At 42.4% G+C, this 288,358-nt stretch overlaps 3 protein-coding genes and 1 long non-coding RNA gene across 6 annotated transcripts; 3 read left to right on the top strand and 1 right to left on the bottom strand.

Moving 5' to 3' along the window:
- Positions 1 to 47,584: 47,584 nt before the first annotated feature.
- FAM120A (family with sequence similarity 120 member A) lies at positions 47,585 to 105,090 on the top strand. The gene is made up of 18 exons (XM_035106302.3): positions 47,585 to 48,369; positions 59,955 to 60,201; positions 60,763 to 60,845; positions 80,893 to 81,021; positions 82,271 to 82,367; positions 86,224 to 86,321; positions 86,475 to 86,758; positions 87,868 to 87,955; positions 88,270 to 88,494; positions 89,300 to 89,474; positions 92,270 to 92,519; positions 93,274 to 93,388; positions 95,049 to 95,258; positions 96,233 to 96,416; positions 97,721 to 97,858; positions 99,434 to 99,575; positions 100,304 to 100,400; positions 103,195 to 105,090. Exons 1-18 carry the CDS (start codon positions 47,896 to 47,898, stop codon positions 103,504 to 103,506), a joined length of 3,348 nt encoding a protein of 1,115 aa, XP_034962193.2. The 5' UTR covers positions 47,585 to 47,895; the 3' UTR covers positions 103,507 to 105,090.
- Positions 105,091 to 126,430: 21,340 nt separating this feature from the next.
- On the bottom strand, positions 126,431 to 137,423 carry LOC148686926 (uncharacterized). The gene is made up of 4 exons (XR_015948458.1): positions 137,288 to 137,423; positions 134,189 to 134,259; positions 128,633 to 128,678; positions 126,431 to 126,510 (listed from the first exon to the last, which is right to left on the bottom strand). It is a non-coding gene; the product is annotated as an uncharacterized LOC148686926 (long non-coding RNA).
- Positions 136,671 to 249,797, top strand: PHF2 (PHD finger protein 2). 2 transcript variants are annotated; one of them, XM_035106300.3, is made up of 22 exons: positions 136,671 to 137,420; positions 191,776 to 191,861; positions 203,932 to 204,046; positions 206,932 to 207,092; positions 209,837 to 209,978; positions 212,122 to 212,308; positions 212,884 to 213,046; positions 214,714 to 214,801; positions 215,542 to 215,648; positions 218,401 to 218,492; positions 219,451 to 219,540; positions 223,180 to 223,596; positions 224,649 to 224,768; positions 226,292 to 226,410; positions 230,466 to 230,644; positions 233,724 to 233,797; positions 234,622 to 234,779; positions 239,526 to 239,800; positions 242,172 to 242,267; positions 243,075 to 243,184; positions 243,852 to 244,113; positions 246,253 to 249,797. In XM_035106300.3, the coding sequence occupies exons 1-22, from the start codon at positions 137,323 to 137,325 to the stop codon at positions 246,339 to 246,341; spliced, it is 3,228 nt and encodes a 1,075-aa protein (XP_034962191.3). In that variant the 5' UTR covers positions 136,671 to 137,322; the 3' UTR covers positions 246,342 to 249,797. The 2 variants fall into 2 exon arrangements, with proteins under 2 accessions (XP_034962191.3, XP_088519396.1); XM_088663270.1 differs by lacking the exon at positions 136,671 to 137,420 and adding an exon at positions 139,531 to 139,641.
- A 1,212-nt stretch (positions 249,798 to 251,009) lies between these two features.
- LOC148686925 (uncharacterized) lies at positions 251,010 to 262,126 on the top strand. Of its 2 annotated transcripts, XM_088663273.1 has the most exons (3): positions 251,010 to 251,337; positions 253,344 to 253,497; positions 262,007 to 262,126. In XM_088663273.1, the coding sequence occupies exons 1-3, from the start codon at positions 251,128 to 251,130 to the stop codon at positions 262,009 to 262,011; spliced, it is 369 nt and encodes a 122-aa protein (XP_088519399.1). In that variant the 5' UTR covers positions 251,010 to 251,127; the 3' UTR covers positions 262,012 to 262,126. The 2 variants fall into 2 exon arrangements, with proteins under 2 accessions (XP_088519399.1, XP_088519397.1); XM_088663271.1 differs by lacking the exon at positions 262,007 to 262,126 and having other exon boundaries at positions 253,344 to 253,552.
- Positions 262,127 to 288,358: the final 26,232 nt, after the last annotated feature.

Raw genomic sequence — 288,358 nt, 5'->3', positions numbered from 1 at the left:
GGGTGGAGCTTTCCATCTGTCAATCACAGTTACGCCTTTAGGGTGTCTGTTTTAGGGTGGCGCAACTGTTGCAGCTGCAGGGGTTGGCACAAAAATGTTGTAGAATGGAGCACAAGAGGCAAGGGGCGCAGCAATTTCTAGCCAAAGCAAATTGCTCCAAATCACCCCAAATTGAATCAAGCTCACTAGCTATTCAGTGTGATCTGGATTTTTTTAAAAAAAAACAAACAAACACGCAGTGCGTCCGCAAAAATTGAAACATTTGAAGAAAATGCCAAGGTGATGAGAGGGAAGAGGGTGAGCTCTTTTTTTGAGTGACAGGTCTAGGTTCTAAGCTAAGGGAAGGATTTTACCTGGGATTCAGGGGCTCTGTAGTTACAATACTTTAGGGGCTTGATGCTGCGGTTCCATGCTCTTTGCTAGTTCTAGTGCTTGCTTGGAAAATGCTGGGCATTCAGATTCCTCTGCCCCTGCCACATGTCCACAGATCTCCTTCTATCAGATCAGCTTTGCACTTTGTTTCTGTGATTTGGGTACCAACTGAGGAGAAAACAGGCCTGAAGCTATATATTTTTTCATCCAGCATAACTCGGTCTAACCCCTTCAAGTACCTTTCTGAAATATTGGAGGTTACATAGAGCATATATAATGTATGCTTTTAAAAAAAAACAACTAAACTTGTTGCTCACAAAACCACAGGAAGGGGAGCAAATTCCTTTTAAAAATGTGTTAGTATGAAGCAGCAAGCAAGGGCAGCATTGAGAGAGTTCCCAGCAAAAATAAAATATCCAATGAAGTCCAGACACACTAGTTTGCTTACCTCAAGCCTTTTCACATATACAGCTTATGTCACTTTCCCCGCACCTAAGAGTTTAAATCAAGCAAATCTAACAGCTCTCCATGTGGTAGCTAATCAAATTACTTCACCAAACTAAATTGTTCCCATAACTAAACCTCCAAGAGAAAGTGGTTCCTCCACACAGTGCATGGAAAATCTAGATAGTTAATTGCAATATGTAAAGACGTTAAGGCTACAATTCTATGAGATGAAACTCCATTGAAAATGAGACCTTCCTCTGAGCAAATATATATAGGAATGTACTGTAAGTAGTCTATCCATAACAAGAGAAGATTGATTGCTGCATCCTAGAATCTAGCATAATGGGTTTCTTTTACAGTTGCACAATTTTTGATAGATCCATAAGTTTTGTTTTCATGTAAGAAAATTGTTCATGGCACCTATTTTTCAAAAAGAATCTGCTTTAGCCTATTATTTTCAACTTGAATGACTAAGACAAATGGAAGGTAATTGCCTAGCTAAAATGAAAAATCAGTAGATGCATAAAATTACCTGATTCACAATGTGTTGTTTAGTCAGTCGGTACACTATGTAAGAGCACTATTCTCTTTCCATAGATCAGAAATCTTGTCTGTGACTGACAGAGAATGCTACCAGAATCAAGCTTTTCTATATTGAAATTAACATCTTTGTGAAATATTTGGGAGGGGGTAGAAAAAAACTGACATTTTTGTCTCTTTTGGCAGTTTCGGGGCTGCTGACTCAGGCCTAACTTTAACCCCAAATAAAAAAATTCCTTCGGTAGCACCTTAAAGACCAACACCTTAAAGACCCCAAAGATAGCCAGAAGCATTTAGCCACCTTTAGACATCAATGTAGATTATGTAGGAGTTTTTCACCCATTCCATTGAGTCATTTACATGGCTATGAATAACAGATACCTTCACAAGTTTTATTCACGTGTAACCTATGGAAAGAAATCCAGCTCAGATTTATGGCTTTTACCTTTCTTTTTAATTCAGTTCTGAGGAACGAAAGATCACTGTAGACATTTGTAACCCATGATAACTATATATTTTTTATAACTATTTGCTCGTTCAGGTTGAGTGGGGGGAAGCTTTTTGTAAGTCTGTTTGTATTTGAGATAAATATCACCCAGTGCAGACTAGGTGAACAATTGTGTCACTGTGGACAACAGAAGCGAAGTGAGGGATACTAAAAGGATACTTTAGGGGCAAAATGAGGGACATTAAAGGTGTTCTCATAGTGTAAATTATGAGTTGGTGTGGGGAATGGGCTGTATGCCAAGACCATTCTAACTCCTGGATTCTTCTCACCCCTGGATCTAGCAAGTGTTAAAATAAAAGCCAATTGTCTCCTGGTGAGACAATTGCCTGGGTGATGGGCCATTAAGGGGAACAAAGGAAAGGAGCTCTGTGCGATGACAAAAGCTGAGGGGAAAAACGTTCAATTGGGCTAACATAAAGATATTATTAATATTGAGATATAAGTGCCCCTGTTATTTATTGTACCAGTATTTAAACCATGGAACTTGGGGGAGCAAATTTTATTTACAGCTGACTCAATGTTTTGTTTTTAGATCTGGTTTTAATATTACGATAAATATATTGCTAACTTGAATTATACAAGTCAATACAAATAGATCTGATTTTGCTATGTAAGAGTTGGAACCATCTGGATTTAGAGCAGTCCTTAAGTAACTCAGAGCAGACTTGAAGGATGGCAATGCGAACGGCAATGCAACCGGTATTTTAGAGTGCTAGCCCACACCCAATAGTCCATCGTGCGTATACCTAGTTCTGCACACATCATCTCATAGTTGATTGAACTTGGGAGCCCCAGGATATGCCTCAAGAAACTTGACCGTATCTTATCATATACCCTAAAGACACCACAGTTCCCAAAGCATTCCCATACCCATGGGGAAGGAGAGTGGCAACACAGCATTTCCAGCAACAAAACTATTGTACCCTCCTATAGAAGTCAATGCTCCCCTTCCATACAAAAAGAACATGCAGGAAAATGGAAAATGCGTTCAGTGTGACTTAGTGCAGTGATGCACAGTTGTAAAGTAGTAGGTGCCCATATAATAAAACTGCCGTTGCTTTATATGCCGGTTCGTCGCTTACTGGAAATTATTGTTCTTTACAAGACCCTAGGAAAATACAGATTTAGCTTGCTCCTTCCGCTCTAAAGAGATATAATCCAGTCATAAGAATATCCTGTTATTTTCATGCAGTTTTAGCTGATCGTGATCAACATACCAACAGCCAGTACTATAATAAATAAAGTGCGAAGATTTTTTTTTTTTGCTGGTTGTGTTTTTCTATTTGTGCCAAACTTTGATTTCCTAAATCTGGCTTTTTCATTGCCGCAGCAGTTGTCTAAAGCTCTTTGTCATGGTGATTCAGTAATGCTTTCCTGTTGTCATGGCGGCAGAGTTCTTTCTGGAGCCAGCAAGTTTGCAAAGCTTTCTTATTCATAGTTTGAGTGTATAAGACTGAAAGCAGCCATGATCTATTTCCAGGCTCTTGTTATTCCAATACCTAGTTTCAGATTCACTCTTCTTCTTTTTTATGAGCCTTCAAGGAAAACATGACAAACCCCTGCAAGTGTTTTCTTCTTCCTCTTGATAATCCTAGGTGGTAGTAACTGTGGTTAAAGTTCCCAAGCATTTCATTGCCCCTCAAAATATATTCTGGCATATAAGATGACTGGGCGTATAAGACAACCCCCAACTTTTCCAGTTAAAATACAGAGTTTGGGATATACTCGCCGTATAAGAAATACGACCCGGCGTATAAGACAACCCCCGACTTTTGAGAAGATTTTCCTGGGTTTAAAAGTAGTCTTATACACAGGAATATACAATACTCCTGGAATGCCAAAGACTGTCTAAAAAAAACTTTACAAAAACAAAACCAAAAACCCTCTTTTGAAGAGCTGGGAAGAAAGGCTATACTTTTCAAACCAGTTGCATTCCTTATCATTGTTCCGTGGCAGACACCCAATCAAAATGTTGAGTGTATAAGACTATAAGTAGTCTTATACACAGGAATATACAATACTCCTGGAATGCCAAAGACTGTCTAAAAAAAACTTTACAAAAACAAAACGAAAAACCCTCTTTTGAAGAGCTGGGAAGAAAGGCTATACTTTTCAAACCAGTTGCATTCCTTATCATTGTTCCGTGGCAGACACCCAATCAAAATGTTTGGTCTCTGAGTTCATACTTTGCTTTGGAAAATTTTACCCACAAAATATGCTGGGTGAGTTATTCTTAACATGCCGTTTTGTTAGCCTATGAGGGAAAGCAAGAACACCACCCCATAAGAAACATGAAGACTCCACTTTGGATCAGCACTGGATGTCATTTTAAATCATTCCCCCCCCACCCTGAAAGTATTCCAGAGCAAAGAGCCAATTTTAGGACTTTTCAAAACAAAGCATACAGATATTAATAGTTAGAACGTTGATAAAAGAGGCCCATCTGCACTATGCATTTGAAGCAAGCTAATTTATGCCATCATGGTTTTCCACCCCAAGAATCTGGAGAATTGTGGTCTTTTAAGGGTATGCTGAAAATTGTTAGGAGACTCTTGTCCTCCTTAGACAGCTACAATTCCCAGAGTGCTTAAATAATCAATCCCTCTTCACAGAGAAGATTAAGGAGACTGAGTGGAGATATGATGGCCATCTTCAAATATCTAAAGGGCTGTCACAAGGAAGATGGAGCAAGCTTGTTTTCTCCTGCTCCGGAGGGTAGGACCTGAACCAATGACTTCAAGTTACAAGAAAGGAGATTCCATCTAAACATCAGGAAGAAGCTTCTGACAGTACAGCAGAAGACTCTTAATCCCAGGGTCATGGTTTCAAGCCTCACATTGGGCAAAAGATTGTCATTGTGGTCCCTTCCAACTCTATACTTCTGTAAGAGCTATTTGACAATGAAGCAGAGTCCCTGGGAAGGTGGTGGGCTCTCCTTCCTTGGAGGTTTTTAACAGAGGTTGGATGGCCATCTGCCAGGGGTGCTTTAGTTGAGATTCCTGCATTGCAGGGGGTTTCCAATTCTATGATTCTGCAATCATGTAGGCCTGGTTTGAACATAAGTGTGAAGTGGAAAGTAAGCATGAAGCCTGTAAGGTCATTCATCCCATTACTACGTTCCTTTATCCACGTGCTTGTCCTGGTTAATTTAAACCAGTCACATCCTAAATTGTGCCCTGTGGTTATACGTCAGTTCCAAGATCCTGGTTAGTAAACCAACATTGTACTACAGTTGCCTAGCAAGCCTGGAATGTCACATCCAAAAGGGACCATTGTGTGTTACTCACCCTTAATAAATACTTGGGTTGTTGTGTTAACCAGGACACAGGTTAGTCTGAGCACAGTCACATTTCCCTACCCCCCCCCATCCTGATAACCTTTCTCGTGGTTAAGCAGCCTGGAGTTAGAACTTGTTGCTATTTCGAGGTACAGTGTCAAGTCATGAAAGAACACCACTGAAACTCTGGCACTTCTGTGGTCAAAGAGGTCAAAGTTTTGATACCAAGATCAGAGGATGATAGATGCATATTAATCACTTAGATAACTTATCACTTGATAACTATCAGCTGAATGTATGCCATTGGAAGTATTGTACAGTATTTGGACTGGCCCCAGGCAGCATGAAGTGCTATCTGTAGTGACAGCTGATTCATACACACAAGTCATCATTTCATGCTGTTGTCAACTAAAGATGAGCACATTTTATCTGAATCGGTCCTAAATAACCACACGATAAGATTTGGATTTTTAATTACAGATGGTTGCCCTGAAAGAACATTCAGTGCAAATGCCATGGTTTCCATAGTTGTAATGCTGCCTGTTTACACATGGCACATGAAAGCGGATTTGATACGGGCCATGGGTGAGTGGTTTTTGCATCATCCACACACAACTCTGCCCTCAAGTGACAGCTCATATCCCACCTCTCCTTTTTTTCAGATATACTCAAACCACCGCTAATGCAGCAAGGGGAAAAAACCCAACATAAAACCACATATTACCTGATTGAAGACATACTGAAGTGCACTGTCTGAGCATAGTTGGTGTTTTAATGTGCGTGGTAATGTTTTGTGGGGTCTATTCTATCACCCTACTCTGTATTACTGCTTGGTAAGCTGTGGTGGGACCAGGTGCAACACGTATGCACTAAAAATATATTAACCAGGGCTTTTTTTTCAGCTGGAACTCACCAGAACTCGGTTCTGGCACCTCTCAGGTGGGCGCAATTGCCATTATAAGAGAACAAGGGTTCATGGTGAGTTCTGGCACCTTTCCCTAGAAAAATAGCACTGATATTAATATTTTGGTTTGTGCTGGTCTAGTATGTGAGGAAACTTGTTATCTTTAAAATAACACACACAAAAAACAACAACAGGCTGCACACATAGGTAAACAAACATTTGTGTGTGTCCAGAATAGACCTTAGGATTCTGGAACTCAAGGAGGATTGGCTACCGGTGCAAACAAGTGTGGCACACTTTTTTGTGGGGAGAAAATGTGTTAACCTGCAGTTTTGTTCAAGCATGGGAAATCACAAATCTATCTATCATTCATCTATGTACTATCTATCTATCTATCTATCTATCATCTATCTATCTATCTGCCCTGAGTGCTCACTGGAAGGACAGATCATGAAGCCGAGGCTCCAATACTTTGGCAACCTCATGAGAAGAGAAGACTCCCTGGAAAAGACCCTGATGTTGGGAAAAATTGAGGGCACTAGGAGAAGGGGACGACAGAGGACAAGATGGTTGGACAGTGTTCTCAAAGCTACGAACATGAGTTTGACCAAACTGCAGGAGGCAGTGCAAGACAGGAGTGCCTGGCGTGCTATGGTCCATGGGGTCACGAAGAGTCGGACACGACTAAACAACAACAATCTATCTATCTTTCATCTATCTATCTATCTATCTATCTATCTATCTATCTATCTATCTCTCATCTATGTGCCCACAATGAACCTCAGGTTTCCAGAACTAAGTGAAGGTGGGGAAACCATAATTGAGAGGAGGCACAGTGCAAATACATCCCATCCACTAGTGTGGATGGGGAACACTGAGACAGAGTTCAATTGAAAGTGCTGTTGTGTGGACAAATCACAAAAGCACACATGGAGAAAGAGGATCTGTGTGCCCCTGGTGTGTACACAGCTGTTGTTGAACTGGCATTCAGGCCAAGTGCTTATGATCATGTTACAAAGAAGAAAATATTTAGTTACAGGTAGGTAGCCATGTTGGTCTGGTGTAGTCGAAACAAAATTAAAAAATTCCTTCCAGTAGCACCTTAGAGAAAAGATTTGTCTGCTTTGATGGAGGAGAAGGACTCCTCCATCCTTAAGCAAATTCAAAAACACATCAGAATAAGATCTATTTTATTCTGTAGTCAAAACAACGAGCATCCCTGGGCCAACAAGGCCATCCCTAGGCTTGTACCATAGTATGAGCACCTTTTGCCCAAATGAGTGATCCACGCAACTGCCTTGCAGGCAACACTGTCCATCTGTTCAGGATTCCAGCTCCATCCCTCTCTATATCAGTGATTAACAAGTTGTATATATGACTTGTTGTTGCATGTCCAACAAGAATCAGTTCTGAGGCCATCCCATGGATCCGTAAACCATTTAGAATTTTTACTACAATCAAGCAGTACATAAATTTTGTTTAATAAATCTGTTAGAGCAAAACCTTATGAAAGAATGAAGATGCTTCGTTTTGATTCAGATCTCTGAAAAATCAACATTTGTTTTAGTGCTGAAACGGGGACACGTTCTTCAGAAGTCCTTGTCCTAAATATCACGAGTCAATGTTGCGTTCAGAAGCTGATGGGAGAATCTGCTGATTGGCATTGGCCTAGCATTTTTTGAGGTGGAAGGAAGTGACAGCGTCTAGATCTCACTAACTTATTTTGAATTGGATGAGCTGCCCTCAGAGGCAATGCTGAATGCTCGCTGTGTCTCCCTAAGGATCCCTGCTGCTTGCAGCCTGTGAATTAAAAAAAGAAAAAGAAAACCACTTCCTGCCTCTTTAATTTTCTCCCTAACAAGCTAAGGTAAATGTGTTTGGCAGATTCCTCGGCAGATGTAGAATGAAAACGAGATTGTTAGTTCCACCAAAAAAACTTAAGACTCATGCAAACACTCCAAATATAAATATGAGCACCTGGCTACTGCAGCATCCCAGACTGCACATGGGAACTGGGAACTGCCACATTGGGAATCGGACATGAAAAGCTTTTGTTGTTCTGAGGCTGGTGATCTGAATGCACGATGTGGCTGTGCATGAATGCCTGGGTGCTGCTGAGTACTAATCAATGCTGACATCACATGCTTCAGCAACAGGATGCCCAGTAATGGCACATTGGCCTCCTTTTTAAAATTCCACCCCATTCAGAAATCCCCTGTAAATAGTGCCGTTCAGATGGTCTGCAACCAATACTGAATACGGAGAATTTCTGCAAATTAGAACCTTTTCTAGATTTCTCCTTAGAGCCCCCAAATGAAAGATATCTGGCATTAAATTTGTGGGTGGTCTCCCCAACCCCAGTATACATACTGGATAGCTTTTTGCCAATTTATAAGTAGCATTTCCCTTTTAGACTAGCTAATGCTTCCGTGACATTGCTCAGTGATCACCCCAATAGCAACTCTATCCATTGTGAGCATTGTACATGCCATCATTAACTTCCTTCTTAACAGGAAAAAAATCCTTTTCAAAAACACACAGAGGGTAGAACTGCACCTTAGAAACTGAAAACTCTGCTCCTCCATATTTTCCCCGATCTCCAATGCTGCAGCCCCTTATAGTGTGGAACCTGGCTAGACAAATTCATCATGTAATCCTGATGTGAGGAATGTTGTCCGACATGGGAAGCTGCAGTCCTGTGTTTGATGTAGCCCGCTATTGGTGGCTGAGATCTCATTATACCCATGACTATGTGCAAACATTTCTATGTACCCTCAATTTCTTCTCTGTCGTAAGTCACTCCTGAAAATCCCTTGACTTTTTGAAACAGATGGACAGGTGTGTGTGGCCCTCCAGATGTTGTTGTACTGCTCCCATCATCCTTGGCCATGGGCCATGCCGGCTGGGAGTGATGGTAGTTGGAGCCCAAGCATGGATGCTTTAGCTGAGATTCCTGCACTGCAGAGGGTTAGAATAGATAACCCTCAGAATCCCTTCCAACTCTATAATTCTGTCAACATCTGGATGTTCGCAGATTCCTGTACCCCTGATCCAAGCATTCCCAAACTGCGGCCCTCCAGATGTTTTGGCCTACAACTCCCAAGATCCCTAGCTAACAGGACCAGTGGTCGGGGAAAATGGGAATTGTAGTCCAAAACATCTGGAGAGCCAAAATTTGGGGATGCCTGCCCTGATATAACATGCAGTTCTACCCTTAATGTTGTCTCTGGATATATCTGTAGAACCTCCCAGCTAATGCAAGTTGAAGAATAATATGGTGAAATCAACGGCAACCCAGTAAGTCCAGGCTTGACTTAATTCATTTTTCCAAAGGCAACTTGTTCTATTTTAATACTGCCTTTTCTAAGCATAGGAGTGAAGCAGCATGATGAGGGGAACTCCACATATCATGCTTCTGGCAGAGCCTTTCCAGCCCGCTGTTTCATTTTTAACGTCAAGACTACCATTCAGTCTCCTCTAAATAGTCAACTCATAGCCTGTCTACACAGCAGCAAGATACTGTGCTTGATGGTGGGTGAATACTTATTTGTTGATGCTGTTCCATATTTCCTGCAAAGGAGTATGTGGACGTTCTGGCATTTCGTAACGTGTTGTGAATGCCAAATATTATACATGTCTGCAATATTTCATGCTGTTTTACACCAGCTTTTAAGCTGAGTCACTCTACTTCATCTGTATAATTAGCACCATGGTCTTTGAAACTCATTCAGTACCCTTACATAAATAATATTTGCACGTGATTTGCATTGCAAAGCCCTGAACAACTTGAGAGCTAGGGGGGTAGTCCAGATGTTTTTGAATTCCAATTCCTATCAGCCCCAGCCATTGTGGCTAATGGTCAGGATGATGGGAGGTGACACTGGCTATCACACTGGCTATCGCCTATTTAGAAGGGGAACAGTGCTGCTACTCAACTAACCTTCACGACTTGATCTAACCTTGGTCTTGTTACTGTACAGAAACTAGAATAGACTTTGGCTTGGATCCTGGCTTGGCTTCCATTAGCAGGAGAGTCCCCTGAGAGGAGCGTCATTCATGCAATGCTCCAACCAGCAGAAAATGTAAGTAACTTTTATGAATCCCCCTACAAACTCTTGTGCCCACCCACGATCTGTTCCAAATTGTTGAGAGATCCTCTAGACCAGTATGAGAGGTGATGTTGGGGGACTTTAGGAGGAAGAGGAAATTGGCAAAAAAATTCTCCAACACTCCTAACCTGGAGGGTCACTTGGGCTTGATGCTTGTGATTCCTCACCCCTGGTGTCCATTAATGATATTATACCATTAATGATATTGTATAAAGACCACCTTCATAAAATGGGCACGTGGCCCTTGCTGACATTCAAAGGGGATGGGTCTGGTGAAGAAGCAAGTGTGGCATGAGACTGCAGTCCTTTTCTCCTACGTGGGACTACCCCAAGTCCATTGTTGGCCATCTACAGGCTTGAAACTAGGGTGAAGAAATGTTACTGTGGTCTGAGCTGGGTACAGATATAGGAGCCAGCAGTGGGGCAACACAAGCAGCCATAAGGAGGGTAAGGTAAGGGAAAGGACCCCTGGATGGTTAAGTCCAGTCAAAGGCAACTATGGGGTGCAGCACTCATCTCACTTTGAGGCCGAGGCAGCCAGGGTTTGTCCACAGACAGCTTTCCAGATCATGTGGTCAGCATGACTAAACCGCTTCTGGCACAACGGAACACCGCAACGGAAACCAGGGTGCACGGGAACATCGTTTACCTTCCCGCCGAAGTGGTAGCTATTTATCTACTCATGCTGGTATGCTTTCGAACTGCTAGGTTGGCAGGAGCTCAGAGAAAGCAACAGGAGCTCACTCCATCAGGCAGATCTGAACTGCCAACCTTCCGACTGGCAAGCCCAAGAGGCTCAGTCGTTTAGACCACAGCGCCACCCGCTATAGCTATATGATATCCTAGCTAACAAACATTTTCCCCCCTCCAACTTATGGTTTTAAAAAGAATCACTCTAGGCTGAAGGGGAAGGGATTGCGTGTGTTGGACCAAAGATTTCATATTTACCATGCCAAAGCACCAGCCACCATCCCTATGAAATGCCTTCGTATTTCTCTATAAATGTACGCATTGTACGATACACACATGCCAATGGAACTGAAAGTATGTATGAGCAAGATTGTGCACACTAAAGCATCTCAGCCACTCTCAGCAATAAGCTGCGCTGATAGTGGTGGTATTGTTGTTTTATGCTCCTACATACACTGAGTAAGGACTTGCACTGTCAATGCCCCTCACAGACACCACAGTGAAAGCCTATACATAGCAATAATGACAACGAGAGACTGTCTCCTGCTAACACAACTCATTTGTCCTCGTGAAATGTCTGGGAATACAAAGTGATCATTAAAACGCAAGTACATAAGACAACATTTTCCTTCCTTGGGGTGTTTATGAAAACTTGGGTGAAGCCGTTTAATGTCCAGCTATTGGCAGTCTAATGAGACAGAGACAGCACATTTTATTTCTCTGGGAAATGGCTCCCATTATTTAAACTTGACCACAAATCAATTTCCTAACCTATTTTTGTGGCAGCCTTGCTAGGAGCCTTTCTTCTCTCCGAGGCAGCTGAGTAAATGAGTTGTATGACAACAGTCGCCATCTGAATTACAAATGAATGAAAAGGTGGCCTGATATGGGTCAGCTATATGGGGTTCCCGTTAGCTTGAATGGGGATTGTAGGCACAGAATACATCTGGCGAAAGGAAATAGCTTCCATTCAACATGTAGAAGTGTGTGGGATTACATTAAAGCAGCATTATGCTCACAATCTTTTAGCAGTGGGATGGGGAGAATCTGTGGCCTTCTTGATGTTATGGGACTCCAGTTCCTATGAGCTCCAACCATCGGTCAGGGGTGATGGGAGCTGGAGTCCAGCAGCAGCTGGAGGGACACATGTTCCCCACTTGACAGGAGCGAGCCGGCAGTAAATCACACCGTGCAAGTTGGAGTTAACTCTTTATTAGCAAAAACACAATCTGCACAGACTTGGAGGATTGACAGGCCTAATGTTTGAACCAATGTTCAAAGCACTTCACATGCATTATCTACTTACAACACCCTGTAAAGTAAGTCGGTATGATCATATTGTCATCCTTCACATTGAAGGTGGGGAAACTGATGCAGAGAGAGAGGGGGAGGGAGGGAGGGAGGGAGAGGTTTGCCTAAGTTTGCACAGTGAACTTATGGCAAATACACTAACGCATGATGGTGCACCAGGATTGCTGCTTCGTTACCTGACAGAAATTCTGTGCATTCAAGAACTGTCTGGCCTGCAAAAATTCATTAGGTGCATCTTTTTTTCTGATGGAGGGACGGTGGCACACACTCACTTATGTATCCTCCTCACAGACAAGGCCCATAATTTGCTTAAATCCCATCAACGCCATCCCAGTTACAGTGGTACCTCGGTTTAAGTACACAGTTGGTTCTGGAAGTCTATACTTAACCTGAAGCGTATTTAACTTGAAGCGAACTTTCCCATTGAAAGTCATGGAAAGTGGATTAATCCATTCCAGACAGGTCCACAGAGTACTTAAACTGGAAGTACTCAAACCGAAGCGTACTTAAACCGAGGTATGACTGTATCTGCTTCATACATTCATTCACCCCCACTCAGTCTTAGAGACGACCCTTGTCCTCCCCCAGTTACAATTTATGCTCCTTCCAAGGTACCTATTCCTGTTTCCATGTTCAGAGGCAGCAATCCTTCTAAATACCAGTTGCTGGAAACTGCAGGAGGGGAGAGAGCTCTTGTGCTTGGATCCTGCTTGCCACAGACATCTGGTTGGCCACTGTGAGAACAGGATGCTGGACTACGTGGGCCAATGGCTTGATTCAACAGCCTCTTCTTATGTTCCCTACGCTTTGTCACTGTTTAGCTATGATTCCACAGCCTCTCACTCGACCCTTTACAAAAAAAACCCACAGAGCCCTCAGTTAAACACAGCGCTGTACTGCTCTTCCCACCTGAGGGCACACTTAGACAGCGACTCTCTGCGTTTTCTCCTTCTTCTGTTCCTGCCCATCATCCTCTTAGACAGACTGCACCTCTTGCTTTAAAAAGATCAATCTGAACAGTACTGGAATGCTTTAAATACCGTATATTCCAGCGTATAAGACGACTGGGCGTATAAGACGAACCCCCCCCCCCACTTTTCCAGTTAAAATATAGAGTTTGGGATATACTCGCCGTATAAAAAATACGACCCGGCGTATAAGATGACCCCTGACTTTTGAGAAGATTTTCCTGGGTTTAAAAGTTGCCTTATACGCAGGAATATACAGTATACCCTTCTGGCTGTTCTTTGTACAGTGGAATCCACTGCTAGTGCAGGTTCACATTTACAGCACCATTGAGTGTTTCAAGGTTTTTGGATGCACCTCCACCCCTGGTGAAACTTATTGTGGTGGCCTGCTTGCTGGACAATAAAACCAAAGTCATTCTTTCCTTCAGGTGGCCTTGACACTAAGAAAACTGTAGGTGGAAGAGAGCTTCAGGCCCACATTTCTTCCCTTCCCTGTGATCCTCAGTTCTCTTCCAGTGAAGGAAGCATTCCTGGTTTTATTGGCTGATCTCCCCTCCAAAAGCAGTATATAATGCGAGACTGAAAGTGACTGCTCTCTGGCTCTTTAGTAGCAGCAGATGGAGGTGGGCTGGACCGGCAGCCTGGAAATGAACAATTCCAACCTCTGATTTTATTGCCAGCCCAGCAGAAATAGATACCTGAGGGCACAGTTAGGCAGCCACTCTGTGTGTTTTCTCTCTCTTCTTCTTCTTCTGTTGTTCCTTAGCATGAGGCAGGAAGCATGGAGGAGAATATACCACTTTCACTTCATTTGAAAATGAAAGAGCAGATTGTGCTACATAGGGCTGGAGCTGTTCCTGGCTGATCCAGCTGTGAGGCATGGGCTGCTGATGTGCTGCCAAAAAAAGGGGGGGGGTAATGTATAATAAAAAGAGGGCAAAAGAGGACAGTGATTTGCATATAATTTACATATGCTAATTTGCACGTGTTTGTGCAGATTTAGAAATAGTTACTATGGGTTGCACCCAGTCGCAATAAGCTGGTTGCAGAATGACTTCCAGTCGTGCAACAGAACTTCCCTTCCTTCTCCTCCTGTGTGTCCTCCTCAAATCAAAGGAAGTTTAAGTGAAGTGCTGGAGTGGATGGGGAGAGGTGAGAGAAGGTCAAGTGGAATAACTTCATTGGCTACACCCCTAAAGTGTAAACAGAAGAACAATGCAGTGGGAGAGACTGAGGCCTATGCTGAGGGGCAACTTCAATGCACATGCTCTCTTTTCTTAGGGTTTTTTATCTTTAAACCAGATTTGGACCAGGCAGCGCTTCATACAGAAGGTTCCTTGAAATAGAGGGTTGGCCTCTGTGAAGTAGACAGATGGTAACCCTAATAAAGTGACATTGGCTCTCATAAGTCTGATCAGAAGCTTCCCCCCAAAATGCCACCACAAGCAACTGATAGGTGTGAGATGTCTCCTTAATTTCTTATGCAGTGGAACCTTGGTTTTCAAACATAATCCATTCTGGAAGACCATTCATCTTCCAAAATGTTTGAAAACCAAGACACAAAGGGCTGGCAGCAAATTCATTTCAGAAAATTGAAAAACACGCATCATCATCATCATCATAGATTAATTAATTAATTATTACTTATACCCCACTCATCTGGCTGAGTTTCCCCAGCCACTCTGGGCGGCTTCCAACAAGAGATTAAAAATACATTAAAACATCAGTCATTAAAAACGTCCCTAAAGAGGGCTGCCTTCAGATATCTTCTGAATGTCAGATAGTTGTTTATTTCCTTAACATCTGATAGGAGGGCATTCCACAGGGTAGGGGCCACTACTGAGAAGGCTCTCTGCCTGGTTCCCTGTAGGTTTCCGAGGCCCGTTCAAAAATGGAAGCATTTGCTTCCAGGTTTTCAGTGTTCGGGTTCCGAAACGTTAGTCAATGGAGACGTTTGAGAACCGAGGTTCCACTGTACATTAGGAAGTGCACTCTTGCACTTACAGTACTTGCAGCCATTTGATGAATACATAACACTTACCTCACATCTTCCAGGGCTGAGCACAAATGAAGCCCAGTGTGTGGGCTGCCATGAACAGAAGGGCGTGTGGGAACCAGCAGAAGACAAGCCATCCTATGCAACTGTATTGCAGCACTAGGAAGGAAGGAAGGAAGGAAGGAAGGAAGGAAGGAAGGAAGGAAGGAAGGAAGGAAGGAAGGAAGGAAGGAAGGAAATGAATTTTCAGTTCCTTCCAAAAATGTCACCTGGCATTCATGTTATCAGAGAAGAAATGAACTAGAAATATGAAGGAATCGGAAACAGCACCACAAGCCTGCCAGATAAGGCAATCTTCAATCTACTATTTCATCATAGTTTGTTCCTTATTGCTGTGAATCTAGTATTGCTGGAGGCAGGAGGAAGTCCGCAGTAACAATAATAAAACAGGCAATATATAAAAGCAATAGCACTGAACCAGGCTTGTTACTCCATTTAAAAGTAATTGAGTAGGGATTATATAGCCATATGTCTGGCTCCCAAGGGAAGTCTGCAAAGAAATCTGTGTGGACAAACTAGGAAGTTTCAAAGGTTCCGGGACAATGAATCTATACAAGGTTGTTCAAAGGGACTTTTTGGTGACAGCACCTTTGTGATATCATGGAATTTTCATTGGGGGGCGGGGTGGGAATTGGCTTTGTGAGGCCATCAGAGTTAGAATGTTATTGACATTCCATTTCTGTGAGTTGAAGTGAAAGGTTAGAGGAAACAATTTCATGGCTGAGTTTTTGTCAACAGTATCTCTTAGAGCGGGAAGAAATTCCAATGGAAATCCTCGTTATTACATATTTTACATGTCTGTTTATTTTTATATATTTTAAAAATTTATATATGGATGTTTTATGATGGCCTATACTTGTAATGTCTCATAAAGGTTTGGTGAAGGAAGGGGGGCGGGGAGGAAGGAAATTATTTCACAGTGGCTTTTAGGCAGGAGGGGTTTTGCAAACATTTATCAAAGACACTGAGGATTTTAAACCTCTGATTTGTCATGCCTCCAGCATAGGAGGAAAAATTATGCCAGATATGTCATTGAAGCAATATAATCAGAAAAAAGTCTCAGGAACAGGAGGGACTGGGAGTTGTAGACAGATAAGGAGGGTGGCCATCTTTTTTCTGTTCCTACACCAGGCGTGTCCAAAGTCCGTTTCGGGGGCCTAATCCGGGGCACCGGTCAGTTTAATGCGGCCCCCAAGACAGTTTATTTCCTGGGGTAAAATCCTTTTAAAAACCCTCAAAAACTTCAATCCTAAATAAAGGTCGGCCTTTGGTCGGCCCCCATGGCCCTTCACTTCATCAAATCTGGCCCTCTATGAAAAAAGTTTGGACGCCACTGGCCTATACCAATGAGGGTGCTCCCACACCATTAAGAAATGCATAAAAGGGCATGTACTCCAGCTGCAGCTTTATGTGTCATTGTAAGACTCTGAAGAGAAAAGTCACTTAGTTGATAAATCCCTGACATCTATACAGCTCTTACAAGGGCCGAGATCCTCTGAACATCTGGACCTGGAAACCCGAAGAGGTCAGGGAGGTCCAACAGGCAGATGAAGGAAGATTTCTCAAAACAAATATGAAGTAACCTCATACAGTTGAAGTTATAGTAGAGTGACTCAACTCTGTGCATCTCCAGCCCTGTGTGGACCCGTAGCTGCTGCCAGTCAGTGTAGACAATACTGAGTGAGTTGTAGCAAAGGTCTGACTTGGTGTAAGGCAGCTTCCTATGTCATCTCTCTCTCTCTCTCTCTCTCTCTCTCTCTCTCTCTCACACACACACACACACACACACGAACGAGGGTGGGGAGTTAGGAAAAGCTAAGATCTTCAAATTTTGGTATTTGATACTGAATACGGAAAATATTACCACAGCAAAGCATATTGTTCTTTACCACCACACAACATGGCTTTTTTAAAACAAAAACAAAAAACCAGAGTACTGAAAAAATGTCACTGCTTAATATTAAAATTCACGATGTGATTTTTCTCCACCCAGTATATGTCACTTAACAGATTGGTTTCTTTGAACAGATTTGTTTGGAAATATTTGACAGTTTTTCAATTTGTAGATTATTTGAGATCAGTTTGTCCAAGACTGAGAGGCTTCACGTTTTTGCTCTATATATACTAGAATTGATAGGGTTTGTGTCACGTGGCATGTCTGTTTCCTACCTGCATTCCCATGGCTCTACACAAACTGGATTCTTTTATCTTGAGTTCTTCATGGATTGATGTTGAGTAAAATGGGAAGAGCAAAATGCCACCATCATAACTGATCAATAATCCTCCTCAGAAATATTGCAAGCTCTCACTCAGCAATATTCACGTCAGGAAAAATACTTTTTTCACCAAGCTAAGGACTGAAGCTCAATGGCATAGCATATATAGCAGCCTCGGTTCAAACCCTGGCGTTTCCACATTCTACTTTACAGTTTTCTATTTTGAAGGGCTGTCAGGGGGCAGCTCTCTATTTGAAGGTGTCTCTGTTTGACGGCTGTCCAGTCCAAGTCTGGTTTAATGACAGGAACCATAGAAAGGGAGAACAGGAGCCTTGAGGCTGCCCAGCAAGCATTGGCAGCTCCTGAATAGCAGGCTGAGGCAGGCACACACATCGCCTGGCAGCTCCCCCACTATAGTGAGATGCACTTCTATTTCCACTACGGGAAATTCTTTCTAAATTTGCATCCACACATATAAACTACCATATGCAAATGTTATACTGGTTGATGTCCCCTGTTCTCTTTTCCGCAGTGTGGGTCCTGTTCTTTTGGCAATTCGTTATTTGCTGCCTTGCAGTAATGCTTAAACTATATAATCTTCATTGGCTTCCATTCCATTTCTAGGCCCAGTTCAAAGGGCTGATTTTGACCTTGAAAGCCCTTCAAAAATGGCTTGGGGCCACAGGATCTGAAGACACAGCCTCTTACTAGTACGGTATGTAGCTTATGTAGCTGTCATGGACCGCCTGCATGCAGAAGAATGGTGGGAGGCACCAGCTGAGGAACCCCCAAGGGAACCCCCAGGGGAAGAAGGCTCAGAGCCAGGGGACTGGTGGTGGGATGATGATGGGTGGTCAGAGGGAGCAGACTGGGAGGAGGAGGTGGCAGAAGCTGAAGGGGCAATGGGGTTTAGTGAGCAGGAAGAGGCAGTGGCAGAGAGCAGTTCAGAATCAGAGGCAGAAGTGGAGGCTGGAAAGGCTCTGAGAGCCAGAGATCAGGCAGGTTCCCCCCGGTCTCCCAGAACATGAAGAGGAATGAAGAGGGTGGAGCAAATAGAGACAAGATGAAGGCGCCTCAGGTTGCTAGGGAAGGACCCAGGAGAGGAGTCTTAGGGAGCAGTGGGAAGGTGGGGACCTTCAGTCCTCACAACTGCCTCTTTGGGGCAAGATCTTCTGGAAAGAGTTGCTGTGATCACTAGGCCTGGGTGTTTGGTTTCTTTGAATGAAGAGTTAACTTCACTTGACAGTGGGTGTTTTATTGCTGACCTACTCTTGACTCCAGCTCGTGACAGTCCCTGTCTATGTGCCAAAGTTATCAATGGCTCCCCTTATTTGAGGGCCCCTGCCAGCTGAGTTATGGTAGGTGGCAACAACAAAGTTTTCTCAATGGAGGTACCATGACTGTGGAATGTCCTCCTCAGAGAGGCCCACCTGGCACCAATGTTTTGTTTTGTTTTGTTTTTTGGCACCAGGCAAAATCCATTTTGTTCTCTCAGCCTTTAAAAATCTGCTGCTTTTAAATTCCCTGCTTTAAATTCCCTATTTTTGTAGGGTTTAGTGTGGGTTTGTTCCCTGGTGTTAAGGCTGCTTTTGCTGTTTGAGTGATGTGTGGTGATTTTAAGCCCTTTTCTGTCACATTGTTTAATAGTTTTTTTTATATGTGTTCCAGTGGCTTTTCGTGTATATATTTGCAAATGACACTCTAGACAAGAAACTTGGATTGGACGTGAACTAAGGTCACACTGACTGGCTCTGTAACAATTTTGACCGTAATGACAGGGCAACAAAATACAATTAGGATTGAAATTATTCTGAGCAATTTATGTAATATGTATTCAAAATCACTCACAAGAAGACTCTGAGAACCGTATTGATTTCTAACAGTGGCAGTGTGGTAGCACTCAGCCAATGTGTAAAGTGTGAATTAATACAACAAATGACATGTCCTATCATGTTCTATTATAAGTCTTCCCCGTAAAACATTCCTCCTCCTTTCTCCATAAATCAGGCCCCTCTAGACAAGAAAATTATTAAGACATTGAACAGTAATAGCTCCAGTAATAGCTTTTATCTAGGAAAGCTGCCCACCTTTCCATCCCTATTAGATGAACAAATGTACCGTTGGCCTATTCCAATCTCTGCTGGTGTTAAAATTTTATATTTGGTGAATGGCAAATGCATCAGAGCCAACTATTTCCTTTCCCAGTAGCATCCATACTCTAAGAACCATTAGTATTGTATAAAATGCTGAATAAGACCTCTCTACTTGGATAAGGTCCTATTTTATTGGATGTTTAAACATCAGGTACAGCCGTTCTACATTGGGAAAAGTAATGGGATGAATTCAACATTGTGTTAAAACATATCTTCTGTCAATGCGAGTATTTCTGCTTGCCCAACAGAACGATTTCCCTTCTCTTCCATTCTAAGAGTTCTCCCAACTGATTTGGGAGGGATGTGCAAGGGGAGAAGTAGGGGAAAGTCCTGCTAGTGGAAGCCCTTGAGAACTACTTAGTTGAATCCAGCCCAATTTGTCCTGTCCTTGGGTCAAACATGTGCTCTGATGCACATACAGAGCTCTTGGATATGCGGACTTCTTGAGTAGAAAGGCAAGGCCTGTATGTGCAAATATGCAAGCTGTCTTCCCTTTGGAAAATTGTGGAAGAACACTTGTGGAGAGAGTTCCATATGTGTATCTGAGACACCACCCTTTGCAGCAGATTAATGGAATAATGCAAAAGTATTTATTTCACTGGACAAATGGATCAGATTATGTAAATGGAACTAGCCTCTACTATTCGTATCAAGAATAGTCTAGTTCTGTCAAACATGAGGTGAGGTGGTAGATCAGATGGATGAATCTGTTGATTCGGTTTCTCTCAGACACCTGCATTGCAAAATTTGGAGGAAGTGCAAGTGTCAAAAGGATGGTTGTGGTTCAGTTCTTGTACTGCTTCAGAAAGTGTGGATTAGGTAGGCTGCCTTTAAATGTGAACTGAATGCAATTTCTTCTCCATCCCTCCCTCTGTCTGGACTGTACCAATTCAAGCTGCATAGGGGACTCAAATGACTGGATGATCCTCCATACAAAAATATTCGTCGCACACAGATACCTGCATCTCACACAGAATGTCTTGTATGGCCTTGAGTAAGAAAAATAAAAAGATCTTTTAAAAAATTGTTATAATCCAAATATCAACTTGTGTGGTTCTCTGCTACAGAGCAAAATCTTCCACAGTTGCCCTGTACATTAATTTTAAATTAATGCAAATTTTATATTATTACACTCTTATATTAATACAAAAAATCCAGTTTATAGAGAACTGGTAACAATGTTAAATTTGGACAAGGAAAGTCTTAATCATAATCAGTCCCTGTGCAATAGGCTTATCCATAATATTTACATTGCGAGAATATTTACATTGCGAGAAGTGAGGTTACAGGGAACCAGACAGAGGGCCTTCTCGGTAGTGGCACCCGCCCTGTGGAACGCTCTCCCAGCAGATGTCAAGGCAATAAGTAACTATTCTACTTTCAGAAGACAGCTGAAGGTGGCCCTCTTTAGGGAAGTTTTTAATGTTTGATGCTGTACTGTTTTTAATATTCGGTTGGAAGCCACCCAGAGTGGCTGGGGAAACCCAGCCAGATGGGCGGGGTATAAATAATAATATATTATTATTATTATTATTATTATTATTACATATTTATTACTTTAAATGATCAAGAACTCAGCTATGGAATTTAAAATAGAGTCTGGAAGTGAATACTGGAGAGGAACCTATGCAATTCTCATTCAGTCTTCCTGGTTTTCAGTTCTTTGGGACCTCCTAGATTCAACCTCAAGACCCATATTTCATGATTCACGGCATGAATGCAACTATGCACACCCCTCAATTCAGTGCCTACATTTCACAAATATACATGAGATAATAAAAGGTGAAGAGACCACTGTTTGATTTCTCCCCCTGCCCTTTTGCATATTCAAAGCATTGTCAAAATAGAAGATGTGACGGTAGGCATACATGGCGTATGCTTTTGCATTTCTTTTAAGCATTTGAGAACTGCCTTTTGAGAAGCAATCATGAATACTCTTATCACAGATATATCCGGGCTCAGAGGGGCAGCGGCTGCACACTGAATATGCAGTTGGCCTTTGTGAAATTTGATCACACAGCTACCTCCAGGGGTCTCTTCATATAAAATGTTCCATGCAACAAGGCGGATGTTGGGAAAGTGGGTAGAAAACTAGTGGTGTCCGTCATCTAGAGCAACCATTTGGCCAGGCTGCAAGCGGGAGGGAGGGAGGGAAGGAGGGAGGGAGGGAGGGAGGGAGAGTGAAATGCAGGGAATTTTCATTGACTCTGCTGAAAGACCAGGAACTTTTGACTTGCCTCCATTTTTTTCCATTTCTGCTGTTCACTGCGAGAATCGAGAATCGGTCCCCTTTTCCTTTTGTGTTGTCTTATCTCATATTGTGAACCTGAAGGCAGGAATTCATTGTATTCTCATTACCGAGCTTTGTTTTTTCAGCTGAAAAGTGGCACAAAAAATGCCAACAACAGCATAAAGAAGGGCTATTGAATGTGGGGAGGGGAACCCGTATCCACTGCTACTTATATCACATTGGGATTGCCATCCGAAATAGAAATAGCCTTGTCTAAATGAACACAGGATGAGAGGAGTTTATTGGAGAATGTCATTGTCTTGGATAACATGTGTTTTGGTACCTGTAGCTCATATCTACACACAGCAGAAGGCAGCGCTTTGCTAAGCAGCATTGCTGTATCTAGCAATTTTAGGCAGTGGAAAATAAAGTGCTTTGTATATTCGGGGCCCTGGGTCTTCTGCACAAATATAATCCCTGTAATTTTGCTCTAACGGCATGATTCAATCCTGCATAAATATATAGTAGCTGCCTCTTCTTGCAGCTTCCCTGCTAATTAGGCCCTGTTACCAAGTAGTTCAAAGGTAAATTACCTAGAACGTTTTGATTCTTAATAGCTTTATTAGAGTCTAAACTCCAGTAACAGCTACATTGTTACGATGTCTTCCTCTGAAAAAGCAAGATGAATAGAGAGATTCACCTAAATATCTTCAAATGTCAAATTGATATAATGTCTCCACATATTAGATTTCCAGGACCAGCCTGGCACTGGGATGGGGGGCTTATCAAATATCGAACATTGGTGAGGCCTCATCATCAAGCCTACCTGGTGGCAGTGAAGGCAGCAAAGAAGCCATACTTTATTGCCACTGTTGCATCCTCAAAGCAGAGCTTTTCTGGGTAGTGTGGGGCCTCTTAAAGGCTGACCCCCAAAAAGATGGCAGAACTTATGGTAGCTTACTGCGGGTTGTTTGCACAGCATTTGACAACAAAATCGCTTGCATCCGTCGGGATCTTGCCTCCACTACATAGGTGACAGCTCCTTGGGGCGCAGGGTGCCCAAACACCCACAAAATTCCCCAAGAAGAAACCCACAGGTTTCAGCGCCAGGGCCATGCACGCTGCATGGCACCCACAGCCCCAGGCACCCACAGTCACAGGGCCAAGCTTCTTCACTGTTACAGCATATGAATCTCGAGGAGTGTCCAGAGCACTGTCTAGTCCTGTTGTGTTGGATGAGTTTCAGTAGGTAAGGCTCGAGGATGTGGACAAGGTGCTTGGGTCAGTCAGGCAACCACTTGCGCTCTGGGCCCTTGCCCTCCTTGGCTGTTAAAAACTACTGGGAAGGGGACGGCTGGCTGGGCCAGGGGGTGTTTGATGGCTACTTGGGCCCCCAGTTGGCAAACATTGATCTAGATCTATTTCAATCAGACTTCAGGCTTGGTCATGGTAACAAAACCGCCTTGGTTTGTGGGTTTGCTGGGATCGAGATAGTGGGGGGTGTAATCAACTCGTTCTCTTTGACCTCTCTGTAGCTTTTGCTCCTGATAACCACAGTACATCATCTTGGAGTGATGGAGAGGGAACTATTTTATTGTGGTTCAGCTCCATTTCCAGAGCTGCCTTCAAAGAACAGCATGAAGGGGGACGGACAAGATGGATCCTTGCAGGACACACAGGACAACTCCCATGGCTCCAAGTATATAGCCCTCCCCCTCTTTCTATTTAGCATTTATATGAAGCTGTTGAGAGATGTCATCAGGAGATTTGGCATGAAGTGTCACCAATATGTGAACGGCACCCAATTCTCTCTGTGTCTGTTGTCTGAATTAGAAGTGTTCAGGTGCTGGATTGGTACCTGGAGGACGTAATGATTGATGTGTGCCAACAAATTTAGTCCCTTTTTTTCTGGTCTCTCTGTATTGGATCATTTTCATGTTTTAAAAATGTACATATTGTTTCTCTTGAACAACTCTCAAAAGCAAAGAGAGAAATATATGGAGATAAATGATTCTTATATGCATAAACAATCAAGGAAAAAACACTGCCCATCTAGCCAACGTATTACTTCCTTTACACACTAAGAATATACCTCACCAAGCTTCTGGTGTTTTCATTTTTTAAGTGGAAGCAAAGCAGTTAGCTAGAGAATTACCGATGAAGGAAACTAGCCATTTATTTATGCATGTGGATATTAATATTTAAAACTCTCTTAACATCTAAGGCTGCAATCCAAAACATGCTTACTTAGAAATATGTCCCAGTCCATTGAATTTTTATTTTAATGAGGACTTATTTTAAAGAAAATGTGTTTTAGGCACAAGTGTACACAACAACAGAGGAAAAACACAATTGTCCTTGAGAAACTTTAGCTGGGCCTTAATATAACTGCTGTGTTTGGAGCGAGGCAGGGATGCCACATGATATCTTAGTCTTATGAAGTCTCTTTGCAAGGACTGTCCTTTTGCACAGCACCTAACAGATGGTGATGACAGCATTTGTATGCCACCCTTCAGTAAAAGTTGCCCGGGGTGGTAAACAATTGACAGTAACATTCCAAATACTGTATGCTGTCAGACAATGAAGCCACAATATCATAACCATTACTTCATTCCAGAAATTAACAGTGAATGAGTAAACTAAAGCATACAAGAAGTGAGCTTAGCACTGCATACAGATAACTCACCTACTCATCGAGCAAATGACTTCAGCTAATTCTGAGCAACATCAGTCATCCAAAACTGACTGCAGGGCAAAGAGAGTCATGCTAACCCACAAGAAGAGCAATTCAAAAATCCACATTGCGCAATACCTTTATTTGGCTAAGCAAAATGATGCAGAATTGTGTGTATGTTTTTAACTACTCCAGATCTCTTCATCAGAATAGATGATAAGGAATAAAAAGGCAATGGGGTCGAGGGAAGAGAAACGTATTTAGATATATTGAGAGATTAGGTGTGGGAACCATTAATAATAATAATAATAATAATAATAATAATTTATTATTTATACACCGCCCATCTGGCTTCCCCAGCCACTCTGTGTGACTTCCAACAAAATATTAAAATACAGTAGTCCATCAAACATTAAAAGCTTCCCTAAACAGGGCTGCCTTCAGATGTGTTCTAAAAGTCTGGTAGCTGTTGTTCTCTTTGACATCTGGTGGGAGGGTGTTCCACAGGGCGGGTGCCACTACCGAGAAGGCCCTCTGCTTGGTTCCCTGTAACTTGGCTTCTCGCAATGAGGGAACCACCAGAAGGCCCTCAGCGCTGGACTTCAGTGTCCGGGCAGAATGATGGGGGTGATGGCCATGATTTCCAGAATTTAACTGGGTATTGCATGAAATACCGTGCTTCCTTTTTCTTCTTCTATGCATTGTTTTATTAAGCTCATTTGTGTTTCTTCCGCTTTACTTGCCTTTTAAAAAAAAAGCCCCAAATTTTGTACCTTTCCTTCATACTGAGTATGTTATTAGCCCTTTTCCAACTCTACAGTATCATCTCTGGAGGCATCCAATGTATGCTTAGTCAAACATAGATTCCATGGTGGGTCTTATGTGACTTATTGCCAGGGAAGGCTGCACAGGATTTCAGTTTCACTTCCAGATAAGAGTGTGTAGCATTAAGGGTCTAATGAACCTCACCAGCTATTAGGTTTTCAAAGCAGGTTGGCAAAGGCACTAGGCAGTTATAATCACTACAGGGGTGTGCGTGGGCCATTGATGTTCACTGTTTCTTTGAATGGTGGTTGTACTCAGTGCAAAGCAGTTACAATTCCTCCATTACAACCATTATTTATATTAACTGGCTGTGTTTTCCTCCTCCCCAAAAGCCAGCAGCCCTAATCTTTGGTGATGCCCGACGCAAGAGCAAGTTCAGAACATTGAAAGTGAGGTTCTTCTGGCAGATGGCATAACATCTGTAGCTGGAATGAAATCGTAATAGCTGCCCAAATCTTAACCAGGTGTTCCTTCACAAAAACTTCGCTTCAGTCATACAAATCCCCTTCAGTAGGGGTGGGTGGGGAATAGCTATCAAGCCAGAATAAGTCCCCCACTTCCTCCCTACACTTCCATAAATCACCAACTTCAAAGAATCTTTACATCCACTCACATTCCTAGTACCAACTCTCCAGCACCCTATGGATGCCAGAAGAGAGTGTTTATTTCTGGAGCATCAATTTCTCACACAGTACTGTTAGAGCAGTACTGACCCAGTACTGACCCAGGAGACTCACATGCATTTGATGACTCGTTTATTAATTTTTCTTTCCTGTCTTTTCACTGATAAACTGATGATTCATGCTTCTTTTTGTAAGAATTGTTGAAGACCGTAAACCAACACTGCGCCCACATCTTGAACTCACATGGAGGGGCCAGCCCATGTCTTGCTTCTTCATAGACAGCCAGCTGGATTCTGCCTCTCACCTAAGATTAGCAAACAGGGACATACAGTTTGGAACATCTCTTGTAGGTTTGAATAATAATAATAATAATAATAATAATAATAATAATAATAATAATAATTTATTATTTATACCCCGCCCATCTGGCCGGGTTCCCCCAGCCACTCTGGGCGGCTTCCAACAAAACAGAAATTCTAAAATACAAAAATCCATCAAACATTAAAATACAGAAATCCATCAAACATTAAAAGCTTCCCTAAACAGGGCTGCCTTGAGATGCCTTCTAAAGGTCTGGTAATTGTTGTTCTCTTTGACCTCTAGTGGGAGGGCATTCCACAGGGTGGGTGCCACTACCGAGAAGGCCCTCTGCCTGGTTCCCTGTAACTTGGCTTCTCGTAGTGAGGGAACCGCCAGAAGGCCCTCGGAGATGACATTTCTGATGTTGGCAAGCCTCCACTTACTTTGAGTGTAGCTTGAAGACAGTGTGGGGAATGTCAACTGTATTTCTAATCCTAGTCCAAACAATGATCTTCTGATGTATAAGAAAGATAAATATACCTGTGTTTGAAATAAGATTATGGTAGTCTCATGTACTTAAGAGTCTCCTCTGCAGTGTGTGATCTATAATGGCAATAGGAAGAGTATCAGTAGAGCTGAAGCAAAAGGCAAAAGGATTTTAATCAGAATAAAAAGGCATTCCCTCCTTTTGGTAGACTTTCTGGGAAGGCCTGAAATGCGCATTTACTTAAGCAGGAAGTAGTGCCCTGGATAGGCTTTATTTATCCTGAGCTATGGCATCTCATTCCTAACTGGTCAGGATCAACCCAGGAGTCATTGTCTTCATTCTAAATCAACTTCATTTCAGCCACTCTCAGTGATGTCAGCATGTGCAACCACTTTGCACTTTGTTCCAGTTTTGAAACGTTCTTTTGGAAGCCGAACGTCCGGCGGGGCTTCCGCGACTTCTGATTGGCTGCAGAAGTTTTCCTAATGCTGTACAGTCTACCCATTCACTTGTGTTTCCTGATCACAAAACAGTGCCTTAGGAGAAATTACCTCATTATATTTTAATTCAAGCATGGAAACCCAGAGATGCCGGCTACCAAGCACCTGAAATCAGGGCAGTCACTGATTTTGTTTTTAAGAGAAGTTCTTCCTTTTACCTTTAAAAAAATTCTACACTGATTTCTTTAAATGGAAAAAATGATTGGTGGACTGAAAGAAAGGACACTCACAAGCACTCTTTGGCCTCTTTGAAAGTAAGGTAAGTTCCACTAAAACCTTGCATCTTGCTCATGAGAATTTCACTTACGGTAATTTCATTTCCTCTTTTGCTAATTTTCCAATGCAGTATCTTTTCTCATAAATTGATAAAGGATAGCCAGGAAAAAAATGCAAGAGACATTTTCACCCTATTGCTAAATCTTGCTTACTACAAAACAAACAACAAACAAAAACAACCAATGACTTGGGCTGCATACACACCAAACATTTAAAGCACATGGCTTTTCTGAAAACTTTTTGGAAAGGTTGTTTCCTAAGTGTGTTGGAATTATAGCTCTGTGAGGGGTTATCTACAGTTCCCACGATTCCTTGGGGACGTCATGTGCTTTAAATATCCTTTAAATGTGTTTTGAATGTATGATGTCAGCCCTAAACAAAGATCTCAGATCTTTAAGTCCTTGCAAGAGTCTATATTCCTTTCATAGGTTTTAAATCCTACAATATTGTGACTACGCCATTATCACTCGAAAGTGGCTGAGTTACGTGCATTTGCAGAAAGCTTTGATCTCTTTTTACATACATATGAAAATTAGCCATATTTCTATTCTGCTAGATTCTGCAAATCATGTCCTCCCTTACAGAGGGCAACCAAACCCTTGTGTTGTGGGTGGGGATGATTGGATAGCCACAACACCCTGTTGGAAGATCCCTAGATGCAGGGTTCAATCGGGCCAATGGGATGCAAGCTAAATGCATCGAGGGGCCTATATATGCCTATGCACGTGTCCCAGAGCTTCCTCTTTTGGAACGCGCACCTCTCCCTACTTTTAGGGTTTTTGCGCTTGACCTCGCTATGCCGTCGTGTGTCGTCTGTCATTGGGACAGGGGCACGACAGGAATTTTCCCCACTTGGCTGATGCCATTTGGGTTTTGCCTGCCACGTAGCAAATTGTCACAACTTGTAAGGTTGCAAATAGGCTCTGGTTCAGGTGATAGGGGTGGGGGAACGCTCTCGCCATCCCTATGTGAAGGGTATTCCGTTAAAGGAATCCAGGGACTCGATGGTTTGGTCAACCCTTTGAGGGGTTTGTGCCCGTGCCAGAGTCCAGGGGGACATCTGGGTGGTGGACATAGCCTGCTCCCGGCTTTCCGCCTATCCAGGTGTTCACCGTAGGCTGACCTATGCTGGTGCCCTGGATCAGCTACCTGTAAGGGTGCAGGGAGCTAGTCAAACCAGAACCATTGCAACCACTCACTTTCTGTAATCAATAAAGTTGTGGCTTAAATTCTGCCAAAAACCAAACCAAAATTCCGAGTCTTGTGTCAATTTATTTAAGGGGGAGCTCTAAAGGTCTGAACACGCAAAACTCAATAACCTGCACATGCTTTTTTGTTAGCATCTAAAGATCACCGCACCCAACTGGCTCGGATCTGATGCATAGCAGCTACCGGTACACTGCGAAATGTACATGTAACACTATACAACTGTCCAAAGAGTCCAAGGCCCCATAGGAACTCCAGCACTGGGACTCAGGTGCTTTACTTTCTGTGCTACAATGGTAGCTAGCCAGAGGAGGGAGCTGCTAGCCTGCTCTCTGCTTTTCTTCTGTGCCAGCATGACAGATGGTCAGAGAGTGATGCTGTAGCTACACATTCAGCAGGGGTCAGGTGACTAAAAGGACCAATAGGGTTCCACTTAGGCCTATAAAGCTGCTGATTCTACACTACCTCCCAATAAGGCCCCACTGAAATGAATGGCCAAATCTACATAGGTAATAAAGAGGTTAAAAACATGTAATAAATTCATTTTATCCTTTCTTGCGTTTACTTATATTAACATGTAATCTACTGTGCTTCTAGCTATCCCATGTTCTCTTTTTATATATTACTCGTCCATTTACCAAATACTTAATCTGTCTGTGATTTCCGTACTTCTTTAACATTATTGTCCAGTTGACAATTGCCATCTGCTCCCAATAACCTCCTGACTCTTTGTTATAGCTAACCTTCCAAGCCTTTTCAAACATAATTCTTAATATCATTGGCATATACAACATTTGGATATGAATACGCTTTAGTATCCTAGTATTTATTTATTTATTCATTTATTTATCACATATTGTCAGGAGCCCGAGTCAGGAGTAGGTCAGAAATCTAAAAACAGTGTCAGTTCACTCTTTATTCAAAGAAACCAAACAGCTCAGGCCTAATGAGCATAGCAACTCTTCCCAGTAGGTCTACCCAATGAGGCTGTTGCAAGGAAGGACTGAAGGTCTCCACCTTCCCACCATTTCTGTATGCGTTCTGGGAGAGCAAGGGGAGGGGAGCTGGTCGCAGCAGAAGGGGGAGACTCCCTGAATTTTTTCGGCAGCCTGCCTCCTCTCTGTCTCCTGGCCCCCCTCCTGCCTCTGATTCTGGACTGCTCTCTGCCACCACCTCTTCCTGCTCACTAAACCTGTTGCCTCTTCAGCTTCTACTAGGGCTAGGGCCTTTTCAGTATTGGCCCCAACTTGGTGGAACGCTCTTTCACAGGAGACCAGGGCCCTGCGGGATTTGTCATCTTTCCGCAGGGCCTGCAAGACAGAGCTGTTCCGCCTGGCCTTTGGGTTGGACTTAGTCTGACCCCTGTGTTTTCCTCCCTCATGGCTTGGATTTATGGACTACTTAAAATGAGGCTGCATTTTAAATTTTAATACTGTATTTTAATCTGTATTTTGAATTAATTGCTTTTTATGTTTTATTGTAATTTTATTGGTGTGAGCCGCCCTGAGCCCGGTTTTGACTGGGGAGGGCGGGGTATAAATAAAAAATTATTATTATTATTATTATTATTATTATTATTATTATTATTATTATTCTGCCACCTCTCCCTCTTAGTCTTCTCCCTCTTCTCTCTCTCTGACCATGCACTGTCATCTCACCACCAATCCCCTGGCTCTGTGCATTCTTCTGATGGGGATTTCCTTGGGGTTTCCCTCGCTGGTGCCTCTCACTACTCCTCTGTATCCAGTCAGTCCATGACACGTTTATATACAGCATTTTTCTGCAAACAGCTCAAGGTGGTATTCACGGTTCTCCGCACACTGTTCAATTCCTACAAGAACCCTGTGAGGTAGGTCAGGCCGAGAGGCAGTGGCTGGCCCAAGGCCACCCAATGAACTTCATGGGCGAGTGGGGATTTGAACCCTGGTCTCCCAGCTCCTAGCATGAGCACTATGCTGGTGGAAAACAAAAGAGGTTTAAAGACGCTGTGAAAGCAAATCTTTAAAAAATGCATGGATAATTGAGAAACACTGGCCTGCGAGCGCTCCAGTTGGAGTATAAGGTAAAGGTAAAGGGGCCCCTGACCATCAGGTCCAGTCGTGTCCGACTCTGGGGTTGCGGCGCTCATCTCGCTCTATAGGCTGAGGGAGCCGGCGTTTGTCCGCAGACAGCTTCCGGGTCATGTGGCCAGCATGACAAAGCTGATTCTGGCGAACCAGAGCAGCACACGGAAATGCCGTTTACCTTCCCGCCGGAGCGGTCCCTATTTATCTACTTGCACTTTGATGTGCTTTCGAACTGCTAGGTGGGCAGGAGCTGGGACCGAGCAACGGGAGCTCACCCCGTTGCAGGGATTCGAACCGCCGACCTTCTGATCAGCAAGCCCTAGACTCTGTGGTTTAACCCACAGCGCCACCTGGGTCCTCTACCAAAGGCATCATGGACTTTGAAGAAGCACAAACTCATGATGAAAGGAAGAAACGAGCTAAAAGGAAGGCACGTTTGGCAAATCCTCACTGTGATCAACTTCCATGTGGAAACCTATGTCCCCACTGTGGAAGGACGTGTGGACCCAGAATTGGCCTCCACAGTCACTTACGGACACACCATTAAGACCATATTCATGGAAGACAATCTTACTTGGCTACGAGTGATCGCCAAAGAAGAAGCCCAGAATAAGTAAGGAGGTAGTACAAAAATACTTGGCTAGTTTAGATGTATTCAAGTCCCCAGGGCCAGAGGAACTACATCCGAGAGTATTAAAAGAACTGGCAGAGGTGATTTCAGAACCTTTGGCAATAATCTTTGAAAATTCCTGGAGAACAGGCGAAGTTCCAGGAGACTGGAGGAGGGCAAATGTTGTTCCTATTTTCAAAAAGGGGAAAAGAGAGGACCCAAACAATTACCGCCCAGTCAGCCTAACATCAATACCAGGAAAGATTCTAGATCAGATCATTAAGCAAACGGTCTGTGAGCACCTAGAAAGAAACGCTGTGATCACTAAAAGTCAGCATGGGTTTCTGAAAAATAAGTCATGTCAGACTAATCTGATCTCATTTTTTGACAGAATTACAAGCCTGGTAGATGAAGGGAACGCTGTGGATGTAGCCTAGCTTGATTTCAGCAAGGCCTTTGACAAGGTGCCCCATGATATTCTTGTAAAGAAGCTGGTAAAATGCAGGCTAGACAATGCTACCATTCAGTGGATTTGTAACTGGCTTACTGACCGAACCCAAAGGGTGCTCATCAATGGCTCCTGCTCATCCTGGAGAGTAGTGACTAGTGGGGTGCCACAGGGTTCTGTCTTGGGCCCAGTCTTATTCAACATCTTTATCAATGATTTGGATGATGGGCTTGAGGGCATCCTGAGCAAGTTTGCAGATGACACCAAATTGGGAGGGGTGGCTAACACCCCAGAGGACAGGATCACACTTCAAAATGACCTTAACAGATCAGAAAACTGGGCCAAAGCAAACAAGATGAATTTTAACAAGGAGAAATGTAAAGTACTACACTTGGGCAAAAAAAATAAAAGGCACAAATACAGGATGGGTGACACCTGGCTTGAGAGCAGTACATGTGAAAAGGATCTAGGAGTCTTGGTAGACCACAAACTTGACATGAGTCAGCAGTGTGATGCAGCAGCTAAAAAAGCCAATGCAATTCTGGGCTGCATCAATAGGAGTATAGCATCTAGATCAAGGGAAGTAATAGTTCCACTGTACTCTGCTCTGGTCAGACCTCACCTGGAGTACTGTGTCCAGTTCTGGGCACCACAGTTCAAGAAGGATACAGACAAGCTGGAACGTGTCCAGAAGAGGGCAACCAAAATGGTCAAAGGCCTGGAAACGATGCCTTATGAGGAACGGCTTAGGGAGCTGGGTATGTTTAGCCTGGAGAAGAGAAGGTTAAGGGGTGATATGATAGCCAAGGTTCAAATATATAAAAGGATGTCATATAGAGGAGGGAGAGAGATTGTTTTCTGCTGCTCCAGAGAAGCGGACACGGAGCAATGGATTCAAACTACAAGAAAGAAGATTCCACCTGAACATTAGGAAGAACTTCCTGACAGTAAGAGCTGTTTGGCAGTGGAATTTGCTACCAAGGAGTGTGGTGGAGTCTCCTTCTTTGGAGGTCTTTAAGCAGAGGCTTGACAGGCATATGTCAAGAATGCTTTGATGGTGTTTCCTGCTCGGCAGGGGGTTGGACTGGATGGCCCTTGTGGTCTCTTCCAACTCTATGATTCTATGATTCTATGATTCTTCTAAGACTATGCCACACTAGCTCTCCAATCATTCATGTTATTAGAAAATAATAACAATGTTTCACTGGTGAACCTCAGCCCAAATATTTCATTTATAACTGAAACCACCATTTTCCTATTACTTCTAGCCTTCTTCCCCAGATACTATAAATATATACTGCTTCTCCTGAGTGCTTCAGTCACTTCACATTCTCCAGTCTGGGCTACACATGCAGATGGAAAGGCCAGAGATTGCTGAGGCCATAAAAAGGTCTGTACCGCACGGCACGTAAGGAATCTCCATTTTGAGTGACCTGTGGAAAAGGAACCAGCTTCCTGCAAATGGAAAGCAAGTACATTAGTGCGAAAGCAAATTCATTCTTTAGCTGGCTGTGATGGTTTTCTGTTTCCCAGTTTACTACTTTTTAAGGGCGCGCGGGGGGGGGGGGAGAGAGAGAGAGAGAGAAGAGAGAGACTATTCAAAAAAAGGATTGCAAAATGAATATTCTCTATAGCCAGGCCTCGGGCTTATTGAACATTCTATTGGCCTTCTAAATCTGTTTGTGGGAGGGGGGGGGTTATCAGTTTAGTTTTGTTTCATTATGTATTTTGTGTTCTCATTTTGTATTTTTTATGTTGTGAACCACCCTGTGTTCTTCCAATGGTGGGCTGTATGCGAATTTTAATAAATAAATAAATAAACAGACTGAATGATTGTTATCCCCCATCTCCTGATAATTAAAAAAAACAACACAGAGGGTCGTGTAAGCATTTGGGCTTCCCTTAGGATCTTTCCACACCTCACTTAGGGAGACACACAACATACTGCTAGACTAAAAACTCAAAAGCATTGTTCTGTACCCATAGACCTTTAGTGCATACACTTGCACACCACAGTGTGTGGGTGTGTGACACTCAAGCTGCCATACTATTGTCAGTTCAGTCCACTAAGCTTGCTCAGTTAAAAATAACTTTGCCTAGTGTAAAAATAACTATAATAAAACTCTGGTTCCCTTTCAAGTCCAAAGCTGTGCTAAAGTCAATCTGACGTGCTTTGTTTCTTTGGTTGTTTCCTTGGGCATAGGTTAAGGTTGTGCCAATGTGAGATCCTGTTATTTTCTTATAAAGTTTTTCTTTCTTTTCATTTTCTCTGCTGCATATATTGCTGTTTCATTCTTTTTTTGTAATTTTAGGCCATTCATTCTCTCCTTACTCGCTCGCTCCCCCCGCACCAGCCGCCTTGCCTGATTTCCACAAGTTTCATTCTACTGCACACTGTTGCTTAGCAACGTGTTCTTCTCTTCTGTACTTTACCAAGGAGGAGCAGATCAAAGACACCCACAGTTCTGACTTAGTTTGTAAATGAATGTAAAGAGAGACCCTCCACATCTCTGCGATGGTGGCAGAAAGGGATGGTGGGAAGAGGGAATGGAAAGTTTGGCCAAATGCACAGGAAATGTGAGGACAGAGAAGAGCTGTAGGATTTCAAAAGAAAACTTTCACTATTGGAATTTTGCATCTCTTCAAATCTCTCCAGAAGCAGCTGGTGATGGTCAGGCGTCACTCAAATGGCAGCTTGCTGGTTGGTTTTTACATCCATGGATCAAATCAATTACCTACCAATATTTTAACAGTCTACTAAGGGTGTTGGCTTCAACATAAATGTGAATTGAAGTTGGTTCCCTTTACTGAAGACATGAGTTTGCAACTGTTTATTAAATTATCATGGCCTTCTTTCACACAGATGAGGCCGCCAAACCTTTCCTGGTTGTACCACTTCTGCAGGAAGGGGATTGCATAATTGAATGTTGCTGTGGTTAAACCACTGATCCTAGGGCTTGCTGATCAGAAGGTCGGCGGTTCGAATCCCTGTGACGGGGTGAGCTCCCGTTGCTTGGTCCAAGCTCCTGCCAACCTAGCAGTTCGAAAGCACGTCAAAATGCAAGTAGATAAATAGGAACCGCTACAGCGGGAAGGTAAACGGTGTTTCCATCTGCTGCTCTGGTTTGCCAGAAGCGGCTTTGTCATGTTGGAAGCTATACGCCGGCTCCCTTGGCCAATAATGTGAGATGAGCGCGCAACCCCAGAGTCGGTCACGACTGGACCTTATGGTCAGGGGTCCCTTTACCTTTACCATATATAAGAGCCAATCACTGTGCATAGAAAAGTAGGTTAGGAAGACCTACCAAGGCTAGAATTGTATGTGCAGTGTCTATATAAACTACTATCTACTTAGCATCCTTGTTTATCACCTGCAGTTTTTCAAATTACTCTGGGTGGTATCCACCAAAGCAATTCCAGTAGTGCAAGAACATTTGTCTGTGCAACACAATTCACCCTCCCTCTCCTCTCCTGCATTCACCCTAAACTGGTCTGGGTTTGCCCCCAACCCTCTGGAGCAGATTTGGGGAAGGTGTGAGGCGGGGTGGGGGGCAAATCTTCGGATGCTGAACACTCCTGTGGGTTAAACCCATTAGGAAAAAAAGAGAGGAAACATAGGCCCAAATTCAACCAACATGTCCAATTAGTGAAAGCCCACACAAGGACTTCCACTACCTCAGTGGGGCTTTCCCCTCCCCGTGTGCCCCTAACCCCCCCCCACATTACCTTCTGGGGTTGTGAGAACAGTGCACAGGGTGACGAGAAGGGGGATTTTTCTGGCTGGCAAGCTGAAACGTTTGCGCTGGTGGAACAATTGCCATAGTGGTGCGTTGAGTTCCTCCCACAGCCTTCTGCTTTGCATGCAGAATGTCTCAGGTCCAATCCCTGTCTACAGCTAAAAATGATCAAAAAGCAAGTGATAGAAAATAACTCTTTCTGGAAAGCTGCTGCCAGTAAGAGTAGAGGATACTGGACTAGGTGGATTAATGGTCTGACATGATACAAAGGGTTTTTGTTTTTTTTCCATGTCAGGGTGATACAGTATAGAGTCTGAAACACACAGTACTGACTTTTGTTAGCTGGTCCCCAGGCCTCAATGATAACAAATTCTGAAGTGGGCTCTTACAAGTCCTGTACATATGCTGCACATGGTGGCTATCAACACACATGTACACAAAGGCAGTATGCCAGAGGACACGGGTGTGAATTGTGTAATTCTCTGAAGTACTTCACTGTTTCCTCATCCGTCCTGTGTGAAAAAACGAAATTTTTTGGTTTTTTCCCCGGTTTATTGTGGCGCGGTGGCCATTTTGGAACTGGTCGGAGCATGCTCAGAAGCAACTTTTGATGCTGCTTTGCCCAGTTCCAAAATGGCTGCAGCGCGACTTCTGGTGCGACGGCCATTTTGGAACAGGGCAGAGCAGCATCAAAAGTAGCTTCTGAGCATGCTCCGCCCAGTTCCAAAATGGCGGCAGCGCTACTTCCGGTCTGCTACTTCCGGTCCAGTCCCTTATTTCTCAGGCCCAAACTTGGCAGCTATGCCATATACATATTGCTGCTCTCCCAGCCCCCTGGTATAACCCCCCTGAAATCAACCCCAACCACATTTTTTTTGGCTAAACAAGTATTCTTTCAAGGCATAGTTCTGGTTACAGGTAGGTAGCCGTGTTGGTCTGGATCTGAAGAAGTGTGCATGCACACGAAAGCTCATACCAAAATAAAAACTTAGTTGGTCTTTAAGGTGCTACTGAAGGATTTTTTTTATTTTTCTTTCAAGGCAGTCACACCCTGCATTGACAAGGATGACAGGAACTGTACTCCAGGAACATATGGAGGGTACTGCGCTTGCTATCCCTGTGCTCGGAGTTCTGTGAGAATAAATATTTCCTTATCTTGAAAGATGTAGTTGACTGTCTATGACCTGCTTTCTTGGCTTTTGCCAAGGTAATTACATACATGTGAAAATGCTCAAGCCGGTGTCTATCCATGCATATTTCCCCTCAAATATGTAAGCAGGACCCCAGAGCAGCTAGAATCTTGCTTGCCATGCATTTCAGAATTATAAATGTGGGAAATCTTTCGTAACTTGCTATGAGACACCTGTTTTTTTCTGTACTACCCCAGTAGAGCTCTTGAGAGAATTCAAGCCAGAGTAAAGGCAGCATCAAACAATTTCTCTTCTCTAACTTTAATTGGCAATAGCAAGACTTTGTTTTCAATAATTTGTTGCCCTAGAATTGATGAATGTATGTTGCATCCATCCTAACCATTTCATTTCAAACTAGCATCCTCCATTCATTTACTTTGAAAAATCGAGAAAATCAGTTTGTAATACCATATTGTCAGCTTGTTCCATTTCAGTGTTGTCCTCTTATTTTAATTGCAGAATAGCTCCCTTTTTTGCAACAAAGGGTTGGGGGTCAAGGAAACCCATAATTAAAACACCCCTATAAAGGCAAATCACCCATTATGTCTCAGCCACAATGAAGAGAAGGCAAGAAGATGCAAGAGGAAGTGTCTAAATAACACTGAAGGAGATCTTAGCTAAATAGAACGGACTTCTTCAGGAAACCATATAGAAGTGTCATCAAAATTCTCTTATTTTCCAGATGTTTTCAACATGGAGTTCCGGAAAGTGCTTACAGTTTTTCATTAGTGTGCATGCTGTGTCATTGATTCAAATATGTTAACTTCGACTTTACCCTTACCAGCTTGATATAAAGCCATACCAATTATTTTCCTCGTGTGCCATTGCAAACATGCATTACAAAATGACTATTTAATATATATCTAAATCTTCTGGAAGAGGAAACATTTTGTATACACTCCTGCGACTTTTCTTGGGGCAATTTTTATTTCCTTAGCAATGAAATATTTATCCTGGGGCATCTGGAGACAGATGTGAAGTATGCAGGAATATGAAGACAGTATGTTGATATTGCAGTGATAAACTGTGTGCAGCCGCAATGCCGGCTAGCATCCGAAGCTAAATCTAGGCCATGTGGCTGAAAGTTATCAACCATGATATTGGAAGCAGTTACAGGAGAGGATGATAGTTTTGACTTTGGCATCCATCACTGACTGCGCTGAAATGCCATTATTCATCAGGGAACGAGCTTTCTCTCTTTTTCAGGCCTAAAGTGGGTTTTATCCATGAACATGGCTGGCATTACTTTTATTATTTATGAAGTGCCAATGGCAGGGTTTTGTTTTGTTTTTTAAGGACAGCTACTCAACAAAGTTTAAAATATAAGGAAGAGAAGCAACAAAATGAAAGTGTAACAGGAAGAAGATAAAAGTTACATGTTTTGGATAGCTCAAATCCCAGGGCTGTGAGTTCAAATCCTATGTTGGGCAAAAGATTGGATTGCAGGGGGTCGGACCCTTGCGGTCCTTTCCAATTTTATGATTCCATGAAAGACAGTGAACGAATGTGGGTCTGTGGACATGAGATCGCTGTGGTGTAACAGATAAGGTGCTGAGCTGGAACCCAGGAGGCCAGAGTTCAAATCACTACTCATTTATGAAGCTCACCATTTATTTATTTCATAAAATTTATACACAGCTTGATTGTGTTGATTGTCAACCAACCAACCAACCAACCAACCATCAAAACCATTTGCAAAAAGATAAAATAGTAAAATCAAGGGGGGGATAGAACCATACTTTAAAACATACAAAAGCTAAAATACTAAAACAGATTAAAACTACTGCAATTTCCTAATACATAAATCAGTAATATGGTCTTAGGAGACCACTTAATATTTTTTCTGCCTGTTTTTAATTCTATTGTTTATTGGTTCTTTCATTTCAGATGTTGCATTTTTTTGTATTACAATTTGAATAGAATAAAGTAAAGGTAAAAGCTACTGAAAAGCAGCAAATCTGTGAAATGATTAAAAGTAGCAAAGCCTAAGCATTCTGTTTGTGACATGATAGCCAATAAGGGGGAATCTGCAAATGTGAAGGAACAACAGGCAATTTATAGGCAGCAAGATTTTGAAAGTGAAGGTCACAGGTTTACAAAATGGAACAAGGACCACGAGAAAGCCATAAGAGTAATGGTGAGGAAAGCAATGCAATATATATATGGGGATATGTAACTACTGTATTAAACATGGTCAGGGGAAATGCTTGATAAACTGTTTAATTAGCAAGGAAAGGAAAGTTGACCACTGCGCTGTGAAAAAGGTGTAAAAGTTATGCGAGACAAAGGTAGACAGGCAAATGTTGCAGAAATCAAGACAACAGAAGACTTTTGTACTACAGAAGGCTCTGGTGGTAAAACTGCACATACAGACACATGGGCACAGCCAGATTTTTTGTTGGGGGACAGGACCTTTTTTGGGGGGGGGGCGCAGAACCTCAGTTAGCTAAGTATTTTTATGGATTTTTTTAAAAAAAATTAGGGTGTGTAGCTGCCCCTCCCTGCCCCCCTCCTTGGCTATGCCCATATACAGACAGGAAGGATTTTTTTAAAGTTAGGGAGCAAGAATGGCATGGAGAGAATTATTTCCTACAAGGTATTTGTATTTATCACAGAGGGGGCAAGAGTCATTACTGTACTGTACTTTTTTCCTCACGTGTCAACGTTGGGGTGGGGAGTTGGTCACCACATAACTGAAGGCAAATTTTAGTAAGTAGAAAGATTATGTTAATGTCTTGCTTAAAAAGCAAGGTATTTATTGCCCAGTTGAAGGGGAGCAGCAGCAACATACCCTCCAACATTCCTCAGATGAAAATAGGGACATTTCTCACTCCCCCCCCCCGACTGACCCTCCTCACCACCACCCATTTTTGGCCCCCCTGCCCACAGAACATTTCCTATTGGATGAAGGGCGAATGCCATGAACACTGCACCAATGGGACACAGCACACACACACCCCATCCTGAGAAAACTGCTTAACCCTGTTTTATTTGATTTCATTTCATTCTTTGGTACATTTACAAAAAGAAAAGCACACACCAATAAATACATTTTAGGAAGGAGCTAGATTAGGCACAGATGCACAAAGCATTTAAAAAAATAATCAAGACTCCTTGCGCTCCTCTATGCTCCCCGTTTCTTCCTGCCCAGGGCAGCCCTGCCCTCTTCCTACTGCTCAGAGCCAGCACATCATGTGGGACAGGGCCTCATCGGTGGCAGCCTCTCCTCCTTGCCCACTTTCCAATAGCTGCTACAAACTGCCCAAGGGAGGAGGCTGGCGGCAGCAGCCGTGGAAAGGTAACAGGATGCTCCTTCGCAGCCACAGTCACAGCCACTGCTTGGGACAAGCGCTGACTCCTCCTCCTCCTCCCTGAGCTCAGCGGCAGGGAAATAGGGACATTCTGGGGCAGTGTTTTCCAACTACTAACACTAGCAAGTTCTCTCTGCTGAGCTGTTCTTTCCTATCCTGTGTTCCATATTTTTGTAGCTAAGAACTTATACACGCATTTGCTTATTTCATGCAACATCCCAGTCCATTTTCCTTTTGTGCCATGTCTTTTCAGATTGTAAGACCGGAGGCTTTTATTTAGTGGGGATTCTGAGATAAAAAATATTTATGTAAAATACTATGATTACTAGCCAGTCAACACGAACAGCATATTTTTATATGTTACTGTGTATGTATAGTCATGCTATAATTGAGTTCAGGAACAATTTTGCATTGTTTTATTTTATAGCTCTAAAATACAATACTTCACTAGCAACCGAAGTTATCGATGTTTGGAAAAATTCCTGTAATGTTTTTAGCTACTTATATATTTCAAACTTCAATTAAAATTTTCCATATTTGCACAATTTGCACAATTTAGTGGTCCTCTCTGTGCACTCATTTAGATATGGCAGCCATTTTGTGCTATGCCACATTTTTACAGCAGCCATTTTGCAGTATGCCATGTTCCCCTCCAATGGCAACCATTTCATGACTGATGCCCAAGGCACATTTTCAGAATTCTGACTTTGCTCATGGACCCAGAAAGGTTGGCAAACCTCTTGCATAGGCAATACTAAGCTAGATGGAGCAATAGTCAGACTCAGTGTATGACTTTTATGTGTTCCATGAATCAGAAGACCCTGCCTCATGTGCTTAGTACTGCCCTAAACTTCATGGATTATAGTGGGGGGGGATTAGACCTATGCTTTACTCACATTTTGAGAGCAATAGACCTTATTAGTACTGAACTCTGGCAACATTATACCCACATATGTACAATCACCAGTTTTTAAAGAAGAAGAAGAAGAAGAAGAGGAAGAAGAGTTTGGATTTGATATCCCGCTTTATCACTACCCGAAGGAGTCTCAAAGCGGCTAACAATCTCCTTTTCCCTCCTCCCCCACAACAAACACTCTGTGAGGTGAGTGGGGCTGAGAGACTTCAGAGAAGTGTGACTAGCCCAAGGTCACCCAGCAGCTGCATGTGGAGGAGCGGAGACGCGAACCCGGTCCACCAGATTACAGTGGTACCTTGGTTTATGAACACAATTGGTTCCGGAAGTCTGTTCATAAACTGAAGCGTTCATAAACTGAAGCGAACTTTCCCATTGAAAGTAATGGAAAGTGGATTAATCCGTTCCAGGCGGTCCGCGGAGTAACCGTTCATAAACTGAAGCGAACATTTCCATTGAAAGTAATGGAAAGTGGATTAATCCGTTCCAGACGGGTCCGCAAAGTACTTAAACTGAAGCGTTCATAAACTGAAACATGGGTGTAATTGGTTCCGGAAGTCTGTTTATAAACTGAAGCGTTCATAAACTGAAGCGAACTTTCCCATTAAAAGTAATGGAATGTGAATTAATCCGTTCCAGATGGGTCCGCGGCGTTCATAAACCGAAAATTCATAAACCGAGGTGTTCATAAACCGAGGTTCCACTGTACGAGTGTACCGCTCTTAACCACTACTGTGATCAAGTTTTTTTGTTTTGTTTTATAAAAAAACTCCTCAAAAGTGAAAAATAACAACTCTTTATTATTAATGGGGTTCTCACAAATTTCATGTGTGAGGGGATTGCAAAGAGGTTGCTAGCTCTGCCCTATACCAATGACAAATGTGCCAGCCATGCTCCAACAGGACTGCCAATTCAGTGGCAGTGTGCAAGGGCCCTACATTCACACTAATGTGTGGCTCTTTCACATGTGCATGTCCCACTTTTCCACACATGCTTCCAACACATGGGTTTTATGTGCATCCCTTTATCTTTGTAGTTTATGGCACGTCACATATATATTTCACTCCAATTCTAATGATGCAGGTTAAAACCACCTCCAGCAGCAGAGAACTTCCTAACCAGAGAGTCAAGTCAAGCTAACAACGTCTTGTATTGCTTCCTTTATCGAGTCGAAAGGTGCATTTATCACATTCAGCTGATAAAAGTGGTGATAAATGTACTTTATATCCAAATGAAAGATTGGTTACCAACATAGTCAGTAGTGACTTGCGATTTTTCCATCTTAAAAAGAATATTGTTCACTTCAGGAAAAACTCCCATTTTTCTCCCTGGTGCAGGGACAATGCCAAGAAGAAAAATTGTAATTTCATCCATAACTCAGGGATGAAGAAAACGTGGCCAATCAAATGCTGTTGAACTGCAACTCCCATCATGCCTGACTACTGGCCATGTGGGCTGAGTGGAGTCGATGGGGGGTTGAGAGTCCTCTGGAGTCCATCGAGGGCCACAAGTTCCCCATCCCTATCTTTACTCCACCGACTTTCTTCCTGAATATACTCTAGCTACCTTTGCTTTTGGAATTATGCAGTCCTCAGGTTCATGGCTGTAAAACCATTACCCTAGTCCTTTCTCCTGGAATGCCCTCCTACACCCCCCGTGATTCTACCTCCACCCTCCTTTAAAAGGCTGATCATTCCCACGAAGCCCTTACATAACCCCAGCTCCTGAAGTCTTTATCCTCCACCACAATAAAATCAAGGCCATTGTCTCTTCACGCATTCATATATTGTTGCCCTTCAGATACCAGTCCCCACAATCTTACTGCAGTATCAAAAGATTATAAGCTCCTGGGCAATGGTCTGCTTTTTTCTTTTTTTATGGTGCAAACTGCAGCGTGATGCTTGCAGCTTTGTAGGAGGTGGTAGCGTGGCTACTCCTGGTCACATACTCCCTTTTGATTCCTCAGCTGGGCTGTTTGCTGCAAGAGATTGGCAATATTGTTGATCTTCTTGTTTTGATTAGTAGCCTGTAGGCTGGAAAGGTTAGAGGGTTTTTTCCTATTTTTTCAGTAGCTCCAGTTGAGAGTGGTAAATGGTTTGTTTTTCCTTGTGGAACTCTTGCCAAGCTGGGTGACAGTATCATAGTGATATAGCTGCAGGCATTCTTAGAGGAAACAAAAATTAAAAAATCCTTCCAGTAGCACCTTAGAGACCAACTAAGTCTGTCATAGGTATGAGCTTTTGTGTGCATGCACACTTCTTCAGATTCAGAGAAGTCACCAGACCAATGACAAACTTAGTTGGTCTCTAAGGTGCTACTGGAAGGAATTTTTTCATTTTGTTTCAACTACGGCAGACCAACACAGCTACCTACCTGTAATTAGAAGAAACAGATTATCTAGCCTCTTTCTAATCTTGGTTGAGACAGATTCAGGACTGAGTCTGCCACAGTCACCCCAGTGGATGGTCTTTATCAGAAGGGGGCTGCTCCTTCTCAATCTCTCATCAGCTTTTGAGTCAATCAACTGTGGTTTCCAAGAAATTGTATCAGTGACACTGTTGTGCATCATTTCTGGTCTTGGGATAGTTCCAGAAGATAGCACTGGATGAGTGTCTCTTGTCCACCCAATTTTGGAGTGCCACGGAGTAGTATCATGTCTCCAATGTTATTTAGGATCTGTATGAAGCTGCTGGGAACAGTGATGTGCCACCACTACACTAATGATACCTACGTCTAATTTCTCTGTTACAGCTGAATCAGGAATAGCTGTGTAGGCCCTGGATCAGTGCCTGGTTGGAGTGATGGGCTGGCTGAGGACTAATAAACTGAGTCTGAAACTTGGCAAGATGTACACATGGTGGATGAGTAACTTCCAGGTCTGCAAAGTAGGCAAGCTGCTTCTCCTCTATGAAATTACTCTGTTCCTGAAGGAGCAGGTGCATACTCTGCAAGTGCTCCTAGATCCAGCTCTAGGAGGTGTTTGCTGCACCTAAGTCTTCAGTAGCTAGGAGTGCCTTTTACCAGCTTCAACTGGTATGGCAGCTACAGCCATTTCCGGACAAGTATAGCTTGATCACAGTTGCCTATGCCTAAGCAACCACAAGGTTAGGTTACTGGAATTTGCTCTGTGAGGGGCTACCCTTGAGGTTGGTCCAGAAACTGCAGCTAGAGCAGAACATGGCAGCTAGGTTGCTTGTGAGGGCAAACTACTCCCAGCATGTAACATCTTTTTTATGGAATTTGCACTGGCTGGCAATCTGCTATCAGGCCAAGTTTAATGTTTTGGTAACAACATGAAAGACCCTCCACAGGACCAGGTTACTCGAGAGGCCACTTTATCCCTTGTATACCCAGGAGGTCACAACATTCTGCAGGAGGTTCTCCTTTTAAGTCCTTAAAATATCAGAAGCCCATTCCACAGTAACTTGTGGCTGCTCTTGTTCTGTAGAACATCCCTGTTAAGATATGACAGATAAGACATGAAACAGCAAATATGTTTTTGTTTCAACCTGTTTTTTTCAGATAGATGAAAAGGTCTCGGCCTTATTTTGTATTGTTTTTAAACCCATCTTCAGGGATTTTTGGTACTGTTTTAAAACTATTTTATCTGTTTATTTGATGTGAATTTACTACTACTACTACTACTACTACTTATTCCTAGATGCTGGAAATCCCAAGTGGGAATAGTGGTGTTGCACTCAGATTCTGCTTGCAGACTTCCACTGACAACTGGTTGGATGCAGTGAGAAGAGGATGCTGGCCTGGATGGCCCTTTGGTCTGATCTAGCAGGACTCTTCTTAGGTACTTATAATGTACTTTTAACACAAGCAACCTAGCTGCCATGTTCTGCTCTAGTACATTATAAGGTACTTTTGAAGAAAAGCAACTACTGTTTTGCTGTATCATCTCCATTCTCCTTCACTTCCACACATATTTCTTGTCTATCAATTTGATTCAACTTCTCATTATGGACTTTTAAATATCTCCCCTCCCCTCTCTTGCTTTTCAATTTAAAGCTTCTTTGAGATGCTTTTTTTCTCCTTCAGTTAGCAACCAGATTCCTTTATACAGTGGTACCTTGGGTTAAGAACGTAATTCGTTCTGGAGGTCCATTGTTAACCTGAAACTGTTCTTAACCTGAGGTACCACTTTAGCTAACGTGGTGGCCTCCTGCTGCCACCACGCAATTTCTGTTCTCATCCTGAAGCAAAGTTCTTAACCCGAGTTACTATTTCTGGGTTAGCGGAGTCTGTAACCTTAAGCGTCTGTAACCTGAGATACCACTGTATTAACCTACTGAATATGTGGTTTACAGGTGTGATATGGAGTTATTCTCTTTCAGGTTCACCTAGCTAGCTTCTTTCCAATCTGGCCTCCATCCCCTATATTTCACTGAATTATCTTAAACCAACATTTAAAATGCCCAGTAAGGTGAGAATCAGGGCTCCCCTGCTCACCAGAATTGATACAAAAGGTAAAGGACAGTTAAGTCCAGTTGAGAACAACTCTGGGGTTGCGGCGCTCATCTCATTTTATTGGCCGAGGAAGCTGGCATTTGTCCGCAGACAGTTTTTCCGGGTCATGTGGCCAGCATGAGTAAGCCGCTTCTGGCGAAACCAGAGCAGCACACAGAAATGCCGTTTACCTTCCCGCCGGAGCAGTACCTATTTATCTACTTGAACTTTGACGTGCTTTCAAACTGCTAGGTTGGCAGGAGCTGGGACTGAACAACGGGAGCTCACCCCGTTGCGGGGATTCGAACCGCTGACCTTCCAATTGGCAAGCTGATTCACACCAGTGGTTTACACGACAGCGCCACCCGCAGAATTGATATATCAAATCCCTATTAACTGAACAGTCAGAAAGAGGTAACAACTTCTGCTGACTTTTCCTTTTATACTGTTAACAGCATTTATAGCATGTATGTGATGCTATACAATATAAATAATATCAAAGTTATTTTGTTCAAAATGTCTTAGATATGGCAGCCTCCTTTATGTCACTTTTATTTCTGGCAGTGCAGTGCTAGAAACATATCAAGAGTACAATTCAGTCAACTGAAGTCCCCCACCCCCAAGTTTTGTTTATTTATGTGAGAGATATGTATACTCCAATCCTTTGCAGTTATTTGTGCCTAAGACTACTGAAACAATGCTACATAGAATCAGGCGGCCAAGCACATTTTTGCAGTTGAAATATGTAATGGTATTAAAAACCATGCTCATAAGGAGGTTTTACGTTCATGGTTTTAATAATATGGCAAGGTCTGGGCCTTGACCAATGAGTATGTAAAAGGGCATACAGTCATTACATCTAGATAGATTCTGACTTGACCTTAGGAACCCATCAATCCCTGTTTAATAAGCGGTGAAAATTAGTATCATTGCTTGCTAAAATATGAGCCATTCCGCACTTCACACAAAGCACAGAGAGTACCCCCGAACAAGGCAGTGCAGCCACTAACTGCTCCCTGACTAATGTACCTTTATATGACACATGCATTTGTCATCCTTTAAATTTGTAAGAATACATCTAAAAAGGCAATACGTGAAATGTTCCTGTGAGAGTTGTCTGGTTCTCTTGCGTATTACAAGGGGAGACTTGGTGGTGGGTGGTGAGAGGATAACAACCTGAACCTATGGGAGTGATACCCGTCTCCTTTTATCGACATCTGTCTGACACATCATTGTGTGGGCCCCTAAGTACCACTTGACAGCACTGCGCATGCCGATCCTAGTATGTGGTATATACAGTAGTGCAGTCCAAGCACACAGCAAAGGCACTGTGGCGCCTTAAAAGACCGGCCGTGGGTTAGCTGGTGTGTACGCCCATAAAAAGCACTGTCTTCAAGGTGGCCACCCTATCCATATTTACGGGGCGGGGGGTAGAGAGCAAGTCTCAGCGAGCAAAGTGTAAAACGGCTTCCTCTGGTGTAAATGCGCGCAGGATTGTGTCGCAAGGTGCCAGAAGCTTCCTGTCTGTGTTTGGGGTCTGGCTGTGGCTGCGTGTCCCCCTCGCCTGCCCCGCGTCAGTGCCATATTCGAACCCCCTCCCCGCAGCGCTGCTTCCTCCTCCCGCAGCGCTGCTTCCTCCCCTCGCCTCCTCCCAGGCAGCCCCCGCTTCCCTCCCCCCGCAAGCTCCCCTCCCTTCATTTCCGCTTGCGAGGCCCTTCCCGGTCCAATCCTCCGCTTCGCCTTCTTCCCGCCTGCCCTGCCGTGCGCATGCCTGGGTTATGCAACAGGCCCCGGCATCCGAGCGGGTCCCAGCTGCAGGGGCGGCGGCGGCGGCCGCTTGGGTAGCAGGCCGGGTCGAGGGCGGCGGGGACCAGAAGGGAGAGGGACGAGGCGGCCCGGCCAGCCCTCCCTTCCCGCTAGGCGGAGTGGAGAGGCCGGGGGGCGCCGCCCTGCCTTGGTCTCACTTGCCGCCCAGCGAGCTGGCAGGCAGGCGAGCGGCGTGAGCGGCTCTGCTTGCCCGGGCCAAGTCCCGCCTGTTCCGCGACGGCGAGTGGGTTGGCTTCCTGCGCCGTGTGCCGCTGCCCCCTTCCTCTCCTTTCCCTTCCCTTCCTCCTCCTCCTCGTCGTCCTCCCTCCCCTCCCGCGCTCTCTCTCTTTTCCCTCCCTTCCTCCCTTCCCCCGGCAGGCAGTAGGAGCCGCAGCGGCAGCAGCCCGGATCCCCTGAGCCATGGCGCTGTGAGAGCAGCACATGGCGGCCGCAGCAGCCATGAGCCCCCCACGAACCCACACAACTCCCCCCTGAAGAGCCGCCGTGCAACTGCAGCAGCAGCCAGCCAGCCAGACCAAACAGCCCGCCCTGTCTTAGTCGGATCACATTGGCCATCACTTCCCACCCCGCAACTCTTCGCTCCTGCCTCGCCCGGGCCGCTCGCTCTGCACCGCCACCGCCGCTTCCAGCAAGCCAAGTCCGGTCCCCGCCACCGCTGTCGCCACCATGGGAGTGCAAGGCTTCCAGGACTACATCGAGAAACACTGCCCCAGCGCCGTGGTGCCGGTGGAGCTGCAGAAGCTAGCCCGGGGCAGCCTGGTGGGTGGCGGCCGCCAGAGGCCCCCGCAGACCCCGCTGCGCCTCCTCATCGACGCCGACAACTGCCTGCACCGGCTCTACGGCGGCTTCTACACGGACTGGGTGAGCGGCGGCCAGTGGAACCACATGCTGGGCTACTTGGCGGCGCTAGCCAAGGCCTGCTTCAACGGCAACATCGAGCTCTTCGTCTTCTTCAACGGCGCCTTGGAAAAGGCCCGGCTCCACGAGTGGGTGAAGCGGCAGGGCAACGAGCGCCAGACCGCCCAGCAGATCGTCAGCCACGTCCAGAACAAGGGCACCCCGCCGCCCAAGGTCTGGTTCCTGCCGCCCGTCTGCATGGCGCACTGCATCCGCCTGGCCCTCATCCGCTTCCACATCAAGGTAAGCAGCAGCAGGCGGCCCAGGAGGCCTGTGCTCGGGCGCTGGGTGCTGCTATCCACACTGCCCCGCCGGCCCCTGCCTTTCCCCTCTGCCAGCCCCACGTTGCGCCAGCGCCCCCTTGCATCTTCTCCCCTGCCCTATTGCCCCCTTTCCTCTGCCACCTTGCGGCCCCCTCCTTTTGGTTGGCCATTTCTGCACTCTCTTGCCATCTCCCCCCCCGTTCGCCCACACGAATAGGGGCCCTTCCCTGGTGTCCCCCCCCCCTCCCGAGGCTCCTCTGGCACCAGGGCGCCCAAGAAGAGGTGCCCAACTCCGAGGCTGCTTCTCCTTGCCATTGAAGCGCCAGGTTTTCCTCTGCTCGGTTCTTCGCAGCTCCAGTGGGGTTTGTGGGCTTGTGTGTGTGTGTGTGTGTGTGTGTGTGTGTGTTTGGAGGGGGGGAGAGGAGGGGCAGCACTCTTAAGATGGCAGCAGGTTTTGCCCTCTTGGTTGTGGCTTGACGGAGTTGAGAGGGAGGGGATCTGTGTCTCTACATATCCGCAAAATGTCGTCAAAAGCTGGCGGTGTCGGCGGCTTGGGCGGGGAGAGGAGGTGCGGCGAGTTTCCTGGGAGCAAGCGGGCTCCCCGCTGGCCATTAATAGCCGCCCGAGCGGGGCCAAAAAGTTTCTGCCGCTTCGGCGTTGGCCGGGGGGGGGTCTCCCCCTCCCGCCAAGAGGCCTTAAGTCGCCTCCGCGCCTCCTCCTTAGCAGGGTGCCTTGAGCTGGCAAAGGGGAGGACTTCCTAAGCGCCCTGATGCCCTCAATCTCTACGGGGATTTTTCTATTTATACATACCTGTCAAGCTTTGAAAACCAGATGAGGGTGATCTGGAACATCCGAAGGCTCCCATCCACTATCATAGATATACTAATGAATAGCTAAGGCTAAACTGGGAGATGCAATCATAATTTCGTTTTCCCAGCGTTCCTGAGGCTGTAGTTTCCACTGCTGGTTTTGTGAGCACTTTTGCCTTTATACATCCCCCTCCGCTCCTCTTTCCTTTCCCCACCACATCTCAGGATCCATTTCTTTCCCCATCCCATAAAATAGGAAGAAGGGGAGGTTGGTGCTCTCACCGTGCTCTCTCTGATGGAGAATTTGAAGATGGGCAGGTAGCAAAATGAATCTGTAACACTTGTGCTCCAGACCTACCCTAATTAATGCTTTGAAGTTTGAGCAGTTCTGCTCATCTTCAAAACTCCAGCGAGGTGTGTTCTGACTCCATGTTGTTTGGGAGGCCATTGTTCTGATCACTCGGATTTATAAAATGTCCCTTGCAAGCTAGCAGCCAGTTTTCTGGAAACAGACTCAGTTCAAATCCTAGCCATTTGTTCTTGAAAAGTACAATCACTTCTGCATTTTGACTCAACTGTAAGTGAAATGTTTGAGGGGCTTTAGACACAAGTTTGCCAAGAAAATGAAAGTAAGCAACAAGTTCTTTAACAGATGATTTATATTTAAAGAGAACCTGCAGCTTGAACTAGCTTTAGGTTTAGCTCTTGCAAAATGACTGCTATACACAAATTAAACATACTCTGGTTTCAAATAGTTTTAAACTTCTCTTATTGTACATGTAAACTGGCAACTGTTGAAAATGAGTAGTGCCTGTAGTTTTAAGCTATACTTAATGTCAAATAATTGATGTCCATTTTATGACAGCACCTCATTTACTTTTTTTTTGTAAAGACAAGTATCAAGAGGCAGTAGTATTATTTCATTATGGTTTGTTTTATCTTCAGAAAAAATTAAGTACGTAAAAGTGTATAATCCTCGGGATATTATTCTGCTTGAATTTTTATGAAAATGAAAAGTATTGAGCACATACAAAGTAGTTGTACACTTTTTTCAATTCTGTTGCATGGCATAGCAAATATTTTGTGACCTTCAGAGATGTGCACAGATCTAGAATTAGAGCTTAACGTTATTGTGCTTTCGTGGTGCCCTTTTGGCAGATTAAACCACATCTGTAATCTCGGGACAAAGGATATTTCTCAGGATGGGGAGAGTTTCTCTAGACAGAGAAAAATTACTATTTTTTAAAAAAGTATGTCATAAAAGTTAAGTTTCAGTGAAGTTACCTCAGTGAAACTGGAAAAGTAAAACTAGAGGCTTGGATTGGGTGATTTTCTGCTGAAAGCTTAGGTTTAAGGCCTAGAAATCATCCTGCATTTTTAGAGAGGCAGTGATACTTCAGACAAAGTTGATAGTGGAAGTCCCACCCCTTGTTTCATTTTTAACTGGTAAGAAATTTTATAAGCCTGCAAGTTGACAGATCTAGTGTAATGATTGGCTTATAGGAATGACAGACATGGAAGTGTAGCACTCCTGTGAACAAGTTAGATTGTTCTGTTCGTGTACGCTTGTTAAATTCATCTGTATGGAAGCAGAAAGCTGTTAAGTGCAACCACACTTTCCTCTGTAACTTAATCGGATGTGACATGCATTTCTAATAAAGGACGAAAGGATTGAGTCTAAAAACTTGTTATCACAAGTAGCTTGTGCTGTGTGTGTGTTTTTTTTGCAGGCCTCATAGGATGAGTAGCTTAGGTTTGAAGAGATACTTATTGCAATGAATGCCGATACTGCTTTTTAAAATAACTTGGAGTGTAAAGTTCTGGTTTTACTAGTGATATGTCTTCAAGTTCTAAACTTAAGAATAATCTAGGTTGAGAGTTTTATTTCTTTTTAGAGACTATTTTATATTGTAGAGTAGGAAGGGATCCTGAGGGTCATCTAGTTCAACCCTTATCAAGGTGCAACAAATCTTTATTTGTGTTTCTTCACATATTGAAATTTCTGTTACCTTGCTTTTTAGCTTGTTTTAAATATGTGACAGTGCAACTGTTACTACACATTTTTATAATACTTTAAACCAGTATGCATTTTTTTCTAATATGAAAAATAAAACTACTTTATTTTTATTCCCTAAGATTCTTGCTCAAAGAAGAGTATAGAAGTACATTTAAAGTGAAAAATGTTTTATCTTTAAATATGTTTTTAATTTGTATAGTGTATTGTAGCAGTGACTTGTATAGCAAACAATGATTTGATTCTTACTATTTTTTAGTATTTCCTGGTTTTGCATATATAAGGCTTTTACCGAACCTTGAATACATAAATGTTGACGTTTTGTTCTGTGCTTCGTGTTACTATATTGTTGGCCAATGTGCCTTTTAATATTTGTTTTGTTTTTAATGATTGGTATTTTGAGTAAAGACTTGAATGTCATTATGGATAAAAGGTGGGCTAGAAACATTGTAATAGATCAATTTATAGAAACTTAGGAATTTTGTCATGCTGACAGTTCATATATAATGGTTTCTTGTAGTGCCAAGTCAAATGAAATAGGAATTCATGACACTGATATGTTGAAATCTCAAGTGGGTATTTCTACTAGCAAATTGCATTGTCAGTGGAAAATGTAGACTATCGGGAGCGTGGGAAACAGTATTCAGAACACATGCTATTCTGTCAATACACAGCACTTTTTAGTTAGGTAGTCATATTATGAGTGCATAATGCAGTACAAATAAAGATTTGGGGACACTAAGTAAACTGGAAGAAATAATAATAAAGAGTAACATACCTAGTTGTCATTTTCATACCGGTAGTCTAATTCTAGTGTTTACAATAGGCATTGCAAATACAGACATCTCTTTTTCTTCTTTCTTTTACTTGTTGGGAGACCCGTGTACACATAGTCTGCTTTGCCAACAATCTTTTCTTTGCTATTTCTGTATATATTGGCTGCATTTGGAATGTTATAGCCAAGTGTGGATACTGAAGTACAAAATTCATTTTATTTATCTAAACAATCTTCAATTGATTCTAAGCAGTATACAATAAATACCAATTCAGAAAAGGTAAAAATCAGTTAAGACTATAAAAGCAGGCTTTCATTTAAATTACTGCTGGAATAAAAGTCTTCAGTAAGTGTCAGAAGTTCAACCAGTTGGGATAGAAGTTCATAAAATTGGGACCACAGTACCAAACATACAACTCCTGATGGATATGAGTCCTGCATCCGACCCATGGGGGACCACTAATAGTGTCCTTGGTGACTGAACCGAAATATAAGGGATTAAGGTATATAATTCTTGAGGTATCCTGGACCCAAATTGTTACAGGCCTTGTAAATTAATGCAAGAGTCTTGAACTTGACCTGGTAGTGTATGGACAGCCAGTGCAAACTTTTGATTACCACAGTTATTTGCTGGTGATAATCTGTCCTGGTCAACAGCCCAGGCACAACCTTTTGCACCAGTTGTAGCCTCTGAACCAGGCCCATGGGTAGCCCCACACAGAGTGCATTGCAGTAATCTAGTCTTGAGGTTACCAAAGCATGAATCATTGTGCTTGTGTCATAGGCAGGGTCCACAGGTGAGTAAACTGCTTTCCTTTAAGAAAAAAGTGTGTTGCATGCAAATATGATAGGTCCCCATTTGTGCACTTCTGTGTTGTACCTGGATTGCAGTACGTGATTGGTACCAGAGATATGAAGGGCTGCCTTCATGAACTTGGCTGCCTGCTCATTGCAAGCATCATAAGTGGCCTTCTGATTTGCTAAGATGTGGGCCAGGGCCTTTTCAGTTGTGATGCTCAAGCTGTAGAACTCCCAACCCTGGATGGTCTGTCTGGTATGCTGTTTTTTGGTATTTTAACATGCTACCGAAACCATTTTATTTTGCCACCCTGTTTTGTTCAACTTGCACTCTTCCTTTCACTTTTATATCTGACTTCTAGTTTTTATGCTATATATCTATATCCCATCCATCATAGGCACTACTCAGGGCGACCTGCAGAAAATTAAATGTGCAGGGTCCTAAAAATAAAATTTAAAAAATTTAAAATATAACGGTGGCAGAGATAAGAGGTAAAGCATGACCTTTACATAAGGTGTTTGGCAGGTAGAAGTCTGCCAGATTAAAAATGTCTTTGTCAACTGGTGACATCCAGCCAGAGAGGTCTTCTTTGGCGATCATTCATAGCTGAGTAAGATTGTCTTCCATCAATATGGTTTTAACAGTGAGTCTGTAAGTGACTGGAGGCCAATTCTGGATTCACACGTCCTTCTACAGTGAGGACATAGGTTCCCGGACGGGAGTTTATCATGGTGAGGGTTTGCTAAACGTGCCTTCCTCTTGGCTTGTTTCGTCCTCAGTTCATCTTCAAAGTTCATGACACCTTTGGCAATGGCTGTTCTCCAATTTGAGCGCTCGCAAGCCAGTGTTTCCCAGTTGTCTGGGTTTATACTACATTTTTAAAGATTTGCCTTGAGAGCATCTTTAAACCTCTTTTGTTGACCACCAGCTTCACACTTTCCATTTTTAAGTTGGGAATAGAGTAGTTGCTTTGAAAGACTATAACCAGGCATCCAACCAGTACAACGAAATTGATGTTGAAGAATCATTGCTTCAACCCTGGTGATCTTTGCTTCTTTTGTGCCATCTACTCAGCCTCCATTCTAGTTAGGGTGCAGAGAAGGGCCCCTCCTGATCTGAGGAAGCTGGATGGTTTGGGAGGAGATGATCCCACAAGTATTTATTTAAAAAAAAAAAGGCCACCTTTGAGTAAAACTATTCCAGTGATAATGAAATTGAATGCAATATAACATTAAGAAAACCAGCAATAATAATAAGATGGAACATTTTCCATAAGACCATCGACCAAGGAAACTCAGTGGCAGCATAGAGTGACACTTACAGATCAGCCTGTGAAAATAACTGGATCTTCAAAGCCTTTCTGAAGACCTGAAATGTAGTATCTTTATAGAGGTAGGTCAGTTGGCAGTGTATTCTAAAGTTGTGGGGCCACCACAGAGAACCCTGTCCCTTGTACTCACCAACTTAGTGGCAGATACACAAGAGCTCCTATCATTGATCTTAAGGTGCAGGCAGGTTGGTATGGGTGCAGGTGGTCCTTCAAATAATTGGCCCAGTTATGCTTAAGGCAAGTGTGGGAAACCTTTGGCCCTCCATAGGTTGATGAACTACAGACAGTTCCCACCATACCTGGTTATTAGCCATGCTTCTGTGGCTGATGGGAGTTGTAGTTCAGCAACATCTGGAGGGCCTGCACTTTAAATTTGACTGGGAATGGCTGTGGCAGGCAGTGCAGTTGCTAAACCTTGTTGTAACAAAGGCATGAGTTCCTGTAGCGAGGAATGGACAAGGTTCGTGCAAGTCTCCTTCCTGATTAGGAACACAAATGCCTTGCCTGGAGTGCACTTAAGTTTTTTGTCCCTTGTCCAAACCCGCCGCAGCCTCAAGGCACTGGTTCAGAACCTAGACATCTTCTCAAGTCAAGTCCTGTATTTACTATTGCAATGGCTAGCATAATTAATTAATTAATTTTATACGTTGCACTTTCATCCAAAGATCACAGGGCAGTTTACAGGACCTGACCCATTGGCCATGCTGGCTGGAACTGATGGGAGTTCAAACAGCATAGGTCCACAGCATAGAGCAGTGATGGGCAACCTTTTGAGCTCGGTGTGTCAAAATTCGCCAAAAAACCGAGCATAACTCGGGTGGGGTGTCACTTCGAGAGAAAAAAAAACATAATCTCATGATATTTATAGTTTAAATAACAAAAAATGTATGATTGTTTCCCCTTAAAAAAGGGAAAAGGGGAGGTAAAAACTTATTAAAGTTTTTTAAAAAAATAATTAAAAAGGAAAAAAATAAGGCAAAACCCAGAGGTCTTTCCCAGTGGGACTCTGGGCTTAGGCCTTCCTCCACTGGGTCTGCCGCTGGGGATGTGGGCTCGAGTTGGGCCTGTGCCTCCTCGTAGCCCTCTTCCTAAAAAAGCTCAACAACTTTTGACCTGAACCCCCAAAAAGGGGGTAGATCACTGCCAGTTTTTAACTCTGTGAGTAGATCGCAGTCTCTTGGGAGTTGGCCACCCCTGGAATAGAAGAACCAGGTAACTTTTTTTTAAAAGGCCAATTTTGGGGAGCTTCGGGTCAAAGTTGTTGAGTTTTTTTCAGGGAGGAGGTAAAATTTTGTTTTTTTTTAAGGGGAGCCACATCTGTTCAGCTTCTTGGGGAGGGGGAGCCAATGATCTACCAGTGTTCAACCGCAGACGTCCAGTGTTCTACCGGTAGATCATGATCTACCTGTTGGACATGCCTGTCCTATTCCCTTGCCCAAATATGTATGGCTCAGAAAAGGGTCACCAAAAGGATTGAGGCAATGAAACAGCTCTTCTGTGAGGAAAGTCCAAAATGGCTCAGATTTGGGGGGGGGGGTGCATCTTCAGGGTGCATAAGTCTACAGATTATTTTAAAAGCTATGTGACAAAAATCTTAGGCTTCGAAATAGGGGGAAATGAAAACTACCTATTTCTGGGGACGAAGTCGCACGGTCCGGATGACAAAATAGAGACGATGAGTGCGGCGCTGGCCAGGACCAGGACCGAGAGGGCGTGCTGGGTCATGAGCTGGTTGCGCTCAGGCGGGGCAGGCACAGCGGTGGCCACGCTGCCCACCCCACTCACTTTGCTGCTCCGCGACGCCTCGCCATTGGGGAAACCGCTGCTGCCCAGGGCGGGTGCGGCGGCATGGCCGCTGGGTGCAGCGGAGGCAGAGGGTGGCGGTGGCGGCGCTGCCGGCGAGGATGGCAGCGGCGGTGGCCTCAGGACCCCCCTGAGCTGGGAGCGCTTCCCTGCCCCACAGCGCGGCCAGCAGCAGCAGGGGCACGCGTACCGAAGTCCAATCTCTCCCTCCATGAAGCGCTTGACTGTGCTGCCTTCTGCAGCCTGCTCTTGGGCGGCCAATCCCCAGCGCCTGTGCGAAGTGGTCGGATCAACCAATCCAGCCGCCGCCTTGAAAAACGCGGAGGGGGATTGGCTAGGCGAGGTTGCTGACGTGCCCAACGCACGCGCCACCCTTCTCGGTGCTGGGAGGAAAGAGAGGAGTGGCACGGAGCTGCCGAGCATGCTCGCTGGCAGCGGCTGAAGCTGCACTGCCCTTAAGTTGCCCTCACTTGCCCGATACCTGTTTCATCTCGGCATGCGGCCGCGTGTCACCTAAAATGGCTATGCGTGTCAGTGGTGACACGTGTGTCATAGGTTCACCATCAGTGGCATAGAGCCATCCCTGTTATTAAATGCTGAGCCAGACTGTGGGTTAGCTTGGATGCTTGAGCTCTGGGAGAAGAGATTGCAAATACTTTCTGCTTGTTCTGCTGCACTGCACTAAGCCATGGCATGGCTTAGCACAGGGGTGTCAAACTCAAATTCATCGGGGGCCGCATCAGCAGTTTGGTCACCCTCAAAGGGCCGGTTGTGTCTGTAGGACTGTGTCCACTCTTTATTATCATCATAAATTATTGTCACTGCATTCAATTATTACTGTTTATTGTAATAATGTAAGCTCATTCCCGCCCCCACGCGGATCACATTCCTGCGTCGTGGCGCATGTGTGGGAGGGGATGTAAACTAGGGAAATTTGAACAAAAGGTGGGGATCGACGGCTTCCGGGGGGGGGGGCTCAACTAAACCTTTGGCAGGAAGGAGAAAGCCACTGCTGGGATTAAAAACCTGCAGATGGAAGGAGGGCTTCCCTCTCCTGCCCTGCGCACACCCAAACCCTGCTAGGCAGGATGCCACACGCTGCAACCCACCCCATGCTTTGGAGAGGGGCAGGAACATGCGGTGCAGCGCCAATCCCTGCTTTGCTTTTGCATCCTCACTCCTCAGCGCCAGAGTCCCTTCCCCTCGCGCTGAGGGAGGGCAGTGGATTTCCTGAGGAGGAAGGCGGCGGCAGCCCCAGCGGACGTGCATCTTCGCCTCAGAGCTGCTCTTTCCCCCACCCGCGCTGTTGTCGTCTTCGCCGCCGCCTCTCCCTACCGGGACTGCAGGCAGAGGAGGCTTGAAAACCTCCCCACCCAAAAAAAATTCCCCTCCCACTTACTCAAACCGTGAGGCGACTCCATCTGGAGCCCTACATCACGAGGGGCTGAGAGGAGGCGGCGGCAGAGCGGGAAGAGCAGGAACCTGTGCCGTCACCGCCGCCTCCCTCCCGGCCGCCCTCCGGGGAGCAGCTCCACTGGAACTGAGAAGCCAAAGGGCGGCTCGGGGGTGGGGGGCAGAGCAAAAGCCAGGCACCCTCCCGAGTGTCTATGAGGAGAAAACGGGGGAAGAGGGAAGAGAAACCCGGCTCCATCAAGAGAGCGACTGTTGCGCTTCGCCTACTTCCCCCTCAGGCTCACTCCGCGTCCCTTTCGCCCGCTCGCTCGCCCGCCCACCTCCCGGATGCAACCGAGGAGAGGAAGGGAAGTGGCGGGCGGCGGCTCCCCAGTGCCGCCTCACTCGCTCTCGGAGACAACAGCAAAGCCCGCCAAAAAAAAATCCAGTGCTGCTCCGTCCCAGCACCAACTTTGCCGGCGGCGCCTGTAGGGCTTTCCTACCTCCTCGGCGGACTTCCTCCTCCTCCTCCTGCATCTCACTTCCCCATCTGGCTGCTGTGCCACCGCCTCCCTCAGCCTCATTCGAAATTGAAATTCCCTGGCCAAGGCCGTCAGCGCGGCTCCAGCGCCCCGGCCTCCGCCTGCAGCCCCGCCCCCTGTTTTGACCCTCGGCCAATCGCAGGCTCCAGAACTACTGTCAGTGGTTAGTGTCGGCGGCGGCTACGCGGGCCACATGACGAGGTCTGGTGGGCCGGATTAGGCCCCCGGGCCTTGTGTTTGACACCCGTGGCTTAGCATTTTGACTAAACTTGGCCTTGTGTTTTAGCTCTCCATATTACCTATGAGCTTTAACCAAGTTTTGTCCTGTGGTTTATAGCTCTCAGCTTGTTTCAGAAAGCTAAACCATAGGTGTGGGGTTGAACAGCATGACAAGCTGTGGCTTAGGAGGGAGGAGCCAAATGGTGGCTATTGCCATTTGAGGAGCCAGTGTGTTCCTACTAAACCATAATTTGGCTTGGTAAGATGTGCAAACCGGACTTAAATGACAGCAAGATCCAGCTATGTGTTCAGTTTCAGATTTTTATGATTCTATCAAACAAATAGCATGGTCATTTATACTGCACATTGGGAAAACATTATTTTGTTCAATAACATTGCTTCTGGGAAAATTTGGACACTTGTCAGCATGATCTTCCATAAATCCCACTTTGTTCACTTAGATTGACTTACTGACGAGTGTGTGCAATTGCAGCATTTGCATGCATGTATGAAATTCAAAATGTGATTTACATTTAAATATCTCTTAATCTTAATCAGTCAGTCCTAGTGGTATTGCGGTAGCTATCATCATCATCCCTGAGTCATCAGTGATCCTTGTTGCATTATATAATTAATTATTATTGTATCCTGCTTTATTTAGTTATTTTAGAAGATAATAACAGAACTCAGAATGGCATAAAAATTAAAACTGATTCAAAAAAATCATAAAAAACAGACTGACAAAGAAACTCCAACAAAACTTATGATTTTATTCATGTATCTTTGTTACTTATAGTTCACCATGGAAAGATTTAAATCCTGAAAAGCAGGACATAAATAATTGTATTAAATAAATAAGTCCCCCACTAAAATCCAGCAAAGCTAAAAAGTTTGCTGAAATACATAGGCAAATAAAATCGGAGGCTGAAATATCTTTTTAAGAAGATTGGCTCCCAAAGCAGCTTACAATTATTATTATTATTATTTTGCATCTTGGTGATGGACTTTGATATTTCAGGGATATCTGGCTGTGAATATGGCAGTCTGTCCTGGTCCTTGACAGCTGATGATCTTCGTCCAAGTTCCAGGCTTTTAACCTCCAGAAGGAAAAATGTAGACCGCATTTTTCCATGTATAAGACTAGGTTTTTTCCCTAATAAATGTCAAAAATTAGGGGGCGTCTTATACACGGATAGTGCCGAGGCCATTTTCTTAATTCTGAGTCCCCCAAAATAGTCTTATACATGGGAGTGTCTTATAGATGGAAAAATACGGTGTGCCACACCACAGGAGGGATGGACTCTTGCTGATCTCCCGACAACCAAAGATCAAGATGAGACCTGATAAGCCTGTAAAGAGTTGAGAACAGTTCAGATGGGACGTGTGTTGTCTTGTAAATACTTTTCTGTTCCAAGGGGGCAGGTATGTTTCAGAAAGTGGTTGGCAGGGGAATTTGGGTATCTTTTATGCAGGTCTTTTGGGGTGCGGGGAGCAGAATAGGAAGTCTGGCCTGTTCATTACTTCCCTCAATTGAATACAGTGAAATTGAGAGTTGCTGTCAGCTTTCTTCTCCTTCTTGTTAGAAAGTAATGCTTGAACTGGGGAACTGCACACTTGTTTTGAATATGGGATATTCATTGGCCCTGATTATAGTATTTAGGAGAAGGAAGGACAGTTATGCAGAACAGGACCAAAGTTTGACCGAGGATGGTATTGGATACCCTATTGTTGACAACAAGTTGGGGCTGCACATTTCCACTGTGTGAGAACTTGTTTTTAACACGAACTGTTAATGTACATTTCAGCACATTCGTACAGTTTGATATTAATATTCAATGTACCCTGTTCTCCCCCCCCCCTTCCTCCCTCCCTTTTTGCATAGGTTGCACAGAGCATTGAAGACCACCATCAAGAAGTAATTTCATTTTGCCGAGAAAAAGGCTTCCATGGCTTGGTTGCATTTGATTCGGATTACGCATTGTGCAACATCCCTTACTATTTCAGTGCCCATGCCCTAAAACTGAGCCGCAATGGAAAAAGCCTCACGACAAGCCAATACCTGATGCATGAAGTTGCCAAGCAACTGGACCTGAATCCAAATCGGTTTCCTATTTTTGCTGCTCTTTTAGGTAGGTGGAATGACACATGGAAGTCCACATTTATCTGATCTTAAGAATGCATTATTGGAAGACTGTTTCTGTGCACACTTGTTTTATCATTTCTTCATCCTATTGGTTTGTGTGTGTGGTTTGTTTTTTTTTAAAAAAATTGTATAGCAGTGAATCAGAATCTGGTACCTTTTATCTCAATCACTTTTACATGGAAATGTGTTCTTTTAGTTGGAGGTACCTGAAGTAAGGCTGCAATCCTAAATGTGATTACTTGGAAGTAAGCCCCATTAATATGGGACTTAGTTTTGGATAAACATTGTTTCTGAATTAGACGTGATACCAGGAAAAAATGTAGATCAGTTACCTTACAAATACTCATTATCATATTCAGTCTCTCTAATTGCATTATCTGCAAGTGAAATTTGAATTTAGGATTGTTATTTCCCCCCAACTCTGTCAGACTTCACTAATTTCAAGTACTGCCTTGATTTTTTTAAAAAAGTAAATGAGACAACCATTTATGTAGAACAAGTAACATATAGTATATTTTTAAAAAATATTGCATATTGTATATTCCAGGTAATCACATTCTACCTGATGAAGATTTGGCTTCATTTCATTGGAGTTTACTTGGTCCAGAACATCCACTAGCCTCTCTTAAGGTACAACTTTAATATAATTTCAGACATTAAAACAAATAACCTAGCATAGGAATAAAACATAATTTGGGCAATGTCTAATATTGTTGGATATGCGAAAGTAGCACCAAAGACTTAAAAGAGGACTACTCTGAGAACTTGCTTCACTGTAAGTGAGTTCTTCAAGCTTTTCCATTCATATGGGCAATGTACACTCCGTGTTTCTTGTTTTAGTTCTCATTTTATCATACGAAACTGCACTAGCATCAGCAATGTGACTGCAGTTCTGAAAATATTTCTCTTTTTCCCTATCCTTTCTTCTGATAGCTCTAAGAGAAAAAAATATTTGTATTCAGCTATACTAGATACATTTACAGTGATACCTTGGTTCTCGAACAGCTTATTTGTGGAACAAATTGGCTCCTGAAAAGCCGCAAACCTGGAAGTAAGTGTTCCAGTTTGCAAATATTTTTTGGAATCCGAGCATCCGATGTGGCTTCCACTTGAATGCAGGAAGCTCCTGCAGCCAATCGGAAGCCGTGCTTTGGTTTTCGAACGGTTTTGGGAGTCGAACAGACTGCCAGAATGGATTAAGTTCGAGAATCAAGGTACCACGGTGCTAGTTTAGTCCAAAAGTTGTACCTGTGATGGTATTAGCAGTTGAACAACTTTATGAAAAACTTAAACAGAGGGCTTGGGTACTGGTGTACGGCTTATGAAAATTCAGTACAGTATCTGAAACAGTGCTGATCTTAGGCTTCTAGCTGTCAGAAGTACTGTTGGTTCCTTAGACTTGATGGGTCATGCATACCAGAGTTTAAGAAATGGTATACACAGTTGATGGTTTAAATGAGATCAAACACCTCCTGGCTTTCTTGAATTTTGTCACTTTCTCGCCTAGATGCCTGTGCTGAAGTTATCATCATTGCAGAAAAGTGCTGCTGGAATTTAGATAGATTTAAGGGCATAACTTTAAGTCCATCTAACTATTTGTTGCAGTTTTATAATACTTTTATGTTTGTTGAATGAGCAAGAGTGCTTTAGTAAAGCACAGTGGTACCTCAACTTATGAATGCCTCGACTTACGAAGGTTTCGACTTACGAAGTTCGCAAACCCAGAAGTATTTTTGCCGCGCGTGTGTTCTGTGCATGCGCAAAATGGACGCTTTGACTTACGAAGGATTCGACTTACGAAGAGCGCCACAGAACGGATCGCCTTCATAAGTTGAGGTACCACTGCATTTAGGATCAAGACTCATCTTTAGACAGGGGTGGAGAAGAAGCCATCATACACAATAAGAACCCAGATCCTACTAGTTTATCTTGAAAATAAATTATCTTGGTGACACTTCAACTTGCTTCCAAGTAAGTTTGTTTAGGATTGCAGCCTAAGATTCAAGGCTGATTCAGCACTGGGAGTTATGGAAGTTTTTATTTATTTCTCTCTCTCTCCCCACCCCCCGCCCTTTGCTTTATTTTGAGTAATCATATATATTCAACTTTTCATGCTCATTTAAAAAAGAAAGTCTTGTGAGGAACAAAAGCACCTTGGCCTGCTTCAACCTGCAGTATCATAAGCCATGACATCAAAACTCATCACATGTAGATTAGGCTACAAATCTGCATGCTAGTTGCTGGTCTTGCTTTCACTTTGTATTAAGTGTGAGTTACTTATTTAAAAAATAAAGCCGTTTAATCCATATTCGTGAAGAAAAGGTGAGTAACAATCCCAAACGCACAAGGGTGATTCAACACAAATGTTAATTATAAGTGCCTCACCATAATCTGTGCCTCACAGATTATGATTGTGGTGGGGCAAATTTTTCTTAAGTAGCTGTCCTGTTACATATTTTAATGGCCAAATAGCTTTGTCCCAGTGTCCACCAGCCTCTTGCATTTACTCCTCTTTCTGTCTACCTGGCCACGAGGGGAAAACAATCCAGATGTTTCAGAGCGGCGAGGTAAGCTACTTGGAGCAAAGATGGGCAAAAAGAAGTCCAAACCTCAGTAGCAAACCTGTTGAAGGGAAGCTTGTTTACAGGCTGAACTAGATGTTATAGAGGCAGCTCTGTATGTTGTTTGTGCGTCTGTCCAATTCTCATACATACACACAGAGAAAGAGAGAGAGAGAGCGCCAGGATGGTGGGGAGTTCTTTTGCAACAAAAGGGGTGTACATGCAAAAGGGGTGTACAAGCATCACATTGCCTTCCTGTGCTTACCGTGTTTCCCACATTTTAAGACACCGTCTTATATTTATTTTACTCAAGAAAATAAGCCTATGGCTTATTTTCGGGGGGTGTCTTGGTTTTTTTATTAAGCAATCTATTTTTTATTAAGCAATCTTGCAGCAGCGCCACTCGGTTCAAGGCAGCGGGACCCAGCAGTGTCATCCTCATCCTCCCACTGCTGTTGCTGCTGCTAGCCCCTGGGGGCCGCGGAGGACGGAGGCAGGCGCCCAAAAGCGGCGACAAGGCTGGCTGGCTGGCGGAGGAGGTGGTGGAGGTGGAAAAAGGGAGGCGGGTGGAGAGGGCACACAGCTCACTCGCTTGGCTAGGCGGCCTTCCCTGCTGCCGCACCACCAGCCACCGCTGCAGCCCTTGTGGGAGCCGCCTGGCTGGCTGCTGGCTGGAGGGGTGCATACCCGAGCGGGAGCCGCTGCTGCCGTTGCCGGAGGAGGAGGAGCCTCCCGCTGCTGTTGCTACGCCGGAGGAGGAGGAGGGAGGCGCATCGCGGCCAGACCCGAGCGGGAGCCGCTGCTGCCGTTGCCGGAGGAGGAGGAGCCTCCCGCTGCTGTTGCTATGCCGGAGGAGGAGGAGGGAGGCGCATCGCGGCCAGACCCGAGCGGGAGCCGCTGCTGCCGTTGCCGGAGGAGGAGGAGCCTCCCGCTGCTGTTGCTACGCCGGAGGAGGAGGAGGGAGGCGCATCGCGGCCAGACGCACACAAGGAAGGCCGGCCAAAGGGAGCCCGCAGCCGCTCAACAGCACCTCGGCTCCGCTGGGCTTAGCTTCTCTGCCTTGCAGCCGGCTGTGGCTGCCGCCGCCGCCGCCGCTGCCTGTTGTCACAGGAGAGGCAGGGAGCGAGCAAAAGAGGGCGCGTGCTGGCCCAGAAGGAGGAGAAAAGGTGCAGACGGGGAGAGATGGGCGCCCCAAAGCGCCCTGACCATTGGATGTATTCGCTGCCTCCCAGGGTCGAAAAGGAAAGCACCAGTAGCCCCAATAGGAAAGACAGGCCTGCTCCAGAGGGACAGGAAGAGGCTTCCCCCCCTCTCCCTGTGCGCTCAGCAGGCGGTGGAGAAATCAGCTGAGAGGCGCGTTTTCCCCCCATGCCTGTTGCTGGTTCGCTGGCTCCCTGAGCACACAGGAGGGGCTGAGGAGGTGACAGAAACAATGGTGGCTTACTTTCGGGGTACGTCTTACTTATCTTACTTCTAGAAAAACCCTCCCATGGCTTACTTTCTGACTACGTATTAAAAAAGGGGAAACACGGTACTTCACTGCAGGGAACCCGCTTTCCCAGTAGCTTTGCACACCATATCAGAGCTTATTGCCCCCATCATTTGTTTTAGATGTGAGAAAAAAAACATGCTCCCCAGGTCATATCTACTTCATCCCTTAGGCAGCTTTTCATATCACAATTTTACATATTGGGATCTGTGTTTATGGATGTGATGCCTTTCCTAGTCCTCTCCAACCAACCTGTGAAGATTTTCAGGAAGCTGCAAGGTGAAGGAGGGATCAGCAAAACATCTTCCTTTCCTCTTCCAACAGAAGTGAAACTTGGCCAGTTACAGTGGTACCTCGGTTTGCGACCGCAATCCGTTCCGCGGAGGAGGCGGCTCGCCGAAGGCACGCTTCTGCACGTGCGCGAAGCGCCAATAGAACGCTTCTGTGCATGTGAGAGCTGCGCAGATCACGTCTCCGCATCCGACGCTGCGGAACCTGGATGTAAACACTTCCGGGTCCGCGGTGGTCGCTCGCCAAAGCGGTTGCTCGCCGAGGTAGGCGTAAACCGAGGTTTGACACTACAAGTTTAGTTCCAACCCATAATGTACAAGTGCACTGTAAGCTCCTAAAATAGCATTGTTGAATTATTTACACCACCCAAGGTACCGTGGCATACCGTGTTTTCCAGATGCCCAATAATAGGAAGAATAATACAAATAAATATTTTCAATATTTGGGGCACCAACTGCCTCAGGCTCATATAAGCACATTCTCATTCACCCTTCCACCTGTGCTCCATTGTTTCACAAATGAGGCATCTGATTAAAACTAATCACACATGGATTTCACTGTGCTTTTAAAGTTCTTTGTTCTTATTTTAGAAAGACAGGCAGAATTTTATAAATGTGGTAGCTGGGTAGCCTTGACTTGATTTCCAATAAAAAATTATTAATGGGTAGTTTTACAACCATTGATTCTTGTATCTGCAGTCCTATTTAACCTGTGTAGTTATTTCTAGAAATATCTTCTGTTGGTTTGACATTAAGGCTTATGTGCTCATTTGCCCTCTTCCTCCTTTTGAACAGGCTAAACAGGCATAACTACTTCACCTTCTTGTAATTGAGTGTTCATTACCATCACTGGAGCTTTTTGCCATATGTAGTGGTTTGAATTAAGTCTTCTTGAATAGAGTGACCAAAATCAGAGACTCTACTCAAAACAGGGTTCTACATAGCTGTCAAGTTTTCCCTTTTCTCACGAGGAAGCCTATTCAGCATAAGGGAATTTCCCTTTAAAAAAAAAGGGAGAACTTGACAGCTATGGGGTTCTACTGTTACTTTTCAGAATGCTATTGGACTGTCTCATTCATTCCAGTAGAGTTACATCAATCACAGTTCATCAAATATTTTTTTTTAAAAAAATGTTTTTCACACCAATACACTTGTAGTCTTCTTGAGATAAAAAAAAAAGATTCTCAATTGGCCTTAGTTTCAAACAGTTGCAAATAACAGTAAACTACAGCTGGTGGATTGCTGTTAATGTGAAGATTGTGCCTATGGTGCTCCTTTCCAGTCAGAAGATCCCTGGCTAAGAGTTACATCTGAACTGAGGAGCAATGGGAAAGCAAGAGCAAACTTCAGCTTCTCAGCAGTGTTAGCTTAAAAAGATAAAAGTAAAGGGACCTCTGACCGTTAGGTCCAGTTGCGGACGACTCTGGGGTTGCGGCGCTCATCTCGCTTTATTGGCCGAGGGAGCCGGCGTACAGCTTCCGGGTCATGTGGCCAGCATGACGAAGCCGCTTCTGGCGAACCAGAGCAGCCCACGGAAACGCTGTTTACTTTCCTGCCGGAGTGGTACCGATTTACCTACTTGCACTGCGTGCTTTCGAACTGCGAGGTTGGCAGGAGCAGGGACTGAGCAACGGGAGCTCACCCCGTCGCGGGGGGGGGGGGCGGTTCGAACCAGCCGACCTTCCAATCAGCAATCAGCAAGCCCTAGTCTCTGTGGTTAAACCCACAGCGCCACCCGCTCTTAGAGTTAGCTTAGAGTGAAAGAAACTACAGTCCTGATTTGGACTTAACACCAAGCCAGGAATTGCGATTTTTGGTTCCTGCTTGGGGAGAAGCAAAATGGGGGCCATCTGTGTGTTCTTGATAAACTAATCATTATAGTTTATGTGAATGCAGTCATGAAGTCTCAGAATGCATGAGTTCCTACTCTCCAGCTCCATTCCAGTTTCTCCTGTTCTAGCACTCATTGTTTCCCTAGCACAACTTCTTTATCTTTATATGAACAAAAATAAATAATGGCTGTGTGTTCTATGCTGTTAGCAAATTGCATCCCCATCCATCTGCTTTTTTAACAAAGTCATTAAAAACCATTAGCTTCATTGTCATAGATGACACTTTTAAAACTATAAAAATATTGTCTTGTTTTGTAGTGTTGTTATTGGGTATTGGTGCCCATGTAACATGTATACTCAATTGTCACATTAGGAAATTATATTCAATACAAAGCAAATTTTATTATATGAACATAGATCCTCTAAAAGCAATTTAAAACACCCAAAACATACAGCTCTAAACATGCATAGTGTTAAAATATATGGTACTTACATTAATGTAAGAATAGGAACAAACCAATGTAATGTCAGATTAAGAACATTTCTTTACATGTCTTTGCAGGAGAAAAGAGAAAACTAATAATAGTTTCTGTTATTATTTTAGTTACAGGTAGGTAGCCGTGTTGGTCTGAGTCGAAGCAAAATAAAAAAATTCCTTCAGTAGCACCTTAAAGACCAACTAAGTTTATATTTTGGTATGAGCTTTCGTGTGCATGCACACTTCTTCAGATGGTGTATCTGAAGAAGTGTGCATGCACACGAAAGCTCATACCAAAATATAAACTTAGTTGGTCTTTAAGGTGCTACTGAAGGAATGTTATTATTTTGTTCATGTTAGCTAGTAAGTAGGAAAGAGGAAATGAAATTCACTCATGATCTCTCTGGTTAGTTGTTGAGTCATTTTTAAGACCTTAGATATATATATATCCATAAATAAGTAAATAAGGCCTCAGCTTATAAGATAACCTTCTAATTTTTATTCATTGTCAGTTTTCTGAGGCAAGAATGGGCTGAATACAGTCTTGTTTAGTTTTCTGCCTCCTGGGAATCCCTGTGGTTCACTAGGCTCTTAAATTTACAAAGCAATAGTGGATTTCTTAATAGTTTAGGCATAGCTAATCAATGTGAAATGTTTCCAAGTAAACACAGTTTCTTAAGAGCAAAAGAAGTGCTTTTTTGAATTAAGCACTGGCTACCTAGTTTGGCCTACTTCACAGCAATCCTCGCATTTGTTCTGCTGTCTATTTGTAGTCCTCTTTTCCATACCCCTACTCTAAAGTCTAGATGTATTTTGAAATCAAAATCACTTGTGGATGGATGGAACTAGTGCAACATTTCCCCTAATTATGAACACAAGGAGGTTGGACACCTTTTTCTGCTCTCATCTCCACACATTGAGAGAGACTACAGTTGCATCTGATTCACAGAAGGCAAGGGGCTTCCTATTGGACAGATTCCAGCATCTCCTACAGTTGCTTGATGGTAACTTAGTTTTTGTCCAGTTTGGCCCAGTTTTTTAATCAAGGGTACTTCCTAGGAAGCATTTAGGCAACCTTTAGGTAGGTTTTCATGTGAAGGTTGCTCAATTATGTATTCTCTTGTCATGATGATTTTACTTCCTGTCTTCTGTTACGTACATTGGCTCTCTCATCTTGCAATCAATTTAACTTTCAAAAGTATGCATTCTTCCACCTGTTTATTGTGCATGTTCCTCTCTTGCTGTCTTGACTCCCATGATAACACTGTCCCCTGTAAATTCAATGCTATAGTATTGATTTCCCCACTGTGCTCTGTTTTTTATCTTTTTTGTTGCTTCATTGGAACTCTGCCATTATGGCTTCTTCCATTTTTAGTATTTAAATGCTAGTTAAAGAAAGAAGGGATGAAGAGGCATTGTTCATCCTATCATTCTTTAACTGAACTCTCAATTTCTACAATTCCCATACGTTGCCCTTCCATTATGTCTTCCTGCAGTGGGTGCCCTTGGGTGCAAGTGTGCCTACCAGTACACACGCCTATGAAATGTAAATATCCCCTCAAAAAACCACAGTGTGTAAGTTTGCTGTTCTTGTTCAGTTCTTGATTGTATTGAATCAGCCTCCCCTACAGTGAACATGTTCATACCCACATTTCATTGGATGCCAGGATTGGACACCTACTCCCCTGTACTGAATAGAGGAGAGGTGCAAAAACTGAGCAAGTGTGGTGGCGGCTCATGTAGGTGCTTTTTTATGGGGATCATTTTGTGGTCCTCATTTTTTTAGACGTAGCATCCATTTCAGGCATCCCCAAACTGCGGCCCTCCAGATGTTTTGGCCTACAACTCCCATGATCCCTAGCTAACAGGACCAGTGGTCGGGGAATATGGGAATTGTAGTCCAAAACAACTGGAGGGCTGAAGTTTGGGGATGCCTGATCCATTTTATGTTGAACCACACCCTCAAAGCAGCCATTTTGTGTTAGATCACACACGCCATCTTGTCACTGGCAACCTGTGGCACTTACTTAAAATTCCAGATGTGCTCACTGGTCCCAAAAGACTGGTGACTCTGTCTGACTTTAGCTTGAGAGTAGGATATGTAGCTTTGTTTATATAGGTTTATACAGCGGTACCTCGAGTTACAAACACCTCGGGTTACAGACTCCACTAACCCGGAAGTAGTACCTCGGGTTAAGAACTTTACCTCAGGATGAGAACAGAAATCGCATGGCCGCGTGGCGGCAGCAGGAGGCCCCATTAGCTAAAGTGCTACCTCGGGTTAAGAATGGTTTCAGGTTAAGAATGGACCTCCGGAACAAATTAAGTCGTTCCGCGGCGCTCTTCGTAAGTCGAAGTCTTCGGTTGTCGAAGTGCCCGTTTTGCGCATGTGTGAAGCGCAATTTTGCGCTTCTGCGCAGGTGCAGAATGCGCGGGTAGCGACAAGACTTCCGGGTTTGCCGACTTTGGAAGTCTAACTCTCAGTTGACAATTTCTGTCCTGTGGATTTGTAATCCAGGAGTAAATGTAAATTATCGAGAGCATTGACACAAAGTACCTGTTGCTGGACTGTACAATTTCATCCTGCAGGTGGAGGGTTGCATGTTTTTTATGTCCTGTCCCCGGATCACACATTGAGAAATCTCAGTGTGCATAAAAAGCCTAGTACGACAAGAGAGAAGGCTTGCCTAGAGCCCTCCTTGACATAGTTCGGTATGTACAGGGAGTACTTTATATGAAGCAACATCCAAAATGTGTAGCCTGTTTTCTGACGCCTGAAATAGAACCCAGTAAAGGGGTCAACCTAGATGAGTGCTCTAATATTCTGATTCTGCTGTAATTGATGCAGGAAAAATGTCAGATAAGGAAAATGCAAAGTGATAGGGAAGAGTTAATGTAGAATAGATGAGCCTGGAGTTAGCAAGAAAGATTCTGTTCTTCCCCCCCCCCTCCAAAAAAAAAAATTCTTTGTAGGGAATTGTATAGTGAATGTGACCATCTCTTCCTGCTCTTAGTTAAATAACATTTGCTCACTCATCAGTGTAGAAGTGGAGATTCTGAAGACAATAGCACCTTTGAGGCCTTTTTGCTCATGAGTATTTTTAGTCTCAGGGCCTTTTTAGTTGTAACTATGAGGAGATAATGTCTAATTTTTAAGAACAGGGTTGTGTTGCTCGTTCAGCTCTCACTTTTTAAAAACGAAACAGCGTTTCAGTTTTACTAACCTATGTGAAGAATTTATCTGGGTTTCTTTTTAAAACTCATTTCTAGTGGAAATGATAAAAAAATGGCTTTTGAAGTATAGAGTGCAGATTTTTGGCATGGAAAATGGGATTAAATATCCTTAAGGCTTTATGAAAAGTGCAGTCATTCCTTGAGAAATTGCTCCAAGCAGTCAGGCTCTGGGCTTTTGGGGTTCGCAATGAACTTTGCTTGTCATGATCTCATAACGTGCAATTTACATTCCCCCCCCCATTGCCGTCTGATTATTAATTTTGGTTATGTACTCTTATTGAAACTTAACAGTCTGCTGCAAACATCTGTCTACTTGATCTTATACATTAGTGCAAATTCATTTTTCTCCTTTGAAGAAAATCTGTAGCCGTTTCCGTTTCTAAACACACTCCATTAACTTTTTAGATGCTTCAGCTTAACATGATATCTTGACTGTTTTGTCTTTTTATGTACTTCATGGTATCCTCATTGTGCTAGCAGAAGTGTTTGAGGTTTTACTTCTAGTAGTTATAGAATAAAACTCTATTCACTGCCTGTCTTTTTCAGCCACTTAATCTGCTGCTGCTGCTACTTTCTTTTGTGGACTTCTCGGTTCCAGTTACTGGGTAAAAAAATAAAAAATTCTTCTCCGGGATTGCAGAATTCTCCTTTCAAACTTCCGTTTTCCAGGTGTGATGTCACTTCCTCCTCCATAATTATAGTGCTACCCAGTTAGATTTTAAAAGAAAAAAGAAAAACACAATACTTCTGTACCCATTTAAGTGTCTCTTGTGCCTGGCTGCCATGCTGTTAACTGCTCATGTGCTCATGTTAAAGCATCTGTATTTTTTGGTTGTAGGAGCTATAGTAATGAATTCTGATTTCCATTTCCATTAGAAATGTGTTCAGAATTGATTATGCATCCTTTAATATTTAATATGCAATAAATCCAGAATTTTACCATATAATTCATTTCATGTTGTTGTTGTTGTTGTTTAGTCGTTTAGTCGTGTCCGACTCTTCGTGACCCCATGGACCATAGCACGCCAGGCACTCCTGTCTTGCACTGCCTCCCGTAGTTTGGTCAAACTCATGTTGGTAGCTTCGAGAACACTGTCCAACCATCTTGTCCTCTGTCGTCCCCTTCTCCTAGTGCCCTCAATCTTTCCCAACATCAGGGTCTTTTCCAAGGATTCTTCTCTTCTCATGAGGTGGCCAAAGTATTGGAGCCTCAGCTTCACGATCTGTCCTTCCAGGGAGCACTCAGGGCTGATTTCCTTAAGAATTGATAGGTTTGATCTTCTAGCAGTCCATGGGACTCTCAAGAGTCTCCTCCAGCACCATAATTCAAAAGCATCAATTCTTCGGCGATCAGCCTTCTTTATGGTCCAGCTCTTTTTTCATGTTGCTTATGACAATTCAGTCTTGTATTAGCTACTCACCTGGTCACCGTTGGCAGCTAGGAATTCCCTCCAGGTGTGTGAGTGGGCTTCCTAAGGAGAGCTGGTGTGCTTTGTTTCTCCTTCACCAGCCATTGTAGCTTGCAATTTTCCTTTAAAAACAAAAAAGGTCTGCTTTTTGCTAATAAAAGGAGCTCCTTTCTATAAGTAAAAAACAGGCTAGTTGCGTTGGGCAGGGAGCTAAAAGCTAAGTGACATTGTACACCAGATAATTGCAGCTATGAGGAAAAGTAGAACCATCTTTTGAAAATTAAAATAATGAAGGGGCCTCTAAAGCAGTGAGCATTTTTAAGTGGCATTTTATTAAATTTAGTTTATTTTCTAGTAGAAAAGCTCAGGGTATTCTATTCCTTCTAATCTGAGAAGAAGTATTAACAATTCTGTTGATTTCCTTCATTAGCTGTTGCTTTGAGGGTAAAGTATAGAAGAGAAAATGACCTGCTAGTTAATGAAAACTTGATGTCAAAGCATAGTTGCTATATGTTAAAAAGTTTCATAATAATTTTTTCACTTTTTAATTTTCTCATCCCACTTTGTCAATATTTTTACACTAATCCTGTTTAAAATTATGACTACTGTACCTGCATATTTTGAAAATACATAAATCTGTTATTAAACTTTGAAAAATGCCCTTGTGCCAGTAATTCTTTACTAGACAAAGAAGAACCTCTATTTTTGAAGGCAAAAATCATACAAGTTACAATCAGGTGAATCCTTTCCAAATGAGGTAAAATGGTTCTGTGGATGGGGCTCCAGGTGGTGGGATTTGGAAGTGCACAGATAGTAGCTGGGCTTTGTGGCCATTTTGTATTTTTAGTAGCCAACAAGATTATTTAAATATGCCTCTGCATGTGTAGAGCATCTTTCTCCTGCTTCAGAACAACTGGCCTATCACAGAATTAAGGAACAGGTTTCAAAGGGCAGGTGGCATTGCTCCTCACATACAGGCCCTACCACTCCCAGGAATCCAACACTCTTGAATATACTTGCCAGCATAGTACATTCAGGAAACACAGTTCCTCTTTTAAATTAAAATAAATATCTACTACTGTGTTGCGCTCCCACTTCTATTTATCCACATCTGTCTGCTTAAGATTCTTGCTGGATGGAGGCCATTTTCAATACCTGAGGTGAGGTCCAGTGAGTGGAATCTTCCACACAGCAAAAGGAAGTGGATGGGGGACCTTTGGTCTTCCAGATCTTACTAAGCTACAACTCCCATCATCCCTGATCATTGGCCATATTGCTTGGTTTGACAGGAGCAGTAGTTTAACAACAACTTGAGCGCCACAGGTTGCTCACTGTTGAGTTAAACTGAAGATACTTGCCTAAGGACTCCCACTGATTTTTTTTGGCTTCTCAGCTCAATCTCTTGAACACAAAGCTACATCATATCTTCTAATACTGATAACTAGCTTTGAAGTGGGTTTTTTTTTTTCATTTAGGTCGTATATACATTTTATTAAATAAATCAATACTGAAGGAGAAAGTTGCCAAATTTTTAAAATGTGCGAATCCTTACCCTGTTTTATAGCGACCTTTCAGCATGGGAAATGCCAGTAACTGCTTAAGTTTGGATATAATGTACAGGAAGTACATTGCAGGCTTTGCTCAGTTCTACATAGAAAGAACTCTATGTGAGTGGTTTTGAAGCTCTGTCTTCTGTATGAGGCACTTATCAGATAACCATCGAAGATGAAAATGTTGGGAACTGTAATTATTAATGGCAAATAGCATTTTCCTTAGGGTATTGGCCTCATGTTGTAGCAGTTGAACAGTTTTTATAGCTGCGCTATGCTGTTTAAAATGCAATCTTACAGTAGGCCATTTTCCACAGAGAATTCCTTTCTTGAGAGTGAATAGCGGTTGCCTTGCCACCCAGCTTTCTGAATGGGGTCTACTGTTGCCCTTGCTTTTCAGGTAATATTTTGTTCTCACATTTCACATGTGTTCCCTACCCCCACCAAATTTCATGCTGGAGAGATTGGAATTATAGATGCTTTAAAACCAGTTTTTGTTTAGCCAATCTTACTTACCGATTTCCTACACATAAGTGCTGTCAAGTTCAGCTTTGCCAAACTGCTTATGTTTGGTGACCTTTTTGCAAACAAAATTTATGCTGCTGTTTGTGTGAGGCTTCAAGTTAAACTTCTGAAATAAGCACTATTCAGATGTACTGATTTGCTGCTTCCCGCTCCCCTTGTCCAATATAGTCTAAAACCCAGGCTTCCTCAAACTCAGCCCTCCAGATGTTTTTGGGCCTACAACTCCCATGATCCCTAGCTATCAGGACCAGTGGTCAGGGATGATGGGAATTGTAGTCTCAAAACATCTGGAGGGCCGAGTTTGAGGAAGGGTGTCTAACCTAAGAGGTGGCTAACCTATGGCCCTTTAGGTCCTTCCATGGGTTGGCTGAAGAAGCAGTTGCTCATGTGTAGGCTCCAAAGAGGTCAGGGCTCCAGCTTTATCCAGAAGTGCGGGTCATGTGGAAGGCAACACATAGTAGCTGCTCATGCATAGGGCTCCTCAATGCAGACAGTCAGATCTATGTGTTGGTGTCAGGGTGGGCCAGTGCACCCCCACTTCCTGGCCACCATGTGATTTCTCCGTCACACAATTCAAATGTGAAGAGGGTACTGTCTGCTTTAATGCCCTGACCGGCCGGGGAGGGCTTGATATAAATAAATAAAATATTATTATTATTATTATTATTATTATTATTATTATTATTATTATATGGAGTCATGTACTACAAGGACCTCAGAAACTGAAAAGTGGTGGTGGTAAAGCCGGAGCCTACCCACAGCTCAAAAGTGAAGCCCTTATAGAAGAGGCAGACTACCCAGACACCTCTGTTCTTTAACCCTGTTTGAACCCAATGTTTTTCTGATGCTATGTATTGGTATGCAAGGAGGGGGAAGGTTGTTGGGTAGTGAGAGGGCATAAATTATAGGCTAGTTAGTAACTTGGATTTGTTTGACAGACCTCTTAATCTACAAATGAGACTTTTATATCACTTCCTCTTCTGTTCTGACTCTCCCGGTCTCTTGTATGTGTTTTCTTTCTTGCTGGTTACGTATATATGGTACCTTAGAATTACATGTTTGTCTGTAGTGTATTTTAAGTGAAATTTAACTGAAATCAGAGCAGGGCTGATTATGGATAATATGTTTTTCTTTGGCTTCAGGAGTGCCCCCTGGTGGTTTTAAATGACTATGATAGCTTTTAATTTGAGGCAGTTTCCAAGAACACTACCCTGCTTTGAAAAATAGCCACTCATACGTCATCTGGAAGACAAGATGTTTGAGATTCAAATGGATACTATGGCAGCTAGAGCAGGGTTGGGGTGGAGCAGCCATTTGGATATATTTGCATAAATTAAGGTCCTAATAAAAATATTAGAAGGTTGTAAAAGTTAATGGAACGATTACAAGATTATAAAAAGTTAACCACCTAACACAGGAGTGTGGGACCTTTCTGGCCCAGCAGGAGAGATCCTTATTCTTCCCCACCCCTGTGAATCAACACACTTATAAATCTCTGTTATCGTTATGTCAGATGATTGACAGGTGAGTTACCCCACCCATCTGTCCAAGTCCGTTGTGCACTGCTTTTGAAGTGCCTTACAGCCAGCTAGTTGTTGGGCACATTGGAACCACAGCTCAAGGGACTAGGGCAGTCTGAACATAAGGCTGGCACCCCTGTTTTCTGTAGAGATTGGCTGCATGATCAAGTTTCCTATGGGGAACTCAGTCGAACAGCTGATCCAGCAGCATCGTCCCTGCTCCACACATAACGTTGGATGTGGAGCAGGTGGGTGTGGTTTGGGGGAAATGATATTGCGGTGTGAATTTGGCTCACAGATCTACCTTTGATCTTACATGTGATGTGGTAGAATGGTTGCCGCTAAGGCTACATAGTGCATGGACATCATTGTTGTAAGTGATTTTGTATGAAGCAAATGCTACATAATTTGGGCTTTTAAAAAACCAAACTTCTTTTGTGAAAGTTCTTGAAAATGAAAAGCTTCTGCTGGGATACAGCTTCACACTAATAACTTACCACTTGGACTAGAACCCATGTGGTTTGGGTTTTCTGTGGCAAACATTGCTAATCAGCCCCATTTACTGCCCCTTCTCTCTTGGCTGTGATTTTTAATACCCCAAATAACCTTTCTTGTATGCCTCTGAAATTACCAGTGCATCTTTGTGCCATTTGTGATCTTTCGCTGCAATGAATTACTATTCTAGTGTTGGGGCACAGATAACAGTACTGATTGCCAAATTCAAGGTAGATCAGCCTTGAAGCCAGGTTTTGATGGTTTGCATGTAATTCTGGCACCAAAATAAATCTGCCGCATGAAGCTTCTGCTGCAGGCTTTCTTACATGATACAGGCCATGTTGGTGTTGAGCCTGGATAATTCCATTGCAGGCATCTAAATAGTGAAGAAGATATTGGACAAAGCTGGATTTAATCAGGATTTTGAACTGGTTTAGAAGTGTCACAGCTTAATTTCAGCCAGGGTTAACTTTTTTACACATAATGGCAGGCCCTATGGAACAGGGGGGTGGGGTATTTCTGAGGGACAGAGTAGTAGGCCCAGGAGTTTCAGTCAAGAATATTTTTGCAAGTTCTGACATGCCTCGATCACATTCAGAGGTTTAATAACCAAAGATGTAAATGAGCCTTTGCCTGCATGAATCTACAGATTCACTGGGGAAAGGCTGTAGCTCAGTGAGAGCATCTGCTTTGCGTTCAAAATGTCCCATGTTCAATCCCTGGCAACTCCAGGTAGGGCTGGGAGAGACTTCCTCTCTGAAACTCTGGACAGCCACTGCCTGGCAGTAGAAACAATACTAAGCTAGGTGGACTGTTGACCTGACTAAGTATATGTCGGTTTCCTGTGTTCCTGTGCATAAGTTTCCTGTTGAACCTGAACAGGCTGGGACATTCAGGCACTGTTTTGAAGTTGGTTTAATATCCTGGTTTATTCCAAAGCTGTTGATCCATATGGGAAAAACTGTGATTAATTGGAAAACTCTAGTCAGTAGTTAAAACTTCCTGTTTCATTTGCTGGTTGCATGCATGAGCAAGAGGCATATTCCTACCTTGGCTTATTAAGCAAAGATACAATCACCCAAACCCTCCCTTTGTACCAAAAAGCAGAAAGGCAGTTGGAGCAGCATATCTTAAACCATTTTTTGCTAAGCAGCCCTACTAAAGGTGTTTTCGTCTGGTTCCAGGCTTCTGTTAGCTTGACTGAAAGCGAGACATTGCCTTTTATGCTGCTTCATTTCAAAAACACTTGCTGGGCCGCTATTTGAGCATCACTGTTAAAGATTCATAATAGAATCACTCTTGGGTGGCTGCTGCCGTGTGGTTGTATCTGTAACAATCTGTCCAAGACTGAATGCCAGACATGAAGCTGCATTATACCAGCTCAGAATGGTGATCCACCTGGCCCCAGAGGGCCTGCACTGGCAACTGTTTCCCAAGGTCTTGGGTATGGCCCTGCTTCCTAAGACCCTTTAGCTAGAGCTCCTGGACATTAAACCTGGGCCTTTGACATGAAAAAAACATGTCCTCTGCCACTCAACTATGTTCCCTCCCCTTGGCCATATAGGGCTTCTCTTGAAATTGCTTCCATTCACATAGAGGTGCAGCCGCCTGCAATCTAATTGGCACACATCACTTGACTCTAATTCTCTCTCCTGTACTATAGCTCTTCGTTTCCTGCACCAATTCATATGCACAAGCCCAGATGTGCAAAGCTTTTGAAATGTATTGGATTCATAATGAAGAGTATGAGTCATTTCTTACGTCATGTAACAATCTCTCTATGATTAACTCGGAACTCTTACCTCACTCTATACCATACATGTGCAGAGTCCATGTGGCAGTGATGCAGAGAAAGGTATTCCTGGTGACTGCTCAACCAGATACGGAGTTTTCTTCTGCTGGAGATTTGCTAAAGCTTTCAGAAGCATTGAAATATGTTTTCAATTGGTCTAGCTTCTAGTGATCAGAACTAAGCAGTTGCTGGAGTCTCAAAAGCATACTGTATGATAAGTTAACAATTATTGTGTTACTGCTTGTTTCTTTGTCCTTGCGATAAGATGACCTACAGTTTAAATGAATTAAACCAAACTTCTTTTGGCGCTCATGCCAGCTAAAACTGACTTTTCCAGACTCCTCTATGTCTTAGGATATTGGATGGAATCCAACACCGTGCTGTGGTGAATGTCCCATCAGCACAAGCCTTGCAGCTTCTCAGATGGAACAATCTCCCCTCTCCTCCTCTGTGTGCTGTTCTAGGCATTCTCCAGACCAACCGAAGCCAATTTCAGTGGGGGAAGAGAGGAGGGAAAAATCCCATTGTGCAAGCAGAAGTTCAAGTGCAGTGCTTGCACTGATGGAGCTCGTTAAGTGATTAGTGCCCATTAACTTTTAGGACACTCTTTAAGCAACTAAGACCTCCACTGTTGTCATGATGGAAATGTAATGTAAACTTAACAATTTAGGTTTATTGAGCACTAAGAGACTTTAAGTTGCCACCACAAGATTAGCATATTTGTTTAGAATAAGTTCGCTGAAATCAGTAGATTTCCAGGAAAAAGCATTGATGATATTAGACCATGGAACCTCACCTTGAACTATTTGTAGGTTTAATAAAAAAATTCCTTCAGTAGCACCTTAAAGACCAACTAAGTTTTTATTTTGGTATGAGCTTTCGTGTGCATGCACACTTCATCAGATACGATATTGTAGGTTTGTTTTAGTAATAAGCATAGATCCCACCCTTTTTTAAAAACAACAACACCCAAAATATTTAAATAAAACACTATAGTGAAGCACTATAAGGTAAAAGGTAAAGGGGCCCCTGACCATCAGGTCCGGTCGTGTCCGACTCTGGGGTTGCTGTGCTCATCTCGCTCTATAGGCCGAGGGAGCCGGCGTTTGTCTGCAGACAGCTTCAAGGTCATGTGGCCAGCATGACAAAGCTGCTTCTGGCGAACGAGAGCAGCACACGGAAACGCCGTTTACCTTCCCGCCGGAGCGGTCCCTATTTATCTACTTGCACTTTGAGGTGCTTTCGAACTGCTAGGTTGGCAGGAGCTGGGACCGAACAACGGGAGCTCACCCCATTGCAGGGATTCGAACCGCCGACCTTCTGATCAGCAAGCCCTAGACTCTGTGGTTTAACCCACAGCGCCACCTGGGTCCCATGAAGCACTATAATAAAGTACAAATGCTGATAATGAATGAATTGAATACTTTTAATTAAACAAAATTGTTGCATAGTTCAAAGAAATTTATTTTATGGCATCTAGAGCATGATAAATTCTTTAAAATCTTCCTTGTAATAAAAGTGTTGTTATGTTGGGAATAACATGAATATGGCAAGATACAGTATTTTTTAGGCTGCAATCCTATGCATATGTACTTAGGAGTAAGCTCAACTGATTGAAGTGAAGCTTGCTTATATTATTATTATTTTAATTCTTTACTCAATTTTTATACCTCCCTCGATCAAAATATCTCAGGGCTGCTCACATAGGATGACTGTATGGAAAATGAAGGAAGCTTTTTAAATGAATGCTGAAATCAATCTTTTAAAGTATATTTTTGTGGAAGTTGTACAAAAGAAGCCAGAGACTTTACCAACTTTGAGCTAATGTATATGTTGCAGTGTGCATAAGAAGTTCAGTGAATGCCAATGTTTATTGGTAATCCTTAAAGTCTTTGGAGTTCCGTAGGAAATAGTAAACTCTGAAATTTTCAAGACGTTCAGAGATGCACTTCTCCACTGTCTTGCCGAGACAGACGCATGCCAACGATCGATCTTAGGCAAACTTGAGTGTCCTTTTCTGACAGTGACCAAATTTCATCCTCCTTTCTCTCCATTACTGGCAAATATTTGAACAATTTCCCACAAAACTTTCTCTGGACATCATCAATGAATTATTGAAACAAAAATGTTTTTGGTCAAATACACTTGGTTGACTTTAAAATATTTCCACTAACGTTAGAATTGTCTGAAATATTCCACTGGCTCCCTAAAATGTTAAGAACTCCTAGTAAATGTCAAAGGTTCATAGTTTGACATTTTCCTTAATACACACTTGTCCAAGGGTGCATTGATTTCTCATTGTGAAATTAATATATTTCCTGGGCAAGCATGCATGCTATCTGATTGCTACAATAATTAATTAATGCATTCATTTGCAATTCAATATATTCCAAAATCTTTTACCATGTAGTTTGCATCAATTGCAGAATTGGAACTGCTTTGAGAAAAGCAGCTTAGCCCTCTTTGTATGTGCTCAAGGAAGCAAAGGAAGAACACTTGTCTGCAGCTGAAATTGTATGCACAGTTATTTGTAACAAACTTTCTTTGAACAGCATTACTTCCTAGTAAATAGGCATAGGACTGAGTTGTAAGTATCTGGAACTTTCCAGAAGCAAGGCTGGGTGGTAGTACGCAAAAAGGTGTTTCCATGAGATCATGGAAACCATTCTGTTGGTTACAGTGCCATAATTTGAAAAGGAATACATTGCAAAGTTCATGTAGCAAAACATTTGCACAAGGTCACCCATAGGGTAAAATGTGGACTAGCATGTCCTAGCTCCTAGCACCTGTGATGGTCTGCTAAACTCTTGTTAGGCCATAGTAACAAATAATAATTAAATAGCGCATTGTGCCATTTTCTCAACTTCGGAAGTTAGACATTTGTCCCTGTAATTCTTGCTTTATTAGAAAAATAGCCTATTTAACATGTGTTTGCTATCAGGCCACAATTCATTTTAAAGAGACAAGTAGATTTTAACATGCTATGTATTTAGATTTCATTTTAAACAATGTTATTTTAGGAAAGACACCACATAATTAGAATTTTAAAATCATTTACCTTCATCCACTTTGCAAACTCCTCCCAAATTACTCTTCCCATGTTTCCATTTAATTATACATTTCTTCTTCCTACTTGTTGCCATTAGCTTGAAAACCTGGCTTCCACTTGATTATGCTCACACATCCCTTATGGAAATGCTTCAGTGGCTGCCACTTAATTACTAAAGAAATTGCTGCATATTTAGATGTAGACATCTCATTTGCTGAACAGACATGTAATGACAATTCATATTCAGAATATTTTTGAGATCCTTCTTTCTTTTAAAAGTCTCAGAAATTGGTCACTATCTGAGATATACAAGCTTTAAAATTCTGTTTGTGTTGGTAGAATTACTCATTAACATATCTTACAGTGGAATTTTAGTTGATCTGCTTACTAGCTACAAAACTGAGCTGTGTTAGGGAGCTGCTGTGGCATTTTAACATGTGTTTGTGTTTCTAGGTACGAGCACACCAGTTAGTTTTACCACCCTGTGATGTAGTGATCAAAGCTGTAGCTGACTATGTCCGCAATATTCAGGACACTTCTGATTTGGATGCCATAGCTAAAGATGTCTTTCAACATTCACAGGTAAGGAAGGAACAAAGATGATAGGTGTAGACTCATTTTAAAGTACAATTATACAAATAATCAACTTATACTTTGTGTGTACTCACGTGCATGCCTGCCTATCACTGTTCTCTCTTATCATTGTCATGTCTAAGGATGTGTAACTTGGGTTTGCTTTTTTGGGTTCTGTAAATTTCCATAATACCGGCTACAGATTTATGGCAGTGTTAACACCAAAGACCTTTAGTAACACAAGCATAGCTACTAACATTTCAGTTTTGGTTGTGGTTGCATTATAGACCTGTACCTAACAGTGTTGTTGTGACCATGCTAGCTGAATAGCAATCATCAGGATGGTTAAGAGGGATGGAAGGGGAAAAACAACAGATAGGAATCTCGCTAGACTCCCTGTCCTGCTTATCAGAAAATCCTGCATTTGAGATAATTAAACGCAGATTGTTAGACAGCGAATTTCAAAAACTTAGTAGTAAAATCGGGAATAGCTTCTGTGCAAGTCTAGGGATGGTGCAATGTGGGGAGCCTGTGGCTACTTATCTCCCATTAGACCAACCTGAATCAACACAGGGCATACATGCTAGCAAGACTGAAGGTGTCACCTTCGGCAATACTTTAGGGGAGATTCCAGAAAATACCACTCGCAGAGAGACTATGCCTCTGTGGACAGAGTCATATAAAATCAGTTGTGCACTGCACATGCATCATTTTGAACGCTGATTTTTTGTTAGCAGGGAGTGGCATTCAGATGAATGTAAGGTATGGATGAATGTTTACTCGGGATAGGGATAAGATGGAGGTAAGTAGCCAGGTTTCTGCAACATACGGTGAAGATTTGTGAATTTTATACAACCTTAATTTAATAGTTAGATGCAGATTTTGCTGAGCGATTTTATTGTGCTGAATCTTACCGGAATCTTGTCTATATGCCCATAAAGGTTTGAGAAATGAGAATATTACTGTGTTTCCCTGAAAATAAGACACTGTCTTATATTTATTTTTTCTCAAAAAGACACACTATGGCTTATTTTCAGGGGATGTCTTATTTTTTATTACGCGCCCAGCCTCGCCTCTTCCTTGGCACCCTCCAGAACTGCGCCTATCACTATTGCTTAATTCGGGGTATGGTTTATATTGTGTAAATGCGTAGAAATCCTGCTGCGGCTTATTTTATGGGTATGTCTTATTTTCGGGGAAACAGGGTAGTTCATGTGTATGTGTGTAATTTTAATAAAGCTTTTAATATGTCTTTTAGTCTAGAACGGATGACAAGGTTAAACGATTTAAGAGAGCAGTTGCATATTATTCAGCAACCAATAAGCCTATGCCATTTCATCCACCACACTACCTAGGTAAGTGCTGAAACTTACTTTGAGTTGAGTATGATACTGAGAATTTGGTTAAACAGTAGGAGATGACCTACACCAGGGAGGAGATGGGAGACAATAGACAATTTATCGTACAACATTTATCCTATTCATTTTGATACCCTGGATCATTAGGTAATCTGACCCAACTGTGGTACCTAGCAGGCTCTCTTGGGTCTGCTCTAAGTGTTCCACTTGTTGCTGTCAGAGAAGTTCTGGTCAGTTTAAATTGATGTTACTTATTGGCAGATTAGTTTGTGCACAAGCAGACGTTGGCTTCTCTGCTGTGGTTAGTCACAAGCTCTGGCTTGTACATAACATTAACCCAGCTAGTCTGTGCTTTGCTTCCCCACTGGGGGAGCAGAGCATAAGTGCTCAAGCCAGTGTTGCGCGCAGACATGGTCATAGTCTGCTGTGGACCTTCCCTCTATGGTTTCATGCCTCTGACCCACAGCTTTCCAAACTTTCCATCTTGGTGGCACACTTTTTAGACATGGGTCATTTTGCGATGCAGTAATTCAGTTTTGCTAGTAAACTAACCCTCGGAGGAGTTCAAGGAGCGTTTGTGTGAGTGTGTGCATATGTGCCAGTGTGTCTCTTTGTGCAGAAATTCCTTTGAGCAAAGTGAATTTTGCTTCAAAAACAAGATCCAAAGAGCTTACAACTAACTTTATCCTGGATAAGTTTTACATAAGATTATCATACATAAATACTGAGACTAGTCTTAACTATTTCTGAAAATGTTAGTGGTGTGCACCAACTACAATATTCAGTTTGGCCTCTGATTTGGGAAACAGCCCATTTGGATCCCTTCCAGTCGGGATTCAGGCCTCATCATGGGACTGAAACTGCCTTGGTCACACTGGTTGATGATCTCTGGCAGGCTAGGGACAAAGGTGAGAGCTGTTGGATCTGCTGGATCTCTCAGCAGCTTTTGACACCATCGACCATAACATCATTCTGGACTATCTAGAGGGATTGGGAGCTGGGGGCATGGTAATACATAATAATAATAATAATAATAATAATAATAATAATAATAATAATAATAATAATTTATTTATACCCCGCCCATCTGGCTGGGTTCCCTCCCCCAGCCACTCTGGGCGGCTTCCAACAAAATATTAAAATACAGAAATCCTTCAAACATTAAAAGCTTCCCTAAACAGTGGTTCTGCTCCTTCCTCCTGGGCCGTGTTCAGAAAGTGGTGGTGGGGGATGAGTGCTCAGACCCCTGGGCTCTGACTTGTGGGGTGCCTCAGGGTTCTGTCTTCTCCCCCATGCTTTTTAACATCTATATGCAGCCACTGGGAGAGATCATCAGAGGGTTTGGGCTGGGTGTTCATCAGTATGCGGATGATACCCAGTTCTACCTCTCTTTCAAATCAGAACCAGTGAAGGCGGTGAAGGTCCTGTGTGAGTGTCTGGAGGCACTTGGAGGATGGATGGCAGCTAAAAGATTGAGGTTGAATCCTGGCAAGACAGAAGTACTGTTTGTGGGGGACAGGAGGCGGGCAGGTGTGAAGGACTCCCTGGTCCTGAATGGGGTAACTGTGTCCCTGAAGGACCAGGTGCACAGCCTGAGAGTCATTTTGGACTCACAGCTGTCCATGGAGGCGCAGGTCAGTTCTGTATCCAGGGCAGCTGTTTATCAGTTCCATCTGGTATGCAGGCTGAGACCCTACCTGCCCGCAGACTGTCTCGCCAGAGTGGTGCAGGCTCTAGTTATCTCTCGCTTGGACTAGTGCAATGCGCTCTATGTGGGGCTGCCTTTGAAGGTAACCCAGAAACTACAACTAATCCAGAATGCGGCAGCTAGACTGGTGACTGGGAGCAGCCGCCCGAGACCACATAACACCGGTCTTGAAAGACCTACATTGGCTCCCAGTACGTTTCCGAGCACAATTCAAAGTGTTGGTACTGACCTTTAAAGCCCTAAATGGCCTCGGTCCAGTATACCTGAAGGAGCGTCTCCACCTCCATTGTTCTGCCCGGACACTGAGGTCCAGTGCCGAGAGCCTTCTGGCAATGCCCTCGCTGCAAGAAGCCAAGTTACAGGGGACCAGGCAGAGGGCCTTCTCAGTAGTGGCACCCGCCCTGTGGAACGCCCTCCCACCAGATGTCAGAGAGAAAAACAACTACCAGACTTTTAGAGGACATCTGAAGGCAGCCCTGTTTAGGGAAGCTTTTAATGTTTAATAAATTATTGTAATTTAATATTTCTGTTGGAATCCGCCCAGAGTGGCTGGGGAAACCCAACCAGATGGGCGGGGTATAAATAAATATTTATTGTTATTGTTATTATTATTATTATTATTTTCCTCTTTGGTGGAAGTGGATGAAATTTGCAGGTACACTAGCCCCTCCTGAGTAAAAGAGCCTGCCAAATTTCAGAAAAAATATATCCAGGGGCTTTTGTGCTGGGTATCTTTCCACATTGATTTTGGCATAAGAAAAACTTTCTAGGTAAACACATTTTCTTTGATTCCAGCTTGACCCGTCAGTCACAGCATACCACTCTGGTTTCATGATAAGCTTAGAGATACTATTTTTGTATTCAGCAGACACACATCCTGTAGGGTTTTTTAAATGCCTTTTTGCTGAGGCACCCTGAAGCATTTCCAGGGATCCCCACTTCACCCTTCATTCCTCTATGCTTTGGAATTTGTCTGAATACAGTGTACAGCCCTAGTAAATAAAGAGGTAGAAGAGCACTGTGGTCATTTGTCATAACTAACTGTTCTAGTCTACACATGTAACCATATGGAAATCTAAAACTAGAACTTTTAATAAAGGTAACATTTGTTGCATTAGCGAAATAGTTTTTAAAATAGAAAATGCTTGGAACTGGGGCAAAACACCATCTGGATAAATGTCAGTTCCCCATCTGTGGGTTTTGTCTGTTCTGAAGTGATGTCACCTCACCTCAGTTTGCTGTGGAAATCACAATAAGTGGGGCTTGATCACACAGAATAGTAAGTTCCGCAAGACTTGCCTTTTTACGCCAAGACAACCACACAATAACCCCCCTATTCTGAGATAAGCTATCTTGTCAAAATGGTACATATTTGAATTAGTTTTACTTTTCTATCTCCCAGGTTGATGGGTAACATATAGAAATCAATTCTCTCTCTTCTGGATAAATCCTACATAGCATGTCTTCATTAGACTAATTGAAAGCAGATATATTAATGGCTGTAAAGTGTTGTTTGAACTTGGTTTCCTTTTACATGATGTATCCACCTTCATATGCCTGACTCTCTTCAAGTCTTGATTTCTGACCGACAGAGAGAAATGTGTTACCAATCAAAAATACTTTCTTAATAACTCGTTGCTGAAAGAGTATCCTGGATAAAGTGAGAATAGACTTCAAAGATTTCATATTTGTTCTTCTGTTCTTGTGTGTTGCGCACGAACTGAGGATATTAAAAACAAACCACTTCAGAACTGGATGCAGAATTTAAATTGCTGTACTTCCTGTTCTGCGGGGATATATAAAGTAAACAATGGATACTAAAATGGTGGGAGTGACTGTAACATAAACAGAACAGGAACAGATAGTGGAAAGAAAAAATAAATGATCAGACAAGGAGGAAGTGAATAATGTGTCTCCTGAGAGAGGCAGAAAATGAAACAAAACTGACAGTCAGTGTGTGTTAAAATAGAAGGAGAGCAAGTAACCTGTACTATAGGAAATGAGGTCAAAGCTTTAAAGAACAAAAGCCTAATATCAGGCATTTGTTCTTACATGATTACTTTTTGCAATTGAGGATTCACCTAAAATGCAACCCAGGCCAGGCTGTGCATGCGGCTGAATTTGTTTTGATTTCTCCTATAATAGCCAGACCAAATCAATTTGGAATGCCAGGTATAGTGCCACCGTATGTCTCTGCTCAGATGCTTAACATTCCACAGACCCCTCTCCAAGCAAAACATGTGGCAAGTATACTCTGCTTTTTCCTCTTTCTTCCCACCACCACTCTTCAATTGTTTTTGAGAAATGTGTGTCGCACCTATATAGAGTATGTGCAGTTTGCTCTGATTTATGAAGCAGCAGCTATAATTTATAATATACTCCCCCCCCCCTTTTAGGCCCAGCATATGTCTAGTCAAGGTAATACCCAAGGTCAGGGTCCATATCCCTATAGCCTCTCGGAACCAGCCATCACCTTGGATGCAGGTGGGAAAAATATTTCTGAGCAGAACAACTACAGCAACATTCCTCATGAAGGAAAACATACACCATTATATGAACGATCCTCTCCAATAAACCCAGCTCAGAGTGGAAGCCCCAATCATGTGGATTCAACATACTTTCCTGCCTCTTCTACATCATCATCTTCAGACAATGATGAAGGCAGTGGCGGCACTGTGAAGTAAGTACATCATGTGTTTCTAGCAGGACTGGAGGAGGAAGTTGCTAGTAGCGTCTTTGAATTTACTGTTACAGGGAAATGTTCATGCACCTGCTGTGATTTCTATATTCAGTTGATGTAATCTACTTAATTGTAATGTATTTTGTCTTTGTTTCGTTAATGCTGGTGGCGCAGAAATGTTTTCAGATAAATGAGCAAAATTAAGAAAGAAAACTAATCTTGTATCAGCCAAGATGTAGAGGTTATTAAATTTTTGCTATAACAATCTTTATTAGTTGTGTGTTTTATGTGCAGGGTAGGAAGTGTATAAGCTTATACCAGACAATGTTAAGTGTTGGATCCTTTAAAATGATTACTTTGTGAAATACGGTAGGTAGAGAGCAGAGGCAACAGTATTTGGCTTCCCAATTTCCACTGGTTGGCTAAAGAGAGTGAAGACATATTTCAAAAATTAGTTTATATCAGTTAGAAGGTTAGTAGCCTAATTTTTACTGGTATGTGCATGTGCCTATGTTAGGCATTTGTCACCTAAAAAGGGGGGGAGAGCTCTTTTGAATATATATAAAACTTCATTGCCTGATCACCTGGAGACTACTCTTACTTGCCATAGGCCATCAGGTAAGTGGCTGTTCACCTGTCAACTTTACACAACTTAGGGTGCAAGGATCACCCCTAACAACGAACTTATGCAGCAATCTTATTTTTGTTCCATCCTTTTAATAAATTCCCACCGGTGCTTACAAAAATCCAAGATGAAATAATATGATATAATTAAAACATATAAACAAGTACACTAAAAGCAGCAGTTCTAAAAGAACAGCTGCACGTAAGCCAAATTAAAATGCCTGGGGAAACAGGAAAGCTCTTTGTGTAGCACTTGACATTAGTGTTAAGCACCAGATGAGGCGCTCTGGAGAAATTATTTTGGGACCACAGGCTTTCTTCCAGGTGAAAGTGAACCTAGAAAAGGACCTTTGCTGAAATACAAATACAAAATGGGGGTTGTGTTTATCTTGATACTATTTTACAGTACCTTTGAATTATAATTCTGATAATAAAAATAGTGTGGCATTCTCTCTCTCTCTCTCTCTCTCTTCCCCCCCCCCCAGTCATGTTGGTGGGAACAAATTGCGCTGGGAGAAAACAGGAACCCAGTCAGAAAATCAAGGACGTGGGGATCCAGGAGACCAAACAAAGGTAGAGTCCTTCTGAGCACTATAGTCTGTGTTGATTAGACTTTATATGCAAAGTTGAGTCCTGTAATCCTGTGGTTTTTCTTTAAAAAAAAACAAAAACTGATTTGTAAGGTGAAATGTGAAAAGCTCTTGACACCTGAAGGGCAATGAGCTCTATGCATGCATGCATATGACTTTTAACTTCATTTGCAAGTATATTCAATTTTTACTTTCAAAAATTCTCTTAGAGATGCTTGATATTTAGTTGCAAAGCTTCCACTTTTAAAGCTAGAGGAAGATGTTCCTGTTATAGATTACTTTTTATGTATATTACAGGCAGAAGGTTCCTCTACTGTTTCTTCAGGAAACCAGGCAGCTGAAGTTAAAGGGAACCAAGTCAATAGTGCACAAATCCCATGTCTGTTGTCAATGCCCACCAGGAACCATATGGATATTACCACTCCTCCATTACCACCTGTAGCACCAGAAGTATTAAGAGTGGCAGAGCACAGACACAAAAAGGGGTTAATGTATCCCTACATCTTTCATGTTCTAACCAAGGTAAGGTTTTCAGAGTTTAAGTAGCGCTAGAATCCTAAAAGGATTGGTGAACACTTACTGTTGTCCCTTGCTTTTAATTAATTAGTGCAAACATGGCTGAAGCCCTGATGTTTCTAAAGCTTTTCTTTCCTGGGGTTTCTAAAAATTTTTAGAACTACCCCTCTCCCTTTGAAATGCCATACCAACCATCTGTTTGGATCAGGGGAGATGTGAAGATTATTGTATGCACTGGAATGCCTTCTGCTGTTGCACTCCCAAGATTCTGTAGAGTGTATACATTAAAAATACCTGTAATAATAATAATAGTATTCCTGACGTCTTGCCCGTCAGCCTATTCATGTCTGGCAACAGAGCCTGCTAGGCTTTACCCAAATGACATAAACAGGGTACTTCCACAGAAGTGAAAGAGACCCTGTTTTCCCTAACACTGTTGAGGAAAAACTAGACCATTTTTTCCCTCACAGTTTACAAACTACTCATCAGTGGGTCCTGATGTCCGCAGTTTTTAGGACCTTGATCTCAGTGTGCTTCTCTCATGACTGGCTTGCACCAGCATCAAGAAGTCCTCCAGGCAACTGTCCTCAGGCTGAACACTGGATAAAATGTGAATCAGTTAATCAGCCAATGAGATTTTAGGTCTTGAATTATTTTTATTACGAAAAATGTATTCAAGACTTTAATGCAGAGTGGTTTCTTTATATTGTGCATTTTATCATAGCTAATAGGTGCTAAGAGCTAGACTACTACTACTAATGCTGGAATCTGCAAGAGTTTGTATGCTACTAATCATTTTGTTCATGTACAGGGTGAAATTAAAATTGCAGTTTCTATTGAAGATGAAGCAAACAAAGACCTGCCTCCTGCTGCTCTTCTTTATAGGCCAGTTCGTCAGTATGTTTACGGTGTCCTGTTCAGTTTGGCAGAAAGCAGGAAAAAAACGGAGAGGCTTGCCTTTAGAAAGAACAGACTTCCTCCAGAATGTATGTATCTACCTTCTGCTGTTATTGCTGACTGAGCTCGGACATCATACCAAACTATAGTTTGCACCAGCCATGTTTTAGAGTGTCGTTTGAGCCAAACGTATAGGCATCTATGGTTTAGAGCTACAGGACTGCTTTCATTTTTCAACTGCTCAGCCCTCCTATGTTATCTATTTATTTTATTTAAACAGGATTTATATACCGCTTCATCATCTATAACCTCAAAGCAGTTTACATATTCCACATAGGCAACAGACGTCCGCTTGCACAATGGAACTTCCCCCTTCCTTCTCTCCCTTGTCACCTGCCATGCACCCTCAAAATTTGCTCCAGAGCCTCAGGAGTAGATTCGGGTTGGGGGGATTCGGGTTCAATCCCTATGACAGTGTCATAGGGATTGAAGAGGAAGAAATTCAGTTGTGTGAGCAGAAATCCATTCACACAGTGTTGGATACAACCAATAGAATGCAATTAAAAGATTCTGGAGGAGAAACAATGGCCACAACTATGGTTTATCAGTTCAGACATCACTGTTATCGTTAGTACAACTGTAATTTCTGATTAATGGATTAAAAATGGGTTTGTTAATTCAGATATCATCCAAAATTAGATAAGCTTGGTATAATGTTTGAACAGAGTCAGCATTTCCTTATAAAGCTTTATATACCACTTTTCTACTGCAGTCTAAACAGCAGTTCTTTGAATTTTGTTACAAACACAAATCTTAAAACTTACTAATGAAGTTGTAAAACAATAGCAGCAAAAGACAACATCTGTCAATACAATATTTCATTCTTCCCTGACCTTGTAGGAGGAGAATTTATATATAATCATAGCACGTTATGAATTCAATTTTGAAGTGGCTTCTGGGTTACTTTAAAAAGTGTGTTGGAGGATTGAACTAAGTGCATTGTTAGGTTGTATTTTGTGTAAAATAGGCCTCTATCCTGAATGTTGACACAAACAGTTAAGCAATAACCTTGATGGCACAGCACCAAACATGGGGTTTTTTCTTGCAGATATGTCAGAATCTATAAAACTACTAGAAATATAATGAGTTAAGTCTCAATAATCCTGTCTATTGGCATCAGGCATGTACCTTTGGATTATTGTTTTTAGTGCCCGCTTAAAAAACATTTTTGTTTAGGCAACCCTATCCAGACATGTAGAAGTTACATGTACTCTGTCTTTTTAGCTATTGTTGATTTTAATCGCCTTTTGAATGTTTTTAAAATCATTTGTTTTTAACTTTTTATAGAGAATCTTAATATTTCATTTTATATTTTTGTAAATCGCTTAGAGGTTTTCATACAATAAAGCAGTATATACATTTTGTTAAGCAAAACAAAATGGGAATTACAGAACCGTCGAACTTGTGAAATGAAATCTTTTCTGAACCCAGGGTTGCTGTTAACGTTTAGTATCTTGTATTCAGCATAGCTGGACAAGAAGAGCTTGAATATGTACCATGCATAAATGTCCACCTATTGGACACAATTCACTGGAAACATGTCCTGCACAAAGTCCTCTGAATTTAATACCTCTGATACAACTCAGACCAAATTTACACCAGAGGGGCATGAGATCTTTTGCCATTGCCTTTGCTGAGTGGGAAGGAACCATACCATTTGAGATGAAAACACTGTTCTGGAAACCTGGCAGGGGACAAGCGGGCAGAAGGGGTAAGCACCCCATCTCTTGCCCCCCACTCCTCATCTGCACGTGGTCCCTCCAATGCTGCTTTGCAGGGGACAAACAGTGGCCTGGGTTTCCAAGTGTGAGTAGGCTGCAGAACGTGTAGTTCTGGCCTTAGCCTGGCTTTCAGAAAACAGCTTTTCTGATACTCCCCAGAAGGCAGAGGTAGGATTTCTGTCTTCTGCATTTCGATCTCGATACTGGTTTTCAGTTTTAAAGAGCGTAACAAGATGGCAGTAGTGCTTGGCATACTCTACAAGTTCTACAAAAGCATCAAGCCTGAAGGGAGAAGCAGAACCTTACGGAATGCAGAAATGATCATGCACCAATATTGTTTAACCAAGCTTAACCTTTTTTATTTTGGCCTTTCAAATCTCCATTAAGAAAATACATACAAGCAACCCCCCCCCCCATTTCCATACGCTCAGTATGTGCATGACTGCACATACGCTCATTGCACCAAACCCGGAAGTGACCTGAAAACATCACAAAAAAGGGCGAAACAGGGTGTTTGCAGGTTTTTTTCAATGGGGTTTCAAATATACACAATTTCACTGACACACACGATGCCTCAAAACGTAACCCCCGTGTAAATGAAGGGGTTGTCTGAACTGACTTGGATGCTGTAGGTTAGTTTTCTGATCAAACAAGGGGTGGTATCAGTTCACACCAACTCCCCTCTACCCGTTGCCCCCTGTACCATATACCATACTTTTTTCCCCCTAGTATCTCCTTTTTTCCAGAAGCAGATTTAGAAGAAGTGGACAGGAAAGCTATATTCTGTTCTCAAATGGAAAGTTAGAATTCAGGCCAACATACTTACGATAACTTCCAAGATCAGGTAGAATCAGAGCTGGAAAGAACCAAGTCTTGTCTCTCAATACATTTGACTCGTCCAATGGCATAGCCAGCCACCAACCTGCAATTTCAACTTTGGTGTTAATGCATTTCATAGAAATCCGGGAGATATAAAATTAACAAGTGTTGTCCATGGAAATTAAACTGTATATGAGTAGTTTAAATGTGCTGGCTAGATTTCAGCCTTGGTAAGTGTGTACAGAAGTTGAAAGTATTTGGTTTCCCTTTTTTTCATGCTGTAGTCTCACCGGTGATAATTAAAGAATGGGCTGCTTACAAAGGAAAGTCCCCCCAGACTCCTGAGTTGGTAGAAGCTCTTGCATTTAGGGAATGGACCTGTCCCAATTTGAAGAAACTGTGGCTGGGGAAGGCGGTAGAGGACAAGAATCGACGAATGAGGGCTTTCTTGGCCTGTATGAGGTCAGACACACCAGCAATGCTCAACCCATCTAATGTGCCCACTCACCTTATGGTGCTCTGTTGTGTATTACGGTGAGTACATTGACTGGATTTTTGTGTAGGATAAACACTCATCTAGAGCCACAAGATAGCCACCTGCTCTAATCCATTTAAAGACAGAGGTTTCCTCCCATGAGCAATTCCAGTCTCATTCCTGGAACAGGTTTTCCATGGCTCCGCTCTCCCTTTTCAGCCCACTGCACCACCTCAAAATTTGTTCCTGAGGGCTAGGTAGTCTGGAGTGGCTTGGGATATGGGGCTGGAGATCTGCAAGTAGAGGCAGCATCAGTGGTGATTATCCATGTTGCACGAGTGCGAGAAAATCTTAGGATTCAAGCCCAGGTGTCCTGCCCTTGACTTTGGCAAGTGAATGCAAACCATATGGTGTAACTAATTTAATCTAGTATTAATAATATCTTAATAATGACATAGTTTTACATGCTCTTCCAAGCTTAGTGTGCTTGATTTTTTCATATTAAATTTACTGATCTAATATACACCAGGGTTTTTATTGTTGCCACAACGCTGGCTTAAGAAGCCTACTGTAAAGCACTTCTTAATCTCATTGATTTCAGTAGCAGAATTAAGAATTTAATGTAAATGTCTTCCAGTTAAAAATAATGGGACTTTTAAGTGCTAACTTTTTGCAGGTTTGTGCCAAGTATTGTTATGTCATTATATAATTTTCACGTGGTTGTAGGACTTTCAATTACGATATGCAAAAATTATAAGTAATAGTACCACAGCTTTCCAAGCAATACTGATTCAGTGCTATCTGTCTCTGTAGATATATGGTGCAATGGCCTGGGGTTCGGATACTTCGTCGCCAGGAACTTGATGCCTTCCTGGCTCAAGCTTTATCTCCAAAACTATATGAACCTGACCAACTACAGGAACTAAAGGTGACTTTAGAACTTTGCTTCTGTGGGGCTTTTAATCCATACTTAATTCAAGCAATCCCATTTCTTTGTCAGTACTCTTAACTTCATTCGTGTGTGTGTAGGTGTAGGTGTAGGGGTTCTGGTTTCAACTCCAAGTGAACTCTAACTTGTTCATCATAATTGTGATATCATCTATTCACTTCTTTACTTGGTATTTTATTTCCTTTGCATCTGTAGCTTTCAAACTTGTAATAAAGGGTTTCCCAAAAATATATCACTTTCCTTGATTCTCTCTTTTTTCTGTGGAATCCCTGTGTGTCAGCTATAAACCAATATACCTTTAATTATTCCATAGAACTAATTATGCACCTTCTGTTCAGGAAATAGGAAGAATGCTGATTTATAATCACTTAAATTAGCTGACCCTGCTGGGCAACCCTAGGGTTTTGATGCCTAACCTTGAAACGGAGTGGTTTGGACTTCTGCTAATTAAGTATACCAGTCAAGGTTCTGTCCCGTCTCAAAGGAGTCATTGTTTTGTTTGCCTTGTCTATTGCTTCCCTTTCCTCACCTTCTCTACTTTCCTGGTCCGTCCCATCCCGTCCCCCGGTCACTGGCCCACTGCTTCCTTGCTAGCACCTTATACTTCCTTAGAGAGATATACCTCCCACCATGGCTCTCTAGCCCATCTCACTACCCAAAAAAACAAAGAAAACAAAAGAGGAAAAAGCCTCTTATCGACCGTGCATGCTCGGTGCACACAAAATGCTGAACTCGGGGAAGAGGGTGGAAAACCAGGGAGAAGGGAAATGGAATAGAGTGGCCGGAACCCTGGACAAAAGTGTTACATTTTGTTGCAGGACCTTTTTTAAAAAGTTAAATATACTGGTAAGAAGTGATATGCCTAAACTTTTACTGCAGGTGTTTGCTATTCTACTAACTGGATTAATAAAGATCTGCATCTCTAATTTCCATAGTACTTGCTGCTAATCAATACATTCATTTCTCGTGGGGTTGCTTTGTTTTTAACCTTTCCTTACGCATAACTTGTCTGGACATTCTTTTTCTCTTACAGCCCCACGCCACAATACAGTGAGGGTGGTCCTTTTCTAGCTTGTATTGCCACAGGGAGCAGTGCAACAGCCAAACTGATCCCGGGACTGGGCAGAATCCAGTGCCCATGGCAAACCTAAGACCTTTGTTGTGATACGGCTTTTTTGAAGCATTTCCAAATAGATTGTATTCCCAAATTAACTGTGGAATCTCTAGGTTTGGCCATTCATTACCCCTATTGTGAAGGGGGGCCCCTGCAAGCCTTATCTCTTCCCACAGACTAGGAGGGAAGAAGAAGGGGAAGAAGCTGAGTTTTCTAAATAGCCTACTTTCTTGTATTGGTTTTTCCACAGTGGTCAAGTTCTGAATTACAGTTGTCTCCAATTTACTTGCATATGTATTAAATAGTCTGCAATGGGCACATATTTCAAATACAGAGAAATGTAAATTTAACTACACACAGGCAGACTATTTAAATGGTCTTTAAGCAAGTTAAACTTAACTAGCAAGTGCAAGATCATGTGGCTTTACCTGTACTCTTCCAGTAATAAGCTCTTAATAAGTGTGCTTGAAGCCTATAGCTTTGTACGGCTGGTAGTCAACTGCGGTTTCATTTTCTGCCTTCAAGATTGAAAATTTAGATCCTCGAGGAATTCAGCTGTCGGCATTGTTTATGAGCGGTGTTGACATGGCATTGTTTGCAAATGATGCTTGCGGGCAACCGATTCCTTGGGAGCATTGTTGTCCATGGATGTACTTTGATGGGAAGCTGTTCCAGACCAAGCTCATCAAAGGAACCCGGGAGAAAGTTCCTCTCATTGACCTCTGTGACGGTCAGGTATGTTCGCTTCTCAGGTGTCTGTTATGCCTATGGAAATTTCACGAGTTTTGAGTGAAGTTAGTCAGTTGCAAATCCCTTTGGTAAAAAATAAAATAGAATGCTTACTTTAACTAAATAAATCACATTTGGTAATTGGATTGACTTAATTTAGAGGGCTATTAAGCCAAAAGGTTGGTGAGTCATACTTTAACATAAATAAAAGAGCTTGACAAATTGTATTGACCTTATCCTTTGTTGGTGCTGACCTTTAAAGCCCTAAATGCCCTTGGTCCAGTATACCTGAAGGAGCGTCTCCACCTCCATCGTTCTGCCCGGACACTGAGGTCCAGTACCGAGGGCCTTCTGGCGGTTCCCTCGTTGCGAGAAGCCAAGTTGCAGGGAACCAGGCAGAGGGCCTTCTCGGTGGTGGCGCCTGCCCTGTGGAACACCCTCCCATCAGATGTCAAAGAGGAAAACAGCTACCAGATTTTTAGAAGACATCTGAAGGCAGCCCTGTTTAGGGAGGCTTTTAATGTTTAATAGATTATTGTGTTTTATTTTTCTGTTGGAAGCCGCCCAGAGTGGCTGGGGAAACCCAGCCAGATGGGTGGGGTATAAATAATATTTTTATTATTATTATTGTTGTTGTTATCCTACTAAAGATCCTGGGCCTGTGTGAATGCAGAATACTGTGTTTATGTGTTTAAGGCCTAATGTTGATTCTTGATTGATAAATGATTTTGTAGAATAGCGTATTTGAATTTAGAAGGGGTCAGTCAGAATATTTAGTTTTCTAGAATAAACACGTAAGAAATATGTTGGTTTCTCGATACTCTTTCTGTCACCACTCAGAGGTCCAGACATGGGGCTGGGCTGGATCTACTTCCTGTGAACTGTAGGAAGGAAGACTCGTTGACCCTAACAGGGGTTGGACCAAGAGACACCTATCATTTGTTGTGCAAATATGTTTGTGCTGTGTTTTTTTATTGTAGACTGAACAAGCTGCCAAGGTTGAAAAGATGCGTCAGAGCATCCTTGAAGGCTTAAATTTCTCCCGGCAGAACCATCCACTCCCTTTTCCTCCACCACCTGCCATGCCTTTTTATCCAGGTTCTGTATACCCTCGGCACTTTGGGCCACTTCCACCACCTCAGGGCAGAGGCAGAGGCTTTCCTGGTAAGCAGGTGTCACTGTCAATGTGTAGCATTTCATCCAAAATAGATTTTGACAATGTTATTAGTATAATTAGGCATGCTTGCCTGGCGCCATCCTTCTATATCTTTAGTCATCAGGCAAAAACTTCCTCTGTAACCAGACCTTTGGCCATTAACTACCTGTGGCCTTTTAGAAGTGGATGGGGTGTTTTAAATGTATTCCCCCCCCCCTAGTTTTGATGTATCTGTGTTGGGTGGCAGGTTTGTTTGAATTGTTCCAAGTCTCTTTGGGTAGCCTTGGACAAGGTAAAGCGACTAACAAATTTAACAAATAATAATCACTATTGGCAGCAGCAGCAGTAGTAGTAGTATTGATAATGATAATATTTGTATAGCGCAGTACTGTACTGTGGGGTCTGTTTCCTTATTTATATGGTTTAGCTAGCACATAAACATGCTTACCATCTATAACAATCATAGCATTTGTCATTGTGTGTTGAGTAACTGAAAACCGGGGGGGGGGGGTGTTGTCAGCTGGTGCTCCCTGTAACTTGTGGACCACCAGATCCTTGAGTTTTACAGGATACCAGTGAGAGTTTTCTGGTCTACCATTGCAAGCTTTAATGCAGTGGTGGTTTCTTGAGGCCCCCAGATAAAGAAAATTCAAAAGGAGGCATCACTTTCGGTCTGTCTGTTTGGAAGCGGTTATTTGGAGGGTGTGTGACCCGTTGGGGGGGGAGGCAACCAGAGTGACTGTGTACTCCTCAATAATTCACATATGACCTAGAATGGTTGGAGACCCCTTGCATAGTCATACTTAATGTAAAGTTCATGCTTCTGTATGTTTGACAACTGGGAAATATCGTCTGGTATTTATATCGCTGACACGATATGGAGGCAGTATAAATTCAGTAGAATATGTTGCAGTACAATCTGTTGCATGATCACATTGGTGTCTTAAGGTGTACGTTTAACTGCCATGAATGATCTTCTTATAAAATGACTTACTTAAATACAAGCCAGCGGTCCAAAATGGTGGATAGGGTCCATATCTTCTGCCTGTTGAATAATTCCTGTACAATAGGCGCTCAACTGTAAATTTAAAAATGGTTGACAAACTCCGTATGTTCACCAATTTCTGGCTGGGCAATGGGACTTCCATGTTTGCTCTTGGGTACTAAATCGGCATATTCTCAGATGTGCAGCCTGTGCTTTTGGAGGGAAACTGGTTGCACCAACAGAGGTCAAGAGCTTATTTTTCAGGGGAGCTCCTGTATGTCATCCACCCTCATGGTTTCCCCGTCTCTTTTCCCCTGGGTCTCACAGGAGTCTATGGCTTTGGAGGCCCCTATGGGGAAACAGTCGCAACAGGCGCTTATCGGGCCTTCCGGATGGCTGCTGCAGGAGGACACTCCGGAGCCTTCTCTGGCAATGACGGCAACAGGACTAGCAAGTTTCAGGGCGGTAATTATACCAAACCCCTTTTCTTAACATCTTACGGCAGTAGCCTTCTTCACCTCACCCTGGTCTGAGACTTTTCAACAGGGACCCCCTCGCTTTCTCTCTCCATCCCTCTCTCCTGTAACCAAATGCAGCTGTCATTTTGCTGTACAACCTATCCCCTCGGATTGCTGTCACGTTGTTCACTAACGCCTATTACTCAGAACGCTGTGACATACTACGGGTGTCACATTCTTGCCTCCAAAATTAAACGCACACCTGGTGAAATGCATGTATTCTTTTAAAGGTTTGTTTCAAATTTTTGGACGAAGTATTTTTCAAAGGCAACATGTGCTTCAACACTGGGGCTTTTTGCTTGTTTTGAAATCAGCTGCAGGATAAATGCTTTGGAAAATAAAAGTAGCAGGAAACATTGCTCAATGTTGCTGATGTTTTATTTGTAAGTAGCTCATAGGTGTTCACATTTCAGAGGCTGGACATGCGCTTCTGAAGGGAACAGTGTTTCTCCCAATTTCCTCCTTAAAAAATAGTGGAACAGGAAGCCCCCCCCCCCCCCGCATTTTAATTACTTCCAACAAATTCCTGCAAGCTCTCTAACATCAAAGCTTTAGCTAGTAACTGACACTTCTGGCTCTCTGAAACCCAATGAAGCAGCTCCTGTACTATTAGAGTTGATTGTACAGTATAGAGAAGAATGTACTTCCCTGCCTTCACTAGCACTGTAGTAATTAGTATGTTAATGCTGGGGCCTAATTTGTCACCACTTTGCTTCTACCTCTTTAAATCCTTTCATTGCTATCAGCTTTATCAGTCATATCTAGCTAACATTTATCCCATAGATTGTTGGGAATGATTTGATTATGACTTGTAAATAGTCACACGTGAACACTTGAATTTGAGTTGAGACGTATTCTGGAACAGAGAGGTAATGAAGGTTCTCTCCCCACCCCCGAGTTTTTAAAAGTTAAAACACATGTGGGGTGGTGAAAAGTGGGGATTTCTGACATTCTCTTTGCATGCAGGTAACTTGCATCTTACTGCTTATTTTACTTACAAGATCGCAGTTGAACATGGTGTGCAGAAATAAACAAACAATGGGAGACTGGAAGAAACCCACTCTTCCTTTATTTGTTCCCCTTCCCCACCTGCGTACAGCTGCAATCGCAGGTTTACCCGGCTTTGGGAAGGTGCCACAAGAGCTCTGGGACCCAGTATCCAGTTGTGGTCTTGGTTACACTGAGGCCATTGAACCTAACTGGATAAAATGAGTGCAGAATGGTCATTAATCTCGATGGGATCTAATCTTGAACGGGGGTGTGTAGATTGCAAATGTAATATGCACCAGATTATTGTAAATCATGATGCTGATAATGTTACCCCCAAGAAGCACCATCCAATCCATTTTAAATAAATTAAAAGAACCTGAATACAAAACTAAGAATCTTTAATGCCTGAATGTCCCATGAAAACCCAGTCTTTGGAAGGAAAGCAGTATTTTCAGGGAAAGTTGGAAGTCCATGTACACTCTTCTCTGAATTGTAGCTGCAAATAGCAATCTCTCTTTTCATCTTTGTACAGGTGTCCAACCTATTCCTTCTCAGGGAGGGAAACTCGAAATAGCTGGCACTGTGGTTGGTCACTGGGCTGGAAGCAGACGTGGTCGTGGAGGGAGAGGGCCGTTTCCTCTGCAGGTGGTTTCTGTTGGAGGGCCCACAAGAGGGTAGGCAGAAATAAATCTTAAATTAATATTGGCTTGACTTTGGAATTTAGCAATGGCAAAAAAGTGGCAGCTGGCTTTTATTAAAGCACAGAAAAGGGCAATAATTGTATCTTTTATTTAAGAAAGTTTGGGTGTAGAAAAATGAATGTAGGTCAGACATTCTGAAAAGATCAGGGATGATTTTACCTAATGGGAAGTTAGTTGTAATTATATCAGCTATATATAGCAGTTAATATCTTTCATGTTGACCATTGATTTGAACCAAATATCAATATATAATTCCTTCACTATTGTTGCCTGTTTTTACTCATATTTTGTTAAAGCAGCTGCTGCCTATAAGGTGTTGATAATTTTAGAGGAAGAGGTACTTTGGTTAAGCAGTTTATTTAAAAACGGCAATGAAGAACAAACATGGATCAGTACAGGCTAAACTAGTATGAGATTAGTAAATGTTAACTTCCGAGTATTAAAATTTACTAAAGAGATTATATTTGAAACTTGGCTGCAGGATTTTTTTGGGGGGGGGGAATAGAACTTTTGCATGATAAAAAAATTAATATTTTGAGAACCTTCTTAATGATATAGAGAACCAGCCTTCTGATTGTGAGGAGCAAAAGGCTGTGCTGTGGGTTGTTTAAAAATGGGAACTTCTTCTTTTTTCCTATTAAAAATACAGAAACGTATCTAAAGTTTAAATGTGTTTTTAACTTGTTTCTCGCTCAATGCAGACGCCCGAGAGGAGTTATTTCCACTCCAGTGATAAGAACATTTGGCAGAGGAGGAAGATACTATGGGAGAGCTTATAAGAACCAGGGAACAATTCAGGTATTGGGAGAAATCATTTACGAAACTGAGGGTCAGAAAAGATTTTGGTAACATGAGTTTAGGTGACAATCATGTATACACCAATTTAACTATAGTCATGGGAGTAGGAGGATAGACTGCATGAAATAACCATATGACTGTAGAACTAAATTATATTCGCCTTTAATTTGACTTGCTTTTGCTGCTTTTTCCCCTATCTTGGGGGAGGGGGGAGTTTGTGAATTGCACTCACCTCTTTCAGAGGTTAATTCTTAACATAGGGCACAACTTTGCCCTAAGGGGCCCCTTCAGTGGAAGTCCTGTGCAAAGAATTTCCATTTCCGCTACTCTTCTTTCCCTGAAATTGGCTCCCAGGGTGGAGAGCGGGGGTCAGGAGAACCCCCAGAACAGGGGGAGGGATAGTTCCCCCTGGCAAGCTGAATCCCTCCTTTATCTGCAACTCACACCTTTTGTTTTAGCTCAGTAATCAAAAGGGTAATAGGGTTTACTGCCAACATGGTCAGCTTACTTCATCATTTTCCCATTGCTTTTGTTGCACTCTGATTCCATTTGCTCAGCAGTTCTGGATGTTAAATTAAGTCTTGTAATATAATATACTGGCATTAAGCAGATGAGATTGTCAGGAGTGTATGAGAAAACTAATTTTTCACATACATATCTGTACTTAAAGGGTCACATATATAAAGCAACTCAAGATAGAGAGGGGGAATAATAGAAAGGGCAGTGTAAGTGATGTCCGTGTATATGTACACTTACATAGACAACCTTACATTTGATCTGCAAAAGAACTCTGGACGAATGGCATAATTGGGGGTGGGTTTTTTCACATTTTGATGTCAGGATTGGCATTAAGCTCTTTTAAACTGATTCAAATACCTAAACTGTTATCATACTTAATGGTGGGTGATATTCAGCTGTGGTGTGCCCACAGTTCACATGTCATGGCAAGCCAAGTTATAACTTACGGGGACCATTCAAGTGTGCCGGCTCTTGGGAAGGAGATTGCAGCTGCTTTGCTCCCCACCAGTCCTTTTAGCTTAGCATGGCACAGCAACTAAGCCAAGATTCAACTTAGCATGCCATTGTGGTTAAGGAGGACAGAGCTTAATCACAATTCCAGGTTTGGACGGCCTACAAAGTCAGAACTTGCTTTAGCTGCTGGCTGCCCTGAGCACAAACTGCCAAGGAGGAGAGAGTCATCTGCAGTCTTCTCCTTGGGAGCCAGCAGGCCATGATTTGGCCATCTTTGCCATCTTTGTCGCTTGCTTCTTAAAATGAAATCTAACTAGCTGAACAGTTTCCAAGTGACTGGTCAGCACCCTCCTTAATCCAGAGTAGCCCTTCAGACCATGAAGAATAGGGCAACAGGTCCCAGGTGTGAGTTTTTGAGATTTTAGGGTCATAGTTGAAATTGCTGTGTCAATCCAATAAAGGAAAATAAATAATCTCACATGACATCTACAATGATTTCTAAAGTGATAGCCATGTTAGTCTCTCACAGCAAAAAGAACAAAGAGACTGACACATGTACATAGCTGTCAAGTTTTCCCTTTTCTCGCGAGGAAGCCTATTCAGCATAAGGGAATTTCCCTTTAAAAAAGGGAGAACTTGACAGCTATGCACATGTATGGTGGCCTTCAATTTTATGGACTCAAGACCGTTTCACACACCTGAAGCATAAAAGCTTATGCCATAACAAATGTGCTAATCTTTAATACGTAGCTAAGGCTATTTGTTTAACTGCAGTAAGAAGTCAGAGGAGCACTGGCCTAGTTTACACATACTGCTCAGCCAAATGTGGTTTGGTGTGTGTGTGTGTGAGAGAGAGAGAGATTAGAGCTGCTTTGCTCTTCCCCAGTCATTCATTTGCTGCACGACAGTAAACTGTTTAGTGCAATTCAGGATTGGGAGACTGGATCTGGTGAGTGAACCAGATCCTTACTTTGCCCCCACCCACTGGCCAACTTAGGGTCGGGGAGTGCCCACCTGTCAGTAAGTCACCTGGCATCAGAAGGATATCACATGACCTGCTTTCCTTTGCTTGCACTGTTTGGATTCCAACCACATGGGCTTTGCCGATCTGTAGTCCCTTTTGCCTCGTATATCTGACATCATTGAGGGCATGTGAGTGTGGCTTGGTCAAAGCAGCCATGTGGGCCAACTGGCAAGGCCTGGCAGCTTAATTAGGTCCATAGGCCAGAGCCTCCCCACTAGCCTAGCTTGACAGTTAAACCCCGGCTCTTAGCTTACCTCTTTTCAAACCTTGAGCTGTAACCAGAGTTTGTCCTATTCAGTAGAACCTCTACTTACGACCGCCTCTACTTGGGCCCGATCCAAGTTGCGACTGCGGCAAACCCGGAAGTAAATACTGGGTTTGCCGTGATTCACACATGCGCAGAAGCGGCTGCTATTAGTGCACACGCAGAAGCGGCTGCCGCCATCTGCAGATGCGCAGAAGCGCACTCCTGCCGAATGCGCCTGCGCACAACGGCGCTTCTACCAGCAACCCGGATCGACTTACAGGCAGACTTCAGGAACTGATTACATCTGTAAGTAGAGGTTCCACTGTAGTTAACAGCTTCTGGTTTGTCTGGGAGCATTTAACCATGAGGAGTGCAGGTTTGGACACCATGCTAAGTAAGGCATATCATGGCTTAACTCAGCAGAGCAGCTCTGGAGGACTAAAGTAGCTGCTGTCTCCTCTCCATGCTGAGCCAAGGACTCTGAAGGGCAATACTGTCTACCTAAATTATGTACTTATAACCCATCTGCCTTCTCTTTTATTTTAAAATAGGGCAAACCTCCTTACGCTGCTTCAGCAGAAGAAGTGGCCAAAGAACTTAAGTCAAAATCAGAGGAATCCAAGTCCTCTGTTGTGTCTTCAGAAGGATCCCTGGCTGAAAATGGAGTAGTGAATGAGGAGAAACCAGCTTCCCAGATGAATGGGAGTACAGCAGACGCCAGGGCTTCCAACCAGTCTGAAAGTGCCTTGAGTAATGACTCTAAAACGTGCAATACAAATCCTCACTTAAATGCACTAAATGCAGACAGTGTTTGCCATAAAGATGATACTCTTGAGGCCACTGTCTTAAAAAAAGAAGAGTAAACTTATTTTTTATAGAGGGTGAAGGATGTTGGAAGGGTCAGGATTAGGAATATCTGGAAAGAAAGAGAGCCTACAGTTACGTACATTTTTTCCTTTCCGTAAGAGAAAAATGAGGACTTTGGAAATTTGGATCCCTCTTGGATGTCAGAGATTTAAAGAACACATTTTTAGTTTTAACCAGTTGTAGTCAAAATGCTACAATACAACAAAAATGAAAGAGAATGAAGAGCATTTGACTCCCGCACTTAAAATGAAGTATACACAAAGTTTAAACTGGTTATGACAAAAGCTCGTAGTTTTTGTTTCTTGAGATATATTAAAAAACAACAACAAATTTTGGCAGTCTTTCAGTATATATAGCTTGAAATATAATTTTTAGTATTTGGCACCATATGTATGCCATTATATTTGATTTTGCATTACTGTGTCACAAAGCTTTCTTTAAGGCTTTGATTTCATGATTATGGGGGGGAAAGGCACAACCACAGTTCTTTCTTTTCTTAAATTTCATCACTGTTGATGTGGTTCTTTTATGTTTAAAATGTGCAAACTATCAAAATAAAAAAAATTATAGAGTAATATTGGAGTTCTGCTGATTTTAAATATACATCATACATACTTTACAAGCAAGGTAAAATGGATTTAACTTTAAAATCATAGAAGATGCAAATGACCTTTTCAAAACAAACACAATGTGTTCTGATACTTTTTGTGACTAATACCATGCATCCGTGATCAATGAACTATGTGGTTTTGAATCAGACGTAGACCATTAGTACTACTATTTGAGCTAAACTTCTGCATGGTTCATAATTTTTAAAGTGTGTAGTTAATATTATGCATGTTATTGTCCTCTTTCTTCCATTCTTACAAGTACTGTGCCCATTTGCAAAACAAAAAAGCTAATAATCAGTAATAGTCCTATAAAAGATGTTAACTATGTTTAGTCATTGACTGATCTTGCTCTAACCTTAAAATTTTGTGATTATTGACCTCTGTTGCATTTATTCTAAAACAAAAAAATTATCTAGCCGTTTTGAATATCAACGTTACCCTGGTGTACTCATTGCTGTATGCATTATTGTTCTCTGTTGCTGTTTTATGCCTTCATATTAGCAAATATGAAATTCTGTGGAAAAACAAAAAAAAAAGCTTTGATCTTCAAGAAATACCCCCCTTCTGTAGCAGGAAACAAATGGCTTGTTCTTGAGAACTTTCCCATCAAGAATTTAGTATAAGCAAATATACCTGTATCATTTTGATGTTTTTGTTAGTGTTTCCAAACTTAATGTACTTCAAAATCAGAATCATTTCTTTATATTTGTTTTCATATAATTCTCCTGATGCTCTTCATCACACATTAGTGATCAGAAATGAGGTGTAATTCCCCATTCCCTGCCCGCAAGAGCTAAGTAGGTATCTTAATGTAAGTTGAAGGGAGTTCTGCCCCAACTCATGGATTGTGCAAGAATGAACTACTGTTGGGTTTGATTGGTTGTAGATGGATTGTGGTGTGGTGTATTTGAAGGCTATTGAATGCAACTTACAATGCTTAATAAAAATCTTTATTCTTTTAGTATAAAATTGCTGTACGGCGTCTTGATTTGTTTGCTCTTTTGTCATCCTAAGACCCCAGAAATGTAAAGTTAATCAAATTACAATGGCACAATGCTATTAATTTATTACAACTATTTATAAACAGCTCTGCAGTCAAAATATATCAAATCATCCAACAATAAGATAAATGAGAGGTAAAATGCAGACTAAATTCAATAAAACCATTTCTACAATTAATTTTTCAATTGAAAATTCAATCGGTTAAATTAAATGACTGGGTCATCTTAAGGAAAGCTAATTTTACCTGGTAACTGATTCCAGAGGTCTGGAATTGGAGCACTAAAAGCCCTGGTTTATAGTACAAACTAAGTGCAACTCTGAGGCATGCAGTGCTTTCAGCAGTGTCCAGTTGCTGGACAAAAGGTAGCGCCTTTTGGTAACCCTTAGTTGAGGGTCTTCCTCCTCCCACCCGCAAACAATGCTTTGATTTATGCCCTTGCTATTAGCAGCTATTGATTCAGGAAACAACCTGATGTCTGCAGGATACTATTTCTATTGTATGTTTTGGGGCTGGGTTGGGAATTCAGTACAGTAGTACCTCCGGTTACGAAGTTAATTCGTTCCGGGGGTCAATTTGTAACCCAAAACTGTTCTTAACATGAGGCGCACTTTTGCTAATGGCGCCTCCCGCTGCTGCTGCTGCACCACTGGCGTGCAACTTCCGCTCGCATCCCAGGGCAAAGTTAACAAGGGACATCTGCTTTGGGGTTAGCGGAGCTATTCGTAAGGAGGGTGGTACGTAACCCGAGGTTCCACTGTACAGGGTGCCATGTGAATCAGCGGCCATGCATTTTGAGCTATGTCATCTCCCTGTTTGATCCGGCAGGAAATCTTAAGGGCATGTTTACGGGAACAACAGAAATTAGCCACCAAAGGAGCTTCATTTCCATAATTCCTAGCTCATTTCTGATTGCCACAATTGCTACCGCTTTCCAAACTTGGCTTAAGGAAGGCTGTGATAATTTGCAAATACTATGTCTTGGTGAGACTTCCACATGAATGTGCTGGCTTCAAACGGAAGAAAGCTCTTGTCTTTTTTGTTGGGGGGATGGCTCAAACGTGCAGAGAGGTTGGGGCAGGAAAAACGGTCCAGTTATTCATAAACAGCTGCTTATTTCCAATGTGAGGTACTAGCCTTGGGGATGCCAGCAGTTGCATGCTAACTAATCCAAGTGCTGGCTGGTGGTGGAGTAGCCTGTTAATTCATTGTCGAGAGGAGGCAGCTGTTTCTTTATCTGGGTAAATAATTGATAGTAGTCTGGAATTAGGCTGCCTTTGTATATTTTCATCCATTCCTCTATGTTCTCCTAGACTATTGAGGAGAAATACAAAATTACCAGATCAGAGTGAATTGGAATCAGTACAGTGCATTTCTATTTTCTGGGCCATGGAAAACAGGTTTCTAGTCCTTGTGATCAGGAATGATTGTTTATTAGATAAAGGGTGGAGGTGGGAAAGCATTGCTAAAGATGCTGGAGCAACCCTGTTGCTTCACAGTTTGCGATTCCTACTTCCTACCGTAGTTGTCTTCCTCTGCTCTGCTACTCCTGCCCTTCAAATTGTAAAAGAAACCTACCGTGTTTCTCCAAAAATAAGACACTGTCTTATATTTATTTTTCCTCAACAAAACAACAACACGGCTTATTTTCAGAGGATGTCTTATTTTTTTTTATTAAGTATGGTACAGTTTAACCTACAAGGTTAAACTGCCTATCACTATGGCTTATTTTCAGAGAAACACTGTAGTCGTTTGCATGCATGATTTGCCCAAAAGGTAAATTATGCATTAGATGGTGAGCGCATGCAAAGACGTCTAATCCACAGTATCGGCAGCAAAAATAAAATAAGGGTATTTTATCCAAATTGGGTAGGTAGATTCATTGCAGTACTAGCATGTGTTCCAGTGAATTGGAATGACAATTGCGATTTTCGTCAGCATGCATGATGTTTAAACAAAGTGCTATATTTGTTATATTTCACAAGCATAGTCAGCACAATGTTCCGAAGAAAACATGGTGTTTTGTATGAATTGATACAGTAATTTGGAGCATTGTAAGAAATGTGGTTATGCGGTCAGATGCATGGGGCCTGTGGCGGATGCCATCTCATTATATTTCTTGTAGCTCTACAAGCTCCCTCCACTATGTCCTTGTAGTGCTCAACAACTGCTCTTTGAAAAGCAAGTCATTCCATCACCTCTGCCTGTGCTTTTAGAAACACAGATAAATCTGACTATAGGAGGGATTTCCAGAAGGGAGCTTTGCAACTGAATTCTGAGGATTTTTACTACCGGTACTATTTCTGGTTGGGGATAGAGAAAGCAAGATGGCTGTATTGGCTAATGGCTCCATTGTGAATCTGGAGAAGGCACACTTTCTGAAACAGCCTATATAATAATCATATAAATAAATGGGCCTGGAAGTGCAGTGCATCTGATCTGTAAACCATAATGCAATTGAAGCAGAAAGATGTGCGCTGGTAGTGGCAGTCTAGCACGGCCCAGAGGTCAGCTCTTCCATACTGAACTGCAGTCACCTACGAAATCAAAAAAGGCAAAAAAAAAAAAAGGCTTTGCTATTGCTGACCTGCGTGATCCTTAGAGAGATCTTTCTTCATAAAGTCAATGCCAGGTACAGAGAAGGAGCTATAAACATAATAGATGAGAGGCTTCCAAGCTCCATTGCTGGAAAAGTCCCTCTTGTAAGATTGGCTCGAAATCCATTTGTAAGATTGGCTTAACAAATCAACTTCTACTTGCCTGGGAGTCCTGATGCGCTGGGCTATGCAGCCACTCCACAAAGGAACAAACTTTCTCTTGGGCGCTGATTTCCACATTCCAAAATCCTACCTTGAATAGACAGCTTTTCTTTTTTTTCTTTTTTTAAAATAATTTTTTTTAATTTTATAAACACAAAAGATAAAAAAGGAAAAACAGATAAATCAACAACTTGAAAAACAATAAAACACATTAAAATACAATGACATGACAATAAAGGGGGAAAAAACAAATATCTAAATACAAATCCCAATTTGTTAAACATTGTATATAGCAGGGGTCCCCAGACTTACCGCGCGGCGGGCCGGTGCCCGCCGCGCCGACCGCGCGGTGGGCCGGAGGGCAGGGGAGTGCGCGCGCAGCGGGCCGGAGGGCGGGGGAGTGTGCGCCCGTGCGCATGCGCACACGCACACGGGCGGGGGAAAAATCGCCGAAAATCGCTTGTGCGCATGCGTATGGGCCTCCCCCGACCCGGAAGTGCACCAGAAATGACCTCTTCCGGGTCGGGAGAGGCCCATACGCATGCGCACAAAGGATTTTCGGCGATTTTTTGCCGATTTTTTAGATCGTCGCTGTGCCGCGCGCTGTGAGAGCGGGCGGCGGGGGTCGTCGCGGGCCGGATTGGAAGGCCGATTGGGCCGCATCCGGCCCGGGGGCCGTAGTTTGGGGACCCCTGGTATATAGGGACCTCCTCGAGTTCCCTCCATCTGCGCTTCATTTCATTTTTATCTTTTAGCAATTTCCAATGCATTTTTATATACATTTCTTAAAATTTCAAATCTATCCTTTCTATGTACTTGACTTAGGCTCTAAATCCACAGCTTCTATACAATTCTAAATCTATTCTTAATATAAATTTTTTGCATATTTTTTCAAATAAATTTTAAAATCTTTCCACTCTTCTTCTGTCGCTTAGTGATAGACAGCTTTTCAAGGGTTTGGGGTTTGAAAATGGGATACCTGGCCAAACCTCAAATGACCTAATGGAGGGAATGAACCAAGGGCCTGCCCCACATAAGTTTTCCTGGGACGAGAGCAGCATATGTCAATATATGAAAGCAAAACTCAGTTTTCATATTACAGGTAGGTAGCCGTGTTGGTCTGGGTCGAAGTAAAATAAAAAAATTCCTTCAGTAGCACCTTAAAGACCAACTAAGTTTTTATTTTGGTATGAGCTTTCGTGTGCATGCACACTTCATCAGATACGATCTTGTAGGTTTGTTTTAGTAATAAGCATAGATCCCACCCTTTTTTTAAAAACAACAACACCCAAAATATTTAAATAAAACACTATAGTGAAGCACTATAAGGTAAAAGGTAAAGGGGCCCCTGACCATCAGGTCCGGTCGTGTCCGACTCTGGGGTTGCTGTGCTCATCTCGCTCTATAGGCCGAGGGAGCCGGCGTTTGTCTGCAGACAGCTTCCAGGTCATGTGGCCAGCATGACAAAGCTGCTTCTGGCGAACGAGAGCAGCACACGGAAACGCCGTTTACCTTCCCGCCGGAGCGGTCCCTATTTATCTACTTGCACTTTGAGGTGCTTTCGAACTGCTAGGTGGGCAGGAGCTGGGACCGAACAACGGGAGCTCACCCCATTGCAGGGATTCGAACCGCCGACCTTCTGATCAGCAAGCCCTAGACTGTGGTTTAACCCACAGCGCTACCTGGGTCCCATGAAGCACTATAATAAAGTACAAATGCTGATAATGAATGAATTGAATACTTTTAATTAAACAAAATTGTTGCATAGTTCAAAGAAATTTATTTTATGGCGTCTAGAGCATGATAAATTCTTTAAAATCTTCCTTGTAATAAAAGTGTTGTTATGTTGGGAATAACATGAATATGGCAAGTTACAGTATTTTTTAGGCTGCAATCCTATGCATATGTACTTAGGAGTAAGCTCAACTGATTGAAGTGAAGCTTGCTTATATTCTTATTATTGTAATTCTTTACTCAATTTTTATACCTCCCTCGATCAAAATATATCAGGGCTGCTCACATAGGATGACTGTATGGAAAATGAAGGAAGCTTTTTAAATGAATGCTGAAATCAATATTTTAAAGTATATTTTTGTGGAAGTTGTACAAAAGAAGCCAGAGACTTTACCAACTTTGAGCTAATGTATATGTTGCAGTGTGCATAAGAAGTTCAGTGAATGCCAATGTTTATTGGTAATCCTTAAAGTCTTTGGAGTTCCGTAGGAAATAGTAAACTCTGAAATTTTCAAGACGTTCAGAGATGCACTTCTCCACTGTCTTGCCGAGACAGACGCATGCCAACGATCGATCTTAAGGCAAACTTGAGTGTCCTTTTCTGACAGTGACCAAATTTCATCCTCCTTTCTCTCCATTACTGGCAAATATTTGAACAATTTCCCACAAAACTTTCTCTGGACATCATCAATGAATTATTGAAACAAAAATGTTTTTGGTCAAATACACTTGGTTGACTTTAAAATATTTCCACTAACGTTAGAATTGTCTGAAATATTCCACTGGCTCCCTAAAATGTTAAGAACTCCTAGTAAATGTCAAAGGTTCATAGTTTGACATTTTCCTTAATACACACTTGTCCAAGGGTGCATTGATTTAAATCTGATTTCTCATTGTGAAATTAATATATTTCCTGGGCAAGCATGCATGCTATCTGATTGCTACAATAATTAATTAATGCATTCATTTGCAATTCAATATATTCCAAAATCTTTTACCATGTAGTCTGCATCAATTGCAGAATTGGAACTGCTTTGAGAAAAGCAGCTTAGCCCTCTTTGTATGTGCTCAAGGAAGCAAAGGAAGAACACTTGTCTGCAGCTGAAATTGTATGCACGGTTATTTGTAACAAAGTTTCTTTGAACAGCAATACTTCCTAGTAAATAGGCATAGGACTGAGTTGTAAGTATCTGGAACTTTCCAGAAGCAAGGCTGGGTGGTAGTACGCAAAAAGGTGTTTCCATGAGATCATTTCAGTTTTCATATGGGTATGTGCATGTTTTATGTGGTGGTGGGGGCCCGGTTCTGCTGTCTTTGAACCCCAGAGACCAACTAAGTTTGTCATTGGTATGAGCTTTCGTGTGCATGCACAGTTGCACACTTCTTCAGATATCAATAACAAACTTAGTTGGTCTCTAAGGTGCTACTGGAAGGAATTTTTTTATTTTGTTTCAACTACGGCAGACCAACACGGCTACCTACCTGTATTTTGAACCCCAGTTCACCTTGCCTGAACAGTAACAAGCAAAGCAGAGTTCCTAGCACAGCAGAATAAGATAGTACCACAACGTCTGGGCAGAGTGGGGTAGCAGCATAGCCTTCCACAGGACCTATTTTATAAAGGACTGGAGGAATGATTTAGGAAATTGTCCTGCCAGAAACACAAATAAATTCTCACATTATCTGCGTAAGCACAGGCACACTTCTCCTATGCGAAGTTTATTTAAGATCCTGCAGCATGTTTCTGCCCTGAATTTGCCTGGTTACAGGTAGGTAGCCGTGTTGGTCTGGATCGAAGTAAAATAAAAAAAATTCCTTCAGTAGCACCTTAAAGACCAACTAAGTTTTTATTTGCAGTCGTTTGCAGTCATCAACAGCTATCAGTCAGTCAATCACCCATTTCCACCACCCTTCTGAGTGATGCCCCCTCCCCCTCCCCACCCCTCCCCACCCCTTCTCTACATAAGTGCCTGGAAACTTCCATTTCACTGTATCTGAAGAAGTGTGCATGCACACGAAAGCTCATACTGAATTTGCCTGTGCCAGTTAGCTTGCAGTCACGTTTTCCACCTGGGAAAATTGATTTGTGTCTCCATGTTCTTGATTTTACATCTGAATAAGTGGCTTCCACTCGATGGCGACACATTTGCCTCTTCTTCAGTTTCTTCAAGGGTGTTCTTTGCATGTCATGGGCAAGGGTGATGAGGAAAGGAAGGAAGGTTTATCCTAGCAACATCCACTGCTGTTCGTTTAGGGTTTCGTGGATGCTGTCAAATCTGCGAAGGAATGTATGTCAGAATACTGCCGTAAAATAAATTTAAAAGGTTTCCTCCTTTTTAAAAAAAATCAAAAAGTTTGCCAATGACATAACCACCATTTTCTCTTTGGACTCTCTGACATAACAGACCAGCGTTTGGGTGCCATCTTCTCCGCAGGACCAACTAGTTTGACAGGTTTTTCAAGGTAATGTTTGGCATATGATTCCTACTTCACTCCCAAAGGCACACTCTTCCATTGTCTCCTGAGACAGATGGTTGCCATTTGTGTGGGTTTGTGTACCAGAGATCAATATTGGGCTTGTTGTTTTTTCCTGCTGGTAGCATCCAATTAGAATTGTAGGACGGGTCGAATTGGACATTATCAGTGGAGAAACGATGGAACAAGTTCAAACTGGTCTCTCTTCTCTGCTGGTAGTGGCCAATTAGAATTGTTCCCCCTCTTTTCTCATTGCCTCTTTTCTGAGTCTGCTGGCCAGCCAGAACCTGGTGGAGCAGAGCAGAGAGCCTGGAGGACACTGGCAGAAAGAAGCTTGCATGTGAAAGGGCTGTTCATAGTTCAAAAAATGGCATTGGTGGTGCCTTATCCTGCTGGCCAAACCTTCCTGGCAGTGAATTTAATTTTGAAGGTGGCGGCCTTGGGCTTTAGGGACCTACTGGTATAGGGGTTCTGAAAGGCTGAAGGAGCACTGGTGGGTAATAAGCAGTCTAGTGGTCATTAGGTGTATTCCTTTCGTTGCGAAGCACACAATTAACATTTCTCTCTTACCTCCTTGCTCTCTCTCTCTCACACACAACTGCTTCTACATTCCCGATATTTCAGAATAAATAAAAAGGCTTTGTCACCCTGCTTTTAAAAAAACCCCAAAACCACTCAAAACTGAGCATGTGTAGTTTCTCATTTTAAAATCACTTAAATCACAGTAACCATTACGAATACAGGAATAAACTGAGTTTACATCTGAAGCTAACCACATTTACCAGGAAAAGAATATAATTTTGTAGCAGAAAACAATATATAAATGTAATAATCGTAATAAAATGAACATAAGTAACCATGTACATGCCCATCTGGCTGCCCCTTGACTATAAGAGGTTTTTGAAACTAAGGAAAGAGAAAGGATGCTGATGCCACATTATTTGCTGCTGGTCTCATCATGTCTTGGTAGTCCTTTCCAGAGACCTTAGGGCTATGAGGTTCTGGAGCTCAGCCCAGAAGGCCCTGCCCAGCTAATGAGAGCAGCAGCAAGCAGAGATGGTTGCTTCTAACAGTTGACAATAATGCAGCCGTTCCAATATTGATGTGGACCGCTCTTCTATGGGTGAGCCCAGAACAATTTCCCTCAGTGCCCTGCCAAAACAGGCCCAAACCCAGCTTTTTGTTCCGTATACAGTCGTACCTCGGGTTACGAACACCTCGGTTTGCGAACAGTTCAGGTTACGAACTGCACAAACCCGGAAGTGTTTTCGCCGCACGGGTGTGCACAGAAGCAGCGCACACGGTCTGCGCATGTGCAAAGCGCGAAAACCGCAAAAATCGCGCTTTGCGCATGCGCAAAATGGCGCTTCAGGTCGCGTTCGGTTTACGAACTATTCGGGTTACGAACTGCGATCCGGAACGGATTGTGTTCGTAACCCGAGGTATTACTGTATATGGTATTCTTGGCTGGCCCAAGCTCGGAATTCCTTCTTAGGCATAAGAGCTTTTTCTCTGTTAATTACTACTCTCCTCTCTTCCGCAAACTCCCAAGATCAGCAGGAGAGATGATAATAATAATAATAATAATAATAATAAATTTATTTATACCCCACCCATCTGGCCATATAACAATACTGTGGTAAAGAAGCACAGGCTTGCAAGTAGAGGCAGGATGACTTTCTCATTTCTCAGTTACTTATTTATAAGTTTATATCTGGTGCGTTCCTTTGTAACAAGCCTCAGAGGGGTAGATGTGTTTGTCACATGCAGCAAAAGCAACAAAATTAAGCAGATTTAGAAAGGCATAGGCCAGTGATGGGGAACCTGAGCCCGGGGGCCAAATACGGCCCTCCAGGCTACTCAAGGTAGGCCTCCACCTCAGGCTACACACCCTTACAGTTAACTGGCAAAAGTAACCAAACCTCATCGTTATGCCTGTCCTACAGCCCAAGATATGGAACACTATCAAGCATGACTGATAAAACCCATAGATATTTTGATTATAGCTTTACTTCTGTTGGATTCCTAGTGCCATGGAAGGCTTAAACCTGTACTACACATCCCATTAGTAATCTAGCCCTCCTTCCCTTATACATAAAGCCAACATGGGCCCCTCATATGGGTCAGGACCCTGGTGTCAGGGTATGAGGTAGGAGCTTTAGCACTCTCTTCCCTGCTATGGGCGCAACATAAGATGCCTGCAATTTGCATTGCCAAAAAGTGTCCCATTTAAGTGAATAGGAACACCTTCATCGTCACCATCATAAAGCAAGGGGGAGATGCCCTACCCCTGTTTTGTACACAGCTGGTGAGTTTTGTATCACAAGCACCAGAGGAGAGTACAGTAATACCTCGGGAGAGTACAGTAATACCTCAGTAATACCCCGTTCCGGATCGCAGTTCGTAACCCGAATAGTTCGTAAACCGAACGCGATGGGCGCCGCCATTTTGCGCATGCGCAAATCGCGCGATCGCGCGCACGCCGCTTCTGCGCACGCGCGCGCGGCGAAAACACTTCCAGGTTTGCACAGTTCGTAACCCGAACTGTTCGCAAACCGAGGTGGTCGTAACCCGAGGTACGACTGTACCGGCATTCTGCCATTGTTTGTCTCCAGCATTTGGATATACAGTACTGTCTGCTGCTGGTTGATGAGCAGGCCTCAGTGGGTCAGATGGCATCTCAGCTATGACAACTGTGCTCTGGAGAGACTTTTAGAAAGCGAAATTCTTTTAGGTGTAACAGCGTTGAGGTTTGCCTCTGAAGGTCCATTAAATGGATCTCGGCTCATTTTGTCTCCTTCAGTTGCACACGTTTGAAAAGATTTAAGTTATCTATCCTCACCACCAGCTGCAGCCTTTTTAATGTATGCCTTCCACCGTTCTTGATGTAGCCTTTGTCCCCCAATGAGTGTTGTGTCTTTTTGTGCCTTACTCGTCTGATGCATCATGTCTTGATCTGCTCTGAAGGCTAAATGGTGTTTAAATTAATGTGGCAATATCTAATTGCTCAAGGTGTGACAGCTGAAAAGGAAGTTCAAGAATGGAGGTGAAAAGACAGTTTAATGAAACATCAAGCAAGCACGCATTTACCAGTCTGTCTTCTTCAACCCACCCACCCACCCCCTTTGGTGATGAAACACTCTGCTATTGGGGTCGATGGGATTCAATCCTCACTTTGCCGCTTTGCTGTTGTCCAGGGATAAAGGCCTCATTGTTTTATTTTCTAAAACCTCGTGGGAAGAAACATTCTTGCTGGATTACTGTGGAGACTTCACTTTCTTTCTAAATTAATTGAACACTTAGAAGCAAAGCTGCTGGCCTTATCAAAGGAAAGAAATGCAATTAAAACTGAAGACGTCTCAGGGGAGAGAACCATCACTGCTCCCTATCTATTTAGTTATAGAGGTGTGTGCTCAACTATGTGGATCTAGAAATCATTGTTGTTGAAACTTATTTAAACTGATGAGCCCCACAAGCTGAAGGGATAGTTCATGGAGTTCTGAGAAAGAGGTGTAAGTTCTAAGACTCTGGTAACAACAACAAATGAGTGGTAAGTAAGTGGCAGGGTGTGAGCCACAGGCAGAAGGCAAGACTTGGAGAGCTGAAGAAAAGTCTGATCATTTGGCAAGGTCACTAGTGTAGAAGAAATGACAGGATGCACAATAATGCTGATTTAAGAAGAAGAAAATCCACCGGGACCGTGGGAGTTCAAGAAAAACAACTGCAGTAGACTAGCTGCAATTCATTAAGTTAGGGAGGCTATTTTGTTACTTCTTTTTGTTTAAGAGGATAGCATCCTTCACTGAAGATACCTTTAAATATTCTCTATGGAGAAATGAATACAGTTTCTGGCTCTTTCTAATTCAGGCTGTCTTTCAGTGCGTGGCCCTCACAAGGCAGCTTACAAACAAAATAAAATTCATTGGCTGAGCTCCTGATTTGAGTATGAAATCAATCTTATCTATACTTGGTAGCAACAGTGGTATCCACTAGCTCCATCCATTCACCTGAGGTCAGAAAAATATCAACGCCATAAACTGCACGCTAAGCAATTCAGGGGTGCCAACGTGAATAAAATATTGGGGGCGGGTGACACACACCATTTGAATAACAAATGGGGAGAAGGGTAGTCCCTTCAAAAAAAGGGGGGGGCAAAGACAAATTGGCTCCTAGGAGTTGGCTCCAATGCTAAACATTCCTCACATGCTCTGACCAGGATGGGAATGCGTTCAGAAAACATCCAGATTTGGTTTGGATTAGTTTGGAGCCTGTCCAATTCTGTTCAGGTTTGAATGACCTGAATGTCCAGCATTTTCTGTGTAATCAGGATTAGTATAATTTGGATAAACTACAGTGGTACCTCGGTTTACAAACACAATTGGTTCCGGAAGTCTGTACTTAACCTGAAGCGTACTTAACCTGAAGCGAACCTTCCCATTGAAAGTAATGGAAAGTGGATTAATCCATTCCAGACAGGTCCGCGGAGTACTTAAACTGAAAATACCCAAACCAAGGCGTATTTAAACTGAGGTATGACTGTATAGGATGGGTCCTAAAAAAATTAATGCAGCTGTCAAAAGCCAGGGTAAAAAGATACGTATTCAGCAAATGTAAAACTAGACACACCTCTGTAGGAAGTCAATACCATAGCTTAGGGGCTGCCGTAGAGAATGATTAAATACAATAAAAGCCCATTGAAACTGCAAAACTGCAAAACAAATAGGAGTTAAAACAGAAATTCAAAGAAAACAGGAGGTTCAAGACAGGAGATGAGGAGGAATGAGGGCACACAAGGGGCTTCAAGAGCTGGCTTAATGGGACCCAGTGGGACCTCTCATATTTGAGTAGATTGCTGGGGGGGGGGGGAGTCAAATTCCACATTGGAGATCATTAGGAAAAAATATTTCTTTTTAAGGCCAAATATCATAATGCCTTCATCACATCTATAGTGCACTTGGAATACTGTGCCTGGTTCTGGTCAATGCCCCTCAGGAAAGGTACTGAAGAGATGGGAAATGTGCAGAAAAAGGCAGTAGCACAGTTACCTCTATGAGCAATAGTTTGTCATATTTAGGGCTTTTTAGCTGAGAAAAAGGGAGTATAAAATTATGCCTAGTGTAGCGAAAGTAGTTATGGAGATGTCTGTCTCTCACACATAACACTAGAAACTAAGGCCACTAAAGCAAAATGGTAGCAGATTTGGGATGGACAAGATGGCGCACATCTTTACATAGCTCATAATTAAACGATGGAATTCACTACCACAGATGACCACCAACCTGAACAACTTTAAAAACAGTTAGACAAATTCATGGAGGATTAAGGCTATATTACCTCCAGTCTTCACGTGCCTCTGAATACCAGTTATTGGAGATCATGGGAAGGTGACTCATGTTTGTCTAGTGGGTTTCCCAGAGGCATCTATTTAGCCTCTGGGAGAACCTGTTGGACTGAGATGAGCCTTTGGTCTGAGCCAGCAAGCCTCTTTTCCTTTTCTTTGTGTTCTTTACTATGAGTTAGAGATAGTTCATTTGCTTGAGGAACTGAAGAGGACTGCCTAGCATTACCTGAAGCAGGAAGTACAGAAAGCAATGTCAAAGAGTTGCAATAAATTAGTTTGTAAGGTGTCATAGGTCTCTTCATCTTTATCGCTGCCACTTAGCGGCGGTTCCCAAAGGGCTTATTTATGAAAGAGAGAGAAAACATTTCTTTTATACACACAATTCTTCTCTTAGTCTATTTAGCAGTCGGCATGTGCACCATAATTAATAACAAGGTAAAATGGTCTGGGTGATTTTTATCACATAAAAAGAAGTTGCATATAAAACCAGCTGTAAGAATAAGTGAACCAGAGCAGCCTGGCTTTTGTAAGTACAGTTCATGTAATTGCAAGTGATTGTTAGAGAGTATGAGTGTCATTCCCAGACACAGCCAATTAATGGAGTCTACACTTTCCTTTGTGAAACTCTTCTTGGAATCACAGTGTGAAAATCATACTTCTCAAAGGGCCAATGACAAACTGGTGATGCCCGGTTATTAATGCCAGCTGAGCGATAACATTACCATTTCAGAATCATTTGTTCCTTTATACTGGGAGTGTTTGTATTTACCACAGTAGCATGCCTTAAGCTAATGTTGCTTCCAGAAATCACATGGAGAGATATTATGACAAAAGATTGCATCCATCGTTGTGAAAAAAATGGTCCTAGCAAACTTCAAATTCTTCATGTGTCGTGTTAAATTTTCACCTCACTTATTTGCATTGTGGGGTGATTCCTACTAAAATATTAACCATTGAATCATTACCAGTGGATAGAGGATTTCATGTTGATTATAGTCTATTTACAGAGGAACATAGGAAGCTGCCTTATATTGAGTTAGGCCATTGGTCCATCTAGCTCAGTATTGTCTATGCTGATTGGCAGCGGCTCTGCAGGATTTCAAGCAGAGGTTTCTCCCAGCCCTACCTGTAGATCAGTGCTTTCCAGGGCCAGCTCTAGGTAGAGTCCCGGTGGCGCGGTGTGCTAGGGCGCCGGGCCGGTAGGCTGAGCGCTGCGCGGCAAAGCCACGCGGAAGCCATGCTGCGCCCTGCAAGGGCAGGGGCGCCGGAGCGCTCTCCGCCCCTCAGTGCCAGGGCACGTGACCTGCTCGAGACTGCCCTGACGCTTTCCAAACTTTTCGTGTTGGTGACACACTTTTTAGGCATGCATCATTTTGCGACACGGTACTTCAGTTTTACTAGCAAACCGGAGGTTAAACTAACCCCTTTCCAGCCCCAGAAGGAATGGGGGGGGGTGTTTGCGTGACACATTTACACACTCCAGCCAACACAAGTGTTGCGACACACAGTTTGAAAAGCTCTGCGGTAGATGCTGGGGATTTAATATGGGACTTTCTGTAGGCAGAGCAGCTGGGCTGTAAATTCTCTGCTTAATTTACTTCTAGCAGTTAGGCAAGCTTTCTGACTCACATTCTGAATGAGAATGGTATAACTAACCATTGATACCACCCCTGGTGGGTAGCTTCATTAAAATATTGGGTCATTGCGCCATAGCTGTGGAAAAGGCAAAATTCATATTGGGGATCGTTAGGAAAGGGTTTGAAAATAAAACGCCAATATCACAATGTCGTTATATAAATCTATGCTGTGACATACACTTGGAATACCGTGTACCATTCTGGTCTCCACCATTACTTAGGAAGCAGATTTTTAATTTTTAATATAAATGGTTCTTTAAAATGCACACTGCAAACACATTCCTAAGAGAGGCCTTCCTCCCTGTATGGGAGAGAAATAAAACTAGTTCTACTATTATGATGTCTTCTTTCAAATGCCTGCCCTGGGATCTTTTGGAAAAGGGTGATTGAAAATATTTTATTTTATTTTATTTAAAATATTTATTAATCACAAACTAAAGCATGTTTTCTTATTTGTAATTATTATTTTTCCCATATGCAATTTTGTACAAATTTAATCCATTGATTGATAATATGATTAACTTGTCTTAAGATTTATTTAACAGGGTGACAGCCCTAAATGAAACTTACTAAAGGCTTCTCTAGATAAATAAAGGTTGTTATTTTTTAAAATTACAACGTCATCAAACAAATTATGCACGAAACATCTGATATCATACTAGCTTATACCCTTTTACAATAAACAGTTCCTTAGAAAAGTTATTTTTAAAAATGAAAACTGTTATATATATATATAGCGCATGCATGCTTTAGGATAGTGCTTGTAAATTATTTGCAACAAAAAATGTTATGCTTAAAATATTTATCAAGCCCCTGAAGCAATAGCTTCTTTTGAGGCAGCAAGTTTGCTAACTTAAAAAGGCCTAATCTTTGGCAAAAAAAAAGAGGAATTTGGTGTGAAAACTCTCTTTAAGAAGTGTTTCCATGTTGTCTCCTACACAACTGTGTCAACAATTCCACCAGCTGGCACCATTTGGCTTTTTATTTACATTTGTCCTGGGTTAATCTAGGTCAGGGGTTCCCAAATTGGTCAGCAGGCTTCATTCAGGTGGTCCTAAGCAGATCTGTAAAAAATACAATTAAAATCATACATCTAGCACAGCACATTACAATTGTTACAAAAGGCAGAATAATTAGAAAGTGGTCCACCAAGACCCTCAGCAATTTTCAAGAGGTCCATGAGGAACAAAAGTTCAGGCATCACTGATCTAGGGGATTCTGATGTTAAATATTAATATTCTGAGGAATACTAATAATATTATGCGGATTCCAAGTGTTAATTTCTACCATGTTTGGGCAAGACACCTGGATCTGATATAAATAACCCCAATAGGTAAAACAGGTCTTCTTCTTCTTTGGCGATCACCCAGGTGGCGCTGTGGGTTAATCCACAGAGTCTAGGGCTTGCTGATCAGAAGGTCGGCGGTTCGAATCCCTGCAACGGGGTGAGCTCCCGTTGCTTGGTCCCAGCTCCTGCCCACCTAGCAGTTCGAAAGCACATCAAAGTGCAAGTAGATAAATAGGGACCGCTCCGACGGGAAGGTAAACGGCGTTTCTGTGTGCTGCTCTGGTTCGCCAGAAGCAGCTTTGTCATGCTGGCCACATGACCCGGAAGCTGTCTGCGGACAAACGCCGGCTCCCTCAGCCTATAGAGCGAGATGAGCGCCGCAACCCCAGAGTTGGACACGACTGGACCTGATGGTCAGGGGCCCCTTTACCTTTACCTTTACCATAGCCAAGTAAGATTGTTTTCCATAAACACGGTTTTAACAATAAGTCCGTAAGTGACTGTGGAGGCCAATTCTGGATCCACACGTCCTTCCACAGTGGGGGCATTGGTTTCCGGGTGGGAGTTGATCACGGTGTGGATTTGCCAAGCGTGCTTTCCTCTTAGCACTTTTCTCCCTTGTGTCCTGAGTTTGAGTGTCTTCAAAGCCCATGACGCCTTTGGTAAAGGCTGTTCTCCAACTGCAGCGCTCTGTTGACCACCAGCATTACGCTTTCCATTTTTAAGTTCGGAATAGAGTAGTTGCTTTGGAAAATGATCATCAGGCATCCGCACAACATGACCAGTTATTGATGTTGAAGAATCATGGTGATCTTTGCTTCTTCCAGTACACTGATATTAGTTCGCCTGTCTTCCCAAGTGATGTGTAAAAATTGTCGGGGACACCACTGATGGAATCTGTCGAGGAGTTGGAGATGGCGTTTATAAGTGGTCCATGTTTCACAAGCATATAGTAAGGATGGTAGCATAATAGCTTTGTAAACAAGCATTTTGGTTTCCCTGCGAATGTCCCGGTCCTCAAACACTCTGCACTTCAATCGGGAGAAAGCCGCACTCGCAGAGCTCAGGCGATGCTGGATTTCGGCATCAATGTTGGCCCTTGTGGAAAGGTAACTGCCTAGGTAGGAGAAGTGATTGACATTTTCCAACGTTACACCATTGAGTTGGATTTGTGGTGCTGCAGAGGGGTTATTTTGTACTTCTTGGTGTAGCACTTTGGTTTTTTGGATGTTGAGTGATAGGCCAAGCTTTTTGTAAGCTTCTGCAAAGATATTTAGGATGGTTTGGAGGTCATCCTCTGAGCATGCGCACACTACGTTGTTATCAGCATACTGAAGCTCTATGACAGAAGTTACACAGGTAAAGTAATACAGGTAAAGGACCCCTGGATGGTTAAGTCCAGTCAAAGGCGACTATGGGGTTGCGGCACTCATCTTGCTTTCAGGCAGAGGGAGCTAGTGTTTGTCCACAGACAGCTTTCTGGGTCATGTGGCCAGCATGACTAAACCACTTCTGGACTGGTGCAATGGGACACCATGACAGAAACCAGAGCGCATGGAAACGCTGTTTACCTTCCCACTGCAGCGGTACCTATTTATCTGCTTGCACTGGCGGGCTTTTGAACTGCCAGGATGGCATGAGCTAGGACCGAGCAATGGGAGCGCACTCTGTTGCAGGGATTCGAACCACCAACCTTCTGACCTGCAAGCCCAAGAGGTTCAGTGGTTTAGACCACAGCGCCACCCGTGTCCCTATATAATCCCAATACAAGTGGTATGAAAATGACAGTAATGTCATAGTTAGATAATTACTCTTTGATGGTTAATATATGCCCCATGTGACCTGCTTGGTTCTTCTCCAGAAGACTTCTATCTGCTGACATTGGGGAGAATTCTTTGAAGGTAGTCCACCACTGGTTTTCAACCCCAGTCCAACTCGCTCATATTATAAGATCTGGTTCCCCCTTCTCCTGGCGGGGTTGTAAGGTACAGCCTGGAAAATGGGAAAGGAAGTGTTGTTTTCCTTTTCCCCACCTAAAACCTACTTGTTGAGACAGAAAATTTTAAACCTCATAAGATACTAAGGTGTTAGCGGTTCAAACAATTCCCTTTCGATCCCACTCCCCTATGTTGTTGTTTTTCCCCACAGTCCATGACATTCCACAGGTCTTAGAAGCTCACAGGTCAGTCATTTGGGACATTTAAAAATATTTTTCTTTTTACATTTAAAAACTAATATACTTCTGCATACCGGGGGAATTCTCCTGAGTATGAAGAAACCACTATCTTATTTCTGTTTCATTTTCAAACTATTAGGTCCTGGGCCACCCAGGTTTGGCATCACAGGAAATTAGATTCTAATAACCATAAAAATACTACTGATACATGTCAAGTGGTCACACACATCCTGTACACAATACATTGACCCATTAGATGCTTTGTAACAGAAGCATTCGGTATATAGAATCCATGAACTGGTCAGAAGCAGAGGTTTTCCGGAGGGATAAGTAAATATGGTGTGAAACATGGAATGAGAGTTTGTCACTAAATGACACCTCTTGGTTCCAGAACCTTTCCTAGCTCGAATTCCAGTTACAAATTTGTTTTTTTTTTCATTGTTTAGCCATTACAAAAACCTTAGAAAAACATTTATTAAAATAAAACCAAACAATGAATTGCATTAAGATAAACTGCTTGTGTAAAAATGCTGCATATATTTGCATAAAGTCAGAATGAAAGCCCCATCACACCACCCAGCCAGGGAGGGAGGGATCCTTTCCAGATCCCCTCTCTCTAGTTTGCCCTCCCATCACGGGGGCGGCAGCAGGGTGTTTTGCCTTGGGTGCTGAGACGACTTGAGTCGCCCCTGTCTGTTAACTTCTGTGAGTCTGCCAGCATTGGATACAACCCATAGAAACCTGTGGCCCTGCAGAGGTTGTTGGAGTCCAGTACGGACAATGGTCAGGGAAGAAAGAAGTTGTAGTCTAGCAACATCCAGAGGACCACAGGTGGTGGTTGTGGTGGTGGTTGTTAATTGAATTTATATACCACGCGGGGGTCTCAGGGCGGTTCACAGAATAAAATCAAGATATAAAACCACAAAATACCTAATAAAAATAAAAACAGCAACCAAATACCCCACCCCCAAAAAACACATTTTAAAAGAGCATAGGATGTACATCGGATCAACCAAAGGCCTGGTTATAAAGGAACGTTTTTTGCCTGGAGCCTAAAAGTGTATAATGAAGGTGCCAGGTGAACTTCCCTGGGGAGAACATTCCACAGATGGGGAGCCACTGCAGAAAAGGCCCGTTCTCATGTTGCCACCCTCCAGACCTCTGGAGGAGGAGGCACATGAAGGAGGGCCTCAGAAGGTGATCTCAGGGTCCGAGTAGGTTCATATGGAAAGAGGCAGTCCTTGAGGTATTACGGTCCTGAGCCGTTTAAGGCTTTATAGGTCGAAACAGGTTCCCCACTTCTGCTTTAAAGGAAGTAAGTCACTAAATACCAGCATTTCTGGATCTGAAGGTGACTTGCAGAAAGGCACTCCTGCTCGCAGAAGGCAACCTTCTTGAATTCTAGCAATCCCCTTCTCTTGCTGCAGCCAACTCTCCCTACCCCATTCCCTATCATGCAGTCACTGGGAGAGATCATCAGGGAGAGATCATCAGGGGGTTTGGGCTGGGTGTCCATCAGTATGCGGATGATACCCAGGTCTACCTCTCTTTCAAATCAGAACCAGTGAAGGCGGTGAAGGTCCTGTGTGAGTGCCTGGAGGCGGTTGGAGGTTGGATGGCGGCTAACAGATTGAGATTGAATCCTGACAAGACAGAAGTACTGTTTGTGGGGGACAGGAGGCGGGCAGGTGTGGAGGACTCCCTGGTCCTAAACGGGGTAACTGTGCCCCTGAAAGACCAGGTGCGCAGCCTGGGAGTCATTTTGGACTCACAGCTGTCCATGGAGGCGCAGGTCAATTTTGTGTCCAGGGCAGCTGTTTACCAGCTCCATCTGGTACGCAGGCTGAGACCCTACCTGCCCGCAGACTGTCTTGCCAGAGTGGTGCATGCTCTGGTTATCTCCCACTTGGACTACTGCAATGCACTTTACATGGGGCTACCTTTGAAGGTGACCCGGAAACTGCAATTAATCCAGAATGCGGCGACTAGACTGGTGACTGGGAATGGCCGCCGAGACCACGTAACTCTGGTCTTGAAAGACCTACATTGGCTCCCAGTACATTTCCTAGCACAATTCAAAGTGTTGGTGCTGACCTTTAAAGCCCTAAATGGCCTCGGTCCAGTATACCTGAAGGAGCGTCTCCACCCCCATCGTTCTGCCCGGACACTGAGATCCAGCGCTGAGGGCCTTCTGACGGTTCCCTCACTGCAAGAAGCAAAGCTACAGGGAACCAGGCAGAGGGCCTTCTTGGTAGTGGCGCCCGCCCTGTGGAACACCCTCCCATCAGAGGTCAGAGAGATAAACAACTACCTGACATTTAGAAAATTCCTAAAGGCAGCCCTGTTTAGGGAAGTTTTTAATTTGTGATATTTGATGTATTTTAATGTTTGTTGGAAGCTGCCCAGAGTGGCAGGGGAAGCCCAGCCAGATGGGCGGGGTATAAATAATAAATTATTATTATTATTATTATTATTATTATTATTATTATTATTATTATTATTATCCCACACCTCAGGAGTGGCTTTGGGGCCTGCATTAAAGAGGAGCCAGGAAATCTCTGTGGTGTGGGTGGTGTTGTGTAAGCAGAGTTCCACTTGGATGTCCTTGGATCCAACCCATTACAGTGGTACCTCGCAAGACGAATGCCCTGCAAGACGAATTTTTCGCAAGACGAATTCGTTTTGCAAAAAATTCGTCTTGCAAATCGCGGTTTCCCGTAGGAATGCATTGAAATTTAATTGATGCGTTCCTATGGGCAAAAAAAAGAGAGGACATTCTGGTATGCCCCTATTCAGATGCTTTGGACTAAAGATGTTTTGGTGTCCTCCAGATGTTTTGAACTACATGGCTGGTGGTGGCTGCTCTCTATGGCTTGGTAGCATTGAGCAGCTCTGTTCAGCCCCTGTTCAAAACTCCAGTGGTGTTGATTCCCTATCCAATTTCTACCACTTGCCTCTAGCCTTCCTCCCTAGAGCTTCAGGATCACTTTGATGCTCTCAGCTTCTGGACATTTGCCAGCCTAGTTTACAACGTAGGTGTGTATGGTATTGAGATTGTATTTGTTGCTTTTATCAATTATCTTCCCATGGAAACTGATGGAGGCAACTGTACCTTATTGATCCTTTTCCATCTTCCAGCTGCATTTGCTGTCATTGATCAGGAGTTGTTGATGGCATGAGACATAGTTCATATTTATGGGATCACTCTGAAGTGGTTCTACCTGTTTCATGCTTGAAGATTTTAAAAGGTTATGATAGGTATTTCCTTATTGGTGCCTCTGGGTTTTCCTTATGGTAGCTGCAGCATTTATCTACTCCATATTACTGTATATGAATGGAATGAGTGGAATACTATAATTCTGATTTAAATAGAGGGCAAATCCAAAACTCCATGGATTATTAAAAAAAAGGAGAAGCTTTGAGAAGAAAGTGAGTTTCCAAGGCATGCTCTGGTTCATGGGGTCACAGAGAGTCGAACATGACTAAGACAACTAAACAACAACAAAATCCAATATCCTAAGAATACATATCCTAGGTACTTATGACATCACCTGGATTATACTAAAAAGGACATGTAAAACATCTTCTGGAAAGACCTAAATAGTAGGTACTTTGGGGAGCTATTGTAGTATTATGACTGTGCTACTGGAATGATTTTTGTTTGTTTGTTTGTTTCATTTATCTCTGGCATGGATGCTCTTGAAGCCAACCTAGACAGAGGAGCAACAGTGTACAGGAGTATAGCTGGCAATTTTTCATTTTTGGTGAACCTGCAAGCAACCAGTGAAGAGATTCACAATGACATTGAGATGTTGATGTAGCCATAGGATCGTAGAGACCAACTAAGTTTGTCATTGGTATGAGCTTTTGTATGCATGCACACTTCTTCAGCTACCTACCTGTAACTATCCATAGGATGTTGACCTTAGTCTAGTTGATGAATTCTTGCACTTCCACCTATACGTCAAACAAGCTCACCCTGAAAAAGCAAATTTCAGCCACCAAGATATGGATCAAATAATATTCCAGTAGAAAATTTGGACAGATGTTCCAAATGTGAAAACAATTATCAGATTGTTCCTGTGTTTAATGGTTACAAACTGTCATGGCAAAAGATAATTTTCTAGACTAAAAAGGATAAAGAATGTTCTCTGGTCAACAATGTGCTCAGATCATAGCTGCCAAGTTATCCCTTTTTTTAAGGGATTTTCCCTTATGCTGAATAGGCTTCCTCACGAGAAAAGGGAAAACTTGGCAGCTATGGCTCAGATTTGTCATGTGATCTAAGCATTTCATGCATAGAAAATGATAAAACTGTGAGTTGCTGATTTTAATTATACAATTGATAAGTTTGCATCCAAAAGAGGTCAAAAGAAATTGCTCTGACTTTCTATATACTGTAGTGTAATGTTATAACATAGCTATGATTCCCCTATGAATGTTCTGTGTGGTTATCTTCATTAATTCCATACTTTTGCAACCTTATTTAAGGCTATAAATTTATAAACAATCTTTTTATCAATGCTAAAATTTTTGCAATGCTCTACTTTCATTGAGTATGCAAAGAGAGAACGATGTTCCGTTTCTCGTGATCATATGATTAAGTTTCGACCTCCCAGGGTCTCCTAGCCCAGGGCTTCCAATTGCTTTAAACCAGGCCTGGCTGGGAGCTCTAGGTAGCAAAATGTAGTATTATGTTTCTTTATTTTCTGGATCTCCTGGCTATCAGTGAGTAGAACTAGGGTTGGCATATTTCAAACAGTGAAAAACTGGACAGAAAAGTTTTTTTTTAGTTTTGCCCAAAGTTGTTGAAGTGTTGTCGTTCTTTTTTGTTTTTTGCAAAATCACAAAAAATGCAATTTCTGAGCTATTTTTAATGGAAATTTAGCAAAAATGCCACTGCTGACATGGGCTGCCATACGTCCAGACATCTGCTGCTGACTGCAGTATTCTAGATATGTCCGAGAAATTCTGGACGTATGGCAACCCTAACAGAGCACCTTTTTACTAGCTATGGCTGATGCAACAGCTGCAGCCATTCCTGAACAGAGGTAGCTTAGCCACAGTGGTTCAGGCACTGGTAACACTCAATCACATTACAGTATTGCAAAGCACTCTGCGTAGTGCTACCCTGAAAGCTGGTCTGGAAGCTGCAGCTGGTGCAAAAGGCAGCAGCCCAGCTATTTACCAAAGCTGGTTACTGATAGCGTGGTGGCATCATTGCTGAAAAACCAGCACACACTTAATACGTTAGTGTTAGTTTATACATTCCTAAGCAAGTTGGGACCAGCCTACCCGAAGGGCCTCCTTTCTCCATATATTTCGACCCATTACTTGAGATCTGCTGGCTTTCCTTTAGAACGTCTGTCTGGTGGCCACAGGGATGAGGGCACTCAGTGCAATAACACCTATATTGTGGAATCTGTTGCCCTTGTATACTAGGCAGGCATCCTTTGCGTCTAGTTTTAGAAACCAGCTTAAAACATGTGGTTTTTTATTCTATCATTCCCATCAATTTACTATGGTCAACAGACCAGAAATAAGACCAAAAATAAAACCATACAATGCAACATAATTTTAAGTACAGTACTGTATAAGGAAAAATACAAAATGAGGTATAATACAAATGCAATCAGCTCAGATATATGTATAAACAAGATGACCAATGAACTAAGGAGCACCCCAAAATATTTAATGTGTTTGCCTTCTCGATTGCTTTTGGGGCAGATATGGCAGGGTTTGTCCTCATAATGACCAGGGTGTGGAATCCATGGAACATGCTCTTTTATTTTATAATTTTTAGACTGGATTTTTTAGATTTTTAGCGTGTCAGAAAATGATACTCCTTTACGGGTCAAACTACCAGGAAGGTTACCGTAGCTCAATGTTACAATAAAATACTTGCTGGGAGATAAAATGCCATTGATAGTGGCCACATTTTTTATCAGTGGCTTTGAGAACAAGGAGGTAATCAGCCATCAGAAGGCAAACACATTAAATCTGTCCAGAGTAAAAGCCATTTGATATTTAACTACCTACGATATAATTCAAATTATTCCTAAAACAAGCAACTAGCTGAAAAGTATCATCATAAGAAATACCTGAGGAACAAGATGAGCAGGTTGCATATAAGCAAGTCAAAGGGTCCTGAAAATAAACAGATCATACATGGTTTTTGCTTCACCAAAGCTAATGCAGAGGCAAATCCCAAATGGATAAGGAATGAGGGTTATAGTCCAATGCAACAAATAAAACTTATTTATTTACATATGCATTTATGTATTTATTTATTTACAAGCCACAGATTTTAAAAAATACTTAAAACAAAAAAACAATACAATCCTTAAAGTACACAACAAATCGCTTGAAAAACCCTACTAAGAGAAGCATCCACATTCAGGGCTTTCCTTCTCCAGGCAGGTCTCTCTTCTTCATCTCCTTCTCTTTCATCACGTGATGAAAAGATTATTGTGTGGCAATACCCAAGGCCTCCCCGGAAGAAACAACGACACAGGACACATAGCATAAGGTTAATGGGTCGAATAGGCCACAACTTTATTGATTACGGGAGTAGAGAGGTATTGGCATAGGCATTGGATCTAACCGACTATATCTGACTCCAGCCTGCTCTGCTGGCAGTCTGTGAAGGGTTAACCACCGCTGGATGGGTCCTGCGATGCACATCAACCAGGTACCCATCCTGGGGCCACCTCTCGGGGCGTGCCCTCTGGCCCTCACCTACCACGGTGTAGGACTTGGCAACGCCCAGGACTCTTCCGCATTTTGGGGAGGTGATGGCAGCAACCTCCCCCCCACACCTGCACCTTCTTGAGATAATCCAATGCCTACCGCCAAAACCAAGTTGTGACGATTTGCTACGAGGTAGGCGAAAACCACCAGGCCTGAGCCAATTTGCCAAGTGGGAAAATTCCTACCAAGCCCCTCAACGGCGGCAATCCATAGCAATGTCAAGAAGAAAACCTGCCTGAATGGGGGGAGGAGGGTGGGAGAAAAAGCTTGAGGTGAGTCGAAGAACAGAGGCCGATTCCCTACCGTGGGCTCACCTATATCGATTAGCCACGCCCTCCTGGAGTGCCCCGATTAGGCACACCACAGGCGTGCCGCGGCAGGGACCCAGCCAATGGAAGGGGGGAATGCTAACCATTCCCCCCCCCCCACGTGAAGGCCTCGTGAGCCCACAACATCTCCTCCCCCCGATGCGGGAAGAGATCTTGTTAACTAGCCAGTTAACACAATGAAGAAATGGAACTCTTTTATACAGAATACAGTAAGTTAAAAATTGGAATTGCTAACTGCACTACACCCTTTTTTCTTTATCTTTTCTCCACTGTTTTAAATACCCCCCTCACTATTTATGGCTTGTATTTAAATTTAACAAACAAATAAATAAGAAACGGGAGGAAGCTCTATGTACAAGGACCCCCACACACCTGAAAAGGCCCTTTCTTGGGTCCCCACACTTTGTGCCATATACATTTGTTGCAACCACTGCAATAGCTATCAGTAGTTAGGCACCAAAACAATCCTACAACATTTTTTTTTATTTACACATGCTTACCCTGTGACTCAGTTTTTTTTTTTTTTAACTTTTGATTTTATATTAACTTTATGTATACCACCCTGATTTGGGGTTGCTGTTTTCTTAGTGGTATTGAAATGTAGGGATAAATTAGTAAATAAAGTGAACCTTCAGGTTGTAATGCTCTTGAAATGCTATGAAAACTAGAATTCTGTTCTAGCTGCAATATAGGCAACTAAATATGGTTTTTTACACTTTCAGTTGTAAATATATTTTCAGGTATTTCTATAGATGTATTATGCAATCACTGCATATGCATAGGTATACATTTGCATCTATTGTTGCATGTATATGTATGCAAAGTCACCTATCCTTAAAGGTAAAGGTAAAGGGACCCCTGACCATTAGGTCCAGTTGTGACTGACTCTGGGGTTGCGGCGCTCATCTCACGTTATTGGCCGAGGGAGCCGGCGTACAGTTTCCAGGTCATGTGGCCAGCATGACAAAGCCGCTTCTGGAGAACCAGAGCAACACACGTAAATGCCGTTTACCTTCCCGCTGTAGTGGTACCTATTTATCCACTTGCACTTTGACGTGCTTTTGAACTGCTAGGTTGGCAGGAGCTGGGACCGAGCAACAGGAGCTCACCCCGTCACGGGGATTTGAACCACTGACCTTCTGATTGGCAAGCCCTTGGCTTTGTGGTTTAATCCACAGCGCCACCCGTGTCCATAGCTGCCAAGTTTTCCCTTTTCTCGCGAGGAAGCCTATTCAGCATAAGGGAATTTCCCTTAAAAAAGGGGAGAACTTGGCAGCTATGCCCGTGTACCACCTATCCTTACACTTATGTAATTGCTTGTCCTTATAACTATAGTCGTGTTTACATCCAGATGAAAATACCCATATTAGGCTGAATAAGAATGCTTTAACAACTCTTTGTATCATGATTTAATTGCCTAATATTGGGCAGAAACATGTTAATAGGTAAAGTTAAAGGGACCCCTGACCATTAGGTCCAGTCGTGACCGACTCTGGGGTTGCGGCGCTCATCTCGCTCTATTGGCCGAGGGAGCCGGCGTATAGCTTCCAGGTCATGTGGCCAGCATGACTAAGCCGCTTCTGGCGAACCAGAGCAGCACCCGGAAACGCCGTTTAGCTTCCCGCTGTAGCGGTACCTATTTATCTACTTGCACTTTGATGTGCTTTCAAACTGCTAGACAAAAATAGTCTCAAACCATTTCCCCCCCATGGACCACTTGAAAATTGCTTAGGGTCTTGGTGGACCACTTAATTTTTTTTATGCCTGTTGTAGCAATTGTAATGTAATGTGCTAGATACTATTATTTTTATTGTATTTTTATTGCTTCTTTAGGGCTGCCATATTTCAAACAGTGAAAATCCAGACAGAAAAGTTGAGCTTTGTCTCTGACTTCAGAATGACATATGGCAACCCTAGCTTGACTTCTTCTTTTGTATTTTATTGTGGTACAATTTGAATTCTGTAGAATACTATAGAATTCAAATTGTAAGTGTTCTTCACAGATATGCAATGGTTTGTAGACCACTGGTGCTCCACAGGCCATAATATGAGAACCCCTGTACTAGGGTTGCCATATTCCCAAAAGTTAAAATCCGGTTTCCCCGAACATTCCACCGATTCAGCAAAAATCTACCCAGGCTCCATTTTTCTGAGTGATTCCCAGATGTGTCCAGGAAAACCAGGTGTATGGCAGCCCTACCCTGGACCAGATCACAATTTAAATTTGAAATGGGGTACATCTAATACTTTCCATAATAATTAAGTTCAGTTCAATTTATTGTGTCTAGTGAACAGCCATTGCACACATGAAAATAATAACAACAAGAATATAGCTACGAATAGTAGTTGACATTTCTATCCCCTGTCCTTTACAGGATAAATATTTTCCCATTTCCCCTTTAAGTTTTATTACACAAATTTGTAAAGCCTTTGCAATAAATTTGGATGTTCAATAGGATATATACCTCTCCACATCAGACAGCAAAAAACAGGTCTTTGCAAGAGACGCTATTCCCTTCTGCGATCTTTACAATGGATGGATGTAATTGTTTCTAAGATCATTATAAAAAGGGCATTCGAGGAGTACATGAGTTATGTCTTCTATAGACAGAGAGTTCCTTCTTAGGAACTCCCTTATGTTGGCCTGTCCGATCTGCTAACGCAAGGGCATTTAGTCTTGCCTGAGTAAAAGCTACTACCCTCATTTTAGCATTTGGCAAATCTACCAGGTATCTTGGCAGGGATGGATACAATGGAATAAAAAAAGCATAATTTGTTTGATTGGCAGATCTTGATCGCAGCAGTTTCTGACTGCATCTTGGTGTCTTTAAGCCTTTGGAGTATTAATTCTTTAGCTCTGTCAAAACTCTGTGTCACAAGAAAGGAGGCAGAGAGTCCCAACCTCATGGCAGCAGATTGCATTTCACGTTTCCATGAGTTTGGGGTCATGTCTTGCAAAACTGTCATGAGGGATTCTGATACATGATTAAAAATAGTTTTTAACAACAAAAAAAGCAGAGCTATACATTGGCTTTAATGGGCATTACACCCAGTTATGCATGGAATAGTGCTATTTTTGTAGAGGTGGAAGTGGCAGGAGTCTGTGCAAAAAAAATATTTTGCGCTCTCTCCAGTGAGTCTAAATTGGTCATGGCCCACAGTGGTGCTCCATAATACAACTTTGGCAACACCCTGGTCTTGTAAAGTTCTAAAATGGGCTGCACCAAGTTGCCCCCTATTGTATGGTGGAATCGTAATAGTCCATTTAAAGTTCTACCAGCTAACAAGGTGCTTGATTGAACCTGTGCAGACCATTTGGCTATCCACTGAAAGACCAAACAGAGATACTTGAATGAGAATACGTGCTCCAGTGTATTTCCATTGAGTGACCAATTGTAAGATTTGCCACATATCATAACTTTTGGGTTTTTTTGTAATTTATAGTGAGATGTTCATTCTTGCAGTACAAGCTGAAAAATTATCATTAATAACAATAATGTCCTGCAGTTAGTGACAACTATCACTAAAAATAAGCCTTCCACATTCAAATATAGCTTTATTACATTTATATCCTGCTTTTTCTCCAGGAAGCTCAAGGCTATGTACCTGGTGTCATACCCCACTCCAGTTTATCTTCACAGCAATCTTGTGAGGTAAGTCAGGCTAAGAGAGAGTCTCTCAGGGAACTTCAAGTAGAATGGAAATCTGGACCAGGGTTTTCCAAGTCTTAGGGCTCATTCACATGGGAGTTCATTTCCGAACACAATTCAAAGTGTTGGTGCTGACCTTTAAAGCCCTAGATGGCCTCAGTCCAGTATACCTGAAGGAGCGTCTCCACCCCCATCATTCTGCCCAGACACTGAGGTCCAGCGTCGAGGGCCTTCTGGCGGTTCCCTCACTGCGAGAAGCAAAGCTACAGGGAACCAGGCAGAGGGCCTTCTCAGTAGTGGCACCCGCCCTGTGAAACCCCTCCCATCAGAGGTCAGAGAGATAAACAACTACCTGACATTTAGAAAATACCTAAAGGCAGCCTTGTTTAGGGAAGTTTTTAATCTGTGATATTTGATGTATTTTAATGTTTGTTGGAAGCCGCCCAGAGTGGCAGGGGAAGCCCAGCCAGATGGGCGGGGTATAAATAAATATATTATTATTATTATTATTATTATTATTATTATTATTATTATTGTTCAATGTGCATTTGAGGCAACTTATGTCTCTTTTTCATTTATTCATTTAGTTAGAGGTTTCCACAATGCGCTCCCCCTGCTAAATTCAGGTTTTCCTAATTGATGGATAACCCAATAAGGGGAAATATACCTATATATAACAATGCATGTCACTCGATTGTGGACATACTGAAGCACATAGAGAGGGTGGGTATTTTACATGTATGGTGACTTTTTGCTGGGTGCCGTCTATTGCTGCACTTCTGCCTTTTTCCACCTGTGGTTGTTGAAGACTTGTTCATGGTAGTTTTGTTTTTTAAAACAGCTATTTTGCACAGAACAGCTCCTACACAAATCAGCTGCATTAATAATAATAATAATAATAATAATAATAATAATAATAATACCTTACCCTATCAGGTACAGGAGACAGGAAAGCAAAAAGGAAAGGAAAGAAACAGCAGTCTGTCATGTGAGTGACTCCTATGTAAATCTAGAATATTTGAAAGCTTGTATTATTATTTTTAAAAAAACAAACAAACAAACAAACATTTGCATCCACAGGTAAACAAATACCCACCAACACCTCAGGTTTCCTGACTTGAAGCAAAACACATATAGACACACAGACACACTATTTTAGCTACACTTTTGTGCAAAATTCTTATACTGGGAACTTTATATTTCAATTTTTAAAAATAAAACAAAATATGCTGTCCACAATTTGTGTGCATGCCCACAACTAGACCTAAGGTTTCCCAAACCTGCGGTGGGCAGGGAAGCACTAAGCGAAGGAAGGTGACAACTGCACACAGTGCAAATCCATTCCATCAACTATGGCCCCCTAGTCTCAACTAGAGCCAGGGCCTTTCCAGTACTGGCCCCGACTTGGTGGAACGCTCTGTTACAAGAGACCAGGACCCTGCAGGATTTAACATCTTTCTGCAGGGCCTGCAAGATGGAGCTGTTCTGCCTGGCCTTTGGTTTGGACTCAGTCTGACCCTTATGCTTCCCTCCCCTTATGGTTTTGTTTTATGGGCTACTACTAAAATGAGGCTGCATTTTAAATTGTATTTTAACCCGTATTTTAATTAACTGTTTTTTCTTTTTCTTTTACGTTTTTTTTGTAATTTGATTGGTGTTAGCTGCCCTGATCCCGGTTCTGGCCGGGGAGAGTGTGGTATAAATAAATAAATAAATAAATAAATAAATAAATAAATAAATAAATGGTGTGGAATGTGGATGGGAAACACTGAGACCGAAATCACCTTCCTTCATTTAGTGCTTCCCTGCCCACCGCAGGTTTGGGAAACCTGAGGTCTAATTGTGGACATGCACACAAAATGTGGACAGCACCTATTGTTTTATTTTTTTAAAAGGCACACAAATGCACGCATGGAAAAGGCAACCAACTGATGCCTCAATTATATTCTTGAATATTGTGCAGGATTTGATATGTTGCCTAGCATGTATTGCTCGTTATGTATTAACTACCGTTATCTGTTACTATGTATTGCTTACGATTTTGAATTGTAGTTATATAACTGTTCTTAATTTTTTCGTACCGTCTGGATATTGCACTATGTATTTACATTATATTGTTTATTCTGTTCTGTGTTGTAAACAGCTGCGTTGTTTTTTGAGGAAGGTGGTATACAAATTTTTCAAAAGTAATAATATTCTGAAGGTGACACTCCAAACCTTCCCCACAGCTGGCATGAGATAGCAACAGGAGAACTCTCATTATGCCTTGATGGTGAGTTTCCCAAGGGCATGTAGATGTCCACTCTTGGGAGTCCACAGTGATGAGCTACATCTACCTGGAAGGATCAGGATCGTGCCTAATCTTGGAATTAAGGGGGGGGGGGCTTAGAACTCTCCCCTCCCCTCCGCCCCCGCTGCAGAAAAATACCATAACCGTAATATAATCAAACATGTGGCTACAACAGCGAAGTGAATTAAAGCTGAAGTGCAAAATGACACGTGGTTTAAAAAAGCAAAAAACTTATGTTCCGGAAACTTGGGACTGAATCGAAGGGGGGCCTCCTGAAGAAGAGAGCTGTTTACAGATTCTTTCTGAAATTTATCGCACGGGGAAAGTTCTTCAGTTTTTTAAGCGAAGTCGTGGAGCGCCATACACCGGAAAGACAAGAACCGGAACCGCCACTTCCTCTGTTCGACTCTCCAACTTTATTAACTTTTTTATTTTTGAAATCAGGCTCGCACTTTCGGTTGTAAATGTATGCAGCCTTTTAGAAGAAGACTGGGTCTGTTCCCCCGCCCGAGTTTATTCCTCCCAGCTCCCCACCCCATTTAATACCTTCCTCTGTTGCAGAATCACATGAAAAAACTGGGCTGGGGTTAAGAGCTTTCTAGTTTGAACTCGGCCCTCCAAGTTCCTTTATCCGAGTTCCTTCCAGGCTTGGGCAGCCACGGGAAGCCAAAAACATTTTTTGGGGGGTGGCCGGGAGACACCTACTGATTCCTTCACCTCATATTAGCAGTAGATGTTGCTGTCCCCTTTCCAACCCACACATTTTGGGAGAAGGGTTGACGAGAGCCTCCTAATGTGCCGATAGTATTTACTTAAAGTTTCTGTAATATTGTGTTGTTTTTTAAAGACCCTTTCGCTCTTCCTCTCCTCCCCTTTCAGCGAGCTTTCTTTCACCCCCCTCCCCTTCCAAATATCCCTCACTGAATCGTTTGTAATTTTTTAAAATCTCCCTCTTCAATCGGCTCCGCTTTGCACGCCTCCCTATTTATTTTCCAGCTCTGAGACTGGCTCTCTTCCTCTCCCCCTACCCGCTTTTTCTTTCTTTCTTCCCTTCAAAAAATAAAAAAAAATTGCACGGTGCCAAGCTTGGGAGTTTTCTCATATTCGCCTCCCCTTTTCTGCAGCCTCCCTCCCCAGCCCCATCAGAGGAAATATTACAATGTTGCAAGCTGACGTAAGGACATTACAAGGAAAGGGCTACATTTCGGAGTGTTTATGAAAAGCCTCGGTACTGTACTGTCACCAGGGGGCATGCAATAGAATGCATTTCGTCCAGCATTTGGAATAATGATCATTTAGCAACCACAACTACCACCAACACCACCACCAAAAAAAAAAAATCTGGAGGGGGGGGAGAGGGAGAGAGCGAGCTTCCAGTGCGCTTTGGAGTCCGCGCCAGACAGAGGAGCCATGCAGCCAAACTTTCGGGAACCCTAGGTTATTTTTCCTGACATTGCAAGCTCGCCCTTGAGGATCGCTTCTTGAAATCTCCGGGTTTTGTTTTGGCTTTTCTCTCGCCCCGATCCTCGGCGACCTCTCCCGCCGTCTCTAGGCCTGGCGGATCGGCTTCCCTTCGGCAACGGAGGAGAGGACCAGGAGAGGATCTACCTTAGCAGCGAGGAAGCTGCAGCGAGACGCCCTGCCTGCCTGCCTGCCTGCCTGCTCTGCCTCGGTTCTGCCTGCCTCCTCTCTCTCTCCCTCCTCTCTCTCGCATACGCGCACGCAGAGCTCGCTTGCCTTGGGAGTCCAGTGTTGTTTTGAAGGGAGCTAACATGGCGACGGTGCCCGTCTATTGCATCTGTAGGCTGCCCTACGACGTAACCCGCTTCATGATCGAGTGCGACGCCTGCAAGGACTGGTTTCACGGCAGGTAACACAAAGCGACCGGGCCTCCCCCCCCCCTGCTCTGGGGCACACAGATCCCCCTCCTCTCGCTCGGGGGCCTTTCGCCTCTTCGGCTCGCTAGGGCACGAGAGAGCGAGAGCGAGCGAGAGATGGTGGCGGGGCTCGCAGGAGCTGCTGCTGCTGCTCCTCCGTGCAGTTTTCCAACAGGCCTTTTTGGAGAAGAGGAGGAGGAGCCACTCTCCCCATTTCCCTCTCTTGTATTTTTTTTGTATGTGTGTGCGTTGTTTTGTTTTGTAAATTGTCGAGCCCGGGCACACACAATGGGCTTCCCCCCCCTCCCCACATCGGGGCTCCAGTGTCAAGGGGCTGCGGGTGGTGGCGGCGGCGGCGGCACTAGCGGGGGGAGAGCTATTGTCCTTTCCTCGGGGAGGGGAGGGCTTGGCTGGCTGCTAGCTGAGGAAGGGGTTTTTATTATTAAGGTTATTTTGTTCCTAGCTCGCCGCCAGCCCCGTGGGGGTCTTCATGGGCGGTTGGGCGGGTGGCCGAGGCGAAGATTTAAAGCTGGCTGCCCGCTCTCACTTTCTCCAGAGAAGGAATGGAGAGCGCGCGGGAGGGATACGAGGGCGGGGGACGGACGGACGGTGGTTGTCGAGGGGAAAGCGCTTCCTTCCACACGACGTCTGGCCAAAGGAGGAAGGGTCCCTACAGGGCGGGCGGGAGCTCCTAGGTCTGCGAACCGGCCGGGGTGCGTGTGTTGAGGGGCGGGAGTCCGGCTTGTTGGCGAGCCCGCTCTCCCGCGCTGTCGGCGGCCCCGTCGCCTCGCGTCTTCCTGAGAGAAGGAGGGGCGGCCGGGGCTGGGGGGTGTTTCCTCACACGCGGGCGAGAGAGGGCGAGCGGGGGCGGGGGTCCCGAGCGAGGCGACTGAAGGAGAGAGAGGACGAGCCCGCGCTGCTGGGCTGGGCTTCCCCCGGGAGAGGAGCGGCCAGGCGGGCCAGTGTGGACTCGGGCGCAGCCAAGGAAGGGAATCCCCCGCCGCGCGGGCTCCAGAAGCCCAGAGCTGCTGGCGCCACTTTTGCTTGGGCGCGGAAGGAGCGAGCAAAACGCCAGGAGGACCCGCTCTTACCCTCCAAATAGAGAGAGAGAGAGAGAGAAAGGCCGGGGGGTGGCAGGAGGAGAGACGCTTCCTCTCCTCTGCGCCCTGAGATAGCGCCGCGCTGGGCAGGCGCCCACAGCGGCTGCCACGTCCTCCTCCTGCACTTCGGGTGCCCCTCTTCTGCCTCCCCTCACTTCTTTTAAAACATTCCATTTTAAGGGGTGGAAAATGGATCTGCCTCCTTGAAAACACACACACACACACACCCGGCCGCCGCGGGCGGGATCCGCAGGAAAAGGATTGGGGTTGACTGCAGTTCTCTGGGATGGTGGTGGCACTGGCAGCTTTTTGACTGCTTCTCCTCAGCTACATGGAGATCGTTTCAATTCTCCCCGTCCTCAGTTGTTGTGGAATCTGAGACAATGTAACGCGCAGGTTGGGGGGGGGCTGGAAACTTCCCTGGCCACACGCTCCTATCTCTATCTATCCATTTATCTGATATGTCAAGGGCGAGGGTGAAGAGCCCTCCTCCCTCGCTCCCCCTTTCGTGGTGCTTCTTGTCTGCAATTGTCACTCCACGCTGAGTCGTCCTGATTGCCTGATGGCAGAGCTGATGGTCCTGATCTTTGTGTCTCTCCGTGGAGGGTTTGTGTGGCAGGAGGCGGGAGGCAGGCAGGCGCGCCGTTCATAAATAAATAAAGAATGAAATAAATGGGAGCTGCAGGCAGGAGGGGGAAAGACTCCAGCCAGATTCCCTAGGAGGTCAGTCTTCTCTTTGGTGGGAGGATTGCGGGGGGGGGGGAAGAGAAACAAATCTTGCGGATATTACCTGAAGAATGCCTCAGATGGAAGCAAACGCCATTGAAATGTCTTGGTGCTTCCTTGCTGTGGGTATGAGCTGCCAAAATTTAAGCAATGTTTTCTGTTTTCTTAAAAAAATGTTCTCACGTGTGCTCTGTCTCATGCAGATCCGCAGGACTTGGAAATGTTTAATGTTGTCTGGGTTGTTTAAGCTCCGGGTAGGAATTTCGCAGCTTGAGTATGTGAAGGCTTCTGACTGGTTGTTATTTTCCTTCTGACTTGCTGCTCTTGTAAAACTGAACTTCCCTTGCAACTTGGTTCCTGACAGCAGCAGAGAAGGTATTAAAGACAGGTTGGTCCTCTTGCTTACTCAGGTTCAAGGGCAAGGGGGAATACAGAAGGTTGCTCTAAAGTAACAGTAAGGACGAGTTAGGATAACTTTGCCGTTGCTTTCTTGATGTTGTTTTTTGTTTTTGCTTTTTAAATTGGCTGTATTAATTTATCTGTCTTATGTTTTTGTCAAGCATTGTGTGCTGTGACTTGTGAAAAGGCCACTGCTGTAGAAATAAGTATATCATTGTCAACAGAAAACTGATAAGAGTGAAGAACTTGATATGATCGACATTGGAGCTCCTTTAATAGAAAGCCGTTGTGGGGTAGTGGTGGGCATGTCTGAGATGGAGGGGGGAAACCCAAGTTCAAATCCTTTCCCATTAGCTCACTGGGACAGTCACAATCTTACTCAAAAAATGGTAACTGTTATAGAGAGAGGAGTACAGTATGTGGTAACCAACCACAGACATGTAAACGTTTGCATAAGTTTAAGGTATACAGTAAATATGCTGTGGTTAAAGGTATGGCATTTGTTTGGTCAGGATTATTTTTTGTTTTTGTCATTATTTTACCTGCCTACATTTATAGTTCTCTTTCCCCCACACCTCCTTGCACTCAAGGTAGCAACAATGAGATACAAAAATACAATGAAAACAAAGGCATTTTTCCTCCTGAGAAAATCTGTTCCTTCTTATGTTCCTTCTTATGTATGGTGCATTTTCCCTGCTTCACAAAGATAAACAAATCTGGCTTATCCGTTTGGAGGCTGATTATGCAATTGCAAGATGAAAACCTTGAACGAACAGTAGGGCACCAAGGCCAGTGATTGTTACTTGGTGACAATGTGCAAGTGAGCCTTCTATCAGTGATAACAGTGGCCTTACAAAATTACCTAAGGTAATTTGTGAGAGAGGGACAGTAAAGACCTTTAAATGCTTCTTAAAAATTTGAATGTATCCAGCTTTTCTGGTTTATTACTCTTTTTAAAAATCTTATTTATTTCCGTACTGTTCCATTTTATTTGTAATATACGGTTGTGTTGTGTTTTTGACTCAGTTTCTTCCAGTTTTTGAGAGATTTTATTAAAAGTTGTATTTTTATTGTTTTTATGTAAACTGCTGACAGATTTCATTAAGTGGCATAACGTGTGTGTGTGTGTGTGTGTGTGTGTGTGTGTGTGTACAACCTAGTACGTGACTCACTTTTATATTGTGTCCATGATATAATGTTTGATACTCTGTTCCTGCCATCCTCTTACCCATTTTTAAGGGTTAAGGACAATAAAGTTGGATACATACAGAACGTATAAGCATATGCGCGATGGGCATGATATAAGCTGGTCTTCTGCCCAATTCCATCACAAATAGAGGAATGTAGGGGAGTGTTTGCGTGAACCAGCGCTAGGTTGCTTTTTGTACCCAGAAAGGGGGTCTGTTCCCATCAATGTTAATGTCTGCTTACTTTACTTTGCTTGCCTTATGCTTTTGTGGGCCTATAATGGCACGTATTTGAATAGATAAGCAGAAAATGAATGTGCATGTCCATCATAAACAAGTCTTGTGTGGAAAAAGACTGAGAAATGAATGACTGGGTGGGATATACAGTATAAATAAATATGAAGGAAATTGTGAGGTGGCAGATGTTTTCCACCTTGTGTTTAACTGAAAATCATAAAGATATTAAATAAAAACAACGATGGGATGTTGTTATAGCTCTCTTAACTTTTCATAGGAAGCTGCCAGGATAATACTCTGCACACAGGAAGTTGTAAAACCTAATCTGAAGACAAAAAGCTGTTGCAATGAAATTTTCTCCAGAGGAAATAATGATATTCTTTTCAGTAGTTCTTCATTAACTGCTAGCATCAAAATTGTGTGTGTGTAAGAAAAAAGTGACATACAATTATAACTAATCTAACTGATGAATGAGAAACTTGTTTGAAAGTATACTTGATTATAGGTTTTCAACATGTGTTCTTTACATGATCTGCAAGTGAATTCAGCATTCTGTTTACATTAATGCTGAAAATACTGTTTGATTTGTTACTATATGCATTTATATTATAAGCTTTGCTTGTTAATAGACTTCATAAACTACTATCAAGGATGAAGTGTGAACACCATAGTATAAGACAAATACAAAGGGAAAATTGTGTAGACTTTTAGGACACACAATTCACAGCCTGTGGATTTGTGATCTTAGTACTTGTTAATGAATAGGTTCTTGTCTGTCTCAGGATCTTGGTCAGGAAAGATGCAAAGCCACTTGAACAAATCAGTAAAATTTAGAAAATTTCAAATAATCTATCATTTGGCATTTCCAGTTTACCAGTTTGAACAATTAAAATCTTCCAATTTTGATGGAACATTTCTTTACCAGGTTATGTCAGAACAGTCCATGGCATTTAGTTTTATATTCTGGTTTAATACTGGTTTGCAGAGCTGAAATCAGTTTGTCAGCACCCAGCTGAACCCCCAAATAACCAATGCAGATTCTGGGTTCAAGGATCTGTCAGTTTTGTAGCAGTTTAATATGACTAAGTCTGATTGAAAGCAATAGGATTTGAAGTTACGCACATAGTCAGTTTGTTTTATTTCCATATCTCTTGCATCCTTTCAGAATGTTGTCCATATATCAAATGTTTATTCAGATAGACTGATGTACAATAATGAAGAACATGCACTCTTCAATAGGTAACACATTCTTGACTCAGCATGACTGTTGACTAAATATTCATTGATTTTCAAAAACCTCTAAGTGCACACATGTTCTTAAAAACAAAAAGATAGATCAGAAAAATGTAACATGTAGATATGGTAGCTCCAATGCCCAGTTGGCTCTCCTTTGCCTATGAGAAGTCTCCCATTCACTTTCAAGGGAAGAAAAATGCTGCATTTGCAGTAAATCTTCTCCAGTGAAAGGGCTTCCCTGTTTGCAGAAATGCTCCAGTTTTTCATAAGGATGGGATATGGGTTTCTGGATTGGGAAATTAGGCAATTGTTTCCGATGAGTTAGCGCAGGTCTACACTTAAGGCAGACAATTTCTTCAGTAATGAGAGTTCCTTGTGCACAATCCAGAGGCCTTGTAAGGATGTTTAGAAATGTATGTATCTAACATTTTAAGGGGAAAAGTGTGCTTCAAATTCTTGCGCTCAGAGAGCTAATGCTGAAAATGTGAGGGCAACAACGTTAAAGGTTAAAAAATAATTGGTAAGAAAAATGTAATTCACTTCAACTCCACCGTGATTTTTTAGTTCATATATAAAGACTTCTGAAGAGCAGAGTTCAGTGTTCACATTTGACTTCTTGCAACGTAACATGTTGCAAGAGTGCAGCATGTTGTCCAGATGCATTAATACCAATGTCAATGAAAATGATATGGCAATTACATTAGAAAAAAAAATGCAAATAAAGTATGGCCCTCTGGCTCCAAAACAATGTTTAGACCTAGTACCGGAAGAGTGAGAAACATACTTTTAAAAGGGGGTGGTATTTCTCAGAATGCACGCAATCCTGCCAGTGTAGTAAAGAATGTATAGTAGCTGAAAGGTTGCCTCTTCCCATTGATGGATACCTGAACCTTGAGATCTTTGGAGGCACTTCTCCAGGTGCTCTGACCAAAGGAGATGGAGCTCATGGCTATTAGGGAGAGAGCCTTTTTGTTGGTGGCAGTCCAACTATGGAATGCTCTCTCTAGAGAGGCCTGCCTGGCACCTCTTTGGGTTCATTTCAGTGCCAGGCCCTTTCACCTGGCTTTTAAAATACCTTTTTAATATTTCAATATTTTAAAATTATGTTTAAATCTAGTGCTTTTATAGCTGATTGTTATATTTTAATATTGATATCTAAGCCACCTAGATAACATTGTTATTGAGTGGCATATAAATGTGGCATGTAAGTAATTATCATGGGCATCTTGGTGTCATTCCTATTAAGGAGCAGTTTGGAAAGCTGTATCAGTTTATTATCTGCAGAGGTTTGATAAGGTGAGATCAGAAAAGCAAAAACTACTGCATTTTCCATAAGGATCACATACACTGGAATTTAAACCCAAATTAGCACTTTTTGTTGGAAGGTTTTTAAAATTAAAAATGTATTAGTTGACAATGAGATTCAAATTCTTTGTGAATTTCATGTGGACTCCCAGCAATTATAATATTGTATGAACAGCATAATACTCTTATTACAATATAATCCCAATTAATGCACAATTCCCAGTAAGTCCAAAGTCTGCAAATTTAGCTGATATGCCTTTTCTTTCCTGTAAATCAGAAATTCATAGTAACAATGGTGGGGTTTTCTCCCCCCCTTTTTTTGCATGCTCTTAGCTTATTTTGAAAAAATAATAATAATGGCTGTTTAATATTCAGAATGATGGCGTAAATATGTGAAATGGATCCTCAGATGGGTCTATCCCAGACAGTTGTTGGGCAGGAGACAGGTTTCTAGTGCAAGTGGGAAATTGCACCAGGTCTCATACATACCAGTTCCAGATCCAGGAAGTGAAGTCAGATCAAGCAAAGGTCAAGTCCGCCTAAGCAAGGTCAGCCAAAGGAGAGGTCAAAAGTCTGAAAGGCAAAGAAGCAATCTGGGTAGCACCTTGGATAGTTCCAAGTGGATCCTAAACTGGAAGGCAGACTTGACCATTGCGTCAACATTTCGCTTCAGTAGGGTGGCAACCTCCTTTGAGCAGCAAGCCCTGCTCCTCTTGAGCAGAACCTCTATTCTTAAAGAGGCCCAGTCTGTTTTAGGAAGCTGTGGACTACACGGGGGTGGGGGTGGGGTGGGGGTGGTGACTGTAGTTTTATAGTCTGTAGTGGCTACAGACTGTAGTGGCCCCAGAGCTAGGGCCCTCATAGTCTCAAGACAGTAATGTACCCTCACTAGGTGGAGAGACACTGGGTTCATGGGCTCCTCTGCTGCTGGAACTTCTGAGGAGGCATTGACATTACAGTCTGGTTCAGAAAGCACATTGTTCTCCAACACAGATAGATCCACTAAACCCATGTCCAATTCCCCTGAAGATGGGGAGTGACAAGACTGGAAATTGCATCTCACCGTTTTTTACCAAGAAGATCAGTAAAGCCCTATAGAATGTAATCAAGTAACAGAAAATGGTAAAACTCACAGTAGCCCAGTATATAGGACAGTACAAAAGCCTGGTTGCAAAGAGCAGTTATAACTACCCTCCTAAACACAAGCAATGAAGGAGTCATCTGGATTTCCAGAGGTGGGAGTTCCAGAGCCTGGAGCCCACCACAGAAAAGGCCCTTCTGAGCATTGTCATGTTGTGAGTAGCTAATGGGACAGGAGAAGGGGTTCTCTTTGGAAGATTTCGGTTCTCAGGCAGGATTATATACAGGAAGCTGGTCTTTCAGGTTGTATAGGTAAAAAAAAGCACTTTGGAAACAAGTTGGCCCCCAATGTAGTCGGCACACAACCCATATATTGCACTCGCATAAGAAGCCTGGCTGCCATTTGTGGACAACCAGAAGTTTTCAAAGGTCTTGAAAAGGCAGCCTATGTAACATCTTTCAAGCAAGAGGGGACTTAAGGCACGGAACACGGTTGCCAGATCAGAAAATTCCAGAAAGGAATGCAGCTGACACAACCTTTTTAATTGTGCAAAGACACTCCTGGCTACAGTTGAGGCCTGAAAATCCAGGGGGCAGAAAGAGCTTGCGATCCAGGATAACTGGAATGTATTTGCCCTCACCTTCCTGTAGGTATATAGCTGAACTGGGCCAGAGCCACCATCTGAAGGACATAGCCTGGGACCCCAAAAAAGAGTGAGGAAGAACCTGCCCGTGAGTTGGGAACTACAGGAAGAGTCTAGTTTGACTGCTAACAGCAGCAGCGGCAGATTGGCATGCAGCAGTGATGACTAAATATTGTACAGGGCTAATATTAAAAGACTTTATTATTAGCCAAAGAGGAGTGGCAGAAAGAAAGAACATCTTTCTTTGCTCTTGTGGGAACAAGTTGCTCTGTTGCGAGAATGTCTCCAAACATTACACCTCAAAGCTGAGGGAAAAACAAGTGATCCAAAGATGTCTTAACATATGTGTAAAAACTTTAAAGAGTAGGACAAGTTTGTTGTCAGGTTGGATCTAATGGTAGCAACTTGAAAAACCCTTATAGAAAAGGAAAGTTGATAAAAAACTTTCCTTTGAGGCAACAAAACTGTTGTTGTTGTTGTTATATTTAATACCCACTCTTCACCAGAAGGTCCTAGAGAAAACTTGCTCGTGCCACACCAGATTTTTTTATTGATAAGGAATACATTGGGAAATAAAAAGAAATTACTCCTAGCAGTTCTTCAGCATATGGTTGAAGCTATGCATTGAGGTTGCAGACAATCTCTGTGGGAAGGAAATTCCAAAACCCAGTGGCTGCCATGGAGAATGTTCTCTCCTAAATCCTCACCCCCCCCACACCAACCAAAAGGTTGAGGGCAGTGGAACTACCTAAACTGTTTACAGGAATTAAGTTTAGACTACTGTTTCCCTCTGACTGATGCTGACTGATCAAAGAATCATAAAAGCAGAATATCTGCCCCCTCCAGCTTCCCTTCCAAATTCTAACCCACTTTTTCTCCACATTTCTGCTCCCAATGAGAAAATGTTTTTAAAAGAGGGATATTTTGCAATGTTACATTTTGTTTTGTTTTTGAAATTAATTTTGTTCTTCAAAATACAAATTATTTTATACATCAGGGTAGGTGGGGTTGAGGATCCTGAAAAACAAAATGTGATTTTAATGTTTTGTTTGTTTTAGTTTTTTTAATGTTAAGTTGGCTTCTACAGTAAAGTACACTTGAAACCCTGGACTGCTGTCTGGAGCAGCCTTTGCCTACCTTACAGCTTGCAGACCACGGGTCATGCTGCCTGGGGCTGATGGGAGTTACAGCCTCAAATATCTGACAGCAGCAGGTTGGAGAAGGTTGCCCTAGGCTTTGTGGTCTTCATGTGGTCTTGCAATACTAGACCAGAGACTATGGGTTGCATCCAATGTGCACAAGCAAAATGCTGCTTATAGAATTGGACTTCCCTGTCCCCTTTTTCTTTTTCAGTGTGCACCTCCCCCCCCCAAAAAATCTGCCCAATGGAGTTCCTCCACCATCTGGAGCCAATTATGTGGGGTGTACTGGGGGGTGGATGGGAGAGGCGAAGAGAGTGGAAGTCAGTTCAAGTGGGATAACAGCTTCGGATACGACATTATGACTTTAAAAGGTGCAGTTATGTTCTCACACACAGCTTTATTGCGGTCCATACACCCAAAATACACAGTACAACAACAGTATAGATCAGGCATCCCCAACAGGGCCGGCTCTAGGCCTGCTCCCGGTGGCATGCGGCGCCAGGCCACCAGGGGCGCCGCTGCTGAGAGGCGCAGCTGAGGCTGCCCCAGGCGTGCCTCCGCTGTTCAGCGGCTTCAGGCCGCTCTCTGGAGGCACGCGGGCCTGGGGCCGTCTCCGCCGCGCGCAGGGGTGTCGCAACAGGGGGCGGGCAGCGCCCCCTGGTCCAGGGCCGGCCCTACGGCAGGCTGGGTGGCGCAGTGCAGCTGCGCCCACGGCAGCACCCCTGCGTGCGCCCGCCCGCCGCGCTAGGAAACGGGGTGGGGGGCGCCGGAGGGATCCGGCGCACCACGGCGCCAGGGCACCGGGCATGCTTAAGATGGCCCTGATCCCCAAACTGTGGCCCTCCAGATGTTTTGGCCTATAACTCCCATGATCCTTAGCTAACAGGACCAGTGGTCGGGGAAGATGGGAATTGTACTCCAAAACATCTGGAGGGCCGAAGTTTGGGGATGCCTGGTATAGATCAACAGTTATTAAGGTGTAAGACAGGCATAGGCAAACTCTGGCCCTCCAGATGTTTGGGACTACATTTCCCTCATCCCTAGCTAACAGGACCAGTGGTCAGGGATGATGGGAATTATAGTCCCAAACATCTGGAGCGCCGGAGTTTGCCTATGCCTGGTGTAAGAGCAACCTTGCTAGCCAACAGAGAAGGTTAGTCATGTTCATACTGTCACATTGTTGACATGACTGATGTAAGTATTCCCATTTCAATGAGTGGTAGCCTATATCTTATGGTTAAAAGGTGAGCTGATGCAATGGGTGGAAAGCAAAACTATTGTCAATTTTCATTTACTAGCCTTGGGTAATGTATCAATTCTACTGATCACAGTGGCGCCTTCGTATTTAGAAATATGTATTCACAGGCCCTTCTGAGGGAAGTGTGGAGGGTGGCAATGTGAAAAAGGAGATTTTCAGTAGTGGATTCCCATTTGTTGAATGTTCTTTCCAGGGAAATACAGTGCTGTCAGATTTCAGATGCCTCGTTAAAACATTCCTGTTTACAAAATCCTTTGGTTGTTAACTGTGATTATATGGCAGAATGATTCTGGCTTGTTTGTGGTGCTCATATTTTTCTGGGTGGAGCAGGATTTGCCCTTTTCATAATAATTGATGAGCACTTTTCCAACAAAACTTGTGTTTGCTCTGTTGTAAGCGGTGTATATTCTGCAGGATCTGTAAGTCACTTTGAGATTTCCCTGTGTGCAGAAATGATATAAATAAAAGCAATGTTTTGTCATCAAATATGTATTTAAGTATTTATTAAAATGCAAACAGTTTTTCTTTTTTTCTTTTACTAACGGATTAAATGCGTAAAAGGAACAGTATGAATAAATACATGCCAAATTGGCACAGACTAGCAAGATACTAAACTGGCCATCCCAGGTGTGAAGTTTGAGGATGTCATTGTAAAACATCTGGCCTACCAGGCATGATATCATTCTAGCTAGTCTGGCTGCCAGTGTGGTATCTGTGGCCAAATACGTCAATCTTGGATTGGCCTGTCTTCTCAAATATGTACTGACAAACAAAGCTCATTTGTCATTTTGATAGGAGACGCAATTATAATAGCATAATAAATAGGGTGCCATAAAGTGAGAAAGGCAGTTACTTACACCTGAAGTGTAAACAAACCAAAGAGGACAGAGTTTCTGTTCTGTGGCAAACTCTCAAAGGTACAATTGCAGCAAACTGCACATACAGCAAAGGGCCATGTTAATGCCATCTTACCCATTTTCTGGTTTCCATTTTGGTTGGCTCAGTCCCAAGATCATAACTATGCTCCTTGACAACAGTTATGATTATGGAAGTTTCCCTCTTCAGGGAAAGTCGCTCTGGACAGTGTTGTGGTTTCTTCACCTTGCACCTTCTTTTAAAAAAATGCAAATCAGCTTTAGTATGATAATGGTTTTATAATCCATTGTTATTGTTGCTGTCACAGCAGCAGCAGCAGCAGCAGCAAATTGAATATAGTATCTTGGACGAATGAGATCTCATAGGAAACATGTGCACACTGAAAGCACTGTACTTTTCTGCAGTCTGGCAGAGACTTAAAATAGCTGTTAAATGACAAGCTAATGTGATCTTAAGAACACATGTCAGACATTGCTAGTTCTTATTATGCATTCTATCAGAATCAACATATCCAGATGCAATTGCACTTTCTGGAGAGCTGCTTCAAACAGGATGTCATTACTTGCTATGTGTAATTTTAATGGATTAGAGGCTTTTTTAAATGCTGGGAGTTCTTTAACATGAGAAGACTATGAAAAAGATCATATCCTCCCACATATTCTTCTATGCATCATGGAAGAAAACAGGTAATGCGAAAAGAAAAGAAAAAAGAAAAGTTGGGGCTAAATTAACTATTTATTACTGGGGTATATGATGGTTTGAACCACTGTTCTGGGTATATTTGCTTCACATGCATTTTGGCTGGTGAAAGTTGCCAGGAAACATGTGTGAGAAGTGAATTTTGCCAATAATGGGCTGGTCATTACTGGTGCTAAAATAAAAGCAATTTTCCAATATAACCATTTGCCCTTTAATGTCTGTGGAAAGTGCAAGCACAAATACATCATGATCTGTAAAGCAGCAGGTAGATCATACAGTTGCACACATGCTGTGCTGCAAGCCTGTGCACCTGTGGGGGTTTTTCCAGGGCAAAGTATAATATTCCAAATAAATAAATAGAACCTTGGATCAGAGAGCAGGCCTACTACGCTATTTCTGGTAGATTTGTTTGACTGAGCAGTGGTGAGGCCTGTGTAGACCTGTTCTCCAAAAACCTTGTATTCCGAGTCTACCCCTTCATATTGATGGGTAAACCAGCCATCTATCTATAGGCAGACCAGACCTCCAAACAACCTATTTCCACTCCATGATCTCCTCCATTCTTGCCCTGTCTTCCTTTATATGCCAGCATGGTGTAGTGGTTAAGAGCGGTGGACTGGTAATCTGGTGAACCGGGTTCGCTTCCCCACTCCTCCACATGCAGCTGCTGGGTGTCCTTGGTCTAGTCACACTTCTCTGAAGTCTCTCAGCCTCACTCACCTCACTGAGTGTTTGTTGTGGCGGAGGAAGGGAAAAGGAGATTGTTGGCCGCTTTGAGACTCCTTAGGGTAATGATAAAGCGGGATATCAAATCCAAACTCTTCTTCCTCTCTAGCCCATTGTACTGTTGCTGCAGTTGACTTCACAGTCCCATCACCACTGCATTTCCCTTAAAAATGCCACCACCAAGCACACACACGAATGCAGAATTAACAACAATGGACTACACCTCACAATTGCCATTCACCCCCTTCTCACTCCCTTCAGCAATACTGTATGTGCATGGGGACACTGGGTTGCTTTGCAGGCCTGCCATAGACCACACCCTCTCAGCCATTCCTGCCCTCCACAATTTGGGTAGAACAATGGCGGAAGCTTTCTGCCTTGGCACCAACAGAACAATTTTTAGAATGTTGGCAAACTCAGATTAAAACCACATTTCTAATGCAATGCGTTAGAAAGATTGTGAGGGTAGGACCTGAACCAATGGATTCAATTGACAAGAAAGGAAATTCCCACTAAACGCTAGGAATAACTTTCTGGTGGTAAAAAAACACTATACAACAGTGGATGGCCACCTGTCAGGGATTCCCTAGCTGTGATTCCTGCATTGCAGGGGGTTGGACTAGATGACTGTTGTGGTCCTATATTATAAATTTGTTTTTGTACTATGTTACAAATCAAGAACTGCTAGGAGTAATTTCTTTTTATTTCCCAATGTATTCCTTATCAATAAAAAAATCTGGTGTGGCACGAGCAAGTTTTCATTCCGAAAGTGTGGCCCAGAGAGGAAAGGTTGAGAAACCACTGCTGCAACACTGTTGTGGTCTAATGAGAAGAGGCACAACCCCCACTACATTGATTTCTAACAAACAGAAAATAAATGGGCAGCGGAACCCCATGCATGTCTTGTCTGACGTAAATCTTGCTGAGCCCAATGGGACTTGCTCCCAGGTTAAGAGGGCATAGGATTGCAACCTGCTTCCTTTACATTGTGAGGAGGCTGTTTCAGTAATGCACAAGCACTTTCCCCTAGTCTGTGTTGCCCTCTTTTCCCCACTGCTGCAGCAACCAGAAGAAGCAGGACCTCCTTGCTTGCTTGTCCAGGGATATACAGTGTCTATCTCCGGTGATCAGGCACCAATCTAATTGTACCATGGCATCAGCAGGCCTTTGATTGCAAGATTACGCTGCTCTGCAGAGCCTGGATTATCATGACGCCATCCGTAAAATAATCGCATGAAGGCAAGGGCACATCCTGAGATAATGTCAGCAGAATTCCAGGACTTGGAAGCACAGGTGTGAATGATAGTTCACACGTACCTATTTCTGCAATTTAAAAGTTGGAGGTATTATGTCGTGGTTACTGTGTGGCTAGGGTGAGCTTGCCTCTTCATTTTTTATGAATGGGAAAAAGGCATTTTGCACCACTTCCGCTGCAAAGTAGAATGATAGATGGTCCCCTTTAAATACCAGTAATTGAAAACAGAACTAAGAGGGAAGCAGTTACTTCCAACGTTATAACTCAATAGTTTTGCAGTTATAAAGACCGTTTTGCAAGTCTACTTTCAGGATGGTGGTGGTAATTCTGCCTTGATAATTCTTTTTAATTCATAGGTTGTTTTTTTTCAATGATTGCTGTAGCGCAGGCTCTCCTCTGCCTAAAAAATAATGAGAAAAAAACATCAGTTGGAAAATGCCACAGTTTGATCCATGCTAATGGGCAATAACATTGGGATAACAAGCATATTGTAGATGTATGGATAAAGTAAGCATATCAGTGGTGATTATGAAGTAGGTCCCATTGAGCTCAGCAGATGTGACTTCTGAGCAGGCATGAATAGGATTGCTCTGTTAATCGGTGTGTCTGAAATAACATATTCATATTTATTTTTCATCAATTTGGTAAATGTTCACGAGTCTGCAGATGACTGAAACAGTTGAGGCAAACCACAATTTACTTCAGGATGGACAAGCAAAACACAATCATGTGCATCTCAAGGGCATCATTCAGTTATTAATGACAGTGCATGTTCCTAAGCATTGCTGATCTCGTTTTCTTCCGCGTGCTTATTGCATTTTAGTGTAATGCCTTGTTAAGAAATATTTAGGGAGCTGCATGTCAGCTTGAAGGAAATGAGTGCTGCAGACATGAGTGGCAATCTTTAAGGCTAAATAGATTTAGAAGTGCACAGAGAAAGAGAAGGAAAGCTGGAGTATATTTCATAATCAGATTAATATACATTAGTACTAGTCATGGTTTTTTATACAGCAAAAGATGTAACTAATGGATGTGGTCATTTCTTCAGAACCCTCTTGATATCATATTCTGTGTGTGTTCCAGCTGCACAGGTTGGTATGGGGAAGTCTCAGGTGTTCACGGTATTTTTCCTGCTCTCTCAACAAACAGGTGAATAAAAAAAAGAAGCTCACTCTTGTGTAAGGCATGAAAACGCTGTGATATTTGCTTTGCTAAAGAGGAAGCAATGAATTGCATAGGATGCCTTAAATGTTACTGCCGTGTAGTTCATTGCTCAAGCTAATTTCAGAAAATTCATTAGATGCTTTTTAGTTGAATAATTTAAAGCCGCAGGTTGCACATTTCCAGGCAGAAACACAGCATATTTGGGTACACCGTGTTTAGCCTGAAAATGAGGGGGGGGGGATTGCTCATGTTCAGGGGCCTCTTAGAGGCATGCTTTGAAGTCCCGTTTTGCTCCTAAGATAAGGCAGGTCAAAATACAGTAAATAAATTAAAGAGACAATATGTGTTTACACTGCTGCTAGGTCTGATGATACAAGGATGAGAATGTTTGCTGTTTCTAGAAGCAGAAAAATTCTGAACAGTCAAGAGATTGGGTCTCCAATTTTGGAAATATTGTATGAGGCAACATTGCATTGTGTGTGCCAGGTGCATGAAGGGTCTGGAGGATTGATACATTATAGTTATGGGCCACCTGTTCAGTACTCCTGGGGTGACTAGAAATGTGTATTAACTAAGTCAATGGCATTGTCAGGTGGTCAATTTCGTATTGTCAGTAGGCCTATGGGCAAAGATCTTTAAATGCAGGTGCATACTTCTCAGCTTATTAGCTTAATGTTTCTTAGTCATGTTCACCATCTGGTTTCTGAGCAAAAAAACCAACAAACAAAGCCCATGGCACTTTATAGTTCTTTAATACACACTGCTGCTATGAATAGAAATCATTGTTTCAGCTCAATTTGCATTATTAAGCTCGCTCTCTGTAACTTTCAATAGCATTCCATAATTCCATTTTTCCTTGCTATATATTTATTAACGATATATAGCACAAAGAGTGATAACACAGTTTAATCAAGGATGAAAACATGCACTATACCTAGGTCTTATTTATCAAACAGTTTGCCTCTAAAGAGCCCTCAAGGCAATGTGCATAAGATTGCAAGGCGACGTCACGCACAGCATTCAGATGCACCTTTTTCAGAAACAGCATAAGGTTGTAGTTTTGTGGCAGAGCACATTACTGCATTACTAAAATAGATGGGCCAATAGATGAGCCAAGTGTAAGTTGGTGCAAGAGCCAGACTGCTAGCAGAAGCCTTGTGTTGAATGTTGCAGAAAATCCTGTTCCAATGAGTCATTTGCACTTGTCGAATATCCATTGTGCAGCCACTACCGCCATTACTATACCCAGTGATAGTTAACACTAGTATGTCAATGCATGCACACTACTGCTTGTGCAAAACTCTCACACTTCTTGCACTAAGACTACCTAAGGTAGCATTCTATATTCCTACAGGAGTCATTAGTCACATCCATTACTATTATTGTTGCTGTTGTTGTTATTCAGTCAATCACTTAGAAGCCTAGTTTGCATTTAATGGCCTATCAATTATTACCAATAATACTATTTATTTGACATATTTAAGCCTGCTTTTAGGGTCAAGCTCTCCAAAGAGGTTTTCCAACATTTACGTTCACAATACAAATCTTTAAAAGTTTGAAACTTTGTAAAAAATACAATGTATTAAAAAACTAACAGCAACAATATTGTTAATTGCAAAACCCAGTCTGCCCTGGCAAACATGCCCTGCATCTTAGTGTATGCTCTGAAGGCACCTGAGGAGACCACGATCCTCCTGTAGCCAAGCCATCTGGGTCTGGGTCTGGTCCATGCCTGGTAGAGTGACCACCTGGGAACCACATATCCTATACCCTGGGTTCCATAATGTGCTCTCCCCCACCCTTTATCTGATTTGAAAAATCAAGAGGAGATCGGTCCCGTTCAAACCTCCTACAGTTGGGCTGTTGGCAAACAGTTGGGCTGTTGGCAAATGTCCCTCTGGATAGGAATATCAGGGATGCCAAGAAAAGGTATTCTTAGCTGGCAAACCCCACTTGAAGAGATAAAAAAAGAGTCAAGATTTCTCACATCCTTTAGCTCTCCTTTGAATTGAATGCTTTCAGTAAATCACTTGGGATGACCCATGTGGTTTGGCATATCACCTGAAGGTAATTTGTAAGTTGCTACATTTGCCTTTAAATACTGAGGATATCCTTCCTTCCTTCCCATTTCTCCCATTCTTCACATTACAGGAGCAGATTTATTTAAGCTCTGGAGCCGGTTTAAGCTTTTGCTTTCCATGTGTTGGCCCATGGCCTAGACCAGGGGTCCCCAGACTACGGCCCCCGGGCCGGATGCGGCCCAATTGGCCTCCCAATCCGGCCCGCGATGACCCCCGCCGCCCGCTCTTACGGCGCGCGGCGGCGATCTTCAAAATCGGAAAAAAAATCACCGAAAATCCTTTGTGCGCATGCGTATGGGCCTCTCCCGACCCAGAAGAGGTCATTTCCGGTGCACTTCCTGGTCGGGGGAGGCCCATACGCATGCGCACAAGCGATTTTCGGCGATTTTTTTTTACCGTGTCCGTGTGCGCATACACACGGGCGCGCACTCCCCTGCCCTCCGGCCCGCCGTGCGGTCAGCGCGGTGGGCACCGGCCCGAAGCCCGGTAAGTCTGGGGACCCCTAGCCTAGACTGTTCACTCATGTTCCAGATTTTCAAGGAGAGGAACTGGGAGTTGTGAATTGGACTCTGGCTGCATGTAAGTGAGTCAGGAGTTAGGCAAAGCCCCCACAATTTTACAATGAATTCTATACCAGGGGTAGGCAACCTAAGGCCCGTGGGCCGGATCCTGCCCAATCGCCTTCTAAATCCGGCCCGCAGACGGTCCGGGAATCAGTGTGTTTTTACATGAGTAGAATGTGTGCTTTTATTTAAAATGCATCTCTGGGTTATTTGTGGGGCATAGGAATTTGTTCATCCCCCCCCCCCAAAAAAAATATAGTCCGGCCCACCACATGGTCTGAGGGACGGTGGACCAGCCCATGGCTGAAAAAGTTTGCTGACCCCTGTTCTATACATTTGGATATCTTTCCTAGATGGATTGATAGGTCAGTGGCAGTGCTATGTGGGTGCCTGTTGCAGCTCACGGGACTGGTGAGTGTGTGCAAGTTTTACTATGAGGAGTCAGCGTGATAGTAAGGATCCAAGCCTAAGAAGCATTTGAGTTAAGCAAGATAAACTCATTCTAGGGCTGTGTAGCCAATCATAGATAGAACTGAAGCTAGAAGGAACTGCTAGAGAGTGCATGCCAATTGTGGAACTCAAATTTCGGTCTGAACGTTAATTAACCGAATGAGTCTTGCATCAGACCTTGCCATCATATGCAGCTGCCTCTTTGGGTGAGGCCACCTGCCTCACTGTGCACTATTACACAGCTTTTGTGGTGCAGTAGGATGTCTTCATCACCCATTCATGCAACCACGCTAGTTCGCTCTGCTTTCAAGTTTTGTTCCGTACGTCGTGTAGTTTACAGAGCCCTTTAGAAGAATTGTTACTCACTTAAAAAAAAAATACAAGCAGTCATCTTGGCCAATTCACTTGGCAGAAAGCATCACTCCTGCTAGGGGAGAGGATGCGTTTTGGATCCAACATGTTGTGGAAGTAGCATACTGATCTCAGTGGGGTGATGCCTAGTCTCTTGAGCAATTTCTTCCACTTGGTAAGCAGAACAGAACTGACAAGCTGCAGTGCAGAGCAACTGCAATAGAGAACATTTGCAGAAGATGCTTTTGCTGCCGTATACCTTTCAGAATGGTAGCAGGTCTGAATGTGTGGCTACAGTACCAAGAGCCCCCCAAAAGTAAATATGGTTAGGAAATGGCCACTCCAGGGAATCACACAGAGGATGCATTGAATGCAATAGGATTGGAGTGTTGGTACTCTCTCCCTGCTTGTCCTTAACCCCCCCCCCCTTCTGAATGCTTTTATTGCAAAGCTAGTTCATTTGCATTTTAAACTGGGGTGGGGTGGGGTGACAAGAAGAGTTTTTAAAAAAGCAGGAGGAAGGAAAACAGTATTTGGGGATCTAATAATACACTCTTTGCTGTTTTATCATTACTCCTGGGAACAATTATTCCTCAACATTTTTAAAAATAAAAAGTGCGCCCGTTTGTGCTGTTTATATAGTGCAATTTTGAATGTTCATTTCTACACTTGTATTGTGCTAGCTAAGTTAGCATTTACATGTAATATTGTATTAAAAGAGATGTTAACATGAAACGTATTTAGAAATGTGCTTGTAGCTTCAAATAATTACACAATTAGTTACGTCAATGCTAGATTGACTAAAAATGTTACAAATTTGGTTAAAATTGTAAGATACTCAGGTACAGAATTTTACAATTTCTCAATGAAATGAATACATTTGTATAGGAGTAATATAAACAGCTTTCTATACAGATAAACACATCTGTAAATGAATGCTTGTACCTTTCAACTTTTTTTGTGGGAGACACTTACCTATTGATTTAAGGTCACCTTGGTCTGTTTGCATAAAACTGTTACTGTGAATCAGTCCACATATATACTGTGTGCTGCCGACAGCTCCGAAATAGCATTATGGGTTTGTTAAGCATAATGTACACAGATCCAATAATTTGGGAGGTAAGAGAGGCTGCCAAAACATGTTGTTGCTATTATTATTTTATTTATTAAATTTGTATACTGCCCTATACCTGCTAGTCTCAGGGCAGTTCATCATCACCATCATAATTCATTTATACCCCACCCATCTGGCTGGGTTTCCGCAGCCACTCTGGGTGGCTCCCAACAGAATATTAATAATAATACAGTCGTACCTTGGTTTTCGAACGGTTCCGTTCGACTTCTGAAAACTTTCAAAAACCAAGGTTCAGCTATCGATTGGCTGCAGGAGCTTCCTGCACTCAAACTGGAACACTTACTTCCCGGTTTGCGACGTTCAGGAGTCAAAATGTTTGAGTCACAAAGCCTTTGAGAACCAAGGTACGATTGTAATAAAAAAGCGATAAAAGATCAAACGATAAAACATCAATCATTAAAAACTTCCCTAAACAGGGCTGCCTTCAGATGTCTTCTAAAAATCAGATAGTTGTTCATTTCCTTGACATCTGATGCAGGCGCCACTACCAAGAAGGCCCTTGCAATATAAAAACACAAAATACATAATCAAAACAAAAACAAAAACAGCCCAATAACACATTTTGAAAGGGCATTGGATGTCAAGCAGCCAAAGGCCTGGTTAAAGAGGAACATTTTTGCCTGGTGCCTAAAGGTGTATAATGAAGGTGTCAGGTGAACCTCCCTGGGGAAAGGAAAGCTCCCCAGGTGTAGATGTTCTGCTGGTAGTATTCCCACTGGTGGTAAGGCTTGAAACTGGTGTATTTGTGGTGTGGGATCTGTATGAGCCTAGTCTACCTTGTTGCCTTGACATAGCCCTCCAAGCAGGCCCTTAATTATACCAACCCTGGAAGAGGTGCATTTAATTCCCTCCTGCTCTCCACATGGGGCAAAAAGTAATATTTTAAGAAAAGATCATGACAAATCCCCCCCCCCCCGGCATCTTCTGCCCTGGCAGCACCAATCCAACAAGGCTCAGGATATAGCATCAAACATGGATCTATCTCCCCAACCTCACACTCGCCCTGGTTCAAAGGGGAGTGAGGATTGCTCTGCCCTGCCGATAACTAGTTGGACAACATGCAGTGATGCAATCTATGAACTGACAAGCAATGGTCTTTTTTTCTGGAATTATGTATAGGTACAGTTATTAATGTGTTTGTCTTGATTTTAGTTAATATCTAATCTCTGGTGGGAAGTATAAATTTATCTCTTTTAGCCACAAAGCTTTCCCTTTCATTCAGAAAAAGTTATGCCGTTAATTTTTCACTTGAGAAAATCATTATTCAGTTCAGTGGGATATTTTCCTACATGAGTTCTTGTATCTCACAGCTTTTGAGGATCGGCGAACTAAAGCTGCATTGTTTCCAGTTGAGCAATGCATAACCAATCTCTGCTTCTGCTATTCAATTACTGAATTGTAAAGACGAATGAAAATGCTACTTTCATTTGTTATTACCGGTATATGAGTCAGTCGTAGCTACTTTACATTTAGGCCGTAAGATTTTGGGCATTGTGCTTTTTCTCTTCTAATTGTAAAATGACTAGTTCTATTAATATTATTAATAATATGAGTGGTTAGTACTGAATTAGCTCACAAGACTGGGCAGATAGGATCCAATGACTTTCTGAGAGGAAACCTGTTGCTGTCTCCCACCAGCCCAAATGTTGGTTTCGAATCAGGAAACCTCAGCAGCCCGGGAAGATGGACAGTCCTTGTGAAAAGTTTTTAATGGAAATAAAAATACACCACTCCCAGCCACTGAGCAAAAAACAAGGTAAGCTCAGCCCACAAACACTGGACTAAAGCACCCTGAAAATGAAGCAGAAAAACTTCCACAAAACATCTTTTGACATAGCACTTAGTGGAGGCTCTGAAATGGACCAACAAATTCACATTAAGGTTGCAGTCCTGTACTTACTGTAGAAGTAAGTTCAGTTGTACTCAGACATGTACTGTATAGGATTGCCCTGGAAGGCTGCAATCAGATATTGGTCTACCTGGCTGGGAAGTCAATATTAGTTGTTATTTTCAAGTTTATGTAGGATTGCACTGCAATGCAACTGATCATCTGGGGTTGACTTGTAACGAAGTAGGATCCAAATGTGTTTTGAGCAATGGGTGCCTGCTTCCTAAATTTTCATGCCCCTTGCTCAGCTGCCTCAGACATTACTGATGGTTGTTGTAGGTGATTTTTCGTCTTCAAACGGTGAAGCAGTTGCTATTCCTATTGGCACCTTTCACTTTATCTGCTGTACAGATAGCGAACAGTAAAATCAGTGACTATGCAGTTGAGTGGATGATGATAATGATAATGATAAAAATAAAAAATGGCGGTAATCAATTTTGGCATAGAACTTTTCTTTTTAATATGTGCAGTTGATGTTCCAGCCCTGTGTTTGAGGAAAGCAGCTGTTTGTTTTATACAAGAGCCCATCTTAATGTCTGGCCAAGAGGCAGCATTTTCCTCGCTTCAGCTGCAGCTGTTTGCCTGCTTCCATGAACCCATGAAATGAAGTGGCTGTGCCACTGCAGAGAGCTGCGATTAGGGCTGTGATCACACTCCAGTTTATTGCACACTCGCTTGTGTTTCCTCAATGCTTATGTATCCTGTCCTTAATTATACTTGTATGCTGTCTGAGGCCTTGTTCCTCAAACCAGCTTCAGTCTGGCTGGAATCCTTAAGCAGCGGCGTACGGAGCCGCTCGGTCACCCGGGGTGGCAACCTGCTCCGTAGTGCGCATGCGCAGCGTTGCTACGGAGCACGCATGTGCAACGTCTCTACGTAACGACGCATGCTTGTGATCCTGCAATGCCTTTGTCCCTACCGCAAACCTTGGAATGGTGAAAGAGCTGACACATGACAGGCCATCAGAATATCTTTCAATGATAAGCAAAAGCTGCAGAGAGAGTCAGTAGGACATGGCCTCGAATCTTGACAATTCTGTGTTTTTCTCTGGAAAGTCCAAGCCTCACAAATGGATTGAAAGAAAGAAAGAAAGAAAGAAAGAAAGAAAGAAAGAAAGAAAGAAAGAAAGAAAGAAAGAAAGAAAGTGCCAAGTCAATGTAGGTTAATGGGTTATGGTTAATTCATTTCATTTATGAATTGCTTCCGATGAAGCACCACGAAGCAATTGCACAATGCAATAATGACATACACATATAAAACAACTGCATGTATAAAATCAGTTTGAATAATTGCATACGTAATAACATTTAACATATAAAAACACTTTCAAATCTTAAAACAGTTACCATATGGGTTGTGGTGTCGTTGCCTTTTGTTTTTATTTGGACCTGTGTTTTTTGCCACCTCTTCGGAATAGAAATGACAGCACAATCTTGACCGTGTCTACTCAGAAGCAAGTTTTGTTGGAGTCAGTGAGGCTTACTCCCAAGATAAGTGGGATTAGACTTGCAGCCCAAATCACCTTCCTGATGGCAAGTTAGTGGCATCATCGGGTTGGTAGCTGGTTGATGAGAAGTTGAGGATTTCTGCTATACAAATTTAATGCCAAAGAAGCCTGCTTAGAAAATAAGGTATTTGAGTTGTTTGTTTTGTTTGCCAGATAATAAGGAGCTTATTGATTGGTTGGAGACATTAAATAATTTTTAGTTGGTTAGTCATTTGACTTTGAACTGACTAATCAATACTTAAATTGAAACACATTTGTTTTTAACCAGAAGCTCAATATAGTTGCCTTTTACAGATGTTGAAGTAAGCATAATATACCATAATTTAATAATAAAAATAAAGAAGACATTTTCTTCTGTCATCTGAAATATTTTAATTCTTATTCCCTGCTTTGGTAAGACATTTGAACTGAGAGTCCCCCCCCCCAAAAAAGAAAAGCTAAATTAAGTGCCTCTGTCTAGAGCTCTGCCAATAAAATGCATCACCACCAATTTAAAGTTTGTCCTCACTGATTAATCAACTAATGAATGAGCTGAATAATTTACTTATTAAACAATTAAAGGCTGCCGTCTTATACTCAGTAACCTGGCAGTAAGTTCCATAGGGCTTCTGAGTAGAAATGTGTAGAATTGCCCTGTTAAGCTTGCAGGCCTGTTTAATATATACAATCCTGTTTTAGTTTATACTGGAGTGGATCTTGACATGTACAGTTATACCTCGGTTTATGTACGCCTCGGTTTGAGTATTTTCAGTTTAAGTACTCTGTGGACCTGTCTGGAACGGATTAATCCACTTTCCATTACTTTCAATGGGAAAGTTCGCTTCAGGTTAAGTACGCTTCAGGTTAAGTACGGACTTCCGGAACCAATTATGTTTGTAAATCGAGGTACCACTGTATGAACAGTTATGTCCACCACCACCACCCCCTGGCTACCCAGCCGGTTTTTCCTATCGCTGAACAAAGTAGCATAGCAAGCCACTTGCAAAAGTAGTGGAAGGGGTCTTTTTAAAATCGCACTGATGGATTTATAATATTCCTGATTTATGGATGCTTATAGTACAAGATGATTGTTCCAGACTAATGTGTCCCAGGGGCCCCAAAATTTGGTTACCCCTGCATTGTGGCACTATGATTTGGTGACCCTTGTATGATGTTGTTTGTTTGCTTCATTGTGGAAGTCCATCTTGATTGGTGGTTGAGGAAGTCCAGAAAGAAGGGAGTGAGGAGAGCTGTACCCTTTCCGGTTGTGGTATGCAATTGCAGGAATGGAGAGATGCCTTCAGTGGAAAGGAGCTAACTGTCCTTTGATGAGAAGGTTCTTATTATCTCCAGTCGTTTTCCACTCTAGTCTGCTACTGATAATTTATTATTTATCCCTCTGTTCAATTGTGTCACTTGGTGGGTTTCATGAGAGTTTCTGGCCTCAGAGGGTATGCTGTTACTAAGAAAATGTGCAAACAGGGAAGCAAAAGAGAGTTGGTTGACCACATTAGTGGAGCTACCTTTGTGGCGGATCTGTGCTGCCTCTTGTGTGGAGTTGAGCTGTGAGCCTGTTTTGGATTGGCAAGGATGGCAGTGGATGCTGACTGATCATTTCCCACCAGTATTTCTCTGAAATGGAAGAGGGGGTTCTGGGAAGCTGCTCCTTCCAGAGTCTGGGGAGCTTGAAATAAGGAACTCAAGCCTGGGTCTGGGTCTTTGGATCCAATCCTAACTTCTGGCTGGGAGCAGCAAGCCTAAACAAAGTGGCTGAGCCACCATGTTCTCCAAAGCCCTGCAGTTTTGTGCAGGCCAGGAGAGAAGGTGTGAGGTGGTGGTCAGTAAACTCTGGATTTTTGCTGCTTCAACTCCGGACTGGCACAACAGGGAGCCCCAGACTTGGCCTTGGGCCAGGTATCCAATGTCACTCACGATCCTGAAATGGCTCATTTTGGGGACTTACACTGGCAGCAACCTCTGTCTGCTCAGGCTTTTGGTAGACACTGTGGGGATCGCTATGGTGGTGGGAAAGAACCTATGATAGTGGATTCTCAGGCATTAAGTGTTCTCATCAGGCACAGATAGTAACAAATGCTGTAGCAATCTCTTGGAGTGTGAACCTTCCGGCTTGGTCAGTTTTCTGCCCTTTCCTCTCATCTTCTGCTAGCTGGACTAAGGGGAATACCTCAGGCCTCCCACTTCACCTCATGCTCCAAGCCTCAGTAGTAGACAGCAGAGACGTTGTCTTGGAGAACCACCATCCAAGGTCTGGATTTGGTTATGGCTCCCCTTGGCCCCAGCCTGGCTCAGACAGCACTGCATGTCCAGTTTAGAAAGAAACACAGGCCTGTTCAATGTTACAAAATTGCTTGTAAGGTGAAAATGGCATCTGTTGGATTACTGACATGACAAATGAGATCAGTGGTTAAAGCAACTGTAAGTTTTGCTCTATGAGGACAAAGAAGAAGAATTACTGCCGGGTCAGAATCACAGCAATATGTATCCCAGAGTATGATTTTTTTGCCTGTTATAAATAAAATGTTTGCCGGTTACTGTCTGGGGTGACAAGATGATTCTACAGTATTGTTTGAACATAATTTTGAAATAAATTTGGGAGATTAAACAAGAGCTGTGACCTTCTAAAGCAGAAGAAAAAAATTGTGCTGCTAGTGCTGATTTTGGGATTCTGACTCCCCCCCCGGGAGTACACTAGTTTTAAGCAGAGCACTTAGCAATCCCAAGAAATAAATATATATGATAGTAAAGTAACTTTAAATTGCTCTGATTTAGTATTTTGTTTCTTCGTACCATCCAATATTTAGGAAAATAACATCATCTTTGTTTCTGTGTGGAAGGAAGAAATACCATTGGCTGTGCAGCAAGAAACTTTATTCCCTACAGTAATTCTGAAAAATCTGTGCAGCCAGACCTCGTGCTAATATCTGAGCTTTATAACACTGTGTGGTTTTGGAATATAAATTTATCCCTTCTATTTTTTTTTTTAAAAAAATCCATCTATGGACCCCATCCTATAAAATATCTTAAAGTGCTTTAATGATAAACATGTATGAAACAATTTCAAATCCAACACAGATGGATATTGTATTGGATACAGACAGGGATCATACAATGTGTCAATTTAATATGTCTCATCAAAGTTATTTTCTAGGCTCTGCTTTGTCTAGAAGCTTGCTGATTTACAATGCAGCTGCAGTGAAATGCAGCAGAAGTCCCAGAAGCCTAGTATTTGGCCTGGGGTTATGCTGCCTGGGGTTTGTTTTTTGAAATATGCAGCCAATAGACATCTCTCAGTCAGGATATCACAATTTACACTCGTGGTACCAACAGAATGCTGTTTAAGGTAAATCAGAGGGCAGCAATGGTTTTTTCTGAGACCACAGGAATCTTATTCTTAGAAGCTGCTGCAAATAATTTCAATACATTTTTCTGTCTGAGGTGAAAGACAAAATGGTGCCTGGCCTTTGTTCTACCCAGTGACGTAGCAAGGTCAGGTGGTACCCGGTGCAGAAAATTTCTTGTCCCCCCCCCCCAACACACATTGAAATTATTAAAAGAAGGAAAAATAAGATACTTATACTTACAGTTGCAAGTGTTATTTTCTGGTTTATTTACTTAACATTGTGAGACTAAGCACTTAAAACCATTTTTTTTTTGCGATGGGAATTTCTTATGAATGATTTTTTTTTACTTAATTTCGCTATTTTGCAGCTTTGGCTTAATGTACAAATACAAACAAATAGCATGCATCATAATGTTTAAGTTACTTACCAAACTCAATATCACGATGAAGAGGATGATCACAATGAATCAAGGAACTAAAAAATGTAAAAAAAAATAAATTCAGCACGGCACTTATAAGCTTCAGTAATATCGCAGAACTAACTCAACAGAATGATGTGGGGTGACTGATCGGCACGGCAGCGGATAGGATTGGTTGCGGGTTGAGTGATGATGAGTCACCGGTTGTTTACCTCTCAATTGAGTACAAACTGCAGAGACAGACTTTGGCGAATTGGCGTAAAGAAACACCCCTTCCCTTCCTTATCCATACGCTCTCCACTACGCAACGTCAAGTTCAGCCGCATTTCGTTGCATTTGTTGACATGACTAAAAAGTTTCAATACGTATTATGTTGACCTGTTGAGGTTAATTGTAAGACAAAGTTATTAAACTCGTTTTAAATATTTTTTTTTTTTGAAAAAGTGTTGTGAGCCCCATTTTTATTATTATTTTAAAAACACATATTTTTGCCATTTTGTCACCCCCCCCTCAGTGATGACACCCGGGGCGGCCCGCACCCACCGCAGCCCCCTTCCTACGCCACTGGTTCTACCTAGAGAAGTCAGCTGGATTGGCAGTTCAGTCTTACATCAATATTAGCAACGGGTTGCTGTCTTCTACCATACAACTTGGTCTACTACTTTGGTCCTCCAACAAGAGGGCCTGGCCAGCTGTCTCAGGAGGGATAACTGAATGGCAGCCACCCTTGTCCTCCTTATAGCAGCTGCCGCCTGAGGCGGAGTCTGCCTAACGGTGGGGCCGGCCCTGGCTACAAGAAAGGAGGAGGAGGCACAGTAGGAAAATGGCTAAGGATCAGGCCCCAGGATTCCAGTCCCGCAGTATCTGGCCAGGACCTGTTGTGACTACTCCAACCTGGCACAAGCAATGTCCTTGGTTGTTGTGCTAAATCATGCTGAATTCTGAAGCCTGGAGTTTACAGGACACTGTTCTGTATATATTGTGGTAGTGGCATGGGTGTGGTAGACACCAAATGTGTTAGTGCAGCAGCTTGTGAATTATGCCCATAATACCTAAGGGTAGTTGTGTTCAGAATCTTCCAAATGCCAGAAATGACAGGCTTCGTACACATCAAATGTTTTAAAGCACATCTAAATTACATCCGCACACAAGAGAATAATGGGAAGTGTGGTTTACCCTTCATAGAGCTATGATATACAGCACCCTTAACAAGCAGCAGTTCCCAGGTGTTTTTTTTGGAGGGGGGGGCTTTAAATGTATGTTGTGTACATAGCCGATGCTTTTCAACACATTTCTGCCTTCTGAGCATGTTCTAGCACTTTCTCTAGTCTTCTGCCATTTTTTGTCTCCTCAGAACTGTCGTAATATCTGTGTAAACTCCCCCCCCTTCTACCCCGTCAGAAATCAATTGCATTTCTCTCCAAAACACTCAGGAGCTAATACACTCCAAAACGTGAATGTTTAAGAGTGCCTTCAAAACGGAATATTTAGCTGCCGCAGCTTAGAAACTTTCCCTTTTCTAATAGTACTTGTCAAAATCGATTTAAAGGCGGAAATCTGCAATTCTTTCATCTCACATTATTTCGCTGCTATCTTGAATTCAAGCATAACTGTAAAGGATTCAAGCAAATATACTGGAGACATGTCTTCCAGCCCACTAATTTCCCCAGTTAGCTGTGTAGTTGGGGAGGAAAATTTGTGGTGAAGCCATCATAAGTCCTGCAGCTAGCTGTGGCCAGGCTAAGCCTGGGGGCAGTTTTTCACACACCCTCCAATTTTTTTGGTTTCCCCTACTCATTGAGCTCAAATGGGTCAGCACAACTACATCATCTCTAGATCTTTTCAGTGGGTATCTATGGCTTCCTCAATATGCCTCTAGAACATCCTGTTTTTATTTTATTTATGGTATAATCCTACAGGTAGGTAGGTAGGCATGTGAAATCTGATGGTCTTATCCTGAGACCTTATGGTGAAGGGCCGGTAATACATTTAAATAATAAGAATGGTAATAACAGTAATAATATTTAAAATAATAAAAACAAATGCAGTAACATACAATATAAGATCACAAAAGTAGCATCTACAAAAGCTGTCTGAAGCCATGAGATTGCTAAGGTTCTTGGATATATTTTATCAGTATTGTCAGTCTAAAAATCTAAAAGTTAGTATTTCCAGAACTAAAATTAGTGTGTGTGTGTGTGTGTGTGTGTGTGTGTGTGTGTGTGTGTGGTTTTTTAAAAACACAAATAAATGAAATTCACATCATCATTGAAGATAAGAGTGAGGTGGTAAATTCATTTTAGTATTTGGAATGTGTGTGTTTTTGTGGTTTTATTGCCCATTATCTGAAATGCAATAAACATAGTAACAGTGAACAAAAACAAAACAGGTTTTGGGAAGAATTCTATAATTCTTCAGCAAAAGAGCAATTGATTCTACAATGAGATTTTATAGAGTAAAACAGAATCTATATTATTATTATATTGAGCCAAGTTATGGAGTATGGATGTACAAATAATCAGACTGGAAACACACTTTTCTCCCTAAAAAGAGCTCTAGCTCTGGTCTCAAGCTATTGGTTTCCAAATTCCTGTTGGCTCAGCTCAGCTCAGCTCAGCTGGAGGATTCCAGCTCACATGCAAAGGTAAGCCATGGTCAGAAACAAACCATGGCTTAATGCAGGCTTCCTCAACCTCAGCCCTCCAGATGTTTTGAGACTACAATTCCCATCATTCCTGACCACTGGTCCTGCTAGCTAGGAATCATGGGAGTTGTAGGCCAAAAACATCTGGAGGGTCGAGGTTGAGGAAGCCTGGCTTATTGCAAATACGCAGCAGGGGTTCCAGGAATACGACCAGATCTTTCAGGGGGAGAACTACTCCCCTGATTGAACACCACTTATCCAGACCAAAGAGACACCCACAAACAGCCTCTCTGTCTTGTCTGATTTAAACTTTAATTACTGGTTCCAATCTCTTCTGTTCCTACAGTTGGACACCTGGTTTAGCATACCCACCACTTCACATGATGAAGTGCAAAATGCAGCAGTCCTATACAACTTGGGACCTGGATACCTGAAAGAGTGGCCTATCCCTTATACACCTGATCACTGTGCTCTGCAGATGCCATCCTATCAGGAGGTCCTTTCTGCACAATATAGGAATTGGGCCTTTCTGGTGTGGCACCTACACTTTTTGCCTACTATTGCTCATCAGACAGGTGCCGTCTCTGCTCTCTTTTCAGCACATACTAAGGACCTTCCTCTTCCAACAAGCCTTTTAAGTGGAAGTTATGTAAAGATTTATCTCTGAACATTGATATCAGTGTAAAATAGCAAGCAACTTAATTTAATGTGTGAGCACAAAGTACTGTGCTTATGTGGATTTGTGCACGGCAGAATAAGTCAGATGTTATATAATGCTCCGTTGGTAACTCTTGAATTTCTGTGCTTTAAAAATTATATTTAAATATAAAAAGGGGGAGAAGGAAGAACGGTGTAGAAGTTTTCATAAATAAAATAATTACCATTAAAGTCCCTGATACAGTTATGTTCAGAAATATTGCTGCTTTCTGTGACTTTCTTCTTCTTCTTCTTCTTCTTCTTCTTCTTCTTCTTCTTCTTCTTCTTCTTCTTCTTCTTCTCCTCCTCCTCCTCCTCCTCCTCCTCCTCCTCCTCCTCCTCTTTATTTTATTATTGAAAAGGAAAAATGGAACCATAGTACTGTACAACTGTTGCCCTCCATCTGCAGCTAGGTCACTTCCCATCAGGGCTGTCTTAAGTATATTTGGTGCCCTGGCGCTGTGGTGCGACGGATCCCTCCAGCGCCCCCGCCCCGCCCCGTTTCCCAGCGCGGTGGGCGGGCGGAGCTGCACGGCCGGAGCTGCGCGGGTGGGCAGGCCGGCCCAGCACACAGTGCGGTTGCCGGGGGCGCAGCTCCGTGGCAGGCGGGCGCCCTGGCGCCCTGCGCCACCCAGCCTGGCTGTAGGGCCGTCCCTGCTTCCCATTCATTGCCTAAGGTAGTGGTAGGGAACATGGAACCTTCCAGATGGTTTTGACCAGGGGTCAGCAAACTTTTCCAGCAGGGGACCGGTCCACTGTCCCTCAGACCTTGTGGGGGCCAGACTATATTTTGGAAAAAAAATGAATTCTTATGCCCCACAAATGACCCAGAGATGCATTTTAAATAAAAGCACACATTCTGCTCATGTAAAAACACCAGGCAGGCTCCACAAATAACCCAGAGATGCATTTTAAATAAAAGCACACATTCTACTCATGTAAAAACACGCTGATTCCTGGACCGTCCGTGGGCCGGATTTAGAAGGCGATTGGGCCGCATCAGGCTCCTGGGCCTTAGTTTGCCTACCCATGGTTTTGACTACAACTTCCCATCATTCCTGACAAGTTCTGATGAGAGTTGGGATGCAGTTGCATGCATCTAGTGGGCAACAGTTTTCCCACCCTAGACCTAAGGAGTGCCTATTGCATTATTGCCTTTGAAACTGATATTTCAGAATTGTTCCGTAGGAGGACAAATATTTTGATGTGATCATCTGGCTGAAACCCAAAATGTAATCATAAGAAATTAATTTTATTTTTTTTAAATGACAATTGCACACACCATCCTTGATAACACTGGTATTATATCTTAAAGAGTATATGGTCTTTATAATCACTCATTGTCCTCTGTTTTGAAGGCCGTTGTCTCTCATTGTAGAGGTCAGTACAGGAAAGGTGATTTTTCTGAGGGAGAAGAAATGTGAATTGTTGTTGTTGTGAATTGTTGTTGTTGTTGTTGTTTTACAATAAGGTTTTATATTAAAGGCCACAAATGAAAAGAAGTCCTTTGGTGAACCAAAATAATACTGATGTTGCATTGTGGTTACAGGTGCAGCTACTTCACAGTAAACCCTGACACTTCGCTTCATGTCCCCCTCCCCTTCCAGCTTCTACCCAGAAAGCTGAATTTTTCACCGCCCCCTCCCCCGCCCCCCGCCTTCTTGTCTGCTGGATAAGAGAACTTTGTTCTTCTGTCAGCACTCGGAAGATAACTTCAGATATTATCAGATGATCAGATGGCCATGACAGGGATCATAAAGACTGTAGGGGAGACCATCTATGTAAACCTCAGCTGTATTAGTGCAAATGAGCTCCACTGAAATCAAGGAGAATTCTCCAACATAGAAGCATAGAAGTGTAGAGGTGGAAGAGACCTCAAGGGCCAGCCCCCCCCCCACCCGCATTGCCAGGTACCACCCAGAAACAATATAGCTTTAGTTGCTCCAGCCTGTTCCTCCTGACTGTTTGTATTCCACTGGAAATCCTGGACCTAGTGTGTGGCAGCTGTGAGCTAAAACATGAATTCTGTGCTAGGATTGTTCGGCAAGGGATTGGAACCTGAGTTTCCAGTACAGTGGTACCTCGGGTTAAGAACTTAATTCGTTCCGAACAAACGTGTTTTTAAACACTTTCTTCAACTCATTATAATTCTTGTCCCAGAAGCTCTTTACTCGGGGACAAGTCCACCACATATGGTAAAAGGTCCATTCTGTTTCTTTACATTTCCAACATTTATTATCCTTATTATGATATGATATATCTTGTCCCGAGAAAGAAAGCACCTTTTTTTGCAGATTCAAAGCAAACATGGTCCAGAATCGATTATATTTGGATTGCAAAAAATTTGGCTACAAAAGCCACCAAAGTAGAAATCAGGCCTAGGACCTTTTCAGATCATAAGGCAGTAATGATGGAATTGAAATTATTTCCACAAGGCTCTTTTAGATGGAGAATGAATGGCTCTTTGATGAGAAACCAAGAAGTATGTGCAAAAGCACAAAAGACAGACCACAATCCAGTAATGTTAAGTTTAAAGGAGGGCTATAAGAGAAAGACCAGATGGAGGCTAGATGAGGGGATCCTTACTGATGAAGAATTTGTAAGTAAGGTTAAGAACTCGATAAAAGAATTTTTCCAAATAAACAAAACGGGAGAAGTAGGGGTGGAAGTAATGTGGGACGCTAGCAAAGCCTTTATACGAGGTTTATATATACAACAGAAAAATAAAATAAAGAGGCAACGGGAAAACAACCAAAATATGATAAAAAAGAAAATTGAAGAAAAGGAAAGAGAATTGGCAAAAAACCCTAAAGATTCAAAAATAGTATCTGAGCTTAAAATTTTACGAACGGAATTATCGATGTTATTGGGACAAGAAATTGAAAAGAAAATTAAGTGGGCCAAACAAAAAACCTTTGAGATGGGAGGAAAAGTAAGCAAAATGCTGGCGTGGCAGCTGAAAAAGAAACAAGATGAAAGAATAATCACAAATATTAGGATGGATGGGAAAAATTGGGCAAAGAAAGAGGATATAAATAAGTGTTTTATTAAATATTACGAAAAATTATATAAGGGAGATCAAATTGATAGGGAGGACATAGATAAATATATTGCAGGCCACAAATTAGACAAATTAGATAATAAAGAAAAAGAATTATTAGATAAACCAATTTCATTGCAGGAAGTATATGAAACCATAGGCAATTTAAAATTGGGGAAATCTCCGGGCACGGATGGCCTCACTAGCCAACATTATAAATTGTTTAAGGAAGAGCTAGGAGAAGTGTATGTCGAATTAGTAAATAAAATAATGGAAAAAGAAATTATACCCAAATCGTGGCAAGAAGCCTTTATAACCCTCATACCAAAAGGAGATAAGAAATTAGACCAAGTTGAAAATTTTAGACCTATCTCCTTGCTAAATATTGACTACAAAATATTCGCAGGAATTATGGCTAGTAGATTAAAAGTTGTATTGAATAGGTTGATAGGAAGTGAACAACAGGGTTTTCTCCCTAAAAGAAAAATGAACAATAATGTCAGGATTTTGATAAATTTGATAGAGTATTTAGATTGGAACCCCGGTCGGGAAACTGCCCTGATATTCCTAGATGCCGAGAAGGCTTTCGATAACGTGAATTGGGACTTTATGAAAAGGACGGTGAGAGAATTGGGCATAGAAGGAAATTTTTTTAAAGGCATAAACACAATATATCAAAAGCAAAAAGGAATATTGATTGTAAACGGGGACATCTCCGGAGAGATAGAGATATCGAGGGGCACTCGGCAAGGGTGTCCGCTTTCACCACTCTTATTCATTTTGACAATTGAAAGTCTGCTAAAAGAGATAAAAGAAGATAAAAAGATTAAAGGAATAAAAGTAGGAGAAAATACCTATAAAACACGAGCCTTTGCAGACGATGTGGTCATAATATTGGAGGATCCCCTAGAAAATATACATTATTTGAAAGAAATCTTGAATAATTATGGAAAAATATCGGGCTTTAAAATAAATAAGGGGAAAACCAAAATCATTACAAAAAATTTAAGGGAAAAAGATAAGAAGGAATTAGAGGAGAAAACAGGATGGGAAATAGCGAGAAAGGTCAAATATTTAGGAATTGAAATAACAGCTAAAAATGTAAATTTGTTTGAAAATAATTATGAAAAGAAATGGAAAGAAATAGAAAAAGATTTAGAAAGGTGGAGCAATTTGCATCTGACCCTGTCCGCGAGAATAGCGGCAATCAAAATGACAGTATTGCCTAAATTATTGTTCCTATTTCAGATGTTACCAATTATTGACAGGAAGGAATGTTTTGAGAAATGGAGGAAAAGCCTAAGTAAATTTATATGGGAAAAAAAACACCAAGGATACAGTATAGATTATTAACGGATACAAAAGATAGAGGTGGATGGGGAGTACCGGACCTAAAACTGTATTATGATGCTGCGGGCTTGTGCTGGATAAAAGATTGGGTTGAATTGAGAAACAAAGAAATTCTAGATCTAGAGGGTTTCAATAATATCTGGGGCTGGCATAATTATTTATTAGAAGAAAGGAAAGGGGGATATAAAGAAATAACAAATCATGTTTTCAAGAAATCTTTATTAAAAATATGGGCCCAACACAAAAACATTCTGGAGCCGAAAACGCCCTGGTGGGCATCTCCAATAGAAATGACCATGATGATCAAAGACAGCAGACGAAAGACCTGGCCGACTTATTCAGACATTCTGGAAAAAAATGGAGAACAGATAAAGTTAAAATCATACCAACAGATAAAACAGGAGTGTACAAGCTGGCTACATTATAATCAAATTCAAAGTATTTTCGAAAAACATAAGAAAATTGGCTTTCTGGGGAATAAATCAAAGTTGCAAGAATTATTATTGGGAAATGGGGATAAGGCAATGTCTAAATTATACAATTACCTTCTCGAATGGGAACTTAAGGATGAGGTGGTAAAGGTTACAATGGTGAGATGGGCCCAAGATATAGGAAGGCCCATATATAGCTGCCAATGGGAAAAAATGTGGAAGGAAGGGACAAGATTCACGGCGTGCTCAAGTATAAAAGAAAATATATTAAAGCTGTTTTACAGATGGCACATAACACCAGCCAAAATTGCGAAAATTTGCAAAAAGAATTCCAACATATGCTGGAAATGTAATAAGGAAATTGGCACCTATTACCACTGTTGGTGGGAATGCGACGAAATTCGGAAGTTTTGGAACAATGTTTATGAAAAACTGAAAAAGATGCTGAAATTAACGTTTGAAAAAAAAACTGAATTATTCCTATTGAATATGGTCCCGAATAACATCCCAGAAGAGAAAAAGAATGTATTGTTGTATGCAATTGTAGCAGCTAGATTACTTATAGCCAGAAATTGGAAAGGAGGGAAAGTACCATCAATCTATGAATGGCAGGAAAAATTAGTAGAGTTTATGAATTTGGCCAAAATGACCGCGGTAATTAGAAACATCCCCAAACAAAAATATATGATTGAATGGAAAGGTGTAGAGGAGTATTTCAAAAAAGAAAAATTTAATATTGATTTGGTGATTTGTCTAAATTGAAAAAGAAGCAGGAAATTTTATTAGATATAATGATGTAATTAATGAAATAAAGAGTGAGAAGTAAGTTAAAGCAAGAACAGAGGGAAAGAAAGAAGGAAAGCGATGCATGAATAGTAGGAAGTATTTTTGCTGTATTTTTATTTTCTTTTTTTGTGTATTTTATGTATTATAAGTAAGTATTTTAGCTCTATCCTCGTTCCTTTACTACTTAAGTCTTAATTGAAATATCGAAATTATGGTTTGAGTAAAGGTTCGGATTAAGATAGGTTATGTTATGTTAATTTCTTTATATTATGCTAATTTCTTTATTTTGTTAATTTTGTTAATTTGTTATTTGTTGTTTTGCCAATTTGTTTATTGATTTGTTAATTTGTTAATTGTCTATTTGATTTTGCTTTGTCTATTTTGTATCGTTGTATAATTGAAATAAAGTTTTTTCTTTTAAAAAAAAACAAAAGCACAAAAGACAATAAAAGACTATTTTGAGATAAATTTAAATTCAGGAACGGAGTTAAAGACAATATGGGATGCTAGTAAAGCTGTCATGCGAGGATTTTTTTTCAGTCTGTAACCTGAAGTGTCTGTAACCTGAAGTGTCTCTAATCCGAGGTACCACTGTACTGTAAAGCCTTTACACAAAGCCGTGATTTGAACATGCTTGGATTAATGCGTACATTTCTGGTTGCCATATCTCAAAAGGGGTAGAGTAGAGCTGGAAAAGATGTGGTAAGGGGGCAGTTGAAGTGACCACACAGCAGGGATAACTCCACAATGAAATTTGGCATTTGAGGCTTTTTAGGTCAGAAAAAAAGGCATGTAGAATGGGACACAAGAGAGGTTTATAAAATAATGCGGAGAAAGTGGACAGAGCTAAGTTCATATCCCTTTTTGATAATACCGGAATGCAAGGCCTTCTAGTGAAGCAGAATGTTGGGAGATTCAGGACAGAAATAAGAACTTCACACAGTTTATAGTTAAGATATGGAATCTGCTTAATTCGGATGGTTTAGGGCAGGCATTTCCAACCTGTCGATCGTGATCTACTGGTCGATCGCAGGGTGTTCATGGTTCATCTTGGTCGATCGTGGCATCCTTAGATGCCAGTTTCATTATACCGGGAGTAGATCGCAGTCTCCAGAGAGCTGGACATGCCTGGTTTGGGGGAATAGACAGATTCATGAAGACTGTGACTTTAAACAGGTGCTGGTTATGATGGCTATATATTACCTACAGGAGCTCTGTTGCTTCCCTCCCCCTCCGGTTTTTCTTATTAAGTACAGTATTCTATTTTTTAAAAAACCCTCAAACCAAAACCTGAATGCTTAAAAAAAATTATTCCATAGTTTCACTCTAAACTTATTTGTTTGGTTGATTGTGAATGTCAGAAGAAGAAAATTAGTATAGCTGCAGCAAGCTAAACAGAGTTGATCAACTTGTTAGCCAAGTATAGCTGAAATTTCCAGGCCAATTGAAAGCACTGGATCTTTGGAATGCTGTATTTATCTGACAGCCCCCATCTGCAAATAGGTGTCACCACAAATGTTTAGCTCTCCGAACAAATTCCAGTCTGGGCCGTTTGTATCTTCTCTTCTACTCTGTCTGAAAGGAAGCAGCAGCTGGATAATGCTAGCTAGCACTGGAAGTTTACTGGCCTGCAAATACCTGATAGTCAAATGTTGTTCAGAGATGGTCAATGAACCAGTGGCATACTGAGGCACCCTTGCACCCTGTTTGGGGGATTTCCGCACTACCACCAACGGGAGCTTTTTGTCCACCTGGGCAGACTCAGCGCCTTCTTCTCTCCCCACCCTCACCCCTAGGGATGCTCTTCTCCACTGGTGGACTAGGATTCTACATGCCAATATTTATGTAAATTTCAGGAAAGGATGATCCACAGCATCATGCAAGCATTCACAAATTCTCACTCAGTGTGCAGTCACTTCGATGAGGGCATGAAATAGTAAATTGTGTGCTATTTCATAAGCAGTATCAAAAAGCACAAACTTTGTGTTCATCCTCACTTGTTACACAGCGGTAGGCTGCTGTTAACAAAGAGAATTCTTTCCTGAGCATGTCTTTACATAAGGTAGGTAGGGTTGCCAGATTAGCAGTGTGACAACTGTTTTTGCTTTTCAAAACTGGTGTGGGGCAGCAGGTAGGAAGAGACCCCCCCCACCACCACCACTGAGCAGTCATCAAGGAGGGTGGTGACCTCATTTCCTTTCCAGGGGGCGGTGAGAGTGTAGTCAAGGCAGGTGGTGACTCTGGCTCTCGTCAGCAGTGTGTAAATGCACAATATGACCCCATTCAAGTCAATTATTATATCCTTATGCTTACCTTGCAAGCAAACATTTCATTTTGCCTCCCTGAATCCACTCTTCGGGAATTCAGCTTCTTCTAAAATCACTACTTAGGATGAGTTTGTTTGCCTTGTCTTTTCAATAAACTCCCACTGGCCCCAGAACACCATTCACCAAAATGAACGGCACTTTGTTTCTACCTGTAATTATAGTAACAGAGAAGGAACGCTGCCGCACAATGAAATATCAGCGTGAACCAGTCATTGTGTAAGGCATGAGACTTTGGCTCACTCATTATGCCGGCGAGTTCGTATTATGGAGAATAATTATAAATGTTTTATACTGAGCTGTACATCTTCATTCACATTACATCTTAATAGGAAAAGGAACATCTTGGAAGCACTGTCTTTGGATCAGATGTGCTGCCTTTGAAATAAGTGTCCTAATTAGAGCAGTCATCACTTAACATTAATTTAATGAACATTCTCGTTTGTAATGAAAAGGTTGCCAAAGAGAATGTAATGCTGTTAAAACCACAAATCTCCAAAAGAACAGGAGCTGGGAGGGTGTGTGTGGAGGCAGAGTGGAAGGGATAAAAAACTCCATAAAGAAAGGATAGATAGAAAAGGAAAACACAAAATGACTTATTTTAGTTATTTAACAAAATTTATATGCAGCTTGATCGTAAGGAAACCCCTAAGCAGTTTGCAAAAAATATAAAACCTTAATATTCTAGGTAAAAAACTCTTTCAAAACAGGTATTCGAAAGCATCGAAAAGATGATTGCAGTTGACAGTAGCTAAAAGGAGATAAAACACCTGTGACTTCTACATCTGAGCTAAACAAAAAAGTTTTAAGCATTTGGCAGAAAGAAAACAGCAAAGGCACTTGCTTGATGTCTATAGGCGAGAAGTTCCAAAGTGAAGGTTCTGCCAGACTGAAAGATTGATTTCCAAAAGTGGCACCTGTAACAGGGCCAGTTCTGCATATCCAATTGGACAAGTGAGCATATATGAGGTAAGGCAATCCAGCAAGTATACTGGTCCCAAGCTGTTTCTGTACTAATAGTAACACTTTTACCCAGGAGCAAAGCAGCAACCAGTGCGGATCTCTGAGAAGAGTTGTTTTATGCATACTGGGTTTCTTTCCTGCCTGCAACCACGCTGCAGCAACCTGCAGCTTCTGGATCAAATGCAAGAACATTTCTGGGCAAACAGTGGGTCATTTTGAAACTCCTGCCCTCATGTTAGGTGCCAGATTGCTGCTAAAATGCTCCCCTTCACTCTCCTCAACCCTCTCCCCACCTCCACAAATAGTTGATATCACTTCAGATAGCGTAGAACTGAACAGTGTCCTTCTTTTTGGTTTCACTGATAGCCTTCTTGCTTAAATGTGTAGTTTCTGTTTTGATATTTCAAATGTTCTATTTGTTTTATCTTTGTGAGATGCCTTGAGTGGCTTTTCTGACATCGATAAATATTTAAGAAGAAAAATCCAAGGCCTGCAGACATTACCTCTGTGGTTTCTGACAGCCTATTTTATTGCTATTTTGGAAAAGAAAGAAGAAAGAATTCCTCTGGAATCCTAAAAGCTCTTATAGATAGGTATTTCTGTTGCTTATTATTTCCTGAGCTATAAAAAGCTAATTACTAATTATGTGGGCGTGCCTTAGCATTGCATTTACTCATTTTGAATTCAAAGTAAGAAGATACTATGAAGGAGATGTGTGTGTGAGCATATGAAATAGCTTGCTAGATAAGTTCCTAAATAAGAACACCAGAGGAATTGGATTTTCACACAGAACGGGCAGTAATGGGAATTGGTTCTTTACAGTATCTGAGCAAATTCATGAAACCATCAGTAATTCCTTTGTTTGTTTAGTGTGATGAAATGAATATTATACACATGGCTGAATGAAGTGGGATGGTATCTTCCATTTTTAAAGCTGCAATCTTGGGAGCTGTTAGTTAGTTGGCACCGCCGGGGCTGAAGTCAAACCACTGCATTAGCAGTACCAAAGTGATGTCCCCAGGACACAAGGCTGGGCAGTGTGTATGGAAGCCCTCTTGGCCTCGCTGGTGTGGTCCATATGTTTGGCCCCACCTTGGCTGCAGGAGTTGCTGGAAGGAGGTGTACAAGGCACCATCCATCCATCTTAGGGACTCCAGATTTTGATTTACTCCTTGGCTTTATCTCCTGAAGATATCCTGCAAGGCAGAGGAGATTTAGGATAAGAGTTTTCCTTCTCCTAGATCGCCTACCTTCCCAGGTTGACGAGCCCCATCTGCCCCTCACATGCAGAAGCCACCTTCCTGACCATTGGACCCACTATCGGCCTCATCTGTTCACTCCTCTGGAGGCAAGTCCCTAACTCTCTCAGAGTTTGAGACCCATCGGCTACCCTCACCTGCTTTAGCCAGCCAGTTGAAGCTGTTTCCCAGGGAGTGGCCACTGTTGCAATGTTGACAGCTTCTAGGAGCCTCAGGTGAGAGCTGAGTACAGAGTGGGGACCAAAGGTGGACAAACTACTCCAACATAAGCACAGTGTGTCCTCCACCCTCCCCTAACATCCCATATACCCCTCTTGAATTCAATTAAACTTCCTTCTGAGCAGACATGTAAATGTTATTTTTTTTCTGGCAACATTTGGTAATAATGTCCTCAATTTCTGTTAAAAAAAACCCCATTACACAGAGAAATTACATAATAAGGACAGATTGGCAAAATCAAATAGATAAAACTGGAAAGTTCTATATCATGTTTACATCCATGAACATATATCTTTGGATATATATATTTTAAACGAGAAACCATAAGCTAATTTTAATATGGGTTTCCTTGCAAAATGTCGAGCATTCTTTTAAAATGCACCAGCACAGCTTACCAACAGGAATATCCAGCAGCAATAAATTCAAGAGGTGAAGGAACAAAATAATATCCAGTTCAGGTTTCCGTGTTACACTTTTCACAAAACCTTTCAGATTTTTATCTAGTTGCATCAAAATGTGGCTTCATGTTTGTGACCTGCAAGGGGTGATGTAAACTTTTATTGCCCACATTCTAAGACTGCTGCTACATTTCCTGAGTGGAAAACTTGTCAGTCCACCTCTTATGCAACATTTTAGCCCTGTTGGTGAGAGATTCACCCTTTAAATGTGCACAAGAAAGCTCTGTTATGCATCTTCCTTTCTAAAACCCTTCATGAATTCAATGCTATGAAAAATGCAAGTTTTGGCTTCCTATCGAACTAGCCAGTTTTAGAGTAACTGCATCTCAGTTGTTACGTTTGCTTATATGCTGGACTCTTACATATCAGGCTTTCTGTGCAGGGACTATTTTCTATGCCATATGTATGTGCTGCATTTTAAAACCATGGTGCCATGTGCCTTGACTGGCATTTATTCCTGTAGATCAGGGGTCAGCAACCTTTTTCAGCAGGGGGCCGGTCCACTGTCCCTCAGACCTTGGGACGGGGGGGGGGGCGGACTATATTTTTTGGGGGGGAAATGAACAAATTCCTATGCTCCACAAATAACCCAGAGATGCATTTTAAATAAAAGCACACATTCTACTCATGTAAAAATACACTGATTTCTGGACCATCTGTGGGCCAGATTTAGAAGGTGATTGGGCCAGATCCGGTCCCCGGGCCTTGGGTTGCCTACCCATGCTGTAGATCAAAGTCAGCAATATTGCCTTAAGACTAACAGCAAGGAGCAAGTAGAGGCTTAAAAAAAAGCAGTGTGTTTAATAATGGTAAGAAAATTGATTTGTGGCTGCTAGTATAAGTCAAAACTGGTTTTAGCATGGAAGGGGAACTCATAATTGAGTCAGTAAAGCAAGAGATTCTAAATCTCAGGATTGTGGGCCCCACTTTGGGCGAAAAGATTCCTGCATTTCAGGGGGTTGAGCTAGATGACCCTTGTGGTCCCTTCCTACTATAAAATTATATGATTCTATGTAGCCAGAAGGCTATCTAGAGAAAACCCCCACGATGCCGGGGTTACAAATCCACCACCCACAGTAGATCAACTAACTACAGAGTAGTGTGTCTCCATCTGAGTACAGGTGCCCTGGATGAAGGTTCTTTCAGGGCAAATTTATAGACTATTCAGTTTAAAACTTTTTATAGACCAGGTAGCTGCATGCTGTGTGGTAACTGTATCTCTGCATCGCTACTCACGAGGCTATGTTTTAGGATTATCCCAATGTGCTCTAAAAAATGTGTTTGGTTTATTGATAAGCTTTTTGAAAAACAGCACCACACCCCTCCCCTTGTTATCTATTAGATTGTTACACTTTCAGCTCTGATATAGATTTAACAATTGTGCTAAAATTGTGTTAATCTGCCCATCAGGATGTGCATCACCATGCCTATTAAGGACACAAGCCTGTTGGGAATCAATGGATATTTAATTATAGCATTTTATGAAATATTATTTTTAGAAGTAGACTGCTATGCTTGCTTTTAGAAAAATTGTTAGAACCTGTCCTGGAGCCGTCCAGCATACAGATCTGCACTGACAGATTTGTAGTAAAATTCATTGTTCTTATTTTCAGTATGTAAATATAACACAACTGAACTGAGGAAAATGCTTTAGCCTTACACTTTGAGGATTCCATTGGTGTGTGTATATGCTCCAAAGGACGTCCCAAATGCCAGTTCTTTTCAAAGTCTGCACTTGATGTTCTGAGTCTGAGGCTCTGATATTCCAAAGTCCAGTGCTTTGAGGAACTGATACATTACATTTTCTGGAGTTATCCTTAGTTCCATGATATTGCAGCTGTCAGTGTGAATGGCTCCAAGGAAAATGATATGATGCCATTTTTATTATTGTTTATATTGTAATTTCCTTCAACCAGGCAACTTCCTAGGATTTTTATTGGCCAAAACAGCTGATCCACAATAATGCATAAATCCTGATCAATGAGTATTTGATCAAAAGAGGGATGCCAGCAATTGCAATGCCACACTTACATTGTCGCACACCATTCAGGAATTGTGGTTTAGCTTATCCACTTATTATGTCAATCAACCTTTTGATGCTGAATCACATGAACTGCTTATGTTCATAACTACCCACACAGCTCCTCATTTTCCTAGCTTTAAATATTTAACGTATAAAGGTGTGAGTGGTTGGTGTAGTTGAAAATGAAGCTGCCGTTCTTGGTAGACTTTGACTTTAGTTGCAGCCCTGGAAAGTCCTTCAGTGTTGCCCCTGATTTGCTCCTAGTGCATTGAAGCTGAAGAAGAGTTGCATGCCCAAAGCCAGGCAAGTGATAATATGCTTCATGACTTTTCACCAAGTTTCCCAGCTCTGAGTTTGATACAATAACAACCAGACCACACTGGTTTTTCAAGAGAAATAAACAAGGCAGAGGGCCTTCTCGGTAGTGGCACCCACCCTGTGGAATGCCCTCCCACTAGAGGTCAAAGAGAACAACAATTACCAGACCTTTAGAAGGCATCTCAAGGCAGCCCTGTTTAGGGAAGCTTTTAATGTTTAATGGATTTCTGTATTTTAATGTTTGATGGATTTCTGTATTTTAGAATTTCTGTTTTGTTGGAAGCCGCCCAGAGTGGCTGGGGGAACCCGGCCAGATGGGCGGGGTATAAATAATAAATTATTATTATTATTATTATTATTATTATTATTATTATTATTATCTTAAGATGTAGTTTAATAAGCATTCCACCCTTCGTCTGAATTTTAGGTGTATTTTTGTTGTTGTTTAGTCGTGTCCGACTCTTCGTGACCCCAGGGCCGTCTTAAGCGCCCCTGGTGCCGTGGTGCGCCGGATCCTTCCGGCGCCCTCCCGCCCCGTTTCCCAGCGCGGCAGGCGGGTGGGCGCCGCTGCGCGACGGGCGGGCAGACACAGCGCGGTTGCTGTGCGCGGCGGACCGGCCAGCCAGCAGGTGGGCGCAGCTCGCGGCGCCCTCCTGGCGGTCTGGCATCGTGGTGCCCTGCGCCACCCAGCCTGGCCGTAGGGCCGGCCCTGCGTGACCCCATGGACCAGAGCACACCAAGCACTCCTGTCTTCCACTGCCTCCCACAGTTTGCTCAGACTCATGTTGGTGGCTTCGAGAACACTGTCCAACCATCTCATCCTCTGTCATCCCCTTCTCCTTGTGCCCTCCATCTTTCCCAACATGAGGGTCTTTTCCAGAGAGTCTTATCTTCTCATGAGGTGACCAAAGTATTGGAGCCTCAGCTTCAGGATCTGTCCTTCCAGTGAGCACTCAGGGCTGATTTCCTTCAGAATGGATAGGTTTGATCTTCTTGCCATCCATGGGACTCTCAAGAGTCTCGTCCAGCACCATAATTCAAAATATCAGCTAGGAATTCCTTAATAGTGGCTGTGGAAAGCAGCTTTTAAGGCCTTTTCTGATCTCTGGATCAGAAAACTGTGTTCAGTCTATATCTACTCCCCCTGTTATCAGGGGGATATCAGTATATCACACAGATGCCCCATGTACTAAGGAAAACGTATACTTTTTAATTAGAAAAAACACACACCGCTAAAAGCATGTAGTGGTCAAGAATTGCACATGCATTTTTGCTGCCAGAGAACACTGGTAAGACAGAGCAGCAGTGGGAACAGCGGAGGAGAAAGTGACTGTGATTTTAGTTGTGAGCAGTTGATCATTCATGTTTAACCATAGTTTGGCTTAGCATGACCAGGGGTTGTATACAGCAAAGGCGTCCTCTTCCCAGGAGGATTTCCATTTTATCCTGCACACCCCACCCCACCCCAGGTCAGCTAGAAAGGATCTGGGGGAAACCCAGAATAGATTTCTTGGGCACATGGAAGGCAGCAGGGAGAAGAGAGAGGAGAATTTGTGTTGTGGGAGCAGCAGTCCTTGCACAGATCAGATGAATTCACTGGGTACAACTCCATGCCTCTGTCTGTCTGTCTGTCTGTCTGTCTGTCTGTCTGTCTGTCTGTCTGTCTTAATTATTCACCTACAGATGTTCCTTCAAAACAGTAAAAGAAAAGCATGTCTTCAGTCTGTCCTAACTGTGCAAAGTTTGACCCATGAGCTAATATGTTGGATGCATTTGTTCCATCTTTGACTTTGAATGTGTAAAGCCTGACCCATGAGCCCTCCTGTCTTGGCAGGAGCAAATGTATCGGATGAGTTTCTGGTTTGTAGGTTAAAAGTAATCTCCATTTCATTGTATTTCTTGTAATATGGGGATCAACGCTACCAGGTGAGATAAATGTATTTCCAAAAGACTGACTTTGCCTGCCACATGGTGATCTTGTCATCTGTTATTAGTTTCCTCTTGATAGATGGCTGTGGATTCATTAGGTTTCATATCCCTTTTTTTGATCCCCACCTGAACTGGGTGTGATTCAGAAATGATTTAAAGCTGCAGTGCTTGGATTTTAGTCCTATTCACTGCAGTAGGCATACCAGATGACAAACAGAAATCAGAGACTGAGGAGCTGGAGTTTGCCCTGCCATCTCTCAGTTGCTTGTCGCAGCAAGAACTGGAAATGGATGCAGAAAGACTCTCATCAACTTTTGCTATGCTTTTGATCAGGGTGCTGTGTATAAAGGGGAAGCAATTAAACAGGCCAGGGAGATATTTTCATAATGACTCATCTGCTGAAATATGTAATTTACGAGAGAGGATTGTGGATAATATTGCTGTGTTGCATATAATAGGGAGGATGTTTTCTTATAGTAGTTGTCATTGTAGTCCTGAGGGGGAGAAAGAGCTGCAATGAGTTGACTTTCCCCTTGGAGGTAATTGATGGGTTCTGCTGAGAGAAAGAAATAATAGAATCATAGAACTGCAGAGTTGGGAGGGATCCCGAGGGTCATCTAGTCCAACCCCCAGCAACGCGGAAATCTCAACTAAAGCATCCAGGACAGATGGCTGTCCAAATTCTGCTTAAAACCTCCAGTGAATGAGAGTCAACCATCAGGCTTCTGATGTTGTTACAGTTACAAAAGAAAGTTATAAACAAGCATTTTAGCAGTCTGGGGGTTCTTTGTTGCAGAATGTTGCACAGTGCAGTACAAATGCAAATATGTTCTAAATTTCCCGTAGGATTTAGGGCCTCTTATCAAGCAGAGGTATCATCAGTGCACTGGGAAATTATATTTTATTTTATAAATTTATTAATAATCTTTCACATACATCTCAAGGCATTTCATAACCCCATAACAGAAACAACTAAAAGAGGCTTTGAAACATTGCAAATAAACCCTTTAAAACCAATAAAAAACTAAAGATGGGGTTAAACAATACAAACAATACAATACAATACAAATAATACAATACAAATAATACAATACAAATAAGCACCCAAGGTGCTTAAAAAAATTTCACACAAGAAATCAGCCAGATGGGAATCTTCATCATTATTCCATGCTTAATACTTGCACATTGCAGATGTAGGATTTTGCCCTTGAATCTTTCTCTTATCTAGCCTGGCCACTGTTTGGGCAGGATTTTGATGGTGATCTTTGTTTCTCTGACCCTTGCTCTCTTTTTCAGTTAGTCTCTAGATTACATGCATGCTGAATGCCAAGCCTCCAAGTGCTCATAGTGAACACAGTGGGAAATTCCATCTACCTAAAACTGTGATTTATGTAAGAGCCATTATTTCTCTCCCTTGTTTGGCTCCTCCCAACATGATTGCCACCATTATCTCCTCTGGCATATGGTTATTGTATTTCCAGATGTCATAATTTGATCATAGGAGGCACCAACTATCCCACATACGATTTGAGAAGCCCATCTGCCGTTACAGCTTAATATTGTCACAATATTTTCACTCTGCTTTACTTTCCAAATGGCAGAACCTTTGTAAAACGGTTCATTTGCCTCCTTTGTTTAGGCATGATTAGTATTACTCTCTCTGTGGAAATATAACTTGAATCTCAGAACTGGGGCTCTCATTCCAGATCATGTCTAATACAAGGCACTCAGTTCCATGTGCAGTTTTTTAAAAAAACGTTGCACTCTAGCAAAATTTCCTTTATGCCGTTTCAAAAACTGAGCTACTAATCTCAATTGGTTCTTCTCTGATGCTGCTTGTATAAGAGACACTTCATACTTGGCACGGGAGTCATGCTTGCAACAGCCACACCAATGTTATGGTGGTGCTCCCCACATCAAACACACCAAATACAAAAGGCAGGTGCATAATTCTAAACATACAGTGGAGAGCCTTGGTTGGCTGCATGGGCTTCCTGCTTGCCCTTTATATGCTTCCTATGGGTTGTAAAACCAGTTTAGCAAAGGGCAAACGTGACTGACATGTGAAGTGTGATGAACATCTATATCTTCCTTCAGTTACTGGAACCTGGTCTCTGTATTTATAACCTTAGATGTCAAGGCTGTAACTCCACTTATTATTATTATTATTATTATTATTATTATTATTATTATTATTACCAGGGGGACTCCTTACAGGGACCCTCCCCCAGTCATCCTGACCAGCACTTCGCCCAGTGACAGCACTAGCAGCGGGTCAGGAGGAGGGAATGAGGAATGGAGCGGGGTGGAGAGAGGGCTCTCAGAGCCTAGGCACTGACCCAGCTGGCCAGAGAGGGAAGGGCAACGCTCCAGTCAGAGGACGGGAGAAGGAACGCAGCCCTTTTTGGCGCCCACATGCAGGGCTAGGGGTAGGTGCCTTGGGGTGCCCAGGCTTTTGTGCTGGCCAAAGAGCCGGAAGCAGCTATTGCCGGATTCTGAATCGGACTAGGCAGTCATGTTTTCTGATATCTCTGCACTGTAAATAATATGCACAATAAAACTCTGAAAGATAGAGCAGACTGGAGCGTATTTACTCAAGAGCAGCCACAACAATCCCCTGACAATTATTTTATATATATATAAAACAACAACAACCCACCTTCCCTCCAAGGGACCCAAGGTGACATGCATAGCTCTCCCTACCCACAACAACAACCCTCTGAAGTAGGCTAGGCTGAGAGACAGTGACTTCCTTTTCCTCACAGTGATAATAATAATAATAATAATAATAATAATAATAATAATAATAATAATAATAATATATTATTTATACCCCACCCATCTGGCCGGGTTCCCCCAGCCACTCTGGGCGGCTTCCAACAAAACATTTAAATACAGTAATCCATCAAACATTAAAAGCTTCCCTAAACAGGGCTGCCTTAAGATGCCTTCTAACGGTCTGGTAATTGTTGTTCTCTTTGACCTCTGGTGGGAGGGCATTCCACAGGGTGGGCGCCACTACAGTGCTCTCTTTTTTGCCCATATTTCATTGCAGCTATTTCACCACAAATTCCTAGTCCAATACACTAACCACTACACCACACTGGCCGTGTTTTAAACTTTTCTCCTTGTGCGCCACTTACCCAGTCAAGATCCCCATTTCAGCAGATCCTTGTTCCGCAATGGAAAAATGCACAGGCACCTGTGGTTTCCCCCCCCCCTCCATTGGACAAATATGCTTCTGGGGTGGGATAAAGTGGCTTTGATAGGGAAAATAGCATGGTAGAAATAGCTGCCATCCAGCTACTCCTGTGAGCAGAGTCACAGCCCCTCACACTGGAAAATACAGCCAAAGATCTCGTGTGTAATGTGCAGCTTGGCTCAGTGCACCTGAGGTAGACCATGGTCAGAAAACGGAAGCACTCCTACTAAGCGGGGATAAATTTCCAAACTAGTTTTAACGGGTGGTGACATTTTACTGTTAATTACTGTCTGAAGGAGTGTGGCCCTGTTGCAAATAGGAGACGAGCCAATTGGCCTCTTATGTTCAGGGTCAGCTTTCAGCTTTGTGTTTAAATCTGCTCACCTGGAAGATTGACTTTTTAAAGAAAGTTTGTTTGTATATGCCCTTATGAAACCGACTATTTCTTTACCAAGGTGTAATGGGTGCTGTTGAAGCAATAGTTTCTGTTCTGCTGAAATTGCATTTAGTTTGTCAGACCTTGCTAAGAGAACACGAGAGAAATGTGATCAAATGAATTCTGAAGTGCTAGGCGGCTGTCGAAACACAGAAAGTAACTGATGATTCTTTCTCTGCTGAAAAGTCATGATTCCTGCCTACTATTTATAGCTGGTTGCTTCCAAAACTGGGTTAGGTGTGGTGTTTCCATCAAAGTACAAAGAGTTATGAGCTTCCCGTCATTCACAAAAGCCTCAAGTTATTTTCTGCAGGTAGAAGACTGATGCACAATACAATATATATATATGCTGCAATCCTATCCCCACTCTCCCAGGAGTGAGTCCTGTTGAATTCAATGAGACTTACTTCTGAGTAGAGGATTGCGCTGTATTTGAAGGACTAGCGTTAAGCATTTAATATTGTGATGAATGAATTGTGATGAATGAATAGCAGCCTTATACTGCAACTCTTTGCAATGAAACACATAATAACTTAAATGATCAGATGACAAGGCCATGACTAGCTGACCCTACATGTGGAATGGAGCCTTGAAGGTCCTGGCTTTCAACCTCCTACCTAAATTTTATATTTATGTGCATGTTTTACCTGAGCTCCGCCTGACGGCTGGTTTTGTCCTTGGTATTAAGAGCTGAGGAAGGGAAGGTGGTGGTGGTTTTTGTTTTGTATTGTTGCTATGCTCTGGACATTCCCACTTTGACATTGTTGGGACAGTCTCAGCATTTAAAGCACAAGCATCCTGGGGACTTTGGCTTGTTGAGGGTGTTGGAAATTGTAGCTCTCTGTGAGAGGTAAGCTACAGTTCCCAGGATTCTTGCGGGGGTGGGGGGTTAACTTAATTATGCTGTAATTGTAGTTAACATGTGTATGCAGCCTGTGTCACGTATTTGCGTGCCCTAGAACCCATTTTGAGGGGCTTTCTACTCTTTGGGGGACATAATTAATCTGTACACCTTGAGGTGTTATGAAATAGGCAGAAAAAAACGTTTTTGTTTGTGAGTAGACCCCTTTTATTTTAAAGTGATTTGGCACCCAAATGACGCAAAGCTGTCATAACCAGAAAGCTGAAAATTTCCTTTTCACATTCCAAACTTTTCACAAGCTGATGCCCGTTGGTCGGCGGAGGCTGTGTGGCTGTAGGGAGAGGGACAGTCTTGAAATATATTGTGGTGGAGGATGCGGGAGGGGGGTGGAACATAACCTCTATTTGGGGCTTGAAAGCCGCATTCGTTTCCTGACAGAACACAATTTCATGGTATCTTTGGCACCAGAGCCAAACTATCCGTTGAGATAAAGGTTCAGTCCAATACCTTCAATGCTGTGAGATATAAATCGGGGGGGGGGGCACTTACTAATCTGTGCAGAGGCAGTAGCTGCTTCAGCTGTGTTGGTGTCTCATTTTGAGAGTGAGGAGAAATGCAAAATCCTACTCTATGTGCAGCGCCTGGGTCAGGGCCAGCTGTTTCACTCTCTGAGGCAGCAAGTCAAGGTGCATCGTACGCAGGGACAACCAAGTTATTTTGGCACCTGAAGCAGAAAACCCCACAAAATAGCTTTCTGGGCTTTGCCTTTAATGACACCCAAAATCAGCCACTGGCTTACTACTACTACTACTACTACTACTACTACTACTACTACTACTAATATAGTGGTTGCCTTTTCTTGAGATGCTACAGCCTGATTACTGTATGGGTTATTAATTATTATTATTTATTTATACCCCACCACCTGGCTGGGTTTCCCCAGCCACTCTGAACGGCTTGCAACAGAATATTAAAAACACGATAAAACATCAAACCTTAAAAACTTCCCTAAACAGGGCTGCCTTCAGATGTCTAGATGTCTTCTAAAAGTCAGGTGGTTGTTTATTTCCTTGATATCTGATGGGAGGGCGTTCCACAGGGTGGGTGCCACTACCGAGAAGGCCCTCTGCCTGGTTCCCTGTAACTTCGCTTCTTGCAATGAGGGAACTGTCAGAAGGCCCTCGGAGCTGGACCTCAGCGTCTGGGCTGAACGATGGGGGTGGAGATGCTCCTTCAGGAATACTGGGCCAAGACCATTTAGGGCTGCGGTTTGTTGCCATCCGTCCTCTCCTACAGAGCAGCCACATAATCTATTGAATCAACAGATAGAGTCTGGGACTGGGATAAGAATTCGTATGTTCAGCAGGTCCGGAATAGAGTTGGATTCTGGCTACCACTGGAAAGCTATTGATTCTGACACCCGAACTGGCAGTTTTACCAGTGCCACATAATAATCTTTCCACGCTTGCAAAGCATTGATCCTTTCATGTAGTAGCAATGACCTTCCTGCCAATTCAGAATAGGCTAGGAACCTTCATTGCAATGTTTCTGGTGCCTGCTGAAAACATTTTTTGTTTAGGCTAGCTTGCCCAGACATGTGATTTTAATATATCTATCTGTATAGAAGTCCACTTTACCTATCTTTTGATAAATGTTGTGTCTACTCGTTTTGAAAGTTTGGTTTTACACACACACACACACACACACACACACACACACACACACACACACACCACTGCTTCTTGCTGCAATCTGGATCAGTTCAGCTTAAATTGTGTCTATCCTGTGCTGACAAGGTTGTAGCCAAAGATGGTGTCTTCAAGCTGAGATGATTCAGGCAAAAGATAATTGTATTTGACTCAGTTGCTTATGAAAAAACATTGCTCCTTTGCATGACAATTCCTTGCTGCACTGTCTTGATTATGCAACCATTTTTTAATAAATAAATAAATAAATAAATAGATGATAGATAGATAGATAGATAAATAAATAAATATCTCTTGGGCCCTTGACTCCTTTCCAATCTAGTTTCTATTACCCTCTCATGGGTTGTTCTTTCCTTGGATTACATTCCCACAGCTTGACTGCAGCCTACACTGCATTGCCCTGTATTTTCTGTCATCTACCTTAATGTGTGTCCTGGGCATCTGTCATGTGAGAAATCTTCTTGGCAACCAAGAAATGCTGTGAGCTACATGTCCTCCTTCTCTGTGTAGCAGAGCTGGATTATGGCAGCAAAATTACTTGTACAAAACCAAAATCCAAAATGGTTATCATCAGACAAAATCCATATTCTGCAGGCACATTGGATAGTTCAGCACTGTTTTGGGCTGATTTCTAAGAGATCCAGGTTGTAACTATATTACAATTATGTCCAATTTCTGCACCCAGAACCACCAGCGTAGCTGCCTGTATTTACATACTTTGTACTGGTTGAGATCATATATATTATTATTTTGCAGAGGGGCAGTTGGGAGTCATTGTGGTATGTGTGTACCAAGGAGGGGTGTTGGTTATGTTAATGTTATTTATATTTACTTTGAATCATGACCACATACCCGATAGCAGGGGTCAGCAAACTAAGGCCCACGGGCCAGATCAGACCCAATTGCCTTCAAGATCTGGCCCTCGGACTGTCCGTGGATTGGCGAGGGGATTCTGTTCATTCAGGCTGCACCATTTCCCCTCCTGCGCCTTCCCATTTACCCCCCCTCTCCCTCACACACATCGCGGTGGCCCTTCCTCCCTCCCTCCTCCTGGCTTCTCCCTGCCCTGCCTAGAGGAGGAAGGGGGCTGGGCTGAGCTGGCTGAGCACCATTTTAAGCAGCCCCTCTCTGGAGCCAGCCCTTTCGCACCGCTCATCTTCCCTCCGCCATTCCACCACCACCCTGGTGTTCCTGTGGGCCAGAGAGTGGAGCGGACGAGCTCACTTTGCCTACCCACGAGAAGCGGCAGCAGCGGTGGTGGTGGTGGCAGTCCCTGGGAAGGTAAGCGCAGTGGCTGGGGGTGGGGGTGGAGAGGAGGACTACTTGCCCCACCACCTCTTCTTCCAGCTCCCTTCCCCAGTGCTGCTTCTCCAGCCCGCCACAAGGTCTGAGGGACAGTGGACTGGCCTGCGGCTAATTTATTTTTGCCAACCCCTGCCTGATACAGTAGACTTCCCTGCCTGTTGTCCTCCAGATGTTATATAGACAACAACTTTCACCCTCCTCCAGCCAGTGTATTATCTGAAGCTGATGGATGTTGCAATCCAAACAATCTGGAGGGCACTGGGTCAAGGAAGGCTGCTTTAGAGTTTTAAGCATGTAGCGGGGGGGGGGGGGAATACACACCACCATACGTAAAACCAAGTTTTCCTTTGTGACCATACTTTCTATTTTAGAAAACCAAGATATATCATTAGAATTCTGTAGAAGCGCCCCAATTTTGCATTGCTTTCCACAGCCAGGCCATAGATCACAATCCCAGTTTATTCCACATTTCCTTCTGTTTCTAATTCCTATGGAGCAGAGAACTGCCTGTTTGCTTCTGGGCCCAATTCAAGGTGCTGGTTTCAACCTTTCAAGCCCAAAATGGGATATGACCCAATTAACCTCTCCCTGTAGCAGCCTGCCAAACTCTTAAGATCTGCTGATGAGGCTCCTTTTGAAGTGTTTGTCAGTGAGGGAGGAAACCCTGCTCTGTCATGGTACCCTGGCTGTGGAACACCCTCTCTGCAGAAGTATGGCTGTCACCAACGTCATTAACTTTTCGATGCCAACTCAAAAAAATTGTGTCTGCTCTGGGCACTTTAGTTGCATAACATGGCCTACTGTGTTTTAATGACTTAAAGTTGTTTGGACTGCATTTAATAGTTTTTATTTCATGGTTGTAGGACCATTTTTGGTTGTCTTTGATACACCACCCTGATATCTAATGGATGAAAAAGTAGCCCTGTTTAGGGAAGTTTTTAATATTTGATATTTTATTGTATTTTTAATATTTTGTTGGAAGCCGCCCAGAGTGGCTGGGGAAACCCAGCCAGATGGGCAGGGTATAAATACCTTATTATTATTATTATTATTATTATTATTATTATTATTATATCTAAAAACTTTTAGCATACCAAATTCCCATGAAAAAATTGTATTTGTAAAGGGAAAGCAAAAGGAGAGGCTAAATTCATTCTTGTCCAGTGGCTTCAATTTTGACATTTCATTTAAGTCTACTGTGTGAATTGCAGGTCCTTCTTGTCTGGTTGCTCTCAAATGAAGGATGTGTCTGACCTTGGCATTACTTTTAATACTTAACCCAGCTGCACCAAAGCAGCAGGGTGATGCTAAAGACATGAAGAGTGTTGTCACATTGTGTTCTCCTGACCCAGGTCCAGATAACCAGTTACATAATCAGAGGCAATTGCTTGGGGGAAGAGATAGAAACGCAATGCTGTCCTGGTATGTCGGACAATGAATGGAAATGGCTCCAACTAGCATAGACCATGTCATCACATAATGGATATTTCCAAGTCTTGATATATGGCCTAGGTAGGCTGAAACTTGGATATGAGGATTGATAAACCCTGAAATGTCTTATTGCTTTATCCATTTTTTCGCATTTGAGAAAAGACAGTACATAACTCTTTGTTCTTTGATTTCTTTTAGTTGTGTTGGTGTAGAAGAAGATGAGGCTCCAGATATTGATATCTACCACTGTCCAAATTGTGAGAAAACCCATGGAAAGTCTACTTGTAAGTATACAGTAGTCCCCTGACCAATAGAGTCCTTCTGTTACATTGCAAGTACTGTACTATTCTCTTACCCAAAATATTGTATGGCTTGTATCATTGTGCATGCAGAACAATTTCCGTGAGCATAATGAAGCTTCCTCTCCCCCTCCTGACTCCTCCTCCACCCTGAGCACCCCCATAGCTGGTTCTGGCACATGGGTGAAGAGGAGGCAAGTGAAGCTCTGTGGTGCTTGCAAAAAACATTCTGCATGTGCGATAATTTAGTGGAATAAAGTCTGATACAGAAGTGGAATATATAGGACTAAGCCTGGCCCAGCTCTAGGGGTAGTCTCAGTGGCGCAGGGCGCTAGGGCGCCGGCCGGCAGGTGGGTGCTGCGCGGCAAAGGGCACCGGAGCGATTTTCGCGCCACGGCGCCACGGCGCCCGACCTGCTTGAGACAGCCCTGGACTAAGCCCATATTTTCTGTTTATGATAAATACCTTTAAAAAAGCATGGACAACAAACTGATGTTGTTATTAAATATTTTTGGTTAAAACTCGGGTAAGCACAGATTCAAACAAACATGCAAATTCATTATCTGATGACTGAAATGCCAAGTGATAACTTATATGGGTAAATGGACCCTCACAGACAGATCTTTCATAGTTCCTCACATTGGTTTAAAATAATTGATTTTCAGCCAGCTCAGTTCGCCCATCCACCTCCCAGCCATCAAGAAAAATCTAGAAAAATCACAGGAAATTTTTTGAAATTCTTTAGCTCTTGGGAGTAAGCACTATTCAACTAAGCAGGGTTTAACTTCCAAGTAAATATGCATGGACTTACTTCTGAGTAAGGATAAGATTAGAAATATGACATTTTCTTGCTATGATACAGCAGGTTGTGTTAAGGCAGACAGTCAAAAACACTTTAAGAAAGGGTTCAGCATATTTGCCTTCTTCGAGGTAGGTTTAAAAGGCTCAACTCTTAGAGAAAAACACACACATCAGAAAAGGGTTGCATAAGTCAATTGTAAAGGGAATAATTTTCCAATTGAATAACTTATCTGGAAGAGAAGCAATGTGGCAGAAAATTCTCCTTGTCAGTAATGACCTCCTTTATAAGAGATAAAATGTTAATTTTCCTTTTGCCGTCTTGGATGAAATTCTTCAGTAACAACACAGCAATGTATATGATATTTAATTCCTCATAATTTAGGAGTGAAAGATAAAGTGAATAAATGACTAAAAATGAATGGATAGATAAGACAGAAGTGTATCAGCTGGAAGTGGGGAATTGAGATGCGAACATATATCAGAGTATTTCAAGTTTTATTGGATGATTTTAACGTAGGGTTTATGATTTACCTAACAAGAGAACCTCAATAAAACGCTGAGTGAGGGGCAGGGGAAGGAATTTGCTACCTCAGGTTGCAATATGTTTGTCTGTCTAATATTAATATAGGTTGATAGTGCAGTTCCGTTCTTTGCCACACAAATATATGATTTATCTTTTACTGTCCTCAACGTATTTTGGGATCTGTAGAACACACCCCTTTACCTTGTCTGTTTTTATAGGCCTCCTGTGTAAAGGGAATGAGGAACCGCTAGTGCTCAGGATCAAAGTTAAACAACTTTTCAAATAAGACAATAAGTGTAATATTCCAGTTATTATGACAACTGTGTTTTGGGGAGAAATCTAGTATTGAATACTTTGAGCACATTTTGGCTTCTTAATACTCAACAAAATCTGGCCGTGGCAATTTGCTGTACACAGTCAAATATCTGCTGGGAGTGTAGACAAAACAGGGCATTTCTATTAAGTATTTTGTGGTTTTATATCTTGATTTTATTCTGTGAGCTGCCCTGAGACCTCCAGGTATAGGGCGGTATAAATAATAATAATAATAATAATAATAATAATAATAATAATAATAATATACTGTAAAATCTGCACATGATTTTCATAAAGTAGACTCTTAAAGGCTTTTAACTAAAGTTGGCATTCCATGGTGTGACACAGCTGGGTTTGGATGATTTTTTGATTTCAAAATAATAATTCCCAAAATAAGATTTGGGAAAATGACAAATGCTGAGGAGCAGTTAAAGCAAATGGGGCTGCCTGCCCTCAGCCAACCTACACCCCTCTTTCTTTCTTTCTTTCTTTCTTTCTTTCTTTCTTTCTTTCTTTCTTTCTTTCTTTCTTTCTTTTCATTTCATTTATAAACTGCCCTTCATCATAAGATCTCAGGGTGGTTCAGAGAGTAAAATACAGGATAAAAACATGAAAATAAGGAAAACAAACCAGAGGATCGCACTGAATATCAGCTCCCTCCTCCTTAGTCTAAGTGTTTATCAAATTTGAGTCCACAGCTGTAGGACTACAACTCCCTTCATTGCTTGCTAGCTGTGGACCCCAAGTTTGAGAAACACGGGTCTAAGTGCTGATTTTGTAGAAGTACTAATCAGAGAATAGGATGGGGGCAAAACTAGAATTCCTTGGATCTGCCTCTTACATTGGCTTTGACGCTACATACTGTTTAACTCCCTGCCCTGTCTGCCCTACCAATCCCAATGGACACAAACCAACACTGTGGAGACACACACCTTAATATAGGGACTAAATAAAATAATGCTGGTACTAGTCATATCTATTGTTGGCTTCCATCTGTCTCGGGAAACAATGGAGTACTGGGCCCTTGTGGGTGAAGTCAAACTGTTGGAAGGTTACAGTGCCTGCTGTGGCTTGTAGAGACTGATGTGGGAGAGACATGTTTTGTTGCAGCTGGGGCAGATGAAGGCAGCCAGTTGTGCTGATGCAGATGTACCATGGCGTTTCTTCTCTCTGTGCTTCTTCTCCCAGCGGCCATTCCTTCTCTGGTCGCTCCTATGGGTGCACGACCTGACTGACTGAAACCCAAACCATGCCTTAAAAGTCAATATGCAAAACAGGCAAACCATAATTTGGGGCTCCTGATAGGAGTTGGTGTGGTGGGGTGGTGGCAGCACACACCTGGCCTCTGGTTGGTCACATCACTACTGCTTATGGGGAAGTAGAGGAGGCGGCAACAGAGATGTTGGTGCAGTGTAAAAGCATCAGCTGGAGCACCAGATTCGATTTGCATTCGCATCATGTTGACCTCAGCACTGCCTCACCTGTACTCCTCTTTCTCCATCATTGACTGGAGTTCAGGTGAGCACCCCTGTTCACCACACTGTCTGCTACTTCTCCGCTTGTATTTTCTGTCTGCTCTGAACAACAGCTGAAACTGTGTGTACAATTTCAGTTCTAAGTTAGTGAGATTGTTACGAGGTGTACATCAGCCTGGATATCTGCCCACCACATGCATAGATAAACCCAGCGTATCCTATGGAGAGCAATGGAGTCGGGGCATGCGATTGTTTAAAATGTGTGTATACCCAGTATAGAATTTGTCACATCACACCAGGAAGTAGAAAATAATTGGTTTATTCCATGGAAGTGAAGGACAGAGCATGCAAGTGCTACTTTAGATAGCAAGTTGTGAATATGTGGGCAGGGACTATGATTCACAGAATATCATTAACATTCCCTAACTACCCCAAACCTAGAGAGTTGAGTGCAACAGTTTGCCACTGACTCACACTAAAGAGGAAAAAAAACTAAATTGGGGGCAGGCGGAATACCTGATCTTGGAGCAAATGAGGCACAAAGTCAGGGATTTGAACTCTGTGCCTTCTGTGAGAGCAAAGTTTGTTTGTTTGTTTGTTTTACTGCTCATTAGCAAAGGATTGCAGGACGGTTTACATTATAAAAACATCAAAATGCACAACCTAACGATGAATGAAACATTAACGCCTGCCAACCCCCCTCAGTTCTCCCCTAGAATCCTGTGTCAGCAAGGCAACAGAATTCCCTCACCCATTCCTTTGGTTCATGGTCCAATGAAGTGTAGGGATGGCCCTTGAGATTGCTGAGGAGCAAAGAGGGGGAGCTGTGAGCTGACTATTGAAAAACTTGGGGTTTAAATATACTTTGGATCCAACTAACTAGGAGAAGGGAAGAGGCTTGCTTAGTGAGTGAAGAGCAAGACACCAAATCCTTCAAACTGTGTCTGTTCCTTCTGGTTTACTGTAGTCTTTCATAGCAGATAGATTTGAAGGGAAGGGAACGACCGTATATTTTGGAAGACCACGTCTTTATCGCTACAATTCCTGGATCATAAATCTACTCTTAAGAGAGACCTTTATTGTCTGCGTGAGGTCTGGTTCCTGCTGACAGGAGGCTGATAACTAGATCTTTTGGGCAAATGCAAGGATTAGTGCTCTGATTTCTTCTGCAACTCTCAGGGTCAGGATGTTAGCTGCTCTTTCCAGGTCATGTGTGAGAGATAGGAACTGTACCAGGGTCACAGTTACTTTACAAGGGGATGCCTTTTATATCAAACTTAACACCAACTGCACTAATGCCATGATCCATAGAAATAAACCATATCCACCCACTTCAAGCTATGGTTTCAGATGTCATACCATAGTTAAGCTTCCTTAATCGTGCTTCGACATTGTGTCTAAACTGACCCATGTAGACTAAAGTCCTAAATATACTCACTAGGCACTAAGTCTCATTGAACACAGTGGGACTGCCTCTAAGTAAGCATTTACAGTGTTAGTTATTTTCAGCGTGATCGCTCAGAAGTAAGTCTCCTTCTTTCAGCGGTGTTCTCCTTCATCTGATTTACTTACTGCAAGATTTGCAGCAAAGATAAGCACTCATTGTTATTATGAAAGTTGTAGGAATTTTTTTTTTCTTTTAAGAAAGGATGCCTAGTGCACACATTCCACGACAGATGCCTTCCAGATGTCAAACATAAAAATAACTTTCTCCTTGTACTTTCTACTTTACTATTGCAGCCTGCTGACTAGTTTTTAGGAAATTGCTTCCTCTTGGATGACATTTACAGTAATTTTGATTTAATTGCATTTGTGTAGGCAATGCTGAAGAAATGGACATTTGTTAAAAACGTGTTTCTTGGGATAATTCGGTGGAAGACAAAAGGTTTCGGTAGAGTCGGACCAGGGCCTGAGTTTTGCTGCAGTTGGGGGGAAAACATCAACTGCCTTTTAATTATTATTAGAAGCAAGTTTGTGAGGCCGTTGCTGGCAAAAGTTTTTTGAGGACTGGAATGCTAGTTAGAACTGGGGGACAAATCAGGGATGCATTCATTCATACAATACTCAGAGTGATATGAATCATGATAACTAGTAAGTGTGTCACTGTAGGACATGCGCATTGAGATCATGCTGTACATGTCAGCATCTTGGAGTAGGCATTCACTACTTCTCATTTGCAGATGGCGACCACCACTTATTCTCATGTTCTGTAAATTGGGAAGCTTTAATAACCTCACCCCATCACATCCTATTCCTGCCATGGTGAATACAGTGCCACTGCTTCCAGGAGGCCACTTCTGCTGATCTGTGTCACCCGCCCCCATGTGCCACCACCAATTTCCAATATCTTTGTTTCTGCATCCCACTCATGTTGTGACTCCTCTTTTCATACAAGTAACTGTGTTTTCCGCAGCAGAACAAAATAGCTTGTGGGATCCAGCAGCATAGCTGGCATGGGAATGGATGATCGCTCCCCACTGCTGCTCTCTGAAATTTGCCCTGTAGGTAGGAGCAGAACAACCAAAGCAACACTGTGCTTTCAACTCCCAGGACTGGTGCAAGAGAGGGTGCCATGTTGCTGTTGTTTAGTCGTGTCCGACTCTTTGTGACCCCATGGACCAGAGCACGCCAGGCACTCCAGTCTTCCACTGCCTCCCGCAGTTTGGTCAGACTCATGTTGGTGGCTTCAAGAACACTGTCCAACCATCTCGTCCTCTGTCGTCCCCTTCTCCTTGTGCCCTCAATCTTTCCCAACATCAGGGTCTTTTCCAGGGAGTCTTCTCTTCTCATGAGGTGGCCAAAGTATCGGAACCTCAGCTTCAGAATCTGTCCTTCCAGGGAGCACTCAGGGCTGATTTCCTTCAGAATGGATAGGTTTGATCTTCTTGCAGTCCATGGGACTCTCAAGAGTCTCCTCCAGCACCATAATTCAAAAGCATCAATTCTTCGGCGATCAGACTTCATTATGGTCTAGCTCTCACTTCCATACATCACTACTGGGAAAACCATAGCTTTAACTATACTGTACGGACCCTTGTCAGCAAGGTAATATCTCTGCTTTTGAAGATGCTGTCTAGGTTTGTCATTGCTTTTCTCCCAAGAAGCAGGCGTCTTTTAATTTCGTGACTGCTTTCACCATCTGCAGTGATCATGGAACCCAAGAAAGTAAAATCTCTCACTGCCTCCATTTCTTCCCCTTCTATTTGTGATGGGACCAGTGACCATGATCTTAGTTGTTTTTTTTTTATGTTCAGACCATATTTTGCGCTCTCCTCTTTCACCCTCATTAAAAGGTTCTTTAATTCCTCCTCACTTTCTGCCATCAAGGTTGTGTCATCTGCATATCTGAGGTTGTTGATATTTCTTCCGGCAATCTTAATTCCGGTTTGGGATTCATCCAGTCCAGCCTTTCGCACAATGAATTCTGCATATAAGTTAAATAAGCAAGGAGACTATATACAGTCGTACTCCTTTCCCAATTTTGAACCAATTAGTTATTCCATATCCAGTTCTAACTGTATCTACTTGTCCCACATAGAGATTTCTCAGGAGACGGATGAGGTGATCAGGCACTCCCATTTCTTCTGATACAGTCTTTCTTCTGATACAGGTCATTGATCAGTGTGACTAATGCTCTTTTTTAGTGCTCAAACCAGCTCTGAAACCAGACTTACATGGAATAAGATAATCAGCTTCCTCCTGGCATCCGTGGAGTACCATATAGCTGGCCCCGTTTATGTACTGAGACTACCTGTAAAATATACTACTTCATCAGTAGTTTCACAAGATGGTAATGCTATGATTACCACCTTCGTTAATGAAAGTGTGAACATTTGTAAAGCATTCCAATCCATAAATAAAGGAGGTTTTTGATGAATCTGCAAGGGGAAACTGGATTTTGGAGCCTAGATCAGTCCTCCTGACAGAACATGGAACTGCCGCAAGGGAGAACGCTGCATTTGATGAACGTAATAATCGCAGGTTATAGATGTGTGTTTAATCAGATTTTAATTAAGATGTCTCCTGTGAAAGTGACTGACTGAATTCTTAAAAGCAGGCCAGCAGACTGCATAAAAAGGTTCCTTTTCTCGGAGGAACTTCATTCTGCCATTGGGATGCAGCCCAATGGATGGGAGATGGACAATGTGTTCTACAATATGTTCCAAGGTGGGTGCTTAAGTCCTGTTATTTTCAGTTGCTGAGCATTGCCAGGTTTAGTGAAGCTATTTCAGGTGATTTTAAGTAGCGCTGTGCAACTGCTTCACTTGAATCTCAAGTTGAGGCAGGTGTATTCAGGTCAAAGGGGGGTCTCCCAAGGTGAACATAAGCAGGGGAGGGTAGAGGGTTTTTTTTAAAGTGATCTAAGTCAAAGAGACTATCTCCAAAATGATGGGGACGGGGGAAGGTAAACAACACCTTATAAGGGAAATGCCAGAAATTGTGTGATCAATGAAGAGTGGTTCATAAAAGATTTTAATGAATGTCTGTGTCTTCTTTTTCTATCCATCCTTTCTAAGTGAAGTACATTCATTTCTTTTATATGTATTTATATGCATTTCCTTTTATATGTATTTTTACAGCTTTTTTATATCAGGTTTTAATTTATTTGTTGTTTTGAGAGACTTCAGAGCAAAACATGTCAGATAAATTTAATTAATAATGAATACATGATATTTGCTCACTTTTAAAGAGAGTGATATTGGAGAGGAAACAGCTTTTATTAATTTATTATACCAGCTGCATTAGTCTTTTGTAGTTGCTTTTGTCAGTAATAGAAGCTGTTTGTTCATGCGCTGCAGTGAGCATTAAGTGTCATGCACATATAGTAAAGAAGAGGTTGACCCTATTGGGGGAACATCTCCCCCCAAAACTAAGTCTTTGAGCTTTTTTTAAAAAAATTACAGCACTTTTCAAAAATTGCCCTAGTTGCCATACGGCCAGGTTCCCCCAGACATTTTGCAAATTCGGCAAAAATCCACCCGGATGCCGTTTTGACAGTCTGATCTGGAAAACCTGGATGTATGGCAGCCCTAAACTAGTGGCTCTTCCCCAACTGCATATTCCTGATGCAATATCTTGGACATTTGCCTTCTATTTTTGGTGTTACCATTCCAGGCTGTCCTTACTGAGGGCGATTGAATTGTGCACATTTATTCTAGCTTTATTTATTTTCTTTGGCATTTTTGAAAAATTGACATTATAGGCAAAATAATTCTCATTTCTATTGCACGCTTGGTCACTCTCTCACATATTGCGCACGTGGATTCTCTAATATGCAGTCAGGCAGTGATTGATGGTGGATGGCGACACATAATCCTGAGCAGACTTCACCACCAAACAGGCACCAACTTGGCAATGTGACATGATAAAACCCTTTTGGAATCAGATCTTGGAAGAAATTTAAAAAAATATTAAAGTATAATGTAAAGAAAAACCCTGAAATTTTTTTATTGGGAATGATAGATGAAGGGATTAAAAAACCAGATCAAAAAATATTTTTCTATGCAACTGCAGCCGCAAGAATACTAGTTGCCACATATTGGAAAAAGACAAGATATACCAAATATTAATGAGTGGCAGGAGAAATTATTTGGATATGTAGATCTAGCAAAATTAACTAATTCAATCAGAGGCGGTGGCAAATAATATTTTGAACGAAATTGAGGAAAATCCGGAAATTACGTATATGAAGCAACAATGTCCCACATTAAAATCCTGGATTCATTTCTGAAGCTCTGTACTGTATGTAAGGATTATAAAACAAAAGGGGAAACAAGTGACGTTTAGAATGATGAGGAAGCAGTAACAAGTTAAAAATTTAAAGAGACCGAGATGAAGACCGGTGGAAGTATATGAAAGGAGAGGAAAATTCTATTTGTTTGACATGTTTATGAGATATATTTGATGTACGTTTTACTTTAGTTGAATTTGATTGAGAAAAGAGACTAGACAGGAAGGTCTAGCTGAATTCTGTATTAGATATTAGTTATTTTTCAGATGAAAATATGGAAGTATTGTATGCATTCTTAGATTTTGATTTGATACATTTTATTTTGTTTTGTCTTGATTTGATATGTTTTAATTCAAATCTCAATAAAGTTTGGTTTTAATTTAAAACAAACAAACAAACAAACAGGCACCAATTTACAGAATATGCTCTGCATATATTGCAAATGCCTTGATTTTCAGTATTTTTAAAAACAAAAATGTGTATGCGTGTCTACATCACCACAGATACATCACCCGGAGAGAGGAAAGATCTGTTGAATTTAGGCCTGTGGAATTTAGTACTAATTTTAAGTGAGTACAGAGGGATGTGATCGGCCGATCACATCCCTCTGCACTCACTTAAAATTAGTACTAAATTCCACAGGCCTAAATTCAACAGATCTTTCCTCTCTCCACGGTCCCTCCTGGCCCACACATTGCTGTGCCAAGTAGGATTCGCCCACCTTACCACTCCAGGTCTCATGGCTTTGTGAAGATGAGTTGGACAGGCTGCCAATGGAGGTCTTGCCCCACTTCTCATATTCAAAGCCTTGAAGGTCTGAGGAAGCTTCCCCTTACCTTGAAAGATGCCACAGGGTGCTCATCAAAATTTGTTGCAGCTTTCAGTATTGTCCTCTTTCAACCCACGCTGCACCTGCCGCCTTAGGCCTTGCTTGCTTGAAGGACGGATGTCTTGAGAGTGTAGGTTGGCAGGTGCTGTGTGGGTCCAAGGGGCCTCTCCCTCAGGCAAGCGTAGCCTGGGTGAAGAAAACCTCACCAGCTGTTCTGCCAATCTGGGTCAGCAGGTTAACAAAATCCTACGCAGCCCCTTTAACTTGTGCATCGTGCAACCCATCTTGCATCCCTGGAAGGTGGTTGGGTTGCTAAGCTGAAGAGCAATGAGACCATTGGGAGGCAGAGGAAAGACTTTTCACTAACCCACCTTCTCCACTCCTTCACCCGGCACACCAATTTTTCACCCTGCATTTTCTCTTCCTTTTTCCAGGGGGTTGGATATGAAAATGCTGCCCCAGCCATTCAGCAGAGCAGGGACCTCAGTGAATAGTCATGTCCTATAGGAGCCTTCGCTGGTCTGGTGCCCTCTAGATGTGCTGGCTTTGGTTATAGGAGTTAGAGTCCAAGGACACCTGGAGGGCACCGTGTTGGTGACGACGGTTCTATAACCGACAGCCTATATACGCAGGGAGATCATGCAATAGAGTCCTTCTGGAACAGAATTGCTTTTCCAGTTGAGATTTGCCAAGCCCTGGGATGCTATGGTTTTAGGAGTTTGGCCAAAGCCTTTTTGTTTAGGACAGCCTTCAGTTGAAAACCATGTATCCTCTCATTATGAATACATTGTGCCTGCTTCCCTTTCTCTGTGTCTTCACACTTTTTTGTTTTTTAAATTTACTGTTTCTGTTGGTTTTTTTTATTGGAGGGGGGTTGGGGTTAGTATGTTTTCTTGGTTGATGGCTATATTTTGTGGATTTGGTTTTGCTGCATGTATATCTTACTTATTGTAATTTGGGTTTATTTTTTGAAAGGGAGTGGGATACAAGTTATTAAAGAAACAAAGTAATACTTATTTTACTATTAGAAAGCTCTTTTTAAAAAAAGCCTTAGATAAATAGCTTGCCCTGAAAGGGGACAAACCTTTGTCTCTCCCTCCGTTTTCTTACCTTCTAAACCCCCTCTGAAACCTAGATAGGGAAATCACCAATCTTTGTTTGGCAGAGTGTAATCCCCACCATGGCAAGCCCTCCGGGGGCCTTCCCTTCAGTGGAAATCACATACCAGTCTCCATGAAAAGATGCTCTGCTAGGGACTGAAGGTGCCCAACGCCATGCCTGCCCCTTTGTCCCAATCCCTTGTGGCAAGGTAAGCTGCGAGGAGTGTCCTGGATAGCTTAGTCGGTAGAGCACGAGACTCTTAATCTCAGGGTTGTGGGTTCGAGCCCCACATTGGGCAAAAGATTTCTGCATTGCAGGGGGTTGGACTGTATAACCCTTGTGGCCACTTCCAACTCTACCATTCTATGATTCTATGCCCTGGTCACAGAGAAGGCCATGGGAAGAATAAATTCTAGGAAGCCTTGGAGCAGGGGAAGGTTCTATTTGTGGCTCCCAGGATCGGAACAAGCATGGCCCTGCTTGCTTTACTTGTAGTATGTTATACGGAGGAATGTGCTTGACCCAATCCTGTTCTCAAGCATTTGATCTGGGATGCTCACCATTGCAGGGGTGGGTCATTAAATCTATAGAAAACTCAAAGGTAGAAAACTGTGCTCCTGAATTCTACTGTCCACGGATTTTGATGTATTTAAACTGGCAACCCCCACCCAGTCCCCATATCCTAAGATGGTACAGTCCAGGTGTGAATTCTGTCTGGAGTTTACACATGGAAGCTCTATAGCAGGGGTCAGCAAACCTTTTAATCAGGGGCCAGTCCACTGTCCCTCAGATGTTGTGGGGGGACCAGACTATACTTTGGGGGGGGGGATGAACAAATTCCTATGCCCACAAAGAACCCAGAGATGCATTTTAAATAAAAGCACACATTCTACTCATGTAAAAACACACTGATTCCCGGACCATTTGCGGGCCAGATTTAGAAGGCGATTAGGCCAGGTCTGGCCCCTGGGCCTTAGTTTGCCTACCTATGTTCTATAGTTCTGTGGTTATCTTTGCATCTTCTTGTGCTTAAAGTTACCAAATGAACAGAGTTCAATATGCGACATATAGCCTTGAGTGTTAATGTCTGGAAGCAAATGAGAAAACAATTGTTATATTTCTCCTTGGAATAAAGCACAATCTCTTGCCCCCTTATGTCAAAGTCACTGTTGTGTCTTCAAAGAGATTATTGTCATGTTGCTTGTCTGAAGTCAATGACAAATTGATTATTTCCTCCCTCCTCAGCTATACATAATCCTGTCAATGTCTGTCTCTTGCAGTGAAAAAGAAAAGAAATTGGCACAAACATGACACTGGTCAAACTACAGAAGTCAAACCTGTTCAGAATGGGAGTCAGGTATTCATCAAGGAACTTCGAAGTCGAACATTCCCCAGGTAAGTTGTTAAATGGTGCCAATGTTTGGGCTATTATCAGTAGACCATACTCTGGAAAAAAATGTGCTTAGAAGGTGATTCTTTTCCCTCCAACATGTTTTTCTCTGTAGATTTATATGGGCAATCATCCAAGAGACCTTGAGCTAATAGCTCTTTGCATGATATCTTGCAGAGACACATTGAAATCTACAAGCCCTTCACCCAAATTTTCACCCTACTTGTTGAGGAATTCAAGACTGTGAAGTCTGCAACATTTGCCTGATTTGTATCCACCATGCTTCATAATATCTGGAATTGATCCACAGCAATTACTGGAAGCAGCAGGCCCGTCTTAGCCATAGAGGCTAGTGGTGCAGTGAACCACAGCGCCGGGCGCTGGAGGGCGCCAAGTGAACTCAGGGTTCCGACAGTCTGACCAGGACTGCGCTCCACGAGCTGAGAGGCTGCGCCGTGTCTGGGTTCCGCTCAGATGAGCTTTGCCACCAGCACACGCACAGCGCCCAAGTGGCTCTTGCTGGTCCCGCGGTGCGCATGCTGGTGGCAAAGCTAGACTGAGCGGAACCCAGTGCTGGGGAAAGGAGAAGGAGGCACGGCGCGGAATCCGTGCACCCGCCTCTGCCCTGTGCTCCATGAGTTGAGAGGCTCCTTCTCTGAGGACTCTGGGAGGGAAAGTGGGGGGGGGCGCTGGAGGGATTTTTGCACCATGGCACTGGATACCCTTAAGGCGGCCCTGGGAAGCAGTATAGACTGTGGGCAGAACAAAATGTGTAAAACATGGGTTGTTTCCATACTAGAGGCTACTGTAATTCAGCAGTATGTTTTAAGCAGAATTAAAATCACAGTTTGTCTTATTATTAAGATTTTTTTTGTCAATGGGACAATTATGGTGTCCCCACTTAATACCATAACTAACTATGATTGTCTAAGTGATGTCCAAGTCCAAACTTTTGCTTGCTTACAAGTAAGTTTTATTCAGTACAGGTACAGTAGTACCTTGGTTGTTGAACTTAATCCGTTCCGGGAGTCTGTCCAACTCCTGGAACCATTTGAAAACCAAAGCGTGGCTTCCGATTTGGCCACAGGAGCTTCCTGCACTCAATCGGAAGCTGCGGAAGCCCCGTTGGACGTTTGGCTTCCAAAGAACTTTTGAAAACCAGAACACTTACTTTCAGGTTTTTGGCGTTCGAGAGCCAAAACGTTTGAGAACTAGGCTGTTCGAAAACCAACGTACGGCACCACGGGACTTCCATAGCTTCTGACTGGCTGCTGGAGCTTCCTGCAACCAATCAGCAGCCGCGCTTTGGTTTTAGAGAATTTTGGAAGTTGAACGGATTTCCGGAATGGATTCCGTTCAACTTCCAAGGTATGACTGTATAGGGAAGGCACACAAGACATTGGGAATGGGGCCAGCAGTGCAGTCCCTTCAGTATGTGGAGGCCCCTTCACAAGGGTAACCCATGAAGGGGACAGAAGTATCTTAGAATCAATGTATGGCAAAACAGCTTTAAAATGGGGATATTAAATGATACATTCCCCACCGCAAACTCCTGATTTATACTCAGACAGATAAGATAAACCCACCTTGAAGGACCCTCTGGCTCCTCTCTAATCAGTGTTGACTAAGAAATAGGAAAAGAGCATCAGGATTACTTAGCACAAACCCAGGGTAAACAAGTTCACAAATTAAATTAACAAACCCACTGCTAGTGCGAAGTTCCAGTTCGAAATTGAAGTAATAAGAAACTTTTTTAAAAAAATAAATAAAATTCCTGCCTCTAGGAGACCAATATGGAGGATTTGCTTTCACCAACATGGTGGTCTTGCTCATCTGTTTCTTAAACTTTTGTTTGCATCTTCATTGGCTGCCGCGTGAAAGGCACTGGTGTCCTTAAAACGAGATGTAGTTCAAAACAAGCACAGAAGAGGGCAGCCATGCGTTATCCTAAAAACTTTCTGGTTCTTTATAGATTCAAGGATCTGTTATGTTTGTAATCAAGTATCATTTGTTACTCTACCCTTCCAAAAAAAATGTCATTTTATATATGCACCAGAAAATACATGAATACTAAATATCTTGTCTGCTGGGAAGACCCGTATCCCAATGTTTTAAGATATCTCGTTTCCCCCAGATGCTTTTCAAAACCACAAATGACAAACACTATATTCAGCCACAGGTATGTAGCCGTGTTGGTCTGCCGTAGTCGAAACAAAATAAAACAATTCCTTCCAGTAGCACCTTAGAGACCAACTAAGTTTGTCATTGGTATGAGCTTTCGTGTGCATGCGCACTTCACAAAAGCTCACACCAATGACAAACTTAGTTGGTCTCTAAGGTGCTACTGGAAGGAATTTATTTTTTTATGTTCAGCCAGTAAGCATACTCATAACAGCAACCTAGACACAAGGGATCCTGGCACATGCAATTTCCAAGCACCAGGCACCCCACCAAGTGTCCAGGCACTCTGAAAAACTACACATCCCAGGACCCTTTGCTGCCTTGCACATGCTCCAGAGCTTAGTTTGCATTCTGAATCGGAGAAGAGTTTCTCGGGGAAATGGGGACTGATCCTTATGCAGCTGAGCAATGCTACAAGTGGGAGAAACCTGTATCTCATGCCACAGTTAAAAATAAACTTTGGTGGCATCACTAGATGTGCACAAAACAGAAATACAACCCATTCTTCTAAAGTTATTCATATTTGTCTGGCTGCTTGATTGAATTAATCAAGACTTTGAGAGGCTCATAGACCAGTGGTGTCTTAATATGGAGAGTCATACATTGATCTGCTGCCTGCTTCATCAGTAGTAAAGGAAAAGAAAATACGGACTGGGTGTGAAACTTTTTTACTATTGGAATTATTCTTTCTTTTGTTTTGAATTTTTAGTGCTGAAGACGTGGTAATAAAACTGACTGGAAGCCAACTAACAGTTGAATATTTGGAAGAAAATGGATTCACGGAGCCTATCCTCATCCCAAAGAAGGACGGCTTGGGCTTATCTGTACCTGCACCGACATTTTATGTTAGCGATGTTGAAAACTATGTTGGTACGTATTTGTTTTTGAGTTCGGAGCCCACTTCACGGAGAGCACTTTGAGGGGAGGCTCTTTCAGGTAGTTCTCCAGTCTGGGAAAACATGTAAACATCCTCACAAACCACTAGTGACTTGGATGGCCAGTCCTCTGAACACAGGTACAGGAAGTTGCCTTATACTGAGTCAGAGTGTTGGTCCTTCTAGCCCAGTGTTGTCTACAGTGGCTGGCAGTGGCATTCCAGAGCTTCAGGCAGGAAGCTGTCCCAGGAGGTGCCATGAATTGAACCTGGATGCTGTACCCATGAGCTACAGCCCTTTCTGCCTCCCAGCCATATGATCACATCAAAAATGATCACATATTTATGCTAACCCATCAAACTATGGGCAAGAATGGTGGCCATTTTACACCCCCACCATTGCTCCTGCTGCTGTGCTTTGGGCCCAACCATGGTTTGGCTTAGCGTGTGAAGATAGGCTTGTGGTTTGTGTGGCTCCAAGCGCACAGCAAGCTGTAGCCAAGGCTTATTGCTCATCATTAGTCTGACTGGTGTATTGGTCATGCACCCGTAGCGTTCCTGGAGAAAGGGGAGTTTGACTGTAGATATCCCCTTGGCTTTAAAATGAAAGCAACAGTGTGTGTGTGCCAAACTCTCGTCTTATCTCACAAGATAACCACCTGGCATTTTCAGGATTTGATCCTCCCTGTTAGTGTGCTGTTTTTCTTACTTTACCAGCCATGTTGACATTCTGCCGTTTTCCACTGAATAAATGCTGAATACATAGATTCATATTGAATCCTACAAGCATGGGGTAAAAATAGCAAGCAACGCAACTTCCAGGCCTGCTCAGGCCTGTTCCCGAGGCATCAGGGGAAACACTGGCAACATCGCACTATCTTCCTGTGCTACATGATGTAACAGTGCATATGGTTCCAGCAAATGAACACCGAAGAGCTAAAGCAGGGCTTGTCCAAACAGCTTCAATTTTGGAGAATACTTTGTGATACCTCAGTGGGGACAGCTGCCTTGTAGATGTATTTTAATTTTATTCTGCAGCAATGCTTTGCAGGAGGGGATTGTATCTGCAGATACACTGATATACCTCAGCAGCGTTTTCACTTTAAAGGTGAAAGCTTGTATTCAACTTGGGAATTTTGAGAAAAATAAATGAACTAGAGAATTTTTACCAATGATCACTTTCTGAACGTTTTCTGTAGAACAGTTTGCAGCCTTTTAACACTCTATGGCCACGAGGCAAGAGTTGGTGTACTATCTCTAAAAGAACAGGCCTGCAGTCTGGAGGTCCAACAGGTCGTTCACGATCTACTGGTCGATCGTGAGGGTGTTTGTTATTGATCATGGTATGAAGCTCCTTATTGATCCCCTTAAAAAGATCAACAACTCTGGTCAATCCCCCCCCCAAAAAAGCTCAACAAATCTTGGCAATGACAATGGGTAGATCACTGTCAGTTTTTTATATTGGGAGTAGATCACAGTCTCTTGGGAGATGAACATGCCTAGAATAGACCATCCGGATGTTGGTACAGGACTCTATATACAAAAATGTCTAGGCACAGGAATAGTTTTTTTCCTTGTGCCATCAAATTGTTGAATCTGTAGTTGTGAGCAAAAGGGAGGCCAGTTGGTGGTATGGGTTTTTTTTTCCCTGTGCTGTTGTATTGTGAGGGGAATAGTGTTTTTCTTTACATTGTAATGTAGTCAAAGCAAAATTCCAAGTATGGTTGATACTTGGCCAATAAATTATTCTATTCTATTCTATTCTATTCTATTCTATTCTATTCTATTCTATTCTATTCTATTCTATTCTATTCTATTCTATTCTATTCTATTCCATTCCAAATGACCTCTATGGCTAGGAGTGCTTTCTACTTGCTCCAGTTGGCACAAAATAGCCTGGCCGCAGTAGTTCGTGTGCTGATAACCTCAAGACTTGATTATTGTAACACGCTTTATGTAGCATCTTTGCATCTGATCTGGAAAATGCAGCTAGCGCAGAATGCCGTGGCCAGAACAGCTCACAGAAGCAGGCTATTGGAAACATGTTATTGCTCTTCTGAGAGCTGCACTGTTTGCCAATTTGCTACCAGGTCAGGTTTAAGGTTCTTGCGTGTTAATTCACAAAGCACCAAGCAGCTTGGGTTCAAGGTACCTTAAGGACTGTTGGATCCCTGATGCTCCATCTTGATCACTGAGATCTTCTGACACGGTACTTATTGTTGTTCCCCATACCCTCGAGGTTACTAGGGACCAAGCCTTTAAGTGTGGCAGGCCCTGCCACTGAAGGCTCAGCAGGAACCACCCCTGTCTTCCTTTAGAGACATCGTTTAAAAACAATGTTATTTAGGTAGGCCTTGGAAATGTGAGTTTCCTTTTAACCAGTGGAGGTTTTGACTGATGTTTTTAATGTTGTAGTTTTTGCGTGGTGTGCATTGCCTTGTATTTTTGTACAAAAGTTTGGCTTATAGATATTTAAATAAATAAATAAATACCGGTACCAAACCTTGGAGTGGCTCACAAGCTATCTATCTATCTATCTATCTATCTATCTATATCTATCTATCTATCTATCTATCAATCAGCAGCACAGTTTCACAGAAAGACGGTATGAACCATTTTCTCCTCAGGCACACCCTGTGGAGACAACCCACCATGCCCTTTGAGTTCCACCTCGGCCCACAACACATATTGCCTCCAGTTTGACACTCTCATTTTCCTTGGTGTTTCCCCCCCCTTTCAGGACCAGAAAGGAGTGTTGATGTCACCGATGTCACCAAACAGAAGGACTGCAAGATGAAGCTAAAGGAATTTGTCGATTACTATTACAGCACTAACAGAAAAAGAGTCCTCAATGTAATTAACTTGGAATTTTCAGATACAAGGTAAGATAGAACGACGGGCTTGCCTTATTCCTGGGATGGGCAGGTGTGTTGCTGGACTTCAGTTCCTTCAGCCTCAACCAGCATAATGAATGGTCAGGGGGGATGACAGATGTAGTTGAACAGGATTTGAAGGGTCACCGTTTTCTCATCCCTGCCTTACTGCACAGATTCTGAATAATCCCCAGCATATTTAGCAATATTTTTTTTAGAGCATTAACAAAGACAATTCCTCAGTAATCCACCTATGTCTTATGTAATGATTGAATCAATGGTTTGGCCTTCCTCTACAGACTATGAAATTGCTTCCAGACACATTATTCAACTGTGCTTCAGTTTACTGAATTTTTTTTTCTGTGGGCAATGTTTGTGGGCGACTGATGAATTTATGATTTGCTGAACCATGTAATTTAAACCTCTTTTTCTTGTAGGACTTCTGGGCAATCTGTATAGACATAAAAAGATTATTACGGGGCAGGAGAATGCTCCTTTATAAACAGAGAAAATGATGAGCTCTGGCAAAAATAAAATAAACAATGGTTGTTTTAGAAGAGAATCCCATCTTATTGGACAAGAGAAAGGAGTGATAATTAATGCAGATTATAGAAAGGCTGAAGGATAATTGCAAGATCATTTCTTTTGTAGTATCCATAGCTCTCTAGGCTGTATTTATTGTTTTAATAATGTAACCCCCTTCCTTCCACACAAAGGATCAAAAGCAATTTCAAAGCTCTGTGATTATAGGTATTTTTCATTAGGTATTGTTACAGCTTTTCCTCTATCTGCTGAAACAATAACGATGGGAAGCATTTTATTCTTGAGGATCGTTGAAACAATCCTCACATGCTGCTGGTTTAATCACCAGCTAGGAAATATTGTAGTGCTCAACAAAAGCATGGCATTTTAACGGGCTCCAAAGTTCTGCCTTGACATGAAGTGTAAATGATACGTACATTTATAACATGAGCGCTTTAGTTTTAAGGTCCCACGCAAGAGGTGCTTAAAAAGAAGAATGTATAATAAAGCTGTTAAGTATTCAGGAAGCATTCAGAAAAAACTGATAGTACTGTTTGCTCTTACATTTACATATTTTTTTGGGGGGGGGTAAATAAACATTTTGGCAAATCAGTTTCGATACTGGTTATAACGGGCTTATTGAGAGAGAAAGAGAGAATGGAGCAGGACCACTAACAGTCAAATTCTATGCATGTCTACTCAGAAATGAGCTCCATTGATGAAAAGAGGGGTGACTTCCAGGTCAAATAATCTTTTAGCCTAAAATAATCTTTCTCAGATTTGATTAATTAAGTCGGACCCACAACAAGTGTTGTGGTGTAGACTGTTCATGTTCAGGATTTTAGGCACTCTGTTCCTCACCCCCCAAATTCTTGACCACCCCCCAATAATCAATCAGAATTCTGTAGCCACCAAATGTACTCAGTCCATATGATATCGAGTTCTTCGAGCCCATTCACCTCATGCTCCTCCCGTCCCCAGTAAAAAGTGCTAAAGTTATACAGTATATATATATTGTTGTTGTTTAGTCGTTTAGTCGTGTCCGACTCTTCGTGACCCCATGGACCAGAGCACGCCAGGCACTCCTGTCTTCCACTGCCTCCCGCAGTTTGGTCAAACTCATGTTCGTAGCTTCGAGAACACTGTCCAACCATCTTGTCCTCTGTCGTCCCCTTCTCCTAGTGCCCTCAATCTTTCCCAACATCAGGGTCTTTCCCAAGGATTCTTCTCTTCTCATGAGGTGGCCAAAGTATTGGAGCCTCAGCTTCACGATCTGTCCTTCCAGTGAGCACACAGGGCTGATTTCCTTCAGAATGGATAGGTTTGATCTTCTTGCAGTCCATGGGACTCTCAAGAGTCTCCTCCAGCACCATAATTCAAAAGCATCAATTCTTCGGCGATCAGCCTTCTTTATGGTCCAGCTCTCACTTCCATACGTCACTACCGGGCTTGAGGTTTTCCAAGGTTATTGATTCACCCTTCTTCTGTGTGAGAGAGAGATACCATTTTGCAATATGGCTACATGAGAACTGGTACTTTTGAGAACTGAAATCACTATCCTGAAATTGAGATTACCTCTAATGCTGACTTTAAGCTAATTCCGGTCTTTTTTGCTTTATATTTTTAACAGAATGTCCAGTTTTGTGGAGTCTCCTGATATAGTGAAGAAACTTTCTTGGGCGGAAAATTATTGGCCTGATGATGCTTTGCTGGCAAAACCAAAAGTGACCAAATACTGCCTGATCTGCGTGAAAGACAGCTACACAGATTTTCACATAGACTCCGGTGGAGCTTCTGCCTGGTACCATGTCCTGAAAGTAAGATGCTTTATTCCGTATTTGATCATGCACCATTCCATAGTAATTCCTCTCTTTTCTTGAATATCCCATTTCAGTTCTGCTGCTAAAGTATTTGACTTAAAAATACACATTAAGGACTTTCAGAAACAAAAAGTGGTTTCTGATGTACTTTGGGCAGTCATTTTGCAAATGCTTCCCCAAACATCTAGTATAAGACCATGAAGTGTGACCTTTTTCTCTCTCTTTTATAATTGTTTGCCTCTGAATACCAGTTTATGGAACTCACAAGGGTACAGAGTTAAGGGTACAGAGCGTTGTTAGATCATTAACAAACTACAGCTCCCAGGATTCTTTGGGGGAAACAGGGACTGTTAAAGTCGCATGAGAAATCTTTAAATGTATGGTGTTACATGTGACTCAAAGGGCTTAAATTGTAACCATTAAATGGAAGTGAGTTCCTGAGCCTGTTCTCAGCAACAGAAAAGGCCCACGAACCATTCTTTAGCTGTTGGTGGAACAGAAATGTTTCTGTAGACATACTACATAGAATCATGTGAGCAAGATAATCAAAACATCTCTTCTTTCCATTACAGGGAGAAAAAATATTTTATCTCATCAAGCCAACTTCTGCAAACATTTCCCTCTATGAACGGTGGCAGTCAGCGGCAAATCATAGCGAAATGTTTTTCGCTGACCAAGTGGATAAATGCTACAAATGCACAGTTAAACAAGGACAAACACTTTTTATCCCATCAGGTGAGGATGCTGCGTTGAATGCATTTGTTAGCTTGAATTTTGGAAGAAGAAGGAGAAGGAGAAGGAGAAGGAGAAGGAGAAGGAGAAGGAGAAGGAGAAGGAGAAGGAGAAGAAGAAGAAGAAGAAGAAGAAGAAGAAGAAGAAGAAGAAGAAGAAGAAGAAGAAGAAGATATTTATACCCTGTCCATCTGACTGGGTTTCCCATATGAGACATGAAATGATATAAAGTTCTGCCATTTACACACACATTCTGTAGAATGAGAAGCCAGTAACCTTTCAAATGTTGGTTAAACGGCCCCATGCAACCAACACACACACACACACACGGTTTGTGACGGAAATGCTTCAGTATGGGCTAGGAGAATCAACACCCACCCATGAGGCTGTACTCAGCCGTTAGGAATTTTATACAGGGTTGGCCTGCAGCAACTTAGGAGTAGTTGGCATGATGGGGCAGTTGCCATGCCATCCTCTGTCGAATACCAGTGTTAGGCATTTCTGTCAGTGTAGCCCCAAACTCACCATCACCCTGTCCTACTTCTACACTATCTCAATAAGTGGCAGCTACATCACTCTTGAATTGTATACAATTGTATGTAATTCTGCCTAATATACACCTTTGTTTGTTTGTTTCGCAAAGCACAATTCCCCTGATGTAGTGCATTTTTGTATATTATTTTCACTTATAGAAATATTTTTATGGAGACTTTCCCTTAGTTGTGTGCACTTTTTGTACACATTACTGGGTTGGAGAACCACATTGCAAAAATTTGTAGAGGTGCATGGGGGTGGGGGATTACAGCAGGATGGAGGAAGTGAAGAAAATCACCTCTCCAGGAGCTAAAGCTGTTCTGCAAGTGGAACGTCAGCACTGGTTGCCCCCTTGAGATTTTGGTGACTCTCCAAGAGAAAGGACTTCCAAATACAGTGGCACCTTGGTTCTCAAACTTAATCCGTTCCGGAAGTCGGTTTCAAAACCAAGGCACGCTTTCCCCATAGAAAGTAATGCAAAATGAATTAATCTGTTCCAGACTTTTAAAAACAACCCCTAAAACATCAATTTAACATGAATTTTACTACCTAACAAGACCATTGATCCATGAAATGAAAGCAATAATCAATGTACTGTACTATAAAATAAATAAGATGATAAAAATTAAAATTAATTTCTTTTCTTACCTGCACCAATGATAGTCATTGTTTGGATGGGGGGCTTTTATCCATTTCCACTGTCATACAATCAATAAATCAATCAGTGGCTGAACTGGGTTCCACACAGTCACAAAAACAAATTAAGCAAAAAAGCTTCAAAAACAAAAACGCAAAATAAATAGCAAAAACAAAAATGCTAAACTTAATCCATTCTGGAAGTCCCCTTGACTTCTGAAACATTCGAAAACCAAGGCGCAGCTTCTGATTGGTGCAGGCGCCCCAGAAACAATAGCCGACAGCCACATTGGAAGTTTGGCTTCCGAAAAAGTTTGAAAACCGGAACACTTACTTCCGGGTTTTCGGCATTTGAGAACCAAGGCATTTGGGAACCAAGGTACCACTGTATATATGAGAAAATAAATGTGAATGAGCAGCAGACTATAAACATTTAAGAAGCTAGTGATTATACTTCTGTTTTTTCAAAGCTGAAATGTTTCCCCTTCTGTCTTTTCCAGGCTGGATTTATGCAACTTTAACTCCTGTTGACTGCTTAGCCTTTGCAGGACATTTCCTACATAGCCTAAGTGTAGAGATGCAGATGAGGTAAGATGTTCATATTTATCTCTATTTGATAATATTCTCATGAGATGTGTGTTTTGTTGGGTCAGCAACAAAGAGTGCCTCTAGCTTAGTTAGAAAATATTTTTGTTTCCTGATTGAAATAATAGAAAATAAACAAACATTCATTCCCACAGTATGATTATAAAGCATAATTGCAGATTTGTAAGCATAACTATGTCTTCAAAAAAGCAATAAACCTCATAAGCAGGGCTTTTTTTCAGCCAGAACTCATCAGAACTCAGCTCTGGCACCTCTCAGGTAGGCGCCATTGCCATTATAAGAGAACAAGGGAGGCGTTCATGGTGAGTTCCAGCACCTCTTTTTCTAGAAAAATAGCACTGCTTATAAGACTCATGAAACTGCCCACTTCCATTGTCCGAGACTCTGTTCCAGAAATGCACTAGAAACATATTTTAAAAATGTGACATTGAATACACTTTTGGCTGTGCAGTTTGTCAATTGTTTCCCAAGGAACGGTGCGGGATTTTGTGATAGTTTATTCAGCAAATGCTATGTAAAAAGCTCTTCTGTTTCATATTATGCTGGTCAATTTCATAGCAGCTGAGGATTTATGACAGCTTGGATGATAAGAAGCACCTGTAAACCACAGCCATACAGCAGTTGTGTCATGGTCAATGCTAGGAGATACTTTTCTTTTTGGTTTACAAAGCTTCCTGTAAATTGTTCAACTGAAACACTTTTTTTTTTACTATCCATCATAGAGCATATGAAGTTGAAAGACGATTAAAAATTGTCAGCTTAACCCAGTTTCCTAACTTTGAAACGGCATGTTGGTACACAGGAAGACACCTGCTAGAGTCATTTAAAGGTAAATAAAAAGCATTTGGTGTGTTTCTTGCTTTCCATTGTTGGCCATGCCAAGTATAAACAAAAATGATCCAGCTATTTTAAAAAGAATAATCCTCCTATGGGTTTGGGGGAAAAGATTTTCAATAATGAGATAGATAGATTTCAATAAAGCAACTTTTAAAAAACAGCAACATGCATTCGATATTGATGGCACTAATACGAATTTGATTTTTTATGAAGGGTTTTAATTTGTAATCCAAGTTTACAACTCTACAGGGGGCACTTGTGGAGTCAATTATCCACCAAAATGCTAATAAGCACATTTCACAACAAAGATGGTCTGAGTCAAAAGTGGTCTTCCTTGCAAAAACCAAATGTGCAGTACTCTAGAAATACATTCTGGCAGGCAAATCCTGTAATTTAAATTAATTGTCTATCACATTCAGAACAAAGCCTTTAGATACCACTCTGCTGGAAGTGTTTCCTTTTGATCGTATCCTCCTTGAGGTGACCAATCTTCTTGATATTTTACCTATGTTACCTTCATAATCCTCCCAACCCTTCACCCTGCACATTCTCCTGGAAATTTATCTTCCCAAGTCACTTTCTTTAGCCTCCTTTTGGTTGCATTCTCCTAGAGGTTATTTACTTACCTGGCAGTAAACTGCTTGTCCTTCATTTTAATGCTGCTGTCATGGCATTGTTACATACAGTACTGACCTTCTTGGAGCTAGCCTTTGTCTTGGTCACACTCTCCTGGAGTTGACCCCCTCAACCTGTCTTTTGATCACACCTTTCCAGGGTAGAAAAGAAAAATGTTACTGAAAGTCAAATGTGCTAACTTATCTGCTGTATCAACATAGAAAGGACTAGTCAATGACGGGGTTTCCATCTAATAATTTCTTCAGAGAATTTCTTAGATTCCAATTGCTTTACCTGTGCCCTGTCCAGGATCTTACACATTCACTGTTCCCGCTATTCTGAAGTCTAATTGTTTCACTGAAATACCACAGTAAAATTGATACCCTTATTACAGAAGAATACAAGAGTTCAGGTTGGTTAAACGGTGCCAAATACTGCGCGGAGACCTTGAACACAATGCATCCATGCCCTGTAATCTTTGTAAAGTGCTATTTTCTTTTGTAGTGTACTTGTGGAAAAGTACTATGTGTCTTAGCCCTGACAATGTAGCAAAATCTGATATCCAATTAAGGCATGTTACACTTAAAATAAACATGCCACAGGTCATGTATAAAGTCAAATGCTGACTAATTCCTAACTACTCCGATATTGGAACTTAGAGTATACCGCTTTGAACTTTTTCAGAACAGGATGTGAACATGAGGTAGACTTGTATTATGCACCATTGGACAGAGAAAAGAAAGTATTTCATCATGCACCACACAGTTAAATTACGGAACTTGCTCCCACGGGAGGCAGTGATAGTTTAAAAAAAGGATTAGACAAATTCATGGAAGACAGGGTTATTGATGACTACTAACCGTTATTGTATTGCTCTGCTTCTACAGTTGCAGGTAGCAGTGCTTCTATTTATCCCATTTCGGATACAGCCCTATGTATCTGAAATTGTAATATTATGAACGTATAAATCCATTTTTTGTGGACAAAGATCTCTACTAATTTTAATTTGACACCACGTTTGAAATTCATTGCCAAATCCCAAAATAAACGAGCAGATTTCAAGTTGAAAATTCACCTGTTCTGAAATTTCAGATTCTATTTTTTAAAAAAATGTATTTATTAAAGATTTTTTCAAACAACAAAAACATAAAAAATACAAAACACAAAAAGAAAATACAAAACACAAAAAATACAAAATACAAAAAAATACAAAAATACAAAAACAAAAATTCTAACTTATAACCTTTATTTCTAATCTATTGACCTCCTCATTCCACCTCCTTCTGCGATTCTTTACATATCATCCTTAGCAAACTCTAATCTTATATAAACTCTAATTATTACTTTAATATTACCTTATTTCTCTATCTTTTACATCTTATCCTTTTACAATCTATCTATATCTTACTTCTTAATTAAATCATCATTATCTTCTAACAATACTTATTTCACACCATTGTATTATCTACAACCTCTTTGTATCTCCCTCACTTTCACTGATTCTAATCTATTATACGCTTATTCTTTAAATAAATTTTAAATTTATTCCAATCTTCTTCCACTGCTGCTTCACTCCGATCCCGGAGTCTCCTGGTCAACTCAGACAGTTCCATAAATTCTATCAGCTTCTTCTGCCATTCATCCACTGTTGGTAATTCTTCATTCTTCCAATTCTTTGCAAGTAGAATTATTGCAGCTGTTGTGGCATACAAAAAAAAAAAAAGTAACATCCTTCCTAGGTATTTCATCTCCCGTTATCCCAAGTAAGAAGGCTTCTGGTTTCTTGACAAAGGTGTTTTTCAACACTTTTTTCAGTTCATTATAAATCTTTTCCCAGAAGTCTCTCACTTGGGGGGCACGTCCACCACATGTGGAAGAAAGTTCCTTCTTGATTTTTACATTTTCAACATTTATTATCTTGTTTATGCTGAAATTTCAGATTCTAAAGTTGGGAACTGTTGATTTTATGACCATTCAAATTCTTACTTACAGCATGCTTTTCAGACTCTTCACTTGCTTTTAGATTGCCCCTTCATAAAACAGAATGTACCTTTTTCATTTTGAAAATGTGCATGAACAGATATTGGTCACCTTTATTGAATGGCCGTTGTGTTCTCTGCTTTGCTTAGGATTGCACAAAGCTGGGAAGCAGCCTCCTTCTCATTTAGTCCAGGGAGCAAAGATCATCAATGGTGCTTTCCGGTCATGGACTAAAAAGCAGGTGGGTTTATGTGGCTGCAAAAAGAAAAAAAAAAGGGAAAGGATGGGGCAACAGGGAAAGAGAAGTCTGCAGATAACAGAGACAATAATCTGAGAAATCCAAAACGATAGTCTGAAAATCCAGTAGAATGAATGGTTTCATATACAGTGGGACCTCGACTTACGAACTACTCGACATCTGACATTTTCGACTTATGAGCGGAAAAAGTGGCCGCCTGCTTCCGATTTTTTCGACATCCGAACAGAAAACCCGTTTGCGGCTAGATGCGGTTTCCTCGACTTACAAATTTTTAGATGCTGTTTCCTCAACTTAACGAATTTTTCCATTTCCAATGCATTCTTATGGGAAACCGCTTTTCTTGTGGGAAACTCAACTTACTAAGTTTTTGACCTATGAGTGTGCATTCGGAACAGATTAAATTCGTAAGTCGAGGTTCCACTGTACAAGGCTTTCAATGAAACAAATCATTTTGCATCCTGCCACTATTAAACAAGCTCATTAAGCTTTATTCAGAGAGATACGCGAGCAACTAAAATCCTGCTTGATGTGTCCAGCTATTGTTTAGAAAAGAAAAGAAGCAGAAAAGAAGCAGAAAACGAGGACTGTCTGTATCATTTATATATTTATTGTGACATGCCTGTCCTCCAAGGAGCTCAAGGTGATATACTTGGTTCTCCTCCCTCCTGTTAATCCTCACAACAATCCTGTGAGGTAGGTTAGGCTGAGAGAGAGGGGGTGGTGGTATTCCATATATACCACTTCAATATTTTTTTAATGATATCTTGGTATATTTTTTTAAATAAAATAATTAAAATAAGGTTACCTTTGGAGCCAGCCCAGTCTGAGCTTTGAACTGAAGTACTCAGTAACATTAGCCTTGCATAATTTTAACAATGCGAAATTATAAGCTCTCTTGACACACTTTTGAGCCTTTTTATTTGGCTTTATTCTGCTCTAGGCATTAATAGACCATGAAGATGAGCTCCCAGAACATTTTAAACCTGCACAACTTATTAAGGATCTTGCCAAAGAAATAAGATTAAGTGAGGTTGGTATTCTTTCTTGAATATACACTTCTGTATAAAATGTCAACAAACTGATTTCTGTGTTTCTAAAGGGTAGTTTACTAATATTGATTTGTATCCTACATTTCCCTGTGTATGGTCAACAATCTTCATGGAAGATGCAACAGCCACAGGTTTAAATTTGAAGGTCTCGTGCATTTTAGACCACATCCCTCCTTCCTAAAAAGGGAAGTTTAAACTTTATCTACGATGTTTAGGCCTCAAAAGTATAATAGCCAGGTAAATACGGCTTGCTGAATCTAATGCACACATGAGGCCTTTAAAAAAGTCTCCTCATGTTCTTTTACAAAATTGGGTTTTCTATAGCTTCATATGCACCATACATTTAAAGCATCATACCACTTTAAGCAGTCATGGCTTCCCTCAAGGAATCCTGAGAACTATAATTTGGTTAAGGGTGCTAAGAGATGTTAGGAGAGCCCTCACAGAGCTACCATTTTCAGAGTGTTTTAACAGTCAGTCCCTCTTCCTTGGGAACTCTGGAAATTATAGTTCTCTGTGAGGGGAATAACCATCTCTGAACAACTCACACCCTTAACAAACCACAGTTCCCAGGATTCTTTGGCAGAAACCATGACTGTTAAAGCAGCACAGTGGTACCTTGGTTTATGAACTTAATCCGTTCCGGAAGTCCATTCTTAAACCAAGGTGTTCTTAAACCAGGGCGTGCTTTCCCATGGCAGCTGGGAACTCAATTTACAAATGGAACACTCTCAACATGAAGTGAAACATGTTCTGCTTCCAAGGCAAAGTTCACAAACCGAAACACCTACTTCCAGGTTTGCAGCATTCTTAATCCAAGTTAAATCCAAGTTAAACTAAGCTGTTCTTAAACCAAGGTGCCACTTGATTTGGCCTATATCTGAGGCACCTCTTAAAATGGCGACATATATACCATGTTATGGTGGCAGCCAAAAACTGTGAGGAAAGGGAAGGTGCTGTGATGTTTTTATTGTATCAATCTGTATGTGATCTTTTATATGTATATGTTTTAATTCTACTGAAGCTTAATTGTTTAAATGAAAAGTTTTTTTAAAAAAAAATGTGTGACAAAAATGACCTTTAAATGTCATGAATGGCGGGGGATAATCTGATCTTAGTTGGGAGGCAATTCCATAGAAAGGCAGCCATCACTGAGAAGGCCCTGTCGAAAATATCAGTCATATAAATACTTCAGTGCACTTCCAGGGAAGTATTGCCCATTTGGTTTAGGAGACTGGTTTACGATCTGACTGACCCACATGGGAAGGCAATTCCATCCATTAATATGGCAGACACATGAAATCCACCCAGATGGAATTGACTTGCTGTTCAATGGACAAATTGAAGCGGCATGTCTTTCTAGTGCCTCACTCTGTTATTCTGAAATGGATAAATAAAGCAACTGGTTAGAGATCTAAAAAAAGAAGAAGAAAAAGAAATGAGGGAATGGTTAATGGCTTCAGAACAAGTAAGGATATTAAGCCAGCTTGGAAACCATAGCTTCATATCCTGGCTGGATTCAAATGAATTTAACATAGTTCCATAGCCAGTACATGATAAGAAGCTGTAGTTAATGGAGGACTTCCTGGTTTGTTCACCCAATCTCATGAAGAGGCTGTATGCAAGGCCAAATGTCTTGTTTGCATCTTGGCTTCTTAAACTGAAGTGTGATCATCTGAACATGGCCCATAAATTGGATTGTGCCCAGTGGGTGAAGGAATGAGTTCAGCTTTGCCTTTTATTCCGAGTGCAAGGATACCAAGACAGGGGCTACTGAAAATCTCTCTGCCTTTTATGGGTTCCATGTAGAATATGGCTTCTGATGATTATTAAAACAACAGAATTAAATAGGAAATAATTTCTTTTTAATTAGTCATACACTGTTAATTTTTATTGTGCATCTTTTACTGCTACCTTTTACCTTCGGGGACAATTTAATTCTGTTTTGCTTCTCCCATGCGAATTAATTTGAAAGGCATTCTCTTAAAACTGATTAGCATTTTAAACATTTCTTTCTTCATATTCTATTGTTTTAGCAATATATATATATATATAAAGAGTGAGAGAAAAGAATGGGAGAGGCTTTTTGAAAAACGTAAAAACAAGAACAAGAGAACAAATGAAGCAAATAGTAATTCTCCACATTTAAAATTATAATTAGATGATAATCACGTTCTCCTAATTAAAACAACTTTTCTAAATTATGAAGTGTGTGACTTTATAATAAACTTCTGCAAAGTTTGTATGTGTAGCGGGGACACCCCTTTATGTTTAAATCTATGGTAGTTGTTCCAAGGATAAAAGAAAATTAATACAACCTGCCATTGTGATGCTCAGTACAGAAATATTCTTCTGAAAGTCCTGTCAAGCTGACAGAGCCACAAAAAATAAAAATAGCATGGTGCAAACTGCAAATTAAACTAGATAGTGAAAATAAGCATGTTGATTGTTCCTTCCTGAGATGTCCGCCTGTATTTTCCAGTAGAATGGTCAGAACCTATCAGCTCATTTCTCCGTGTTTAGGAATGGGAGAAAAACTTTTCAGACATTACAAGCTCTATGTACAGCTGCCTCCTCAGGGAGTATCTAGTCTGAGTGGATTGTATGTTCTGTTAGAGTAGCTTTGTCTCCTTTTTAGGCCCAATTATTTTGTTTGTGGATCATATTCACCCTCATCCTATGCTCCCTCTACATCCCCCTTCTCACTCCACACCAGTAATTTAGGAATTAGCAAAGCTCGTGAGAGCTGCAGAGGCCGGATCACATAGTGATCTTTCCATGTGATCTTGTCCCTTCTTTTTACATTTTTATTGATTAGATTTATATATGTCTCTTCATCATAAGATCTGAGGGTGGTTCACAGAATAAAATACAGGATAAAAACAAGTAAATAATTACAGTCAAACCTCGGTTGTCGAACATAATCCGTTCCAGAAGCCTGTTCGGCTTCCGAAATGTTCGACAACCAAGGCACGACTTCCGATTGGTTGCAAGACCTTCCTGAACTCAAGTGGAAGCCGCGTTGGACGTTCGGCTTCCGAAAAACATTCGAAAACCGGAACATTTACTTCTGGGTTTTTGGAGTTCGGGAGACGAAACGTTCCAAAACGGAGGCATTCGGGAGCCGAGGTTTGACTGTAAAACAAAACAGCAAAACGATTATTCCCCCCTTCCCACAAACATATTTAAAAGGCCATAGAATATTAATCAGCCAAAGGCCTGGTTGAAGAGGAACGTTTTCACCTGGCACCTAAAACATATAATGAAGGTGCCAGGAGAGCTTCCCTGGGGAGAGCATTCCACAAACAGGGAGCTGCTGCAGAGAAGGGCCGTTCTTGTGTTGCCACCCTCCGGACCTCACGTGGAAGAGTTATATACAAAGAAGGGCCTCAGATGATTTATACGGTTTATATTGTGTTTCCTGGAGTAGTGGGAGATGAAGCCAGAGAGGGCTAGCAACCTTTTGCCTTTGTAACATGGAAACTGGGCCACACCACAGCCTCAGACCCCTCTGGATTATCAGGAACACAATCAATACTCTGTAGAGATCAAGTATCCGTGTTTTTTTAATTTTTTTAAAAAAGCAGGTTCTGAGCATGTTTGTGTTTGCCTTCCCTCAGAACGCCTTGAAAGTCAACAAACCTGAAGTGGGTGCCAGTGTGAATGTCGAAGAGGTCAGCCCTGTGGAGAAAGAAGAAATCCCATCACCTGCACCACAGACGCCTCCACCCCCTCCGCCACCGCCACCGCCACCGCCATCGCCACCGCCACCAGTTGAAAAAGTCCCTAAGAAAAAGGCCCCAAAAGCAACAAAAACACCCAAGCCACCCAAACTAGCCAAACCACCCAAACCGCCCAAACCCCCTAAGCCGCCCAAGCCGCCCAAACCCCCCAAGGAGCCAAAAGTAAAAGGGGAAGGGAAGAAAAAAGGCAAGAAAGCAAAGGAAGTGCCGCCCCCTGCAATTCCGAACTTGGACCTTCTGGAGGCCCACACAAAAGAGGCCCTGACAAAGATTGAAACACCAAAGAAGGGGAAGGTGAGTAGGGTTGTTCTAGCTGTTGAAAAGGGGGTGGCTTAAGGAAGGGTATTGAATTACATGAAGGGAGGTCACAAGTGGTACACATGCAGGGAAGCCGCAGCAGTAGCAGCGTCGCCCTTGAGGTAATGTGGGTCCCTAACAACCACCTCTGATGTCCATGTGTTGAGCATGGAAGTCTGAGCCAAGGAAGCTTGTGCATGTAGTCTTCTTGGGAGTTGGGACCCTGACTCTGCAAGTTTCCAGCTCCTATAGAGGTCTAGGTTTTGGACTTGCCTGGTTCATCCAAGTTGCAAGAAGGGGGCTTGAATCATACTCTGATATTCCTGACTTTGTAGCTGATTTGGGTGGGTGGGTGGGTTACACGTAGGATGGTTGTATCAATATGGTGTTATAACCTTATGAAAGGCTTTTCTTAGCTAAGGGAGCTGGTAATTTTGATAGGTGTCTGAATATTGGTGGAAAACTGATGGTGTTTGTTGTGAAATCTTCCAAACGTTCCATATGGGTTCTAAAGCATTATGTTGCTGTCGTCAATGACAATATTATCATTCTTCCTCCTCCTCCTCTTCTTCTTCTTCTTCTTCTTCTTCTTCTTCTTCTTCTTCTTCTTCTTCTTCTTCTTCTTCTTCTTCTTCTTCTTCTTCTTCTTCTTCTTCATGTTGTGTAAGTTAGTTCATAACCTGAAAAAAAAACCTTAAAACAACAGAAGACGGCATTAACATCTGACAGAGAGCTGACTTTATACAGAATGTGGTTTAAGAAACCTATAATAAGCAGGCAGATCAGCAAATCATTTTTATTAAATTGTTCTTCACATATTCATAATAGAGGGAAATAATTTTCTGTTTCCACCAGGCTCGGCATTTGATGCTTCAGCTGTCTTGTCAAAATAAATTAAATCCAGGCAGACCTTAAGTGTTAGTTCTCTAAAAATTCACACAGGCTAAATTGGCGTGTGGTTATTAACAAGAAAGAATATGTTTTGATATCTTTGTATTTGGGATAATCTCCTGATTTGTTTGTTGGTTCTGTTTGCTTATTTGTGTCAGGCTGCCAAGAATACTTTGAGTACCCCTGAGAAAGAACCCATCGATAAGCAGAATGAGGTCGAAAAGTTTGAAATCCGAGAACAAAATAAGACCAAAACCGAAGCAAAATGGAAATATAAGGTATGAGTTTCCTTACCTTGTGCTTCTACAAATGTTTTGAGGTAATCTTGAGATGTAAGAACTTGGGTTGTGCTGAAAGTTTGCACATTAATGCTTTTGGCACAAAGCAGAAATAGTCTTTGAAAACTTTCCTTGCTCACTTTTTTTTGTCGAAGGTTTATGTAAAGGGGCAGGTTCTTCCACATCTTTTTATTTTAAAAGCAAACTAAGTACGTAGGGTATTTTTTTGTTGGAAATGATGCTAGCCAATGAGGAAAGTTGCCATAAGGTCAGATTTAGATATGTGATCAGGAGCCCCTCCATATGTCCTTTTTACAGTGCATTCATTTTTATTTTGATGGTATCAGAGTGGTTATACACAATCCCACTTTCAATATTGTTTGTATCTGCAACAGTTTCATTTCCAATCAGTTCATGTCCCATAACTTTCTGCTGAAACCCTGTAACTTTTTATACCACAAATATTCTGAGTTGTGGTGCTTTGTTTTGCTTTGTGAGTGTGTGCACCACTCTTCTTGTGCTACAGAGCATCATGAGTGTCCCTTCTGACAGCAATAACTTGATAGCATTGAGGAAGCATCACAGAACTAATGAAACAGAATAGATATGTCAGCAAAAACAAACAAAAACCCACCAGTCTGGGGGGTCAATTATAGAGTGAGGTCAAGCCTTCCTCTGTCTCAGTTCCTCCATTTCCATCACTTTTTGCAGCATGTAAATCTCTGAAGAATTGTTTGCAGCAGGCAAATGTATTTTTTGGGGGAAATCTTTCAATTTAAGCTTAGCCATATAATAACTGAATGGCACAAGAGAGGATATCACAATGTATTTTTAGTAGAGATACCCGGGTACAGTTAGGATACAATGAACTTAAATGCATGTAATTCCATTTCAGACTGTTTCCAATCAGTGCTGTAGATGCTTCAGGTGTAGCAATGTAGAAAATTGATTTTTTACCAGTGTAGCTTCAGTGGCAATGAATGTGAAGTTAGCATGGTAACTCAGTTCACTGTGGAAGGCCTAAGGTCTAGTTGTCAACCCATTAGCCCTGTGCCCTCAGACTTTCCCCTGAATAAAAATATAAGGTAAATGCTACTTTCTTCCCACCCCCTGAAATACCTTCTTACTTAGTCCTGTAGCCTAGCACTGACCTCAGCGTTTAACTGTGATTGGACTGCTACTAAACCAGTTTCTATGGCTCAAGAGAACTGCTGTTCTTCCTTTCCAAAAATTCATGGTGATATTGCAGGAGCTAAGATTGGTGGCTGCAGCAGCACCCTCACTGCTGTGTCACCGCTCAGTCTTGCCATCTGCATTAGGCACAACATTTCTTCCAGATGACCCTGCAAACATGTTTTCACATTGAAGCAGATTATACGATTGGGAGGGGTCTTGTGACATTGACCTGTGGGTGCATGTTATGCCTGTATAGGCTTTTCACTGTCTGCTCAAAGCATTTTATAAGCCTCCCCCCCCAAAAAAACCTCTCATGGTTAAAATAAGAATGTTCCTGTCCTTTTCAGAATAGCAAGCCTGATTCATTACTGAAAATGGAAGAAGAGCACAAACTGGAGAAGACACCGTTATCAGGAAACAAGGACAATAAATTCATGTTTTCTTTCTCCAACAAGAAACTGCTGGGGTAGGTGCTATTTTGGCAATGAAAACTGATTAATAAAACAGATACGGGCCATAATAAATCTTCCAAGCACTCCAATCTCATCTAAAGATTTTTACTTGCAATATGTGCTATTGTCATTTGGACTTATGCTCAAGCACACCTGCCAGAAGGGGGAAAGCCATGTGTACTTCCTGAAGAAAAACAAAAAATTAGAAGGGGGTGAAATGTTTTCTTTGTTCTTCTTAGTCCAGAGGTGAAACCCTGGCATGGACACAGATACAAGACTTGAGCACAGAATGGCTGCCACAATACCACAAGTCTGCTTTTCACTAACCTCTTTACACAATTGCTTGATGGTGGAAGAAAAGCACCCCCAGGAAATGTTTAGTAATTGTCCCATGCCATTGGGGAAGTGTCCTCATTGCTGTTTAATTCACATGGCTTTATAGTGTGCGGTGACCCCAGGAAAAGCTTTTGAGAAGCCTGCGGTTGGCCGTCTCCAATCTGTGGTAGGCCATGTGTGTCACAACATGCAGAATTTGGCTATCAGAACATGCTGGGAAATGCCAGACAAGCAAAACTGAAGTCAAAATCCTAGGCATAGTGGTGAGTGCACATGGCTGGCCAGCCACAAGCTAGAGGGCCATTGTACATAGACTTCCCAAGGCCAGTAGTAGGATGGCAATGCTAATCTTATCTCCACTACAGATCAGGATAGAGAGGGGCATGGGTGAAATGGTGGCAAGGTTGGCATGGTGCTCGTGCACTGGATTGACTCTGCTGGTGCATTTGCACTGCGCTGACCTTACTGCCACTTTGCCCCTGCCCCTCTCCATCCTGGTATTCAGCAGCAACATGGGTGGGCAGAGGTCAGGTGAGAATATAGGGCAGCCTGCTTCATCAGGCCAGTGGCCTAGCTCGTCCAGCATCCTGTTTTCACAGTGACCAACCTGGTGCCTCTGTTCTCTTGCGGTTTCTATCAACTGGTATTCAGAAGCGGACTGCCCCGACCATGGAGGCAGTACATAGCCATCAGGGTTAGTAGCCACTGATAGCCTGCCATCTGCTACTGCCAAAGGCCATCCATGCCCAGGAGTTATTGTGGACGGGCCCTTGTTTCTGGATAACCTAGTCCAGAGGTAGCTAACCTGTGGCCCTCTAGATCAGTGTTTCCCAACCAGTGTGCCTCCAGATATTTTGGGACTACAACTCCCATCATCCCTAGCTAGCAAGACCAGTGGTCAGGAATGATGGGAGTTGTAGTCCCAAAACATCTGGAGGCACACTGGTTGGGAAACACTGCTCTAGATCATGTTGGATTGCAAACTTCATCATCCCTTATCATTCCCCATGCTTCCTGAACCGATGGGCATTGGATTTCAGCAACAACTGATGGCCACAGGCTACCCACTCCTAATTTAGTTCCCTACCTCTCTCTCTTCCAACTGTCTTCACATATTTTTTTTCTCTCTTCTGAATGTTCCATCTTTCCACTCCTTCTCCTAGCAACCACCTGCACCTCTGTAAGGAGGCCAGACTTGTGTGTTAATCAATCTAACATTAATACAATAAGGAATGTGGGAGCATCCTGGATGTCTTGGTATCATCTTTGAGCATAAACCTGTAGTCCTTATTTAAGCACCCTTCTGGAGTCATAAGTAGACCAAATGCTAGGAAACCTTAACCCTCCGCAACTGCTTTCATCAAAATTATAGGTATTATGAATAACAGTTCAATTTAGCCTCCACAAAGGCCATTATGTCATGTTGAGCCCTGCCAACGGAGATAAACGAGCCCATTTTTTTCTACCTTTGATCTTTGAATCTTTGAATCAAATCAGGTATTGCCTCTCATCAGGTACCACTTCTCTTTTTAAGAAGGAAGCAGCTTTCCATGCTTTTAACTACTGTTCAGTTGGCAGGGTCTGAATTGACCTTGGCTGACACATTGACAATAGAGGGATTTGTTTGATGATGGCATCTCTTTTTTACATGTATATGACTCTTTTTTGCACAGATTTCTGCTTTTATTGCTCACAGTAATTGTATAGTCCATTTATTTAAAGCAAAATATGCATGCATACTTAAATCAGAGCTTTTATGCATGGCTGTATATAGTCAATCAGATTTTTGTTATATTTGAATGAACATAGAATATCTAAAGGCTTTTTCAGGCTTTTAAAGTCAATAGACATGTGTCAGTTTCCAGCAACTGAACAGCTAGGCCTATGATTTTGTAGAAATATCGGTCTACACTAGGAGGCATTATCACATAATAATGTCCACAGTTCAGTACTTCTTTTTATCACTTGGTTTTCCTGTGGCTGCTCAGTGTGATGAAGACAGGTATCTCTTTTGAGGACACAAGTTACCAGCATGTTCCACTGAGCAGGCTCCCTCAAAGTGGGTTGGGCAGCTCACTTACATTTCAAGGTGGCTTATTCAGTCGTCCTGAATGGATGAATTGTTTCCTAAGCATTTGTGTAGAATAACCCTAGTTATACTGCTAATAAATGAGGAAAAAAATGATCACAGGTTATTTCTTTGATGGCATGAACTGACATTGAAAAATACATTTACTGGTTCATGTGTGTACGCTTACATGATTCCAACACGTTGAATATGCATGCACTAGGAGCGTAATATTTCAGAATTTTTATTTACTGAACCAGATTGAATGGAGGGTCTCTGTATGCATCAATAAATTTATATATCTAGTGCAAATGAAAAAAGGTGGTGATTGCTGACAATGTTAAGAATCTGAATATTTGTGACAGGCAAGCAAGTGAATGTAGTATCCCCTACTACCCACCCAAAGAAAAAAAGGCCAGGAATGATCTGTTACTGTTAACTGTTATCAATCTGAAGTTTTAGACTTTGGAATATATGTGTGATGAATGCTGAAATTCATATGTGAATGTGACAGCCCCATTAAAATTTTGTGAATTGAATTCCTGGCCACTCAAAGATACATTCGTGAATAATATTATTGCTTAACCTCTAAATATGAGTCAGCATTCACTGGTGTAGGTTTGTACAGTGTATGTTCATTCATTTTAGACTTCCATGAAATTTAGCTGTAACTGTCAGCATTTAAGGACCATTTCATAAGCAATTAGAATTTGTAGTTTGACAAATGTGTTAGGTTTTCAGGGATAACACGAAATTACTGAAACAAGTGATCTGAACTACTCTGCAGCCATTTTGATAAGAATATTTAAAAAATCATTTTATCATGATTTTAGCATAAAAATGTTTTCCCTGAAACTAGAATTTGATTGTCCACTTTCTTTGCAAATGTTATCATGTGTTTTTGAACTGATTTATTACATGGTTAAATACCCCCCCCCCAAAAAAACCTATTACAGTGGTACCTCAAGTTGCAAACACCTTGGGTTACAAACACTTCAGGTTACAGACTCCGCTAACCTGGAAGTAGACCCTCGGGTTAATAACTTTACCTCAGGATGAGAACAGAAATTGTGCGGCGGTGGTACGGCAACACGGGAGACCCCATTAGCTAAAGTGGTACCTCAGGTTAAGAACGGTTTCAGGTTAAGAATGGACCTCTGGAACAAATTAAGTTCATAACCCGTGGTACCACTGTAATTAGAAGCTAAGTGAGGGGAAAATTAGGGTGCTGTACACAACTAGCATCACATTTTGCAAGGCCTGTTTTGTGAGGTATGTTCTATGATAGGCATCCCCAACCTGCGGCCCTCCAGATGTTTTGGCCTACAACTCCCATGATCCCTAGCTAACAGGACCAGTGGACAGGGATGATGGGAATTGTAGTCCAAAACATCTGGAGGGCCGAAGTTTGGGGATGCCTGTTCTATGAGGTCTGATCATTGGAGGTTTGTGGTATGCATTGACCTGTTCATATATTATTATTATTATTATTATTATTATTATTATTATTATTATTATTATTATTATGGCATCAGTTTTGAACTTCCCTGATTATATGTGCTTGACATTTCCTATATACAGAAAAAGTGATATTTTGATGGTATTTTTGATACATAGCATGTCACAATGTTATCCTTTCCAATTTCATCTCTTTTGTCAAACTAGCTCAAAGGGAGTGAAAACTCAGATGAGTCCTGGTATATTTGGATCATTGCAAAATTTCAAAGAAGATAAAGCAAAACCTGTGAAAGATGAATATGAGTATGTCTCAGATGATGGAGAGTTGAAAATTGACGAATTTCCAATTAGAAGAAAGAAAAACACCACCAAACGTGATTTGCCCTGTAAGTTTGCTGCTGCTTTTGTGCAAGTGCTTGAATGCTCCATCCCACTGTAGCAAGAGGAGCCTGTTGGTCAGAGCCCTGGGGAGGAAAGGGTGTAGCCTTGGCTCCCCATTCAGAGCTACGATGGGGAGCCTCCTCCACCAATGTCACAGAGTGTGTTGGTCAGTAAATCACACCATTCAAAGCTGAAGTTAACTCTTCATTAGCAAAGACATGATCTCCACAGACTTGGATGATTGTCCAGGCCTCATGAGCACAGCAGCTCATTCCCTGCAGATCCTACTCTATGAAATCAGTTGCTGAGACTAAAGATCAGGCATCCCCAAACTGCGGCCCCTCCAGATGTTTTGGCCTACAACTCCCATGATCCCTAGCTAACTGGACCAGTGGTCAGGGATGATGGGAATTGTAGTCCAAAGTTTGGGGATGCCTGCTAAAGATCCTCACCTCCGCACAGCTGTCTATGCCTCCTCCTCTCCCGGGTTTTCCCCAAGCAATTGGAAATCTCTCTTCTGATTAGAGCCAATCTCTATTCTGCCCTTTTCATGCCTCTCCTGGTTCTGAGAGAAGCGGGGCAGGGGGAGCTGGCCGTAGGAGCGGAAGGGAGACACCTGTGACTCTTCACCAGCCTGACTCATCTCTGCCTCTTGGCCTCCCTCCTCGCCTGCTTCACCGCCTGTCTCTGATTCTACCACAAACCGTCCCAGCTCACTAAGTCCTGTTGCCTCTTCAGCTTCAGGTGCCTCCTCTTCCCAGTCTTCTCCCTCTGACCACTCACTGTTGTCCCACCGCCATTCCCCGGGCTCTGATCCATTTTCCCTTGGGGGTTCCCAGCGGATTACTCTTACTATTCCTTTGTGTCCAGCCAGTCCACGACAACCAGGTCAGCGGGATGTGCATATGCTTGCATAGCCAACGATGCTTTTGTTTTGAAAAATGAATGCGAGGTTCTCTTTTAATCCCATTCTCTCTTTATATTTTGGGTACTAAAAATGTCGTGTATGTGAGGCTTTCTGCCACGCACAGAAATGAATTAAGACGAAGAACATTATTAGCAAAACTACCGTGTTTCTCATATTTTAAGGCATCCCCCCAAAATAAGCCATGACAGGATTTCAAAGGGTTGGTGAAAAATAAGACATACCCTGAAAATAAGCACTATCGCAAAGCCCCGACCGAGCGAGAGGCGAAGCCGCGGGACCCAGCAGGAGCTCCCTGCCTGCTTCCCCGAGCCGTAGCGCATCGGGGGACAGAGCCAAAGATCGGCGGGCGCTCCTTGCCGGGCTTGACAAGCCCGGGAAACAGCGCCCGCCGATCTTCGGCCCTGTGCTGTGTGACAGGCGGGGGTGGGGGGAAGCGGAGATCGTTCTCCGCTCTCCCCCCACCCCCGCCTGTCACCGAAGATCGGCGGGCGCTCCTTGCTGGGCTTGACAAGCCCGGCAAACAGCGCCCGCCGATCTTCAGACCTGTGCTGTGTGACAGGCGGGGGTGGGGGGGAAGCGGAGATTGTTCTCCGCTCTCCCCCCACCCCCGCCTGTCACCGAAGATCGGCGGGCGCTGTTTGCCGGGCTTGTCAAGCCCGGCAAGGAGCGCCCGCCGATCTTCGGACCTGTGCTGTGTGACAGGCGGGGGTGGGGGGGGGAAAGCGGAGATCGTTCTCCGCTCTCCCCCCACCCCCGCCTGTCACCGAAGATCGGCGGGCGCTCCTTGCTGGGCTTGACAAGCCTGGCAAACAGCGCCCGCCGATCTTCGGACCTGTGCTGTGTGACAGGCGGGGGTGGGGGGAAGCGGAGATCATTCTCCGCTCTCCCCCCACCCCCGCCTGTCACCGAAGATCGGCGGGCGCTCCTTGCTGGGCTTGACAAGCCCGGCAAACAGCGCCCGCCGATCTTCAGACCTGTGCTGTGTGACAGGCGGGGGTGGGGGGGAAGCGGAGATCGTTCTCCGCTCTCCCCCCACCCCCGCCTGTCACCGAAGATCGGCGGGCGCTCCTTGCTGGGCTTGACAAGCCCGGCAAACAGCGCCCGCTGATCTTCGGACCTGTGCTGTGTGACAGGCGGGGGTGGGGGGGAAAGCGGAGATCGTTCTCCGCTCTCCCCCCACCCCCGCCTGTCACCGAAGATCGGCGGGCGCTGTTTGCTGGGCTTGACAAGTCCGGCAAACAGCGCCCGCCGATCTTCGGACCTGTGCTGTGTGACAGGCGGGGGTGGGGGGAAGCGGAGATCATTCTCCGCTCTCCCCCCACCCCCGCCTGTCACCGAAGATCGGCGGGCGCTCCTTGCTGGGCTTGACAAGCCCGGCAAACAGCGCCCGCCGATCTTCGGACCTGTGCTGTGTGACAGGCGGGGGTGGGGGGGAAGCGGAGATCGTTCTCCGCTCTCCCCCCACCCCCGCCTGTCACCGAAGATCGGCGGGAGCTCCTTGCTGGGCTGGACAAGCCCAGCAAACAGCGCCCACCGATCTTCGGCCCTGTGCTGTGTGACGGGCGGGGGTGGGGGGGAAGCGGAGATCGTTCTCCGCTCTCCCCCCACCCCCGCCTGTCACCGAAGATCGGCAGGCGCTGTTTGCTGGGCTTGACAAGTCCGGCAAACAGCGCCCGCCGATCTTCGGCCCTGTGCTGTGTGACGGGCGGGGTGGGGGGGGGAAAGCGGAGATCGTTCTCCGCTCTCCCCCCACCCCCGCCTGTCACCGAAGATCGGCGGGAGCTCCTTGCTGGGCTTGACAATCCCGGCAAACAGCGCCCGCCGATCTTCGGCCCTGTGCTGTGTGACGGGCGGGGTGGGGGGGAAAGCGGAGATCGTTCTCCGCTCTCCCCCCACCCCCGCCTGTCACCGAAGATCGGCGGGCGCTGTTTGCTGGGCTTGACAAGCCCGGCAAACAGCGCCCGCGTGCACTTTATTAAAAAATAAGACATCCCTTGAAAATAAGCCATGTTGTGTTTTTTGAGGAAAAAATTAATATAAGACATGTCTTATAATATGAGAAACACGGTATTAAAAAATTAAAATCTATCTCTATATATAATTCTGTGCTTTTTTTATTTTGAAAAACTAATTTCTGCCTTTCAATTTCTTCCTAGTTTTATCAGATAAAAAAGAAACTGCACAACACACACCTGTTAAGAAGCCAAAGTTGGAATCAGTATTGTACAAGGTATTCTGGTGTTATATTCTTCCATAATAGGGAATTTTGCAGGATAAATAACATTGCAGATGTGCCTTAATGGCTTGATCTTGCATAGTGACAAGAAACAGCCCTTTGCCAAAGCAACACCTGTTATTTGTACAGCAGAACTAAGTGCCTCTCTGTATTTATTACTTGACTATAGGGGTTCTGAGAAATCACCCTTAACTTTTGTATAGGAAGAATCAGCATTGTCTCTCTGGTTCATTTAGCATCCATCCTGGATTAGTTTAGCAGTAGAGCACATTCTTTCAAGCAGAGGTGATGTGTTCAATCTCCAGGTCTCTCTGAAAACCAGGATAGCTATTGCCAGTCAGTGGCTCAGTTCGTGTTCCATTTTTAGCCAAACTATAGTTTGCACCCACTTCGCTCCTCCCTGGTCCTTCTAACCAAGAACAAACCTTGGTTACAAAGAGCTTAACCATGAGACTGGATTTGGATGACACGCTAAACCAAACCTTGGTTTAGCTGCCATATCATGCTGAGCTAAATGGACCAGGGAGAGAGCAGCTGCAGTCTCCTCTCGGGGAGCCCATGCATGCATGCTCAGCCATGGTTTGGCTTAGCATTATGTGCAGATGCAGCCATAGCGGGTGACACTGAGCTAAATATAGCAATAGTCTGACTTCTTAGAAGGTGATTTCTTATGTTCCTAGATTATAAATACAATGATATGCTTGCATTAGACCAGAAAACAAACATTTAATTTAGGGCTTACTACTGACTACCATAATCCCTGGCATCCCTTTTTTAAAATAAATAAATAAATAAATCTGTTTTGCCAACTTCTATAGAGTGATGACTCCTCAGATGAAGACTCGCTTCATATTGACACAGATGCCAAGCCAGGGCGCAATTCTAAAGTGAAGAAAGAGACCGCAAGCTCAGCAGGCATTCTTGATCTATTGCAGGCAAGCAAGGAAGTTGGGGGTTTAGAGTACAACACCAACAGGTAGGCATAAGCGAGTGTGGATACCTATTTTTAAATAATGCAATGTTAATATTTCATATATGCCTGCACATTGGCCACAATTTTCCATTACAATAAACTTTTCTATTTCACTGCGTTCTCCACTCCCACCCCCCACCCACCCATCCGGTCTCAAACCCCAGAGGCAGGCAGCTGCAGAATGCGCTTGTAACACAATTATAAAATTTGAAGATTTCCTATTAAAAATGCTGAAAATCCACCAAAGTGATAACAATAAAAAGGTTGTTTATTTTAAAAGAACTGGCTCAATTAAGAGGGAAATGAGAACAGCTTAATTTATGCAACAAAATGTCTTTTATTCCTCTGCTCATTTCCCTAATTGTTGGTTCTTTGGAAGGAGATACTAGAGAAAACCGCCTTTAGAAGCCAAGGAAAGCAACAACAAATGGCTTTGAAAACTAATTTATCCAAAGGGCAGCAAAAATGGGCCTCCTGTGGGATTGGCTAGGGGTCTTGCTCAAGTGCCACCAGCTCTATCTTGCTGTAAGCATTTGAAATAACACCCACTGTATGTGTAAAAATCAAAGTTTGGTGTTAATAACAAACTTTTCAGAATGGTTTTTAAAAATAAAACTTAAAAAGAGGTATGCATGAAACCAGAAAGCAGTGGATATACATGAACCGTGAAAGCATGAGGAAAGGCCGTAGAAATAGACCCATAACATTTGTACTCAAGCTGTACTCAGTCTCATTTATTTATTTCCCTAGGTCTGTTCACGGTTCCAGAATTGAGCTTGTTACAGGAGCCATTTCTGCATACAGCCAGTGCCGCTGTTGTAACAAATTAAAACCACAGGGAGACTTGTGGCACCTTAAAGGCTAACAGATTTATTATGGCATAAGCTTTCATGAACTGCAGTCCACTTCAGATGCATGAAGTATGCTGAGCATATCCACAAAAGCTATTGTCACAATGAATTTGTTAGTATTTAAGGTGCCACAAAACTCTTCTGTTTTTGTTTCAGATGGCTAACACAGCTACTCCTCTGGAAAGTATTCAAATCATAGGAAAGGGTGATATCCAACATCACACGAGTGGACTTCTTATCACCTTGTAGAACGTCCCCTTCTTCCCCATCCGAAGCCTACTTACCCCCTCCCCCTCAAACACACACATCTAAATTTATTTAATTGGAACTGGTCTTAATCTAAAATGGCCCTCAGTATTTTTGAACCAGTGCATTCAAAGACTTGTGGTTTCTGAAAGCAGATTCCACACATCACTAAGGATCATGGGTGAGGTATTTCACTGTGTGTTGTAGGTAGCTTGCCAGAAATGTGTCCTATCAATTTTGCTTTTATAGATGCAGCTAGATCCTGGTTGTGTGCACCTAATTTCCAGATTTCCTTTTTTCGTCTGAACTTTCCTTTTGTTTTGTTTTTTAAAGCAAAAATAAATTGTGTGGACCTTAGTCTCTGTCACTCCCTGATTGTGAAGCTGCTGCTGGATGAATAATGTGTCAGAGCAGAGGGCTGCTTTGATCTTCTCTACAGTCTTTGCATGGCTGTTTTTATTTGCTGCATTGGATGTCTAGAATCAGCTCCATATCTGAGTAGCCCCTGGGCAAGTTTACCTCTAAAGAGCAGCCATATTTGTTGGTTGAACCCCCTCAGGCTAACTTGGTGGGAACAAGCATGAGCACTCTGACCAACACTACATGAGGCAGCAGGAGACTAAATCTTGCCACACTGTTACAATGGCATGGAATTCTGAAGCTATGCTAGGTCCAGAGCATTGTGGTAAATCAACATGGCAGCCAGACATATCTATTCAGCTTTGCCCAGAGTGTCATTTATGCTTGGGAAATGTGATGCAATATTCACTTTTCCCCATTTGTGAGGATGCAACACAGTGTAAAGTTTTCAGACATCTTTGTTAGTACAGCATCCAAGTTACTGGGGAATCTGTACACAATCTTATTGAATAATTTGGATCAAGGCAGACAGTAGCGGAAGGAAGCTAGTGTTCCATCTACATAACCCTTGATACAGCAAAAATTGATAAGCAAATGGGCTTTGTCCAGAGGAAAAATGGGATATGCTCTATTGTTTAACTGATTGATAACTGGTAACCATTTATAATATACTGGAATTTACATTATAATTACATTTTCTTAGAAAGAAACCTTTTGTAATTTCAAATTCAATCAGATTTTTAAATTATCTGCCTCTTTAAGAGGTGAAAGTCAGGCAGAAATTCAATAGGTGAGGGCCACAAAGTATCAAAGAACTAGCCCTGTAACCAAGAGCAGGGATCAAGGGAAATGTCCCAGATGAAGTTGGCTGCAAATTGCAATTGGTGGAATTTTCCCTCCTGGGTATCATTCATAGGAACAGGAGTAAAACGTTAATATTTTCAGTGTAATGTTCAATCACAGTTCAAAGCTGCCATTCAGCCAGGGAATGATGTAAAGTATTTGGCACCAGCCACACACATGCACTCCATTTAAAGAAGCTCTCATTCATATTTTTCAAATTATGCTTTCATATTACTAGTATTATTATTTATTGTTTTTTTTAAAAAAATAGCAATAATCACTAAAACTACAGAAAGGGGATGTGACTTTCCAGACTTTAATAATTGCTTCCTGTTTCGTATTTCACTTAGAGCAGATCCAGAATTACTAAGCTGCAAATGTGCCTAATGAAAAACACATTGGGCACAATCCAGTTTCAACATCTCCTGTGCAAACCTGATTGATTTTAAAGGAAGTTGCTCACGAGCAGGGCGACAGAACGCTAACCTGAATGCCAAAAACGAGAGGATGCTAAATGGAAGGAAACAAATATTCTTCTGTGCAAGCTCCATTCGCATGAATGGGGTTTGCTCAGGAGATTGCTACCCGGCCAATTTTACCTTAACCTTTCGCTGCTTTAAAAGCTTGTTAAACAATCTGTCTGTGACTTGTTTTCCTTCTCCTCTCTGCCCCCCGCCTCCCACTCCGAGCCACTGGTTTTGATCAGATCCCACAATTTATTTGCTATCGCTCGCTTTGCTTTAGGCAGTTCCTCTCTAATTTGCCCATTTGGCAGGCAGCGTTTGATGGTCCATTTCCACTGTATCTCGGGTTCAAGGTTTTAAGAAAGCAAGCAAATGTCTTAAGTGCTCACAGAGTTGATAATTGCTAAAACCAGGTCCGCTCATTTTTCTGGATAGAGCTGTGAGCAGGACCAGTTGTGGCATGCTTTGCTGAGTGTATTCTCGTCTTGCTATATCTGGAATACCAAGTAGTACAAAAGTGGACTGAGTTAGCCTCCCAGCACATCAGATCTAACATAAAACAGCAGTTACCCTGCATTTAGTACATCCAAGAAAAGGCTGGTGGGAATGTTAGGCTCTGCCTTCGCTGCCCCCTCCCCCTTAAAACCATTTTCCTGACAATGGAAGGCAGGTCCCCACCCACTCCTCCACTTTCAATGTTTCAAGGCCACCACCAGCACGCGCGCGCGCGCGCACACACACACACACACACACACACACCCCTGCACAGGAGTGACTGGCAATTAGACACTAATGGCTAGCATTTCAAGCAGGCATCTTGGCTTACAAGAATTGTAAGGAGAATTCCTGCTTGAGATGGCAAGCTAAACCCCTTCCTCTCAGATACAGCAATCCACATCCATCCACAATTTCTCTCCTATAGGTTTTTTAGGGGAGGCAACAGAGATTAGACAAAACCAGAGCTGCTGTCACCAAAGCTTTCTGGAAAGTACTCAGAGTTTTTATTGTTTGTTGGTATTTTTGATGAACATTTTCGATTCACTTTTGCATGCTGCTTGGGGGTCTTTTGCTGGAGAGAGCGGTATATGAATTCTGTTAGGTAAAATAAATAAATTTGCTGGAGCATCAAAGCATAAATTGCTATAACATCAATTGCTTATATATCACACTGCTTTTCTTGTAGGGCGAGTGAGACATTGACCCGCAATTCTTAATTGAACCACGTGTGGAAAGTCTAATAGTGTAAAATAAGTTGTTTTTAAAAATATTTTTAAATTAATTTTCAATTATTAAAATCCAATAACAGTCACATTTTATCAATATCAAATTGCAATTCCCACCCAAATATAGATCAATTATATAGCCAATAATACAGTTTGAGTGACTTCCTGTGTGCTGGGTTTCGGGGTGCAAAGTTCTTGTTTCTTCCTGCTTCTGAAATCTTAGTTAATCCAATTGGATTCAGTCCTGATCTTAGTCCCTTATTGACAGCTACAGATTTCCTGACCTCCATTCGTGTTTAGATATTTACAAAAACAAAAAACAAACAAAAAATAACCTGTAAAAAGAGTTCTCTATTTCATCTCAATTGCACCTTGAATCTTTTGGGTGATTTACCAGTGAAATAAAAAATGTAAAGTCTATTGATTTCAGTTGGCCTACTTTAAATATGAATTAACCAGACAACCCCCTTTATATTTAAATCTATTAATGTCAAGGTCTCTGTGAGAATGTCCAGGGAAAATGATATTCTCCCCTACCTGCTGTGTCTCCATCATAATGCAGTTTGAGTCTGCCCATTCTCTTACATAAGGTGATGTCTTGTCTATACAACACAAATGCCACAGTGTGATTGACAAGTGTACCCCATGACGTTGGAGGGCATGTCACATATGTAAAATTGGGCACCCCCTCTTAATTCTGTACTTGCATTTACTCTGAGCTGAAAGCTTTCTTTCTCCCACCCTTCTCCTTTTCTTCCTCAGTCAGCCGCCTGCATCTCCCAGCACACAGGAAGCGATCCAAGGGATGCTTTCGATGGCAAACCTGCCTACAGATTCCTGCCTACAGCCTTCATGGGGCCCCAACCAAGCAAAGAACAATTCCACGTCTGCCGCAAACGCCAAAAAAACTGGAAGCAGCAACAACAAAAATGCAGGGAAAAGGTTGCCGAAAAAGAGTGCAAAAAACAACATTGACATTGAAGATTATGACGAGGACCAGGATCACTTAGACGCCTGTTTTAAAGATTCTGATTATGGTATGGAATGTCTGCATCACTTTTCTCTCTCTCTCTAGGTGTGACCCTTTAAATATACGCATGCAGTGAAACACACAAAGGTGGCCGGTCCCTTCATGAAAGCAGTAACGCCACCAGCTGTTGTGGCAGCAGATTCTGAGTCAGAGGCCTGAATGATTGCTGGGAGACGACCTTGTTTTATCTGCCTCGCAACATCCCCCTTAATTCCATTTGGCAATTTTGTCTGTGTGACCTAGGTATGGGAGTTCCTTTCAAATTTTGCAAGGGAGATCTCGGGTCATGCTTAATGAAGTGCTATTCAGGCATTCAGCCTGGACCCACAAGGGCAAAAGTGTGTTGGAGGATGGAGGCATGTATTGTGGCTCCATTCCTAGTGTCACTGGACATGCCCCCTTCACCTCCCAATTAAGCCTCCTCTTAGTTGGGAACCCAGAGTGTTTAAGCACATCCATGAAGTGCAGGGTTTCTCCCCCACCATTAACTTCCTCTGCTTCCACTCCATGCTGCTTCATATGCTACTGCAATCTCTTCAAGTTTAAAAAGCAGTTTGTGATGCAACATGGGGAGCTGGCTGTTTGAAAAAGGGAGGAAGAAGCCCTCGGCAGACATGCAGAGCTGTGCACCAACTTTTTCGGTGAGCAAGTGGCGCTAACATTGCAATTTACTAGCCATTTACACAATCAACATAGCTTTGTTTCCTTCAGTGGGACTGCACTGCTAGAACATGCTTAGTGAAGTGTTGCCCTAAGACAGATAAATAGCCTAATAATTCAGCTTCCAAAAATATTGAGCCATGCATTAGGTGTCTTCCACCCCTTTGGAAAGCACATAATTCCCCTCCGCTTTCGGCATTTGAGAGGCTGAAAGCAAAGAGATTGAAATCCTGTTGTAGCTTAATGAAAGCTAGACTCTCTTCTAAATTGAAGAAGTTGTACTTCTTTGACAAAACATCAGCACAAATTACAACAAAGGTACCTGTAGGCATATCGATCTAGATAAATAACTTTTAAATGTTTGCAAAAGTATAATGTATAGACACGATCTAAAGATGTCATTCTGAAAGGAGAGGACTGATTTGGTGGGGTGGAGAGAGAACCAACATTCTTGCTAATTATATATTTATGCTACCATTTAATAGGCTTGCTTTGTTGTAATATGGTTTGGTTCACTAAGGCTCCATTTGTCCTACATCTGGCCAGCACATTTTCAGTCGGTGGCTAAATTGATGCAATTGCTTTAAAATCATATCTCACCATAGCAAAAAGAAATGAAAATTAAGTCCACATTTGAGATAGGTTTCTCAGTTTAAGTGGGTGTAATGCAAACAATGTAGCTGTCATTTAGCCTAGAAGTTGCGGGTTCTCCGAAAGCAAAAGAGACGGAGGGTGTGGCAAATCTCAGATGTTTCCATACAATAATTGGAGGTAGAGTAGCTGTGTCTCCAATAACCACATGTGTAGCCACTGCTACTACCACATGACTGCAGCTTACATTGCATTCAATGTGTGTGAGCAACTGCCTCCACCCTGCCCATTCTCTGGGTACCTTTTAACCAGGCTAGGACTTTATAAGCGGCTGCCAGAATCCTTCCTAAGCATACAAGATGCACAGAACAAAGAACTGCTTATGGCTGTAGAAGGGTTCCAGATACAGTAAGCCTGCAACTTATACGGGGATTGTTGTTGTTGTTTAGTCGTTTAGTTGTGTCCGACTCTTTAGTTGTGACCAGAGCATGCCAGGCACAGGGGTTACGTTCCATGAATCACACCTAAAGCCAAAATTGTGCATTATCAAAACACATTGGGATCAGTGGCAGGTAGGATTGCCAAAGTCTCTCCCCCACCCCCCAGGTGTCTTCCCCCTTTTAATTTTTTGTTAACATTTTGCCACAAGCACAAGGTAAGTTATGCTTAAGTTGCAGGCTTACTGTACACAGAATGACTGCAGAACTCTGGAAAACAAATGCTTGGGGGAAAAATTTATGTACACAGCAGATCTGTAGGAATTGCTTTAATAATAATAATAATAATAATAATAATAATAATAATAATAATAATTTGTATACTGCCCTTTATCTGTAGATCTCAAGGCGAAGTATGATGTGGAAGCTAAGGGCCACCTTCAATATATTCCTAATTCAGAGATGCTGACAAAGGAGTCTTGCTCCTGTAATTCAAACACTGGAATAGATCATGATGCAAAGCTAATATTTTTTTATCCTCCATGTTTGGAACTGAATTATTCCAGGTTTGATTCACCCACTGAAAGGCTACTGGCTGCTTCCATTTATTTATTTTTACATATATGGCATACTTACACTATCAATTAGTGCCGTACCAGAATCTCTTACAGTATTTGTTTTCTCTTTTAGTTTATCCCTCCCTTGAATCAGATGAAGACAATCCAGTATTCAAGTCTCGATCAAAGAAAAGGAAAAGTTCTGATGATGCACCATATAGCCCAACAGGTAATATTTCTAATACTTTAAATCAAACATATATAGGAAAAATACTCTAAAATCCTTTTAATTCGTCATGTACTGTACATACATACATAGATATATAGGAAGCCACAAAGTAAGCTATGCCATTCACTCATACCTTTTGCTGACAATAAACCAAAAAATGGTCAGAGTTGCTGCAGTATTTCAAGGATGGATGTATATGGCTGATCCTGACCTACCACATTCCTGGAAAGGTGCTGCTTAAATATGCTGCCCTTACCATACCTTGGGTCACAGCAAACAATGATGGAAAAGAAAGGATTCCTCAGCAGCACTGATATTTTGACTGGATTCCTATAATCAGACATGAAATTTTTGAGGAGCTCTTTTGCACAGGTTTCTGGATCTGAGTGAGGTCACCTCAATTCAGCCTTTGTATTTTATGTGTTCAACATAAAGCATGCTTAATTCTGTGTTGGGTACGCTAGTGTAAGTAAGTAAGTAAGTAAGTAAGTAAGTAAGTAAGTAAAACCTTTATTGGCATCAAACAAACTCGCAGACAAAATAATAACAGATTAAAACTGTCACTGTGGCAAACACTGTGTTAAGAGAGAGAAGGGAATAATCCGCTATCCGCTTTCACGACAATGGGGCTTCTAATAATTCAGACGACTGCAGAGTACAACGACGAGAAAATAGTAAATTAAGATATTGAGCCACCATCTTGGTGAGGACCTGGTCCTTCCCCAGCAAAAGGAATTGTAAGATGGGTACGCTATACAACTTCACATTGCTGTATTTGTAACCTTTGTTTTTTGCTTCTGCATTTAGCAAGGGTTGGCCCATCGGTACCTCGGCAAGACAGACCTGTCCGAGAAGGTGCAAGAGTTGCCTCTATTGAAACAGGACTGGCGGCGGCAGCTGCTAAATTATCCCAGCAGGTGAGCTGACCAAAGAGGTTTCAAAAATAAATAAATCCCATGGACATTGGAGTAGACCGATTGGAATTCATGGCCGTTTCATTTCTATGGGTCAGCACTGAGTAAAACTTAATTGAATACCACACCTAGAAATTCTGCTCTCTCCTTTCCCAACATGCTGTTCTGGGGAATTCTCCCAGCCCTCCAGAGTGCATGGAATGAGAAGGGACAGAATAAGCCCTGCTGCAGTAGCCAGAGTGCCAGAATGGGTTAGTTGAATCTGGTTCCCAGTTTTTCACCATAGAATCATATAGTTGTAGATTTGGAAGGAACCCCAAGGGTCATCTAGTCCAACCCCCTGCAATGTAGGATTTGCAACTAAAGCATCCATGACAGATGGCCATCCCATCTCTGTTTAAAAACCTCCACCGGCATTTTAAAGTCCACCACCTTCCAAGGGAGTCCGTTCTGCTGTCAAACAGCTCTTGCCATCAGAAAGTTCTTCCTGATGTTTAGTCGTAATTTCCTTCCTTGTAATTTGAATCCTTTGGTTTGCCCCCCCCCCCAGCCTCTGGAGCTTGTAGGGCTGCGATGGCTATTTGTGGAGTGTGGTGCCTGTCATGTACCAGTGCTAGCAATAACAGTGCTACCTTTTTGAAGCTAATGGCCATCATATCATTTTTGAAAGGAGGAGCAGAAGGGCAAGAAGAAGAAGAACACCAAAAAGAAACTGTCGCCCAACAACGCAAATAAAATCCCTCAGGAAAGCAGCTCTCCTGAACCCAAGCTGGAGTCCCACAGCAGTAGTTTAACAGACCACGAGTATACAGCTGGTGCAAGCACGTTTGGGGTGGCCCAAGTCAACCGAGGTTCTCAACCCATGGCACCAGGAGTTTTCCTCACGCAACGGAGGCCCTCCTCGTCGTCACAGAATAATGCTGCTGCCAAAGGTAATTTTCGTCAGTTTTATTAGAAGTGGCAGATATTTTCATCAGCCGGCAGCATCATTTCCTTAATACACGCTTTGCTTTGTCATAATATGTGGTCTTGTATCGTTTTCAAAGCAGTTCATGTAGCATTTGGTAATTCGTGTTGATAAGCTCTTAGCTGTGCCTCCGTTCCCTACAGAAACCACAGGAAAACACACTGGTTGTGTACACAAGGAATGCCTGCTACTTTAGGAATGGTAGTTTTCAACTTTTAAGAAGCTAACATACCAGTATACCCGAAGGAGCATCTCCACCCTCATCGTTCAACCCAGGCACTGAGGTCTAGCTCCGAGGGCCTTTTGGCAGTTCCCTCATTACAAGAAGCGAGGTTACAGAGAACCAGACAGAGGGCCTTCTCGGTAGTGGCGGCTGCCCTGTGGAATGCTCTCCCATCAGATGTCAAGGAAATAAACAACTATCTGACTTTTAGAAAACATCTGAAGGCAGCCCTGTTTAGGGAAGCTTTTAATGTTTGATGTTTTGTCGTATTTTTTATATTCTGTTGGGAGCCACCCAGAGTGGCTGGGGAAAACCCAGCCAGATGGGCGGCAGGCTATAAATAATAAATTATCATTATCATTATTATCATTGTTTTTCTTCTGTGGTGTAGTAAATGTTTGCCCTTAGACCAGGAGCAGCTAGTGTGGTGCCCTCCAGAAGTTGTGGACTACAACACCTGCCATGCAAGTTGGGGCTGAGAGGAGCCTGTAGCCCAAGCCATCCAGAGAGCACCACGTTGGCTACCCCTGTCGTAGAATTCCATTGATATTGGGAACAGTTGATGACTTCAGTTGCAGTCCCTCAGCAGGACTTACTTCTGAGTACACATGTAAACGGTCATGATGTGAGGCTGTAGGTTGGTACCATAGAGCCACCTACCTTACAGTGGCATCACTGCTGCACACCTGGGTGGGGTGGGTGTGGGTCAGGCAGGTGGTGGCTGCACAGGCCCACTGGTAGAGTCAACCTGTTGCCCTTACTAGCACACCCCTACAGCTCTGACCTTGCTACCAGTCTGTCCCTGCCCTGCCCTGCCACACATATTTTTTTGGGAGGTGAATTCCCTGTACGGGGACGAGGGTGGTGCTGTGGGTTAAACCACAGAGCCTAGAGCTTGCCGATCAGAAGGTTGGCGGTTCGAATCCCCACAACAGGGTGAGCTCCCGTTGCTCGGTCCCAGCTCCAGCCAACCTAGCAGTTCAAAAGCACGTCAAAGTGAAAGTAGATAAATAGGTACCGCTCTGGCGGGAAGGTAAATGGCGTTTTTGTGCGCTGCTCTGGTTCGCCAGAAGCGGCTTTGTCATGCTGGCTACATGACCCGGAAGCTGTACGCCGGCTCCCTCGGCCAGTATAGCGAGATGAGCGCCGCAACCCCAGAGTCGGTCACGACTGGACCTAATGGTCAGGGGTCCCTTTACCTAGACTCCCTGTATGTTGCCATCCCAGCAACAATCCCCTTCCCCTGTGCAGGAAAACAAGAGCCGAAGGAGAGAAAGAGAAAGGGGAAAGAGAAAGGCCAGGGCAGTCCTGAGCAGGGCGCCCCCCCCTGGTGCTGAGATCGCTCCATGTCCCCGCTCTTGCAGGGCGCAGCATGGTTTCTGCGCGGCTTTGTCGCGCGGCGCCCTGCCTACCGGCCCGACGCCCTAGCACACCTCACCACCGGGGGTCTACCTAAAGCCGGCCCTGAGAAAGGCAAGCAGCATAATGCGTAACTTGACCTTCAGTTTGTGGGTTGCAACTTGTGGGTTGCGTTTTCTTTTTTCTGTTCAGATTAGTTTTTTAGCCTTGATGAAAAGATATTTGATCTCAATCTTTGTGTTCTTTTGGAGATTTCAACAAAATCTATTTAAAACAAAAAACAATACACCCCAAAATTTAACCTCACCGTCAGTCAACTAGATGACCTTAGTCAGGCCACCATTTTCCTCACCCAACACATGGGAAATGTTTGATTTGCTTCTAGAATGTGGGGATGCAGCCGGTTCCTTTCCAAACCAATCTTCATTTGCTTTTGCGTCATCTTTCTCCATTGTAAAACTTTGCTTTCTTCGTAGACAGAGGTTTTGAGGCTTAATGTGTCCCCTTTTCTCACACTTGCAGGGAAACGTACGAAAAAAGGCATGGCCACAGCTAAGCAAAGGCTTGGGAAGATTTTGAAAATTCATCGGAACGGGAAACTTCTTCTCTAAAACTTAGCCCCAGCTGGGACTCTTATCAAAGTTCAGAATGTCCTGAGCTGACACTAACTCTTCTTCAACTCTTGAAGGACCTTCAGTCGTATTGTGCAACACCCGAGGGACAATACCAGTTAACTTTTTGCCACCACTTTAATAAATTCTTTTTAACTTTCAGCAGTTAAACATGTACAGAATACTGCTATAAATATTTTTTAATATAGATGTCCTTTCTCAAATTGCTGAGAGTGACTAGTTCGCAAAAAGTTAATACTCCAAGAAACTGAGGATCATTCCAGTTTTAGGAAAGTATCCCTTTAACTTGTTTATAAGTGAAGAAAAAGTGGTTGTTTTTAACAGTATGCACATTAATTTCAGTTATGTTTCATTTATCCAACTGCACCAATTTTAGAGAGGTATCTGGTTAAGTGGCAGGAGAGTTTTGGTAAATTCCACCTTTGCTCAAATTAACTTACAGAGAAGGGAAAGAGATTTTTGTCATTACTGTGTGTGATATAATACATGCAAGACGTAATATGCATAACGGAATAGTTTTCTTTACCTGGCTCATGATAAGTATGTTTTGGTCAATGGAAGAACTAAAATTGCACTTCAGCACTACTAAGAACTTTCTCTATAACCGGGTATAGGACAAAAATGGATGAATTAATTTATTTTATGTGCAATGCTAGGTGACTGCCGGAACAATCCGGATCACAGGCCTGATCCAATTGGGTTAATGATTAGGGTGTGTAGACGCAAAATGGGTGAATGCAGTTCTTTGAAAATCAGTGGTAGTTATTCCATTAATTTTGGTTGGTGCTGGATTACAATCCTTCTCATTGATAGTTTTCCATCCCTCCCACCATTTTCTTACCTGTAAGGTGTTTTTTTTAGCACCTCTTAGCATACTGTCTGCCCTTATTGTCTCTGCTTTCATCACCACAAGGCAATGTGTGATAGGAGTAGCCTTATAAGACAAAACAAAACACCCCAATAATAACAAAAACCAATGTGTACAGCTAGGAGATTGTTACAAAATGATAGAATTGGCTCCTTAGCAACAAGACCTGAAAAGAACGGTTGTGTTTGGAGATTTCTTTTCACTCACCGCTGTTCTTGCTAAGGCTTGTTTACATGATCCTAGAAGCAGAGGGGTTGCAGTTTTGTTTTTTTCAAGATATTGCTAGGTCAGGGTTTCTGTTTGGAAATTATTTTACCAGAGCAGGGAATTCCATGTTCAGGGCTGACTCTCCAGTTAACCTTGTGACAAAGTTGCCACTTCTGTGTGTCTAGGCCCCGTCTCGAGGTGCTGGTTCTTGAAATTGAGCACCATGCGGGAGGAACGATGTCATGGCTCCTTCCAAAAACAGATGCTGCCCTCGGCATGTGAAATAGTCTCCTTATCTCCCCTTCCAATGGCTACTGGTGTGGCGGTGCAGGACTTGACCAAGTAGAAATGGCAAGTGTGACACAAAGTTAACACGATATGTCCTCCTTACATTGTAAGCCTGTGCGTGCCAACTCTGAAGGAAGTCCCTTTGAGTTCAACGAGCTTACTCTTAAGTGGATTTAGGATGGCACCTTTAGTCAAGTATCTCCTCACCAGTGCTATTTTCTAGAAAAAGAGGTGGCTCCCTCGTTCTCTTAGAATGGCAATGGAACACACCTGAGAGGTGCCAGAACTTAGTTCAGGCTGCAAAAAAACGCCCTGCCCCTCGATAATTTCCTTGGGTCATCCCTTGGACTCTTGCCATCTTGACGTGACTTCTCAACCCCATCCAACAGTTCGCTCGTTAAGTTCACGGCGACACTGGGTTTTCTTTAATGCAATCAATTAATATGAGATGAAACAAATGACAGCCCCCCAGCAATTAACCAGAGTTTCTTTCTTTCAATTCACAGTAGCCTTTGAGTAAACCCCTGGATCATGTAAACAAAGGAGGCACAACAATGAGCTAAGCTGTTTTCTTGGGATAACTAAGAATGTCAGCAAACAGGGCACTTTCCTTTGGCTCCATGACTCAACCCCATCCCATCTTCCTGCTCTGGGGGGCGGGGGCGGGTGCAGAAACAGTTCCAGAGGCAAAGTGCCAAGAAAATGTAACATCTGTATCAACACTTTGAGGGTTTGTGGGTTGTTGTTTTTTTTAATGCTTGCAAACCCACTAAGACATGATGGCTCCATGGTCTGAGCTCGCCTTGACCCCAAGGCAGGCTGTGAGGTGCAAACCCATGCCAGCGATGTACATAAGGCTTCTGACAGTCATATCAAAGCACTTCCTATGAGATACACTTGTCTGGAGGAATGACGGCTGTGGGCACACACAGGTGTCTGATAAGACGAAAGCCAAGCTTATTGACAGTTTAACTGGATACTTGTCGTCTTTTAACTCTCTTAGTGTTTAGTGTAGAGTGCATTATTTTACATTAAACTTGCTTGTCTGCATTTAAACACTTGAAGAGTTAAATTTGTTTCTCAGGCAATCCCGGGTTTTCATTTATAGATCTGTTTCCTAAAGCATATTTTTTCATAGAATGTAGCCTGTAAATAGCTTTTTAAATACCTTCTTTTTTATAAGAGCAAAGTATCTTTAGACCTTTCTTTCTATAGAATACTTCATTAACCTTTATACAAGTTTTTTGCCGAGTATTATCAACTGTTGTATTTTAGGTTCTTGACTCTAAGAGAGGAATTTGGGGTTTTTGGTCCTTGTTTTTGTTTTGTTTTCCCTTTGATTATTATTATTATATTAATTATTTTGGCATTGCCTGAAAAACAAGTAAAACTTTGTGCAGCCTTATACAGAATCGAATAATAGTACAAAAATTGATCTATTTAAGACACATTATGAAGAAGAATAATCTTCAACTTTATAATACCAGCTCCTTGTTTCAATTCTTGTATTATGAGGGGATACAATTATTTTATTAGCACCTTGTGAAGTGTTTCTGTGTTTTGTGATGATGTAATTTATTAATGTTTGTAGCTTTTTATATTTGTACATTTATTATGAGCTTTGTTTATATACACATTACCTGGATGTGATGTCCATGAGGGGAAAAAAACAGCTACAGAAAACAACTGAGGCCTTATTAACTAACCTTTCTATAGCCACGATGGGGAAACTGGGTTTGGATCCTCTGAGTCAAAAATGTTAGTTGAATAGGGCCCCAGGGTTAAGCCGAGCAAGTTTTTTTAAGCTTCCCTAGTATACTGTTCTTGTCAAGCATTTATATAATATAACACAAACATCATGCTGTTTTTTATTATTATTATTGTTATTATTATGATGATTATTATGATTATTATTTTCGCAACATGTACATTTCTAACAAAGTTTATTGTGGCTATCTATTACAGTGTTTTATTTACCGATTCATATCAAATGCTCTTGTATCAAGTCCATGAAATCTAAGTAAACTTAGATCAAAATTTTAAAAGTAAAATATTTCAGGTTTTGTATAAAACTGGCGTTGGTTTGGTTCTTGAGAAACTTGATTCAGGCCGTGGGTCTGCAAGGTCGTGCATCGCAGGGGGTTGAACCAGATGACCTCTTTGGGTCCCTTCCGACTCTACAATTCTGTGTCTCTTAAGTCATCGAAGGGCAACATGCTGCTCTGGGTTGCAGGTAAACCTTGTTCACTGCCAGGGCAGGAGTTTCAATGTGGAAGCTACCGTGTTTCTCATATTATAAGACATGTCTTATATTTATTTTTTCCTCAAAAAAACACACTATGGCTTATTTTCAAGGGATGTCTTATTTTTTTCCTCCTCCTCCTGCTGCGGCTGGCATTGCTGCTGCGCCTATCACTATGTCTTATTTTCGGGGTATGGCTTATATTCCTTGAATGCTTAAAAATCCTGCTATGGCTTATTTTATGGGTATGTCTTAAAATATGAGAAACAGGGTATTTGAATAGGAGCAGAATAATGTAGAAGCAACTGCAGGCAGGATGAGATCCCCACGATTGATCACAGGGCACATAACGAAAATACCATCCTGCTGTGTTTACAGGTGTGCACCTTGCAGAAAGCAGACACTCGTGCACCAGAAGAAGGGGCTCCTCGAGATCACCAAAACTCTCTTAGGCTCTGAGGTATATGAGTATAAACTAATTCCAATAGCTATGTTCCACCTCTACTGTTGGAAGCGGTTTGCCTTGAGTACAAGTGGCCGGGAATCACAAGCGGTAGGGCCGGATTTAGTTTTGATGAGGCCCTAAGCTACTGAAGGTAATGGGGCCCTTTATATGTCCGCTTCCAACAGTCCTTTGTTAACAACAAATTGTCACTGGTTTTTTTTGTTTTGTTGTTGAATATATGCTATATGGTAATTTATGGACCTAATAGGCATCTAAAGCCATTTGCACATGCAGAATGTAGGCACCCTATATATTTGTTGTTTAGTCGTTTAGTCGTGTCCGACTCTTCGTGACCCCATGGACCAGAGCACGCCAGGCACTCCTGTCTTCCACTGCCTCCCGCAGTTTGGTCAGACTCATGTTGGTAGCTTCGAGAACACTGTCCAACCACCTCGTCCTCTGTCGTCCCCTTCTCCCTGTGCCCTCAATCTTAGCCTATATATATAGGAATGAGCAAACCAGTGAAATTTTAGGGAGCAGGCTAACAGGCGGGGCCCATCACTTACATCATAGGAGCCTACACAACACAAAACACTGTTGTTGTATGTAGCTTTTATTTTATTTGCTTTTTATCTTATATTTTGGAAATATACATCCGGTTTTTTTCCCTTTACATTTTTTGGGGCCCCCAAAAGAGTGGGGCCCTAAGAAGAAGATGAAGAAGAAGGAGGAGGAGAAGGAGAAGGAGAAGGAGAAGGAGAAGGAGAAGAAGAAGAAGAAGAAGAAGAAGAAGAAGAAGAAGAAGAAGAAGAAGAAGAAGAAGAAGAGTTTGGATTTGATATCCCGCTTTATCACTACCCGAAGGAGTCTCAAAGCGGCTAACATTCTCCTTTCCCTTCCTCCCCCACAACAAACACTCTGTGAGGTGAGTGGGGCTGAGAGACTTCAAAGAAGTGTGACTAGCCCAAGGTCACCCAGCAGCTGCATGTGGAGGAGCGGAGACACGAACCCGGTTCCCCAGATTACAAGTCTATCACTCTTAACCACTACACCACACTGGCTATAGCTGACTAAGCTATAGCTTGTTTAGCTTATACATAAATCCAACACTGACAAGCAGGGAAAGTACTGCGGTACTTTCCGATTTCCCCCCATAATTCATACATCTTTTTAAATGCAATTTCCCGTAAAATGCTAATTTTTGCAAGCACTTTCCCTTTTGATTTATTTACTAATATATGCATTTATGTACACTTTGTTTATTCATTGCATTTACAGGCACCACCCCCACACACACTTATGCGAGGTTATGTTCTGGTACCCCATGTGCATAAGCAGCTTCTAAACACCCTTGGACTTGTTAAAGGGTAAAAGAGTATTGGGCAATGATCCATAATGAATTGAAAAAAATGTTTAGAAGTACTTCCCCCCCCCAAAAAAAAACCCAGAGTCCTTTCTGTTGGGGATAATTCAGACTGAAATTCCCAACTTGCAGACTTAACGTATAGAATAAGAGAACAAGAATAACATACGTTTAAAGAAGATTGGAAAACGTTTATTGAATATTTGGGAAATAATTGTGTACAGCTGAAAATGCTGGCATTAAGATAAATTCAGCAGTGTAAATAAGTTTTGATGGATGCAATAATGGAATACTGAATGGTATAGTTTTTGTAAAATATGCAGGGATTTATGATATTTAAAATGAACCATGGAAAGAGAAGAAGGGAAGTCATTGATATCCTAAGGATGTAAAATGAGTATTTTAAATTGTGAAACAGAAAATTTAATTAAAAGAAGAAAAGAGAAGCACACTCTAAACACCCTTTAAACACCCTCTCTGCCTCTCTCCAATTCAGACCAAAAGTATTGTATCCAAAGATATCCACGACTAGAATTGAAGCTCTGGGGCTAGGTAGAGGCTGGAGGATATGGGAAAAAGCGGCGGCTGCTGTTCTGTCCCATGCGTCAGCTGTTAGGCAGGGAGGCTGAGCAGCCTAAAAAAGCCCTGCTGGACCTGTAGTCTCTTTGGGACTTCCTCTGCCCTCACTGAAGCTCTGGCAAGGTAATTCACAGCTTTAAATTTGCTTTTTCCTAGCAAATAGAGCAGTGGCAGACCTGAGTGACAACCTTCTCACTCCTGTCCGCCGCAGAGACTTACATTCACTAAAGTACAGTGGTACCTCTACTTACGAATTTAATGCGATCCAAACGCACATTCGTAAGTCGAAAAAATGTGTAAGTCGAATCCCATAGGAATGCACTGGGAGAAAAAATTCGTAAGTCGAAGCAACCCTATCTAAAAATTCGTAAGTAGAAAAAATCCTATCTAAACCGCATCCAAGGTGGCGGACGGAGCTCCGTTCGTAAGTAGAAACATTTGTAAGTAGAGTTATTCGTAAGCAGAGGTACCACTGTAAATGTAGAAGCCATTGATTGATTGATTGATTGGGGGGAATTAAGCAGCAGGAGATCTTTATTTTTTATTTATTAATAGTGTCTATAACTTCTTGTCCTGCAGACAAAGATTCGTGGGCACAAGTTCCTAAGGTTCTTTAGGTGTGTGGTTTTTTTTAGGAACACCCCAAAATTGTTGGAAACAAACCCAAATTATTAAGCTTTTGGGAGGAGACTCCCCCCCTCCATAGTGATTTTTAAAGCTTCTATAGCTGTTTCAGCTGCTTTTTCCACATATCCATAGATTTTCCTGGCATTTTGCCGATTCAGAAAAATTCCCACTTGACACCATTTTTACACCCCAAAACCAGAACGTGCCAGGATTTTTCATGACATATGACAAGCCTAGGGATTCCTAAACTTCAGAAACAAACTTAACAATGCAAATCAGTGCAAATGCAGTAGTTAAAATCACATTTGAAAGACCAAGCAACCACAACATTCTGACTCCCCAGTATACTTCCCTCCTCCCAGAAGTCCTGGACAAAGGAGTTCATCTTCACCTGTGGACAAAGTGAAAGTAGTGAAGGGACAGCTGGGGCAAGAGGTCACGACAAAGGTGTCGAGCTCCCTCAGAGAAAGCTCTCCCTGCACCACAAGCTTTGTTTGGCACAGGAATCGCCAACAGGTCAGTAGAAAGTCAGATGGGAAATAAGGGTAATCTCCAAAGTGAGTATTCTGGCCTTTGAACCCTACTTTTAAGTACAGTGCTTTTCTGTTTGGATGGCAGCAGAGATTTCAATTTGGGTGGTTTTCTGTGGCTGACAGCATGTTAGACTTGAGTTTGCAATGTAAAAATACCAGCTTGGACTTCTTCCGATAGTGCCACTGATCCTGCAAATTACTCTGGGACACGTCTGATAGTGTCCTTTGCGGTGGTAAAATCAAAAACTGGTAATGATTTGAACAGTGGCAGAAGAGACGTATTTCGGTAGAATTGCCTTTAAAGTATTCCTGGTTCAATAATTTTAAAAACTGCCATGGTTTTGAAAGAGACACGGGGTGGTTGGCATTTGCATAGCTGCCAAGTCTCCCGCTGAAAAATGTGGGATCGGCAGCAGCGCGGCACCGGAAGTCGCTTCTATGCTTGTCTGGACATGCGTAGAAGCAACTTCCGGTGCCGCTCTGCCCGATTTCCGATGCCTAGGCATGGGCAGAGCGGCACCGGAAGTCACTTTTACACAAGCGTCTTCCAGTGCTGCTCTGTCCGATGTCCGGTGCCCAGACATGGGCAGAGCGGCACCCAAAATGGAGCCTCCCTGGCAGGTAGGAAATCCGGGGGATTTCAGGGATTTTTTTACTATTTGGGATAACAGCGGGAAATGGATTAAAATCCGGGGGTTTCCCGCGAAAAACAGGAGACTTGGCAGCTATGGGCATTTGTCTGCCTTGGGAGGCAATGGAAAAGGGCATCTGGAGGGGTGAAGTCAAATCGTTGGAGAGTTACACACATGCAAACTGCAATAAGTCGTAGCTGAGAAGGGTTGTGAAAGTCTCAGCATTTGGGAAGTGATCATGCAGCCCAGAGATCACAAACCTTTTTGGGCCAATGATAACATTTGGATTTTTAAATGAGTGCCATGGGGGGGGGCTACCCTCTCTGCCCACAGAGGGGCATAACAACCCAAAGTGTGTGCACAAACAATTCTCTTTTCCAAGACATAGAGAATCATAGAATCATAGAATCATAGAGTAGGAAGAGACCACAAGGGCCATCCAGCCCAACCCCCTGCCAAGCAGGAAACACCATCAAAGCATTCTTGACATATGCCTGTCAAGCCTCTGCTTAAAGGCCTCCAAAGAAGGAGACTCCACAAAACAAAAGGGTACACAACTTTTGTTGTGTACCCTAGTACTATAATAATATGGCTGCAGTCCTGCGCAAGTTTACCTTAGGGTAAGATCTACAGATCATAATGGAAGGAACTGCTAAGTAAACGTGATAGACTTGGGTTGCGTGTCTAACGATCCACCTGCCAACCGTTCTCGCTCTTTTGAAAGCAGCCAATGGCGAAGTGTGGCTTTCTCAAATGAAAAGTCCTCTTCTGGAAATATAATCCAACCGGCACCGTAATGATTTACTTCCCTGGCTCTTGACTTATTCCAGAATTTTGTGATGGGAGAAATGGATGAAAATAACTATCAGGGACCAGCAAAGTTTATCAAACATATGGTGGAATTTGTACATAGATATAATTCCTTAGTTCTTTCAGATTCAAAATTAATAGTTCTATCTACTATTTAGCTAACCAAACACAGTGGACATTTTTAAAAAATGCAAATTGTGAAAACCACAAGTGTAACTGTCCACACGATGGAGCTGTTCTTCTGCACTAGAGACTCCATCCAAGCGTATGAGGTCTTTTCACCAAGCTAAACACGCAACAGTGTACATTAAAAAATAGAGCTCTGGCAGCTTTCTTATTCCAAATGAGCTGTGACAGTAAAGGAGAAAAACTCCTCTCAGATTCAGCAACAAGACTGGTGTATATATTTTTTAAAATGTAAATATTATAGCAGATGTCTAATTGCAATGCAAGATCAGGGTCAAGGATTATGTGTCAATCTTTTTTTTGTTTTTTTTTTTTGTTAAGGCTATTGGGAATTGTAGCTCTGTTAGAGGTAAGCTGTAGTTCTTTATAGTGCTTTAAGTGGACGGTGTGTATGCAACCTTACTGACAAGTGTGTGTAGTATTTCAATAATTCCCCTACCTGCAATCTGATGATGTTTCAGCCTCGTGCTTTGTATGAGCATGAAAATCTGTTCGTAGAAGACATAGCAGGCTGCAGCTAGCTGGTGGGTGGTAGGCTTGTTCTTTAAATAAGAGCTGGGGTAGTTATTCTTGTGGGAGGGAAGAGGAATCTGCACATTGCAGCCTTTCAAACCTCCCCAAATTGTGCTGCCTGCTGTTTGTAATCTTGGCCCTGAAATGTTAGTCTGAGACACCAGCATTGTCCTAGCCAGTTTTAAAATGCAGAGGCTTTGGGGTGGACTGTGTATTCCTATATATGTTAGTTTGAATACTTGACCTGTCTTTTCCCTGCAATATGGGAACCGAAGTGCTGCTTTTCTGGAATACAGAGGAACGGAGTTGATGTGTCCTTTATTTTACTTTGATTGTTCTTGACTGCTCTGGCCCAGAAGCAAAACTGTGATGGGCAAGGCAGTTTCTGTGGAAGTTTCCAACCTGACTGAAAATTGGATGGATGAGAAATTTGATGAGATTCCCAGTACCCTGTAGAAGAGCTTCACATGAGGGATTAATTTTGGGAGCGTCTCTGAATTAACCTTATGAGCATTTCCCAATCGCTAATCACAAGTGAAGAGAATCTTCTCAATTGGTTGAATGATGGATGGAACGGCAGTTTTGGCTTAGGTTTCATATATTCCAAATGCAGTTCCACTTAGAAAATAGCTTTAACACAGCACTCAAAAGAAGCATAAAATGCCTCGATGGTGCAAAAACTGAACCTGTTACCGGACCAGATCCAGAATGCCTTTTGCTCAAAGGGATTTAAGAATCTGAAATGTCTTGCTTCAATTAGTTGGTTATACCAGCATAAATGCAATTCTCAGGGACAACTTACATTACTGGGCTGCACTCCTGTACTCATTTGCCTGGGAGTAAGCTCCATTGAACATAGTAGGACTTACTTCTGAGTAGACATGGATCGAAGTGCTCTGTTAGAAACCTTGTCCCTGTATCATCAACCTCTGGTGGAGATCCTGGCAATATAATGTGAGACATTTTATAAAAAGCTCTAAAAATATATTAATCAGTTAATTCACTGCCTTATCTTCTGATGTAATATAGGCCATAGAAAGTGAATGAATGGACACACATCTGACCTCTGAAGCGTCTCTGAGCTACTCTGAGCATACTTCAAATTCCTATAACACTCTGCCACTGATTTTAGGATGGCAGTACTCGAACAAAGGAATTTCAAAGGCAGCCTGCAGGGTGAAGCTATCAAATTATAATTCATCAAGATGTTCCGTTCTATTAACTTGCGTCTTAGTAAGGACAATAGGTTGTAACCAGCAAAGCTTTATTCAGAGGAGACCCACTGAAATTAACAAACTTAAGTTAATTTTAATGGGTCTACTCTGTGCATGACCAACACTGGATGCAACCCATAGACTTCTTTTCTTACTACAAATGTTAATTAACTCAACATCTGGCAAGTCACTTGTTCTATCACGTTATCACTGCCAATGTTAAGGGTCACTTGGAATTTTTTGCCTATGTTCTTGCTCTAACTAAATTGTCACTATAAAAACACAAGGACTCCTTCTAGGCCTTGACCTTTGCACTGTTTGTAGGTAGCCACTGTCCCTGCCAAGATAATCAGCAACAAAGGCTGGCAGTTTCAAGTCAGAAGGGGCTGACCGACACTGTAAAAAATAAAAAGGCCTCAAATGGCGGAGTGCCAAGGTTGCGAAAAAGTTGACCAATGTAGTGGTCCATGTCAGCTATGGTTTATCTTTTTCCATACCACTTGGCACCTGAGGACTCTGGCCTCTATGACAACAAGCCTAAGAAGGGCAACAGAAAACATGTGCAGGAGACATTCTGCTCACCAGGAGGCAAAAAAGTCTAGTCTATGTAGACAGCAGATCTTAGGTTACTTTCAAAACAGGGGATTGAATCCAACAAAGTCATTGCGTTGGTGGAATGACTTCCACTCGCTTCATGGAGTATCATCTCCCTCTCCTCCCTCTGTATACCCTTGATCCCTCCACTAAAAACAAAACAAAAAACCTCTGCTCTGGAGGGGTGGGGGAAAGCTCAAATTAGGGGGAATCTGCAGAGAGATGAGCAGAGTAGAAGGGGAAGTTCTTTGCCTGAGCAGGTGTTTCATTCACGCAATGACTTCATTGGATACAACCCAAGGACTTGAATATTCCATCTTTAGTTTGCTTCTTGAATACATCTAGAGAGCCCTCTTAAGCATTGCCAAAATGGACTAAGCGCAGCATCGGAAAGGAAGACAACAGAGGGCACAGATTTGTGCAGAATTTGCACGTGCTAATATAGGTGCAAATGCAAATTGAGAAATAATCGCTATAAACAAAAACATGGTGCATCTTGTCACACTGGGGGAGACTGTGACCAGGTGACACTTGTGTGCTTGCTCAATCTGCTGCCCAGGTGCCCCCCCCCCCCCGCTTTCCTGTCTCATAGATCTTGGCCCTGCAGCTCTTCAGACAGAAGACATCTTCATATAGAGTATCGTTAAGGGTCACTCTACAAGCATCATGCATTGAAAATGCATTTGATGCATTCAAAGAGGTGCACACAAAACAGCGCAAGTACCCAAGTACAACTGGGCCTAAACTGGACATTCATGCTCACCGCCTGATAGGAGTGATTTCTGTTATAGCAGATATTCAGAGGTTCAGCAGTAGGATTGGATGCTAGCAACCCAGCATGTGTTCCTTTTTCCTATTTGCATCCACATGCTGCCCCATCGAGCTAGAGTAGGGTGGAAAGGAGGATGGAAGCCTCTGCTTCCATGTTCATAGGCCCATGAGTTAGAGCCGAGTTCAGACATTTATTTTTCTTGACTCAGAAGCATTTGGAGGTTGGGGAAAGGGGGAAATAAAATTATATCATGGGCGATCTAAATGAAATAGGCCACACATTTCTTCTCATCTGACCTTCATTATTTCCTACAATATGGGGGGGGGGGGCAGGGCACATAATTCCCATCTTCCACCACCACAGTTCATGGGAAGGAACGACTGCATTCAAATGCTTAACAATAAAAAAGTATCTATGAAACCTTTAGTGCTGCAGTCAGACTATTCAGAGAGAGAGAGAGAGAGAGAGAGAGAGAGAGAATTGTAGGGTGCATTCAGACATGGGGGATCTTGTATTTTTCCTGACTACAATGACAGCACTTCTGTCCCATTTGCTAATATTTCTTTCACACTGCAGTACTTGTTGCATTATGAACTGCGGCTTTTAAACCAATACACCAGAATGTTGTGCTATATTTCATTCACACAGCAACAAATGCCATTGTACAATGCCACTACTCCCCCCCGCCTTTTGCACACATGCATGCGTCCTTTCCCTCATGATTTCCCCCCCATCAGCAGGGACAGCAAGAAAGAGATGTATGCTGATATATACCACCTCAAATTCCATTACTTTAGTCCCATGATTTTCCAGGTTAAGGTGGATACATAAGGTGTTTTTTTCCCTGTAATCAAATAACACAGAAATGAGCCCTGAACATGTCTTATATTTCACTCGTTTGCCAGAAGTGGTTTTTGCATCACAAGGAAGCTCAAATGTAATGTAGAAATTAAATTAGGGGAACATCAGAGAAATGGAATAAACTGCCATTCGAATGCAACCTTATCTAATCCATCTTCTCTCTCTCTCTCTCTCTCTCTCTCTCTCTCTCTCTCTCTCTCTCTCTCTCTCTCTCTCTCTCACACACACACACACACACACACACACACACACACACACACCACACACCACACACCACAGAGAGAGAGAGAGAGAGAGAAAGAGAGAGAGGTCTGCTTCTCTTCTACAGATTCAGTCCTATTTATGATAAACCACCTCCATTTAAATAGAAGGTATTTTCTTGCCTTCTTAAATATTTCAGACATTTTTCTCTCTATAAGAGCTTATCCTGTGGGGAGAAAAGGCGGGGAGACGGTATCCTTTGCTCAAGGGAATTGTAACAGGATGCCACACAGTGCCTTTTCGACCTCTAGGTCACCAATCTGATTCCAAATCGGCACAGCAGTGAATGAAAGCTGTTACCATCTGCTGTCTTAACTGGCGGTAGCTGATGTGGAATAGATTGCCAGTTGGCACATCTTGAGTTTGAGGAGGAATTCTCAAAACCTGGGTGGTGCAGCAGGCTGGTGAGAGTCACAGGCAGACCAAGGAGGCCCAGGGTTTCCCGGGCCACCAGATGTGTGCAGGGCAAGCTAGTCCCAATGAGAATGAAGGATTGTGGGATATAGTCCCTTGGCACAACTTGGGCAGGATGGTAGTGTTTGAGGGCTGCCTGTCAGCCTGTCAGGCGTGAAGCTGTGCACCACTGATGTGCCATATTGTTCGTTCAGCGAGGCCTTTCCTTTCTCTTGTAGCATGATTAAAGCAAATAAACCAAAGCTCCTGATTATGTGTATATATCAAACATGGTAAAATAAGAAATACAGATGTAAACAAAACAAACAAAAAACAAAAAACCCTCCTTTAAATAGCCCTGTGTATATTAACAGGATCCTGTCCATTTGTCAGATGGTTAGTTGTATGGCATCTATTCCTCAGGGTCTTGTCTTTTTTGGTCTGCATTCGATTGGTTCCCTGGGTTTAATAAAGCTCATATAGCAGCCATTGTATCGTCAGAGCTGAAAGACTAAAATCAGTATGCAATTTGCCTCCCAAGGTTTTGAGCCTGCTTTATTATAACTGACAGGTCAGCCAGCACTTTGAGGTACGAAACCCACACATGTTTGGCACACGTTTTCCTGCAGGAGGTTCAAGTGATGACAGACAGTACTAAATAGCTTCAGACCCAAATACGTTGCATTTGCTCCACAGGAGCCTCACACGAAAGCTGCTGCGTTGGGTAAAGTGCTGCAGAATAGCAGGGACAAAGTGCTGCAGAATAGCAGGGACTGTGCCAGACCCAGTAAGCAGGTCCCTTGTTTTAATCTTTTGTAGTAGGGTGAAAGACTTGTATCCAACCGGACAGAAGTCTCTTTACCCGACCTGTCAGGAGTAAGCATGGACCAATGGTACCAAATAGTATGGGAAACAGCCTTACTAGAAAAATGAACCAATAAACTGAAACTGACACGGGGACAAATAGAAGAAGACACCTTCATCCCAGTATGGCTCCCCTTTATCACATACACAGCCCAACAAGACAATGACAAAAATCCACCAACAGCATACAAATCAATATGGCTAACCTGATCCACAATACCCACCCACCCCACTCACACACGAAACAAAGAACACCACAGCCAATCACAAATGAACAACCATATCCTAGGTCAACCCCAACCTCTCTCACCGCCAAAGGAACACAAGCGAATAGCAGAGAACTTGCACAAGCAACGCTGACACAAAACCCCACATATATTAAATAAAATAGAAACATTGCCAACTGACCCCACTCCCACTCACCTTTCCCACCTCTTTCCCCCTTTTCTTCCTAATGTCTCACAAATAAAACTGATCTGTAAAAAAAATGTTACTTGAGAGAGAGAGAGAGAGAGAGAGAGAGAGAGAGAGAGAGAGAGAGAGAGATTGCACATACTTTTGTAAACCAAGAAAATCTTTAATAAAAATACATTAAAAAAGAAAAAGAAGTCTCTTTACCCAGCAGAGCTGAGGGAGGTTATCTTCAGGTAATCTTCAGACAGTTTTCCACCCTGCTTTTGCATATATCTAATCTCTTCAAGACTAACCACCACAGTTAACCCCCTTCGCGTTACCATGTTTTACGAATTTTTAGATGGTTAGAATTGTTTTAAAAGCTCGTGCCTGTCAGTGTTTAAGATTAAAAACAAGTGTTTTCTACATTTAGCAACATTTGGCCTGCAGTCCTGTACACGCTTACCTTGAAAACAGTACACTTTAAGATACGATACAGAGTACTACTGTATATAGTACTTATACACACAGAAATATACTGTGTTATTCTATACAGAATAAGTTCAGTTAAACTCAGTGGAGCTTTCTTCTAAGCGTCCATGTATAGGATTGCACTGCCCATCTCACTAATGGATAAAGAGTTTTTAAAAACCGTATCTCTTCTGTCTCATTATTCTTGTACAATGATGGATATATAGGAAAAGACCAATAGAATGGTCAACATTAATTACAAGATAGATACTGTTTCCTGGGGGGCCCTCACTGGTTAAAAGTCAAAACTGATAAACTTGAAAAGTCTCTTTCAAAGGCTGTCCTTATCTTTTGTTGCCTGGAGCTTCAAACCATGTTTTCAACACCAGCATTACAAATGTCCATTACATGTGTTTCATCCGGTGATTACACAGTGACATCTTTGGTTAAAGTGGGCAGCCCAGCTCTGTCTGTTTTAGAGCTGATGGGTGCTTATATAACTCATTGAAAGCTTTTCTGTCTTTTCAGAATAAATATGCCTCACTAAAAGAAGACATGGCAGCAGAATCCCTTTCTGGTGACAAATCATTTGGTGCATTCATAACAATGAACTTGTTCTTAATTATTTAGCAAAGTTCAGCTTTTTAGCACAGCAAATAATTGATGGACTCATTAAACCTATTTTCACAAACTGATGTACCTTGGCTGGTTTTGTTCGATGATACGAAAAGTAAACCCCGAATCATAAAACTGTATTTGATTTACCTGCAGTCATTGTTGTTACCACTCCTGCTGCTATTTTATTTTGATGATACATTTGATACATTCAGTATGATACGTTTCCCATATTCATGATCACTGGAGATCTTGGATGTATGTGCTCGGTGGGTCTCACACCCTGATCTACTAGCATCTGATTTGGATAAAGAGCATTCTGGCCTTTTCCAGTAATATGATTTATGCAAATATGAACAGTCCCACAAGTCCAAGAAATAGTAATACTTTTGCAAGGCCTAAATTGAAGTGTTTCATTTTCCTAGACCCAAACCATTTTCCTTTCAGTTCATGCCTTTGAACAGCAGGAGGCAGTGTGAAATTCGACTTGGATGTCAATTCCGAGTAGAATGTGTGGAACTGGGGAACTTTTAAAAAACAGATTTGCATGTTCAGGTTCAAATGCTTCATGGTTCAGGTTCTGTTCAGTAAATGAAACTTATTGCCAGGTTTAGGACTGCAGGCTAGGGTAATTAAATAAATTTAAAAATGCCTAATTTTAGGGAGTTTAGGTAGGTGGGTGTTCAGGCACACATTTATCATTTCAATTAGAAGTAGGCTTAAGCTACTCATTAATGATGAACGTGTGGACTTCACATCAGTAATTCAAATTCTTGCTGAGTTCATTGGGTGGCCTTGGGCAGACATTTCTCTCAGCTTAACCCACCAGCAGTCTAACCGATGCCTTGAGCTCTACTAAGGAAGAGCAGGATACATTAACCACAATAAATGAACAAAAAAATAGCTATTAGAGAAATACACGTCTTTTGGGACAACTTTTGCGTATACAAAGCAGGTGCAATCATCACATGACGCTCAACTATACTGCACCACCGACCATGTGAAGTAGTGAAAATCAATAGTTGGGACTTCTATACCCACCATTTTGACACCACTGGCATGTGGGACATGTCTTAGTGCCACTGAAATTATGCTGCTATTCTGAGAGATAGTGAATGTGGGGATAATGATACCATCCTTCTACCCATGTGTGTGGCTGTGAGATGCCTTTTCTCTAAACAGGTATCTTTATCATATGGACAACAAGCATGGGCCTATTCTGTGTGATCCTCAGAACCGAGCCTTGCTAGATTAGGTTGAGAAATGGCAGCATGCCCAAGACCACCCACAAAACAAGGCTCAGGTCTCTCAATTCAGATTCAGCACTCTGCTCACTACATCATGGGGCTGCATGATGTAGTGGAAAGCTGAGCTCTACGGAGGCAGATCGATGGAAGCGCTGTGATGGGACGCATGCTCCTCTAATGAGTTCTTAAGACAGGAAGGGCAGCAAGTGTCAGATCAAGAGTCCACTGTCCAGCTTTCCAATAGAGCAATGCAAGGGCAGCTTATCAGCAGTTGGCAAACATGTCACCATAAATCTTATGAGGAGAAGCCTATTGAAGTGAACAGTTCCTTGCCTACAGCATAGCTATTTAGGTTCAGTACAAGTTTCTTAGAGGGCATCCATCATTCTCTTGTGCAGCATTTGAACATGGGAAATTAGGAAACAGGACAGGATTCCTGTAGAAAAAGAATCGGTTAGATCGCTTGGGCCCAGTCTGTTAGAGTTGTTCAGCAGAATCCCAGATCTGGACCTTTACTTTTGCCGGAATAAAACCTTGTTGCCTATTATAGCATTTTAAATACAATGCATTCAGACACATCATTTTATGTACATTAAACTTATAAATTTAACGTAGTCCAGCTAAAGTTAAGTGTGGCAAGTCACAATGAAAGCAAGGAGACTGAGACATGACTAAGTTGACTACCAATTTGGGTGTCTTTAAAAGAGGATTGGACAAATTTATGGAGGATAAGGCTGTCAGTGGCTCCCAGCCACATTGGCTGTGTTCTACCTCCACTGTCAATACCTCTGAACACCAGTTGCTGGAAACCTCAGGAGGGGAGAGTCTTGGTTGTGGTTTCCCATAGGTATCTGGTTGGGCACGGTGAGAACAGGATGCTGGACTAGGTGGGCCACTGACCTGACCCATAATGCCATAATACAGACAGAGGAAGGCAAAAGATTTTACAGAGGACAATCCTAAACATGTCTACTGAGAAGTAAGTCCTGTTGAATTGATTAGGGTTTCTCCCCAGGTCAGTTGCGTTGGGATTGCAGCCTAGGCCTCAAACAGTCCAATCATTCATCTATAACTATATCTATATCTATCTGTCTCTTTACTCAGAAGTAAGCCCTGTTGGGCTTGCTCTCCCACAACTTTTTATAGGATCACAGTACTATTCCAGCTTTGTTGTGATAGGGGAATACCTATAGGAACCTTGTTTGGGGGCTATCTCAGATTTTCTTCATTGTACGAGTTACCTCCCATGAGCTTCAGTAGCTAAGCTATAGAACTTGTGACTGCTTGCTCCCTAGGAATGGGGGAGACTTGATTCCATTCATATTCAAGGGTGAATCTATCAAATTCACGCTTTCCGAAACAATATGAAAAGTGAAACACAGCCATCCTTCTAAATTCTCACTTATCTGAATTTTGCAATGCAGTCAACCAACCAATCATAGAATCATAGAGTTGGAAGAGACCACAAGGGCAATCCAGTCCAACCCCCTGCCAAGCAGGAAACCACACAGAGGGGGGAGGGCATTAAAAAGTTTTATATTAGGGGGAATTGCTTGCAAAAATGTGTACATTAGTCAAAACTGCATAAAATATTCTTATTAGGAAAAAGTTATACTCAAATGGTAACGAATTTTCATGAAGGTTTCTATGTTTTTTGTTTAATTGCAAATTGCTGCAGAAATGTGGAGAACTGAATTTTAGAATTGGGGGTGGGATGCAATCAACTGATAGAATCGAAATGGGCAGATCCTTCCGCCCTTACTTGCTGGAAGATGTGGAACATATTCATCCCAGTTCCCCAAACCTCTCCCAGTTCTAAGCAGTGACTGCTGACAAAGCACAGAAAGAACAAAATTGCGTTAACTGCTTTCCACTTGTATATAAAGGTTCCAGTGGACTAGTTTGGTTACATTCCACTTCAGGGAAAGAACTTGGCCTTTACAGACTCAGGGAAATAATTATTCATTAATTATTTGCTAATATAAGAATTGCAGCATGGTGGGGGGGGGGGATAAGTGCACTTTGCGATTGACTTTTATGGTGACCAGCAACTGGAAACACTTCATAAATCTGCTGCTTTCTAAACAAAGGATGCCATTAGTGAGGAGGTAATTTCTGCAAGGATTATATGTGGTGGAGCTGTCAGTTGTGGCAGATAAATTATCACTAATAAAAATTTTGTTTCTACTGTTTCTCTGTTTAGACCAATAAGAGCCATTCAAAAAATGACACTTGGCACCCTCCCACATCAATCTCGCAGACATTGCATTCATCTTGGCAGTCCAGCCGAATTAGAGAAAGCATGCTTGTTATTTCAAACAATGGCATGTTGCCATTGCTTCATAAAAATGATGAGATTTCCATTAGCATCTGACATGGGTTTGGAATACCGGAATAGTAGATTTCACAGCATTTCAGTAAACAGCTTAAACTTGTTCCCTGTACATTATCAGGCACTCTCTGCTTCTTTTTGACTCTTAAAAAGTATAATAATGATAATGAATTATAAAGCCTTCTGCTTTGCATATGCCGCAGATGTACAGCGCAGGGCCAAATTGTAGGCCTGGGCTATTGCAAATGTGAAATCTCCCCTCACTGTACGGCATTCACTAAACATCGGGCTCATTTCTGACTAAGATACATAAAGATACTAAAGACAAATTAAGCTCAGCTATAACTTCTTTTCTGCTTTTGAGTGCAGTGCATCCAAACATGCCACGTTATAAAGAGAAACATTTGCATCTTTTCTCCAAAGGAATTGGGGCATTTTCCTTTGCCAAGCTTTAGTGAAATACTGTTCAACTCTCTCATTTTAATGTGCTCATAGTACATATATGCATATGTTTGACTTTGAGCACAGAAGCAGCAGCTATCAGACAACTGAAGGTCACATAGTGTACCACCATGAAAGTAATTTGCCGTCCAACCAAAATGAGAAGGAAAAAAAGAGGTCTGTTTCAAGTATACTTCTTCATGAATCGCTTGCTTCACACTGAAAAGTGCTTCCAACTTCCCCAAATACAGAGGTAGCGTTACAGGGTTTTGTTCCTTTTGAAATACATGGTTGCAGTCTTATACCCGAAGGAGCATCTCCACATGCATTGCTCAGCACTGAGATCCAGCTCCGAAGGCCTTCTGGCGGTTCCCTCACTGTGAGAAGCCAAGTTACAGGGAACTAGGCAGAGGGCCTTCTCAGTAGTGGCACCTGCCCTGTGGAATGCCCTCCCATCAGATGTCAAGGAAATAAACAACTACCAGACTTTTCGAAGACATCCAAAGGCAGCCCTGTTTAGGGAAGTTTTTAATGTCTGATGTTTTATTGCGTTTTAATATTCTGTTGGGAGCCACCCAGAGTGGCTGGGGAAACCCAGCCAGATGGGTGGGATATAAATTATTATTATTATTATTATTATTATTATTATTATTATTATTATTATTATTATTATTTCATAACTTTTCCCTCTTCACATTATATTTGAATTTTCACAAGACATAAAAGACACTTCTGGAACTAGAGGGGAATGTACCATATTTACTGTATTTATTTAGAGCGTTTGTACCCCACTCTTCAGCCAAAAAGGCTTCCAGAGCGGCTGAAGAGAAATCAAAAGAAGACACTCCCTAACTGCAGGATTATATTCAAACAAACAAACATGCAACAGACAAGAGAAAGGGGACATGTAGGGAACAGGAAAATACAACTCAAATCTCAGGCACCAGTTTCTAGACAGTTCTTCCTATATTGACCAGTTGGCATAGTACACAGTCAGCAGGTGCCTGATGAAACTGGGCCTCCAGCAAAGCCGCTGTGATGAGTCCTGCTTCCTCTCTCTTTCTCTCCCACTGAGGCAGCCTGATGAAATGGCTACCCTCAGATGACACCTGAGAGACAGGAGACCTGGCAGAGCTGGCCTGTCTCAGCAGAGTCAATGGAGTGCTTAATTAGTATTTATTTCTGTGTTATTTGCTTCCAGGGGAAAAAAATCCATTCGCAAATAATGAGCTTGCACTATATTCTACAATTTTTCCACTATATCCCACAATCGTTGCAGAAGTAGCTTTTATATCTTGTTAAGGGCTCAAATAAAACGTGTAAGTTAACAGTTAGAGAAATGTCGTGAAAATGGAAGAAGCTGCCGTGTGAATGCAGCCTACGAGAGCATTGAGATTTAGGCCTTTACGATACTTGCTCCATGGAGAGAAATGCAAGCAGGGCGTATTGGGGACAATAAACTTCCACAGCAAGCAGCAAAACTACCCATCTTGTACTTCCAGTGTGTGGGCAGGTGTGGGTGTGTTTCATCTCCATCATATTGGTATATGTGTATAGTTTGTGAAAACTATTCAAGTTGCTGTCCAGCTCTGTGACTCTATGCTCTGTTTTCAATAGCATCCGCAGGGCAAGCGTACAAATGTGCCCAAGCTGTTAATGTCTGGTCTTGTTTCCATTGAGTTGCATTGTATCTGGGGGTATGTGAAGGTTGTCTGTCTGTGGTGTTTGACCTGTGATGACTGTCCCACACCTGTCTAATCAATAAAATGCACACACATACACACTTGCAATTTACATTTTGCATTGTATGCCCCAATGAGGACCTTAAGGTCCATAAATAGTAATACCTTAGAGGTCCCAGGCCCGAAGGAAATCAGATTAGCCTCAACTAGAACCCAGGGCCTTCTCAACACTGGCCCCGACCTGGTGGAACGCTCTGTCTCCTGAGACAGGGCCTGTAAGACAGAGTTGTTCCACCTGGCATTTGGCCTGGAGCCAACCTGTTCCCCTCCCCCGTTTTCCCATTCTTTTCCCCTTTTGTACGAGGCTACATTTTTAAATTTTAATTTTAATGTATTTAGTCTTGTTGCTGAGTTGTATTTTAACTAGTTGTTTTATATTTGGTGTTAGCCACTCTCAGCCCGGCCTTGGCTGGGGAGGGCTGGGTATAAATAAAATTATTATTATAATAGCATTATTATTATTATTATTATTATTATTATTATTATTATTATTACAAGTGTAATGAAAAAAAATGGGGGAAAGCTTTTATCTAATAATAGTTCAGTTATCTGAATAGCTTTAAACCAGGTACTAATCTGCTCCAATCTGCCTGTCAAAAACAATAAAAAAACAGACACCACATTCTGTAGCATTAAGTGGGTAGTGATTGATTAAAAGAAACAAAATCAGAGTTTAAGCTGCCTGGATGCTTTGATATGTAGATCAAAAACCAAACATCACATTAATAGGAGTCATTAGGAAATGCAAACATGAACAAAAATGATGGCTTGGGTATAAATAACGATGACAATGACATCACAAAGGACTTGATCTTCCAAACTCTTGGTGTGCCTAATGAGCTTTGCTCCTATTAAAATAAGCTGGGCTTTCACCAGAACAAACCAAGCCCTGCATAAACATCTACAGGAATCGAAACCTGGATTAGTAAACTAATTTTGTTTATGGGGCAAGCTTACATTATACGACTACATCATAAATTTCAACCTAAATATTCCACTTACCATAACAGAAATAGATAATGTAATCATAATCCATTACAAGGACCTGAATCTACTGAGAGGTCTTTGTGCTATCTCAGACCGACGCAATAAAATCAGTGTTATATCAATGTCAGCAGAGCAATTAGATGGCTTATGTACATTTTCCTCTACAACTGAGGGAGTTTTAAAAAATATTGAACCATGATAAGCTGAGAGGTAAGTTGCATCATTGATACTGATAAAAATCAATGTCTTGGGTTTTTTTTAAAAAAAAATGTTCTTGATATTTTTAAGCTTCTGGAAAATCTTGGGTTGAATGACTGAAGAAGAATGCTATTGTCAATCAGCTAAATGAGTTATTCTTTATGATGTCAGCTCAGAATGGTGAGAAAGTTTCCCAATAGCTAGCGAACTACTACGTTTTAATACAGATAGGATCAGCTATGTTCTTTTTCTGTTTTGGCTGTTATTCTAGCACCAGGCAAGCTTAGCCAATGAGCCCAATTTTGTCGTGCTCCATCCATGCATGACTTGCCAAATTCTCCACAGAGAATTGTTTCTTTCTTTGATCTTCACTTTGCCTTTTCTGGTTCCATTCCAAGATTTCCACAGGGGAGCAATATTTTGGGCATCAAAAGTTGAAAGCTGATAGCACTAGGAGCATGACCAAAAGTGTTCCGCTCACCAGCAGGGAATTAGGACCTATATGCAATAAATTAGCAGCAATGTTGCAGCAGGAACACAGCATGCCCCAGAGAATGTATTTTGCATAGTTCCAGTGTTGGATGTATGTACTGAAAAGAAAGAAAGAATAGATATTGTCAATTATAACTTTGACGCTCAAAGAACAATAGCGAATCAACCTGTAGTATTTATTACTGGGATATCATCTATTTAGTGACAATAGGTTCAGATAATGCATAGGCTGGTTGCTTGTCCATGTGGATGTATTCCATATCAGGACAGTGTGAAAAATAATCGCATGGGAAGAAAGAGGGAAGACACAGAAATGAGCAGGCAGTTTTCTGCGATGCCCAAGGCCCCTTTGGATCAAAGCCAGCCACTTTCATTAGGAGCTCCTCCTAAAAATCAGTACAATATATGAGACAAATGAACGGAAGCACTCTTGTGGTCATGAAAGGTCCTCAATCCAGTGAAGGCTGTCACTGGTGGAAAGGGAGGGATTTAATATTGCTGATCCATCGTTCCCTCAGAACGATTCCCATGCTTTTCTAGAAGAGCCAACCCTCCATAGCATATGGCGGTGGGGGGCAACAGGGAGCTGCGGGGGGGGGGAGGGGAGAATCATCACGTGAAGATTGCTAAAGCTAATTGCCATAGGCAGTGGGAGGACCACCAATCTGTTTATTACTCAGGCTACCCATATCAAGGAAGGTAGCACAAAAGAATTCTGGCCCTGGCGCCGTTTCTTCACCTTTCCTGCTTAACTCAGCTCTTTTTACCCACATAAAACCTCTTTGTTTTATGGTTGTCATAAAATATGTTTGGTGGGTTTGAGTGAAAAATGGACACCTCAACAGAACATGAAATATGACAGACTGCAGAGAAGGAGAAGTGGAGCATGTGGGTGGGATGGGAAGGAAGAGAGAGGGTGGGGGGCGCACACATTTCTCAGCAGCCGTTGCAGATAAACATATCATCTAACTAATAAAACAGGGCACTGGATAAGGTGCAAAAAACTGCAGACTGCAATGTTAGCTTTCTCCCTCAGAACTGCAGCTATAATTTCTCGCACTAGCATTTGGCTTAACACATGGAGGCCAGCAAAGCTCTTTTACTTAAAACCTGAAAATGTTCTCAAGAGGTTTCCTCAAACTACAGAATGAAGTTTTAATTAGGCCAAAAAATGTAACGTAATCTTTACCACTTTGTGTGGCCTCTGTGAGCCCAGAAGAAACTGAGGCTCCTTCCCTCCACCAGCCCTGTCCCTCCACCCACCCGGGCTGAAATGCTTCCATTGTGTATAGCTTTTGTTCATGGAATTCCATTACTTCCTCCTTGAGACATCTACCAGTAGATCTTGCTTTCCTGAAAAATAAAAACTTTCTCAACCAAAATGGACCCTGCCTCTTTAAAGGGGATTTAAAACATGAACAGGATTGTTAAACAGTGGTGGGGAAGCTCAAGCATGGAAAGTCCTCCATGCTCCTCTCTGTCAAGCCTTTGGGGCTCTCTGTGGGGTATATCCCTCACGGCAAGGGTGCCATCTTGAATAAAATATTTGGGGGCTCAGGTAAGATCACATGATGTGGTGCATGTACACCATTTGAATGGCAATGCCCATCAACTGGGGGGGGCAGCCCCTCAAATATCTTATGGGGGGCACGAAGCCCCCTTGGCCCTAGGAGTTGGCTTCTATGCCTCACAGGCCTTGCCATCTGCCCTATTCAGGCACTTCTGCCAAGCCGGTAAATGTTGTTGCCATGTGCTATATTACCTCTCGCTTGCTTGGAGAGCTGTATATAGTTGTATATATTTCAGCATGGCTGAAATGTAGCATACTGTACAAAGGTAAGAGCACTGGAAACAATGCCATTTTGTTCTTAGCTTCTGTCACCATTCCCTACACTGTGGAATTCCCTCCCCACAGAGATGTGTTGGGCACATTCATTGTGTAGTTTTCATCATATGCTGAAGATATAACTCTTTACCCTGGTCTTTGATGCCTGTGAGATTACTATTGTAATCTGGTTTAATGGTTTTTAATGTGCGTTTAGATTGATGTAAGCCACCCTTGGACTTCAGGGGGAAGGGTGGGTAAGAAACAATACCATACCAGCACCTCTGTTTCCCCCCATTTTATATTCTGGAATATTGTTGTGAATTAAAACACACACACACACACACACACACACACACACACACACACACACATTCCTACATTAAATACCATACCTTAAAGGTAGAGGGCAAAGAAGATTACATTTTTTTAGATATAGCTTCCTGGTTTTTGCTTTTCAAATATTTTTTTAAAAATTTAAACAGTAGAAGATATGTTAAGAAATGTGTCTTGTAATGGGATAAAATTTTGGTTTGAATAATGATTTCAAGTGGTTTGAATATTTCAGCTGCAAGTCCTCAAAGGGAGGTTGTTTGTTTGTTTGTTTGTTTGTTTGTTTAGAGCCAATGCAGCTTTTTTTTCTTTTTTCTTTGGAATCACATTTGCATGTTGCTACTGGAGAGAACATAAAGTGTGTTGTGGAAGTTCAGAGACAACACTTCCCGTTTCTATTAATACCTGTTTACCCAAGGTGAAGAATCAGGAGGAATGCTTCAGGTTCGTTCACAGTGCAAGAATCAGAGGGCGACTCTTAAGCATTTCTGAACGTTATGGCGATTCTGCGCCATTAGTTTTAAGACTCTTTCTAGTCTGGTTATAACCCATGATGGGCATTTCTATGAATAGCTGTGTGCAAATAGTCAAGTTTCTATAGCCATATTGCTGTGGGTACAGATTTACTCCTTCACATATTTAACTTAACCTTTGGTTGTGCAGGAAAGCAGAAGTGTTATAATACTCTATGGGGAGAACACACCACTCTGGATTGTATTGTACAGTACGGGATTGACATTTAACTTAGAAGGCCTTAAGAGGCAATTACTCTAACTATTCCACTTTCCCTTCGACAGAAAGCTAGTGGAGCAATACATAATATGAGAATTACAACAAACAAGAAATGCTTTTTAAGGAGCTTAGCCTTAATCTCAGGCTCTTGCCAGCTGTGAGAAGCTGCCCTCAGAAGAGTCAGGTCAGGTAAGGTGCTGAAACTTCCTGTCTCAGCTGTGGCCTCACACAGCCTTCTAGACGATTCCATGACTGAAGAAAAACGCTAAGCCTCTAAAGATGCCCACCCAACATTTTAACAATAGACCATTCAAATTTATTTCTAAAGGGAGGGGAGAGCTGAAATATGAAGGCTCAAGCTGGCAAAGTGGAAGTGAGGACAGAGGAACGATCTTGTGCTCCTCTGCCCATTTCCTGCCCATTGTTTCCTAGTGGAGGAAAATATTTAGTCATGCCCAGGAGCATGTATGTGTGAGGAGGTGAGGTGGGTTTTGCACACTATCAAGGGCTATGTTCTGGAGTTCTTTATGCCAGGACTTTGGATGATCTGGTGGTTGTGGAAAGGGAGGATTTGACATAAGAACTCCACTTGTCACATTTTTTTCCAGGATGCTTACTGTTCTGATGGGCCACAAGTAATATGGGGGAGGAATAGAGCCTAGGGCTTGCCGATCAGAAGGTCGGCGGTTCAAATCCCCTCAACGGGGTGAGCTCCCGTTGCTCGGTCCCTGCTCCTGCCAACCTAGCAGTTCAAAAGTGTGTCAAAGTACAAGTGGATAAATAGGTACCGCTCCGGCGGGAAGGTAAACGGCGTTTCCGTGTGCTGCTCTGGTTTGCCAGAAGCGGCTTTGTCATGCTGGCCACATGACCTGGAAGCTGTACACCGGCTCCCTCGGCCAATAGAGCGAGATGAGCGCACAACCCCAGAGTCGGTCACAACTGGACCTTTACCTTTACCTTATGGCAACTTGTTGTGCTTTCATATTATGCACATGTAGGAATTAATTGCAATCAGCAGCAGAGTGTGTGGAAGAGCAGAGCCGCCCTCCTGGCACCAGGTTCACTGCTGTTTACCTGAACAGGGCTTTTGGTGGAGGTCAGACAGTTAAGGAGAGCTGAATTGATGCTGGCGTTCTCATTGTTGCCAACATACAGCCCCAAATCTGCCAATGTTCTGCCCGTCCAGACTCTGCAGTGCCACACTCAGCACCACTACAGATGATAAGACCAGAGCAGTGAAAGCAATGGTATCAGCTCTATTACCACTATTCTGATAAGGATCTAGAAAAAGCAAGATTTAAATTAGAATGATGTTGGTACACACAGCTTCCCAGTATTCTGGTATGAGCCTGCCATGAGTCTAAATTTCTTAAGGATGGAGGAAGTGCATGAACATAGGCCTTGTCAGACAGAAGATTGTGTATCATCATCATCATCATCATCATCATCATCATCATCATCATCATCCTGCCTTTTCCCTTGACAAGGACTCAAGGCAGCTTACAGGAAAAAATAAGAACAGCTAAAAGCATAGGGGGATTAATTAATTTTTTAAAAAAACATGAATAGAATTAAAAGTCTCTTTCTCTCTAATCTCTGATATGCATTCAGTGGTCTGTGTTTGCCTGAGCTTGAGTCTGGACAAAGGATTCTGAGCCCCTGTGTTCTGATTCAATACATGATATCCAATCGCAGAACATTTCAGGATTTGGGCCTCTGCCATTGGCCCTTAAACTCTGAGTTATGATTGGCAGCTTGGATGTTTAAACAGCCAATCACGTTGGGAGTGGGAGTGGCCCAGGCCTTCAGAAATGTGTATAAGCAGTTGCTTTGCCCCTGTTGTCTGGTTCTGTTAGTTCAATAAAGGTTATTGCTGTTACCACTGTGTCTTGCCTCGTGGTAACCCACCTACATATCAATATCTATTTAAAATGTACAGGCAATCACAATGGCACCAGCCCCCTCATTAAAAGTAGTCAGTTCCCCAAAACCTGTTGGAACAAGCAGGTCTTCACCTGCTGCCAGAAGGACCACAGGGAGGCAGCCAGCCTAATTTCTCTTGGGAAGTCTGGGAGCAGCCACCGAGAAGGCCCTCTCCCACAAGCATGCCTGTGAGGGTGGTGAGGTTGAGAAAAGGGCCTCCCCTGAAGATCTCAGAATCTGGGCAGGTTCATATGAGGAAATACAGTCTTTCAGATAGCTTGGATTTAAGCTGCATAGGGCTTTATGTGCTGTTAATGAGGTCAAACTGTAAGGTGCCTCCAGCAGTAAAACTATAATACAGTGGTACCTCGGTTTACAAACTTAATCTGTTCCTGAAGTCCGTTCTTAAACCAAATCGGTTCTTAAACCAAGGCGTGCTTTCCCTAATGAGGCCTCCCGCTGCCAGTGCCCTTCCACTGTTTGGATTCAGTTCGTAGACCAAGGTAAAGTTTGCAAAGCAGAACACTACTTCTGGCTTTGTGGAGTTCGTAAACCGAATAGTTCATAAACAGAACTGTTCGTAAACCGAGGTACCACTGTACCTTTAATATTCTTTGATATCGATGTCTCCATATGTGCCACGGAAACGGATATACAATCTTTGAAAAGACATTATTATATAATAAGTTATTGTAGCAAAAACACTACAAGGGTCCTTTTGATACAGACCATGCTTGGTTCTCCATTGTGTAGAATAACAGACTGTAAACTCTTGGCTCTAAAGGAATGGGCAGCATACTGCCAAAAATATTTTTGACCTCGGCCGCTGATCTTTTTGTATTGTAACCACAACCTGGTCTTCAGCAGATGCCTGTATGCAATGTCTCGATTTTAAGCATCTTGACCTGTTGAATGGGAATGGTGAGAACAACAATAAATCTGTCACAGAGAGCATGCAAAGTGTCTGTTTTTTTTAAAAAAGAAACAAATTCATGGTTAACTAGCAATGAAAAGGGGCTTATGGACTATATTACTCCTGGAAATGGCAGAGTGTCTTTTTCTACTTGTGCAAATGGATGTCCTTAGGCATCTCAGCTCTGACTGGGAGCCAAAAATCATTTGCTTCAAATTGTTTATGAGAAGGCTTATTATCCCTGTAATGAAAAAAGAATGACAATAAAGCTTTACCTTTTCACCTTACCTGAGTGCAAATGGAGTGCTAGTGTTTAGGGGGGTGGGGGGCTGCACAAGCCATTTAGCCCAAGCTCCTTTGCCCCACTTGTGAATCTGCTGCTACTAAACACACAGCAAGTCTTGTGATTAAAAAAAAACACACACCTTATAACCATAGACCTAAACCCAACAGACCATGCAAAATGTTAGCTTTGTCACATTCCGAGAAGCTCAGGCAAACAAATAACAAGTAGACCCATTCATTCCTATCTTTTAGACCAAGGAGTTCATTCCCCCCATCACCATGTCAAATGTCTATATGTAATTAGCTGATGTATTAGTGTAAACTTCTATTTAACATAGAATTTTAAAAACACACTTTTGAACCAAGCAGCCTTTCAGAAGATGGATAAACGATAAGCCTCCTGTCAGACATAAAATCCTCAATATTTTCCCCTCCCTACTTTAATATAAACAATTATTTTTCATTCAAAAAGTTCATAAGCTCTTTGAGTTTCCTGTTTGGTCTTGTTCACCAGCATTTTCATAAAGCAAAGTTCCCCAAGTTCACAGCCATTCATTATCTCTCTTTCTTTTTGCCTCAAAAAAACAAAACAAAACCCCAAGCCCATAATAGTTGAACATTCAGACTTGGCTATAGATTATTCTTGTCACGTGTGATTTATTTGTGTGAGAAAGGAAGGGGAAACTTCCCTATGCTAACTCTCAGCACTCAGCTCTTAGATGTGGAATGATGTACACTTTCAAGACATAATATTATTATGTGCTGTTATCTGAGCACCAGAAAGATAGTGAGACATCCCAAGTTTGATGCCCAGAGCAAAACAGTAGGCCTAAGCTCCAATGCACAAGAAGTTCTGATGAAGTGGACTGCATGTAGTCCACAAAAGATTATGTAGTAATAAATGTTTAAGTCTTTAACACTTCTTTTCATTTTTTTTTTTTGCCGCATACGAGAATCTCTCATAGCCCAGCCTAAAAATCAGGATATGCAAGCCTATAAGCATATGTTGGTCATTGGACAATCTAAAGTGTGGCTGTCTGCTAGGGCAAGGTTGCATGGATAGGTTGTGCAGTTCAATTGTGCAGTACAATTCATGATGCTGTACTACATATAGGCTCTGCACACTGAGTTCTCAACTTACCCATCCTGCTCTTGTACCCTGTTTCCCCTATTTTAAGACGTAGTCATAAAATAGCAGGATTTTTAAGCATTCAAGGAATATAAGCCATACCCTGAAAATAAGACATAGTGATAGGCACAGCAGCAATACTTGCATTTTAAGTTTGTCAGAGTGTTTTATAGTCTTCTCCCCCTCACAATAACTCTGTAGACTACAGTCATACCTCGGTTTAAGTACGCTTCGGTTTGAGTACTTTCAGTTTAAGTACTCCGCGGATCCGTCTGGAACAGATTGATCCACTTTCCATTACTTTCAATGGGAAAATTCACTTCAAGTTCACTTCGCAGAGCTTCCCTGGGTTCAAATAGAAGTATAAAATGTGTGGGGAACAGGAAAAAGTATGCGGCTTTGAGATTTGGTGCGTGTACGTGTTAAAATAATTCTCAACATTCTCCTTGGAAGGACCATAGTGGACCAGCTCCACTGCTCAGCTGTTAGCTTCGTGGTGTTGTTCATTTAAGTATTTCTGTTGTGCCTTTTCTTCCTAAAAAGGAATTTCCAATTTTGGCCAGCATTGATAATGAGCACAGTAGGACAATGTGGGACCCCCACTCCACCAATAATTACAAAGTTGGACCACAGAAAGGGCCATATACACACCTTTCTGCCATAGTTCTGTTTCTGTATTATTTCTGCACTTGATCCTTTGGTCACCCCATGAAGTTTGATCCTAAATTTTATTTCAAACAAGAAATTGGTACAGGACCTCCCCATCTCAAATGGTGCCGCCGTGTGCTCGGAGGCCTTTTCTGAAGTTGCCTTACAGTTCTCTTGCTTGACTGTTTTAAGCTAGTCTGAAAAATCCAAAGCAATATTTTGCATCTATATAAAAAGAGATTCGCTTTCTGTGTAACACATTTCCCTCCTTTTCAAGCTGGACCTGTTTGTCACAATGGAACTCCCCTTCCGCCCTCTCTTCTCTCTAGTCTGTGCTCTGCCTTCTCACATCACATCATCCCACCTTGGCATTATGGTAAGCTTAGAGATAATGCTTTCGTTTTTATCAGGATTTTTTAAAAGAAAATGCCTGGATCAACGAGACACCAGGAAGCACATCTGGGGCCTCCACTTTTGACTCATGCCACCTCATAGAGATCCTACTTTGCCTTCGATGAGCCAAAATCCTTCTGAGGCATGGTGCTAACCTCAGGATTCAGGATGCACCCAAATCTGGCAGACACACCCCACCACCCTACCATATAACAATTCAAACGTTTGGTCCATCTGGCTTGGCATCTCCAGTGACTGGTAGCCATGCTCCAAGAATTCAGGCAGGAGGAGTCTCTCCAAATGCTACCTGGAGATTCCAGGGATTTAACTTAAACCTGCTGCATACAAAGCAGGTGTTCTGCTACTAAACTATGTCCCCTCCCCTCACTTGGAGAACACTTGAGGTGTACGGGGACATATTTGCAGCCCCTTGTACTTTGGAGAATAGGCGACAGCCCTTGTGTGATCACCACTACAGAAGTGAGGTTTTAAATCCTTCTAATACATCATTCCTTTACATACTTGGAATATGGGCAGAATTAGTCTCCACGCTATGAATCTGATCTAACAACAATGCCTTGTTAACTTCATATCCAGCCTGCCAGGCTGCTTTGAATGAACAATTCCTTTAGCAGCAGCTGAAAACTTCTCATTGATGACAGAGGGAGAAGAAAGATAAGAAAAGTGTGCTGGGGAGTTAAATTATTATTTATTTATTTAAAAAACCCATTCTTGGGTTGAATTTGAGACTTTTCAACCTGAAATTAATCAGAAAAATTCTTCCCCTCCTTTTGAAAATCAATGCCGCTGTGAGCACATTTGCCTTTCTGTTATTCTCAAACTACACTTGGTAATGAATGTAAATCAGTTTGGCATCCATTAAGAACTAAAAGGTGGGTTTGGATCAGATATGCCATTTCCCAGGGATTATGATTCCGTTTGCTGTTTTTTTTTTATAAAAAAACACACACACACTGATTTGTGTATACCTTTGCAATGAGCCCTTATTTAGTTTATGTCTGGAAATACACTAACTCGGAAATGTTTTCCAAAAATCCCAATGAGCCCATGTACAAGGGAAACAAGAAGTTGCCTTTTGTTGAGGGTGATCATACATGCATTGCCAGAAGAAAGAAATACATCACCGAAAAAGGGTGTGAATTTGCATGAAATCTGCATATGCTAATTTATTTGAATGTAAATTTGCATGTGTTGAAAGAAATAATTTATATAATTGAAACGGGAATTGAGTGGGAAAGTTCAGTAGCAGAGCATCTGCCTTTCAAAGCAGAAGGTCCCAAGTTCAATCCCTGGCATCTCCAAGTTGGGTTGGGTGAGACTCCTGCCTGAAATCTTGGAAAGCTGCTGCTGGTCAATGTAGACAATACAGAGCTAGATGGACCAAAAGGCATCTTCTTATGTTCCAGGTGAGCTATCAGTCTGCCATCCAGCTGCTATCTATTGTTGGCAACTTCAGACTCCCTGAAAAACCCGGACTCAACAGCCCTTCAAATAAAGGACTCCTTCAAATAAAGGACTGTCCTGTGTAAAGTAGGACACATGACCACTGTACTTATGCCGAAATAGATCATAAGAACATAAGCCCCATATAAACCACCCCAGACTTTGTATCCATCATCTGAGGCCTTTCTTAGTGTGCCTCCTCCATGAGAGGTCCGGAGGGTGGCAAGACGAGAATGGGCCTTTTCTGTGGTGGCTCCTTGTTTGTGGAATGCACTTAACAGAGAGGTTTGTCTGGTGCCTTCATTATATATTTTTAGGTGGCAGGCGGAAACATTCTTCTTCAACCAGGTCTTTGGCTGATTAATATCCTACAGTTTTTTAAGTGTGTCCATGGGAAAGGGGGGGTATTGTTTTGCCATTTTGTTTTTAATTATATACTACTTGCTTTGATCCTGTATTTTATTTTGTGAACTGCCCTGAGATCTTATGATGAAGGGTGGTATATAGATCTAATGAAGAAAATAGAATAAAAGAAGCCCTGCTGGATCCGGCCAATTGCCCATCTAGTCTGGCATCCTGTTCTCACAGTGCCCATCCAAATGCCTGCAGGTAATACTCTGGCCACCTGCAATTCTCAGCAGGTGGTGCTTAGTGGCATAATGCTTAGTCCACCTGATGATACACAGTGACTCTACAGGATTTCTTCAGTGAACCTAGATGAGCCGGGGATTGAACCTTTATGACTTTCTATACGCGTAGAACAGGCATCCCCAAACTTCGGCCCTCCAGATGTTTTGGACTACAATTCCCATCTTCCCCGACCACTGGTCCTGTTAGCTAGGGATCATGGGAGTTGTAGGCCCAAACATCTGGAGGGCCGCAGGTTTGGGGGTGCCTGGCGTAGAATGTACTCTACCACCAGGCTGTAGCCCTTCCCCTAATGACAGCAATCTGGCTTGCTGTTTCTGCACAAGGGCATAGTATAGACAAAGGAAAAGTTGATGCTATTGGCCCAGTCATTTCCATGAGGCTCTGTGAATGATTGTTGTGATAGGTCACCTGCCCAAAAGCAGCTCATTCAAACCAACCAACAAATAAACCAAATCGAATCTCAAGAGCTGCCAAAGGCCTAATGGAGAGAAAGTGTGGTATCCATGATCTATGGTGGAAAAAAATGCATTTAATATAATAGTTCTGCAATGCACAATGTTTGGAAATGTGAGTCCAACAGATCTGGTAGGTTTTTAAAGATTGAGTGTAGAGTTTTATTATTTAAAAGGTTTTATAAATATGTTCTAAATAGACCATGGAATTGCTCTAGCAGTTTTGTGGGGTTGGAAATTACTCAGCCATTTGGTTCTTATTTTATAAAGCGAACAAGCGTTTGAACACTCATTTGATATGCTTGTTGATGCATCACAAAAAGGAGATATGCTTTGAATTCTCCTTAAAACCCTGATGTAAACATACAGCTTATGCATAATTGCAACAAAATACCATCTCCTTAGAAAGTGCTTTCACATGCAATTTCCTCTTTGACTACTGCGTGTAAACATAGTTATTGAATTTGGGGAAATTTGTGGGCTTTAAGTGGTGCAACTGGGATCAATATCTTAACAAATGCAAATTGTATTTTAAAATGGCCTTGCTCTGCAGCAAAATACCATAAGAGAGACAGAAATCGTTAACAAGTATGTTTCTTTAAACGTAAGAATTGCATCTGGATTCTGATTCACTTCTCCATTTGGCTTACTCCATCCATCTGAATTTGGAAGAGTGTGATATTATACCAAGCCTCAAATGCCTCCGCCCAGTGGCCTGGATTCTTCATTCACCCCCCATTTGCTGTTTCTGTTAGGAAGATGCAAGTCAGACTATTGTTGCTACCTCAGTATTGTCTACACTGATTGGCAGCATTTCTCCATGATTTCAGACAGCGATTTTTCGCATCCCTACCTTGAGATACTGGGTATTGAACCAGAGGTGCATGAGCTTCTCTTCTGCCTTCATCTCTTCTGCCTAACTCTTTTTTACCTATAACACAGTGGTCCTGTTCGCCAGTCACTGGTAAATGCAGTCCTATACTGTACTGTTTTACTTACTAGGTGGGGTGGAGGGGGGAGTTATTGGTTTGTGGTTTTTTTATTATTAATGTTTTCATCATGTACTTTATGCTTCTATGTTGTATTTTTATGTTTTGAATCATGGATGAAAGGCAGTATACATTTTTAAAACAACAACAGCCTAGGACCAAAGTAAACACAATACTTTGCTGCAGGTAATATAACTTGCAGCTTTGAGGATTTCAAACTCAAGTAGAAGACCAGATCATGGCAAAGGGGACCTTGGGGTCCCTCCACTGTTTTTTTGGTGGAGGACAGGTGTCTTCTGCAACATGTCACTGATGTTTTAATAGTGCAGTAGTGACAGATAGGTATATTGGACTGACCACATGTCATTCCGCTTTCTCAATTGCTCTGTGATGCTTCCCCAGTGTTACTGCATTATTGCCATCCGGAGAGGCACTCTTGCACTATAGAGTAACAAAAGTGAGACCAACACCACCCCAACATTTGTAGCAGGAACAGTTAAGGGATTTCAGCATAGGGTGTGCATCAATTGGAGGTGATGCAGGATGTTCACCCAAAACATTTGTCATTGGGAGAGTCCCACCAGTCCCCCCCCCCAAAAAAAATTAGCACAAGCAAATAGAGCTAAGGTAAACACAAACACATACACATATATAAAATGCACTGTTTCCCCCCCTTTAGTATGCAGCCTCCATAGCTGCATTTTATAAAACAAAGTCTGGGACAAACTATATGTAAGTGAGCATTGCATCGTTTGGCACTCAATCACACCTTGTCTCTTTTCTATCATTAATGCTAGAAAGCACAGACAGTTCTTGTACAGCTGGTCTAAGTCTTTTGGCTATTAAAAGCTAAGGGCTACCATAGTCATCATCCACAGTTTCAGATGGGGGACCAAACTTTGACCCAAACCTGCAATGGTGGAAGAGCCATTTCCAGGCCCACACTACTGTGGTAATGTCTAGATCAGGGTAGTCAATGTGGTATCTTCCACTTTTTTCTGGACTACAGTTCCCATCATCCCTGACCATTGGCCATGTTGGGTGCAGCTGATGACAGTTGTGGACCATAAACATCTGGTGGGTATCACATTGGCTACCCCCTGCTCCATATGAAAGAACCACACAGCTCTGCACATATGATATGGTTTCTTGCCAAGTCAACTTTGTTCAACTTTTAGGAGGGTAAAAGTGGCACAGGAAGAAACCATTTCAGTCAATTCATATTATCCCCACCCCCCACCCCTGCATCACCAAAGCAGTATGGATCTAGCCCATAAGGAAATAGCTTCCATGCTGCTGTAAAATGTGAAACAATAACACAATTCTGACTCCCAGACTGCCTATCTGTTTTCAGATTTGTGTGAATCAGCCAACAGACTAGGTCTAAAACACTGAAATCACATCAGCAGATGGAAGGAAATTTACTTCTTTTAAAGCTCACTGGCAGTCAGACAACACATCATTATATCCATATATATTTTAAACCCAGTGAGTTCCTTAAAGGTATACATTACTTTTGCCATTTATGAAGATTACTTATTCTTTTAAGGATACACACACACACACACACACACCCCATTGGCAATAAGCAAAAGGCTAAAAACACTCTACTGAAATCAGTTCAGTATTTCAGGAAGAAAAATGTAACAAGAATCCAATAGTCTTGCAGTTACTGTATATACACAACTGTCCATTTCTGTGTAAATATGACAGATTCCATTTCACTTTACTTTTTCTCTTTCATGTAGACTCTATGGCATTTCTACTTTCTTAGATTCAATATTTCTTGGAACATCTTCAAGGAATTTTCAGGTTATTACTTCAACCCTTTTCTTAACGCTTGAGGGCCACAGATCTCACTCAAGCACATTAAATGATTTGAAAGGGCTTGATTTTCTTTTTTCTTTTTCTTCCCTTCGCCTCAAGTGCAATCCTTTGTAGCAAGCTCATAGTTTCATAGGAGCAGTTCATATATTTCACCGTGTGTTTTTGAATATATTTTTTTAATGGCTTCTAGAATTCATGCTTATAACATGCCCATTGGAGACCATTCCCCCATCTTGCCTGCAATATTGGTATTCCCCCTGTGTTATTGACCATGGTATAACCATTATTACCCGCGATCATTTAGCAATGATTCCTGCATTGTAGGAAGTTAGACTAGGTGCCCCAGCTCTACAATTTGATGATGACTCTGTGACACTGGAGAACATCATCTCCACTGAAGATGAACCATTGCCACAAAAATAACCACAAAGACAACACAGAGAATTATTTCCACAACCAAAAAAGGTAAAGGTAAAGGACCCCTGACAACTGTTGCAGACGACTCTGGGGTTGCAGCCCTCATTTTGCTTTACACGCCGAGGGAGCCGGCGTTTGTCCTCACACTGTTTTTCCAGGTCATGTGGCCAGCATGACTAAGCCGCTTCTGGCGCAATGGAACACTGAAACCAGACCAGCACATAGAAATGCCATTTACCTTCCCGCCGGAGCGGTACCTACTTATCTACTTGCACTTTTTGGCGTTCTTTCGAACTGCTAGGTTGGCAGGAGCTGGGACCGAGCAACGGGAGCTCACCCTGTTGTCGCGGGGGTCCGAACCACCAACCTTCTGTTCCACAACCAAAGGGACACCTAAATATCAGACAGTTATTTGGGGCTGAGCAAATAGTGACTTGCAAAGGGTTGAATAAAGACTGTCCCACCCCCGAAGTCAATCCACAATTTTGGAGGTGATGTAGTGTGTCAATTCTGGAAGAGCATGGGAAGGAATTGCTTCTATATGCAATTCCTATGTGATGTCCAAAGAAGTAGCTGCATATCTCCTATGAGGAAATAAGCACCAACTCCATACGAGTGTGTGTAGGGGGAAGCTTATGAATCTCATCACAAGGAGCTGGCTGTGCCTTGCTTCACGTTACAAATGAAGCACAAGTATAAAGCATGGGACTAGACATTTCAAAAGGCCACCTCATCCTATATATGTCTGCCTGCCTGACCCATAAGATTCTATACAACAAAATGCCTTAGCACATACTGTACTACTTATTGATCAGTCTAAGAGTGACTTCACTATACCATATAGGCTTGATCTCTTAATAAACTGTTTGCAGTCCAAATATGCATGGGACCAATTGGTAAGACACCCACAAAAGAAGTGTTCCAAGAGAAGATCTATGGAAATTGAATTCAAAGGCGCCTCTTTTTTTGCTTTTTTTGTTTGTTTGTTAAGAAACAACTCTTTCTCCCACTTTTCCTTGCATTTGGCATTTAATTAGAACAATAATATTTTCTATGTCGCAGATTGATAATGAGTGATTATCATCTAACATTTCTCTCAGGCAATTGCATATTAGTGGAAACAAAAAAAAAGTAATGTCCCCAAGACAGGGTCATTTAGGGCATAAAATGAAAGGAAATAGGTATTTAGGTAACTGTGTGCATGGTTTTTATTTTCACTAATTTTCAGATTACTTTCGATGAGGTCTCTTCAGAGTCCAAACGTCTTTATGTGAAATAGATACTATCTAAATCATTAGAGATCATTCGTTGCCATGTGCCACCTTTTAGGGCAATTAAACCTGACCTTCGGGGTTACCTAGCTGAACACTCATTGACCTAGGGCACTTCCTCTGAATACGAATAAGGTTGTAATACAAATGCGGTCAGAAAACAGCATCGCTCCTGGCACAGATAATGCCTGGGTTAAATGGGACCCAAAGTCTGATGTAAGGCTTATATACCACCAGAATATGCAGGCTGTTGATTAAGAACATTCTCTGTTGGGATTAACTCAGATTGTTGTCATTTTTCAAGCCAACATCTGGAGTCTATCCTCCCTAACCCCCTTACTACTCAACCCCTTGCAACCCTACTCACAAAAACAAAAAGGGACCATAGAACTTAGACCACATTTGGCTAGATTTTTTATATTAATATTTTTGTCAGCCTCCGATATATACCAAGCAATGCTCTGGATTTCCAGCCCTATTTCAGTCTTGTACACACACACACACTCCTCAAGTTCAAGTTCTTTCTTTGTACTTTCAAGCTTTAGGTAGTTGTTCTTGTGGTTTAAATGGATAACACCTGTGCACCAGATTTATAGCCTTTTGATCTCCACATATTTATTAGGCAATTAGCTCCCATTGTGTATTGTGGCTGAGCAGTCTCCTTGGACACCCCGGAAGGCTGGCCAACTCACCGTCAATGTTTCAGCTTCTTGGTCTGGCAGCATAAATAAGGAAACAATCTCTACTTTAAAAGGAGGAAATGGAGGCAAGAGCATGTGAAGATGGGAGATTCTAGTCATGTAGCGGAATGCAAAGCAATGACTGCCAGCATCCATTAAAATAGTAGAAAATTATTTAGCAGGTAGTATACAAAAATAAATATTTATGTTATTTGTTCGCAAAACATGTGGTACGTTTATGTCCCCTTAGTACGGCTAACTCTCGGCAGTTTCGAGAAATTCCAAAGCATATTTATTCCACTCTTCATAAAAGCATTGAGGAGAAATAATGACACATGGAATTCTTTAACATGGCAGTGTGCCTTATCTTAATAGTTGCTGGCCTGAAATCTAATCCCCCTAGTGACCTACTTGAGAAATGCCTGGGACCCACCTGTTTTTTGAAAGCTGCCTTCTGAGAAACCGTACATGAATTACTAATAGTGGACCATTTGTGGCAGCTCTGTTTTTGCAGCATATGGGAAGCAACAAGTTTGTCTGGAAACAAAAGACCTTCTAGACCTAATACACAGTAGTGATCTAGCAGGCCCATGCATTTTGGTTAGTACGAGCATTCCTTAAAAGATCCATATTCTAAAAATGGCAGAGAGGGTTGCTATGTTTTCTGACTTGCAAGAAAAGTTCCCTTTGCCCTTAATAGAATCTGTACCATTATATAGAAAAGTATTATAGCTCATTACTAGCATGTACTTACTTTCGGCTACTGCTCTCAAGTACTTTCATTATGAATGAGCTTCTGTGCTTGCTTTTGGAATTAGAGTTGTCTGGTGTTAAAAAGATAGACAATGGTTCAGACAATGGCTTTGATCAAGAGTTCCCCTTTGCAGGAAGGGCAGGAGAGGTGACTTTCACTACATTTGTCCTTGGCATCAGGGCCAGGAGATGTGGTGAGTGAGAGCATTAAACTGGTGTGTGGTCTTGGGAATGGACTAAAGGGCAGCCAATGAACTGAAGCTCATTTCCAAGAAAGTGGAAGTTCTGTAGGCAGTTCCCAGGTTCAGGGAGTTGGTGTTCAGCCTGTTCTTGGTGAGGTTGCACTCTGCCTAAAGGGAAAAGTTTCATAATTTAGGGACCCAAGTCTCCTCAGTGGCATGGAGTGCCTTTTAACAGTTGAGTCTGATATGCCAACTTCAGCTTCTCCTGGAAATGGACAGCCTGGACGCACTTATCCATGGTCCGATAGCTTATTGGACTGGTTAAACTAGTGCAACAAATTGAAAATGGTTTATTACCGTACCTGTAGCTAGTGCAGAAATTGGCTATAAAACTTTTACCTGGTACAGGTTACTGGGAACATACCTCACCAGTACTGCAGAGAACTTCACTGACTGCTAATTATCTCCAACATGACCATTCAATGTTACAGTTTAAGGGTCAAAGTGGCTTAGGCCTTGGGTATTTTATGGATCACTTTTGATTCATATCAACCTGCCTAGATAGCAAAATAATCTGTCCATGCTTTTCTTCAGGCCCAGCCGCCACTGGAGGGAAGGGGTGTGGTGTTCAAGAAAGGGGTGTTTTAATTGTGGCACCCCATCAGTGAAGTTTTCTCAAAGAGGGACCCACCTGACACTTACTTTTGCTGTTTAGGTGTCAGGCAACAACCTCTCTGTTGTGTTTAATTAGCATTCCATTTTTATGCTGATTGTGTTTTATATTCATATTGCATTTTAAAAAATGTAAACCAACCTAGGACGGGATGCGGGTGGCGCTGTGGTCTAAACCACTGAGCCTTGGGCTTGCCGACCAAAAGGTTGGCAGTTCAAATCCCAACGACAGGATGAGCTCCCTTTGCTCGGTCCCAGCTCCTGTCAACCTAGCAGTTCAAAAGCACACCAAAAAGTGCAAGTAGATTAATAGGTGGGAAGGTAAACGGCATTTCTGTGCACTGCTCTGGTGTCGGTGTTCCATTGCGCCAGAAGCAGCTTAGTCATGCTGGCAACATGACACAGAAAAACTGTCTGCGGAGCGGTCAAACGCCGGCTCCCTCGGCCTGTAAAGCGAGATGAGCACCGCAACCACAGAGTTGTTCATGACTGGACTTAACTGTCAGGGGTCCCTTTACCCTTTATGTTTTAACCTAGGACCTCCCCCTTTCCCCAATAATGTGTGGTATATACATTCTCTAAATAAACAAATAAGAGTGACTCCTTCCAATGAGATACATCTTTACACACAAATGAAGGCAAGCAGAATGTGCCCTTCTGTCATCCCTTTGAAAAAGGCATTTGAAAACCATCTGAGACTCCAAGGTTCATTTGGAAGTATGTTTAAACCAAGGCCGCTCGAATCTGCTAATCCCTGAAGGCCACCCAAAGATGTGGAAGTGAAACAATCTGCCAATTTGAGGCTCGGACGATTTTTGACCACCACCATCAAGAGGTGTTAGATGAACGTGTTCCAACTGCCTTTGCTTTATTTGTATAAATATATAGATCTATATCTATATATTCCCTTGATAAATTCTCAGAGGGGTGGAGGCAGGCCCTCCATGCTGGGTAACAGGCTGGTTACCCAGCTGCAGATGTACAGTATCCATTAGAGCAGGCCTGGCTAATTTTGCAAGGCTAACAACTGACCTATAGTCAACCCTTCAAGAACTGCATATCATCGTGAGCATGGCCAAATTGTCAACATGGACATGAACTTCAGGCTGCCCTCCAAAGGACTTCCCTATTTGACTGTCTATATTAATGAAAATACTTATTACCTTTAGTTTAAAACTTTAATTTACATATTTTAAATAAAGGACTTTTTTGGAGAGAGGGAGGCCACATGAACCGCCACCAACACATAAAATTTTCTAATTGAAACATTGGGGGGGGGGGAATCCT

Source organism: Zootoca vivipara, chromosome 2, assembly GCF_965207765.1.
Source record: "Zootoca vivipara chromosome 2, rZooViv2.hap1.1, whole genome shotgun sequence".
NCBI classification, from domain to species: domain Eukaryota; kingdom Metazoa; phylum Chordata; class Lepidosauria; order Squamata; family Lacertidae; genus Zootoca; species Zootoca vivipara.
This window is presented reverse-complemented; position numbering and strand designations above follow the sequence as displayed.

What these genes read in the sequence shown, in the direction of transcription:
- LOC148686925 (XM_088663271.1), top strand. Translation starts at nt 251,128, where the DNA reads ATGAAGAAGAAGGAGGAGGAGAAGGAGAAGGAGAAGGAGAAGGAGAAG. An exon ending in CACAACAAACACTCTGTGAG is followed by an intron (nt 251,338 to 253,343) that starts GTGAGTGGGGCT and finishes CCCTCCTCCCAG; the next exon opens with AAGTCCTGGACAAAGGAGTT.
- PHF2 (XM_035106300.3), top strand. Translation starts at nt 137,323, where the DNA reads ATGGCGACGGTGCCCGTCTATTGCATCTGTAGGCTGCCCTACGACGTA. An exon ending in AAGGACTGGTTTCACGGCAG is followed by an intron (nt 137,421 to 191,775) that starts GTAACACAAAGC and finishes GATTTCTTTTAG; the next exon opens with TTGTGTTGGTGTAGAAGAAG. An exon ending in AAGAAATAAGATTAAGTGAG is followed by an intron (nt 219,541 to 223,179) that starts GTTGGTATTCTT and finishes GCCTTCCCTCAG; the next exon opens with AACGCCTTGAAAGTCAACAA.
- FAM120A (XM_035106302.3), top strand. Translation starts at nt 47,896, where the DNA reads ATGGGAGTGCAAGGCTTCCAGGACTACATCGAGAAACACTGCCCCAGC. An exon ending in CTCTCCAAGCAAAACATGTG is followed by an intron (nt 86,322 to 86,474) that starts GCAAGTATACTC and finishes CCCCCCTTTTAG; the next exon opens with GCCCAGCATATGTCTAGTCA. An exon ending in ACCAACTACAGGAACTAAAG is followed by an intron (nt 93,389 to 95,048) that starts GTGACTTTAGAA and finishes TCTGCCTTCAAG; the next exon opens with ATTGAAAATTTAGATCCTCG.